Source organism: Rhinatrema bivittatum, chromosome 8, assembly GCF_901001135.1.
Source record: "Rhinatrema bivittatum chromosome 8, aRhiBiv1.1, whole genome shotgun sequence".
NCBI classification, from domain to species: domain Eukaryota; kingdom Metazoa; phylum Chordata; class Amphibia; order Gymnophiona; family Rhinatrematidae; genus Rhinatrema; species Rhinatrema bivittatum.
This window is the reverse complement of record NC_042622.1, coordinates 27428789-27717146: the sequence shown is the minus strand read 5'-3', so window position 1 is coordinate 27717146 and position 288358 is coordinate 27428789. Positions and strand designations below refer to the sequence as shown.

General features: G+C 44.3%; 1 protein-coding gene and 1 long non-coding RNA gene across 5 annotated transcripts; one reads left to right on the top strand and one right to left on the bottom strand.

Annotated features, from left to right (window-relative positions):
- Positions 1–60626: 60626 nt before the first annotated feature.
- Positions 60627–61374, top strand: LOC115096510. The gene is made up of 2 exons (XR_003858092.1): positions 60627–60714; positions 61035–61374. It is a non-coding gene; the product is annotated as an uncharacterized LOC115096510 (long non-coding RNA).
- A 40949-nt stretch (positions 61375–102323) lies between these two features.
- Positions 102324–278650, bottom strand: NFATC2 (nuclear factor of activated T cells 2). Of its 4 annotated transcripts, XM_029611704.1 has the most exons (11): positions 278287–278650; positions 269849–270884; positions 265972–266140; positions 230970–231172; positions 229701–229873; positions 215906–216046; positions 179031–179086; positions 177859–177985; positions 175647–176345; positions 122347–122434; positions 102324–107567 (listed from the first exon to the last, which is right to left on the bottom strand). In XM_029611704.1, exons 1-10 carry the CDS (start codon positions 278417–278419, stop codon positions 122391–122393), a joined length of 2781 nt encoding a protein of 926 aa, XP_029467564.1. In that variant the 5' UTR covers positions 278420–278650; the 3' UTR covers positions 102324–107567; positions 122347–122390. The 4 variants fall into 4 exon arrangements, with proteins under 4 accessions (XP_029467564.1, XP_029467563.1, XP_029467561.1 ...); XM_029611703.1 differs by lacking the exon at positions 122347–122434; XM_029611701.1 differs by lacking the exons at positions 102324–107567; positions 122347–122434 and adding an exon at positions 169206–169339.
- Between the last annotated feature and the right edge of the window lie 9708 nt (positions 278651–288358).

Below are 288358 nucleotides of genomic sequence, written 5' to 3'. Positions count from 1 at the left end.
AGTAAAAAAATCCTAAATTCCACAAACAACCCAAAATCCCTCTTCAACATTGTAAACAACCTAATTGCAGCAAACAACAACACTTTCCCAAACAAAAACCTGAGCCAAGACCTTGCAATCTTCTTCAAAAACAAAATCATCAAAATATCTGAAAAAATAAACAAGACCACAAACAACAACCCGCACCTGAATCGCAAAGACATCATGCCATGGGCCAACTTCGAACCAATATCAACCACTGAAATGGAGAAACTAATCAAATCATTAAACACAGCCCAGCATGAGCTCGACACCATACCAACACACTCACTAAAAGAAATCTCCCAAACCATCACGCCAACCATCACGGCAATAATAAGCAAATAGTTAGAAGAAGGAGAACTACCGGATAAACTAAAAACCACCACCATAAAACCCATCTTAAAAAAAACGAATCTGGACCCGAACGACCTAAGCAATTACCACCCTATATCAAACCTTTCGTTCCTCGCCAAACTAACAGAAAAAGCCACCCTTAAACAATTGAACGATTATCTAGATACAAACAACATCTTATACCCCACCCAGTACGGCTTCAGAAAAAAGCACAGCACCGAAACCCTACTTATCAATCTATCAAACACCATCCTAAGAGGATTTGACAACGGTCAACGATTCATCCTCATCCTACTCGATCTTTCGGCCGCATTCGACACAGTCGAACACCAAAGCCTAATCTCCAGGTTATCTGAAATCGGTCTAACAGAGAAAACGCTAGACTGGTTCACATCTTTCCTCTAAAACAGAACTTACAAAGTAAATTTCAACAATCACACCTCTGAAGCCATCCCACTCCAAACCAACATCCCTCAAGGCTCATCGCTATCGGCAATCCTCTTCAACATCTACTTATTACCACTCTGCCAACTTCTTTCAAGTCTCAGCGTCACTTACTTCCTGTACGCCGACGACATACAGCTAATCTTCCCAGTAACAAACAGCACAGATAACACTCTGAAAGTCGCAGCCACGACCATCAACAAAATCAAACTTCTATTAAATCAACTGAAACTATGCATCAACACAGATAAAACTGAATGCATGCTAATAGAAAGAATCAACTCCGGAGATTACCAGAATCACTCCATCGTCATCGATAACAACCGCATCAAGTTAAAAGAATACGCTAAAGATCTAGGAATCTGGATTGACCCACAGCTCAACCTTAAAAAACATATCAACATAAAAATAAAAGAAGGTTTCCACAAGCTAGCAATCCTCAAACAGTTCAAACCATTACTAAACCAAACAGACTTCCGAACCATTCTCCAATCCTTAATTTTCTCAAGCATCGACTACTGCAACTATCTCATGATAGGTCTCCCCAAATCAACCTTACACCCCCTACAAATTCTACAAAACACCACCGCGCGAATCCTCACTGGTCACAAAAGAACAGATCACATCTCTCCTGTTTTAAAAGATCTACACTGGCTCCCCATAGAAAAAAGAATAGAGTACAAAACTCTATCAATCATCCATAACTCCATTCACCATAACGAACATGACTGCCTCAGCACCCTCATCCAAATTCACCACACTCAATGCAACACCAGATCAACTAACAAAGCACGTCTAGAGATCCCTTCAGTCAAGACAGCCAAACCTACCACAACCAGAAAAAGAGCGTTCTCAATTGCTGGACCGCATCTCTGGAATACACTACCAGTCACTCTACGTCTTCAAAGCGATACCAAAATTTTCAAAAAATTACTCAAAACATGGCTTTCCAAACAAGCATACAAAGAGGGGATAGGATAACCAACCAAAGATCAACACCCACCAGTCCAACTCTACCCATCTCCTCCCCGCTCTCAGCACCCTAGCCCTCCCTCCCCAACCCCCCTCCACCTCTCCATCGACCAACCCTAAACCCTACTTAAACCCATCCAACGATACCCACCGATTATCCTTCATCCAATGTTTTTATCTAGCCACTTCCAGTGTCACTCTTTATTAACCGATTTTCCCACTGTTATCTTGAAGTTACTAATGTTAATCATTGTTATTGTTGTTCTTCTGATTTAACTGTAGATCATTGTTGTAAATGTTATCTTGAAGTTACCAATGTTAACCATTGTTTTTATTGTTCATCTGATTTAAATGTAGTTCATTGTTGTAAATATAAACCGGAGTGAAGGCCAACACCAATACTTCGGTATATAAAAAAACTTACAAATAAAATAAATAAATAAATACTATTTGAGTGCTGGTAATTAATGCTGTTTTGGTATGGGAGGTTTACAATAATTGTAATACAGTTTATTCATGACTTTCTAAGGGTCAAGCCCACACCCCAAAAATATTATAATAGGCCTAATACCAATTCCAAGTGTCCTTTTTACTTTTTTCTCCAGATTGTTCTGGTTGGCACCACAGCAGTGCATGTAAATATAATATACCTCTGAAGACTTACTTTGAATGCCCTTTTTCATTTAAAATTATTATAAATGCATAATTTTATTTGTGTGTAGGGAGGGTGTGACCGGGGGGGGGGGGGGGGGGGGGCGGGAGCATCAGGCTGTAAGTTTTGCCTAGAACGCCTAATAACCTTGCACCGGCCCTGTGCCCAGGACTATCACTGCAATGAAAGCAATCTGCTGCCCAAGGGGAGGAGTGAGATGGGGCTCCACCCTCTCAACAAGGCACAACACAGGTCAAATCATCGAGAGGGCCAAGGGGGGGGGGGGGGGGTTGGGTCCTTGTGGAGTCTGGCCCTTGTGGTCATTTGAAACACTGCAGAAAGGGGAAAGCAGGGGTCAGACTGCCCAGAGGAATGTCAGTGATATTTCCACACTCAAGCCTGCCACCCACGTTTCCCCAGCATTTGCTCCCTGGAGAAGTGGGAGATAGGTAAATGGTAGAGATCTGTGTGTGGCGCACTCTCTCCAGGTCGGTGAAAGGGTATTAGGTGCTCTAGATGATCCTTAGAGCCTTTCATCACCTCCCTCCCAGCCCTCACCACACACAATTAAAAATTATACATGTATAACAACAGATTTTATCACGAAAAAGGACATTCATAGTCTTCTGAGATAAAAATGTCATAAAATGTATTTTATTTTTACACGCACTACTGTGGTGCCAACCAGAAAACCCTGCAAAAAAGACACTTGGAACCTATAAGGTATTCAGCCTATTGTAAAGTATGTTTGATATGGACTTGGTCCTTAGAAAGCCATGAGTAAACTGAATTACAATTACAGCAGTAAACCTTCCACAGCAAAACAGCACTAAATACCAGCATTCAAACAGTAACAACCCTACTTATGAAAAGCCAACTCTGCAAATATTAGACCAGGCCCTAAAATACCAATACACCTCCTATTAGGAAAAAAAAGCCAGGCTGCTATAGATCCCTGTACAAACTACACGCCAGCAGAACACCTCACCTTGTCACCCAAGCAGAACTCAGATGAGCCCTCACCAAATACAGAATAAAGACACCACAAACTATAAACAGAAAAATGCAGATGAAAACTGAACTGGAAATCACAAGAAGCCAAACTCTATATGTAGTGCAACAATGGAAAAATAGAAACATCATCATTCCTCATAAAAAAACTATAAAATCAAGAAATATAAGATAATCATAATAGCAAAATTATACAAATAGAAAGAATAAACATTTCAAACAGCTAATGAACAGACCATCATTCAATAATAAAACTCAATTTTTTTTTTAAAAAGCTCTCAAAAGCCTTTAAAATATTTCTAAACAGACACATCACCTAACAATTAAAACTAATATAAATAAATAAAAAAATTACCCATTCTTCATACCTGGGATCTTTTGATTTTCAGTTACCCTGAGATTCTCGTGGATTGGAGGAGGAGGGCTGCACAAACTTTATCCTCTCTTTCACACATACTTACACACTCCCTGTCTCATACACCCCCTCTTTATCACATATACAGGCTCTTGCTCCCTTGCACACAATCTTCTTTCTCTCACACACACACACAGGTTCTCACCTAAATCCTCTCTCTCAAACCTAAATCCTCCTCTCACCTAAATCCTCTCTCTCAAACAAATATTCACACATGCTTACTGGCTCTCTCATACACACACACTCACATGTATACATAGGCACTCACACTCTTTCACATACACACACACACACACACACTACTCTCTCACACACAGACACTCACTCTCACACAAACACACAAGCTGTGTCTTACTCTCACACACACAAGCTCTCAATTACTCTCTCTCTCTCACACGCACACGCACAGGCACTCACTCACTCCTCCTCTTTCTCACACACATATACAGGCTTTCTCACACACCCTCTCTCTAACACACACACACTCACATGTATACATAGATGCTCACTCACACTCTTTCACATACACACACACTCTCTCACACACACAGGCTCCCTCACACACAGATTCACACAAACACAAAGGCTGTCACTTACTCTCACACATACAGGTTCTCTATTACTCTCTCTCACACAAACACACACAGACTCATTTTCTCTTTCACACACACACACAACATATGTTCTCATTCTTTCTTACACACACACACACACACACACACACACGCACACGCACATGCACACACACTTATATTCAGGGTCTCCCCTCCTCCTTTTTGGGCCATAGTGGGATGGGAACTGCTGCAGCCCCCACCAGGACTCTCTTTGGGCCATGGGCACCTTGGTAAACATGTCTGTGACAAGGTGAGGGGGCAGCCACAAGATTGTTTTTTTTGCTGCCCCTCAAATTTTGCTGCCTGAGGTGGCCGTCTCATCTCGCCTAATGATAAACCTGCCCCTGCAGTAACTAGACTAAAACATAAGTTGGGAGGGGATATCAATAGTGGAAAAACTCCCCAGGTAGTTACAAGTGAAGACTCATGACACCAGATCCCAGCCTGATTCCTTTTCAGCTGGAAGTACAAGGGAGCAGGAGGAGACTTGCGAGTCAAAAAAGAAAATTACCATCTCTATGAATACTTTGGATAGAACACAACAAATTCAATACCCTAGGTGAAATGAATGATTTTCAGAGTGCCTTTGATCTTCGAGTATTAATGATAATTTGGGTATATCAGCAAACCTTTGTGAATATTAACCAAGTCTTGTTATATACTGCCTCAATTGTGCAGAATTCAGAAGTTTGCAAATTCAGCATAGTCGTTTTTTAAACTGCAGATGCTGCGAAGGCTAAAGCATTTGTTTCCGGACGAGGAATTCCATTTGGTGCTTCAGACAAGCACTAATATCGACAGGGATTGATTACTGAAGTGCAACTATTGTTTGGCCTCCCAACAACACTTAAGGCCTTACGAATAGTTCAAATCACAGAGGCAAGGATATTCACCAGTGCTGAAAGATCTGCAGTGGTATGGAGGAGAAATCGATATTCCACCAAGGGCTTTATCATCAGTCTTGGAAGTGCCAGAATATAGAGTGGTATATAAAAAAAATGAAATCCCATTCTACTGAAGAGCTAAATACTCATATACAAGACACAATAGCTCACAATATGTGTGACTTATGTTTTCATAGAGAGGTCTATATCTAAATGGTTTAACCGGCTATGTTCAGCTAAGACATCTCCTACCCCGCTCCCCCCCCCCCCCAAAAAAAAACACCTTTTTAAAACATGAGTTAGCGCCCGGCATGGTATTTAACGGTCGTTAAATATGTGGTTCAGCTGCCTCCCCGCCTTCCCCCCCTCCCCCACCCACTCACAATGAAAAATCACGGCACCTGCCCCTCCCCCACCCATCCGGACCCTCCCCATCCCGGCCAACCGGCCAATACTTATTTTATCTGTGCCGGGAGCGAGGGACCTTCTGCCCTGCGCCCGGTGCTTCCAGCGCTGCTGTGACCGCGGCAATGCTGGAATCGTAAGCTTTATGTTGAGGTTTACGCTTCCGGCGCTGCCTCTGTCAGAACAGCGCTGAACGTTCTGGGAGTGGGGCAACGGAGCAGCAGGGCAGAGGGTCCCTCGTGCCCGGCACAGATAAAATAGGTATTGGCCGGGACGGGGAGGGTCCGGAGGGGCAGGTGCCATGATTCTTCATTGTGGGTGGGTAGGTGGGTGGGAAGCTGGGGGAGGTATTCGAACCATGTATTTAACGATGGAGACTGGGACCCAGCATACAATGCTGGGCACTAACTCACGTTTTTAAACGTTTTTTTTTTGGCGAGGGGCTGGGGATAGTAGATAACCTGGCAAGGCCTGATTATCAAGTTTGGGGGGGGGGGGGGAGGGGGGAATTGGTCACTCTCTAGCCTGAACCTTTACTCTGTAGGGTAATGACAGCGCTGCTTAGCCGGATGTCTTTTAAATATATCTGGTCAAGTAGCATGTTATCCGGCCACACAAGGCTGGATAACCAAAACGTCACCGGAATAACTTTAGGTTGGTTACATTCATATTACTGAATCTGGATCCCATAGTGTCTATCAGCGCAATCATAGGTCATAATAGTCCCCAAATAACTTCTTTTTATGAACTCTTATAAATTTGCAGATAAAAAAATCCCAAAATACACTTAATCTTGATATTAAGTATCCAGCGAAGCGCTCCATGACCCGACACTGGCTCAGTATTTCGAAATCCAGCACTCTGCCTCCGGGGCTTGGGGCCGGCCGTTCCCCTCGGCATGTCTGCACGGAGAAGTAGAAGAGAGGTGCCATTTTTAAAATAACGAAGGGCGCAAAAAAATTGCTCACCAATCACAACACCCCCGCTTGCAAATAAAAACACTGGAATATATCTATATCGCTCGTGGGTCTTCAGAAAGGCCTTTTATAATGAAATTAAGTAGGTGGGGGGAAAAAACCCGTTCTTTTACAAAAACTACTCCTAAAGTAATTTATGCCAATCGGTGGTGTCATTAAGACCCGAAAGGAGAGACACTGTTTAAAGTTTAGCTCCGGTATTGCTCCTGTTGATTCAGGCTTGCTTCAATATCTCCTCCTCTAAGCGAGGGCCGAACTTGCTAAAAAAAAAAAAAAAAATGGTTGGTTTACATTGACCGCAAACGTGATGCCTTGTCACACGATGTTGATCAATCGGGGCCTGAATTCAGAGAGCACCTCCAGAGTGGCCACCATTTACACAGCTCAGGATTTTTGCAGAACTGAGGCCAGAGCTTGTAAGAAAGAAGCTCATAGTTTGGGTGCATTCAGCCCATCAATCTTAATTTTCTTTCTATAAGTCTTTTTTTTTTTTTTTTAATATGTTATCAAATCCCTTTCCTCTCCACCCCAAAAAATGAAATGAGATGGATGGGAAAATCTTCTGGGATTCCATGAAGATGAAGGTTTTCTTCTTACAGCCTAATGCTTTCGAGACAATCCACATGGATGCTGTCATGCCCCATCAGTGTACATTACCAGTCATCATGTCTGTGGTTAGCCAGCACACAAAGTGTGTACTTGTCTCTGTCATTATAAAGTCAAATTTCCTCAGCTATGTGTTTGGTTACCAATAATTGCCCATGAACGGCGTATGAAATGAAAAACAAGCACTCTTTGTACTTTGATACATCGAATAAAAACCTCCAGGACTGTAGTGTGAGCCTGGGAAGCCCAGGGATTGTTGCAAATTACTTTACACAAGTTTGTACCGTGAAAATGTGCTGCCTTTGAACCAAAAGCAATGCCGTTCGGCTCCAGGGTTAAAAAAAAAAAGGCTGGGATGTGGTGTATGCCAGCTTTCACCAGTCCTGGTTTTTGAATTTCTACCCTCAACACATTCTGGTAGTCCTGATCCTGCTTCCTCCTTTTGCAGTTCAAACTACCAGTACCAGAATGCATCAGGAGGAAGACGTATAGACAGAATTAGTGAAAAGGGCTCCTCCATCAGATGTCTGCATATTACATGCTCCTTGAACAGTATCTTTGGGGGGGAATTTTTCTGATCATTTTAGTCTTCCAGGCAACTGAACCAACTTTTGTTTCAGGAGCAAGGGGCAGTATCGGTTGCCCATACTTTGCTGACAGTAGTGTGAGTATAAATGTAATGATTAATCCTACAAATGCAGTACAAGGGATGAGCAGCAATTCAGCTCAAGCAAGGAATCTTTACGGACAGTTCTTGGCAAGAAGGGAGCAATGAAAGCTGAAAGCATGAAAAAAAACAAAACTTTTTAGGAACGTACCAAACCCTAAAAAATTGCAGACACTTCAAAAGTTTTCCGAAGTGAGATGCACTCTCTTTTATTTATGTGCTGTTACTCAATAATATAAATAACTGTACCAGCTTCCCATTTTACCATCTGAAGTTTTATGTAACTCCAGACATGACCTAAAACCAAACGGCAGCCCCTCACCCTCTCTTTTTCCATCCCCAGTCACCCAATGAAATAAAGCAGCAGTGGTGGTAGCAGTTAGCTTAGGGCTTGACAGGAAGCCTGTGCAGGTGGAGGGAACAGGACCTGTGAATTCACACAGATGCTCTGGACCTTTCCCTGTTACTTGGGGAGGTCTGAAGGGAGAGGGCGGGGACCCATTTCTTGTGACACCCCCCCCTCCCCCATCCATTGATTTTTGTGTCCTAAATTGGGTTCATCACCCACAGTTTGGGTATCACCATCCTGTATGTGTCTACTGCATGGTAAAGATGTGTTATATTTTCTGTGGTTTGGGGATTAGCCTGTAGCAAGGGAACTTTTATTCTATCATCAGCAGCACCTGAGGACCCTGGAATCTACGACGCTCTATTTTAATGACTCTTGAGTTGGCCAAGTTGATGTGACTCTTCAACCTCCTCCAGGGGGTCTATTGAATGACTCATACTTGAACCAAGATTTTACTCCCTGACTCACACTCATATGATAACTGAGGAGTTCTACCACTTTTCCATTCCCCTTTTCAGCATCATATAAAGATACAAATGTACTCTAATCTAGGGGTCATTATACTGATCATGTTTTCTCTTTTTGTTGATTCATTTTATGTGGTGTTATAGCTTTCTTGGCTAAAGTATGCTCACCTTTAATCATTGGATGCCTCTGATTCATTTAATATTTAACTTGGCTCTGCATTTTCCCGGTTTCTTTTTTTTTCTGCTAGCTGTGGTTATTTAAGCCCTGTCTTTCAAATAAACATAACAATAACTATTTGTTAATTATTTCAAGAAGGACAAGAAAGAAATCAGGACGCTCTGCTTATCAAAGCTCAACATGACTGAGGATTTGCCAGTCAAAGATCTGACTGTGCTTATAAAAATAACCTTTTTGTCTCAGTTTCTGTTTTTGTTTGGAGAGATTTTCCACAATCTGAACCTGATACTGCCTGTGAGAGCGTTTAGGATGAGGCTTGCATAATCTTTAGGCCTGGGGTTTTTGAAAAGTGTAAGGACACTATGTAATGTTTTTACCTTGAGTGAAAAACCTGGTAGGTGGCAAATTAGTAGCATTTCATTTTTTACCATATATTAAAGTCATATAATAAAGATCAATTGGCCCATCAAGTTGCCCAGGTAAGTCAGTTCTAAGTGATGCACAAACATAAGAACGTAAGTCCATGCCTAGCATCCTGTTTCCAGGTCATTAGGAAGTACCTGGCAGCAGAGGTGTACCCAGAGTATTTGGCACCTGGGGTGGCTAATTATTTGGCAGCCCTGCCCCAATATATAATTTGTAAATTTCCTAAACATTGATAAAATATTCAAAACAGCAGACACATCAAATAACACCAAATAATTAAAACTAATAAGGATTTTAAAAATCTTCTGCTCTCCATATCTGTCATCCTAAGATTGTTTAGACTGGGGGCATCATCATCCTAAGATTGTTTAGACTGGGGGCACGCATGCACACATGCATCCAGCGCTCATCCTTCCACTCCAGCAGACATCCAGCGGGCATCCAGCGCTCAACCTCCCACTCCAGCAGACATCCAGCGGGCATCCAGCGCTCAACCTCCCACTCCAGCAGACATCCAGCGGGCATCCAGCGCTCAACCTCCCACTCCAGCAGACATCCAGCGGGCATCCAGCGCTCAACCTCCCACTCCAGCAGACATCCAGCGGGCATCCAGCGCTCAACCTCCCACTCCAGCAGACATCCAGCGGGCATCCAGCGCTCAACCTCCCACTCCAGCAGACATCCAGCGGGCATCCAGCGCTCAACCTCCCACTCCAGCAGACATCCAGCGCTCAACCTCCCACTCCAGCAGACATCCAGCGGGCATCCAGCGCTCAACCTCCCACTCCAGCAGACATCCAGCGGGCATCCAGCGCTCAACCTCCCACTCCAGCAGACATCCAGCGGGCATCCAGCGCTCAACCTCCCACTCCAGCAGACATCCAGCGGGCATCCAGCGCTCATCCTTCCAAGCCTCAATGCATATTGGTCTCCCTATTCCAATTCTCCAACAAAGGTCATTTCTCTTTAGAAATCCATCAGTGTTCTCACGTCCAACTACCTATAAATCTCTCATTCCTATCATGATTTCCCCCCTTACACAGACACTAGGCCTAGCTCTTTTCTCGCTGATTTTATTCAACGCTCAATCCCTTACCAAAAAAACACTAATACTTAATGACCTTCTACTGGACACTAAACCTGACCTCTGCGCAATTACGGAAACATGGCTTAAACAGACGGACACAGCACTAATAAACCAACTTCCAACGGAAACCCATGATTTCTTCTCTATTCCCAGACAGAAAAGAAAGGGTGGGGGTATTCTCCTCGCAGCTAAAAAAGAGCTGAGACTTACTCAATTCCCAATCCACTCTCCCACAAAAATTGAAGCCGGCTTTTTCAAATCAGACCAGCTACAAATCATTCTAGTCTACGCCTCCCCAGGACTTCTGGAGTTAGACGCCTCCCCCATTCTAGAAATAATAGCTACTAACATAAATCTTGAGGCTCCAGCCATCATATTGGGAGACTTTAACTTACATGTTGACGACCCTTCTCCCTCTACAAACTGTGAAACTTTCCTAAATGCTATGACCGCCATGGGATTCAAGCAGATAATCAACAACCCTACCCACAGAGCAGGACACACTTTGGATCTCATCTTTGTAAACTCAGGCATCTCATACTCAGCACCTCCCATATGCAAATCAGTCCCTTGGTCAGACCATGCTTTAATCTCCACCACATTATCGCTGGCACAATCAAGCATCAAACACGATCCTCAACCTCAATTTACTTACAGAAACCTGTGTTCATCCGATGAACTTCACGAACACCTTGTCCTAGAACTGCCTCACATAGACATCTCCACTCCCAACACTGCTCTCCACGCATGGTCCAACATCACAGGATCGGCAGCTAATAAACTCTGCCCACTGGCAACAAAAAAACCTAAACATAATGCCGCCAGAAGACAACCCTGGTTTAATGAACAACTACAAAAACTCAAACTTTCCCTGCGACAAAAAGAAAATAAATGGCGTAAAGCACCATCACCGACCTCCCTCTCAGCTTACAAACTCGCTCTTCATATTTACAAGAGCTCCACACTAAAAACAAAAAGGGACTACTACGCTCTCAAGATACATCACCTTATCTTCGATTCTAAAGCCCTCTTTAATTACGTCTCGAACTTAACTCAACCCAATTCTCCGGACATTCCACTCAACCAAGCGCACGAAAAAGCTGAGGAGCTGGCCATCTTCTTCAGTAACAAAATTTCCAACCTGCAATCTCTCCTAAAAACGAATACCCTAGCTCCATCCAGCACATACCGCCAACACGGCAACGACATTGCTATACAAGCCTTCGAACCCATTGCTATATCAGAGTCCAATTTAGTATTGAAGAGAATGAAACCATCATCGCACCCATTTGACCATATCCCTTCCAAACTACTGCTGCTAATACCAGATACCATCTCCAAAACCTTGACTGACATTATCAATTGTTCCTTAGCCCAAGGAATTTATCCTGACGACCTGAAAGTTGCTTCTATCAAACCCCTATTAAAAAAACCTAACCTTAATCCTAAAGATCCATCCAACTACCGCCCAATATCCAACCTTCCTTTCATAGCCAAGGTTACAGAAAAATTAGTCAACACCAGATTATCAGAATACCTCGAAGAAAACAACATATTATTCCCCACTCAATACGGCTTCCGAAAATCTTTAAGTACAGAATCACTTCTCATATCTCTGACAGATTACCTCATCATGGGCCTCGATAAAGGTCACGCCTACCTGCTGATACTCCTCGACCTATCGGCGGCCTTTGATACCGTGAATCACTCCCTTCTCCTAAATCAACTAGCGAACATCGGAATAACAGGCTCTGCTCTTGCCTGGTTCAAATCATTCTTGGGAAACAGAGGATATAAAGTCAAAATACATAACAAAGAATCACTGTTTTACCCTTCCACGCTAGGTGTTCCACAGGGCTCCTCTCTCTCCCCCACGCTCTTTAACATCTACCTCCTACCCCTATGTCAACTATTAACCAATCTGAACCTCAAATACTTTCTATACGCAGATGACGTCCAGATTGTCATCCCCATCAAAGAATCCCTTACTAAAACTATCAAAATCTGGGAAAACTGCTTTCAAAATATTGACAACCTCCTCTCCAGTCTAAATCTTATCTTAAATTCCGCAAAAACCGAACTCCTCATAATCTCCCCTGAAAACAGCAACCTCACCTCAAATCCACCAACCGGCTTTCAAACTTCACATGTAAGAGACCTAGGAGCCATTATTGACAATCGGCTAAATCTAAAATCTTTTATTAATCAAACCACAAAGGACTGCTTTTATAAATTACATGTCTTAAAAAGAATCAAACCACTTTTCCATTTCCACGATTACAGAACAGTTTTGCAATCGATAATCTTCTCTAAGTTAGATTATTGCAATTCTATTCTATTAGGTCTCCCGTCTTCTCATACTAAACCTCTTCAGATGGTTCAGAACACGGCGGCCAGAATTTTGACAAACACAAGAAGAAGAGACCACATATCTCCAATTCTCAAAGACTTACATTGGCTGCCAGTGCACTACAGAATCTTATATAAGTCCATTACTACCATCTACAAAGCATTCCATCAACTCTCTCCGCTTAACCTCCAAATCCCTTTCAAAAAGCATTCCTCAGCCAGACCTATCAGAGAGTCCTACAGAGACTCATTACAGGTTCCTCCTGCAAAAACCTTTCACCATATGACACTCAGAGACAGGGCTTTCTCTACAGCAGGACCTACCTTGTGGAACTCCATCCCACCAGAACTGAGACAGGAACCTTGCCTCCCTACATTCAGAAAAAGACTTAAAACCTGGCTTTTCATGAAAGCCTTTCCAGATACCAACTAAACCTACTCCCAACTCAAGCAATTAAGATCTCCCGTCAGGGTAATCAACAACCTTTGACAACTCCGTAATGTTCTTCTCATTTAAATTGGCAGGTTTTTATTTACCTTGGTTATTATCTTTTATCTCATTGTTAATCTTTCTCTCGCCTTCTCTACATTCCAAGTTTACATTTTATCCCTGTTTTATTGTAACTGCTACTTTATTCTTCTATCACATGTTAATGTTCTAAGTTTTTTAAAGTATTTATCCTTTTATCACACCCTGTTATTTGTAAACCGGCATGATGCGACTCCCATCGCGAATGCCGGTATATAAGAAATTCAAATAAATAAATAAATAAATAAATATACACACAATATACTCCCTCTCTCTCATACGCACACATACATGCTTGGCGAGAGACAGAGGGTGCATGCGTGTGAATGTGAGAGACACACACATACACCACACACACACACACTTCCTCTATCTCTCTCACGCACGCATGCAGACAAAAACTGAACTGGAAACCACAAGCCAGGCTCTGTATGCAGTCCAATAATGGAAAAGCAGAAGATCACTATTCCTCAAAACAATACAATCAAGAAATATAAATCAATCAGAATAGTAAAACCATACTAAAAAATATACATTTCAAAACAACTGAAGAATAGAATAATATTCAATAATTAGACGTTCCTGTACACATTTTGTAAAAGTTTCTAAACATTGATAAAATATGTCAAAACAGCAGACATCAATTAACACCCAGTAATTAAAACTAATAAGGATTTTTAAAATCCCCCACTCTCCATACCTGTCACCCTGAGATTGTTGTAAACTGGGGGTACACACACACACACACACACAGTCACAAACAAAATATACTCCCTCTGTCTCTCTCACACACATATATGATTGGTGAGAGACAGAGGGAGCGTGTGTGTGTGTGTGTGTGTGTGAGAAAGAGACAGACATATACATTTCCTCCATCTCTCTCACATATGCATGCTTCCTCTGTATCTCTCACACATGATTCCTTTCTCACAGAGGCACACACACACACACACACACACACATGCTTCCTCTCTCTCACCCCTGCACATAGGCACCCTCTCATACACACCTACAGGCACCCTCTCATACACACAGGCACTCTCTCATATATATACACAGGCACACACACACTCACTCTTCTATACACACACAGGCATTCTCTTATACACACACACACACACACACACACACATATACAGCAATCCTTTCATCTACACACCCACACAGGGTCTCACACAGACACACACACATAGGATCTCACAGAGACACACACACATGCACGCACAAACAGGCTCTCACTCATTCCCACAAGCTCACACACATCATGGTCTCCTGTTGTCTTCAGGCCGTGGCGGGATGTGTTCCACCATGGCTCGAGGGCCTCCTGCTATCTTCGGGCCGTAAGGTCCACCGATCTTCCTGCTTGGGAAGGGGAGGGCATGTGGATGTGCCTGTTCTCTGGGCCTGTTCTCTTCAGCCAGCAGAGCTTGGGCTCCCTGCCAGCCGCTGCTCCTGGCTGGAACGTTTCTTCATCCCCGGTCACGAGAAGAGGTTGATTGGTCGTACAGTTGCTGGCACCTCCCTCCTTGTTGTCACCCGGGGTGGCCCGCCCTCCTTGCCACCCCCCCCACCCCCCCCCCCCCCTTTGCACACCTCTGCCTAGCAAATCAAGAATAGTAGATCCAGTTTTTTGTTGCTCACTCCTAGGGATAAGCAGTGACTTTCCCAAGTCTACTTGGCTAGTAACGGTTTATGGATTTTTCCTCCCTTTTAAACCCAGCTGTGCTAGATGCCGTGACCACGTTCTCCAGCAACAGATTCAATAGCTCAATTGTGCAGTGAATGAAAAAACACTTTCTCCAATTTGTTTTTTAAATCTGCTACCTGCTGTTTCCATGGAGTGCCCCTAATGTTGCTGCTATTTGAAAGAGTAAATAACCATCTTCTAGCCACTCCACTCATGATTTTATAAACCTTTATCATATCCCACGTTGGTTTCCTCTTCTTCAACCTAACTTGTGTAATCTGTTTTCTCTCCCCATTACCATTTTTTGTCATCCTTCTCTGTACCTTTTCTAGTTCTGCTGTATCTTTCTTGATAGGTAGTGACCAGCCCAGGAAAGAGCCAGACGAGAGCTGGCAATCTGTTTTAAGGTAAATCTGAACCGCAAATGGCGACTTTCCTGCATCTCACTGCGGGTCTTCCGGCTAATGTGCCTCCTTCTGACCCCCAAACCCACCGTGCGCCTTCCGTGGAACGTGTTCAGTCCAGATGTGCAGGCGCAGACCTGCGATTCCAGGGGTCGGGGCGCAGTGGAGCAGAGGGGATATTAGTCACTCGTCGTCTCTCTTTCAGACACTCCCCCCCCCCTGCTTCTACGACATGCATAGCACTCAAAATTCAAGCAACCCATATCAAAGTGAAGTTCTCAACAGGAGCCTCACGGACAAACGCGGTTCTCTGAGATTTTTTTTTTTCCCCCCCATTTCTTTCCCCCCCATTTCTTTCAGTGCAACATTTTGTCATCCTTTTTTATTTTTTGCCCTCCTGATTTTAAAGTAAATAAACAACATCACAATTTGATTAACCTTCTGGCCCTCCAAGGATCTAGAAGTTTCACCATTGCTATAAATATAGGCTGTTTCCTCAAGCCAGGTACAATAAACATTAACCACACATTTGAAATCATGATTTTAGTCGCTTGCCAAGTAACATTTTCAAAAACAAAATATTGTGTTACATTTTTGCAGTTCTTAATTGATTAATTTGAAATGTCAAATCTAAGTAATATACAGTATTTCCTGCTATTTCATTTTAGCTACAGAAATACACTTAAATTCCAGCTCCACCTCCCTACCCAAAATATGATCATGTGATAGTATAGACCAGTGATGGCGAGCTCCAGTCCTCGAGCGCCACAAACAGGCCAGGTTTTCAGGATATCCACAATGAATATGGATGAGATAGATCTGCATACACAGGAGGCAGTGCATGCAAATCTTTCTCATGCATATTCATTGTGGATATCCTGAAAACCTGGCCTGATTGTGGCACTCGAGGGCTGGAGTTCGCCATCACTGGTATAGACGCTTAGATTTTGGTAGGACTATCTAATTTCATTACTCTAAACTATAATTATTATTTGGCATGAACTACAGTTTAGTGCTAGAAGAAGGCTGCTTCCTGTATTCTTGGAATAAAGGAGGTTTGTTTTTTTTTCATTTCATGCTTTGAGATTTAAATAGATAAGCTGTGCAAAACCACTACTATGTGGCAACGACTAACATGAAAGCAGACAAAACTACCATCTCCCCTCTTAGTCATTGTCTTATCTTTCCCACCAAGGATCCTCTGTGCATGGGGGATGCCTTCTTGAAGTCCGATCCTGTTTTGGCCTCCAACCTTCTCTCACTGAGAGACTATGATAGTCATCCACCACTTTTTCTTTTTAATTTTCTTGATTAATTATAGCAAGCAAAATACATACATTATTATGTAATCATCTCATAAACAATATAAATCCCAATTTTACCCTTATAATCAAAAATATCTTAAAGGAAATTGTAAACCGTTTGAAAATTCAAACTGAGCGAATATAACAAGGTAAGGGGTTCATTTATCAAAATGCGGTAAGTACCGCTTGTGATAGCAAAAGGGGTGTGTTTTATGCTAATATAGTATTTATTGCAATACCAGTTTTTTGGATGAGAGAGAGAGAGAGAGAGAGCACCCAGCCATAATAGCATGGTCTATAGGCAAGTATTTGTATCCCTAGGGTAGGCCCACCTAGTAACTCGAGGTGGGGATTAGGTAAGTGTGTAGGGGGTTAGGGGCCACTTTGACATGCTACGTGACACCTACGAACAGAACAGTGGTCTCTTGTGAAGATTTGATGGCCTTCGGAGTGAGGAAACTCACTCCAAGATGGGATTTGGGCAAGGTTCTCTCAACCTATCTTGATGGATTCTCTACCTGGGTAACGTCAAGCTAGGTTGAGAGAACCTTGCCCAAATCTCATCTTGGAGTGAGTTTCCTCACTCCGAAGGCCAGCTAATCTTCACAAGAGACCACTGTTCTGTTCGTAGGTGTCACGTAGCATGTCAAAGTGGCCCCTAACCCCCTACACACTTACCTAATCCCCACCTCGAGTTACTAGGTGGGCCTACCCTAGGGATACAAATACCTGCCTATAGGCCATGCTATTATGGCTTCTCTCTCTCTCTCTCTCTCTCACACAGGACACATCACAAATGGCAATGAAACCTCACTGCATGGTCAGAGCAGCTATCACACCATGCGGTAAACACTGTACTGCATTTTTGATAAATGACCCCCTAAGTATGGTATCACCCATTATACAAGGTACATAGAGATAACAACCAATTATATTTTTCGCTCTCAGACATTTTCTGCATTTTGGGGGTGTGAATCAAGGAATGTCTGCAATGCTGCAACTTCAAAAAAGACATACTTTTGATCTTTATACCAGACATTTACATGGATATCTTAAAAGAAACCTGGCTCCCCTAGCCAGGGTATCACAGTATCCAAAGTTGTTTCTAGGAGATCTGATAAATCAATGTTTTGCTCTGGTTGCTCTTCTCTCGTACTAGATTTTCTAATATAATAAATCTTAGCAAAGGCAGGAATAGCCTGTTCTGGTATCTTTAATATATGTAGAAGATATTCTTTACAAAACAAAAAAACAAAGAACCAAATTGAGTCTTGTCACCGTAAACCAAGCAAACAAAAACAAAGACTACAAAATTATTTTCAACCCGTGCACACCCAGTAAAATGTCAAACACTTCAAACAATCTCTCTTTGATGATGTAACTGCATCAGCAAGCCTGACAACGGCCGTGTAAATCACTTGCCGTTCGGACCCCTCGTCATTTGCGGTGTTACTATGTCCATGCAAGATGCTTTTGTATATATTGTTTCAAAATTTGTATGTAAACAGTCCCATAAAAGATATCTGTTCCTCCATGAAAAATTAATATTAAGCCCAACAACGGCCGGTGTTTCGCGAACAATATCGCTTCTTCAGGAGTGAATTACAAAGGTCATGGAACAGATGCTGTTTAAAACAGAGAGAAAAAAAGGTATGAAACAATTGAAATGTCAAAATGTACTTAACTTGAGGTGTCACAGCACACGAACCTTTATCCCGGACGATACCGTCTCCGCAGTTGATAAACTCCAGCGGGACAGAGTCCTCTGAAAAACCTGCCCTTTAAAAAAGCCCGCCATTTGGAGCGCGTTGTGATGTGAAGACGTCATTTGAGAACCATCACTATGACAACCCATCAACAATCAGCTGTAAAAGCAATCAGAAGCAGAAAAAAACGTGATGACGTCGAGCGTGTCATTCAATTAACGGAACCATAACCTATAATGATAAATGTACTTGAGATTAACTTAAGATTTTATAGAAACACTTGATATTCTATTGCTGAATTCAGACCATTAGGTGCTGCAGTATATTAGGTGCTGCAGTATCTAAGGGGCAGCCCAAGGTTTTTTAACATCTCATGAAACAGCATTCTTATTAAACAAACATCCAGTTGTTCCGGTTTTTTATCATTTACCCAAAATCCATAAAAACATCACCAATCCACCAGGGAGACCCATAGTCTCCAGTAAAGGATCACTTCTCGAACCTTTGTCAAGGTTTATTGATTATTTTTTAGCACCATTTGTTAGCATCCAGCCATCCTACATCAAGGATTCTCAACAAATTATACAGTTTTTGGAATCTTTCCATGAAGACACCTCACAATTTTTATTAGTAACCCTTGACGTGGAAGCCTTATATACCTCCATTCCGCAAGAAGAGATGTTACTGATTGCTGAAGACTTTTTTGACAAAAGACCTCGTCCTCACAGAATTCCTTCCAGTTTTTTGTCAACACTGCTAGACATTGCCCTTACAAAAAACTTTTTCGCATTTGAGGGCATATTCTATCAGCAAATCTGTGGCACTGCCATGGGGGCAACCATGGCTCCAGACCTGGCGAATCTTTATATGGCTGTGTTTGAAAAGAAATTGATATATCACAACAATCCTTTTGTTCAATATATTAAAACATGGAAGAGATATATTGATGACGTGCTGTTACTATGGACTGGATCTACCCTTGATTTTCAGGCTTTTTTAAGTTGGCTCAACACGTGCAATTCCCATCTTCACTTTACATCAGAGATCAATTTTCAGGTGATTAATTTTTTGGATATAAAGATTTTGAAGAAACCTACTGGTTTTGAGACTACCATTTTTAGGAAAGAAATTGCATCTAACACCTTTTTGCACTTCACCAGTGCCCATCCACGATTTTTAAAGGAGAATCTACCAGTGAGCCAATTTTTTAGGCTTAGGAGATTATGCACCACTTCAAAAGAATTCCGCTGTCAGGCTGCATCTCTGACAGACCGGTTTTTGAAAAGAGGGTATCCTCCACGTTGTGTCAACTGTGCACATACACGTGCAAAGTACACTAACCGAGATTGGTTATTCTTACCACAACAGACAGAGTCGACAGAGGTTCTTACTTGCATTTTACCCTTTTCATCAATGACCTCGGTTATGAAACGCATTATTTTTCGAAATTGGCATTTACTTCAGATTTACAATGAATTTCAAGATATTCCACGGTTCGCTTTTACTAGAAATTCTAATTTCAAAGATTTATTGGTTCATTCTGACATATGTGTCCCAAAACCCAGGATTCAGATAGGTGCACATACCTCATGTGGATCGTGCACAGTGTGTCATGTGATGATTGACACATCTTCTCTGTACTTTTCAAAAATAGATTTTACCTGGGTTCTAAGAAAGTTCACTGATTGCCGTTCCACAGGACTCATATATCTGATACAATGCCCATGTAATTTGTGGTATGTAGGGAAGACTCAGCGAGCACTTAAAACTCGCCTTATAGAACACTGGTCCTGCATTACCAAGGGAAGGTTGACTGCTCCTCTTACGGCTCATTGTCTTCAATTTCATCATAAGTTTGATGATTTAAAATCTTGTGTACTGGAGCAACTGACCCCTAGCTGGCGCGGGGGAGACTTCAATACTCAGTTATTGCGCGCAGAACAACGTTGGATACACCGCTTAGATACTGCAGCACCTAATGGTCTGAATTCAGCAATAGAATATCAAGTGTTTCTATAAAATCTTAAGTTAATCTCAAGTACATTTATCATTATAGGTTATGGTTCCATTAATTGAATGACACGCTTGACGTCATCACGTTTATTTCTGCTTCTGATTGCTTTTACAGCTGGTTGTTGATGGGTTGTCATAATGATGGTTCTCAAATGACGTCTTCATGTCACAACGCGCTCCAAATGGCGGGCTTTTTTAAAGGGCAGGTTTTTCAGAGGACTCTGTCCCGCTGGAGTTTATCAACTGCGGAGACGGTATCGTCCGGGATAAAGGTTCATGTGCTGTGACACCTCAAGTTAAGTACATTTTGACATTTCAATCGTTTCATACCTTTTTTTCTCTCTGTTTTAAACAGCATCTGTTCCATGACCTTTGTAATTCACTCCTGAAGAAGCGATATTGTTCGCGAAACACTGGCCGTTGTCGGGCTTAATATTAATTTTTCATGGAGGAACAGATATCTTTTATGGGACTGTTTACATACAAATTTTGAAACAATATATACAAAAGCATCTTGCATGGACATAGTAACACCGCAAATGACGAGTGGTCCGAATGGCAAGTGATTTACATGGCCGTTGTCAGGCTTGCTGATGTGGTTACATCATCAAAGAGAGATTGTTTGAAGTGTTTGACATTCTACTGGGTGTGCACGGGTTGAAAATAATTTTGAAGATATTCTTTAAACATATCTTTAGGGGGAATCATTCCCAAAAATGGAAAATTTAATGTTCTTAAATTAGAATATCTAAAATTATTTTCCATAAATTCTAATTTCCTCATATTTGAGATCTCACTTTTAACCAGATTTTTTTTAATGGATTCAACTTTACTCAAACGTTGTTCTTGTGCTTCTAATTTACCATGATGTACTGTAACTTTATTCTCTACCTCTATTGGGTTTTTTTTTAACTGCTACATGTGTTTTAGTTAACTTTAATATTGCAGACTCAAGAGATTTAATTGCTGCCCAGAGAATATCCAATGTTACCACTGATGTCGTCGGAGTTATAATTATTTTATCTTCAGACTGCCCCGTCTCACCTCCCCCAGCTTCAATGTTTCCCATCCCCAGTCCTTCTTCAAATGATTTTTTATCTGATAATGTCAAATCATCAACTTTACCTTGTGGGACTGTTGGTGGGGATGGAATGTTGGGAGCACCGGGGCTTAAAGAGATGGCTTCAGCCAAAGAAACAGATTCTCGCTCCAAATCTGTTTCTAACGCAGCCCTATCCCCCAGATTAATGGTTGTTGTTGCCACAAAGAATGATGAAATATGGGATTGAGTTAATCCAGGTAGGGGAGATGATGCTGTGACCTCCCTCACCCGGGCCTTTCACTTGGTATGGGGCATTCTTTTGAAACTTCTTCTCCTTTGTGTATGAATCTCTATATTAGTCCTTCCATTTCCAACAGTTTACCATATGGGAGTCGAGAGAGAGAGAAAACAATTTACTCACAGTTCAATCTTCATGAAGATCTTACTTTCATAAGGAAAATTGTATCAAACAAAAGAGTAAAATCAAACAAAGCCGCACGCCCCTTTGGCGCGCGCGGCTTCGACAGTGCGCCAGCATCGTCTGCGCGCCGTGGGGGGGGGGGCCGGTTTTAGCCTTACTGGTCCCTCCCCGATGACGGCAGCGGCGCGACTGGCAGGAGAGGGTCACAAGCTGAAGCGTCTCACTGTAATCAAGGTAACAGTTATAGGAATTCAAATTTAAAGATCCAGACTTCCTCCTCCTTGCCCAGCGATCTCAGGTCTCTCTCTCCCTGTCTACGTGCCGCAGGGGGGGGGGGGGGGCCGGTTTTAGCCTTACCGGTCCCTCCCCGATGATGTCAGCGGCACGACTGGTGGGAGAGGGTCACAAGCTGAAGCGTCTCGCTGTAATCAAGGTAACAGTTATAGGAATTCAAATTTAAAGATCCAGGCTTCCTCCTCCTCGCCCGGCGATCTCAGGTCTCTCTCTCTCCCCCCATCCACTACTTTTTCTGTGCAAAAAAACTTCCTTAGGTTACTCTACTGATTTACTGGATCATATTAGTATTGTAGTGTAAGGAGCACTGAGAGGAGAGGATCACCTTGCTGGTGGCTGAAAGGATTCAGTAAGTTTTTGCTTGGGATATTGTCTTTTTTAAAAGTATTGGGGGAAAAGTTAACTATTTGGGAATTTTATTTAGTGTGTTTGTGTGCTTGTGCTTCTAATAGTCAGTAAGGCAGCGAATAAACAGAAGTTAGACTGTTTGTATTTTAAAATAGTCAATCAGTAAGGCAACTAGTAAGCAGTAGTTAGTGTGTTTATTTTTAATTGTCTGTAAGGCAGCTAGTAAGCAGAAGTTAGAGAGTTTGTATATTTTTGTTTTTTAAAAAGTAGCCAGAAGCTAGAAATAAGCTAGGAGCAGTGTATACCTAAGTAAAAAGGTTGAAAAGTTCAGTTCAGTTACTCACCTTGGAAAGGTGTTAAGGTAGTGTGATTTGGTTTGATTAGATACCAACACTTGTTAATCAAGAGGGCAGTGAGTCACTCTGGCTGCTCCTCCCAGGTACTTGCTAGGGTGCGCGAGCGTGTGCACGTGCAACTCACATCTAAGTACGCTCAGTGGCGCGAACCTCAAGAGTGTTCCCTCATCTAACGTCATGCCCATCCGGGTATATCTACTTCTCAAGATTGCTAGCTCATTGAGTTGGCAAAGGCTGAAATGGTCATGAACTGTTCCTGTCTGTGCTACTCTGCCACTTCCCTGCTGCCTGCAGTAAGCTCTCCTTCTGCCCTTCGAGGTTTTACTACTAACTTGTGTACCCGCTCCTTGGGGGCCATCTGTTCTATTTTCAGGTGCCATTCAGGGAACAGGTACTCACTCCTTGAGGGCCTGCTCTCCCTGCCTCACTTCCTGTACCTACGACAACTATCTGGTGGAATTGCATCCATAACAGCTAACATCGAGTGAGTACTCTAACATCTCATTTGTCTCATCCACAGTAACCTTTGCTGCGAAACTTCCTGACACCACCAAGGAGAGAAGGGCTCCCTCTGCCAAGGTCCCACCTGATGGCTATCTTCAAGCTGTATAAATAAAGAGTTCAATTCCGGTGTTTTGTGTATAGAGTCTAGCCCAGTGCTGTGGTTCCTCACGGGGCTCCTCCCCGTGGGCATGTTTATCTCTACAGCACCCAAGGATCCACTAAAACACAAGTAATAACAACAGATACAATACAGGAGGACCTTGTGAGACTGGAAAATTGGGCATCGAAATGGCAGATGAAATTTAATGTGGATAAGTGCAAGGTGATGCATATAGGGAAAAATAACCCATGCTATAGTTACATAATGTTAGATTCCATATTAGGTGCTACCATCCAAGAAAGAGATCTAGGCGTCATAGTAGATAACACATTGAAATCATTGGTTCAGTGTGCTGCGGCAGTCAAAAAAGCAAACAGAATGTTGGGAATTATTACAAAGGGAATGGTGAATAAAACGGAAAATATCATAATGCCTCTGTATCGCTCCATGGTGAGACCGCACCTTGAATACTGTGTACAATTCTGGTCGCTACATCTAAAAAAAGATATAATTGTGATGGAGAAGGTACAGAGAAGAGCGACCAAAATGATAAGGGGAATGGAACAGCTCCCCTATGAGGAAAGACTAAAGAGGTTAGGACTTTTCAGCTTGGAGAAGAGACAGCTGAGGGGGGATATGATAGAGGTGTTTAAAATCATGAGAGGTCTAGAATGGGTAGATGTGAATCAGTTATTTACTCTTTCATATAATAGAAAGACTAGGGGTCACTCCATGAAGTTAGCAACTAGCACATTTAAAACTAATCAGAGAAAGTTCTTTTTTACTCAACGCGCAATTAAACTCTGGAATTTGTTGCCAGAGGATTTGGTTAGTGCAGTTAGTATAGCTGTGTTTAAAAAAGGATTGGATAAGTTCTTGGAGGAGAAGTCCATTACCTGCTATTAATTAAGTTGACTTAGAAAATAGCCACTGCTATTACTAGCAACGGTAACATGGAATAGACTTAGTTTTGGGTACTTGCCAGGTTCTTATGGCCTGGATTGGCCACTGTTGGAGACAGGATGCTGGGCTTGATGGACCCTTGGTCTGACCCAGTATGGCATGTTCTTATGTTCTTAAGGTGTTATTTTCAAAAGCACTCACATGCATAAAACCAGTGTTATGCACATTAAGTGGCTTTTTGAAAATTGCCCAGGTGGGTGTGTGCATAAAAGTGTGCAATTTCACATGTTGCTGCCGTAAGAATGCACTCAGGAGGAGGGTGGGCCAAGAGCCTCCCAAGTGCAGGCTCACGGCAGCAACGCCGGAGCAGGAAGGCCACAACCAGCAAGACCAGAGACCTCTGAAGGCTGTGGAGGGAGCACACCAGGAGTGCCCCTCCCCCCTCCAGACTGGCAAAGGAGAGGAGGGACCCACAGGGAACAGGGACCTACCAGCGCCGCAGCGGCTCTCCACCCACATTTCCAACCACCGCCTGTCCTCCTCCCAAGTGGAGGCTCACGGCAGCAACGCTAGAGGTGCTTGCACCGGGGGGGGGGGGGGGGGGGGGGGGGGGGGTGTGTGCACAAAGGAGCACGACAAAGGAGCTTGCCCCTTTGTGTGCCCCTTCGTGTGAGCCTGGAGTGGAGCCCTAAGTGGTTATAATTCACAGTTCCTTTAACCACACTACAACAACTACAATAATAGAATGGAGCTACAACACTATATAAAAACCACAGTAGGACAAGGTATTAATGGAATCCCAAGGAGAACCACAAGTAATAACCAGAAAAAGAAAGCTAAGATGGTCTTACCAACAATATGTAACAATATTCCCACTTTATCCTCCTGTCTTACGTTTTCACTGCCTTTATTAAATGTTTAAGCCCTGTCAAAAGAATTTCACTGATAAATGATCTACTAGATCTGTTCAAACAAATAGTAATGGAACCCACGAGGGTGGGAGCTATACTCGATTTAGTTCTTACTAATGGAGTTAATGGGTCTTATTTTCTAAGGCTATCACACGCTTGCGCTGGTAGCTAGAAATCGTAGCAGATGTCTGTGAAGGGGACATCGGAGCGGAGTCGGCCCCGGAAGAGGAGGAGTCGGAGCGTCACCGGAGCCAACTCCGTGAAGACGGCGCAGACAGCGAAAAGATAAGGAGCCTTTTCGCTGCTTATTTTGCGCCGAAAGCGATCGCACCGCGGCTGAGCATTCGCTGCTGGCTAGCGCATGACCACACCCCCCCCCGCCCCCTGTTACCACTGGATTTTCTAAGTTCTGCGAACTTAGAAAATCCGCCCCAATGTCTCTAATATCCAGGTAGGTTCCCACCTCAGCATCAGTGTTCATCATATGGTATGGTTTCATATCACAAATAGGATACGGAGAACTAGCACGGACCCATGTTTTGCAGTTCAAAAACACGGACTTTGAGGAAATGGGGAAGTACCTGGAGGAAGAACTAGAAGGCTGGAAGAATGAGAGAGATGTGGAATAACAGTGGATCAAATTAAAAGGAGCAATTACCAAGGCAACTAATCTATATGTTAGAAAAGTAAAGAAAAGCAAGAGAAAAATGAAACCTATCTGGTTCTCAAAGGAGGTGGCAGACAAAATAAAAGCTAAAAGAACAGTGTTCAAGAAATATAAAGAATCCCAAAGAGATGAGCACAAGGAAGAATATCTGGTGGAACTGAGGGAGACCAAGAAAGCAATCAAGAAAGCGAAAAGTCAGGCGGAAGAAAGGATTGCCAAAGAGGTAAAGCGAGGTGACAAAACGTTTTTCAGATACATCAGTGAAAGGAGAGTCAAAAGTGGTATAGTGACATTGAAAGGTGAAAAGGATCAATGGGTGGAGATAGATGAAGAAAAGGCAGTAATATTAAACAAATACTTCAGTTCGGTATTCACTAAAGAAGACCCCGGAGAAGGACCGCCGCTAGTTAACAAGAAACTGGAAGAGAGCGGAATTAATGAAATTCCATTTACGGAAGAGAATGTATGGGAAGAGCTAGGAAAACTGAAGGTGGACAAAGCCATGGGGCCTGATGAAGTTCATCCCAGGATACTGAGGGAGCGCAGAGATGTGCTGGCGGCTCCGCTGTGTGACCTGTTCAATAGTTCCCTGGAAACAGGAGTGGTGCCGAGTGATTGGAGAAGTGCCACGGTGGTCCTGCTTCACAAGAGCGGGAGCAGAGAGGAGGCTGAAAACTACAGGCTAGTTAGCCTCATCTCAGTGGTGGGAAAAGTATTGGAGTCGTTGCTGAAGGAAAGAATAGTGAACTATTTACAAGCAGCAGAATAGATGGAGCAGAGACAGCATGGTTTCACCAAGGGAAGGTCCTGTCAGACAAATCAGATAGATTTTTTTGATTGGGTGACTAAGGAATTGGATCAAGGAAGAGAGCTTGATATCATCTACTTGGATTTTAGCAAAGCTTTTGATATGGTCCCTCACAGGAAGCTTGTGAATAAAATAAGAAGCTTTGGTGTGAGTGCCAAGGTGGTGGCCTGGATAGCAAACTGGTTGAAGGATAGAAGACAATGTGTTATGGTAAATGGAACTTACTCTAAAGAGAGAGCGATGATGAGAGGAGTGCCGCAAGGGTCGGTTTTGGGACCGGTCCTTTTCAATATCTTTGTGAGCAACATTGCTGATGGGATAGAAGGTAAGATTTGTCTATTTGCGGATGATACTAAGATCTGCAACAGAGTGGTCATGCCGGAAGGAGTGGAGAGAATGAAACGGGATTTAAGGAAGCTCGAAGACTGGTCGAAATTATGGCAGCTGAGATTCACCGCCAAGAAGAGCATAGTCATGCATATGGGGTGTGGAACTCTGAAAGAATCATATTCGATGTGGGATGAAGGGCTAATATGCATGGAGCAGGAGAGAGACTAGGGGGTGATAGTGTCTAATGATCTGAAGTCGGCGAAACAGTGTGACAAGGCGATAGCTAAAGCCAGGAGAATGCTGGGCTGCATAGAGACAGGAATTTCGAGTAAGAAAAGGAAAGTGATTATCCTCTTGTACAGGTCCTTGGTGAGGCCTCACCTGGAGTACTGTGCTCAGTTCTGGAGACCGTATCTCCGAAGGGGCAGAGACTGGATGGAGGTGGTCCAAAGAAGGGTGACCAAATAGGTAGATGGTCTTCATCGAATGTCTTATGAGGAGAGACTAAAGAATCTAAATATCTATACCCTGGAGGAAAGGAGGAGCAGGGGTGATATGATACAGACGTTAAGATACTTGAAAGGTTTTAATGATCAAAGTCAACAACAAACCTTTTCCGTTGGAAAAAAATCAGTAGAACCAGGGCCTTGATTTAAAGCTCCAGGGAGGAAGACTCAGAACCAATGTCAGGAAGTATTTCTTCAAGGGGAGGGTGGTGGATGCCTGGAACGCCCTTCCGGAGGAAGTGGTGAAGACCAAAACTGTGAAGGATTTCAAAGGGACGTGGGATAAACACTGTGGATCCATAAAGCCTGGAGGATGAGAATGAAGAGAAGAGGTATGGGGGTAGCTTGTAAAAATAAACACTGTGGATCCATAAAGCCTGGAGGATGGGAATGAAGAGAAGAGGTATGGGGGTGGCTGGCAGGAATGGAGGCTACTACCTGGTGATTAATACCCTTATTCAATAAACATTCACACGGTTAATGAGACTCCAACATTGCTCTATGCTTCAACAGCAAGAGCTTCAACAGCTTCAACAGCAACAGCAAGAGCTTCAACAGCAAAAACAAATATGGAAAAGAGGATTTGCATCAGGCAACAACCAACATTGCTCTTTGCTTCATCGGCAAAAGGAAATGTGGAAAAAAGGATTTGCATTCAGGCAACAACCAACAAGGTAGCACAGTGTGGGTAAACAAATAAGTGTGAGAGTAGCTTGCTTGATGCGACGGTTACTACCCCAAACCAATTAAGCCTGATAATTCGCTTTCAATGTATATCCAGCGGAAATCTGCTTCAACGTTATCTCTGCTTCAACGGCAGGGGGAATGAAGATAAGAGGATTGAATTGCACAGTCTGGGTAAACAAATAAGCATGGGAGTAGCTTGCTTGTTGCGGCGGTTACTACCCCAAACCAATTTAAACCTGTTACTTCACTTGGAAAGCACATCCAGTGCAGCTCACTGCTTCAATGGTAGGGGAATGAAGAAAAGAGGATTTATATTCAGACAACAACAAACAATGACTGAATTGCAACCTAACCTCAAAACCTAACCTCAAACATTCAAGAAAGATCTAAAAACATGGCTGTTCTACAAAGTCTACATTGACAATCAAGTATCACAACAGCCAAACATTCAACAGAACTACCAACTGAAACCTCGCAAAAACAAGACATCAACCAGCACCAAGCATACCCTTTTCGTACAAAAATGATCTTATGTTGGACTATAAAAAAGAATAACTTTACGTTTAACTAATTTCCCCACCTTTGAAACCCTCCTTTCCCCTTTCTTTCTATTCACCCCCCGAAGCCCATCCCCCCCACTTCCTATTCCCCTTTAATCCTTACCCACTCCGATCCCCTTTAACCGTTAATTTTCGAATATAATATGTATCCTGTTATATCCTTAATTCGCATATGTTAAGATACTACCTTTTGAATCTTGTAAACCATTATGATGGCTTCACCGAACGACGGTATATAAAAATGAACAAATAAATAAATAAATAAATAAAATTGCACAGTCTGGGTAAACAAATAAGCATGGGAGTAGCTTGCTTATTGTGGCAGTTACTAGTACTACCCCTAACAAATTAAGCCTGATACTTCACTTTGAATGCATATCCAGTGCAGCTCACTGCTTCAACGGCAGGGGGAATGAAGAAATAGGATTTACATAAAGCCAACATCTAACAAGGCATTGATCTGAGCAGTATGAGTATACAAACATCGGGGTAACTTGCTCGACACGACGGTTGCTACCCTCAAACATTAACCCTTATACTTCACTTTTGATGCAGCTCCAACACTGCTCTCTGCATCAATGGCAGGGGTGAAAGGAAATTACAATCAAAAAGTTACCAATAAGGGCCCTGAACTCAGCAGTCAGAGTAACAGATAAGTATTAGAAAATGGGTGTGAGGGCTTGCTGGGCAGACTGAAAGGGCCTATTGGTCTTCTTCTACCGTCATTTCCATGTTTCTATGTTCTGTGTAGAGGAAGTAAGTCCTTCCACCTTCTGCATTACTGAAACCTGGTTGAATGATAAAGACAATGTACTACTAAATCAAATTGCATATCACAACTGCGACGTCTTTCACTTTCCAAGACTTAAATGTAAAGGAGGAGGTCTATTAATATCGGTAAAAAGAACTCAAACTAAAACTCTACAAAATAGAGATTAACCCACCCTAGAAGGTAGCAATACTAAAATCATCATAATTAAACATAGGGTTGGTCTACTGCCCCCCTAGAATACTCAAATAGAATACTTGAAAATGACAGCTCACCACTAATCAAAACATTTACAAAAGCATTTCCAGCTCCTGACGCTACCATAATAGTAGGAAACTTCAACCTACATGTAGATAGAACACCAAAAACTACAGCTTGTGAAACATTCCTAGAAACATTGGAAACAATGGTATAGTCACAGTTTTTTACTAATCCCACACATAAAGCAGGCCACATTCTTGATCTAATTGCAAATAACAACAATTGTCTCATCAATACCTCCCACACTACACTGCCCTAGTCCGATCGCCAACTAATTAAAGCAAAAGTAACCTTCCTCAACCAAACACAGAAAAATATAAATAGGAATCAACCTTTCAGCTTCAGAAAAAGGATAGAATCAGATGTACCAGCAGAAGCAATTAAAAACAAACTAACCAAATTTAATCAGGCAAATGCCTCTTCAGCATTTGACTTCTGGGATAAAATCATCAATGAAACAGCTGACAATCTAAGCCCAGTCCAGACAAAAATACTGCAAAAAGAACAAAACGCCACTAAACAGATGAAGCCATGGTACAACAAAGAACTAAGATGCACTAAACGATCACTGAGAAAACATGAGAAACAATGGCGGAAATGCCCATCCACAGACTCACTAGGAAAATACAGATCCCTCCTAGCAAAATACCGTACATTAATAAATAAAGCAAAAAAAAGAATACCATGCAAACAGATTCTTTGGAGTCTTATTCAACTTCAAACTACTCTTCGAAGTTGTAAAACACTTAATCAAAGACCCATCTTCCTCCATATCATAAAACCTCAACTTCTCAAAGAACACCTGCAATGATTTTGCAACCACTTTATTAGATAAAAGCAATATATTAAAAATATAAATCACTAACAGCTCACAAACAAAAGAACCGGATAAAAACCGTGAACAATCTAATTGGACCACATTTGACAGAGTAACTAAACTTGAAACCAGTCAAATCATTTCTAAAATTAAGCCTGCAACACATCCACATGACCCAATCCCAGCAAACTCCTTGAAACTGATAAACAAATAATCACCCCAACAATAGTAACAATTATCATTCTTTCACTCTCAGAAGGTCTGATCCCAAATGGGGCAACACAAGCAGTGATAAAACCAATCCTAAAGGATAAAACTGGTAGAATTGACGATTGAACAGCTATTGTCCAATATCCAACCTACCTTTCCTCTAAAAAATACTTGAAAAAACAGTGCTATACCAGCTGGAAAACCACAGCTGGAAGACCACAACATTCTATATCCAAACCAATTCGGATTCAGAAAAAAGTCTCTCAACCGAGAAATTACTAATATTGTTAATGGACCCTATACTAAACGGGATTAACGATAATGTATCCTATATTCTGATGCTAATTGCTCTAACAGCAGCTAACAGCAGCTTTTGACACTTTTAATCATACCCTGCTATGCCACCAGCTGAGAAAAATTGGAATAGACAGCAGAATGCACAAATGATTTTCTTCATTCCTTTCGAACAGGACATTCTAAATACAATTTGGAAACAATATATCTGACACCTTCCCCATCAATACAGGTATCCCCCAGGGCTCATCACGCTCAGCAACACTATTTAACATCTACATGCTTCCTCTAGGTAAATTATTGATGGAATTAGGAATCACCTTCTTCCTATATGCTGACGACATTCAGTTCTACAATCCATTCGACTCATCGTTTGAAAATACAGCATCAACATTCTCAAAATACATGAAAAAGGCAATACAGTAAGAACTCTCTAATCTAAAACTAACACTAAATACAAAAAATACTAAACTCATCTGGTTAAGGAGAAACTCCTCCATAGTTAACCTTCCATTTCTAGACCTAGGTAATTTTGATATCACATCCTCAGATCACGTCCAGGACTTAGGAATCTAGATTGACGAAAATGTTACAATGAAAAGGCACATTAATAAATTAATCACAATAGGATATGCAAAGCTGTGCATCCTACATAGACTGAAACCATTACTTACCACTGAAGACTTCCATACAGTTCTACAATCGCTAATTTTCTCAAATATTGACTACTGCAACTCCCTTCTACTAGGACTCCCATCCAGCCTATTAAAAAAAACTACAACTACTACAAAATGTAGCAGCAAGACTTTTAATTGGAGCCAGGAAATGTGATCATATCACATTCTCACTTATAGCACTGCATTGGCTACCGATACAGTACAAACACTTTACAAAGTTTTAACTTAAATCTCTAAAATTATACATCACGATAACCCAGGACTAATAGGTGTGATGCTTCAACCATACACTTCACAACTTACCCTATGGTCCCAAAACAAAGGACTATTAACTGTACCCATGATTCGGAGCACACACCTGACACAAATAAGAGATTGCATGTTCTCAATAGCAGGCCCTAAACTGTGGAACTCACTACCCGAGACAATGCGACTGATCCCAGAAAGAAAGATATTCAAACATGAACTAAAAACCTGGCTTTTTAAAAACACTTATAATCTAACTTATATTCTTTCAGAATCCTATGTCAACAAGAACTTATATCTTAACATAAATTCTATCTGAATGCAGAGGTAACAAGAACAAGAACAAAAAACAATAACAAGTAACAAGAGAACAAAGTCGCTCATGACAACCCCCTACAACCATGTTATGGGAGTCTCTGTTTAGTGGACCCTTGGGCCGACCTGCTGGAGACAGGGAAAGGTGGTCAATGTCTCTAATGAACAGCAGGCCGGGAGGCAGATGTTCAGGCAGGACGTAGATGCTCTTCACCCTGGACGCTGGTGCTCCCCCGGGAGGAGCCCGTAGGAGCCCAACTTCTGGGACTTAGGTGGCTTCACCCTTGGAAGCCGAAGCCCCCCCCGGAGGAGCCCATAGGGGTCCGGCCGCTGGGACTTAGGCGAGTAGTGGATCAGGACAGGTAACTGGAACCAGACTAGGACAGTAGCAGTACTGTAACTGGGTTCGGGTTCTGGAACCAGGCAGGAACTGTAGCAAGACTCGAGTACTGGAACCAGGCAGGAACTGTAGCAAGAGTCGGGTACTGGAACCAGGCAGGTACTGTAGCAGGCAAGCAGGAACCAAGCAGGTACTGTAGCAGGAACGGAGCGATGAAACAAGGCGAGTCGCTCCGGGGCACAACGCAACAGGGAACCAGGAGGCTAACCCGTTGCAAGGCAAAGACTGGATGGCCGCGGCCGGCTTATCAAGGCCGCGGCGTCTGACGTCAGGATTTGGGCGGAGTCAGCCCTGGCGGGAAACGGCCTAGAAAAGCGCCCAAGTGGCGCGAGCGCGCGCCTAGGAGCCGGGCGTCCATGGGAGAGCTCGCAGCGGCGCAGCCCCAGCGGGGACGCCGCCAAACAGGCCGCCAACCAGCCCTCTGGAAGCGGGAGCAGGACCGGGAGCCCGGAGGTAAGGGCCTGGCCGCGGTGCTCGCGACCAGAACCGCAACACAACCATGTAAATTACTAAACAGAACCCCTATCCTACTGATATATTGTCCCCAGCCTCAGTTGAGACGTATAAGAACATCACCCTAGAGTCCTATGACCCACTTGAGTTCCTCCAATGTATATATCATACCAAAGTATATGTACCCCCAGAATGTATCTTACAAAAATGTGTGTTTTACCAACATGCATTACATCATAATGTAATGACGCTTGTTACTTTTGTAAACCATTGTGATCTTCACTTGGAACGATGGTATGTAAATAAATAAATAAGTGATAGATACTTTCATGCACGCACTAAATAGGTTTTCTAGGGCAGACATTAGCCTATGCAAAATTACTCTCAGAATCTGTAATTGCATATAAATAAGAGCAAATTTCTACTCCTACGCATCTCGAGGAAAATTGAGATACTGCTGCAGATACTTTGGTATGCTGGCCACTTAATTTTCACAGAGGCATAAAAAAAAAAAAAAAGAATGTTAACAAAAATTTTTATTTTACAAATTTTGCACTTGAGTATAGAAGCAGCATAAGAACATTTTCCTGAAAAGTGTTGTTTGAAAAAAGTGACTTTTAAGGAGCTATGATAATTTGTATGGGGCAGAGCGAATGATGGCCTTTATGGGGTCCTTTCAAAGCATGAAAGAGAATTTTGAGAAATTATCATTTTGTCAGGCTGTGCCACTTGGATCTTTTTTTTTTTTATTTAGTTCTTTAGCCAAATACTTGGGTCTGACAGGTAAGTTGGATCTTTTCTTTGCCAGCAACTTGGTCTTTAAAGGGGCAATAATCAGTGCCAGTGGAAGAGTATCCAGTCAACCTAGGCGGTAATGTCATCACATGATCTCTCTCTCTCTCTCTCTCACTCAAATCACACACAACAAAAGACCTCAGCTTCTCAAAGAAATACATGCCCAAAAAACAGACAACGCCCTCCAGCTGCGTGCCTCACCCGCACTACTTCTCACCTCGTCCATCCTTTCAAAACTGCCGCCCTTACCAGCTACTCTGCTGCTCCGCCCACTTCCAGGGCCCTAGGCCACCGCCTACCCCACCTAATGCTTCCTCCGGCTCTGGCAGTAATCTAAACTGCCCATTGCCGATGCTAATTCCACAGGTACTTTTATCCCCACGGAGTATGACACTGATAATCAAAGCAAAAGTCCACCCTGGGCTTTTGCTTTCATGATTGTACCCAGGAATGTCACCCGCAAGAATTGCGTCTGCTTTCCCCCTGGGCATTTGTTTCGATTAGAAACTGTTCCAGTGGATTTGAATAATCAAACCTGTGCACACTGTTCCTCTCACCACCGTCTGAGAATGCCTCCAGTGTCTGTGGGTGTTTTACCTGCAGACAGCTTGGGCAATATTCAAATGCCCCGTTTCGGTGGGCAAAATATTACCCTGTAAATACATGTGAAGAGGTAAAATACCCAAATACACTCTTACTAAAATACACATTGTCACTTATGTAAACTTGATTTCAAAATTCATTAGCAACAAGGTAATAAAATATCATTGATACCATCGTTTCAGCCATCAGATTGCATGCATCGGAAACTGCCTAGTAGTTACAACAGTGAGGGTATAATTTAAAATAAATAAATATTGTTAAAGAGCTTGTGAAATTGAATCAATATGAGAAACAAAACGCAGTAATTCTAAACTGGCTTTTTCTAGTTAAACTTGATCTGTCTTTATAGTGAAAACAGTTTGGCCTGCGACATTAGATTCTACCCATCGGTTTGTGGTTTGACACGGCAGCACATTTTGAACCTCCTTTCAGAATGCTAAAATCAGGATTATGATACAGTTATTTGCTTGTTTGTCGCACTGCGTCATGAATCTACGACCCTGTTCTGCTCAGAGACGAAGGCAGTGTCTCGGCCACCATTTAACATTGTTATCTGGTGGTTGTGAGGTCTCTGTGCTGGGTCTCAGGCTATACTACTGTAAATAATTGACTCTGAATTTCATCGACCTACATTACAAGCCACTCAAACGATGCAATTTTCTGTGCACAATTTACAGGTGGTTCCATGCAGAGTAATTCAAGTTTTTGATAGGTGTCTTTTCCATTTGAATGCTTTTTATTTTTTTAAGCATTTTTCAACATTCATCTGAAAAGCCCTTATGTGGTGATTGCATTTGTCCACCCATCCATTCAGAGGCACGATAACATTTGGTAAACTGAACCGATCAGCAGGAAACTTAATGGGAAGGTCGGCCATGGTTCTGGAATTTAGCTTATTGAAAATTTCAGGCTTCAGGTGAACCAGAAAGCAGCCAGGAAGAGCAGGGGTTTAATTTGTGGAAGAGTTGTTATGGTGGATGGATAAGAGTAGTAGTTATGCTGATTCAGATTAGGTGAGTTGTGACTCTGTTCTCCCTAGTGAGAGTAGGGTGGTTGAGTCCTGATTCTAGATTATGAATATATTTCTTGTATGTATTATGTATTGGGTTTTTTTATTGCTATGTTATTGAGATGTATTTTGATTATGGTATTTGCTTGAGGTAAACTGCCATGGGTTGAACTTGTTCCAAAGTAGGTGGTATAAAAAGTCTAACACAACAAACATATCATTATTTATTTATTTATTTAAAACATTTTTATATACTGTCGTTTGGAGGGTACCATCACAGCGGTTTACATAAGCATATAAATGAAGATACGCCTGATAAGAAAAGTAAACTATAACATTTTAAAGATGGTCAAGTGGAAAAGCTCTACACAATCCATGCAAATGCAGGCTTTGACTGCCTTGTCGCTACATGTATTAATTTGCTGGCGTAGATGCCTGTTTGAAATTTCAACCTGTCAGAAAGAAAAAAAAAAAAAAAGAAGAAAATCACATCGAATAGCCAACATCACTGCCAATTGCTCGAGAACTTCTTCTCTTTTGTAACTACAGCCCGTTCTTCCAAGAACGCTTCTAAAATTCTCTGTTGGAGAAGAAATCAGTAACTTGCAGTGAGGGTTGTGATACGCCAAAGCCTTTGCTGTTGATACATAACATCTGGAAGTGATTAAGAGGCACTCTTTGTGTGAAAACTGTCAGTCTTCCAAAGGCAACAAGAAATGCTGATCTGCTGAGTAAGCTCTGGTTGCACAAGTTGGAACAGTGGGTGGCAAATTTTCCAGAGATGCATATCAAATTCGAGCAGACAGAATCTTTTTTCTTTTTTCTTTTTTTTTTCTTTACCTGCCTTGCTCAGTCAGGATGTGGTGAACTTTTCTGAGAAGGTACTGTACAGGAGATGGAAATTGATCTTTAAATGACTCCCTGTAGCGAGACGGCTTCGCAGCCCGAGTATAGTGTAATGTGACCTGCAGGATGGCTCTTTATGGCTCTCGATTTTTTTTTTTTTTTGTGGAAAACCCCTTTTTAAACTGATACCCGTGTTGTAGTTTATTATGCAGTTTTTATACAACAAACACAATACAATAAAAGTCCTATGGTTGGAAGAACACTCATATATGCTCTTTGGTGTTTGGATCTTTTGGGCTATTTATTAGCGGCAAAGCCTTTTTAACATGTAAAATGGTGTTGGATCCATTACTGGCTCTCTAGAGTACCATTTATTTATTTATTTATTTAGAGCTTTTTTTTATACCGACATTCATGATCCCAATCATATCATATCGGTTTACAAGGATCAATGGTGCAATAACATTAACATCAACCTGAACAATAGGCGAAAAGTGATAGAAGTTACAATAAAACAGGGGCACTCGAACTGGGAGGAGGAAGAGCCAAAGGAATGGGTAACTCAGAGAAAATAATATCTGGTAATATACTCAGGATTAACAATAATCTGACCTCTGGGCTGAATACTAACACAACTCTAAATAAGATCATATACTCAGGACTGTAATAATATCGTATATTCATGACTAAATAGTATCAGGTCATCATACAGGTTATAAGTGTTACTGCTAAGAAAGAGACTACAGCATTTCTCACCTTAAGGCAGAACAAACGTTTATTGCAACTCTTTTCTTAAAAGAAGAATCATTTTTATTCCTAGAGTGGCTACAGACTATGGATCTCCTGCAATGGTTCCCCTACCATAACAGTTTCCCAGGTTTCCACTCCTGGTTCAATGGATAGGGGTAGCTGCCTGGGACCTGCTATCCAAAGATAAACTAGGGTCTATGGCAATTCTGGTCCTGGAGTGCCACTAACAGGTCTGGTTGTTCAGGATACCCATAATGAATATGGATGAGATATATTTGCATGCATTGCTTCCATTATATGCAAATATATCTCATGCACATTCATTGTTGGTGTCCCGAAAATCAAACCTGTTTGTGCAGAGGCAGCTCAAGGCAATCTGCTGCCTGAGGTGAAGGATGAACTGGCGCCCCCCCTCCTCCCCCTCCCCCATGGCCCAGTGCAGGTGAAATCACCGAGAGCCAGGGCAGGGGGAAGGCAATGAAGGGTGAAGTGACTTGCCCAAGGTCACAAGGAATGGCAGTAGGATTTGAACCCTGGCTTCCCTTGTTTGCAGCTCACTGCTCTAACCACTGTTTTTGGGCCTGTTATTTTTTTGTTCTCAGTCTTCAGCACCCACACTAGGGGGCGCCAGAGAAGTGTTTAATGGGACGGGGCAGCCTTTGGCCATCCCCTCCTCCTGGGTCTAGAAAAATAAGTCCTCCATTCCCCTATTGCCTGCCTCCCACCCTTCTCCAGGATGTGGGGGTGTGAGAGGTTGCTGAATGGGGGGAGTCTGTGTGTGAGATACACTCTCTCTAAGGGCTGATACAAGGGTATTAGATACCCTAGACAAACCTTACAGCCTTTCATTCCCCCTTCCCTCCCCACATAATTAAAACTTGTACATTCTTTTCCGTTTTAACATTTATTAACTTCCCCAACCTAAAAAGGCAGAGTGCACATGGAAAACAGACAATCTTCTGAAGTAAAAATATCACTTACAACGTATATATTATATAGGCATACACTGCAAAAAAAAACACATTTTCAATAATAATAGTTTAATAGACTTAATAAACGACCTTTCTCATAGTAATCAAGGCGGTTTACTGGATCCCATATGGTATTAGGCCTATGGTAAAGTGCACTGGGTATGGACTTGGCCCACAGAAAGCCAGGAATAAACTGAACTACAATTCCAATACAGTAAGCCTTCCATATCATAATTGCCAGCACTCAACCTATGAAAAAGCTATAAGGGCAGATATTAAAAGCTACGCACGCAGCCACGTGCATGTTATACAATCCGGGGTCGGCGAGCCCAAGGGGGTGCACACTTGTGCACCTTGCGCGCGCTGAACCACGCAGCCTTCCTCTGTTCCCTCCGCCCCCCCCCCCCCCACTTTCCCTCCCTTCCCCTACCTAACCCACCTCCCAGCCCTACCTAAACCCCCCTTACCTTTAACTTAGAAGTTGCGCCTGCCTCTGGGCAGGCGTAGGTTGCGCACACTGGCCGACGGCTGGCCCGCAATCCCGGGCACAGCAGCAAATGGCCGCTGTGTCTACAGGTTCTGCCCCGCCCACACCCCACCCATTCCCTGCCCCCTTTTTCAAACCCTGGGGCATACGCGCGTCCCGGGGCTTGCGCGCGTCGCCGGGCCTATGCAAAATATATATTACGCGCTTAACCCTTTTAAAATCCGCCCCATACTGTAAATATTACATCAGGCCCTAAACACCAATACACCTCCTATTAGGAAAACAGATTAAAGCCAGGCTGTTGTAAATCCCTACACAGAAACTAACTACATGCTAGTTAGCAGAATAACTAAAGCCTCAGTCACACAAGCAGAACACAGATAGACTCTCACCAAATACAGAATAAAGAGATCACAAAATATAAATTAAAGCGTGCAGACAAAAATTGAACTGGAAATCACAAGAAGCCAAACTCTGTAAGCAATGCAAACACAATCAAGAAATATAAAACATTAAACATACCAATAAAAAGAATGTCAAATCTGCTGATAAATTCAGCCAAATAAAAACATGTATAAAAATGTTTAAAATATTACCAAACAATAAAATATTTAGAAACAGCAATAACTAAAACTAACAAGGATAAAAAAAAAACCTCCCACTCTCCATACCTGGGAACTTTAGATTTCCAGTCCTTCTGAGATTGTCACAGTTTGGAGGAGGGTGAACAAACTATAACCTCTCTCACACACATATATACAGTTACTCTCACACACAGACACACACATGTGCGCAGACACTCTCCCTCATAGACACACACATACACAAAAACCCTCTCATATACCACACATACATACATGCACACAATCTCACATATACACATACCCTGTCATACACACACCGGGGCCGGTGCAAGGGGATTAGGTGCCCTAGGCGAAATTTCTGCCTTGCGCCTTCACCCCCCTGCCCCAGTCTCAGCCCCGACTCCTAAGAACATAAGAAAATGCCATACTGGGTCAGACCAAGGGTCCATCAAGCCCAGCATCCTGTTTCCAACAGTGGCCAATCCAGGCCATAAGAACCTGGCAAGTACCCAAAAACTAAGTCTATTCCATGTAACCATTGCTAATGGCAGTGGCTATTCTCTAAGTGAACTTAATAGCAGGTAATGGACTTCTCCTACCTCATTCTCGATCATGCCTGCCGGATGTGTGGTTTTTTGGGCTGCAAGCAGGTTGGGCGCTGCTTGCGGCCCGCCAAATCTCCACTCCTCTTTGCCACCGCTTGCGGCCCCATATGGCTCGCGCCCAGTGGAGCACCAAGGGTCTCTGGCACCCAGGTGCACCTCTCCAGTGCCCCCCCCCCCACTCCTTCTTGTACTAATGCTTAAGGCCACAGAAAATCAGTGGCGTCTCTAGACAGAAGAATTTGGGAGGGGGGAGCCAAAATGACATTTCCTCATCACACCCTCCTCTACAGCATGGATTCTGCTTTAAAACTGGCTATAAAAAAAGTCTTAATAAGAAAGTCCAAAGGGTCTTCTGTGTCATTTTAAAAGGCTGACCAGTTTCACATTTCTAGTAAAACTACTATTAAAATTATTTGATAGCTTCATTTAACTAATTCTATATGGCTATGCGAGAGAAGTCTGGAATATATAGGAAGGGACAGAATGTCAATATAAATCCTGCACCTCCAGTTCTGTAATTCTGTGCATCCACTGAAATTCCCCCAACAATGGGGCTTGAATGTTTCCCTTACAGCTCATCATACTAAAAGATATTTTCAAATTCTGGTGTCACCTCACAGTAACAGCAGAACAAACATTTCCCACTGCCAGTGCCAGACTCATTGAGGTAGTACACCGGATTTTATAAAATCCGGGGTCAGTGCGCGCAGGGCTGCGCAAAATCGGCAGCCTGCGCGCGCCGAGCTGCGCAGCCTGCCTCCGTTCCCTCCACGTCCCCCCACCTTCCCCTCCCTTCCCCTATCTACCCCACCCCTCAGCCCTACCTAAATCCCCCCCTTACCTTTGTTGGGCAAGTTACGCCTGCTTGAAGCAGGCGTAACTTGCGCGTGCTGCCTCGGCATCCCCCGGCACAGGCCGCAGTGCCAGGGGACTCAGGACCGCCCTCCCAGCCCACCCCCGAACCGTCGCCATGCCCCCGGACCGCCCCTGACCCTGGACCCGCCCCCTCCCGCCCCTTTTACAAAGCCCCGGGACTTACACGCATCCCGGGGCTTTGCACGTTCCAGCGGCCTATGCAAAATAGGCGCGCCGGTGCGCGAGTGCCCTGCGCGCGTAAATCCGGGAGGATTTACGCGTGCAGGGCTTTTAAAATCTAGCCCATTGTAAACTAACACAAAACCCTGCAAAAAAAGACACTCAAAATCTATACAGCAAACCTATCATAATGTAACAGTAATAACACCAAGGACTCAAACAACAATAGCCCTACCTGTGAATAAGCAAGGGTAAATATTACACTGGGTCCTAGGATAACAATACACCACCTACTGAGGAACAAAACAAATCCAATTGCTATAGATCCCTACACAGACACTACATGCTAGCAGAATCTCTCATCGTGGTCACACACACAGAGCAGAGATAGATCCTCACCAAATACAGAATAAAGGATCACAAATTATACAGAAACTGAAATGGAAACCCCAAGAAGTCAGACTCTGTGTATTAACAATGGAAAAACAGAACCACCATTCCTCATAAAACAAATAAAATCAAGAAACATAAAGCATCAGTTATAATGGTAAAACCATACTATTTATTTATTTAGTGGTTTTTATATACCGATATCCGTTTGCACATCGTATCGGTTTACATAGAACTAAGAGAGCAACACCAGGTAACAGGGTGAGGCTTTTACATTGAACATGGAACAGCAAACTTTTACAAGGAAGTTGGAACATGGAATAATAACTAATAATACTAATAAAAGAATATTTTAAAACTAGAAATAGAATAATTTCATATACATTTTTTTAAACATTTCCCAAGCACCAATAAAATATTTCAAAACAGCACATACATCAAATAACACCCAATAATTAAAACTAATAAGGATTTTAAAAAGCCCCTGCTATCCATACCTGGGAACTCGATTTCTAGTTCCCTGATATTGTCAAGGATTAGGAGGTTATCCTCTCTCTCTCACACATACTCACATGTCCATTCTCTCTCACAAATACACTGTCACATACACACACACATACATGGTCTTATACCCACCATAACCTCTCGCTCTCACAGACACTGATACACTCTCAGGCTCTAAGACCCTTTCTCCCACCCCACCCCCCCTCCACAAGTTCTTACTCCCCTGGATTCTCTCATACACACAAACACACACACCCAGGCATGCACACATTCATTCTCACACACACACACACACACACAGGCAGGCACCTATTCTCACACATACAAACCCCAGGAAGACACCCATTCATTCTCATACACAGTCACACCCTCAGGCAGGCACCCATGCATTCACAAACATACACCTCCAGGCAGACCCCCATTCATACACATACACACACTAAAGGCAGACCCCCTCTCTTTCTTTTGCCAGCAACCTCAGAGCCTCTCTCATTCCTCTGCTGCCACTGTCACTGCTGCCGCGTGGCTATTGGGGAGGCGCTGATTGCTGCTACTGGCACTGAAGCCCACTCTGCTGTCTCCTCTGTGCAGGCCTCGTGGGTTTCCACTTCCTCCATGTTGATCTTGTACATTGCAAGATCGGCATAAAGTGCTACTCTTGCACATTCCCAAAGATTACATGTGCCAATCACTAAACAGTTTGGTTTTTGGGTTTTTTTTTACCTTTGCTGTCTGATCTTAGTTTTCTAATCGATTGGTCACAGGCTTTTCTTCCCACCTTCCCTTTCTTGTTTTTTTGCAAGTTCCTTTTACAGGGTCTTTTTTCCTATTTCTTTTCTCTCCATCTCTCACATACGCTGTCAGGTTCTCATTCTCACATGCTTTCTCCCTCACTCTCACACATGCAGGCTCTCACACTCACATGCAGTCTCACGTACCTGCAGCTCTCACTCTCACATTCTCGCTATCCTACATACACACGTACACACTCTCTCTTGCACATGCTGTCTCTTTCTCACTCCCACATGCTATCTTGCTCAAGCACAGGCTCTCACTCTCACATGCTGTCTCTCATACAATCATTCATACACACAGGCTCTCACTGTCACATGCTGTCTCTCTCATACACACAGAGGCTCTCACATGCTGTCTCTCCAAACATTCAGGTCCTCACTCCCACACACAGTCTCTAAACTCACTCTCACAGACACACACACTTTACACACTCTCAGTCTCTCAGCCTCCTCTTCTCGGGCCGCCTGCGATACGAGATCCGCAGTGGCGTTGTACCGGGCCTCCTCATCTTCTCAGGCCACCCACGATGTGAGATCCGCAGTGGCACTGTCGCCAGGCCGCCTCCTCCGCTTCTCGGGCCGCCATGACGTGGGATTTGCAGCGGCCCATAAATGTTGCTCTTCTTCTGCATGTGGCCGATGCTCCTCCTTCTTCCTGCCCATGTGGCTCCGGCAACGTTTTTCTTCCGGGGCCACACAGGCAGGAAGGAGAAGGAGCACCTGCAGGTTTGGACGTGACCTTTTTCTTCGGGCCGTGGTGAGATGAGCTCCACCACAGCTCTGCCGATCTTCCTGCTGCGCACATCCAGCACATGGCATAGCAGTAGTTCCCCGCTGAGCTGCTGGAGGGATGGGATCCACTGGCAGCCATATGGGCCTCCAAGTTGGCTATCAGCGCTCTCCCTATGGCCCTGTGCCTGGGGGCATTGGCTCCCCCCAACCCCTGCCTCCCCCTTGGTACACCACTGCTCACGCCCCCTAATGGTCGGCGCACTAGGCCCAGGCCTTGTTGCCTAGTGCTTCCACCGGCCCTGACACACACACACACACACATAAAAGCAGGCTGCCTCACACACAACACACACACAAATTGTGCCTTTTCCCATTCTTCTGCCGCCACTGACCTGGGCTCTGGTGGCAGCCCGTGGCCTCCTTTACCTTTTTCTTTGACCACCATTGGCTTGGGTTCCAGCGGTGGCTCGCAGCCTCTTTTTTCCTCTCGGCAGTCACTCTCCCGGGTTCCGGCAGCGACACTTGGACTTCTCTTCCATTTCTTCAGCCAGAGCTGTAGCCAGGCAAGTGAAAATCTGCGCCCTCACCCATTACACGAGACAAGACACCATGAGTTGGGAGACTGTTAAATGTTTGTAAAACGATGCCCATGGCCAGTGCAAGGGTATTAGAGACCCTAGGAAAACTTTACAGCCTTGCACCCCCCCCCCACCCCATCACACCCTCCTCAGACACAATTAAAAATTATGCATTTATAATTCAGATTTTACATGAAAAGAACAAAGCACAGTCTTCTGAGGTAAAAATATCACTTACAATATGTATATTATATTTACATGCACTGCTGAGGTGCCAACCAGAAAACCCTGCAAAAAAGCAAGAGACGCATGGAATCTATATGGTATTAGGCCTACTGTAATGCGTCTTGGGCATGGGCTTGACCCTCAGAGAGCCACGAGAAAAAAGAATTTCTATATAAAAATAGCACTCAAACAGCAACAACCCTACCTATGAAAGTTAATAGTGCAAATATTACACCAGGGCCTAAAATAGTAATACACCCCCTATTAGGAAAACAGAACAAGCCAAGCTGCTATAGACCCCTACATAGAAACTACACATTAATGGAATAACTCACCTCAGTCACATGTGCAAAACACAGATAGACCCTCAAATGCAGAATAAAGAGACCATACAGTATAAATAGAAATGTACAGACAAAATCTGAACTGGAAACCACAACAAGCCAAATTCAGTATGCACTGCAACAATGTAAAAAACAGAAACATTACCATTCATCATAAAACAAAATTAGTAAAACCACAATAAAATGAATAATTCAAAACAATTAATTAATAGAATAACATTCAATAATTAAAAACTCATATAAAAATCTTCCAAACATTAATAAAATATTTCAAAACAGACACATCAAATAACACCCAAAAATTAAAATAAGGATTTTAAAAAGTTCCCCGTTATCCATACCTTGGAACGTTTGATTTCCAGATGCCCTGAAATTGTCATGGATTAGCAGCAGAGAGTAACTGGGATAGCTGTGCACACATATGCTCCCTCTCATACATGCTGTCTATCACTCCCCCACATGCTCTCTGTCACTCCCCCACATACATACACACATGCTCTCTCACTCTCCCTCACACAAGCAAACATGCTCTCTCTCACTTTCACACACACAAGCACACATGGTGTCTCTCTCCCACATAAATGCTCTCACTCTTCCATACACATGCATACATGCTCTCTCTCTCCCACACACATGCTTGCTCTCACTTTCCCACACACAAGCATACACGCTCTCACTCTCCCATACACATGCACACACTATCTACACACAAGCACACATGCTGTCTCTCTCCCACATACATGCTCTCACTCTTCCATACACATGCACACACTATCTCTCACTCTCCCACACACATACTCGCTTTCACTTTCCCACACACAAGCACACATGCTCTTTCTCACTTTCCCACACACAAGCACACATGCTGTCTCTCTCCCACATAAATGCTCTCACTCTCCCATACACATGCACACACTATCTCTCTCTCCCACACACATACTCGCTCTCACTTTCCTACACACAAGCACACATGCTGTCTCTCTCCCACATAAATGCTCTCACTCTCCCATACACATGCACACACTATCTCTCACTCTCCCACACACATACTCGCTCTCACTTTCCCACACACAAGCACACATGCTGTCTCTCTTCCACATAAATGCTCTCACTTTCCCACACACATGCACACAATATCTCTCACTCTCCCTCACACATACTCGCTCTCACTTTCCCACACACAAGCACACACTATCTCTCACTCACTTCCTCCTTGACCTAGCAGGCAACATCAATCTCCTTCTTCAGCCCATGTGGCCAAGAAAATGACTTCTGGCCAAGTGGCCATACCAGCATTGGACTCATTCCAGCAGGGGAGCTCCTCCTTCTCTGAAGCAGCGCGGCCCCGCCAAAATTGTCGGCGTTGTAAGTGCAGCCTTAGTAAATGGAAAAGCAGGGCGGCCTTACCAGAATCCCAGCATTGCCAACGGGGCCGCGCTGCTTCTTCACTGACTAAGGCCGCGCTCACATCGCTGTTACTTTCGATGGGGCAGCGCTGCTTTTCACTTCCATTTCTTCAGCTGCTGCCGGCCAGGATGGGCTGCTCTGCCGCGGCCTTTCAAGCCCCCCTTCCGGCCCTTCCGGCTGTCTTCCAGCTGTGGCAGGATGGCTCTGCACGGCCTCACAAGTTTCTCTTTGGCCAGAAGCCCCTCTTCTTGTTTTCTTCCAGGAAATAAAAAAAAAAAAAAAGGCACAATAAAGTCAAGGTGAGGCGACTGTGGCAGGAAGGTTTCAGGGGCAATTTTGCCGCCTCTAAATCTTGCCACGTGAAGCAGCCGCCTCACCCTGCCTCATTATAGGACCACCCCTGTGTTTGTGGCTCTCAAGAACTGAAGTTACCTACCTCTGGTCTATAGCAATGAACCATGTATGAAAGTGGGCAGACTGGATGGACCTTATGGCCTTTATCTGCTATCATATCCCGTTTCTGTGTTTCTTGTGACAACGGAAGTTTCAGATAGGGGTGGGAAGAAGCAAAAATTTTGTTTCATTTTTTGTTTCGGTTCTAAGGGATTTTCCCCCCACGAATTTTATTTCATTTAATATTTATTTAAATTAATTTAGTTCAGTTAACTGCTGTACAACAAAATGGCGTCCTCCACTGAGGAGAATGTGCCGGAGTTAATTTACTCTGGTGTGTCCCAGCGGATGGCGTCATTTCAAGAAAGAAGATGAAGAAAGAAGATGGCAGACCTTTGAGGCTTGGGTTCCAGCAGCCTGGGCCTGACCCTGGGCCTAGGCCCAGGTGTCAGTACCTGGCCTCCAGGTCAGGTTCCGACGTCAGGCCTGGGCATCAGGACCAGGCTTCCAGACCTGGACCCAACATCGGGCATGAGCCTAGGTCTTATCCTAGGCTGCAGCCCAGTCATTATGACCCGGCATCTGGACCAGGCCCTGGCCTAGGCCAAGGCCCAGGCATCTGGATTTAGCCTCCAGACCATTGGGCCTGGGCTTGAGCAAGGCCCAGGCATTAGGATCGGGCCCAGCCCTTACCTAGGCCGAAGCCCAGGCATCGGAATGCAGCCTCCTAAGCAGGCCCCAGCATCAGGCCCAGGCCCGGGCCCTGGCCTAGGCTGATGCTCAGACCCGGCATCAGGCCTGGGCTTGGGCTGAGGCCTGGTATTGGGACTGGGCCTAGACACAGCGTCGGATTCCCAACGGTTAAGATGAGTGGGGATTGGGAAATTTCCCGGGTATGGGCCTTTGTTCTGGTCTTGGCTGAGGCTCTAGCATCAGGTCAGAGTCTAGGCCAAGACCAAGGCATTGCTCTCAGGTGTGGATTGCGGCCCCTGTGTCAGACGGCGGTCTATGCCTAGGCAAGGACCTGGCTTTGGGCCTTGGCCTAGGCAGAACGACCAGCATCATGCTCGGGCATAGACTGCGGTCCCCCCTTTGGGTCTTAGCCTAAGCCAAACGGGTGACCTTTTTTCCACAATTTTCCAAACGGGACGAAATTCTGACAAAATTTTGTTGGAATTTAAATCATTCCATTTTGAAAATGATGCAAAATGGAACAGAAAACTTTGTCTTATTTCCTATTTCATTTCTCCTGAATGCCCATCCCAAGTTTCAAATGTCAGAATTTAGTTGATTTTATTTTAACACAAATTTTCCTTTGCAAGAAGGCGAATAACAGATCTTAATTATAAATATAGGTGTCAATTTTCCTCAGAGTTTTTCCTTTGAAAATTTGTGGTCAGTAGGGAGCATGGCTATGCTTGCATGCATTTTGTTCTCACCCACATTGAAGCGGATCGAAATATGCACATTAAAGTACACATGGAGAATTCAAAATGACATCTCCACTTGTGCTTTAACTTTTTCTAGTCTACCTCTGGCCCTCCTCTTTTGGCTGTAGTATACACTGTCATAGAGCACTCGCACTGTTAACCGCATATACATAGAACAATTTTCAAAATGCTGTGTTTAACATAGGCGCAGAGTCTTTACCCACAAAAAATCCCTTTGAAAGTTGTCCTCATAGGGGTTAATTTTGTAACATGGTGCATATGTTAGCCAGCAAATACATGCCTGAGCTGCACCAATTTTCAAGGCTCACTGAGCATAAGTCCATTTTGAAAATTATCCTGGCAAAGTTACGCACAATTACATCTGCTATTTGGCATGTACAGTTTTGCTGAGAGAATTTGCATGCTGTTTAAAATCACCCCTCCTATTTCACTACGTCTATCACTGTGAATCCTAGCACCTTAGGACATTGCTTTGCTGATCCTTAACAGCTATTCCCAACCCCTGCCCAGATCTATCCCCTAGAATGCATTTCTCCTTTGTGCATAAAAGTACTTGCAACATTATATATGTGCATCATTTTATGCATGCTTCGATCGTGCAATCTTCTAAAGCAGGGGTGGGCAAACTACAGCCCGTGTGCCAAATCTGACCCATCCTTATCTTCCTTCGGGCCTATCAAAGTCTTTTAAAAATAGTATTAGATGTGGCTTGCCAAATCTTTCCAATACTCAAAGAGGCCTGAAAACTGATCACCGTGGATCCCGTTCTGTGACGGCAAAAGAGGGCCTGGTGCAGCAAAGCCACCAAGGATCCCATCTTGCAGTGGCCAAAGAAGAAGGCCTGCAACAGCAAGGCTGCCGTGGATCCCGTCTCGCAGCAGCTTAAGGAGGAAGCCTGTGGCAGTGAGGTCACTGCATATCCTATCCCACTGCAGTGAAGAAGAGCACCTGCATCTCACATAGGCCAAAGGAGAAGGCCTGCTGCAGTGAGGCCACCACAGATCCCATTTTGTGGCAGCCGAAGAAGGGGTCTGGTGGTGGCTGAAGAGGCTGTGTGTGTATATGAGAGAATGAGAAGCTGTGTATGTGAGAGAGAATGAGAGAGAGAGAGACAGTAGGCGCCTCTGTCTGTATGGGATCCTATATGTGTGTTGCGTTCGGGCCTGCTCTTCGCCCTCGCTCAACCCTCTCTATCTCTGTGGCGACTCCCTCTGGGCCTGATGGACAGCTTGCTGCCACGGCGTCTCCATGCCGCTTCTCCCCGGCGTCCCCGGACCGGCTTGACGCTGTGGATCCGCAATGTTCCTGATGATGTAGGGCGTGCACGTGCGTGCCCTCCGAAGTATGTACCAGCAAGGGCGCGAACCTCAGGGGCGTCCCCCTGTATTGACATCATCCGCTTCCAACATAAAAGGTCTTCACTTGCGCTTACTATTTGAGTTAGCAAGGATTGATTGCGGGGATTCATTGGTCCGCTTCTTTCTACACTACTCTGCCTCCTCGGACTTACCAGGGGTACCCACTCCTCGGGGGCCTCGCTCTCTTTTCTCTATTTCAGATTGCAGATAGGAACCGGTACTCACTCCTCAAGGGCCCATGTTCCTGAAGACTCTGAAGATTCTCTACTGCCTGGAAGCTATCACAGATACAGACAATCGTGAGTTTCCACCGCGCTCTCAGAGCTTTCCCTGGGACCAGGTACTCGTTCCTCGAGGGCCTAACTCTTTCCAGCTACTGAGCCTCTTTAAGATTCTATGTGAGATTGTCATCCACTACTGGCTATGTCTACAGCATACCCTGTCTACTCACTATCTATAGTCTCTCTACAGCTCAGCAACCCTGGGATCGCAGCTCCAGTATCTGAGGGACTTCAGCTCTGCCGGGCATACCAGCTCACTACTGCCACCTCTGGTGGTTCTACTAACCTGTCTAATAAAAGAACAATTTGTGTCTGTCTCCATACTCAAGTCTTGCCGGTGCTCCCTCTCAGGATATCCTCTTGGGGGTGCTGTCATCTGCCATTGGCCCAAAGATTCACCTATTTACTACAGTGTGCTAACTCCTCCCTCCTGGGGAGCTCACTCATAGCAGATTTCTAACTCCTCCCCTCTGGGGGAGCAAACCATAACAAGATTGCTAACTCCCTAGCAGATTTATAACAATGTGTGAGTGGTAGATAGAGTCTGTATATGTGTGTGTGGAGGGGAGAGTTTGTGTGAGTGTGGGGGGCACAGCATCTAGAATGAGAGCTTGTGTGTGTATGTGGAAGAGCTTGAGAGAGTGAGAGTTTTTGTGTGTGTGAGTAAGCATGTGAGAGTAAGAGCTTGTGTGTGGGGGCAGAGCAGGTGCAAGTAAGAGATTTATGTGTGTGTATGAAAGCATGTGAAAGAGTGTGTGTGAGAGAGAGCTTGTATGTGTTTGTGGGAGAGCATGTGAGAAAGAGGTGTGTGTGTATGAGAGCATGTAGGAAAGCTTGTTTGTAAGTATGGGAGAGCATGTAAGAGTAAGAGCTTCTGTGAGCTTGTGTGTGTGGGGGAGAGCATGTGAGAGTAAGCTTGTGCAGTCCTGGATTTGTTAATAGGCACCCATTATGCCTGTGCCTAAGGCAGCAAACATTTCGAAGCAGCAGACTGGTTAAGATCTGCTGCCTTTCAGCTCTGCTGAATCTCATTAAGCAGAGAACAGCCATCATCTGATACCCTGTAACAGACCCTTAAAGGAAGTGGGGGGTTGAAAGCACCAAAAGTGCCTGAGAGTGGCAAAATACTAAATCCATCCCTGAATCTGTGTGTCTGTGGGTGAGCATGTGAGATTAAGAGCTTGTGTGTGTGTGGGAGAGCATATGTGAGCATGTGATTAAGAGTATATGTGTGTGTGAGAGAGAACATGTGAATATGAGTGTGTGTATGTGTGAGAGACAGCATGTGAGAGTGAGAGCTTGTATGTGTGTGGGAGAGCATGTGAGAAAGAGAGCTTGTGTGTGTGAGTGAACCTATGAGAAAGCATGAGCCTGTTTTGGGGTGTGAGGGAGGAAGAAACTGAAAGAGAAAAGAGACCCTGAAAAAGGAATTAGGAAAAGACCAACAAAAAACAATTGATTAGGAAAAAAAAGACAACAAAGGTAAATATATATATATGTATTTATTTATTTAGGTTTTTTATATACCATTAATCCACATGAGAATCACTAGATCACAACAGTGTATAAGGTTAAACATAATACACAAAGGAAGAGTTAAAAGGCAGCCATATAAACAGGAAGACATTCAATGAACATATCCTAGAATTAAAGGTGAACTTTTAGTTACAAAGTTAGCGAGAAGGCATTGTTGAAAAGCCAAGATTTCAGATCTTGTTTAAATTTCTTGGTGTCAGTAGTTATTCAAAGGTTTTCTAGTAAGGAATGTGCATTTCTTATATTTTTGTATTTTGCTCTTTCTTCTGTATTCCACTGTTCAGAATCTAGTTTCTCAGGCCTTCTATTTTGGTTTTATCTGCATGTTTCTTTTTCTAATTTGTAGTCTCTTATTTCTTTATTAGGTAAGGGTCGGCCTCTGTTTTGCCTGTGTATGACTGAAGTGCAGTATTTCTGCTAGCATGTAGTTTCTCTATTGGTAGCAGCCCGGCTTGTTCTGTGACTCCAATAGGTGGTGTATTAGTGTTCTGGGGTCTAGTGTAATATTTGCCTTGCTGCCTTTTCATAAATAAGTTTGCTACTGTTCGAGTCCTGGGAGTCAGTGCTATAATTTTATGGTACGGCAAGGTTCTAGGTGTCTTTTTTTTTTTTTTTTGAGGAGTTTGTATTACTTTACAAAATGTTTAGCAGTGAGAGATTCTGTTTTACCTAGGTGACACTAGAATTTGAAAATATATAATGTCCTAATTCTGCTCTGCTCCGTTCTTATAATTGCTATTTTATTGTAGTTATGATGCTCTCTTAATGATGAACTCCAAAGGCCCCCCCATCATGGATGACAACAGATAATGTAGCCCTAGCACAAAAAAGTTTGCACCACCCTCCTCATATGTTTAACAATTGTACTATTATTGGTGCATGGGTGAATTGCATGAGCAGCCTTTGGAACGCAGGAGAGCTCATGTGCAGAATGCTGATGTCCATTTAATACAGATAGTGCACTGCCTCAATCCCAATCCAAATCAATCCCTTTAATATGAAATAACTCACATCCCTGTCATTTTTACAGCAAGAAAAGGCAAAGGCTAGAACTAAAACGCAAATTGATATAGATAAATTTCCCAGTGCTTGTTAAAGTTGCCAGCTGGGACTGTGTAACTCCAGCACAGTGGGAAGTTTAGAAGCTGGGAAAGCTCATTGTTTTTTATGCAAGGGATGAGTGACTTTGGAGGCAGCTTGACCTTGGACCATTCTGGCTGCCCTTGACCATATGGTCAACCTTAGTCATTCTGTAGCAGGTGGTACCTAGTAATGCTCTGAAAACATTTTCAGTTTGCCAAATCAAACTTCAGTCACTTTCATAGCCTGCAGTGACTTTTCTGGACTTGAAATTCCCTCTTGTATTTCTGTCTGGCACTCCAGCCTTGATGCCCTAAAATCCTGGCACCGGTGCTTAAAGGTATAAAAGCCCAATTTTTACAGATCTCTTTTATTCTAGAGTTCAAGCCATCGGCAATTTCCTGGACGCCATGAAACCTCGTAAGCCAAATCCAAAATGTATATTTGAATTAGACCCTAACAGGGCAATTTTCAAAAACATTTGGGCCTGATTTTAAAAAGCATTTATGTGCTTAAAATTGGGTTTTCCACGAATAAATGCACTTTACCCGTGTAAGTGGGCTTTTGAAAATTGCCACAATATAGGCCATTGAATTGTCCATAGGATATTCACATGTAAGGGCGCTTTACGCCCTTAAATGGCTTTTTAAAATTGCTAAGATATTATCTTATATTTACATGTGTAACTGCTTTTAAAGCTACCTCCAGGTGCAGTAACTTTCAAACAGGAACAAGGACACACATGCACACAGTGGGGCAGATTTTCAAAGGGTTACGCGTGTGCTGGAGTTACACAGTCCGGAGGCAGGCGTAACTTTCCCGATAAAAGTAAGGAGGGGGTTTTAGATAGGGCTGGGGAGGTGGGTTAGATAGGGGAAGGGAGGGGAAGGTGCGGGGGGGGGGGGGGTGGGGAAGGAAAGTTCCCTCTGAGGCCGCTCCGATTTCGGAGCGGCCTCGGAGGGAACGGAGGAAGGCTGTGTGGCTCGGCACACGCAAGTTGCACAATTGTGCACTCCCTTGCACACGCCAACCCTGGATTTTATAACATGCGCTCTGCAGCACGTGCATGTTATAAAATCGGGCGTAGATTTGTTCGCGCTGGGTTGCGCGAACAAATCTACGCCCGCACACAGGTTTAAAGATCTGCCCCAGTGTGCATTGGCACGACCAGATACATGGCCATTTTATAACGTGTGCACATACACACATATGTTATAAAATAGCCCCAGCACAAGCATATTTGTGCGACCAAGTCTGCAAATGTGTGCGCACAGCCTTGTAAAGTCGGGTTTCATGTGTCCACTCCATGACCAGTTTAATCAATTTGTCCACCAGTTTGCCAGTGTATTGGTCCTATCCCCCCTGGTTTCGTTAGCCTGAATCCCCCCGGTTGACTCAGATCCTTTAAACTCCTCACAGATGCCTGTATCTTTTTGTTTTTTAAACTGACACCTGCTCAATAACAGAAATAAATGTACGCGGCACTAGTTCTGGGTACGTGCCCAAGCATGTAAGTATTTACGCTCACACCTCTTGGCCCCGCCCCTCCCACACCACACCCCTTTCTGGTTTGCAGTGAGATATTCGCGCCACCGGCATTTGCACGTGTACATGGGCGCCTTTTAAAATCAGGTGCACGCCAGGCTTTCGAAATTCACCTTTAAATGCACATAAAAACGCAGGTTTACATGCGCGAACGGCTTGCTATAAAATTGGACGGGGGCGCATAAGAGTATGTGTGCAACCCGATTTTGCACAGGCTTTTATGCAGGGGAGGTGCAGTTGGGGATGGAGTTAGTTTTTTCCCCGCATGCTTTAGACTTGAGAAAAGTATGACTGTAAATTTTAAACAGGCGCACGGGCACACATGTGAGCACGTTCGTCGGCCCACGCCCAGGGATGCGGCCATTTTATAACATATATGCACACACGTGCGCGCAATTTAAAGTGGACACGCGCCTGTGCACGCAAATGCCGCTTCTATGGTTTAAGTGTGTGTGGGGGGGATTTTAAAAGACATGCACGCCGACACCATTACCAGTTTTACCAGTTCATTCCCGGTTCGCCCAGGTAAGGAATAAGACTTCCCACCCCCCATAGTTTAATAGCCTCCCTTCTCCCCCGTTAGCCCTGACCCTTAAAACCCCGCCAATCTATTTGTTTATCTTTATTTTATAACTCGCACGTCCTCCATAGCAGAAGTAAAGTTACGCGGCAGGGGACCCCGGCGCGCGCCTGTGCACGTTAAGTATTTACGCTCAAACCTCAAGGTGAAATCCAGGATCTCCCAAGCCCCGCCCCTTTTTGGGAGCTTCTCGTTTGCGCGCATAGCGGGAGAAGCCCGCGTGCACGGGCGGCTTTTCAAATCTGCTCGGCGCACATCTAGCCGAACTTGTGCGTGCATCTCCTGGTTTTGTCGCGCGCAGGGCTTTTAAAGCGCCCCTTTATGTTTGTAAAATACCCCACACAAGCTGTGCCCCTGCCAAGAGAAGGTTTCACTTTGTGGAGGCGTTTGTGCGTGTTCTCTGGGATCATTTTTAAAGAGGACGTTTGCTTTGAAAATTGGTTGAACTTGTGCATACAGCTGCTGCATAGGTTACCTGCAATGTTTCAGAATTGCTCTCCCTAAACCCATTTTGGTTTTGCAGAAGAGTTTTCTCAGTGTATGTTTGGCGCAAGTAATTTCAGCTTAGGGCACATCAGTCACAGCAGTTAATATGTGTGTGTGTGTGTGTGTATATATATATATATATATATGTTACAGTTGTGCTCATATGTTTACATACCCCTGGCAGAATTTGTAAGATGTGTAGCATTTTAAGAAAACACGAGTGATCAGACAAAACAAAAACATACATCTGTTATTTTTAATGTGTTTCAAATAAACTATTATGCATCACAGAAGAGCACAATCATTAACCAAACTATAGTAATAAAAGAAACAATAAAATGATCCTGTTCAAAAGTTTACATACCCTTAGTTCTTAATATCGTGTATTGCCCCCTTTGGCATCAATGATGGCTTGCAGTCTTGTGTGATAGTTGTGAATGAGGCCCTTTATTTTCTCATGGGGTAAAGCTGCCCATTCCTCTTGGCAAAAAGCTTCCGGATCCTGTAAATGAGCTGCATGTTTGAGTTCTCCCCAAAGTGGCTGAATGATGTTGAGGTCCAGAAACTGTGATTGGCCACTCCAGAACCTTCGCTTTCTTCTGCTGCAGCCACTGAAGGGTCAACTTGACCTTATGTTTCGGATCATTGTCATTTTGAAAAGTCCAAGGGCGCCCCATGCTCAGCTTCCTGGCTGATGAACGCAAATTCTCTTCCAATATTCTCTGATAAGATGCTGCGTTCATCCTGCCATCAATTTAGACTAAATTCCCTGTGCCGCTGTAGCTCACCCCCCCCAAATCAGCAGAGATCCACCTCCATGCTTCCCGGTAGGGATGGTGCGCTTCTCTTCATAGGCCTTGTTGCCTCCTCTCCAAACAGAGCGTTTATGGTTATGACCATAAAGTTCAGTTCTGGTCACGTCACTCCAAAATATTTTGTTTCAGAAGTTTTAAGGCTTCTCTAGGTGCGGTTTGGCATATTGTAAGTGGTCTGTGTTTGTGACACCCACACCACTTTGTTTCAGAGAAGGCTGTAGTTCAGTAGAAGTTGCTTGTGGGTTTTTCTTTGCATCTCGACAAATTTTCCTGGCAGTTGTGTCTGAAATCTTTCTTGGTCTACCTGACTGTGGCTTGGTATTAACAGAACCCATAATTTTCCACTTCTTGATCAGAGTTTGAACAGTACTGATTGGCATTTTCAAATCTTTGGAGACAGGATGCTGGGCTTGATGGACCCTTGGTCCGACCCAGCATGGCAAGTTCTTATGTTCTTTTTATACCCTTTTTCTGATTTATAAATTTGAACTACTTTTGCTCGCAGATTCTTTGACAGTTCTTTTGCTTTCCCCATGCTTCAGGAACTACCAAAGTCAGTGCAGCCCTGGATGAAATGCACAAGGTCTTCTCAAGAGCTAAGAAACTCATTGATTATTTATACACAGATACCAATTACAATCAAATAGGGCACAGGTATGGATACCTACCCATCACTGCTGTGTCACCTTGAGTGTATGTATGCTATCAGCTCAAACATTCAAGGGTATGGAAACTTTTGAATAGTCCCATTTTATTATTTCCTTTATTCCTATGGTTTGTTTAGGGAATGTTCTATTCAATGATGCCCAATAGTTTAATTTGAAACACATTAGAAACAACAGACGTGTTTTGTCTGATCCCTCATATTTTCTTAAAATGCTACACATTTTACAAAATCTGTCAGGGAAATGTAAACTTATGAGCACAACTCTATGTATGTAGAGAGAAAGAGAGCGAGAGAGTGTGTCAAAGTCACTGTAAAATTGTAGAGAGGAATATCTGAGTGTGGTACTTGCCCTTATTTTTACATGGTGTAGTGACCAAGGTGACAAACACAATTAGAGATAGGCTGGAAAGAGGGAAACGTATCTTGGTAGACCTTAGACAATATTTTTGTGTATCCTTAATTAGGGATCATTTTTATCTTCATCTGCTCAGGAAGGAATGACAGAGCAATTGGATTTTTTTTTTTTTTTTATTTTGTTGTGACAGTTCCCTCCTCTCCTGCTCTTTTAGGTTCCTGGCTCAATCGGGAATCTGGAACCATTCAAAACCCCCAATTGAATATAAGTGTAAAGCTCCAAATACTTCCATCCAATCCTGGGTCAAAATGGAATATGGAGATTTAATCAAAGCCATGGATGGTTTGGATTTATCTGAGGTGAGCTGCAAATAGTTTAGCTTAGGGGTATGCAGCAGAAATGTTTTTTGATTTTTGGGTGCTTCTTAAACATTTCTACTTTTGTTTAATGCTTATTTCAGTGTGTTTCGTTTACTGAGCCAAAATAAGCATTACATAAAAGAATCCTGAAAGACAATAACAAAATGAAACTGCCTTCAACCCCTGTTTTCCTGCAAAATTAAGCCTCCCAGGGGTCTCTTACCTCCTTCCTGGGGCCTGTGAAGTAGAAAGGGGGCAGGAGTGACCCCCAGCTGCTCTAGCCCCACTGGGCCCCCATTTCAGAGATGGCATTGGCCATGCAACAAACTGGCACCGTTCTCATGGTTAGGCAGCAGCGTTTGCAAACCTCCTCTTGTACAACCTCAGAGGAGGCCGGCATCATTTTCAAACTGAGGTCCCGGTGGGGGTAGGAGTGACCGGGGATGGCTCCCGTACCTTTCTGCTTCGTACGTCCAAGGAAGGGAGTAAGAGAACTCTGGGAGAGAAACTTACGGGAAAGAGCTATGGGGTAAGAAGTCAGTTTGCTGTGTTGGTGGCTTTTGGGGGAGGGGGGAGGTTTCGTGACTTTCCTAAAGGAAAGACAACAAACAAACAGAAATTGGATTTTTTTTTTTGTTTTGATTTTAAAAGAAACAAAATGCAGATGTTTTATCACGTTTTTCAGGTTCTTTAAAATCGAGTGCGCACTCCTAGTTTAGCGAGATCCATTCTGATTGCGGTCTGACCCGTACCCCCTCCCTCGGGTGGCTTTTGGATTTGAAGCAAGGCTGCTCCTCCATTCTATTATATTGTGTTAGGTTAAAGCTCCTAACAATGCTTATTAATGCTGCGTATCAATAGTATAGAAGAAGAACCCAGCAGCAGCAGCAGCCATCTTTCAGTGGTTTTACTTAAGAACATAAGAACATAAGAACATGCCATACTGGGTCAGACCAAGGGTCCATCAGGCCCAGCATCCTGTTTCCAACTGTGGCCAATCCAGGCCATAAGAACCTGGCAAGTACCCAAAAACTAAGTCTACTGCATGGACACATACGCAGTACCTGACAAAAGCTTTCTGTTACTTTTTTTTGTTTATGACAGGGAGAGAGAATCAGGGCTGCGTTTTTTTTGTTTTTTTCTTCCATTCAAATTAATTTTGCTGGCATTTGGGAAATCATCTGGAAAGTGAGGCCCTTTGTTAAGTGATTTGCTACCCTCAAATGTCTGTAACCCAAATTTTTCATGCCGCTCCCTCCTTAAGCAGGAAAATATGTTTCAAAACTCTGTCGTGAGCCTTTTTTTTCTCTCCCAATAACTGTTGTCTTTGCAAGTTTACATCTTTAAATTGTTGAGGGTGACACATCGGTGTTGTGACTCATTGCATCCATTTGCATTAGTCATCTTGCAATGAGTAATTTTTTTTTCATAAAAAAAAGCTTTTAAAAGCAATATTTTCTTATGACCTGACTGGAGCTTGTAGGCAGTGAAATTAGACGGGCTCAGAATTCTGCCAGAGAAACATAAGGGATACCATGGTTAATGCAGGCAATTTTTGTAAGGCAATATGGAAATTAGGATGTATAATTTACACTCTATGATGTTAGTATAACTGAATATTGCTGGTGAAATGGTTTTAATTAGCATCCTTCTCTCTCTTTTTTTTTTTTTTCATGGGAATTTTAGTGCATGAATTTTCTTAAAACAAAAATATTTCTTTCTGCTTGCCGTATTTGTCTGAATCCTGCATGTATACATCAAGGATGCCATATCTGGTTTCCATGCCTTATTGCCAAGCGTAACAAGTTTAAATTTGTGCAACAGCAAATAGAATGTGCCTGATGTTTTACAGTCACCCAACTTATATGCACATCTCAAGAGTAAGAGATGGAGAGGTAAAGACTGTGAGAGCTGCTGTACATTTTTGCAGAGGACCAATTAAAACTTTGACGCAGCTGGCATGCAAAATAGTAGAAGAAAAACCTATTTAAATGTTAGATGGAATGAATTTCTGACATATCTGGTGCTATTTAATTAGCAATACATATGGGGTGAATTTTCAAAGAGTTATACATGTAAAAATTAGCATATATGCATGTAAGTAACCTGTACTCATTTACACGTTATTTTACAAACATAAAAATTGTGCACATATTTGCTTTTGTGTGCACATCTACAAATATAAAAAAGGGGTGGTCTGGGGCATTTTAGGGCGGGTCCAAAAGTTATGCGCATAAGTTGCTTTTTTATAAGAGACCTACTTGAGTACACGTGGTAACTTATTCGTGTGAATTTACACTTGCTAATAATCTTGTTCATTTGATATCGTATGGGTCTGTTGTCAATTATTGATTACGTGGGAGGTGTTATAGAATGGTCACATCCCTGGGGGCAGGCCGACACATGTGTGCACATGTGCACCCGCGCGCTGGTTTTAAAATTCACCTTTTCACATTTCTAAAATAGGCAGGAAAAGTACGTTCATTCAGTACATTGAAATGCTCTCTTTCAATGCATTCGTGCATAAAAATATATATGTGTGCATGTGGGGGTGGACATACGTGCATTTTGCAATCTGCGTGTACCCGATACAAGCAGGTTAGAAAAATGCTATAGTTCTCTGTGCGGCCATATTTACACATATATAGGGACCACGCGGAGTTGCCTGAAAGTTATCCTCATATCTTTTATATTCTGCCTTTCTGTACTTTAAAACAGATTACATTCAGGTACTGTAGGTATTTCCCTAACCCCAGGGGGCTCATAATCAAAAGGAGGCATTCACTAAGCCGCGGTATTTTTCCCTGGGGGAATGTCACAGCCATTTCCTGACTTACGTGGTATTTTTCCCAGCAGTAAAATTCCATGGGGAAAAAGATCGTGGTGGTAAATACCACCCCCTCCCCCCCCCCCTCCCCGGTACAATGCGTGATGGTGACCCTAGAACTGTGGGATTACCATCGCTGAAGGGGCTGACTGCCCCGAGGGACTCCATAGACCCCATTTCTCCCTCCCTCCCTGCTGCCTCTGGAGAAATTGTAAAGACATATAAAACGGCGCTGTCCTCGTTTTGCTAGCTCTATTTCTAAGCATACCACTGGCGGGACAAGAGCTACCGGGGATGGCTCCTGCCTCATGAAAAAAGGAAAATATGATAAGACAGTTCAGCTAGAAAGAGGAGAGGATTGGAAGTGGGGGGGTCTTGGAAAGGCGATTTAGTTCTCTGATGAGTTCAAAATTTTTATTTTTTTTTGTTTTGTATTTTTCTTTTATTTTTGTTAATTTTTTATTTTGTTGTTTTTTTTATTTTAAATAAACAAAATAATACAAAACAAATGGAAAAAATATTTACAAAACGAAATGAAAATATGTTTGTGCACACCCCTACCCATTTCCTTTGGGTACAACTTCAGTAGACCTGCCAGTATCTCTTTGACCTCCCTTAACAGCCTTGGATTATCACATGTAAAAAATTGTAATTAGGCCCATGGCTGTTTTGTTACATGCTTTTATATTTGTTTGGATTTTATGTATGTTGAACTGTACACTGCCCTGAGCTTTGGAGGCTGTGGGATAAAAATTGTTTAAATAACTAAATCAGTGATGTGCTGGAGTGTTCTACCAGTTTCACAATCTCTGACTCATTCGTTTCATTATCTGTAAGGAATTTCCAGCAGAGGTGTGCAGTAGTTCTTCAATGAAAGGAAAACCACACGGAAACCCTCAAATCATTTTCGTATCATTTAAAGGTGAGGTGAAAAGAAATACTCCAAGTTATTTTTTTTCGTTGATTTTTGTAACGGTGGCTTCATACCTTTAATAAAGTTTTCCAGGCTACAAGAGACTTTTGCATTTTTGGGGATCCTATCCCAGCTTTTTGGGATGGGCTAAGGAGGTATAAATAGATAGATTGTTTCTGAGCATGCTCAGGAGAGATCTCTTTTAGACCTTCTTAGGTTGGAGATTGGAGAGGAGGGAGTTTTTGAGGTGGTGCTTTTTGCTAGGCCTCACGGTTCACCAGTAGAAGATTAACGAGAAATGTTTGTTGTTGTTGTTGTTGTTGTTGCAGTTTTGACTAGCTCCCAACTGGAGGGATCTCTCTCCTTTCTGGAAGGGCTGGCTTTCACAGTAAGTTCCAACCTGCGTTTTTGGATCCAGCTTTTGAAGAAGAGGATTTTTTTCCAATCTGTATCTCCTGCATGTGTTTTTGGAAGAAGAGAATTTTCCCACCCTTTACGGGGAGGGAGTGCTGGACACTGATTCAGACCAAAGGAAGAGATCTGGGATAAAGAACACCATGGACAAATAAACTGTAGCCTTGGGAATAGTCATCTTTCTTTTTATGTTAATGATCTTTGCAACCTTGGCTTGGATTTTGTTTTTCAAACTGAAGTATATTCTTTCTTTTTACTTGGCTCCCTGCTATGGTTTTGGTTTGTGTGTGTGTGTGTGTGTGTGTGTGTGTGTGTGTGCCTTTCCAGCTTATTGAACCTACAGTGAGTATCTTCTGGTCGATGCCTGAGATGTGGGTGAGACTGAATGACTGTATTGTGCATTCTCCACCATCACACTAAAGGCCTCAGAGGCCTTTAGTGTGATGGTGGGGAATGCACGTAGCTGGTCAACCCCGGCATCCCAGGAACCACTTGTTTGATGCTATGGCAGAGAGAGTCAGAGGTCCGGGGCATTGATAGCATCCTGGGAACTGTGTGGCCCCCTTTAGTCATCAGTCTTACCAAACGAAGAGAGGGTATACTTTCATTTGAGGAGGTAAAGTTTCCTTCACCTTACCCCTCCTAAACTAAACTTAACCCTTCAGGGATTTCTGATGTAGAAAGGGGCAGGAGTCAATTCCCAGTCATTCCTGTCCCATACATTTGACTCTGAAGCTGGCGCCATTTTGTTTTATGGCCATACAACATGCAGCGGTACAACCAAATGGGGCCAGCTGATGTCATTTTTGAACCAGAACTAGCAGGGCATGATAACTGGGGATTACTCTTGCCCTTTTCTACCTTTCAGACTCCCCTACGCCCCCCCCCCCCCAAGAAGGGATAATTATAGTCCAGGGGGAAATGGGGGAGACCATTTCTTTTACTTTTTGGGTAGGGGAAGGGTTTAAATAAAATGTTTATTTTGGTTCAGCAAACAAAACAAAATAAGCATTAATTGAACCAAAACCTAATTAACTCTCCTCCAAAAATTACCAAATATTAACATGGATTTTTAATTTGAACATAGAAACATAGAAATGACGGCAGAAGAAGACCAAACGGCCCATCCAGTCTGCCCAGCAAGCTTTGCACTTTGTTTTTTTAAATTTTCTTATACTTATCTGTTACTCTTGGCTCTTAGTAACCTTTTGGTTCAATTTACCTTCTACCCCCACCATTAATGCAGAGAGCAGTGCTGGAGCTGCATCTAAGTGAAACATCTAGCTTAATTAGTTAGGGGTAGTAACCGCTGCAATAAGCAAGCTACACCCATGCTTATTTGTTTACCCAGACTATGTAATTCAGTCCTTGTTGGTTGTTGTCTGTATATAGACCCACTTTTCTTCATTCCCCCTGCCGTTGAAGCAGAGAACTATGCTGGATATGCGTGAAGTATCAGACTTTCTCCCCTGCCGTTGAAGCAGAGAGCTATACTGGATATGCCTGAAGTATCAGTTTTTGTCCCCTGCCGTTGAAGCAGAGAGATATGCTGGATATGCCTGAAGTATCAGTCTTTCTCCCCTGCCGTTGAAGCAGAACTGGATGCTCTGGAATTAATTCTCCCATCCCCCACCCCTGCAGTTTGGCTTTTTAAAAACAGAAGGTTAACTAAAGATCTAAACTTGTAATTCTGCATCATCTCCCAGCGACATGCCCAGAGTGGCATACGCATATTTATATGTACATTTCCTTGTATGTCTGTATAAATGTGTGTGTGTGTAGATATATTATTCCATCTATATATCGACAGATCCAAAGACAAGTTGATATGTAGAGAATTTTGGCACATGCATGACTAAGCTGTGTAGGAAGTATTCAACTGGTGGCGCAAATATGCATCCAGCCCAGGAAATTATTTGAAAACAAATCAACAATTATTGTCCTTAGCAAAGCATCACTTGCATTCTGGGCATTTTTTCACACCTGCTTCACTGCACGTTAGCTTAGCATGAGCCCAGGTCTTTGTGGTGCCTTTCAGGGGTCTCGGAAGGCTGAGCATGATGGGTGCATTTCTCCCTTCTGATTCTGACCTAGCAAGACGTAGCAGGCCACACGGTTACACCTCCTGTGACGAATCCCCCAAATGTTATGCTGGTTCTTATTTGTTTGTATTTTATGTCATTTATTTCCAGATTTATAAATTGCCTCTTCCCATTGGGCTACACAGCGGTGAACGATAAAACATGAATGCAGATGGTAATAACAAAAAAAACAAAATTTCAGGACGTAGGATCAAATTATGCAAAGGCTTTTCCATTGTTTACAGAATGCAGGATGATCCTCTGTTAATCTGAGGCGTTACATGAAACAGGATGTTCATGGGTGCATGAGCCTCTAAAACTCTTTTCCAGGAGCACCCATAAGAAGTATAAATGTATGTTTTATGGTTCCTCCTGTAATTGTCTGTTTTAAAGCCTTGGTTTGCTGCATGCATATACTTTGAGGACTTTCTCATCTTCCTGGTTTCCTAGGTTTATGGGATGGTAGTTATTATAAGATTATCAGATTGAAACATTAAGCAGATTGCAGAACAGACTGGAAATGAAATACACGCATATGATGCTCAACAGGGACCTTATCTGGGATAATGCTAATGGTGTAACAGAATCGCTGTTTCATCCTTCTGTTTGCTAAATTTGTGCCTTTTCAGTACAGAATAAGTTGCGTGTTCTTTTTTTTCTTTCTCATTCCTTTATTTAAAAAATAGAAACGTGACGGCACAAAAATTTCCATACAGCTCATCCAGTCTGCCCAGCCTCCCAATTAATTTAGCTTTATAATTCTCATCACTCCCTCAGAGATCCCCTGTATTTATCCCATGCTTTCTTGAATTCAGATACTGTTTTTTGGCTCTTCCACCTCCACCGGGAAGCTGTTCTATGGATCCAGCACCCTCTCTGTAAAGAAATATTTCCTAAGATTACTCCCGAGTCTCCCCACTTTCACCCTCACCCCATGACCCTTGTTCTAGAGCTTCCTTTCCATTGAAAAAGGTTCACCTCCTATGCATGAAAACCTTTGAGATATTTAAATGTCTCTATCATATCTCCCCTATCTCGCCTTTCCTCTAGGGTGCACATGTTTAGATCTTTAAGTCTCTCCCCATATGCTTTAGAACAAAGATCACTGACCATTTTAGTAGCCCCCTCTGGAGCGACTCCATCCTGTTTATATCCTTTTGAAGGTGCGCTCTCCAGAATTGTACAAATTATTCCAAGTGAGGTCTCACAGGGACCTATAGAGGGGCAGTATCACCTCCCTTTTTCTGCTGACCATTCCTCTCCCTGTCCAGCCAAGCATCTTTCTGGCTTTTACTGTCACTTTATCCATCTGTTTGGCCACCTTAAGATCATCAGATACAATCACCTCCAGATCCTGCCTTTCTTTGGTGCTTGCGATTTCATCTTTCCTCCATCTCACAAAACTGAGTGGGCATTAAAGTGGAAGTCAAGTTTCAAGAGAGGTAAATGCAGAATAATGCCCAGGAGGATGGGGCAGGAATCCAACCCAAGCTTCTTTCTTCTCTCCGGAAAGAGAGAGTCTGGGAGTCATTGTAAAATGTTTCCATAAAAATGTTGGCTCAGTGTACAGCAGAAGCAGAAAAGATTAATGGAATGGTAAGACTGAAAAGAGGATTTATGAATTCCCGCTGTTATGTCATTACAGTGCAGTCACACCTTCAACTCTAGGGATGTGCATTCATTTCAAACAAATGCAAACATGCAACAAATTGTCAGGCCCATGGGCCCCTGCTGCATACAGACTCAGGAATATGCTGGCTTATACTCAGTCCCTTCAGTTACTTCATCCCAATGCCAATACAACATAAGATAGTTCAGTTCATATCACATAAGTATGCACTTGGTTGGTAACTCACAGGTCTCCTCTAGGATACCACACCCTGTAATGACCACTATGCCACCTAAATAGGGAAATACCTAAAGTACCTGAATGTAATCCACTTTGAAGTGCTGTGAAAAGTGGAATATAAATCTATAAATAAATAAATACATAAATACATACTGGGAATACCTGTGAACTGTCCCAGCAGTCGTTTTGAGTTCCCTGAGGACCAATCCAGGTCCTCGGAGGCAGGGCTATCTTTATAGTGGAAAATGTTTGTGGTTCAGTGAGAAAGACCCCAGTTCAAAACCAGACAATACCCTTTCCCCCCCCCCCCCCCCCGACACAAATCAGACCATTTTCAGTTTGTTCTGAATGCAATAGCCTCGTATGAAATGACCCCCAAATGTTGTGGTATTTACTTATTTGTGGCACTTTGGGGTCAAAAAACCCCCCAGGTCTCTGCGGCCCTGACTGGACCTTGTTGGGTCACTGCGGCCCACACTGCAGGGCTGGGCCCTGCCTGGATTCAGTCTGCTCTATCCCTCCCTTCTGTTTGAAGGTGCTAGGGCCAGAGAGTTCCCACCCCGGCCCCCACTCAGCCCCTTCTCTGATCCTCATTCCACAAGGGCAGGAGCAATGCCCACTCCCTCCCACCTGGGTCCTGATGCTTTAAAAATGGCACCATCTGCCCAGAAGTAGGCACTGGATTGAGATCACGTCAGCACCTTCCTCCGGGTCAGCTGGCACCATTTGGCCATACCTTTGTGTGGCTCAGATGTTTGACCCAGGACTGGGGATCACAAGGGCTTGTGGAGGTCCACTGGAGGCCTGTTTTTTTGTTTTATCAGGTTTTGTTTTTTTCATATTTAATTTTCCTTTTTCAGTTTTCTAAGTGAACTTAACCAAAGAAAACATTAAATGATCCTAAAAAAAAAATGAAACCCCCGACACGAGAAAATGAACCGAAATGAGAAAACTGGTGGACTGTAGATACCTATTGAACACCGTGTACAGATCTGGCTTCTGTCTCAAAAAGGACAAAGAACACCTAACGTGGAACAGAAAGGGGCAAGAAAAATGATGAAGGACTGTAAAACACTTCCATCTCCAGTAATGGGGACTCCAGCTTGGAAAAAAGATGACTAAGGGGAAACGTGATAGGGAGTTATATAAAATATGTGGGGAAACTAAAGAACTCTTGTTTGTTGCCCCATAATCCAAGAACCAGAAGTTGCCTCACGAAACTATCTAGTGGTAGTTTAAGGTAAACGAATGGAAGCACACTCTTTCATATAATGCAGCACCTTTATATGGCTAAGTCGTGCAATTCAGTCACAGCAAGTCATGGAGCCAAGGAGTATAACCAGCTTTACAAAGAGATTATTAGAGTTTACGGAAGGCAGATCAGTCTCGGGCTACTTACCTAAAATCAGGGTCGCTGCCCTGAGCCGTGTTCGGTACATCCCTAAACCTTGATGGCTAGAAAACGGAAAGGGATGTACCGAACACGGCTTCATGTACCCTTCATCTAAGTACCCGTTGCTTGCCACCGTCAGAGACAGGATTCCGACTTTTGGACCAAGTGATTTTGGCAACTCCTCTGTTCACTGACAGCTGTTAATGAAAGCATTGTATGCATGGACATAAAATTTCTGTGGTAGTCTGTGTTCCGTCAGATCTTATAATTGTAGCACTGGTCAGGGTGCACCAGCTCATGCCAGATTTTTTTTTTTCTTTGACTGTCTGACCATACCTCCCACAGTCTGCTGTCAAAGTCTAAACCTGCAGATGTTTTTTCACATCTGTGATCATTTTTGCTAAGTAAAGTGACTGGTAGAAGGCCAAGGTGAGTTCTATAACTTGTTTTGCAGTCCACACACAGTTGGTTTTCCAATGAAATCTTGTTGATTTGTAAAATGGCATTTGGACCTAAACTTCAATGCGATAATTTTTCTGTTTGCTGCTGTCAGCTTACCCAGCATTTGCAGTCAATGAAAACAGAATGCCAACTGCACAATGGTAAATACGGTATAGAAACTAACACTGGGCAATGACGTTCCTGACCCGATTCTGGTTCCGCAGAGATTCTGGTCAGAATCGGGTAAAAATTGGGTTCTCCATGGATATGGCCCAATTCTCACTCAGTTTTGGTGTTATTCTGGGACCTGTTTTACTCAGGTGGAAGGGTTTTTGGACGCGATGGCAACCAGGAATAAGTGATAAACCAGATCTATAGTGAAGCTACCAAAATCTGTCACCTCCCCCCAGCACCCCGGCCTTGATCAGACCAGTAAGCGAGGAACGAGGTTTGGTTTTAATGAATAAAACAGTAATGCAAAGCAGTCAACAAAGGATCAAGGGCTGGTTCCTAGGAGGGCCAAGACATAACCATTTAGGAAAAAACAGATCATGAGAGTAACACAAGGGTTCTGTTTTATGTATTAGGAGTGGCTTAAGAACACCCCCATCGTGCAAATAACTCCTGGAGCAGGGATACCTGGTTAGTCCAAGAAACATCATCTGGTTTGTTTTCATATTATTGAGCAGCATGGACTGGGATTCCCCTCTGCTTCCTTATTACCACATAAAAAGCTGAGCTGGACTACCTTTTGGTACCAAGATTTCTCTTTTCACTGACAAGCTAGCTCTGAATTCAATTTATTTGGGGAAAAAAAAAGAAAAAGAATATAGAGAAAGCTGAATACTTAAAGCTGTCTTACAATCCGTCTTCAGCAGCACGTGCATAGTGAGGGTCTTTCTGCATTTAGGTTATCTACTGTTCTGTGTAGACCTGGATTTATATAAAAAGACACCATTTATATGCTTGATAGAGAGCAGATGAGATGTATTATGATTTTGCATTTTTGTGTTGAATGTTACTTATTTTGTGGCCTGGCCTGGCAGCTTTTAGTTCAGTTGAAAGCTACTTACACTTCATGCAGTGAATCCTTGACCCTCCCAGAGATGCCCCCCTCCCCCTGGTTCACCCTTCTCTTTCTCTAACCCAGCCATTGCAGTCATGGCCAGTTTTCAGTGCCACTGGACAACTAATTCACTCAGTTTGATAAGTATATAAGATTTGCCCCCAATCTCAATGTGTCCACCACAGAGAGGAGCATAGACCTAGTAAAGGGACCATAGGCCCCTTTACAGGAAAGTCTCTGCATCTTCCTTGGTGGTCTTCAGAAGGCAGGTATCGGTTTGGTTCTTTTTCAAGACACTTTCCTCCTGCAGCTTAATTGGAATCAGTCTCTGTTGGGACTGTGGCATTGAGAGCTTTCCTTTGCAACTTTCTGTCCAATTATTCCTATCACTGCTTTCCTAATGTTATGCCTTGGCATCACAGTGGCCATCCTTGACCAAGGGAGACACACAACGGCTTCTTCTAGCATGCACACATCCCAAGTCTGGCCATTAGGTGTCACCGGTGTTCATTGGCTGAGAATCCCCTCTTGTTAGCGGGTAAGGGATGCTGTTTCTACAGTATCCTCTGACCCAGCTAATCCATGGAGTGTAAGCCAGGTTTGGAAATCAAACTCAGGTCTACTCTACTGCCTGGCAGCCCACAGCTCTGTCACTGGATCAGCCAGATCAGATAGGCTGATATGGGACTTAGAACAGAGTTTGTTTTCACCGCTCCTACCATTAATTTTAGGACATGCTTCTCATTCCTTCAACATTTGCTCAAATTAAACTTTTATATCATGGTTGCTGTCCCTTGCCTCTTGATAGCATTCTGTACATGCGTGTAAATACAGGTACAGTAATGGAATGTGCCTTGATAGTATCCTATTCAAAGCATGACTACAGATTTTAATGTATACATTTATTTCCCTCCTATGGTTGATTGGCACTGTATTTTGGAAGAGGATACAGAGTTTCAGCAGTAGGATGTTAGTACATTTTATTTTGCAGACAGAGGTATTTTTGGTAAAAGGACAGACTCACAGAAGATTCAGGGACCATATTCCATCACTGTTGTTCACCATGCAACCTTGAAAAGGTCTCTGAGGTAGGCTTTGCTTGTATTACACCTTCCTTTGTAGCCTTCTCGGGAGAGAACTGCAGGTTGGAAAGCACTTTGTTTGAAAGGCACTATAGTGAGTAAAACTGATGGCCAGATGCACCAAAATGTTTCTTGCATTATTTTTGTCTGGACAGTTCCTGGCAGCTGTAGCATTTGCATTACAACATAAAATAAATCACAGGGCTCTTGAACATTACATTGTAAGACTTATTACCAGCAGATGCTACAAATTTTCAGCTGAAAAAGTCTGATGTGCTTGCAAGACATAAAGCAAGCAGTAGGCGAGGTCTTTTAGTAAAATCCTACTTGAATCAGTAATGTGATAGTTATGGAGACATTCTATTGGTACATGTTACAACCTGTCTGATTGGATAATGCACACTTTACTTCAGCAGTGCTCCCTCTAGTGTTTGTTTAAAGACCATTACAAATTGTTGATGTGCCCTTGTGACAGTATGTGTGCGATCGTAGATGGTAGATTTTCTTTTCAATATCCCCTCACCATCAACAAATACACTAAACCCAGTGATGTACTGGTGAGAGCTGATGGCAGCTCCTTGTTAAACTGTTGGAAAATGGGGGGGGGGGGGGGGGTGGTTTCCAAGTGAAATCGCCTTGAAATTGGTTGCACTGACCAGGCCTGTGGAGTATATGCATAACAGCATATTCATCCCCTGTTCAACTAGGTGCAAGGAAAGAGCAGTATTAATTTGTGCTGGATTCTGACCACACACACACACTAAGAGTTTTACCCAAGGGGCTTCTGCCTGCCCACCTAAAGGTCTAAACCTTAGGAGCTTATCCAGTGTACACACACTGGATAAGTGTGGTTTCGTCCACACAAGGGTTTCGCGTGTAACCTACGCGCGTAACCCTTGAAAACCTACCCCAAAACACCCCCCCCCCCCCCCCCCGTGCGCGCGCCGAGCCTATCTTGCAAAGGCTGCCGGCGCGCGCAAAGCCCCGGGACGCGCGTAAGTCCCGGGGCTTTCCTGGGGGGGCGTGCCAGGGGGGAGGGCGTGCCGGGGGGGGCATGTCATTGGGGGCGTTCCAGGGGCGTGGCCGCGGCCTCCGGACCAGCCCCTGGACCAGACCATGGCGCACCGGCGGCCGACCTGGCGCGCGCAAGTTACGCCTGCCTTGGGCAGGCGTAACTTGTGCAACAAAGGTAAGGGGGGTTAGATAGGGCCGGGGGGGTGGGTTAAGTAGGGGAAGGGAGGGAATGGAGGCAGGCTGCGTGGCTCGGCGCGCGCAGGCTGACGATTTTGGGCAGCTTTGCGCGCACCGACCCCGGATTTTAACAACTACGCGTGTATCTATTGAAATCCGGCGTACTTTTGGTTGCGCCTGGTGTGTGCTTTTTAATAAAATCTACTCCATTGTGTGTCTTTCTGATAGGCTTATTTAAGCAATAAGAGGATAGAACAGAGAATAAATAAAATCAGATAATAGAGAAGAGTTAACTGCAAATAATAACAGATACTAAGGAGAATACCTAAATATGTGCATATATATATATATATATATATATACAAAGAAAACAAACAAATCAGGCAGTATATGAGTTAGCCAGTGCTTAATTATTATAGAAAAAAACACTCTAAACAGAGTGGGATAAAAGCACTTTTTGTATTGCAAAAGAGTTTTTTATAATCATTAAATCAAAGAAATTTATCAAAAGGAATTTTTTATTACAAAAGATGTTAATTTAATCATATAACTGTACTGAATAATATTTTCATATATATCATATACACAACACTAAATTATTTCAAAAGTATACAATTTTCCTAAAGACGCATACCTTATAGTATATCATACCAAAACTCATTCATACTTCTTGTTACCCAATACTCATACATAACATCCATTCATAACCCACACCATACCTTTCATACTATAAATTGACCCAACTTATACATTAGACAAATTAACCCAACTTGTTCTTAAACTCAGCGGTATGTAATGACACTTATTAAACTATATCAGAAAGGTGAGATTGCTCATATCTATTATTATGATATCACAATTTATAAATTATGTCATAATAATAGTGTTCCTCTTGTCTGTTGTAGTAATATCCCGACAAGGCCCTTGTTTCGCCCTACAGTTGTCCGGTTTCCGGCTCATGGAAGCAAACCGTAAGGGATCATCGAGCTTCACCATGTTTTCCGCTGGTGCTTGTGAGCACTCCCTGCACATCGTGCTCTTAGGCGAGCTCCTGCTGCTGCGCGGCAAGGAGGCGGGCGCCGAATGCCGCTCCGCACGCTGTTGGACTCTGCCGCTGCTTCCCACTTGTCCCTGCCTGTCCAATCCATTCCCCCTTGTAGTGAGGCCCGGTTGACTTCCCGGCTAGGAGCGCGCGCACAAAAATCGTCCGATTTCAGCTCTCTTCTTTGTGTTTTTGTTCTCTTTCCGTGTTTGCTTCCTTTAGTTTGAAGTAAAACACAAAACTGAAAGAGAAAGAAAGAAGGAGAATCTGGAAGGGGGCAGCTGAAGGCCCCCATCGTACCTGCCCCCACCGGGTCCAAGTTCCAAAAGGGTTGCCGGCTCTCCCCGAGGCTGGCGCCGCGCTGGTGCGCAGCGAGTCTGTACAACAAGATGGCGCCAGCCTCAGGGGTAGCCTGGGATAGGACTTTCCAAAGAGAAAGTCCATGGAAAAAAAACATTTGGCAGTGGTTTTTTTTTTTTTTTCAAACAAAGCAAAATGCAAAATTTTTCATCACCTTTTTCATTTTGTTTGAAAACGAACGTGCAGCCCGACTGATTACTTGTCTGTGGTGGTCCCCACAAGTAGGGCCTCCTGGGCCGGCCTTAGGGCCTGGGGTCGTTACTACTGCTGGGATGCGGCCAAAACAACCCCCCCAGCACACAGCAATTTATAACGGGAATTACTTCCAGCGCGTGAACACATTTCTCTTTTCGACACAGAGCCCTGGGTCCTGAAGGGCTCACAGACCAGAGTGCAGAGCTTGTGTGTACAGCAATGTCCAGTAAAGTTAACAGGGAGTAGAGCACCACCGTCTGTCCAGAGAAAGCGAAGGCCTCTAGGCCAGTAAGTTTCAGAGAGAATGGTGCCTTATTCTGAAACGCAGTTCCCACTGGAGGGTTATGGGTGGGTAAAGGGAGAGGTGGGTCCGGTGCTCGGCGCTTCGGCCTGTGAGCAAAACGCAGGGCTCAGATCCCAGGTTCCACCGTGAACTGCGCGCGTCACCTCAGGGAAGCCACTCGGTGCTGGTTTTGTACCCCCCCCCCAGCGTCCCTCGGGCGTGTGCCGTCCCTTTCTCTCTGCTCCCGCCAGATGTAAAACAAGTGCCTCGCACAACAGGGCGGCTGCCCGGAGGCCCTGGCCTTAGCTGCCTATTGGTAAATCCATCACTGCTGCCACTTTTATGTTCTCGTGCCTCCGTTTATTTTATTTATTTGACTGATATTCCACCTTTATCCGGCTGTCATTGGGGAAAATCTTAGTAAGAGTCCTGGGTCAGACCAAAACGCCATCCAAGCCTCGGCACCTTTGTCTTTGAAAGTGAAAAGCACTAAATGTTGGGACTAGCGCAGGCTTCGGTGCAGTGTATGGGTCCATCCCTGGGTCCATCCCCTCTCAGCCCCTTCCAGTTTCGAACGGCCATGGCTGCACTGAACACAGGGCGACATCCATGATCGACCATGAACATCTCCTGTCCTGTATGATCTTATCTATTTCCTTTTTCGCATCCAGTTTCCCTCCACAACGTCCCACAGTAATGAGTTTCCCAGCTTGATTATTCGGCCATTTTCCTTTTTCTTTTTTCCGACTATGGAAGCTTTGGTGCAATCCAGGCCTTGCATGACTTGGGGCTCAGTTAGGGTCCCTTTGCATTTGCTGCTTTGCCGGAGGGAGGGAGAGCAGCCCCTCCTGCCGATGAGGTTATTGTTAGTTCTTTAGAGGGCGTGGGGAGGGAGTGTGACCATGGGGTTGGAGGGGAGAAGGAAACCATGCACCAGGGAGGGGTTATGGGGAGGGGAAGAGAAGTGGGGTATAGAGGCCTGTTCTTGATTTTGGACATTGAGGTAAGAGGGCAGGAGCCAGACATGTCAAGGGGGGGGGGGGGTGCACTCAGAGACCCACTCATGATTTGGGGGGAAAGAGGAGGTTGTAAAGGGGACAATGGTGCTTCTAGGGGTAGGGGGCAAAGAGATCTCCTGCAACCCACTGTCGCCAGCCAATTGGAGACAGATACTGCGGGCTGTGGGAAAGGTAAAAAATAATGACCCTGCTACGGCTCCATTCAGTTTAACAGAGCCACAGGAACATTGCTGTGTTGTGCACATGCATTAGGATAGCAGATTATGCAGGATAGCCCTCTGGCTTTAGCATGGGTTAGGGTATAGACTGCCTAATTAGCCCCTTCCATTTTGAATCTGTCATCTACTCTTGTACACACACAGAGTCCGATTCCAGGCTACGCGTGCCTTGTGGCTTGAAGATATAGGAACTGCCATACTGGTTCAGACCAGCGGGCCCAGCATCCTGTTTCCATCAGTGGCCCATTCAGGGGTCCCGTGTCTTTATGCCAGATGGCATCCTTCAGCTCTGACTCCCTCACTCTCCCCCGAGGAGCTGCAGAGTCATGCAAATTTGGATAATTACTAAATTATACCACATGAGTAATCACCAGGATAATAATAGTGCATTTGTTAATTACCAAATCTAGAATGCTTCCTCGAACCACTGGCATGGTAACCAGTAACATTTTGTAGCATCGTAAGTCAGACTCATTTTTCAAATCGTAATAAAAGGAAACCATTGCTAAGGGAGGTTGTGTTAGTAACCAACCCAAAGCCTGTTACAAAACCAGGAGGTGTAGGTGAACATTTCAGAAGGCTTGGTTTCCTTCTGTGAAAATTTTTTTTTTTTTTTTTACAAACTTCCCTTCTTTGCTACAGAAATTTTCATGGTTATAACCAAAGGCGGAGCATTTTTTAAAATCCTCAATGACATTGCAGTGTGCACGGAGCTCCGATGAGATCACAACTAACTGAACTGCACTGGACTGTTCCCTTACAGGAAAGACAAAAAAGCAACAGTGAGTCTAAGGTTTGGGGGCAACAGGGGTACCTAAAACATATGCATTCAGGGTCACTGGGTGCGATATCTGTGGCAGAAACTTGAATTAAATGGAATGAATGCTTCAAAGTTATTACAGTGGGAAGGGGAAGGGGGAAGAAACTTATCGGGAAGCAGGGCCGGAGCTTCTATTAGGTGAACTAAGCAGTCGCCTAGAGTGCCAAGATTTTGGGGGCATCAAAATCCTGCTAGTGTGAGCTCCAGAATGGAGGTGTACCAGAGTCAATACCAAAAAGAAGGGAGCTCTGTTCAGCAGACACTGCTGTAATAGGAGGGAGCGATGTCCTGGAGACACTGATGCAATGGGAGGGAGCCCCATGATGGAGGCACTGATGCAATGGGAGGGAACATCGTGCTGGAGGCACCGCTGCAATGGGAGGGAGCACCATGCAGGAGACACTAATGCAATGGGAGGGAGCCCCATGCTGCAGGCACTGATGCAATGGGAGGGAGCGATGTGCTGGAGACACTGATGCAATGGGAGGGAGTGCCGTGCTGGAGACACTGATGCAATGGGAGGGAGCGACATGCTGGAGACACTGATGCAATGGGAGGGAGCGCCGTGTTGGAGGCACTGATGCAATGGGAGGGAGTGCTGTGATGGAGACACTGATGCAATGGGAGGGAGCACCGTGCTGGAGGCACCGATGCAATGGGAGGGAGCGCCATGATGGAGGCACTGCTGCAATGGGAGGGAGCGCCGTGCTGGAGGCACCGCTGCAATGGGAGGAAGCGCCGTGCTGGAGGCACCGATGCAATGGGAGGGAGCACCGTGTTGGAGACACTGATGCAATGGGAGGGAGCGCAGTGATGGAGACACTGATGCAATGGGAGGGAGCGACATGCTGGAGACACAGATGCAATGGGAGGGAGCGCCGTGTTGGAGGCACTGATGCAATGGGAGGGAGTGCTGTGATGGAGACACTGATGCACTGGGAGGGAGCACCGTGTTGGAGACACTGATGCAATGGGAGGGAGCGCAGTGATGGAGACACTGATGCAATGGGAGGGAGCGACATGCTGGAGACACTGATGCAATGGGAGGGAGCGCAGTGTTGGAGACACCGCTGCAATGGGAGGGAGCGCCATGATGGAGGCACTGATGCAATGGGAGGGAGCGCCGTGATGGAGACACTGATGCAATGGGAGGGAGCATCATGCTGGAGACACTGGAGCACCATGATGGAGACACTGATGCAATGGGAGGGAGCACTGTGATGGAGACACTGCTGCAATGGGAGGGAACGATGTGCTGGAGACAATGATGCAATGGGAGGGAGCACCGTGTTGGAGACACTGATGCAATGGGAGGGAGTGCAGTGATGGAGACACTGATGCAATGGGAGGGAGCGACATGCTGGAGACACTGATGCAATGGGAGGGAGCGCCGTGCTGGAGGCACTGATGCAATGGGAGGGAGCACAGTGCCTGCAATGAGAAGGAACGCCGTGCTAGAGACACTGATGCAATGGGAAGGAGTGCCGTGTTGGAGACACTGATGCAATGGGAGGGAGCACTGTGATGGAGACACTGATGCAATGGGAGGGAGCTTCATGCTGGAGACACTGATGCAATGGGAGGGAGCGCAGTGATGGAGACACTGATGCAATGGGAGGGAGCGACATGCTGGAGACACTGATGCAATAGGAGGGAGCGCCGTGTTGGAGGCACTGATGCAATGGGAGGGAGCGCCGTGATGGAGACACTGATGCAATGGGAGGGAGCTCCGTGATGCAGACACTGATGCAATGGGAGGGAGCGCCGTGATGGAGACACTGATGCAATGGGAAGGAGTGCCGTGTTAGAGACACTGATGCAATGGGAGGGAGCACCGTGATGGAGACACTGATGCAATGGGAGGGAGCGCCGTGCTGGAGACACTGATGCAATGGGAGGGAGCACCGTGATGGAGACACTGATGCAATGGGAGGGAGCACAGTGCCTGGAATGAGAAGGAACGCCGTGCTAGAGACACTGATGCAATGGGAAGGAGTGCCGTGTTGGAGACACTGATGCAATGGGAGGGAGCGCAGTGATGGAGACATTGATGCAATGGGAGGGAGCGCCGTGTTGGAGACACTGATGCAATCAGAGGGCGCGCTGTGCTGGAGGCCCTGATGCAATGGGAGGGAGCACCGTGCTGGAGACACTGATGCAATGAGAGGGAGCGCCGTGTTGGAGGCACTGATGCAATGGGAGGGAGCGCCGTGCTGGAGACACTGATGCAATGGGCGGGAGCGCCATGCTGGGGGCACTGATGCAATGGGAGGGAGCGTCGTGCTGGGGGCACTGATGCAATGAGAGGGAGCACCGTGTTGGAGACACTGATGCAATGGGAGGGAGCGCAGTGATGGAGACACTGATGCAATGGGAGGGAGCGCCGTGATGGAGGCACTGATGCAATGGGAGGGAGCGCCATGCTGGGGGCACTGATGCAATGGGAGGGAGCCCCGTGCTGGAGACACTGATGCAATGAGAGGGAGTGTCTTGCTGGAGACCCTGCTGCAATGGGAGGGAGCACTGTGATGGAGACACTGATGCAATGGGAGGGAGCATCGTGCTGGAGACACTGGAGCGCCGTGATGGAGACACTGATGCAATGGGAGGGAGCACTGTGATGGAGACACTGATGCAATGGGAGGGAACATCATGCTGGAGACACTGGAGCGCCGTGATGGAGACACTGATGCAATGGGAGGGAGCGCAGTGATGGAGACACTGCTGCAATGGGAGGGAACGATGTGCTGGAGACACTGATGCAATGGGAGGGAGCGCTGTGCTGGAGACACTGATGCAATGGGAGGGAGCGCAGTGATGGAGACACTGATGCAATGGGAGGGAGCGCCATGCTGGAGACAATGCTGCAATGGGAGGGAGCGCTGTGATGGAGGCACTGATGCAATGGGAGGGAGCTCCGTGATGGAGACACTAATGCAATGGGAGGGAGCGCCATGCTGGAGGCACTGATGCAATGGGAGGGAGCGCCGTGATGGAGGCACTGATGCAATGGGAGGGAGCGCAGTGATGGAGACACTGATGCAATGGGAGGGAGCGCCGTGTTGGAGACACTGATGCAATGGGAGGGAGCGCCGTGATGGAGGCACTGATGCAATGGGATGGAGCGCCGTGATGGAGGCACTGATGCAATGGGAGGGAGCCCGATGCTGGAGACACTGATGCAATGGGAGGGAGTGCCGTGATGGAGACACTGATACAATGGGAGGGAACATCATGCTGGAGACACTGGAGCGCCGTGATGGAGACACTGATGCAATGGGAGGGAGCGCCATGCTGGAGACACTGATGCAATGGGAGGGAGCACCGTGTTGGAGGCCCTGATGCAATGGGAGGGAGCACAGTGCCTGCAATGAGAAGGAACGCCGTGATGGAGACACTGATGCAATGGGTGGGAGCGACATGCTGGAGACACTGATGCAATGGGAGGGAGCGCCGTGATGGAGACACTGATGCAATGGGAGGGAGCCCCATGCTGGAGACACTGATGCAATGGGAGGGAGCACAGTGCCTGCAATGAGAAGGAACGCCATGCTGGAGGCACTGATGCAATGGGAGGGAGCGCCATGTTGGAGGCACTGATGCAATGGGAGGGAGCACCGTGCTGGAGGCACTGATGCAATGGGAGGGAGCGCCATGTTGGAGGCACTGATGCAATGGGAGGGAGCACCGTGCTGGAGACACTGATGCAATGAGAGGGAGCGCCGTGTTGGAGGCACTGATGCAGTGGGAGGGAGCCCCATGCTGCAGGCACTGATGCAGTGGGAGGGAGCACCGTGCTGGAGACACTGATGAAATGGGAGGGAGCGCTGTGATGGAGACACTGATGCAATGGGAGGGAGCGCTGTGATGGAGGCACTGATGAAATGGGAGGGAGCGCTGTGATGGAGGCACTGATGAAATGGGAGGGAGCGCTGTGATGGAGACACTGATGCAATGGGAGGGAGCGCTGTGATGGAGACACTGATGCAATGGGAGGGAGCGCTGTGATGGAGACACTGATGCAATGGGAGGGAGCGCTGTGATGGAGGCACTGATGAAATGGGAGGGAGCACAGTGTTGGAGGCACTGATGCAATGGGAGGGAGCGCCGTGTTGGAGGCACTGATGCAATGGGAGGGAGCGCCATGTTGGAGGCACTGATGCAATGGGAGGGAGCACCGTGCTGGAGACACTGATGCAATGAGAGGGAGCGCCGTGTTGGAGGCACTGATGCAGTGGGAGGGAGCCCCATGCTGCAGGCACTGATGCAGTGGGAGGGAGCACCGTGCTGGAGACACTGATGAAATGGGAGGGAGCGCTGTGATGGAGACACTGATGCAATGGGAGGGAGCGCTGTGATGGAGGCACTGATGAAATGGGAGGGAGCGCTGTGATGGAGGCACTGATGAAATGGGAGGGAGCGCTGTGATGGAGACACTGATGCAATGGGAGGGAGCGCTGTGATGGAGACACTGATGCAATGGGAGGGAGCGCTGTGATGGAGACACTGATGCAATGGGAGGGAGCGCTGTGATGGAGGCACTGATGAAATGGGAGGGAGCGCTGTGATGGAGCTGCCGCCAATAGCTTGGGAGGGGGCATGAATGACTGAAGGTTTGCTTAGGGCTTCAAATATTCCTGCACTAGCTCTGACATAAGAACAAAAATACAAGACATAGAAACCTGATGATCTTATAAGGCCCATTTCCCTGTAGAAAGCTAGGCTAAAATGCCCTTCCAAAAAGAAATTGTCCTTGAGTATACACTGAATATAGAGTACCGTGTCTTGCGAGGTCAGTTAGTGCCGACCATGAATTTGGATGAGGAAGGCCTGTGGCATTGACTCCCTGCCCCTTTCTGAATGGTTCTTCAGCTCACACAACATGACGAGCGACTTGATGGTGCGCTGGCTGTTGTAGTCACCAATAAAAATGCAGATTGACTTCTGGATCTTGTTGTGAATTTCATGGGGAAATCACGAGCAAAAGAAAGCAAAACAAAACAGAGGGCTTGGTTGCAGACCTTTGTTTTGCATCTAGCACAGATGTCTCTCTTTGGTGGCGATGATAGATGCAACTCTTGATACCACGTGATCGATATCTTTCTTTTGACTCAGTCCTCGAGTTTCTTGGCTCTTTCCAGAAATGTGTCACAGCAGAATTGGCACCCACGTTCTCTAGAGATTTAGGTCAAATCGGTGAATTTTCTGAACATAGACTCTCTTGTCACAAATTCCAAAATGAATTGCAAGTCATGTATTCTGTGCCCACCATGGCAACCATGGCAAAACCTAGTTCCTGTTCCCTGATGCCATATGCCTGCGTGTGGAATGCCCTATAATCAGCTCTTTATTATATTGTATGTGGTGGCAACTGACGGATCCAATCAATGCAGTACTTTCAGTAACTGCATAAGGCTTTCTAGCGCACATGTCACTTTTTTTTTTTTCTGTCTTCTTTCTCTCATTTATACTGTGTACACGGTGTCTCCTCTTCCACCCATGACTCATGCGGAACTGTGGAAAAAGTGCAAAATACATAACCTGGGAGTTTGGGACACTAATCAAAGGCTTCTTACATGGCTTAAATACGCCATGAAAATTCTTTGAGGAAAATAGCCAAACTACTGCGTCCCCTCATTCTCTGTTGAATAGAGAGCTCTGTGTTTCACCCACGTTTGCACAAAGAAACTTTGTAAGCCGAGCCTTAGCTCAACGGCTTCTAGATTTCCCTGATTGAGCACTTGTTATGCTGGAGTACTAAAAAATAGAAAAAGAAAAGGTAATTCATCATGGCACATTTTTTCATGTGTAATGATTTGGATCAAAAAAAATCAAGGACACACAGTTGAATGCTGAATTATCGCACTGTTGTAATGGAAGATGCCAGCACATTGTTGATGATGATGTCACGGGGGGTGCTTGTGTATTCTTTTTTTTGTGCAATAAAATAATCAATGTCACAAATGAGCAAGAGTGTTTCTTACATTTTGGAGAACTGGGTTGGTTTTTGTTATTTTTCAGAATTTATAACATGATTCTGACTCTACAAATAGACAGCACAGAATATAACCAAAGTTTGTTATCTTCTAGAACAGTGGATCTCAACAGGTGTGTCAGGAGACACTAGTGTGCTGCGAGGTCACGGAAGGTGTGTCACAGACCCTGCAGAAGGCTGCTCTTTCCTCATCAGTCTGGACAGGAGTTGGCTGATTTATCCTTTGGGTATGACAGGAAGCTACTCTTGCTTCCTTCTCCTCTTCCTGGCCCAGTGGGAGGTTATTCCCTCCTTCACCCAAATCAGAGGAGAAATCATCAACTCCTGTTCATATGGGCCCTGCAGGTCACCAACTTTATCTTCCTCTGCTTGGCCTAGCAGTGAGGTTGCTGATGCTCTGTTCACCCCATGGGACCTGGATGTGAAAGCAGGAGTATGAGGGAGAGGGGTGTGTGCTCCTTTGATCCACTGCTGCTGCCTTATCTTTTTCCTCTCCTCAATGCTAGTTACTCTCATCTGCTGCTGGTAAAGTGGGAGGGAGACTCTGGCTTGGACTGAAGGCTTATGCTGGCTGGGAGTCAGGAGGAGGGGGAAATGAGCTGGGCAGGAAGGCCTTGAGAGATGGGAGTCTGCTGGGTAGGAAGGGGTGGGGAAAAGGAGTTTGGGGTTGCTGGGTAGGAAGGGGTGGGGAAAAGGAGGGACTGGGGCCTGTTGGGTAGGGAGGAGAGATGGAAGTGGAGGGCGAGATGGAGATGTGGGGCCTGCTGGGTTGGGGGAGAAGTGAAGTCAGGGGATGCTGAGCAGGAAGGGGTGGTGGGAAAGAGGTGGTCGGGTATGCTGGGTAGGGAAGAGCAGGGAGAGTTGTGGAGGGGATAGAGGCGGCACATGGAAGAGGATGCAGAGGTGTGGGGGGCATCAGAAATGTTGGACAGGGATAGGAGCATTTGAAGGGATGATTGAGTAGTTGGGAGAAGTGATGGGGGCATGGAGGGGAGTGACGGGGTACAAGAGTTATGATGTCTGTTTTGAGAATAGGCATTTCTTCTTTCTTTGAACTTTGCTAGTGCAGGAAGAAATATATTTCTGTTTCTAGTTCTCCAGTTTTGCACTGCATGCACAAGTCTTGGGGTTGCCATTCCAGGTTTTGTTTCTGCATTTGTAATTTGTGGTATTTTATTCTATATTAGGTGAAGGTAGGTTGTCTCTAGTCTGTTTGTGTGACTGAGATGAGGGACTTCCCTAGCTAGTAGGGATTTGTATCGGTCTTATTTGTTGTATTTTCTCAATATGATCTTGCACTGGTGGTGAACTGCTGCCTTTTTATTTCTTGGAGTTAGTGCTGCTTTAGTATGGCAGGTTTGGTATGACGTACAGAATGGGCTTTGTTTCTATTCTTTTACAATGCACCTGGTAATAGAGGGAGTTTGTGATGCTGTTATTAAGATGACACCAGAATCCGAATATCTTTTTGTATGGGGAGTTGTTCAGGAAAATCTTAGTTCTGCTCGGCACCCATTGTTAGGAAGTGGTGGACTCCTGTGGATGCAGAGCATGTGCTTATATTAAGTCCCATGATGGTCATGTGTTCAGCGTGTCATGCATGTAAGCGTTATCTTTCAGTTGTGTCCCGATAGACAAAAGGTTGAGAACCACTGATCTAGAGGGCACCGTAAATGTAATCTCATTCTGAACAGGGGTTGTAGAAATATGATTCTTACTATAACGAGAGACCTCACTTGCTTTGTTAACTTATTATGCAAAGAGGGGGTTGAATTAGCACAAGGGTCTGAAACTTGGTGTGCGGCCACATCCATCGTCAAGGCTTCAGCCCGAACTACTGATCATTCCCCTTCTTTCCCTAATGATTCACATTCAGTCCCCTGTTCTTACACCAAGAGAAGATGATCATCAAGGGGAGGGGCTCACGAGAAAGGAAGGAGGAAGGAGGTGAAAAAAAAAAAATAAATCCCCAGGTGTTTCCAGCAGCAGGGAAAAGGACCTGGAGAGAGGAGTGAAATACAGAAGGTATGGGAAGAATCATACAAGGGCCCCCCCCCCGATCGGGCCATGATCCCTGAGCTCCTCCCCTATACATTTCCCAAACTTGGCTAATTCTGTGTAGGTTTCTAAATGATCCAAGTCACTTAATATAAAGCGTTCTGCAATTTCACGTTTGTCAGTGGCTTTGGTTTTCAGCCTTAGTTTTGTACAATCTCTTGTTTCTTTTATGGGCATACCTAAAAAATATGCAGTCCAAGAGGGTAAATGGGAACAGATGCTCTTTCACTTGCTTATTGGCTTCTTGGTGGCTGAATCACAGAGCTCTAAATATGATTTTTTTTTTCCCTTTGAGGACAGTCTAAGCAAAGCCCCCAACATTTTTTTTTTCAGTTTGAAAATGTACTTGCCTTTCATTGTCGATGGGGCTTACCTTATCTTGTGGGAGGCTCAGGGAATACCGAAATACTATTTCTTGGCAAGCACCAGGATGGTCCATCCAGGCAAACCAGGCGCCTCAGCAGGGTTGGGAGAGCACCTGCAATAATTCGACAAATTGTGACCGCAGGATTGAGAGAGAAGAATGAATTTCGACTGTAACTGCCTTGTGTGACCGATTGAAGGCCTTCAAGCAAAGGGACACGCTTCATCGCACCCTGCACCACTAACCTGTGGAACTTTGCCGTTCGGTGCTGTGAAGGGGAAAGCGGGGGGGGGGGGGGGCTCAGGTGGTGAACTCTGTCGTCATGAAAGGGGGAAAGGCAGGGGCTCAGCGGCGAGCACTGCGCGCTTCCATGCAGAAGACCTGCAGCTGATTCCTGGGCCCAGATTCTGCTCTCCAGGCACCATGGGGCAGGGGCTGCTGCAGAGGCAGCGCTCACAGCTTCTGGCAGGAGGAGGGAGTCCCAGTCCTCATGCAACAGTGACCCCTAGTGGCCATGTGGAGTTTCAGAGAAGGTCAAAGTTTGTGGCTTCTGGCTGAGGACTGACATTGGGCTGCATCAAGAGAGAGAGAGAAAGAAACGGGGCAAATTCCACAGACAATGGCAAAAGAATGCTCCTGGTGCCATGGCCCAATAGGTGCTAATTCTGACCGAGCTGCAAGCACAAAGCAGCAGGAGAAAAATACAGGACAAAAGAAGAAATGTGAGCAATAGAAAAAGGAGTCCCGCCAATTGTCTGATCCGAGTCAAATCTGTTGGAATTTCCCCTAACGAATCAAAGGGAAATGTGAATGTTCTCTTTAATTCGAGCCAGGCTGATACTTGGTAATTTGGTAGTTAACAGGAATGGACAAACAAGCTGAAGTCACAACAGGCCACGCTGTCATTCCGTAGTTCTATACATTCAGCAGTTTTACAGACAGCAAGGCCAATTTTTTCTTGACTCTCAAAGTTCATGCAAACCAGCTATGAATAAAGACAACATAGATCGGAATAAATGGGAAACCAGGAGACGCAAGAAAGGCTCAGTTTTCAGTGGTGCATGCAGCAGTCTGATGTCAAAAACATGCTGAAGACAGAATTGCAAAGGAAACAACAGAGATACGTTAAGCATCTAGTCACAGATACCTAAGATTAGATGTGGATCGTATAGAGGCATTCCACTAATTTTCAATGTGTCAAATGTCCAAATTTTCTGTGCATTATAAGGCCCTTATTCAAAAAAAGATGTTTTTTCCCACTTTGTGCCTATTGAAAAATTCTTTATTGAGACAGACTCCAGGTAGTTAACCTTGGATCAAGTTTTTGATGGATACATTTTTGGTCGTAAACCTAACCACGAAGTTAGGCACATCCTACAAAACCCAATTTTCAAACACAAGGCACGCACATAAATTGCATCGGTGATGTTAGGTTGTTATAGGGCTTATTGTATATATGCAACATCATCTGTTTCAAATGGCAGACATTGCATGCATTATGGGCATGCTGGTTACATGCATACTTTTTTGAAAACGTAAGTTGCATGGGAAGATTGTTAAATACACCCCTGAAAATGCCTCCTTTTTAATGTGGCCAAATGTATGCATGTTATGTACTTATGTCTTGCTGTAGGCAGCTGAAAATTCACTTAAGTGCATTCAGTCAACCTGGGCACCTAACTCCCAATTATGCTTTGAAAATGTACCCTAACTTGGTGCTCCACTCAGTCCTCAAACCTGGTACTCCGATGGGATTCTAGACCTGCAAAAATGTGTCTCGTTTTCTGTGGTGCACAATCTTCATCGTTTAACATTGCACTTACATATACCCAGCTCAAGCCTTTGAAAATTCAGCCCTTGAAGGTTCTAAAGTCTTGTATGATATTCCTTCTTATCTGAGAGATTGAATCTTCCAGAGCTGCCTTGGTAGTGTGATGTGTCTTCAGAAGGCCCGTTTCTAAATGTGCGGGATGTGTACACAAGGCGCTGTTACAGGTGATACCAGGTTAAAAGAACACGACCCTGGCAGAACTAATAAGAACTGGAAGAAACATTCTTGCAGCTTGTCATAAACCATCCTGTGTCAGGAATCTTTGTCCCCAGTGGGAAGGGATATTCTCCTCCTTTCTACTGACCCCCCACCATTTTAACCTGGCTTCTTTATCTTTGTTCTCCTGGGCCATATTGCTCAGCTCTTCAGTTGCTATTAAAGATACGTAAAGAATTCAGGGTTGAACCGAAATTGGCCAGATTTGGTATGAGTTCAACACAATTTCATTCCTCATCCTCCCTCCCCCTCTCCGAGATCTGCCAGGAGAATCTATCAAATTTTTTTTCCAGGTAGATATGGGGAAAAATCTGAACAAATTCCACTTTAGATCTTTTAAAAAAAACAAATCTGAGGTGGTTTTCCTCTGTTTCAAAGAGAGTTTGTCAGGCTGATTTGTAGGTCCTATTCAGATTTCAGTAGGTCATCGACTTGCTCACTGAACCTATTTTAGTTACTAGAAAATAATCTTTTATTGATCTTGGATTGCAGGGAGACCACTGAAAACAGCAGGCTCTGGAAATGTCGCACAGGATGACGAAGAGATTATTACTTTTTAAATAGATCTTTATAGAGTTCATTCACAAATTTTTGCTTTTTCACCATGGAACTGGTGGTCAAACAGTCAATTGCTAGGCAACAAGGAAGGATTATCACACTGTCTGAGTCCTGATGGGTTTTTGTTTTTTTTCTTCTTTTTTGTTTCGGGGAAAACTACATTTTTTTGGCTGGAGTTGAACTGAGAGCTCCTTGTGGTTTCTTGGACATTCTTGCCCGATGAGTCGCCACAGCTGTAGTTCACTCCTACAGTTGCAGCTTTGACTCATTCTTTTTTTTTTTGCAGGTCACAATGGATCTGTTTTCATAAACAAAAAAATACACGCAGTATGTTTGCTTGCCTGCGAGCGTTCAACCAGATGTCTCTGAGCAGCCAATAAAAGGAGTTTCAAAGAAAAGGCTTTCTAAGGGAAAGCACCATCAATTAAATCTCTATATGAGGAAATCATTATATTAATGTACGAATTACCGCATAACAGAAGGAAGCGGTTTGCTTGCTGCCAGTGAATATTCATTAGGAACATGCCACTTTGGCCAAGGAAATCTGTGCCACTCTTCTGGGTCAGAAAGTTTGAGGTTGCATTAAATAGTGGAGGCCAGCTAGAAATATGAAGTTGTCTACTGACTGCTAATAGCAAAACTTCATTACAGGGAAGGCGATCATCTGCCTTCATGCCAAAGGGGACAGGCTGGGTCAGTCCTGGTTTTACTAAGAAATATAATTCCATAGATAGACCGGCAGCAAAAGTGGGAGTGGCTGTGGCTTTTCTGTTTTTGACATGAATTCATTTGGGATCACCGTAACCCACTTCAATCCAGGTCCCCATTTTCATTTTGCCCTTAAAGAAATGAGATAGTACAGGAAATCCAGAATTACAAATGCAAATATTCTTTATGCCCAATTCTATGAAATACTTCTGTGAAGAATCAAGTGAGATTGATAAAGTTTAGAATATGTCTGAATATGTTTAGAACTCAAAAGGAGTGCATTTTGAAACTCATTAGAAGAAACATTAAATGGAAACTACTGTACAGATCTTAAGACGGCATTTCTTTGCTTTACATAGGGAAAGGACCTTTTACAGTTGTTTACAGATTGTTGGGTCAGCCTGGCAGTCTTTACTTAATCATTTGTACTTCAAGGATCTCCACTGGCTTCCCATTCACTCATTCATTCAAGGATCTCCACTGGCTTCCCATTCACTCACGAATTATTTACAAGACCCTCACCCTCATCCACAAAAGTATTACTAACGAACACTACAACTGGCTAAACCCACCCTTCCTCCCTCGTACCTCCACAAGACCCACCCGTGCTTCCCTCCGTGGAACCCTTATCCCTCCCTCCATAAAATCCACTAGACTCATCTCCACCACCAATAGAGCCCTTTCCCTTGCAGGCCCCTCCCTCTGGAACTCTATGCCTCTTGACCTACGTACCGAAACCTCCACACCTACTTTCAAAAAGAAACTCAAAACCTGGCTTTTCCTCCAAGCTTACCCCCTTTCCTCATCAGCTCCACCAACTAACATGCTAGCCCAACCCTCATCTCTCTCCAACATCCCCCGTTCAGGTCCTACACCCAATACCCTCCCCTTCTAATGATTCATACAATTTTGTATATAACAATTGTACATATTTCTCCCTCGAATCCCAATTCATATCTTATCCCCCTGTGTCTGTTTGCACCCTCCCCCTGCCCCCCCATTTGTCTCGACTACCCCCCTCCATCCCTCCCTTTAGTTATTTAGTTATTTATCCTGTTACTGCGTTTATGTTATACACCGTTCTCTGTAAAGGCTACGCCTATATATCTTTTGTTGTAAGTTACTTGTAAACCGGCACGATGTGCAAACGGTTGCCGGTATATAAAATTAAATAAATAAATTAAATAAATAAATAAGGACTCTGTCATAGAAAGGTGTGAACATTTATTAAACAGCAAAAGTGAAACGTGAAAACGTCAACGTTTGCCTCATGTGATTTGGGAAGATAATCCCTTTTTGCCTTTATGTCAGGCCATTCTCTTTTAGGGGCCGATGTAATACAGTGCGCTCAGCCTATTTAACCCGCAGTCTGACGCGGGTTAAATAGACGCTAATCCACCCCGTAATGCAATAGGGGGATTAGCGCCTATTTAACCCGCGTCGGATGCGGAGTGAATGTAATAGCGTTCATCACATGCAAATGCATGTGAATGAGGCTATTACGTATTCACTCCGCATGCAATAAAATTAATGTGCATCTCAGATGCACATTTATCGCTCAGGTAAAAGAAGTACAGAAAAGCAGAAAAAACTGCTTTTCTGTACTTCTTCTCTTAAGTAAAAAATAAAAAAAACCCAATAACTCGGCAGACCGCCGAGTTATGAAGAGCGACACCGGTAAACTCGGCATCGGTTTTCATAACCGGCCGTCTGCCAGTAATGAAAACGCGCGACTCCCTAATATGGGTATTGCATGATGCCCCCCCTTGCGGGCGCCATGCACACATTAGGAAAGCGGGCACTGACTTTTCAGTGCCCGCTTTCCTCGCTTTATATTGCATCGGCCCCTTAGTATCTAATTGCAAGCCTCTGTTTGCATGAAGGGCCATCTAGTGAAAATGATTATATTATGTCAACAAAAGCTGGAGGGGAGATGGGTTATTTTGAGCATAAATCGAAGCTCAAACTACAAAAGACAGAATTACTGTGCATGGACTAAAAGAACCTAATATCCTTAAACTTACACCCACAAAAGTGGAGGTAAGGAGGGGGCTGGGAACTACAGACCAGTTGGTCTGACCTCTGTGGTGAGCAAATTAATACAATTGTGGCTAAAACAGAGGACAGGCAGTCTCTGGAAATCCAATGGATTACAAGATTCCTCGGAGCATGGCTTTACCAGTTAGGTCTTGTCAGACAAATCTTATCTGTTTCTTGGCCTGGATGACCAGATAGTTGGATCGGGGAGAATGCTAGATGTAGGGTACTTGGATTTCAGCAAGGCTTTTGGCACAGCTTTGCAGGGGTCTTTGAAGGGCCGAAAAGTGGAATATAAATAAAGAAATAAATAGACAACTTATAAATAAATTGCGTGCCCTTGGTGTGGGTCCTAAAGGGACTGACTGGGTTAAAAACTGGTTGAGTGAGAGGTGACAGAAAGTAGTGGTAAATTGTGTTCATTCGGAAGAGGGGGGGCGAGTGTGTGTGTGTGTGGGGGGGGATTACTAGTGGTGTGCCACAGGGATCGGTCCTTGGAGCAGTTCTTTTCAACATTTTGGTGAGCAACATTGTGGAAGGATTATTGGGAAAGGTTTGCCTTCATGATGGCGATACCAAAATCTGCAACAGGGTAGACAGTAGGGATGTGAATCGTTTTTGAACGATTAAAATTATCGTCCGATAATTTTAAAATCGTTCTAAACCGTAAGGGGCGGATTTTAAAAGGCGCGCGAATAGCCTACTTTTGTTTGCGCTCCAGGCGCAAACAAAAGTACGCTGGATTTTAGTAGATACGCGCGGAGCCGCGCGTATCTACTAAAAAACCTGGATCGGCGCGCGCAAGGCTATCATTTTGTATAGCCGGCGCGCGCCGAGCCGCACAGCCTACCCCCGTTCCCTCCGAGGCTGCTCCGAAATCGGAGCGGCCTCGGAGGGAATCCTCTAACACCCTCCCCTCACCTTCCCCTCCCTTCCTCTACCTAACCCACCCGCCCCGGCCCTGTCTACACCCCCCTTACCTTTGTTGGGGGATTTACGCCTCCCAGAGGGAGGCGTAAATCCCCGCGCGCCAGCGGGCCTCCTGCGCGCCGGGCCGCGACCTGGGGGCGGGTACGGAGGGCGCGGCCACGCCCCCGGACCGCCCCGGGCCGTAGCCACGCCCCCGTACCCGCCCCCAAAACGCCGCGACGACCGGGCCCGCCCCCGACACGCCCCCGACACGCCCCCCTCGGAGAACCCCGGGACTTACGCGAGTCCCGGGGCTCTGCGCGCGCCGGGAGGCCTATGTAAAATAGGCTTCCCGGCGCGCAGGGCCCTGCTCGCGTAAATCCGCCCGGTTTTTGGGCGGATTTACACGAGCAGGGCTCTGAAAATCCGCCCCTTAGAGTACACGATACAGTACAAATGCCCACGATTTATCGTCAGGAGCATTTATATTGTATCGTTAAATAGGGCACGGGAATTATTTGGGGGAGGGTGGGAAAACCGGCACACCAAAACAACCCCTAAACCCACCCCGACCTTTTAAAACAAATTCCTTACACTCCCCCACCCTCCCGAACCCCCCCAAAATGTTAAATTACCTGGTGGTCCAGTGGGGGGGGGGTCCCCGGCGTGATTTCCCGCTCTCGGGCCATTGGCGCCATTTTTGGCTACCACAGATAAAAAGGCGCCGATGGCCCGAAAAAAAAACCCCACCCCGACCCTTTTCAAATTAACCCTTTGCTTCTCCCACCCTTCCGACCCCCCCAAAAACCTTTTAGATGAACCTGGTGGTCTAGCAGGGGGTCCAGGAGCCATCCCTTCAATCGTGCCGGTGCCGGTGCTGGAGGTTTCAAAATGGCGCCGATCGCCTTTGCCCTTACCTTGTCACAGGGAGCGACCGTCGCTCCCTGTGACAAGGTAAGGGCAAAGGCGATCGACTGCCAGTATGGCGCCGATCTTTCCAAATCATTTATATATATATATATATATATATAAATGATTTGGAAAGGAATATGACGAGTGAGGTTATCAAATTTGCAGATGATACAAAATTATTCAGAGTAGTTAAATCACAAGCAGACTGTGATACATTGCAGGAGGACCTTGCAAGACTTGAAGATTGGGCATCCAAATGGCAGATGAAATTTAATGTGGACAAGTGCAAGGTGTTGCATATAGGGAAAAATAACCCTTGCTGTAGTTACACGATGTTAGGTTCCATATTAGGAGCTACTACCCAGGAAAAAGATCTAGGCATCATAGTGGATAATACTTTAAAATCGTCGGCTCAGTGTGCTGCAGCAGTCAAAAAAGCAAACAGAATGTTAGGAATTATTAGGAAGGGAATGGTTAATAAAACGGAAAATGTCATAGGTGAACCAGTAGATGTAGTATACTTGGATTTTCAGAAGGCGTTTGACAAAGTTCCTCATGAGAGGCTTCTAGGAAAAGTAAAAAGTCATGGGATAGGTGGCGATGTCCTTTCGTGGATTGCAAACTGGCTAAAAAGCAGGAAACAGAGTAGGATTAAATGGACAATTTTCTCAGTGGAAGGGTGTGGACAGTGGAGTGCCTCAGGGATCTGTATTGGGACCCTTACTTTTCAATATATTTAAAAAATGATCTGGAAAGAAATACGACGAGTGAGATAATTAATAAGTTGGAGACAGAACACTGGGCTAGATGGACCATTGCTCTGACGCAGCTTGGTCATTCTTATATTCAGGTGAGGGAATGCACTGCTTTTGCTCATTAGAAAAGCACTTACATGGTCAAAGGGGATCTTGCTAGACTAAGCTTCTGACCAGCAACTTTTCTGGTGCTTCTGTCACTCACCAATCCTCTCACTGACTGTGGCCATTGTTCCCATTAACCCAGCTAGATTCATGGTTTTTACAAAATCACATCATCCGGTCAGCACGGACGTCATACTCACTATTATGGTTTTGAGGTGTTGGAATGGATTCTTGGGTACTGTGGTGATGACCACTCCCATGGGGAGGAGCCCCGTGAGGAACCGTAGTACTAGGCTAGACTCTATACACGCAGACACAGAGATTTTTCTTTTATTATACAGCGGAGTAATACCAATAGAGGAGGCAGTAGTGAGGTGATCCAGAGGTAGCAGTCCAGGGGCCCTCGGCAGAAGAGACCCGACTCGCACTGATAGTATAGGGAGTGCAGGATGCAGGCTCCCAGTGCTGATCTGTAGATGAGACAGACTGACAAAGGTTAGATTATATGGGGAGCAGGCAGCCTGGGGTAAAGTATTGAGGAGAAGTGTCCTCCTGGAACCCAGCCTGGGTGGGAACATAAGAACATGCCATACTGGGTCAGACCAAGGGTCCATCAAGCCCAGCATCCTGTTTCCAACAGAGGCCAAACCAGGCCATAAGAACCTGGCAAGTACCCAAAAACTAAGTCTATTCCATGTTACCGTTGCTAGTAATAGCAGTGGCTATTTTGTAAGTCAACTTAATTAATAGCAGGTAATGGACTTCTCCTTCAAGAACTTATCCAATCCTTTTTTAACACAGTTATACTAACTGCACTAACCACATCCTCTGGCAACAAATTCCAGAGTTTAATTGTGCGTGGAGTAAAAAAGAACTTTCTCCGATTACTTTTAAATGTGCCCCATGCTAACTTCATGGAGTGCCCCCTAGTCTTTCTACTATCCGAAAGAGTAAATAACCGATTCACATCTACCCGTCCTAGACCTCTCATGATTTTAAACACCTCTATCATATCCCCCCTCAGTCGTCTCTTCTCCAAGCTGAAAAGTCCTAACCTCTTTAGTCTTTCCTCATAGGGGAGCTGTTCCATTCCCCTTATCATTTTGGTAGCCCTTCTCTGTACCTTCTCCATCGTAATTATATATTTTTTGAGATGCGGCGACCAGAATTGTACACAGTCTTCAAGGTGCGATCTCACCATGGAGCGATACAGAGGCATTATGACATTTTCTGTTTTATTCACCATTCCCTTTCTAATAATTCCCAACATTCTGTTTGCTTTTTTGACTGCCGCAGCACACTGAACTGACGATTTCAATGTGTTATCCACTATGACGCCTAGATCTCTTTCTTGGGTTGTAGCACCTAATATGGAATCTAACATTGTGTAACTATAGCATGGGTTATTTTTCCCTATATGCAACACCTTGCACTTATCCACATTAAATTTCATCTGCCATTTTGATGCCCAATTTTCCAGTCTCACAAGGTCTTCCTGCAATTTATCACAATCTGCTTGTGATTTAACTACTCTGAACAATTTTGTATCATCTGCAAATTTGATTATCTCACTCGTATTTCTTTCCAGATCATTTATAAATATATTGAAAAGTAAGGGTCCCAATACAGATCCCTGAGGCACTCCAATGCCCACTCCCTTCCACTGAGAAAATTGTCCATTTAATCCTCCTCTGTTTCCTGTTTTTTAGCCAGTTTGCAATCCACGAAAGGACATCGCCACCTATCCCATGACTTTTTACTTTTCCTAGAAGCCTCTCATGAGGAACTTTGTCAAACGCCTTCTGAAAATCCAAGTATACTACATCTACCGGTTCACCTTTATCCAAATGTTTATTAACTCCTTCAAAAAAGTGATGCAGATTTGTGAGGCAAGACTTGCCTTGGGTAAATCCATGCTGACTTTGTTCCATTAAACCATGTCTTTCTATATGTTCTGTGATTTTGATGTTTAGAACACTTTCCACTATTTTTCCTGGCACTGAAGTCAGGCTAACCGGTCTGTAGTTTCCCAGAACGCCCCTGGAGCCCTTTTTAAATATTGGGGTTACATTAGCTTTCCTCCAGTATTCAGGTACAATGGATGATTTTAATGATAGGTTACAAATTTGTACTAATAGGTCTGAAATTTCATTTTTTAGGGGTGCGTGTTTTGTTAGAGGCAGATCTAAGAAGGGGAGAAGAGGGTGAGTGTGCTGGGATATTGGGGGGGGGGGGAGGGGCTGAGGAAGAGAAGGGAGAAGGAGAAGGCTGCTAGGTCCAGCCTGAGGAGGGTGGGGTGGGAAGGGGGAGAGGGCTCACTGGAGTTGGACTTGAGAAGGGGGATATTGCTGTTGGGGTCCTGCCTTGGCGGCGGGGGACAGGAAAAGAGGAAGCATGCTGAGGGTTCAGCCTGAAGAAGATAAGGGTAGGAAGGGGGAAAATGCTGGGGTCTATCCTGAGGAGGGTGAGGTGGGAAGGGTAAAGTGCTAAGGTTTGCTCACAGGAGGGAACAGAGGAGGAAGAGTATTGGGGTCCATCCTGTGGGTGAGGAGAATGCTGAAGGTCAGTCCCGTGGAGGAGAGGGGAGTAGGAAGAATGCTGGGGACCATCCCTTATCCCCCCATCCAATTGAGCCACAGGATGACCAGATCTCAAAGGTTCCCTGCTATGTTTCTTGGGGTTTTCGGTTCAGTTTGTGCCTGCTCATTTCTGTTCTGTATTTGGTGAGGATTTGTCCATGATCTGTGAGTGGAAGAGCTGAAGGATTTTGCTAGGGTTTAGTTTCTGTGTAGGGGTCAGCTTCTTCCTATTTTATATTAAGAGGTGTATTGGTGTTCTAGGACCCTTTATTATATTTCCAGACATAAGGGTTACATTTTTTGACACCATGATCACACTTGTCTACTACAGATTATAAATAAAAATACTGTTGTGTATTTAAATTAAGAAAAAAAACCCACATCCAACAGAGGCTTCCAACTCATGGTGTTGTGTATCGGGTGAGGGTGCAGTTTTTCACTTGGCCATGGGTGCCAATTTGCCTGGCTCCGGCTCTGACCATTTTCCTCACTTGATCATAGTCACCTTTTTGAAAGTTAAATGCCATCGCAATAGATTTCTTTAGTGCCCTCCCTCCAGTTATTAAGTCAAATCCGATCATGTTGTGATCACTATTGCCAAGTGGCTCCAGCAGTGTTCCCTCTTGCACCAAATCCTATGTTTCACTAAGGACCAGGTGTACAATAATTTCCCATCATAGAGATTCAGTTCGTGTACCAGCTGCTCCATGTGGCAGTCATTTATTTCATCTGGGAACTTTACCTCTCTATAATGTCCTGATGGGACATTCACCCAATACTGGGGTAATTGAAATCACCCATTATTACCCTGCTACTGATGTTGTTAGCTTCCCTGATTTCTTTTAGCATTTCATTGTTTGTTAGTTCATTCTGGCCAGGTGGACGGTAAAACACCCCCATTACAACTTTATTCCCCTTTTCAGCTGGAATTTCTATCCATAAAGATTCAACATTGTATTTTGTTTCCTTCAGAACTTTTACCCTGTTTGACTCAATGATCTCTTTGACATATAGTGCCACCCTTTCACCAATTTGATCCATCCTATCATTTCGAGATGATTTGTACCCTGGTATCACAATGTCCCATTGGTTCTCCTCCTTCCACCAGGTCTCTGAGATGCCAGTTACACTTACCTCTTCATCCAGTGCTATACACGCTAACTCTCCCATCTCATTTTTTACACTTCTAGCATTTGTATACAGACATTTCAAACTATGTTTTTTGTTTCTATTAACACCCTTGATATTAGTTGACAGGGGTAATAGGGAATCTTTCTGCTCTTTACTTAAAGGCCCCTGGTCCACTTTGGCATTTATTGCAACCTCTCTACTGGGGTGCCCTATGTTCCCTGTTCTCTTAGTATCCTTCAAAGATACGTCATTCCCAACCATGCGCTTCTGAGCGACTGTCGGCTTTCCCCCATCATCCAGTTTAAAAGCTGCGCTGTCTCCTTTTTAAAGGTTAGTGCCAGCAGCCAGGGAGCATGGAAGAAATGCTTTTGATTTGTGCTGCATTAGGAATATTAGGAGAGTCCTGTCCTATCAAGATATCACTCCGGAAGGACAATATTGGCAAAGAAACCCCCACAGTCTGATAGCCTGTGACGAAACCAGGCGTGTTTTCCTGGCATTCGTGCAGGTTGGGTAAAGCTGACAGCTGCTTGTGTTGACCCATGCAATCGACAGAACATGGCTTTTCAGCTCCCGTACGGCATGGCCATGGGCTATTACTACTTGCCATATGGGCTTTTTGAGTACTCAGTACTGCATGCCTGCTGGATAGAATGTGACGTTCACTGCAGCCACAGGCCTCAAGGTGGCAGCACTGCTCTCAGTATTCAGACGTTTTGTGCTGACACCGCCGTATGTGAAGGGAAAATATTTTTATGCCCCAAATGAAATATTTTGTTCAGCCTAAAGTTTAGAAAACATTTTTTTTTTTGGTTTAAACTTTACTTTGGCCTCAAAAGAAAAGGGATTTACCTTTAGATGAAATGTGACCAGGAGACTGACTAATATGTGGGAATACTAACAGTGACTAATGTTTAAGGAATGTGCGCACTGGGCTCCAGGTAACGTATTCCTTAAGAGTAGCATCTGGATTAGTAAGAAATAAATGCAAGGGTGCTAAAATGGAAAGCTGACACGGGGGAGGGGGGAAGGACAAATCCATGTAATCTCGAAACTTGCTTTAAGAGAGAGAGAGAAGGGCCGATTTCCTTTTCTGTGTTTAAATTTTCTACTGCCTAAGAGTTACGTACCTCCAACAGATGTTAACGAGAGGCTGCAATCAATCTCCCTCCTTCATAATCCCCAAACCCCTTTTACTACACCAGGGACTGGCCTGGCTGTACTCTGCATGCAGTCCACTTCTCAAGGCCCAGCTGGGGGCTCCTGAAGACTTGCCGAGGTGGGTGCTGGGTGACCCAAGACTCAGGGGCTGCAAATAATTTAAACAAGGAAAGGAACGAAATCCAGGCTTACTGCAGGGGGGGGAGGGGCGGGGTTCTAGCACTTTCCGACTTTAACCCTATGGAAAACATTTTTTTGATCTCTCCTTTGCAGGATCAAGGTCATTTGCAATAGGGGGAGGTGCCAGGACCCATGCGCCTTCTTCCCTCTCACCACATCAGATATGGATCTGGTTGCTGAATTTTCCTAGAGGTTATCATGCCTCAAGATTGAATCCCTGGCTCTGGCGCATTCAACCCTGCTTGAAAAGCACTAAAAAGGCGAAGAATGGTAGAAGCAGTGTCCCCCTGGGCAGGTGAGCCTAGCCAGCTTTTTAAAGATGCTCCTTGCAGCTCTAGAGCACTACAGTATAGTGCTGCGTGCTCCAATGAGGAGGAAAGTTGTATTAATATATCAGCCCAGCAGCTTTCTTTTGCTCTTTCTGAACTTCCAGCTCGACTGGAACCTGCCACAAAAAGGACGACGGTACCGGTGCTCTTTTAAATTTTTCTCAGGCACCCCAGTCCCAGTTCCAGCCATCACTGCAACGGTCCTTTGTCAGGACCATAGCGTGTGGCTCTGCTGAATGACTGGGAACTCTTTCTAGGTGGTGGGGAGTAGGGCGGCGTGAGGTGCTCCTGGGCCTGTGAGGTAAAACTGGGCCTGACTGCACTCCTAGATACTTTAACAGCCAGTGACAGACCTTCATCCATCCCAGCTACTTTAAGCTCAGTAGCAGAGAGCTTCACCCATAGAAGAAGCTGAAGTAGAAGTGAGCACACTTTGAGTGCCATGGACCAGTGGTTCGGTCCAGCTGGCTGTGATACTTTAATAATAACCACTTTGGGGCAACAATCAGCCCATGCAATAGATTCTCATCGAGATTTCAGTCAGATCCAAGCTCGATGCAGTCAAGATGCATGCAAGACATTATGCACTGGTGTAAGTGTCATTGGGGGTAGAGCTGAATATTCTCTATCAGCCAACCGAAGTTGGTTTTTCAACATTAGAATAAAATGGCTTAGGACAAGTTTCTCTCTATCTGGCCGCTTATCTAGCTTAGGACTGTGGCAGAAGTGAGGCCAATGCAATTTTTTTTCATTTTCATATCACCGTAGGCATCAGAATGGGGTGGGCCATGGCCAGTCCCATTTCCAGAAGCGCTGCAGTGTCGGCATTCACGAGTTCATGCAGATGAGGCCCCCGTGGTTAATGTTTTTCCTCTCTCCGCCAAGTGAAAAAATACTTCCTCCGATTTGTTTTAAATCTGTCAGTTGTTAGTTTCATGGAGGGGCCCTGGTCCTAGAGTTGTTTGAAAGGGTAAATAACCGCTCCCTATTTACCCGTCCCACCCCTCTCCTGATTTTATGTATTTCAGCCACAAGTCCCACTGTCGTCCCTTTTCCAAGCTAAGGAGCCCTCTTTTCTCCGTACAGGAGCTCTCTTCTCCATCCTCTTTAGCAAGCTGGGATACTCCAGAGGATGCACCCGTGGCTATTAAAGAGCCCAAAAGCACAGGCCCATTCAGAGGCTTTCACCCACACTGAACAATGAAAAGGGCTTCATTTAATTTCCGGATCCCGTGGGCTGCGGCCGGCCTGGCTGGCTGCAGGTAAAGGTGGGCCAGCCCTGACAGGTCATCAGACAGCCCGCCCCCCTGAAGGGCTTTAATATTTTCTTAAGTTGCTCTTTGTTTGAACGTTTTACTAGCTATATTTATGACAGCACCTGTCACAGCAGCTCGCTGGAGGATGACTGCTGGTACCTCCAGATTTCCCTATAAAGGCAAACTTTCAAATTTGAGGCAGATGGACTAGGAGGGCCTGATTTAGTTTCTGTAACCGCACATAAAACAGAAATAAAACAAAAACATATCGTTTAGAACATAACCCCTCTGCCAGCAAGCTGACAAGCGGAAAACAAAATGCGCCGTGTGGTGCCTGCCGTCTGACTTCAAAATTCTGTCTACCTTCTTTCCTTTTTTTCTGTTCAGATAATTTTAGTTATGACAGGCTGTCATACACTGCCCCCGTTTCATGAAAGTCCAAAATATCCTTCCTTTCCATGATGATCCACACTGTGCTCGCTGCAGGAGAAGGAGGGGGTTTGCTAATACAGTACAGCAGGGCTGGTTTCCAGGCTAGTCACGATGAATATGCATGAGGTGCATTTGCATGCACTGCCTGCGCAGGTCCCTCTCGTGCATATTTAGTGGGGATGTCCTGAAAAACCGGACCGGTTTGTGGCGCTACAGGACCCGTAGCGCTGAATAGTGGCTTAGTGATGACCCTTCTGTCTCCCAGCCTGTTTTAGCCATTCCCCCCTTTATCACCAGGTCTGATTTCCCAGCATCAAGCATTCTGTTGGTTGGTCTGGGAATGAATAATTTGCACTCTGTAAATTATGCGAGGAACGTAGGTAAGGAAGTGGCCATAACTGTAAACGTAAAGTAGAAGATTGGGAGGAGGGGCCAGAGATGAGGGCGGAGTCTGGAGTGGGGGAGGGGGGCATGGTTGATGCTCCCCCCGTGCTCCCTCCCACACAAAAAAAAAAGGTCTTCCACCGCCCCTGGTGAGCTGGACATTTTTTTTTTTCCCCCAGGGACCAGATAACCAACTCTGCTTAAATGTATCAATGCTGTTGTTTTCTTCTACCTGTTCAAGTTCCGGTTCCAGGCAAACAAGCAAAACTTTAGATGACCAATGGAGCATAGGGGAGGGAGGGGGGGGGGGGGCGGGCGGTGGTGTTAGAGTTCTCTCCGAGGATCTGTGGGACGGGAATTCCCCCCTCCCCAAGATATAGCGGCAAATGAAGAGCAAGCTGCTCAGGTCTCATGGGCCCCAGCGGCAGGCACCGACTCTGGGGTGAGAGGCAGACCTGATACCAGTGGCCAGCAACCGAAATGCTAAAGTTGAGCGCAGGGATTTACTGGGAAGAAGGCAGCAGGAGAAAGCTAGAAAGAAGCCGAGGCCTGTTTTAAAGCGTCTGCCGCCGATCACTTGAGTCAAACCGTTGGCCGTGATGGAAGCGTCAGCGTGGACGAGCCTGTCGTGCTGGAAAGAGGAGGAAGCCACAGCTTCTGTTTTAAGGTTCGCCCTGCAGCCGCTGAGTCCAAGCTTAGGTGGCAACGTCAAAGTCAGCACAGGAAGGGCCTGGGGCCTCTTCCCATGTCCTTGTCCTTCTCCCCACTCTCTCCATCTCATTTGGCTGGTCCCAAGGCTTGGCAGCGGCGGACATCTTCAGGCAGCGGCTGCAAAAGGAGGCAAAACCAGTCTTGGGCATGTGAGCTGGCACGTGCTTGTAGGCCCTGCAGCCGCCTGCTCAGTAACCGGAAGTCTACGTGGGAGGAGGAGGGAGAGGGCTGCTGCTGCAGGGCCTGTGAGTTTCATTTTGCATTGCTTTTTTTTTCTTTTTCCCCCATTCCGTTTGTTGTTTCATTTTATTTATCAAACCAAAGTAAGCAAATAAAACAAAGAGAAAGAAAGCAAAATGAAACCCGAGGGTTTCCTCCTCCCGCCCACCAAAACCGAGAAGATACGAGGCCACCCTCCGGGATCCTTCTCACCCCACCGAGCCCTCGTACACGGGCAGGCGCAATCCCCTCGGTCGCTCCTGCCCTGCAGCTCCAGGAGTTCAAAAATGACCACCGGCCAACACCAAGGCTGGCGCCATCACGTTGTACAGCAGCTTCTGCTGCGAAAGACTGCGTCCCAGGGTAAGAAGGGACTGGAGGAGTGGTGGCAGGTCAGAGGCAGCCAGAAGGGGGTCTTTTATTTTCTCTGGTTTGATGGGTAAATGGACCGCCCCCTTTTTTTTTTTTTTTTTGTAAGGTTGATGGCAGCAGTGGCTTCCAAATGTTCATTTTGCTTTCATTATCTTTTTTTGAAAATTAAACAAGACAGGAAATGCCATTTTGACGTTTCCTGCCTCGTTTCAAATGCTAGCCCCTCCCCTTTCTGATTTTCCGGCCGCTGAAGATTGCTGTCAGTTCTGATCAGCAGCTCCAGGCCTCCCCCCCCCCCCCCACCCTGTCCTGCCTGGCAGCAGCTGCAGGGTGGAATTTGCATCCCTAATTCTACATTAACCAGAAACACTCTCTCAGCAGTTATTGTTGTTTCTTTAATTGCCAGAATAATCGTAATATAAATGATATAAAAAATAACTTACAGATAGCAAAAATCATTTGAAAAGAGGTTAAAAACATTTTTTTTGCATAGGAATGTAAAATTAGATGAACCTTTTTTTTTGGATTTGCTTTCTAACATTAGAATTGTGTAAAACACATAGCTCAGTAAAAAAATATACAAAATTATGTTAGAGTCATTTTATAAAGACATGTTTTCTTTGCAAACAAGAAGTTAATGTTAATATTAGTAGGTCAACATATGAACTGTGACATAAGTAGCGCTGAAATTCTTTGTTATATTTAGATATTAAGTATTTAAAGCATTTTTTGCTTAGGAATTAATTCATGAAATGGACTTTAAAAACTTATCTAACTATAATTCAGATATATTGGTTGCTTTAGAATTTGGAAAATTCCCTCCCCCCCCCCCCCAATATGGTATTTAATAAATCCTTTTCTATAAAATGACACATGAGATGACTTTATGATTACGCAGTAATCAAGCAACATGGTTAATGATAGCTTCCCAATCTAGGCTGATATCAAAGGTGACCTGCTCATCTGACCAGAAAAAGCAGGTATTCAATATGAAAGAGCTTTATTAACTGTAAAATTAATAGCAGGAAAACACAGTGGTGATGCGTGCTAACGATCTGCCAGGAATTTGGAGGCTGGAGTCGCTTTCTGCTAAGTTTTCAATTGCATTTGAGATTGTCAACACTATAGTAAGATGTTACCTTAGTACCCCTGAAAGTAGCATCTATAAATATGCAATATCCATATGCAGGTATCGCCTTTACCTGAATACTCTGTTGGTTTTCTTTCAGCTGATAATAAATAATGAAACCTTTACCCCTCTACTGGAACCACCAACTTTTTTCAATCCTGTCAGGCAAGCGAATATGCCTAATATGTTGAAGATGGCCAAGACAAATAAGAGATCCTACAGCCATGATGCTCAACCCAGTTGTGGTGCCCCTTACCAATCTGTTTGAAACTCTGTCCAGGAATAGGTATGGGTTATATTAGCTTATAACAGGGATTAAGAACCAAGTCACTATATACAAACATGGACATAGAAACAGAAAGTATAATGATAGAAAAGGACCATAAGGGCCCATCTAGCCTGCCCACTTTTTATTCCTGATGCACGGTCGTAGATCCCAGGCGATCTCTGGGGTTCCCCCTCATTTCTTTGCATCCACACCAAAAGGGAAGAGCGGGCACCTCCAAGGCTGAGAGCTAGTCACAGTCTTGTAGGGAGCAAAGTAGGAAAAGAGAAGCACCTGAATACAGTTGATGTCTCTGTTTCCCTTCCTCTTAACAGCCAAACTGCACCTTAATATGGAACTTCTCTAATGATAAGGTGTTCATGTCTAGCCTTCTTCTTAAATCTTCCCCAGACCTCCTATGCCCGAAGCCGGCTTCTTCGCCTTGGGCTAACTGGGACAGGGGCTGGTGCTAAGACAGTTTTCCCATCGCCCAGAAGAGAACGGAGTAGGTGGGGGAACGTCTGCCATTGCACAATGGTGACCCTTAATGGCCAGACCCAAGGTGCCTGCATACCGGGCTCCACGGGAGGCCCCTGGCCAATGACTGTTGCTGCAGTGGCTGCACTAGATTTGGGGTACCCCCACACCCAGGTAACCATGATAAGAGATTAATGGCGCTGAAGCCTGGAAGAAGCTGGCTCCAATCTGAACCAGCAGCTCAAAAGCAAAGGAAGAAACTGCCAGTTCAAAACAAGGCCTTCCAAAGATTACATAAATCCCAGACTTAGAGTGAATGGCCATCATAATTACAGTTTGATTTTAAATATGATTTGCATACTGTAAGAGGCAATACAGTAGCACACAAATGAGGAAAACCAAGCTAAAATATATAATTTCACAATTTTTAGCTCGTAAATCCACTCATTGTTGGCAAAATATCCTGGACTCAGGGCACAAGAAATTGAATTTATACATTTAATTCCACAGCAGGCAAAGGATGTCCTGTCAATGCCCCCCAGCCTGCAGGAGCGAGAAGCTAATTCACTCTGCAAGGCCCTTTAATCCTTGGTGCCTCTTCTGAAACTACTAAGGGGGCGAGCCTCAGCAGCAATCGTGGTAGCGCAGGGCTTCCTAAACTTGTTCTGGGGATTTTCAGGATAACCACCATGAATAGATATGAGATGATTTCCATACATTGGAAGCTCAGTAAATGCAAGTTTATCTCATGCCTAGTCAGGGTGGATATCCTGAAAGCCTGACTGCCTGCGGAGTTCCCCAGGACAGCGTAGGGAAGTCTTATGTATGCAAGTTCTAGTGAAGTGGACATCAACCCACTGAGAACCAGAGTGAAGCCACCAGTTCTGCACGGTTTTCAGATTGTAATGTTCTTCTGGTTACTACTAAAATGCCAGCTCAAAGATTTGCCCCCTTTGCTATCACACTGGACCATCTAGACCTTCCGTTAATTACAAGTGCAAAATGCAGTTTGATGGACTGCCATGTCCTGCTAACGGTTTAGTCCTCATTAAACTTTCCTCTGATGCATATGAAACCGGTTTCACATCGGCTTTACGTGCATTCCAACATGACCAAAACAAGCTGATCTTGCTGATTTTTTTTTTTTTTTTTTTAAAGCTGATTTCAGACGTGGCTGAAAGAGGAATTCACTGAAGACAGGTAGAGAGCTTCTCTGTTACAAAGCGGATTTATTAAAACGAGGGGGTGCTCTCATCAAAATGTCTCACCGGTGATACAGAACGCAAGTCAAGCAACACATGAAACAAATAAAGAGACAGGGTCTTGCTGTTTCCAGTCTTGGTTGAATGGACAGAAGTATCAAAAATAAAAATGTGAAGTCCATGCTCTGAATCAGTCAGTCAGATGAGATTCTATCAAAACCGAATGGAAATTTTCTACAAGATTGCACTTTTAGAAAAGATGTGTAGAACCAATGTCCAACCTGTTTGTAGTCCATTCTTTTGGAACTTGATTTAAAACAATCAGATTATGGAACTCAGGTGGCGTATTCAAAAACCTCGCACCGAGCGTCTACTATATTGACTTAAACCCTGTCCCTAACACAAAATGAAATGAAATGCATAGAAGAACAACAACATTTGAAAAATGTAGACAAACCTTTTATAAATATTATGATTCTTGACTTCTGTTCCCAAAGACATTGCATAAGAAAAATTGTACATTATATAGGCACATTGGCTTTAAGAGCTGCAGGTTATAGAATAAAAATGCATCTTAAAAAAAAACAAAAACCCATGCTGGTTAAAATTTGAGAACTATTTTAGATAATATCATCAAGCAGTGGGACTTTGTGCAATAAGGAATAATAGTGCTAACTTAAAAAATGCATAACATTCAGAGAGCAGTGCATTACTGCTCATAATGGGAACGGATCATATTTACACGGCCATAGAGAAGCAGTGCAAACTACTGCTTTTCAGCAAGATTTCTAGTAACCAAAAAATGGAGACCTCCAGCAAGTGCATGACGTTACTTTCCTGCCCATTATTAAGGATCTAATTCAGAAACCAGCTTTTGCTGTAAGCAAGTTACTGAATAACGCCCTTGTGTGGCTATTTCTGCCTTGGAGAGATGTCAGGAGGAGGATCAAAAAACCAAGCTGCAGGTAGGACCTTTTCATTGGACGCATTGAGTTACTTCAGATAAAGTATCGCCTACAACTTGTTTGTTGACCCTTATTTTGACATATTTAAGTAGACTAACAGGGTAATCACAATACTTTGCTCAATGTTTTGGGAGACAAAGCCCTAATTATTTCTATACTCAACTATTTGCTTGACAAGCTTGCTATCAAAAAGCATTATCTGGCCAAGTCCTTCCCAACTTTAGTCCTCACCTGAATATTATTTATTTGGGGTTCATGCATATATTACATTGTACTAAGCTCATCATTCCCAAATCTGCAGTCAAGTTGTGATGGGAACCAAGCAAAGGAAACAAGGTGAGAACAAGTTTCAGGTTCCATTAGACAAAGCTTAGAAGTCCTGGTATGGCGTTGATGGAGAGCGCATTTGTTGTTTTGGGTTTTTTTTGCTCACCCCCGCAGACAGTGCACTTTGAGGGCCTTTGGTACAATAGCAGGAAGGCACTGTGGTGAAACATTGAGATAACCGAGGAAAGATAAAATTTCCTCCTGTGCAAATATGGCCACGTTCCAGACACAGTGAGAACCGAATACTCCGAGAATGTTATTAACTCTTGCAAAGCAGGAAGCAGGCTTCGCATTTTGTGACAGTAATGGGCGGCTGGCCTCTATTCTGTAAAATCTAGAAAGGTGCAGGAAGTAAATCTCCATGGGACCGTGGCCAAATATCGCCTGAGCTGGACTGAATTGCTTTTGGGCCATGTGAAGGAAAAATAAAGACTACTTGCTCTCCAGAGACTTGGGCATTGACGCGGTTCAGGAATTTTGCAAGACTGAAGCTATTGGTAACGCTGCTGGGAGAAGAAGTCATTTTTCTTATCAGATAGCTGCATTACACATTTGTTTCTTGGAAAACAAAGTTAAACATTTTTATGATAATTTGTAATGGTTTAAATATAATTATGAAACGAGTTAGTGCAAAGTGTCTACCCAATGATTGAATATAGAATGCAGTGGTACAGGCAGCTGAGCCCTGTCACTGTACAATACATGGATGTGCAGTACACAGTAACGTACACATATTTTATGATTATCTGTGTTTTAGATAGTGGAACATTTGCTGCATAAAATATTTATGATGCTTCTCCTTCTTCTCCTATTGTAAAATATTCTATTTGCAGCCCAGTCCTCATGGACAACGTATCTTGATTTGCACTTTAAGAAGAAAGCTGGCAAACTTTAAATTTAAAAACCTCTTAATTCTGTGCATGTATAAATGTCTTGAACTACATGTACATTAATGACATTTCCTCTGTAATATCCAATCCAGAATGTCAGAGAAGAGTAAATGCAAACATGTTGATGTTGGCAGGATCCAAGGATTATAAGGGGGGGGGGGGGGGGTGTTTGTTTTATGCATTTGCTAATTTGAACGAGGTATTGTATCTGATACAATATACTCATGTCATTTACAGTGTAAACAAACTAATGAGCAGAAGGTATCCATGGGTGTTACTATATCTTACCTAAATCTAACAAGATTCTACATGACGCAGTCTCCATAAGGAGTTTTTTTTGACTATATATTATATTGTAAATGCTAAAAGACACACTAGCCTGTTCAGATGCTTGTTACAGCACTGCCTAAGCAGCGGAAACAAGCAGATATTGTTATCTTCTTTGAAAAGAACTGACTTATTTTTATTTGGGCAACAACAACAATATAAACTCTTCCAGGCTCCTCCACTCCTCTAGCGCTGGCTTGGGAACGTCTCCTGCACCTAACAGATGTGCTTCGGGGCAGCTGCAGGTGGAAGCTAATTTAGATGCGTGAAAGCATGGATGGGCCAGATGTACTAAAGCAGTGCTCCCCCTTGGGGATCCCCTGATCAGTCTGGTTTCCAGGATGTCCACAATGAATTTACATAAAGTACATTTGCATGCACTTGCTCGGTTGAGGGCAAATATATCTCATGCACATTCTTTCTGGAGGTCGCGAAAACCAGACCACTTGAGAGATTCCCCAAGGATCAGGTTCAGAACCACTGTACTTAAGTGCTTTTTCCATTCTTTGTCTGAGGGAAAAGGCCTAGTGCCTCTGGCCCTAGTACTGGGCCCTATTTTCAAATGCATTTATTCATTTATTTTTGCCGCCATCGCTACATAAGGAAAAGACTTTAGAAAACCAGGACCCGTGTCTGATTTGGTCATTAGTTGACCAAATTCAGTCAGTTGATATTTTTCTTATTAGATCTGACAGGTCGAACAAATTCTGGATGTAATAACTGCAGTAGCTGATGGGGGCAGTCAAACATAATCCTACGAAACGAATGACAGAAATGCCGAGTAAATTGCACTGCATAATTGTTGCTGAAGTTTTTGCTAACAGCATCTCACTTTCAAAGTTTAATGTGCTATGTGTAACCTTCTTGTCCCTACTATTAGCACCTATACAGACATATATATTCAAAAGACCTACAAAGAGCAAGGTATATAGGCAGGCCTACTATAATTCTGAGGAGTTGATTTTTTTTATTTTGCCACATCTGGACGTGTTTCTGGAATGCATGTGCAAAATGGTTTAATCTCCGGGGCTTATGCATATATTATCTCTGCAATTTTGTGAAAGCTGGGACTACACAGGGAGGTTTTCCAGAGGGTGCCAAGCTGGCAGTGCTCAGGTGTACTTTTCAGCCGGCCCGAACACACAGTACCAATGGGCACTGTGCCTGAAGGTCTGCCCGCTGCACAGCTAACCGCTTGTGTGCAGACTTGCGCAGTTTAAACTGATGGCGTAAAGTGTGCACGTTACTGGCATAACCACACCGGGCGTACACTTTTGAAAATGAGATGGACCCTGCCACCCCCAGATACCTCTCATCTGGGTGACCAAAAGCACATGAGTTAGGAAAACCATCATCCAGTTACTCCGATAGGGTTGACTTAGGCAGGTTCGTTCTATTCAAAGGCTTGAGCCTTTGAAAATTTATCTCATCAAATCTTTGAAGCTGACTCAGCTCTTGCTTTCAGACTACGAGCTCACATGCCTTTGAATGTATATGCCCGGGGATCTTTGCTTTAACTCTTGCTGCAGGTTCATGCTTGAATGCTGGACATTAGCTCTGAAAAACCCTTAAAAATGTTGCAATAGCAATTCTAGTATTTTAACTTAAAATCTACTGCATTTTGTGCTGTGCTACGATAGTTGCCCTGTCTATTTGTGCAGTATGCTTTCTTATTCAGGCCTGGAAGCTCGCCCTACTATCTGAAGAAAGCAATGGCCTCGCCCACGGAACCGAATGGGATCTATGGGATTGCGATCGGATCAACGCCTTGCATTTGAAAGCTTTTATTAAACATAGAAACTGAACTATTATCTATTTTCTACTTCTTAACGTAGTTGATATTATTCACGATAAAAGGACCTCATGTTAGCAACCAGAAGGCATGCATGAATTATTTAGTGTACAGAGTCAGCTTCTGTGCATATAACGCTGCCAGTCTTTGTGAAAGTACAACTGAGGAGAACAGATGGATAGATTGCCAGGGCACTAATGCGAAGGTTAACAAGAAAGGTGGACTGCATGAGGTTAGTCTATCACAACATTAAGAGAAAATGGTAGAGATGCATCCAGTTCTTTTCGCGGGATTTTTTTTTTTTCCCCATGCTTCATGTTTGAAACCTTGTTAGACTACTTTGAGACATCTCCATCCTTCAAAAGGCATGAGCTTTAATCTGAGGAAGGAAGATAATTGCCCTTGTATGCTATGCAGGCCTGAAGATGCTCCTTTAGATACTGAAGACTGAACATGCGGCTGCCACTGCTCGCAGCAAAAGCTTCCTTTTTTTTTTTGTTGTTTGCACAAGGCCCATTTGGTTAGACACATAGATTATGACAGAACAATACAATCTCTGGACAAAAGGAAGAGCGCTCTTTTGATGTTTACAGAAGAGAGGTGGTAAAGTTGCTTGGCCGGGACAGCCAGCTTTATGCCAGCTCATTGTTCCTTGCTGCAAATCTGTGCCTTGGTGGCGAACAGCGAGGAAACAGAAGGTGGCGAGGACAAGCAGAAAGGTCCGGAAGGTCAATTAAGGAAGCATTCACTAGGGGTCGTCCTGCAAATCTGTTCTTCTACGTCTGGCTTCTGGCAGGGAGTCCAGAAAATTCCTTCCTGATAATTTCATTAACTGTAAATAAAAAAAGAGAAAGGAAGTACGTGATAAATGGAAGGTAAAAGAAAGAATATCATTCAGTATTTTCCTTAAAGAGCCCATGCCTATGTATTTAAATTTACATACACTAGGAATCATGAAAACTAACACAGTAACGTAGCAATGATGGCAGAGAACGACCGGCTGGGCCATCCAGTCTCCTCTGTTGTCTTCCATTCTGGCTCTCTATCACTTTGGGTAGCTGAAGCTTATAGATTCCCATACTTAAATCAACACAGGTATTCCTCCCTTATCCCGCATCATCTCCCCCAATTCTCGCAACCCGGTTCCAACCACTACCCTCTCTATATGTGACCCATGCATATTTAAATTCTCTTAGCGCTGGCCTCAACCACCTTCACCGGCCTCAGGGGAAGGAGGGGATGAGGCAGATATCTGTGTTAAAATATTTATTTAGGAGCATCTGAGATCTCTTTTCTTAGGTAAGTCTCGAGGCAGACGTTTATAATTAAAACTACAGTGACAGTTTGCATAGCATTTTACAATCAACACGGGGAAAAACATGAAACGGGCCAATAAACAGATATGGCTATACATACGAGGTGGAATGCAGTGCTCATCTAGGTTGATGATGCAGTCTCATGATCAGCAATAACAACAAAATAACCTTGAATAGTAACTGTCATAAAAATCAGATATTTGGGAGATATTTATCAAGAAAATCAAATAGTTGTAGAAAACTGAAAAAGAGATATTTCAGAGCAGGCAGATACTGCATTGAAGTACTCCTCCTGCAACCAGGCCTGGAGCCACCAAGTCACTTTTATACATGGAGCTCTCTTATTCTGCCCCAGGAGCCCATAAGCTATAATATATTTACTCCTGTCAAGCCTGGTATAAGGATCTATTCTTCTGCACTGTTCATTATGTCCTTTCGGTGTCATCTTCGACACTTACACTTGGTGAATAATATGAAAATTAGCAGCAAGACTTTGTCTTCATCATATAATGCCAAAAACCATTTCTCACATTTTTAAACAGTGAGTAAAGGTTTCCCAGGAAAAAATAAAAGCTTCCTTTAAAGGGCCTAGGTTGCTTTTTTTTTTCCCCCCTCAAACGATGATTGTGGCACGCACCTTATAGAAACTACCTTGGTGAACCAAAATGAATATACTAGCCATCAACTTTTCGTGTCCAGCCACCAAATTCATATTTCACTCCACCAATCAGCACATTTCAATGCTCTTGAGTTGGCCTCAGCAAGATCGGGCACTGTACAAAGTCCGTCCTTGAGTCAAGTGTAGAGCGTAAGCTGTTGCATGGTCTGCATCGCACCACGTGCATACCATATCTCTTTTCCTAGTGTGACACTAGCTTTACCTGCATTCACAATTTCAGTCCCATTTGCTTTCATATTCTCATTCAGTCACACCTCACACTTGTACTCTCTTTACATAAAAGAGAACACACAAACTCGGAGGCGTAACTAGATATTTTTGTGCCCTGGGCTCCGCCTGCTCCCCCTTCAGGATCTCACGTTCTCTTTCCTCGGTCTTCATGCTCCTCCTCCTCCCTCTCTGCCCTCTGCGGCCAATCCTCTCTTTGTAGCTCTTAAAGTGAGACAAGCCGTTGGGGGATCGTCCTGGGCCCAGTAGTGGTAGCAAGGCCAGACGAGCACGGGGACCTGTGACAGCAAACAATTACAGGCAATTACTTTCCCCCCCCCATGCACGGGCTTCTTGACTGGAAAGGAGACCTATGCATGAGGGAGAGGTGAGGCCTGTGAGTTGCACACTGGTTCAGGCCAAATGCGCTCTGACTGCCACCACTGCTGCTGGCAAATCTATGGTCACTCTCAACAGCTTTTCCTGTTTTAGGAATGAGAAGGCAAGGGGAGGGCATGGAGGTAGCTAGAGCTCGGAGACCCCCTTCTGGGCTGTGGACCTGGCAGCTGCCTCACTCATCTACGGGACTAGGGATATTGAGAGACGGGCAGCACGGACATTCTGCACTGCTACAATGGCAAGCAGGATTGATTTCATCCTAGCACTACCGAGTCTGCTTCTGAGTCACCTAAGCTGAGGTATACATATATAAATCACACAACACACACCTCATAATTCTCTTTCACACCATCTACCTACCTACCAGGTGACAAATGTGATGAGCCCATTGCTTAGGTCTTGCCATCACACCCATATTTACACACGGGCAACTCAGACTGAGCCCTCTGCTAGCAAAGTTTGAAGGCGCCATCCAATCTCCTTTCCTGGGAACTTGCTGTACCCTACTCTAGCCCCTCACCGTTGAGCAGCTGCAGGTAACATAGAAACATAGAAATGACGGCAGAAGAAGTCCAAACGGCCCATCTAGTCTGCCCAGCAAGTTTCACACATTTTTTTTCTCATACTTACACCCATGGATACCTTCTGCTCATTAGTTTGTTTACACTGTAAATGACATGAGTATATTGTATCAGATACAATACCTCGTTCAAATTTCGTGCACTTCAGTTTGGTTTGCACACAGGGGAAGGAGGTTGGCGGGTAATGATTACAAGGTACACCCGAAGCTCACTGCTGTTGGGCAAGAGCATTTAAATGAAACCAACAATCACTTCCTTGTTGGCATCAATTTTGAAAGAAATTCACAACAAAATAAAACAGTTGAAGAAGTTTGTTTAAGTTGATTCACATATAGGTAGTTAGGTGATCGGAGCAGTCCGGTATTTGCATTGGATTTATATTAACTCAGAAGTTAGCCATCGGTTTTTCCTAGATGATAATGGCTGTTAACTTTGACCCTACACTGCTTACGCTAAAGAGTAATGCAATAGTGTCCATTGGTCCACTAGGGCAGATTCTATGAGCAGTTATCCTACCGAAAACCAACTTTCATTGTGTAAACTGATGTGACTCTTTCTATGATAAACTGATGTGACTTTTTCTATGATTCCTGCCAAAAACACGCAATGTACTTGAAACTTTTTTAAAATTTGTTTTGTGGTTTCTGACTTCAGCAGTCAGCAGGCAATTTCCCAACTCTTGTATAATTTCCTGATAAATATAAATGCTTTTTGCATATTAAACATTGGAGATTTCTGTTTTTCTTTACCTGTGGAGCTGGGCTGCATTAATCGTTTCTGAGCACAGAACGGAGGCTGGAGTGTGGGTAGGCTGGAGTGTGGGCAGGCATTTTTAGCTTCTTGCTGAGCACACTGGAGCTGGACAGAACGGAGGCTGGAGTGTGGGCAGGCATTTTTAGCTTCTTGCTGAGCACACTGGAACTGGACAGAACGGAGGCTGGAGTGTGGGCAGGCATTTTTAGCTTCTTGCTGAGCACACTGGAGCTGGACAGAACGGAGGCTGGAGCGTGGGCAGGCATTTTTAGCTTCTTGCTGAGCACACTGGAACTGGACAGAACGGAGGCTGGAGTGTGGGCAGGCATTTTTAGCTTCTTGCTGAGCACACTGGAACTGGACAGAACGGAGGCTGGAGTGTGGGCAGGCTGGAGTGTGGGCAGGCATTTTTAGCTTCTTGCTGAGCACACTGGAGCTGGACAGAACGGAGGCTGGAGTGTGGGCAGGCATTTTTAGCTTCTTGCTGAGCACACTGGAACAGGACAGAACGGAGGCTGGAGTGTGGGCAGGCATTTTTAGCTTCTTGCTGTAGCTTCGAGCAGACTTCATGGTCAAAGCATGCTGGCTGCACTTTCTCCTCCCAGTTCCAGATGCTGCTGATTTCAGCAGTGTGACTCGACAAATCCAAAAAGGATAATAAGAGTCATGACTCATTTAATTAAATGGTTTGGATGAAGGGAGACCAGAAGTCTATCAAGTCTAGCCTTCTTCTGTCTGCAGTCTTGTCCAGTGCTTTTTTTTTTTTACTTTTAATCCATTCCTGGCTCGTGCACATCTAATTCCACTTAAATCTGAATCCAGCTGTGAATGAGGTATGGCTTAATAAGCCATGCAAAGAGGGTTTGTTTGGTTTTCAGGACACTGGTAGGTCTTCTGAGCTGCTTTTTTTTTTTTTAATTTGAGTTCAAATATTTTTAGTTGACCAATACTGGGGGGGGGGGGGGGGGGGGGGGGGGGGGGGGGGGGGGACTGGAAGGAAGAAAGAAAGAAACAGAGCGGGTGGCAGGAGCAGCTCCGCACCATCCCTACCAGACCGGAGAGATTAGATGGCCTTTTACTGGACCCGCACGAAAGCCAGCATCAGCTTGCAGGGCTGATCTTCAAAGGGAGGAGCAGAAATTCAGCAATGCACTGGGAAAAAGGCCAAAACCCAGGAATGACTGAACATTTCTATCGCTTGGTAGCTCCCGTCTTTGTTTCTATTTTGGGCCCACTCTTTCTAGTTTTCCAGGTGTGCCATGCACGTAAAAGGCCCGTGGAAGGTAAAACTGGGCAAGTAAGGGTTAAACCCAGCAATGCATAGTTTATTTGGCTTCCTGTTTACTCAGCTCAGGAAACGAGGCACTTATAAATGGAAACTATTCGTAGTCACATCGTAAAAATAGCAGTTAAGAAAAATAAGTGGGTGCTCACTTTAAAGGGTCACAGCATTTATAAATATGAGTGGGTGAAAATAATTATGTGGTTTTATTTATAAGCAGTTTGGTTCGTCACAAGTCTATCAAGAAACGCATTCTGTTCAATAAAACATCTTCTTATGACTAAATAGGTTGTTGGATACATCAAGCTGGACGGAAAAGTAAAGCAAACGTTCTGAAAACGAGCTGAATGGGTTGTAAATTGTTTAGTTAATTAATAACATGTTTAATTAGCATTCACTTGCATTAGGGTGTTTTTTATGCCTTTAAATCATTTGTAAAATTTACAGTCCTGACGAGCCGAGATCATGACAGAACTTACTCCGTGTTTCGCAGAACCAAACGCTGAAGCAAGTTCATTGTTGCACGACCGCCTTAGCTGGTAACTGCCTAGGCAAGCAGGCATAATATCATCATCCTGTTAGGAGCAAGGTTACTGGCCCGCAACATCAAATGTATTTATTGTCTGTGCCCGGCTTGAGAGCCTCTCATATGGATGCAAACCTTCTTCATCTAATCAAATGCAGGAACACAAAAGAATCGAAAAGCTTCCTGAAATGCGGGTAATTGTGATTCCCCAGCACCCAGTGTGGATGCAATAGTTTAAGGTGTATTGATAGGAATGGACAAGCCATTTTTTTTTTCTTAGCTCGGGCAGCTTTCTCCTGTTTCTCGGGGTTTCCCACTCATTCGGAACAAGCTTCGGTTGGGGCACAGCACCACAAGCTTTCAAGTACCTGGGATGCTTCCCGTATTTGATGTCTCTCTCTTCCACCCAGCCATCACCCGCGGCCATTCCCTTGTTGGAACTGATTGCAATGTACTGTCTGGCGCATGGATGCATATTCTTGCCGTTAATAAAAACAATTTTGAAAAAAAAAAAAAAAGTGTATGTTGAAGTGCCGGCACATTTTTTGTATGGGGGAGGGGGGGGTAATATGTAATAATCTTCTCTACATGGAATTTCCATGTGATGAATGGTATTGGCTATGCGTTTGGGCGCACGTTTTAGATGCACCAATCTTATGACTGCATTGGGTGCTAGTCTAGCACGTCCAAAGTGCGCATCCAAGAGCGGGTAAACCTGTGTGCTTAACTGGGCACACTTTATTGCATCGGCCCCCTAGATTTTAAAATGTAATGTAGGTGCATTAATTTTTTTACTCCCTCGACCTAAACATACCCTCTGGGAATGCCTCTTCCTAATGCAACCAAACATAGGTACACTCTAGAAGAAATCACATCATTTTAGTCAGGGAGGCAAATTTCAGACCGCTCTCTTATCTGGGGAAATAGTTTATAAAGCTTGCCCTCCCTGTGTCATTGGGTGTACAGATTTGTTGCAATTTTCATGGTGTAAGCAGGTCTCAGTTTTTGTGGTATTAAAATTAGACATCGGACTAGAGTTCGCTACCTGTATTGGAAAGTGGCCAGAACCCAGAATTAATATATCTGTCCTTGTGGAAAGGGAGTCAGGGAATACTGAGGAGGCAATTTTCAAACACAAACCGTGCACCAAATTTTCAAAGGGAAAACGGGATGTGTAGTTTCCCTTTGAAAATTGGCCATAGGACCAAAGAATGAGCAGATTTTGCAACTGCTTCTTCTGTGGACAGACTTTTGTTGGAAAACAACAGGCACAGGGCTTGAAAATCCCATCTACGTGTGCTATTACCTTAAACACTTCCCTTCAATCTAGCTCACAGCGCACCAGCTATGGAAATCCACATGTACCTTTGTTTGAATTTTCAGAAAGGCCAATTTACCCGGATAAAAGATTTTGAAAACTGCCACTGGAATGCTCACAAAGTAGACATGACCATGATTTGACATTTCAGCTACAGAAAGTAAGGTTAACAAATGAAGGGGATGGTGATGCCATTTTATTGGAATACTTCAATACATTTGCTATTGGCTTTTGATGGTCATCCTTCCTTCATCAGATCAGTGGAAAATGAGGAAGGGAAGGTTTAGGATAGCCATTGTAGTTTGTGATTCAGTTATTAGGAAGACAGATAGCTGGATGGCTACTGGACATGCGGATCGCTTGGTAACTTGCCTGCCTGGTGTGAAGGCGGCAAGTTACCAGTCCTATCACATAGAGAGGATTTTAGATAGTGCTGGGGAGGAGCCGGATGTCTTGGTACATGTGGGTAACAATGACACAAGAAAGTGCAGAAGGGAAGTTCTAGAAGCCAAATCTAAGATTTTAGGTAGAAAGTTGAAATCCAGAACCTCTGGGATAGTATTCTCAGAAATGCTTCTTCTGGTTCCATGTGCAAGGCCTCAGATTACTCCTGGGGGAATTCTGCGCAAAATTTTTTTTAAATACTGTGCACAAAAACTTTAAATTTTGCAAAATTCTGCATTCTTTATATTGGTCAAAATAACACAATTTACATGACAGTCTTTATCTATAAAGATTCAAAATTGCATTTTGTTTCCTGCAGAACTTTTTCCCTGTTTGACTCAATGCTCTCTTTAACATATCGTGCCACCCCTCCACCAATTTGATCCATCCTATCATTTCAATATAATTTGTACTCTAGTATCATAATGTCCCATTGATTATTCTCCTTCCACCTTATTTCAAAGATGCCAGTTATATCTACCTCTTCATCCAGTGCTATACACTCTAACTCTACTATCTTAATATTTTTTACTTCTAGCATTTGTATCTAGACATTTCTATGTGTATGTACATTTTAAATTAATACAGAAAAAAAAAAACTATTACTTAAAGATGCAAAATTTTAAATATTTTGAGCAGAATTTCCCAAGAAATTGCGTGCAAGAGTGTCCCTTGCACTCTCTCTCCCTACTTCCCTGGCCACTTTGCCCTCTCAGGACCCAGCTCCTCCACCTGCCAGTATCTCTCCCCTCCATCTCTAGGCCCAACCCCCTTGCACTCTATCGCCAGTCCCAGAGTTTGACCCTGTTCTCAGTACTACCCCTCACACAGGCTCCCTCTGTCCCTCCCACCCTCTCTCACACACATGCTCTCCCTCTCTAGTGCACATACACACACCCTCATACAGGCTCCCTCTCTCTTACATACAGACCCACACAATCTCCCTTTCTCTCTCACACATATACCCTTACACAGGCTACCTATGTCTCTTCTCACACACCCCTTCACACAGACTCTCTCTCACACACATACACAATCCCTTCACACAGACTAGCACCCTCACATACACACGATCCCTTTTTCATACACACCAGCTCCCAGTCTCTCACACACATACACTCTCTTCACAATCTCCTCATAGAGGCTCCCTCTCTCTGGCACCCAAGCTCAAGCACACCCTCTGCTCTCTCTCTCACCCACTGCTTACCCCCCCCCCCCCCCCCTCCGGTCTCTCTCACACCCCCATGCTCACCCCCTGCTCTCTCATCTCCCTGCTCTCTCTCACACTCCCTGCTCAACCCCTGCTCTCTCACCCCTTCCTTAGCCTCTCACCTCTTCCCCCTGCTCTCTCACCCCTCCCCTCCTGTCTCTCACACACCCTCCCCTCCCACCCCCTCTCCCACTCCCTTGCCCCCCCCCCCGCTCTTGTACACACCTCCCCCTCCCCCTCCCTCTACCCCTCCTCCTCCTCACCCTCTCTCACACCCTCTCGCCTCCTCCTCCCCCTCTCCATCCCCCTCACACCCCTCCCCTCTCTCCCCCTCTCCATCCCCCTCTCTCCTCTCACACACATACCTTTCTTCAAACACTTCATCTTTGCCGCGAGCAGAGTGCATCCTGCAGCATGCCGAGGCCTTCATCTTTACTGTGAATGGCGCACGCGTCATTTGCAGCATGCCAGGGTCTCCTCTGCAATTTTATGCACAGAATTTGGCAATTCTGCGCAAGGGGGAAATTCTACACAAATTTTGCACTCCGCAGTAGCGCAGAATTCCTCCAGGACTACCAGATGCAGGCAGAGCTCAAGAGTCTCAATGCATGGATGAGACGATGGTGCAGGGAAGAGGGATTCAGTTTTGTAAGGAACTGGGCTTCATTTTGGGGAAGGTGGGGGCCTTTTCCAAAAGGATGGGCTCCACCTTAACCAGAGTGGAACCAGGCTGCTGGCACTAACCTTTAAAAAGGAGACAGCGCAGCTTTTAAAATAGATCATGAGGGAATCTGACAGTCTCTCAGAAGTGCATGTTTTGGAATAATGTACCTTGGAGGATACTAAGAGAACAGGGAAGTTAGGGCATTCCAGTAGAGAGGTTGCAATAAATGCTAAAATGGACGTTGTCTTTAAGTAAAGAGCTGACCGAGCAGAAAAATTCCGAATTACCACTGCCAGCTGATAAGCAGGTTGCTAATACAAACAAAAAACATACATAGAAATGTCTAGATACAAATGCTAGAAGTAAAAAATATTAAAATAGTAGAGTTAGAGTGTATAGCACTGGATGAAGAGGTAGATATAACTGGCATCTTTGAAATAAGGTGGAAGGAGAATAATCAATGGGACATTATGATACTAGAGTACAAATTATATTGAAATGATAGGATGGATCAAATTGGTGGAGGGGTGGCACTATATGTTAAAGAGAGCATTGAGTCAAACAGGGAAAAAGTTCTGCAGGAAACAAAATGCAATTTTGAATCTTTATAGATAGAAATTCCAGGTGAAAAAGGGAATAAAATAGCAGTGGGGGTGTTTTACCATCCACCTGGCCAGAATGAACTAACAGAGAATGAAATGCTAAAAGAAATTAGGGAAGCTAACACAATCAGCAGCTCACGGTAATAATGGGTGATTTCAATTACCCCAGTATTAACTGGGTGAATCCGGACATGCTAGAGAGGTAAAGATCTTGGATGAAATAAGTGACTGCTTCATGGAGCAGCTGGTACAAGACCCAACAAGAGGGGAATCTATTTTACACCTGGTCCATAGTGGAACACAGGATTTGGTGCGAGAGGTAACAATGTTGGAGCCACTTGGCAATAGTGATCACAACACGATCAGATTTGACTTAATAACTGGAGGGATTACACTAAAGAAATCTACTGTGAAAACATTTAACTTTCAAAAAGGTGACTATGATAAAATGAGGAAAATGGTTAGGAAAAAACTGAAAGGAGCAACTGGAAAGGTTAAGAGTTTAGCTCAGGCATGGACGTTGTTTAAAAATGCCATCTTGGAAGCCCAGATCAGATCTATTCCATGCATTAGAAAAGGTGGAAAGGCAGCTAAACAACTACCGGCATGGTTAAATGGTGAGGTGAAAGAGGCTATAATAGCTAAAAGAACATCTTTCAAGAAACAGAAAGGGAATCCAAATGAAGAAAACAGGAAATAACATTAGCACTGGCAAGTTAGATGCAAAGCATTGATAAGAAAGTCAAAGACAGAATTTTAAAAGAAGCTCGCCATGGAAGCAAAAACTCATAATAAAAACTTTTTCAGGTATATTTGAAGTAGAAACTCTGTGAGGGAGACAGTTGGACCATAAGATGATCAAGGGGTAACAGGGGCACTTAGGGATGACAAAGCCATAGCACAGAGACTAACAAGTCAATTTTAAAAGGCCCGCATGGGCAAATACTGGGGATTATGCGCGTGGACGGGCCCTGTGTGCACCGAGGGCCATTTAGAAAGGGCTCAGCCATGCGTGTAACTCCTCTTACGCGCAGAAATGCCGGACCTGAAGAAATGGGTGAGGCGGGGGGGGGGGGGGGGAGGGCAGGTCAGACAGTGCCATTAGACACTGTTCAGGGAAAGCATGCGCCGGCAGCTGGCTGGCGCGCGGAGTTTACTTCTGCTCCAGAGGAGCAGTAAGTATAAAAACAAAAAAATTGGGGGATAGCTAGGGTAGGTTTAGGTGTTGAGGAGGAGAGGGGAAGAGGGAGGAAGGGAACTGGGTAAAGGCCCAATTGCGTCGCAGCGCGATTCTTTTAAAATCCACCCCCTGGGCGCAGAGGTCAACCCGCCTGCACGGACATTAAAATTTGGCACACATGTGCGGGCAGGAATTGCATTGTTATAAAATAGCCGCATCCATGTGTGTGCGCCGGGAACCATGCGCACATGGATGTGCGCGGGGGCCTTTTAAAATCAACTGCTAAATGAATTCTTTGCTTAGTCTTTACTAAGGAAGATGTAAGAGATATACCCATACCAGAAATGATATTGAAAGGTAATGACTCAGCAGAACTGAAACAAATCTGTGTACCTGGAAGATGTAATAGGGAAAATTGACAAACTAAAGAGTAGCAAATCACCTGGACCAGATGGTATGCATGACAGACTGCTGAAAAAAAAAACCTGAAAAATGAAATTGCAGACTTGCTATTAGTAATTTGTAAACTATCATTAAAATAGTCTATGGTGCCCGAAGACTGGAAAGTTGCCGATGTAACGCTAGTTTTTAAAAAGGGATTAAGAGGTGTTCCAGAAAACTACAGACTAATGAGTCTGACATCTTTGCCAGGTAAAATGGTAGCAACTATCATAAAGAACAAAACTGCTGAACATATATAGACATAGTTTAATGGGACAAAGCCAAGATGGATTTAGCCAAGGGAAGTTTTGCCTCACCAATCTGCTGCATTTTTTAGGGCATAAATAAGCATGTGAATAAAGGTGAGCCAGATAATATAGTGTATTTGGATTTCTAGAAAGCATTTGACAAAATCTCTCATGAGAGACTTCTTAGGAAATTAAAAAGTCATGGGATAGGGGACAGTGTCCTATTATGGATTGGGAACTGGTTAAAAGATAGAAAACAAAGAGTAGGGCTAAAGTTTTCAATGGAGAAAGGTGAATAGTGGAGTGCTCCAGGGATCTGTTCTGGGGCCACTGCTTTTTAATATATTTATAAACGGCTTGGAAATGGGAACAACAAGTGAGGTGACCAAATTTACCGATGATACAAAAATATACAAAGTTGTTAAATCACAAGAGGACTGTGAGGAATTTGCAAGAGGACATTGCAAAACTGGGAGACTGGGCATGGAAATGGCAAATGAGATTTAATGTAGACAAATACAAAGAGATGCACTTAGGGAAGTGTAACCCAAATTATAGCTACAAAATGCAAAGCTCCACCTTAGGAGTCACTAGGAAAAGGATCTAGGCATCATTGTTGATAATACGATGAAATCTTCTGCTCATTCTTCAGCAGCAGCCAAGAAAACAGAATGCTAGGGATTATTAGGAAAGGAAGGGAGAATAAAACAGAGAATATCATAACGCCTCTGTATCGCTCCACGGTGCGACATCATCCTTAGTACTGTGTGTAGTTCTGGTCACCACATCTCAAGAAAGATATAGCAGAATTAGAAAAAGGTACAGAGAAGGGCAACCAAAATGATAAAAAGGATGGAACGATTCCTCTATGAAGAAAGGCTAAAGATTTTTAGCACTCTTCAGCTTGGAGAAGAAACGGCTGAGGGGAGATATGATAGAGGTCTATAAAATAATAAGCAGATTGGAACAAAGACTAGGGAGACACACAATGAAATTACTAGGCGATACATTTAAAACTAAAAAGAGAAAATATTTTATTTACTCAGCGCATAATTGAGCTTTGGAATCCATTGCCAGAGGATGTGGTGAAAGCTGTTAGTGTAGCTGCGTATAAAAAAAAATAACGGCCAAGTTCCTGGAGGAAAAGTCCATAAACCATTATTAAGGTGAAGATGCAGTAATCCATTTCTTATCCCTGGGATAAGCAGCATGGAATCCATCAACCGCTTGGGATTTTGCCAGGTACTGGATTGGCCACTTTTGGAAACAGGATACTGGGCTTGATGGAGCTTTGATCTGACACAGTATGGCAAGGATTATGATCTTATGATGACGATGAACTGACACAAATACAATAAGTCAGTCTAATATAAAGATATCACTATCATCCTCTTTGACCTTTTCTTTCTACAAATAGAACATGGACTAGCACAGCTACCACAATCTGCGCCTTACTCAGTTAAAGTTTTATCCAGAGACCTAGAAAGGGAAGAAAACATTGTATCTATAGGGTCTGTGATTTTATTTAAAAATGAATTGGCAAAGGAAAAGAAACCATAAAGATCCAAAGTGGAAATTAATCCCTAGGTTCATCTGTTGATTGAATTCGTTTGACAATAAACCAGCCCTGCTAGAAACTATTTACTTGTCATTTTTGATCAGTAAAGCGAAAGAAATTAAATTATACATGACATACAATAGAATCTTCAGGAAAAACACAAGTCTGTCTCAAAGCATTATCATCTAAGGGGTCAATTCTCAATAAGCTACTGAGTAAGAAATTGTAACTGGGTACTTTAGTCACATTTTCAGCCCAAACTGATTGGGCTTTCAGATGAAATTCTGTCAGATTTAGATTTGGACCAGCTATTGGTGTGGCTGGAGTCGTACGGCTAGATTTAGCCAGTTGGCACCGAAAATCCACATTGACAGGCTAAACCAAAAAACCTCCACCTTTTCTGAGTGGCAGGGAGGATACCTTTCAAATAAATGCGCACGATGACATATACGTGCGCATATGACCGCGCGCAGTGCTACCATAACTCGTGTCTATGACATACGTGAGATTGCACGCATTGTAAAATACACGCATCTCTAACCCGCAACGTACGCGCGTGTGTATGCTTACGGGCGAACAGATGCAGTGCACTGCAAGCAAGTACTTCAGTGCACTGAAAGCGCGCACTTTTAAAAATATACACGCGTATACCTTACGCTCAAAGATAAAGCGTGACTTACTGATATAAATCGGGATTTACCCATGTCGACATACTTTAAAAACATAAGCGCACGAGTGAAATTGCCTGCTTTACAATCACTCCACCAGTTCGCCAAGTCCTTCTCCAGGTCATCGACACCTCCTGGTTCTTCATCCTAACTTCCTTCCCCCAACTGCCCCAGACCTCCTACCCGGCCAGTAGTACACAGTAAACACATTTAGTATCACTTATGCAAGATAACTGGCAGGTTGGCAAATCTTCATGTGTCTTTTAAAATAGCAATTTAGGCATGTAAATGTTGGCCCTGCCCTGGAATGCCGCTAGGACGTCACGTTTTCTCTGCGCACGGAAGCATGAATGTGCGCGTATGTCTGAGGTTTACAGACTAACATGTATGTGAGCAGATGCTACTTACATGCACATGTGCTAATTTTTGTAACACGTAAGCCTTTGAGAATTCACCCCTCGGTGTGTGCACTCCTTGAAGCAGGATGGGCAAATTTAGCTGGTTAGTGAGGGGGGGGGTGGTGGAGGAACTTTTTTTTTGTAAGTCAGAGGTTTACCCGGCTAACTTCTGAAATTAGCTAGGTAAGTCTTTTGATAATTGATCCGTAACAGTCGAATCAGGAGAATTAGAAAACGGGATGGTTGAAGAGGAGAGAAGACCGTCAGAAGCCATATTAGAATATTTGTCAGTTCTCACTTTATTGCAGGTATGTTACAAGAGTCGTATCTAAGAGTCGGAAGAATACAATAGTCGTATCTAAGAGTCGTATCTAAGTATCTAAGTCGTATCTAAGTATCTAAGTCGTATCTAAGAGTCGTATCTAAGAGTCGGAAGAATACAATATCTTCACAGACCTTGACCCACCATCCCCCTTGTACATAGGTTTCTAAACTACTCATTAAGGCAATAATTCGTTAACGCAATAATTCAGTAACGCTAGTTAAATAGACATGTTTATTCTCTTTAACCTCTCCCATGTTCCTTTTATGCCCCTTTTAAGTTTTCTGTTATTTGTTCAATTGTATTTGTTCAATGTAAACCGCCCTTCTAGGCATCAGTTTTATTTCCTTGTAAACCGGTGTGAGATGTATATTATACAGGAACATCGGTATATAAAAACTATAAATAAATAAATAAATATATATATATATGAGATTATGTTACATCACAGTAAGAATACCAGTGCATGAGATGTAATAAATAGGATTGCCACCATGATATACCCAAGTATATCATGAAGACTATTGCCTAAGGAAATACTGCTTTTGTAAAGAAAACATGTTTGCATATGTACAGTTCAAGCCACTTTACATAGGTGAAGACCCAAGGCAAGTAGCAAAGACAAGCGGCAATATTTAACAACGGATTTATATTCCCCAAAGTGTTAAAGAACAATCTATAAAATAGGAATGGAAGGGAAAAAAAAACATTAAGATATATTTAGCCAAGCAAAGTTGGGGCATGAGATAAAAAAAAAAAAAGAGATGAAGTTAGAGAAACACACTGCTGGAAAAAAGGCAGAAAATATGATTTACCTTTTACTTTCCTTTCTTGGATCAAAGATCCCAGTCACTCTGTCTCATATAATGTTTTGTATCCAGCTAAGGTGTGTATCTATCAGCTCTGAAAAAGATTTGCAAAACCATTTTTGAGAAAAAAAAAAGCAACCTTTGACCTTCGTTCCACAGGCCAAATGTTACAGTTACTGTCCACTCGTGCTCTGTCAGGGACTCCCAATGTAATTTATTTTTACCTGGGTAAGTGCTGTGTACAGTGCACAGGACAGAACTCAACCTCTGACCTTTACTGCCCACATCCAATGCTTTATTGGACTGGTTCTTTAATTAAACAGAATATCCACGATAACTGCTAAACTGATTGCAAGAGATCTGTTGGAAGGTGACTTTTTTTTTTTTTACTGCAATCATATTTTCATGGCATTGCAAATACATAGTTGTGTTGTACCAAATGTTATTACTATCTCAGTCTCATAAAAACGTATGTGAACAAATTCAGATTTTGATCATTAATGTAAATGAAATATCCAATATGGTATGACAACTTTTTGCCAAGCTAACTTAATGAATAATATATATATTTATATATATATATATATATATATATATATATATTCAGCACCATATATATGCAACTATGTGAGAGCTAGGTTAGGCTCCATTGGATTTATATCAGCCACTTCTGAAGTAACTATTCACTCTTACCATTCATTACTGGAATGATTGTTGAATTAAAGCAGTAATCCATATTAGCTGGACACTTCTTCAAGTGTCACAATAACCTGTTTGCTGTTCATCCACACATGCTCCCCAGTTACAATGTGTTAAGACCATGCATAAAGTTATCCTCGGGTGAAAAGTTACCAGTTTCGAGTCTTGTGGCTGCTTCCAAACAGCTAAAGGAAGGACGAATATTGCTACCAGTGTTATTATTTTCACCCTAATCAGAGCTGGATAAAAATGAGGGTGAGCAGAGGTAGGGTGACATGCCCAAACTCAGGATTTTAACAGAAAAGTGGGCCAGATGCCATAGAAAAAGCTGAAACTTTATTAAGTGTCTTGAACTGCAATGCACTAAAATAACAGCTCTGTAGTATGGGGTGGCATTCTGATGTTTCATGATGAAACATTAAAAATGTCAATAGGAAATATGTTTACTGTGTTTACTGTGTACTACTGAAATAGAAACCAGGAAAGCAGCCATCTTGGTTTCTAAGAGCTGAAAACTCTTTTTTTTTTCTTTTGGACTGGAAAGCAAGATTGTCAAACAACTTTCCCCCGCAACATAGGAGAGGGAGGACTCATTCATTAGCCCAAGGCTGTAGAGAGCCCTTGGCAGAGGGGGAACCCCGAACCTGTATCCTAGGATCTCTCTGTAAAGACCTGATCTTATCCCCTGCAAAGAAGGTGGAGGAAGTGTGGATTACTCTCCGGCAGTGCAGGAAGGCAGCGGAGATGTTAAGGAATTCGTATAAATATATATTTCTGGAAATGGGTGACTTGTGCCTGCCTGTTAAAGAGGAAAATAAAGCTGCAAAGCTACTACCAGTAAACAAACAACAAGGTGGAATCGGTGTAAAATGGACTTTATTGAATCTTGCCCGACTCTGGCCGAGTTTTGTACCTAAATTAACAATTTAGGTACAATTTAGGTACAATATAAATTTAGGTACAATTTAGGTACTATTTAGGTACAGGGGCTATTGCAAACAAATAAAGGACACACAAACATATATGTTTGAAACAACAAGTAAAATGCAATATAAAAATGTTGTATAAATCATATTAAATAATATAAAATAAATATAAAAATAAATGTAAAAATAGACATATTGCACTATAAAATGAAATTGCAAACATGTACCTAAATTAACAATTTAGGTACAAAACTCGGCCAGAGTCGGGCAAGATTCAATAAAGTCCATTTTACACCGATTCCACCTTGTTGTTTGTTTGCTGCTAGCCATCTTGGATCGGTTACCAGTTTGTTTTCTTGGACCAAGCTACTACCAGTGACAGGAATGATTTTTCCCCCCTTCCCCCCCCCCGAAACGCACACAGCAGCAGCGCCCTTAAAAAAACAGCTCCCCGGCGGGTGGCAAAAACCTTTCCTGAAACGGGGCAGACGATTTACTGAGAAGGGAACCGGAGCAGAACAGCGAAAGCGCGGGAAGGGGCCCGGGAAAGCCCGGCACCCAGTTCAGACACTGCCCGAGTCCCTGCCCTGCTGAGTCGCCTGTCTCCAGACTTAATTTGGCTCCGCGTTTACAGCCACAAAAGTTTCAACTGCTCTCTTCGGTTTGTCAGCAGCTTATCTTTCAGAGGAAAGCCGAGGGGTTTTTTTGGGGAGAGGGGTAACAAATAATAGCTCCCCGTGCTGCTCCCCGAGCTAAATCAAACAGATTACTGAAGAGCAACAAAAAGAAGGAAGGAAGGCATTGCCTAGTGGAAAAACAGCAAATCACATTTTGGCCCAGGAGAGCACATTTCAGTCTTTTATTTTTCATGAATCGGCAGCAGATCGTGTGTGTGTGGGGGGGGAGGGGGTCAGCGTTTTATTAAAGCGTGGGACATGAGCCGCGGCCCTGTAAATCAGTAATAAGTCACACCTAGGGGGCCACCACCACCCGCTGGGCTGAAGTACTGAGCTTTTTCTGTCGCATTGCTTTAAGCACTTGCTCGCAGTTGGTCGGTGAGGACGGGAGCTGCTTACCGGGACATAAACTGACATCCCCAAGCCTAACAGCAAAGGTTTCACTGTTCAAAAAGGTCAGGGAGGGAATCAGGGAAGAAAAATCACTCCTAAGGATTGTATTTCAAACGTGTTAATGATTTGGGATGGGGGGGGGAGGGCACTGGATTTATCAAGGAGTTTTCATCACAAGCACAGAATGGGAAATAACCTTAGAAGAGCTTGGACTCTTTTACTCCGGAAAAGTACTTTAGAGCGATCCTCAGGGACCACCCCCCAGACCGGTCTGGCCTTGGGGTTAGCCACAGTGAAAGTGGAGGATGCACAATTGCATGAGTTACTTCCCTGTATGTAACTATGGCTCAAGTATATTCACCGTGGCTGTCCCGAAAACCCAGACTGGCTGGAGGGGGTCCCCTGAAGACAAACTCGGGAAGTGCCACATTAGAAATTAACTGCAGCAGCTGAGATCCCAGGGGAACCAAAGGGTTAAACATTTAACTTGCAATGAGTGCCTGGAATAAACACCGACCCCTGCCCCCCCAGATAACACATCTGAGCCTCTGAATGTATTTACAAGCCTGACCAGCGGTCCCTTCTCTTAGCTGCATTCCACCTGGATGGATTAGGAGGATTGCACTGCCTGCTGTAAACCAACCGAGAACTGCCCAGGTAGCCGCGCTGCCTCATTGAGGAGCTGCAAACTCTTTTTTTGCGGGGTTTGTGCTTCGGTTCTCAGCCACTCTGTGTTCCATTTCCTGTTCTGCTGTGGGGCAGCGGCGGCAGCTTCTCATTCCTTTCTCACCACCGCAAGAAGTTAAGACGGGCAGAAACCCCCCCCCCCCCCCCTCCCTCCCTCCCCACTGAACTCGAGTCTCCCCGTGCATGGGCCAGCAAAGAGAAAAGTAATTCTTCGGGGCACCGGTCGCCTTACCGATTCCCTTCTTTTGTCTGGCAGTTTAGCGCGCACACGGTGAACTCAGGGGAGAGAAAGTGGCCGGATGCTGAAGTCTGATCTAACCCTGACCTGGCAACAAACCACCATCCACCGCCGAACCTACAGGAGGGCAAGAGGACACATCTAGCTCATGGACATAACTTGGGCATCCCACCATCTGCCAACAGTGACGCAAGACCATGTCCATAACACTTTTATTGAATGGATAAAAGGGCCGCAGCCATACAAGCGTGAACTTATACATCAACGTGCGGAAATATTTTGCAAACTTAACATTAACCTTTTATAAGACTGGCCTACACACCCCCATCGGCACGGCTTCGTCCTGTTACCCCCCGCTTGCTTGCTGCTGTCCCAGGGAAGGTGGTACCCACCCCACTGGCATCCCGCTCCATGAATGCCGCCGTGGCCACTGCCGCTCCGTGCAATGCGCTGCCGCCTCACCCCCCCCCCCCCCCCCCCGGCCAACCTTGCAGGCCACGCTTACTTATTTTTTTTTATTTGCGCCAGGCCTCCATCTGACCACCCCCAGAGCAGCCACCATCTCGGTCCGTGCCACGCATTGTGTAGATCCATCACGCTCTGCCAATTAATAGGCTAACAGCCGCCTGCTTCGTGCGCCCCCCCCCCCACAAGCTTCCCCCTATGCGTAGTCTTTGGTGCCCAGAACCTCCCCCCTTGCCCAAACACCAAAGCATCCCCTATGTGCCGGTGAGGGCCCTGCCACTGTTAGCTTAAGGCTGTGACAAAGTCCCACCCATGTCCTGTAGCGCTGTGGGGAGGGCTGCTGCCACCACTCCCTCTCCCACCCCCCATATTGTTTCTGAGCTCTTGTTACCCCTCCCTATCTCATTGGCTCCTGGGCTTGGTGACAGGGAGCCCTACTGACCGCCATGTTCCCCACCCTTCCCCCCTCGGGCTTACTGTAGCCCGCCTGTCCACTTATGAGACCCCCTGCCTCAATCGGCCGGGCCTCCTTTCAAACCGCAAACAAGTAAATACAACGTGCAAACGAATCCCACACTGACAGAATAGTGTAACCAAAAGAGTGGGTGGCTCAAGCAGATCTTGGAGAACAGATGCCCTACAACCGTGCTGAGACTGTGCTATAATGTGCGACACCGATTAAAAGTGCAGAAGCGCCGTTGCACTTTATAGCACCGTCTTAGCAACGGTTGTAGGGCATCTGTTTCCCAAGGTTTGTTTGATTGCCTCCCCCTTTTGCTTTTGCAGTTATAATACCTCATGCACATGGCTAGCAAGACTCGTCCAAAACTGAGCTGCTGCCTTCTAAAAATCCAGTCTACAAATTAGGTGAAGTACAGGATGGTGAAAGGAAAGTGCTTTTTAAGAGAGAAGGGAAGGAGAAGGCTGTTTAACTTCAGCTGTGTTACCGCCGCCATAAAAAAATGTGTGGTGGCTGCTGTCTATATCAGCGGTGAAGAGAAAGGCTGCGGGGGGGCGGGGGGCAGGATTGAGGGCGAGGAGGAATTTCATTTAGAGAAAATGAAGTCCTTATTCTACCTCGGAAGAAACGCCTAAACGGTTCAGAGATGAACTGAGTTCAAATTCCGCTCCAGTCTATTCTGCGCCCTTGCTCTGCCCCTGTGTGGCGCCTACTTCACCTTGGCAGTCACATTTTCAGTGCACCGCTGGGCCCGGGAATACATTTGGTTTTAAATTCTGCCTAAGCGCTTGGTAAGGTCCCCAGCAAGGTTAGCCTACTAAACATGTCTGCTACAAAGAAAGGGTTAATCTGAAAAATCCCCCAAAACATTAATTAAACATGTGGGAATCTTTGGAGAGTGAGAAAACTATGCAGGGGCCCAGGGTGGAATTCATATTTTCCATTATATATCTTCCAGCCTTACTTTTTTGTTTGAAGTAGCCAGGTCAATGACAACAAATACTATTAAACCTGCATGGCTTTAACTGTCAAGTTTCAAGTTCAAACTCTGAGAGTTTTAATTGTAATACATGTAAATATTTGAGCTATTTTACACATTTTCCTAATTTTTACACGGCGTGGATAAATCCAAACAGATCACCACTGCAAGATATTTAAAGCAGTTGCATAAGCATTAAGACGGGACTCGGATATGTTACTTGCCTATTATAACATGCCCAGCATACTCACATCAGACTAAAGGTTGTAACCAGTATTGCAGTCCTGCCTTTCTTAGAGGAAACAGTATGGAAAAAAGCCACCAAACAAGTTTGTAGGGTGATGCCTTGTCATTGGGTTAGTCCAGCAAAAAAGCTACCACCTACAACTTGTGTGACCCTTACTGTCTACATATTCAAGTGCTCTGAACTGGGAACCACAATGTTTTGCTAGAAAAACCAGAACCTCAGGCCTATAGAGGCAAAACCAGGATTGGTTTAGCCCTCCCCTGGTGACCTGCAGCCATCTTGCACCCTTACAAAGTATCAGTTCTGTAACTGGGAAAGAAATCCGCCTATTCTTGCACCAAGGCAATCGGTTACCTCACTCCCCCTGAGGTCCTGTAGTAAGGACATAAGGAAAAACTGAGCTCCTCCCATCTGAAAATTGTATTAATTGTAGCCTAAGCCTTCTGAGGGCATTGCCATCCATCAAGCCTAGGGCAGGAGTCTGAAATGCTCTTTATTACTTTCTATAAAACACAAAGACGAGAAGGCTCAGAAGCGTGTATTTTAAGATCCGTTTTCGACCTGAGGAAGGGAGTTGTCCATTCTGGAAATCCAGACAAGAAATGTATTAAGTTAGTCCAATAAAAAGGTGTCGCCTTATATTAGTTCTTGGTTTGTTAACCTTTAATTCCTTGCGCCCAAGTAGACGAACACAGCAAGCCATTCATCGTTTTCCTATAAATATTGCGAAAATAATATCCGCGACAAAAAAAAATGGGGGGCATGGTTAAGCTAATTTTCCTGATACCACATCGCATAGATATTTACCGCAATGCACGGCGTTACCAAAAAGGTTTCTATTGCAAATTGATTGAGTGCATCAAGCTAGGTAGAGAGAACAGGGGACAAATCTACTTTTCTTTAAGGACATAAGAACATGCCTAGCCTATACTGGGTCAGACTAAGAGTCCATCAAGCCCAGAATCCGGTTTCCAACAGTGGCCAATCCAGGCCATAAGAACCTGGCAAGTACCCAAAAACTAAGTCTATCCCATGCTACTGCTGCTAGTAATAGCAGTGGCTATTTTCTAAGTCAACTTAATAGCAGGTAATGGACTTCTCCTCCAAGAACTTATCCAATCCTTTCATCATTTTCACCTTTCATCCCTCCAAATCAGATTAAATCTTCAGTGATGGTAACTGTGCTGTTCATATGTATGACTGTGCATGTAAAACTGCCCCCCCAAACCTACCCCACCCCCACAAACCTCACCCCGAGTTACTAGTGCTCCCTCTTACAGTGGTATAAAAAGTTCAAATATAAGCTCCACAAAAGCTCTCTTACTCTCTTCTCTCTCCCCTCCCCCTCAAACTGGCATTTGCCATAAACACCGTTTCGGTCTCTGATACAGGCTTGGGGGTAGATTTTATAATTTTGCGCGAGCGCGTACTTTTGTTCGCGCACCAGGCGCAAACAAAAGTACACTGGATTTTATAAGATACGCGCGTATCTTATAAAATCCGGGGTCGGCGCGTGCAAGGGGGTGCACATTTGTGCAACCTGTGTGCGCCGAGCCCAGTGTGCGCTGCCTGTTCCCTCCGAGGCCGCTCCGAAATCAGAGCGGCCTCGGAAGGAACTTTCCTTCCGCTTCCCCTCACCTTCCTCTCCCTAACCCCCCCCCCCCCCCGATCTAAACCCCTCCCCACCTTTGTTGGCAGATTTACGCCTGCGGAAAGCAGGCGTAAATCTGCTGGCGCGCCATCACCCGACCCAGGGGCTGGTCCGGAGGCCTCGACCACGCCCCCGGGCCGGCACCACACCCCCCGGGCCCGCCCCCGAAACGCCGCGTCACTCGCGGCCCGCCCCCGAAACACCGAATCACTCGCGGCACGCCCCTGACACGCCCCTCCATGCAAGCCCCGGGACTTACGCGCATACCGGGGCTTGTGTGCGCCGCCGAGCCTATGCAAAATAGGCTCGGCGAGCGCAGGGGGGGGGGGTTTTGGGGTAGGTTTTCGGGGGGTACGCGCGTATCCCTTTGAAAATCTACCCCATAATGCACAGAAAAAAGGTGCAGTTATTTCCAGCGTTAAATCCTGAGAATGTGTGCATTACTTTATCGCACGCCACATTAACCGACCCTCATTTCCATTTAGTCTGCTCAAACTCCTCCCACTCGAATACTAATTTTAAATTTGCATATGCATTTCTTGATGCTGTATTTATCGCGGGCGTTACAGCGTTATCGCAGGCATTAAGGCCCTAACGCCTGTGATAATGCCTTAACACATTTTGATAAATGACCCTGTTACTACGATATCAAAGATCCAAAAAGGAAACCAAATCTTATCGCTACCAGCGAAAGCATCTGAAAACGTGGACAGTTTCAATTTAGTGGGTAAAAATCTGAGTAACTCTGAACCATGCAAGAAACAACTCTTCTAACATTTACTCTGAATTTAATCTTTGATCCCAGCCTGCTTTCTAGTCTTTATGAGCCCTATTTCTAAAAGAAATAAAGATACAATTCAGTTATCTTGAAGCAACAATAGAGAAAGCATCCTAAAACGTAAACTGAAACACTAAGGGGTGAATTTTAAAAGAAATGCTTGCATTAAAAGGCCCATATATGCGAGTATCTGGGCTGAGCGCAAGCAACTCTTATAAAACCAGCAAATTACGTGCGTGAGCAACCAAACATGGGGGAAAGGGGCAGAGTCGGGGCGGGTGAGAAGCGATCCAGGGTGAGGCCAACATTTATGTGCGTAAATCCGTATTTTAAATCCGGTGGCCAAAGGTCAGTGGGCTGCTGGCTATGCATATTTACTTCTGCTCTTGATGAAGAGTAAGTCTGCATAGATTTCTGTTTAGGCCTAAAACAACTGTGTGAGGAGTCTAGGAAAACTGAGGGGAGTGCAGGCTGAAAAACCAGAAGGGTCTGGATGATCTTGAGATGGACTGAGCAAACCGGTGGCCTAACTGGTAAAACCGTGAATGTCCTTCACACGAACATGTTTTAAAATCTGCTCACCTGCGCGCGTTAAAGTTGACAAAGTCCTAAGAAGCACACATACGCGCAATGGGGCGGATTTTAAATCATACGCGTACGCGTGCAACTGCGCGCACGATTTGAAATCCCAGCATGTGCATGCTCACGCACACGTACGCACGTCTATGGGCGCCCGCACACTTGTTTTAAAGTTACCGCCCGAGAGTACAATATTTTATGCGATGCAAGACCGTTACAAAGGATTAACATGCCTAGATCATCCTGTCTGAAAACTATCCACACCGATTCACAATTCGGGATACTTTCAGCTGCTTGTGCGGGAGAGATTCCTGCGGCGTGTGTTAGGCAGGGCTAGGGAACACGCGTAGATCCAATTTTCTAGTTCACGTGCATTATTTCGCAGCCAAAATCTGCCCACAGATGCGCACCCGTGGATGGTTTCCAACGGCGAAGAACATGCGTAAGTTCCCTTTGAGAATGTGTACGTAGGCTGGTTGTGTCAAACCTGCCCCCCTAAAATCACAGACCTTGCCTGAAGTTCCAGACTCTTGTTACGCTTAGGTTGGTGCAATCCAGCATTGCTAAGCACGACATGGATTCTTTTCAAACTTCTTCAGAATAATGGGGGAAACAGATGTAGGCAACACTTCTTTTTTTTTTCTTTATGCTTCAGTACATATTTATTCCAATGTTAGTTGCATTTCAGTGCAAAGTGAAATAAATCCCTGAGGGGCCCCTTCTTCCTGTGCACGCCGGGAAAACCTCAGCATGTGCAGCGGTGACTGCAAAAGGCTTTCGCTGTTCTTACAGAAAATGAAAACCACGCAGAAGGTGGACTTTCTAACAGACCGTAGAAGTTAAAAAAAAAAAAAGATTTCTTAGAAATCCCCCCCCCGCTTCCCGTGCGAAGTGGGCAATTGATAGTGAAAGTAAAAGTACAGCATTGAGTCACTTCTCGTAATGATGCAATAGAGAGGAGGAGGCTGGCTTCCAGAGGTCCTCTGCACTGTCTACATAGGGGAGTATGGTCTTAGTTCTGTTTCATAATGATATTTATTTATTTAAAACATTTATTGGCTGCTCAATCCAATGTGGCTTCCATTCAGAAAAATATATCACACATGCAAACATAACTGTAAATCTACATTACCTTGATATATTCATGCTATATTACATTCATACTGTAAAAATTCATGAATTCATCAAAAGACAGATAGACCAAAAAAGCCCAAGGTAAAAAAAAAAAAAGGTGTCATGAACAGACATAGTAGACTGAAATCCTGCAATGTGAACTCATGTTTCTTGCAAGGATCATAATAAAAGGCTAGTTTGAGTGAGGCTAGTTAGTTTTTTTAAACATTTTGTTGCATTCCTGTTTCCTGAGGGTGGCAGGAAGCTGGTCACAAAGTAGAGCACCAGCTACCGAGAGCATTTGGTCTCTATACTCAGTCACTAGACTCAGAGATACAAATAATCTAATGGCTGGGCACATCTAGAAAGCAGTGACCTTTGGATCTTATTAAGTTTCTTACTGGTTGATATAGTTTCAGAAGTAAATTAATAATAAACGGCAGATCATTATTTATTTTAGAGCATTGTGTTTTGCTTTTGAGAATCTTATACTGTTCATGAAATTCAACGGGTAGCCAATGGAGAACTTTTAACACAGGGGTAATGTGTTGAAATCTGGTGGTTCCATTTACTATTCTTTCTGCAGAATGCTGGATAGCCAATACAGCTTTAATAGTATAAAATGGAAGGCTGAGGAAAAGAGAATTGCAATTATCAGTACTAGTAAGGACCATTAATTGGACAGCTATCCGAAAATCGGCAAAGTCTTAGTCGCCGTGACATTCTTAGTTTCCAGTATGATTTCTGGACTAAGGATTTAGTGTGTACCTTAAAGTTTAGATTGGAGACAAGTGTCACCCCTAAATTGCAGACTTGTAGCATAATTGGTATAGAGAAATTAAAAGCAGGGAGATGGGGGTTTTCACTTTTCCTTGTAAGATAGACGATTTCAGTTTTATTAAGGTTTAGAGAGAGTCTATTGTAAGAAAGCCAACTTCTAATTGCTGATAAACTGAAAGCAAACCAAGAGATTTTCAATGTGACATTGAAAGAAAAATTGAATGTCGTCAGCATATACATAATAATTTAAAGCCAAGCCAGAGAGTAGTTTACAAAGAGGTCTTAAATAGATGTTAAAAAGGGCCACGGAACGAGAAGAACTCTGCGGTACTCCAGTGTTCAACAGGAACCACCCCGAGATCATAGCGGCAAATTTTACTTGGTGCTTTTTATTCGACAAAAAGAAAACCAGTTTAGAACCATCCCCCAATACCACTTTGTGCATGGTGAGTGCATAATAGTTCATGGTCCAGTGTATCAAATGCAGATGAGAGATTTAAAAGAACAAGCAGAAAACTAGACCCTCCATCAAACCCTCACCGAATGTCATCTAAACTGGATCTAAGCAGCAATCCTGTACTATGTTTTTTGAGAAAGCCAAATTTAAAGTTATCTAGGACACAGGACACAGTAACAGGACACAGTAACATAATAACATAGCAATGATGGCACATCCAGTCTGCCAGCAATTTGCTACGGTGGTAATTGCCGATCCGTGCGAATTACCTACATTCATTCTGCTTAAGATTCTGTTAAAGGTAATAAATGCTGCTCCATGCAGGTTACCGCCATGCAGGAATGTTGCATCACCTCCTTTCTTAATTTCCAACTTCAAGCCTTTAGACATCTGCAGTGTTTGTCCCATACCCTTCTGAAGCCATTTACTGTTCTCATCTTCACCACCTCTTCTGGGAGGCATTCCAGGCATCCACCACCCTCTCCGTGAAGAAATATTTCTTAATATTGGATTTGAGTCGATCCCCTTGGAGTTTCATATCATGATCCCTGGTTCTACCATTTCCTTTCCAACACAAAAGGTTGGAAGCTTGTGCATCATTAATACCTGTCCGGTATCTTAAGGACTGTATCATATCTCTCTTGCACCTCCTCCGCTCCATGGTATACATATTTAGATTCTTCAGCTTCTCCTCTTAGGTCTTCTGAAACAGACCCCAAACCATTTTGGTCACCTTCCTCTGGACTGTTTCTCCTGTCTCTATTCTTTTTGAAATATGATCTCTAGAACTAAACACAGTACTCCAGGTGAGGCCTCACCAAGGACTTGTATAAGAGCATTATCACCTCCCTTTTCTTGCTGGTTTTACCTCTCTCTATGTAGCCCAGCATCTTTCTGGCTTTAGCTAGCCCTTGTCACATTGCGTCATTGCCTTCAGCTCACTAGACACAACCACCCCAAGGTCCTTCTCCTGGTCCGTGTGCAATAGTCTTTTGCCCCTTATCACATAAAGCACTTTTGGATTACTGCACCCGAGATGCATGACTCTACTTCTTGGAACTGAATTACAACTGCCAAATCTTTGCCTCCTCTTCTAGTTTTCTTAAATCCCTTTTCATTCTCTCTACTCCTTCAGGCATGTCCACTCTGTTGCATATCTTGGTATCATCTGCAAAAAAGCAAACTTTTCCTTTTAACCACTCTGCAATGTTGCTAACGAAGATATTGAACAGAACCGGTCCCAAAACCGATCCTTGAGGCCCTACACATCACCATTCTCTCATCAGTGCAGGTTTCATTTACCATTACATGTTGTCTTTTATCAGTCAACCAGTTTGTAATCCACTCCAACAGCTTGGTACCCACACCCAAACTTCTCATTTTATTCACGAGCCTCCTATGCAGGACTGTATCAAATTTTTGTCTGAAATCCAAGTAAATCACATCAAGTGTAGTTCATTGATTCAATTCTCTAATCACCCAATCAAAAAAAATCAATCATATTTGTCTGACAGGACCTTCCCTTGGTGAATCCATGCTGCTTTGGGTTCAGAAATCCACTTGATTGAAGAAAGTTCACTATTCTCTCCTTCAGCAGAAACTCCATCAATCTTCTAATTTCCTTCCACCCCCACCATTGATGTAGAGAGCAGTGTTGGAGCTGCATCAATGTGAAGTATCAAGCCTAAATGGTTAGGGGTAGTAACCACCGCATAAGCAAGCTACTCCCAAGCCTATTTGTTTACCCAGCCTGTGCAATTTAGTCCTTGTTGGTTGTTTGAATATAAATCCTCTTTTCTTCGTTCCCCCTGCCATTGAAGCAGAGAGCTGCTTGGATGTGCAATGAAAGTGAAGCATCAGGCTAATTTGGTTTGGGGTAGTAACCGCCGCAACAAGCAAGCTACTCCCACGCTTATTTGTGAATGCAGATCTTTTTTCCCACATTTCCTCTTGCCGTTGAAGCATAGAGCAATGTTGGAGTCATATTAACCTGGTTATGTTTATTGAATAAGGGTAGTAGTCGTCATTCCCGCAAGCCACCCCCATGCCTCTTCTCTTCATTTCATTCTGTAAATAGGGATATGGCCCTTCTCCTTTGTTTAATATTTCTGCTATTTCATCATCTTTCTCCACACATTGCTCCTCATCTCCTTTCAGTTTTACTGTACCACCTTGGGTCTTACTCCTTTCACTGATATACCTGAAAAACGTTTTGTCACCTCACTTTATCTCTTTAGCAATCGTTCCTTCTGCTTGATCTTTTGCTTTCTTTATTGCTTCCCTTGTTTCCCTCAGTTTCACCACATATTCTTCCCTGTGTGCCTCTTTTTGCGAACCTTTGCACTTCTTGAATGTCATTCTTTTTGCCTTTATTTTATTAGCCAACTCCTTTGAGAACCAGATCAGTTTCTTTTTCCTCTTATTCTTCTTACAAAGAGATTTGTAGCCTTTGAAATAGCTCCTTTTAAATCTGGTCCACTGTTGTTCCACTTCACCCATTGTCTCCCAGGTTTATGGTTCCTCCTCAAGGTACTTGTGCGACTTCTCTCCATCCTGGCTGCGATGTCAAACCATACTGTCCGATCGCTAGTGCTCAAGTGAGCACTTACTCTGATATTAGAGACAGTTTTCCCTGTTTGTGAGTACTAGGTCAAGAACCACTCCTTCCCTCATGGGTTTCACCATCATTTGTGTTAGCAGAGTACCTTGAAGGGCATCTACTATCTCTCTACTTCTTGAAGATTCAGCAGAAGGGATGCTCCAATCCACATCTGGCAAGTTAAAATCTCCAACAAGATTCACCCTTCCTTTTCACTTTTTGGATGATTCTGATCAGATCTCTATGGAGGTCTTCAGTTTGGAAATGATTATCCACCAGAAAGTCCTGTAGTTGCTTTAGAATGACCTTAGCAGGAAAAGGTGAGGAAGAAATAAGCCTATAGTTTGCTGGCCTGTTTACATCATCAGTAGGTTTTTTTTTAAGAAGGGGCTGCATTGATGCTTGCTTAAGTGAGGAGGGTAATGTTTCAGTAAAAAGGGACAAATTAATAATTCTGGAACGCAGCTTGCAGATGTCATCTATTAGGGCTCTCATAATGGTGGTATTCCAGGGATAAAGGGCACAGATAGTGGGATTCATTCGTTTGACTGTCGTAGCAACTTCTTCCCTGCTAACCTTTTCAAAAGAGGACCAAAGTGGGTCATCACCATCATTGTGGAGATCACCTGGCTTTAGTAAATGGAATAACTGGAATCCTAAATCAGCAATTTTCTTTTGAAAAAAGGCTGCAAATTCATTAAGAGAGATTTTAGATTAGGAGGTTTGAGAGACCATTCTTTGGAAATATTAACTGCAGATTGAATGGATTTACCAATATATAATTTCTCAATATTAGTAACAGCATTTCTGTAAGAATCCATCATATCAGAACAGATATGTTTATTCATATCTGAGAGACATTTGCACCAACAGAGCTCTGCTTTTCGAAGTAGTACCTTCAGTTGTTTTAATTCAAGCATGAACCATGTGGCTGTGGCAGAGTTCCTGATAAAATACGATTCAAGAGAAGCAATAGCATCTAGAGATGCCAGCAGAGAATTATTCATTTGGAAAGGTCTTGGGGCGTTTGTCAATGTCGATTGGACTTCTTTTTTACAATAGGTGACCTGGAGAGATAAGAATATTCGGAGCTTGTAGAAACTGTTACTCAAAACGTTAGTAGAAAATAATCCCTCCATGGAGTCTCTACATGAAACCATAGGGAAACCTTGTACTAGCATGGTGTTACTAATCAAGACCAGATCTAAAGCAAGGCCGTGACAGTGGGGGGGTCCTTGGACCCTTTGCTCCCAACCTAATGCATGCAATGTAGAAAGACATTTTTGACAAGCTGAAGACAGGGAACAAACATCTACATGCAACTTAAAGTCTCCCAATACCAAAATATTATTGAGTTCCTGCCTAAAGAGTCAATCACAGGTGCGTAGTTATTATTAAGCTGTCCAGGAGGGCAATACAACATGCAAACTCCTCAGTCTTTATTGTTGATGAAGAGTACTTCATGGGGAGGACTGATGTCGAGAGGATAGACACTGAATTTTTTGAGAGAATAAAAAGACCGCTTCCTTCTCCTCTGAGGTCTGGGTTTAGAGAAGTATTGGTAGTCGGGCAGGCACAGCTGATTTAGAAGCGCGTTGTTGGTGTCTAACAGCTGTAATACCAACTTTCCTCATACATTAGTGAAAATATTGACAGTTGCAATCATAGACCTTCATTGCCTTCTAAATACTCATTTGGCATCATTTTGTGCAATTTTTTTTGCTGAATTTTAAATTTGCATATAAAACTTATCTTCTTAAGAAGTCCCATGCCCTGACATGGTCCGCATGTTGAAACTGTGTTTCTGCATCAGGGGGTTTTCAGTCCAGTAGTGTAAGCATTGTGCTTTAATTACAGTTCATGTCGGTGTTTTCTCGGGCATTTGGCACCAAACTTCCAACTGGTCATGAACTGTAATTAAAGTGCATTGCATACACTACTGGATTGAAAACCCCCTGATGCAGAAACACAGTTTCGAAATACGGACCATGTCGGGGCATGGGACTTCTTATTACTTAAGATGTTTTATATAAGCAAATTTAAAATTCAACAAAAAAACTGAACAAAATTATGCCAAATGGTGATTTAGAAGGCAATGAAGGTCTATGATTGGAATTGTCTATTATGATGGCAATTGTCAGTATATTTTCACTTATGTATGAGGAAAGTTGGTATTACAGTTATTGTTCTTTTTCTTACCTTGATTCTCACGTTTGCCTGTATTGGTGTCTAAAAGCCTTGATTCTGTGATGCACAATAGGTCTGGCTGGATGTCTACTATATAGTCGTGATAATACTTATACTCTTTTCCTAACAGATCTAACATTAATGAGAAAAACTAAAAGGACACAAGAAGAAAGAGTAATCAATAAGAAGTTTGATTTTATGCAAGGAATCAGCTTTGAGGGAGGTCCCTCCCTTCTTACGCCTCATGACTGTAACTCAAACCAGCGCGCGGGTGCACGGGTGCGCATGCATTGGCCCGCGCCCGGGGACGCAGCTGTATAACTTGCGCGCGTATATGCATGCATGTTATAAAACAGCCCGGCCACGTGCACACGTCAGCCAAATTTTAAGCGGGCACATGCATGTGCCTGCAAATCCCACTTCTACCGCATAAAGTGGGGAATTTTAAAAGGGGCGCATGCCGACGCCATTCGCAGTTTTACCAGTTCATCCCCAAATTGCCCAGTTAAGAGAGAGGTGCTCCAAGTCCCCCATGTTAACAGCCTTCACTCCTCCCAGTTAGCCCGGACCCTTAAAACGCTGCAGATCTGCTTAGTTTTCTTTATTTATTTTTTTTTAACTTACACGTCATCCATAGCAGCAGTAATGTCACGCAAGAGAGGGAGCCTCGGCGTGTGCCGTACTGCATAAGTATTTACGCTCACATCTCAGGATCACGCCCTGAAATGCGCATGCCCCGCCCCATTCTGAAAACCTTTGAGATGTACGTGCACATCCGGGCGGCTTTTAAAATCCACTCAGCGTGTGCAAGCTCGACTTATTCATATATCCCCTGACTGATGCGCACGCCAGGCTTTTAAAATTAACCTTTATGCTAGCAAGTTGCCTTTAGTGACCCTGGCCCCCAAGTACCAGGATAGTTTTAATAGGGTCCTCCATCATAGATGTGGCGGATTCCAAAATATACAGCAGCATCAGGTGAAATGAACCAGATTTAATATCCGCCATCCACAAATAGTGAGAAGGTAAAGCCACAAGGCTCAGGGTCACACGAAAGGACACACAATTTTTGAGAGAAATATTATTTATGTTCCAAAAGATAGCTCTCTAAATAACTTTTTAAAAAAAAATTTCCACTCTTCTTAAGGGTTATTTTCAGATTCATGTGAGCCAGAACCTAGGGATACGCCTGTATCATGCTACATTGGGTTGCACCTCGTGTATCAAGTGCAAAGCAATTACCACAATATCTTTTAAATAGCAGCACTGGGCAGGAAGTGCACACAACAACAAACCACAAGTTGTACACTTGGCTTTTTGCAATTTCAACATGATCTTGGTCAAACTGTTTACTAGGAGGTTAAATAATTCATTTAGCCTTAAAAAACAAAAGCAAAAACAAAAAGGCTTCTAAAATGTAAAAAAAAAAATGAGTGGGAATAAAGGCAACCCTGGGATCATTTCTGGCTTTGTAACTTGAGCAACTGGGGATCTTGAATAGGGATAAGAAGGTTTTCAGTACACGTGGGGCCTGATTCATGAAGTCTTCCCTATTCTGTTTCTATGCAAATAGACCTTGATGTAATTGAATGCTGTCAAGACAAAGTGAAAGAAACTAGAGGAAAGCCAGAGATAAAGAAACTGGTGTCTATGGCACCTCAACAGAAATGGATGGACCTTTGACATTATTATCAGCCGTCATATTCTATATTTCTCTTTCATTATTGATGGCCACTAGTTGTGAATACATTTATGACTTCCATTTTGGGGAGGGGAGGGTGTTTCTGAGTTTTTAAATTTATTTTATTCTTATTTCGCTTCATTTTCTGTTTTTCTGCATATAAAATGCAAGTGCCAAGCACAAAATTTGTTTTGCGCTATTTGCATTTTAGATACACAGGGCCAGATTTTCAAAGGATTTACGCGCGTAACCGCTCCTGCGCACGCCGAGCCTATTTTGCATAGGCCCGGCGACGCGCGCAAGCCCCGGGACGTGTGCATGTCCCGGGGCTTTGTGAAAGGGGCGGGGTGGGACCGAGGCCTCCGGCACAGTGGCTGTGCCAGGGGATCACGCGCCGGCACTCTGCCGGCGCGCGCAACCTATGCCTGCCCAGAGACAGACGTAAATAACAAAATAAAGGTAGGGGGGGATTTAGGTAGGGCAAGGTGGGGGGGGGGGGGGGCAGAAGGAAAGTTCCTCCGAGGCCGCTCCGATTTCGGAGCGGCCTCGGAGAGAACAGGGAAAGCCATCAGGGCTCCCCTAGGGCTCGGTGTGTGCAAGGTGCACAAGTGTGCACCCCTTTGCACGCGCCGACCCCAGATTTTATAACATGCGCGCGGCTGTGCATGCATGTTATAAAATCGGGCATAGATCTGTGCACGCCGGGTTGCGCGCACAAATCTACGCCCGCGCTTACCTCTTAAAATCTGGCCCGCAAATTGTGAACATAAATGGAAAACAAAACAAAAAAAAAAATTAATTGGTACTGTCTTTCACGTCTTTTTAAAATGAATACACATCTCCAACAGCCACAACATATTTATTGCAATGTCAATCATTTTTTGTTTATAACCGCTGTTGGTTATTTCTACGTTCCCATAATACTGTTGTTTTCAGGCAAACCAAGTTTCCTATAGAAAGCATGTTCATCTGATAATAACCTATTGGGCCCAGTGGTCAGACTAGATTGCCACATGATAAGGGCATAGACTCCTGTTCTCAGTAAAACGGTTCAGTCTTGTGCGGTTTCAGTTCAAACCCTTGTCAGTGGGCTAGATGGATGTTTTGCTTTCTGCAGCTTTGCAAAACTCAGATGTTTGAGAAAGGCATACAAAGTTCTCAGGCATGCAAATACAATCTGAGTAGAGAAAAAATAGCTTATACTTGTGCATCCTCGGGGAAATATAAAAATTCAATACACATTGGAATGGTCTTGGTTCAAGATTATTTGAAAATGTGAGGCGTAAGAACTATTTTCTTAAATTAGACTCATTCCTAAAACTAAAGGGCCAGATTTTAAGAGGTATGGACGGGCGTACATTTGTGTGCGCAACCCGGTCCAAGTACAGATCCCTGAGGCACTCCACGGTTTATCTTTTTCCACTGTGAAAACTGACCATTTAATCCTACTCTCTGTTTTCTGTCTTTTAACCAACTTGCAATCCACAAAAGGACATCGCCTCCTATCCCATGACTTTTTAGTTTTCTTAGAAGCCTCTCTTGTGGGACCTTGTCAAACTCCTTCTGAAAATCCAAATACACCACATCTACCGGTTCACCTTTGTCCACATGTTTATTCACCCCTTCAAAAAAATGTAGGAGATTTGTGAAGCAAGACTTTCCTTGCGTAAATCAATGTTGGCTGTGTCCCATTAAATGTTTTCTGATTTTATTCTTTATAACAGTTTCCATGATTTTTCCCCAGCACTGAAGTCAGTCTCACTGGTCTATACTTTCCCAGATCACCCCTGGATCCATTTTTAAATAAAGGGGTTACATTGGCTAACTTCCGATCTTCAGGTACATCAGATGATTTTAATGATAGGTTACACATTTTTACTAATAATTCTGAAATTTCATTTTTTAGTTCTTTCAGAACCCTGAAGTGTATACCATCTGGTCCAGGTGATTTACTACTCTTCAGTTTGTCAATCAGGCCTACCACATCTTCCAGGTTCACCGTGATTTGGTTCGGTTGATCTGAATCATCACCCATGAAAACCCTCTCCAACATCCTCTTCAGTACACACTGAAGCAAAGAAATCGTTTTATCTTTCCACAATGGCCTTATCTTTTCTAAGGGCCCCATTAACCCCTTGATCATCCAATGGTCCAACTGACTCCCTTGCAGGATTTCTGCTTCGGATATATTTTTAAAAGTTTTTATTGTGAGTGTTTGCCTCTATGGCCAACTTCTTTTCAAATGTTCTCTAAGCCTGTCTTATCAATGTCTTACATTTAACTTGCCAATGCTTATGCTTTATCTTATTTTCTTCTGTTGGATCCTTCTTCCAATTTTTGAATGAAGATCTTTTGGCTAAAATAGCCTCTTTCACCTCACCTTTTAACCATGCCAGTAATCGTTTTGCCTTCTTTCCACCTTTCTTAATGCATGGAATACATCTGGTCTTTGCTTCTAGGATGGTATTTTTTTAATAACGTCCACTCTTGTTGCACACTTTTTACCTTTTGTAGCTTTTTTCTAAATATTTTTCTCATTTTATCAAAGTTTCCCTTCTGAAAGTTTAGTGCTAGAGCCATAGATTTACATACTGTCCCCCTTCCAGCCATTAATTCAAATTTGATCATATTATGATCACTATTGACAAGCGGCCCCACCACCGAAACCTCTCTCACCAAATACTGGGCTCCACTGAGAATTAGATCTAAAATTACTCCCTCTCGTCAGTTCCTGAACCAATTGCTCCATCCAGGAACTTTATCTCTCTAGCATGCCTTGATATTTCACTTACCCAATCAATATTAGGGTAAGAACATAAGAAGCTGCCATGCTGGATCAGACCAAGGGTCCATCAAGCCCAGCATCCTGTTTCCAACAGAGGTCAAACCAGGCCATAAGAACTTGGCAATTACCCAAACACCAAGAAGATCCCATGCTACTGATGCAATTAATAACAGTGGCTATGCCCTAAGTAAACTTGATTAATAGCAGTTAATGGACTTCTCCTCCAAGAACTTATCCAAACCTTTTTTGAACCCAGCTACACTAACTGCACTAACCATATCTTCTGGCAACAAATTCCAGAGCTTAATTGTGCATTGAGTGAAAAAGAATTTTCTCTGATTTGTTTTAAATGTGCTACTTGCTAACTTCATGGAGTGCCCCCCCCCCCCCCCCTAGTTCTTGTATTATCTGAAAGAGTAAATAACTGTTTCATATTTATCTGTTCAAGACCTTTCATGAGTTTGTAGACCTCTATCATATCCCCCCCTCAGCTGTCTCTTCTTCAAGCTGAACAGCCCTAACCTCTTTAGCTTTTCCTCATAGGGGAGCTGTTCCATCCCCTTTATCATTTTGGTTGCCCTTCTCTGTACCTTCTCCATTACAACTATATCTTTTTTGAGATGTGGTGACCAGAACTGTACACAGTATTTAAGGTGCGGTCTCACCATGGAGCGATACAGCGGCATTATGACATTTTCTGTTTTATTAACCATTCCCTTCCTAATAATTTCTACCATTCTGTTTGCTTTTTTGACTGCTGCAGCACACTGAGCTGACGATTTCAAATTATCATCCACTATGTTGCCTAGATCTTTTTCCTGGGTGGTAGCTCCTAATATGGAACCTAACATCGTGTAACTACAGCAAGGGTTATTTTTCCCTATAAGCAACACCTTGCACTCATCCACATTAAATTTCATCTGCCGTTTAGATGCCTAATCTTCCAGTCTTGCAAGGTCCTCCTGTAATCTATCACAATCCGCTTGTGTTTTAACTACTCTGAATAATTTTGTATGATCCACAAATTTGATAACCTCATTTGTTGTATTCCTTTCCAGATCATTTATATATATATTGAAAAGCACCGGTCCAAGTACAGATCCCTGATGCACTCCACTGTTTACCCTTTTCCATTGAGAAAACTGACCATTTAATCCTACTCTCTGTTTCCTGTCTTTTAACCAGTTTGTAATCCATGAAAGGACATCGCCTCCTATCCCATGACTTTTTAGTTTTCTTAGAAGCCTGTCATGAAGGACTTTGTCAAATGTCTTCTGAAAATCTAAATACACTACATCTACTGGTTCACCTTTATCCACATGTTTATTAACCCCTTCAAAAAAATGAAGCAGATTTGTTAGGCAAGACTTCCCTTGGGTAAATCTATGTTGACTGTGTTCCATTAAATCATGTCTTTCTATATGCTCTACGATTTTGATCTTGAGAATAGTTTCCACTATTTTTCCCAGCACTGAAGTCAGGCTCACTGGTCTATAATTACCCAGATCGCCCCTGGAGCCCTTTTTAAATATTGCGGTTACATTGGCAACCATCCAGTCTTCAGGTACAAAGGATGATTTTAATGATAGGTTACAAATTTTAACTAATAGATCAGAAATTTCATTGTTTAGTTCCTTTAGTGCCCTAGGATGCATACCATCCGGACCAATTGATTTGCTACTCTTTAGTTTGTCAATCTGGTCTACTACATCTTCCTGGTTCACAGTGATTTGGTTCAGTTCATCTGACTCATCACCCTTGAAAACCATCTCCAGAACTGGTATCTCCCCAACATCCTCATTAGTAAAAACGGAATCAAAGAATTCATTTAGTCTTTCTGCAATGGCCTTATCTTCCCTAAGAGCCCCTTTATCCCCTCGGTCATCTAATGGTCCAACCGACTCCCTTACAGGTTTCTTGCTTCGGATATATTTTAAAAAGTTTTTATTATGAGTTTTTGCCTCTATGGCCAACTGCATTTCAAATTCTCTCTTCCCTGTCTTATCAATGTTTTACACTTAACTTGACAATGCTTATGTTCTATCCTATTTTCTTCAGATGGATCCTTCTTCCAATTTTTGAAGGATGTTTTTTTGGCTACAATAGCCTCTTTCACCTCACCTTTTAACCATGACAGTAATCGTTTTGCCTTCCTTCCACCTTTCTTAATGTGAGGAATACATATGGACTGCACCTCTAGGATTGTATTTTTAAACAATGTCCATGCCTGTTGAACAGTTTTAACCTTTGCAGCTGCACCTTTCAGTTTTTCCTAACTATTTTCCTCATTTGATCAAAGTTTCCCTTTTGAAAGTTTAGTGTTAGAGCTGTAGATTTACTTATTGTCCCCCTTCCAAATATTAGTTTAAATTTGATCATGTTACGATCACTATTGCCAAGTGGCCCCACCACCGTTACCTCTCTCACTAAATCCTGTGTTCCACTAAGAATTAAATCTAAAATAGCTCCCTCTCTTGTTGGATCCTGAACCAATTGCTCCATGAAGCAGTCATTTATTACATCCAGGAACTTTTTGTCTCTAGCAAGTCCTGATGTTACATATACACAGTCAATATTGGGGTAATTGAAATCTCCCATTATTATTCTACTGCCAAATTAGTAGCTTCCCTGATTTCTCTTAGCATTTCATCATCTATCTGACCATTTGTCTAGGCAGACGGTAGTATACTCCTATCACTATACTCTTACCCAATACACATGGGATTTCTACTCATATAGATTCTACTGAGCATTTAGTCTCTTGTATGATCTTTATCCTGTTGGACTCTATACCTTCCCGGACATAAAGTGCCACACCCCCACCAAGTTGTTCCTCCCTATCATTGTAATATAATTTGTACCCTGCTATAACACTGTCCTATTGGTCATCCTCCTTCCACCAAGTCTCTGTGATGCCAATTATGTCAATCTCATCATTTGCTGCTATACACTCTAACTCTCCCATCTTACTTCTTAGACTTCTGGCATTGGCATACAGACATTTCAAAGTGTGTTTTTTGTTTGTATTAACAACCTGCTTTTTAGTCGTTAGGGATAATTTGGAAATCATTAGCTTCGGTGATTTTTTACATATAGGCACATGGACTACATTTGCTTTTATTGGAACCTCTCTGTTGGGATGTCCTAACTCTCCTGTTTCATTAGTATCCTTCAAGGATACATTTCTCCAAACCATGCACTGCTGCGTGACTGTCGGCTTTCCCCCTTGTTCTAGTTTAAAAGCTGCTCTATCTCCTTTTTGAAAGTTAGTGCCAGGAGCCTGGTTCTACACTGGTTAAGGTGGAGCCCATCCCTTCAGAAAAGACTCCCCCTTCCCCAAAAGGTTCCCCAGTTCCTTACAAAACTGAATCCCTCTTCCTTGCACCATAGTCTCATCCACACATTAAGACTCCGGAGCTCTGCCTGCCTCTGGGGACCTACACATGGAACAGGAAGCATTTCAGCTTTCTACCTAAGAGTCTAAACTTGGCTTCCAGAACCTTCCTTCCACATTTTCCTATGTTGTTGGTGCCCACATGTACAACGACAGCCGGCTCTTCCCAGCACTGTCTAAAATCCTATCTAGATGATGCATGTTGTCCGCCAACTTCACACGAGGTAGGCATGTTACCAAGTAATCCTCATGCCCACCAGCCACCCAGCTGTCTACATTCCAATAATCGAATCACCAACTATGATGGCTGACCTGACACTTCCCCTCATTGGCAGAGCCCTGGGAGACACATCCTCGGTGCAAGAGGACAATGCACCACCTGGAGAGCAGGTTCTTACTACAGGATTATTTCCTGCTGCACCAGGTTGATGCTCTCCGACCATGAGATCTTCCTCCTCCAAGGCAGCACCAGGGATGCCAGACTGGAGTTGGGACTTGGCTACTATGTCCCTGAAGGTCTCATCTATATACCTCTCTGTCTGCCACTCTAGCCTCCAGAGATCGGACTCGTTCTCTGAGAGTCAGGAGCTCTTTGCATCGGATGCACACGTATAATTTCTCACTGGAGGGTAAAAAATCATACATGTGACACTTGATGCAAAAGACTGGGAGGCCCCCCCCTCTTGCTGCTGGACTGCTGCCTTCATCTTAAATTTGTTCAGTTCCTAGTTAAGTTTTAGGTTGCTGTGGGTGAAGGATTGCATACAAATTAGGGTCCTTTAAATCTATTAATGTATTCACTATGGGGTAGATTTTAAAAACTTGCGCATCCATGTGCGCGCACTACCCAGGAGCGGCCTGGGAGGGAACTTCCCTACCCCCTATACTAACTTTCCTATCCCTTCCTCTAACCTTCCCGCCCCCTAGCCCTATCCTAATCCCCCCAAATCCTTATCTTACCATTTACTCCTACCTCGGGGCAGGAGCAAGTTGCACGCGGTGGCGGCATGCGATCCCCTGGAACAGCGGCAAATGACCACTGTGCCGGGCACCTCTAGCCCCGCCCCTGGACCGCCTCGCCCTCTCCCCACCCCTTTCCTGAGGCCCCAGGACTTTCCATGCGTCCCGGGGATTTACGCGTGTGGCTGGGCCTTTGAAAATTGGCCTGGCGCACATAAGCCCGGCCACGAGCGTACATTTTTGAAAATTCACCCCTATATTTCTGATAGTAACCTGCAAGGGAAAGATCAAACGCTTGATAAGGTATGGGGAATTTCTGAGTTTAAGTTAAAAGGTTGATTTTTTATTTTTTTAAAGTGTGAAAGTGACACCTGCCTATAGATGAAAGGATGAGCTAGGGGTGGCTGGGAGGGTTGGGAAATAACAAATACACAGACCTCTGTTTGTTGCCTGACTTTCTGACTGCCTATTTAACTTTTAAAAATGTCTCCAAGTAGTACTACTTAACTGATTCTTTCCAGCCACCAGCAAGGTGATCTCTCAGAGCTCCCACTGTGGTTTGGAGAGAAATTACACCAATCGTTCAAGTCCCTGACCTCAGAGGGCTCCCAATATAAGTTAGTACCTGAGGCAATGGAGGGTGAAGTGATTTGCCCAAGCAGCAGGATTTGAACCCTGGCCTCCTTGGTTTCTGGGACAGAGTTAGGGCAGAGATAAGAAGTTAGGAGGGCCCATATTCAGACACACTCTGGATAGCAAAGTTAGGCAGATAATTTTATCTGGCTAACTTTGGAGGCATATTCAACAGTGCAACCACACTACTGAATATAACCGGCTATCTTAATTAGTTAGCCAGCTAACTTTAGGACAGCTCTTGGATTCGTCCAGACTTAGCCAGTTAACTCAACTCCTTCCCGTTACGCCCCTAAACCACCCCTAACTTATCTGGCTAAATTCTAGCCTCCTAATTTATTAGCCGGCTAGAATTTAGCCAGTTAAAGGCTACATATAGCCGGCTAGGCCATTTAGACGGATAACTATTATGTTATCCGTCTAAATGGCTTTTGAATATGGACTTCTAGGTGCCTGACACTAATTTTCAGCATTAGGATGTAACTTAGGGACCTAATTGTAGGCAAATGAATTGCAGGCTTAAATTTACAATCCTAAGTTTCAGGTGTCAAAAGATGACCTGACTATCCCCCAACCCCTCTCCAGTACCAGCAGGCCCAACAAGGAAGGAGAGTGGCCCGGGATTACCTTACCCCCCATCACCACCTCCTCAGTCAGGGTTTATTTGTAAATAAAATTTGAGTGTACTTACTCCTATTTTTTTTTGTATTTAAATACATGATTTCTGTATTTTCTGTGTGTTGTCAGTTCTTGCATGACCTTTTTTTGTGTAGTGCTGTTTATAGAAGGGAAGAGGTGAGTGGTGAACTGTTAGCGGCGGTAGGAGAAGGGCAAAGTGATGTCAAGGGGGTTGCCAGAGAAGGAAGAACCTATAATCGGTCTGACCTTAGGCAGCCATATTCTAAAATGTCAACGTTTAGGAGCACAGAGCTGCTGATGCCGGGACGGGGATGCGGGATAGCACCCCTGCAATCTGAGGCATGAACGGGAAAGTTTTGCATGGCCGAATTAGACAAGTTCGCGATTGATTACACTGAGCAACGAGGCCTCTGTCAGGCTCCTTCTCTTACACCTCCTTAAAAGTACTGAAAATTAAATATGCCCCTAGGATGATTACAGGAAACAGGCACTGCAACTGCATTTGTAACTTGGTACCTTTAATCAGCACTAACTAGTCTGTGGTTTGGAGAGAAATTACACCAATCATTCAAAGGCTCCAACTCTTTCAGTATGACTAAGGATCCGGTTTTAGACTTATGATTTATGCATAAAACGCACGGTGGAGATGCTGATTTTACAGAGACTGATTTATCAAAGGCACGATCAGGGTTCCACTCTGGCTGCTACACTTTGCAAAGCTATAGCCTGTGTTTTGTTTTTTTTCTTGTCTGTAGATCGCTTGGCTTTGGCCCTGCACTCCTCCGACTTCGAACCAACAGCTCCCATCACCGAGCCAAAGAAGCAGCGTCCTTGATGGCCAACAGAGCCTTGTGCGCTGTAGCCTTCCTCTCCCCCTTTTTTTTTTTTTTTTTTTAAATCAGTCTACCTTGGAGTGTCACCGTCCAGGATGATGTCCCATCCTGTAGAGTGACCTTGTTCCTTAACTCAGGACCAGGGAACACTCTTAAGCCATGCACACAATTATGATATGTTGTGAAGCCTGGCACAAGCAAACATCCTGGAGCAAAAGACCTCTTTGTCCTTGTGAAACACGATTTCTGCAACCTACTTGCCGTATATTGGGGGATAATTAAAAAAAAAAAATCAATCATGCACCTAGAACCTGGTTTTATGCAGGTGAATGGCTGTTCAAAAAACAACCTTGGTGCAGTGAGCGTAAAAGTGGGTCATCCCGCACAAGTTACGCTCTGCTTGGAGGAGATGCAACTTTGCACAAGGTAATTTGTGCGTGTGCGCTGGGCCAACTGACCTGACGATTCTCAAAGCAAATTTAATTCACGTCAGCTTACTTTTGAAAATCCTCGGTAAAATCTGCTTGCCCTTGCTGACCTTACCGCTACACGGGCCGTTATAAAAATGACCCTCGCTGTGTACGAATAAGAATTCTGAGACACACGTATACGCTGCATATTTAGCAAAAACGCATGCCTGAAATAACCCGGACTTACCGAGAATCACCCCTCAAAGAGCAGGAACGTAGGTCTAGGATCGGACATGGGCCGGCACAAACTCAGATCCCTAACGTTCAGGGGTTTACAATGCTACCACATATCCTGATCCCTGCAGATTTGGGCAGACAGCCTAAAACATTCAGTTTCCCTCCTTTTAAGGTGTGTTTGGTTGTCGCTGCCTAGGGTAAGGGCAGATGTGGGTAACATCAAGGAACAGCAGAGGCCTGGGGAACTCCAGGGAAGAAGAAAATTTAAATTTTCCACGCTGAGATGCTCTCTGCATGCAACTGATATTTTGGAAACCCATGGCCTCCTGTCCCTGCAATAGTTGCCCTGTGCACTTGCTAGTGAGACCCAAACCTGTCTTTTAAACAGCAGTATCGGGGAAATCTGTGCTCTCGCTGCCTACGTTTTACATGGTGCACACTGGCTAGTTATATATCCTGTTTGCAATTCGGAGGTTTCAGGCTGCAGTACTTTTAACCTCTTCTAGTACCCAAGCTCTAAATTTAGAAATGACTAAATGTATATCAAGAATTAGAATTTAATAAGCTTTAATTTTTTTTTTTTTTTATTACAGATCAAAATTTAAATAGGTAAACATCAAGCTCAGCTCATCTGGGAATGACCACCTAGCCTTGCACAAACAGATAGCTGCTGCCATGCTTTCACGAAGTCATTAGCATATTCATCACCAGCAGGTAATAAGAAAAAATTGTAACTTGCACTAAAACTAAATGGATAGATGGCAAAACAAAACAATATAAACATAAAAATCAAACACAATGATATACATTTTTTCCCATGCACACCCCATCAATCAGCATTCTGTCTATAATTTCCTAGTGTTCAAATCTTACTATTATTTAAAACTTTTTTTTTTTTTCAATGAACAAAACAAATCTTTCGTTGGGTTGGCGGAGCTTGCTACACGCCATCTGAACAGGCAAGTGGCCAGTCTTGGTTTTGTTGACCTGCATCAATGGACTTGGCTTCCTCTTCCTTCAGAAACTTGAGATGACAAGCCAGGAGAATTAATGGGGTAAAACCAGGACTAGCTCCTCCTGTCCTCTCACCATGATGCCACTTATTTATTTAAAAAATTCTTATTAACAGCCTTTCCGGCCCCTAAGGGTCACCCAAGGCTGTGCTCCTATTAAATAATATAAACCAAATAAAATACAAATAATGCATCCAACAATTCAAACTATAAACAAAACATTTAAAAAAAATATGAAAATACAATATAAAGTATACCATCTTAAATCAATAACAGTAACATCAGCATAGATGACCACCTAACCCACAGTCGTCGACCACATCCTATCCCATATATTTAATTCAGGACACTACTGTTCCCACCTTCTCTCATCTCCACCATGTTACATAACATCCCATGGAATCATTACAGACAAAAGATGGTCTATTAAAACAGAATTAGAATCCATAATACTTAGAAAACAATTACATTTTCTTTTTTTTTCTTTTTTTTTTTTAATGAAAAGTGAAATAATTCAGCTTTATGCTAATGTCAAGGGAGGTAATCTGTTCCATAATAAAAAAGACCTGCTGTTGGAAAAGCCCTTGCCCTTAGACGAGCTCATCTCATCTTTTTAAAGGAGTTGTGAGCCTACTGAAAACATTCTGGCGTCACGCGAAGGTGCGCTGTGAAAAATGGTAGCAGAATGACAAGCGTCCCGTCAACGATGAGGCATACTGTATAGCAAGAAGTTCAGGAATGATGGATTGCTAACTGTATCAAAAGTATAAGACCCAATAACCCAAATTCTAAAATATATTTCAATGTTTTTCACTAGAAGCAGGCAGAGCTCCGGGGTCTCAATGTAGGGACGAGACGACGGTGCGAGGAAGGATTCAGTTTTGTAGGGAACTAGGGAACTTTTGGGGAAAAGGGGAGTCTTTTCCGAAGGATGGGCTCTACCTTAACCAGGGTGGAACTAGATTGCTGGCACTAACTTTAAAAAAAAAAAAGAGAGAGAAGGGCTTTTAAACTAGAGAAAAGGGGAAAGCCGACAGTCGTTCAGCAGTGCACGGTTTGGAGGAAGATAATTTTGAAGGGTACTAATGAAGTAGGAGAGTTAGGGCATCCCAACAGAGAGGTCCCAATAAAAGCTAAAGTAGTCCATGTGCCTATAAGTAAAGAATCACCTAAGCTAAAAGATTCAAAATGTCTCCCTGTCACCTGAAAAGCAGACTGTTAGTATAAACAAAACACACACTTTGTCTGTATGTCAATGCCAGAAATCTAAGAAGCAAGATGGGAGAGTAAGGGATCGATTTTCAAAGGAGCGATGTGCGTGTGATAGAAAATACGATATCTGTGGACAGCTGACCAAATTGGTAGTGCAGTAATTGGAGATTTCAATTATCTCAATACTGACTGGATAAATGTAACATCAGGATATGCTAGAGAGAAAACGTTCCTGGATGGAATAAATGACAATTTATGGAGCAACTGTTTCAGGAACCAACGACAGAGGGAGCTATTTTAGATCCAATTCTTAGTGGAGCACAGGACTTGGTGAGAGGGGTAATGGTGGTGGGACCGCTTGCGATGGTGATCATAATGGGGTAGATTTTAAAAGGAGTGCGCGTGGTGCGCACAAGGAGACGTACAATTGTGCACCTTGCGTCTTACCTTTTGCGCCTGCCTCCGGGCTGCTGTATCGGAGGCCTCTGGCCCCGCCCCGGGCCACCCCTTTAGTAAAGCCCTGGGACTTAAGACGTGTCCCGAGGCTTCACATGTGTCGCCGGGCCTTTATAAAATAGGCCTGGCGCACGTAACCCCCCTACCCACGTAAATCCTCTGGATTTACGCACGTAGGGCTTTTAAAAACCGGCCCAATATGATCAAATCGGAATTAATGACTGGAAGGAGGGACAATATGTAAATCCATGGCTCTAGCACTAAACTTTCAAAAGAGAAGCTTTGATAAAATGAGAAAAATAGAAAAACAATGAAAGGTACAGATACAAAGGTTAAGAGTGTACAACAGGCATGGACATTGTTAAGAAATACCATCTTAGAAGCACAATCCAGATGTATTCCATACATTAAGAAAGGTGGAAGGCAAGCCAAACATTCCAAGAAGGATCTATCTGAGGAAAATAGGAAAAACCATAAGTATTGGCAAGTCAAATGTAAAATATTGATAAGACAGTCTGAGAGAGAATTTGAAAAGAAATCGGCAATAGAGGCAAAAACTATCCTAAACAGGAAGCCTGCGAGGGAGTCGGTTGGACTATTAGATGACTGAGGGATTAAAGGGGCACTTAGGGAAGATAAGGCCATTGTGGAAAGACTAAATGAATTCTTTGCTTCAGTGTTTACTGCTGAGAATGTTGGGGAGATACCCATTCTGGAGATGGTTTTCAAGGGTGACGATTCAGATGAACTAATTTGAATCATGGTAAACCTGGAAGGTATAGTAGGTCAGATTGACAAACTAAAGAGTAGCAAATTACCTGGACTGGATGGTATACACCCCAGGATTGTGAAAGAATTAAAAAATGAAATTTCAGACCTAATACAAGTAGTTGGTAAATTATCATTAAAATTGTCCATTATACCTGAAGAATGGAAGCTGGCCAATGTAATTCCGATATATAAAAAGGGCTCCAGAGGTGATCCGGGAAGCTATAGACCGGTGAGCCTGACTTCAGTGCTGGGAAAAATCATATAAACTATTATAAAGAACAGAATCACACAAATTATAGATAGACAAGCCGTTAAGCCCGTTAAAACGGGCTACATCCCTCATTCTCTCTCCCCTCACTCTTCACCACCCCCCTCCCCCACCTCTCCACCCTCCCTCTCCTCTCACTCAGTCCCTCCCTCCCACTCAGTCCCCCCTCTCTCTCCCACTCACTCAGTCCCCCCTCTCTCTCCCACTCAGTCAGTCCCCCTCCCTCCCACTCAGTCCCTCCCTTCACCCGCCTCCATTTCCTTCCGACGCCGTACTCGCAACTCCTCGCAGCCCACACCCACCTCCATTTCCTCCCGGCGCCGTAAGCGCGACTTCCCGCAACCCTCACCCGGCTCCATTAACTCCTCCCGCTCCTGCCGGCAGATCTCGGGGGGGGGGGGGGGGTGTCACTCCCGCGCGCGCGGCAGTGACCCCCCCGAGATCTGCCGGCAGATCTGGGGAGGAGAAGTAGCGGCACCGCGCGCGAGCGGTGCCGCTACTTCTCCTCCCGCTCCTGCCGGCAGATCTCGGGGAGGGGGGGGCGCGGGAGTGACACCCCCCCCCCCCCCCGAGATCTGCCGGCAGATCTGGGGAGAAGTAGCGGCGCCGCTGCTTCTCCTCCCGCTCCTGCGGCCCCACCGCCATTTTTTTTTTCTGACCGACGTCCTTGCCCGCACATGCGCAGTAAAGCTGCGCTCTACTGCGCATTTGCGGGCCGTCGGTCACAGGCCATTTATAAGGTAGATAGACAAGATTTAATGGGACACAGCCAGTATGGATTTACCCAAGGGAAGTCTTGCCTCACAAATCTGCTACATTTCTTTGAAGGGATGAATAAGCGTGTGGATAAAGGTGAACCGGTAGATATGGTGTATTTGGACCAGACCCTCATGAGAGGCTTCTAAGGAAACTAAAAAGTCAAAGGGATAGGAGGTGATGTCCTTTTGTGAATTGCAAACTGGTTAAAAGACATGAGACAGAGTAGGATTATATGATCTATTTTCAAAGTGGAGAAAGTACATAGTGGAGTGCCTCAAGAATCTGTATTTGGCTTCGTGTTTTTTAATATATTTATAAATGATCTGGAAAGGGGTACAATGATTGAGATGATCAGATTTGCAGATGAAACAAAATTATTCATAGTAGTTAAATCTCAAGCGGATTGAGATAAACTGAAGAAGGACCTTGCAAGACTGGAAGACTGGGTGTCCATATGGCAAATTAAATATAATGTGGACAAGTGCAAGGTGTTGCGTATAGGGAAAAATGTAGTTGCATGATGATAGGTTCCATATTAGGAGTTACCACCCAGGAAAAAGATCTAGGCATCATAGTGGATAAAACTTTGAAATCGTCGGCTCAGTGTGCTGCAGCAGTCAAAAAATAAAACAATGTTAGGAATTATTAGCAAGGGAATGTTGAGTAAAACGGAAAATGTCATAATGCCTCTGTATTGCACCATGGTGAGACCGCACCTTGAATACTATGTACAATTTTGGTTGCTGTATCTCAAAAAAGATATAGTTGCACTGGAGAAAGTATAGAGAGAGGCAACCAAAATGATAAAGGAGATTGAACAGCTCCCCTATGAGGAAAAGCTAAAGAGCTTAGGGCTGTTCAGCTTGAAGAAGAGACAGCTGAGGGGGGGATATGATAAAGGTCTACAAACTCAAGAAAGGTCTTGAACAGATAAATGTGAAACAGTTATTTTCTCTTTCAGATAATACAAGAACTATTGGGGGGGGGGGGGGGGGCTCTCCATGAAGTTGGCAAGTAGCACATTTAAAACAAATCGGAGAAAATTCTTTTTCACTCAACACACAATTAAGCACTGAAATATGTTGCCAGAGGATGTGGTTAGCATAACTGGATTAAAAGTTTTGTATAAGTTCCTGGAGAAGTCCATAAACTGCTATTAATCAATAGGGAATAGCCACTGTTTGTTGCCGGTATCAGTAGAATCGGATCTATTTAATGTTTGGGTACTTGCCAAGTACTCGTGACTTAGATTATCCACTGTTGGAAAGAGGATGCTGGTCTTCACAGACCCTTGTTCTGACACAGTATTGTCAAGTCTTGTGTTCTTATGTTATGTAAACAATACAGTGATATCTCCACTGGAATGAAACAAGAATCAGGATTTTTTCTTTCTTAAAGAGATCTCAGAACTCTTGTTTGTTGTAACTACCAACCAATTTACGTAAAATATATTTCGGCTAGTCTGGCTCCGCGTGAATGCTGCTGTGCTTTCTCCTACCTTCTAGTGGCAGTGTTTTCACACAGAGCTCTTGAGTCACAGCTGAACTCCAGGCACACTATGAAAAGTTTGTTAGTCGTCCCAGAAGATGAAAACACTGCTGCTGTTTGTTGGGGGAAACCCAGTTACTCAGTCCATCTGAATTCCTACGTTAATCCGTTCGGGATTCATTTTTTCCAGCAGCTCCAGCCACTGTAAGAGACTATCTTTAGGAGAACCGACACGTTAAAGGGGGGGGGAAGGAGCAGCTGGAAATAGGAGGACGTTTTTTTTTGCCAGCTTGGCAGAATTTCTGGTATGAAAAAAAAAAAAATTCTCTCGAGTCCCCCCACACCCCCCCCACACACACAAAATTAGAGCTTTAATCGTCCAAAGAAAACCAGCACCAAGCAGAATGGCTTCCCCCAAGCCTCCTGGAGAGCTTTCCTCGGTGCTTTTTTTTTTTTTTCACAGTGGTTTCCATAGATCTTGTTTTCCTATCATAACAAATTCTATACAGCCAGGGACTGCACTGCGCGCAGGGTTTTTTTTGGTTTTTTTTCCTGAAGACAAGAAAATGAATTTCCTGGTTTGTCAAGCTGCCAAAGCATTTTTGTCTGGGTGCCACAGACCGGGACTCCCTAGATACTGTTGCATCAGCCTTAGTAAACTGTGGGAGTTGTCAGTTTTAACAGGAGAATCTGAAAGGTTACAGAAAATGTAGGTAGTACAAAAAAAAAACAAAACTATAGCTGATGCTTTAAATGGATTTTCTTAAAATTCGTAATGACTTGAGCTTCTGTGCCTAATGATGGAGAAATACGTGTGAGTATGCGTGTGTGGCAAAAACCTTTTTTTTCTTCTAACTAGCCACGTATTTGTCACTGTGTACACAAACGGATTGAAAAAACATCAGTTCTACTCACCACATCATTGCTTTAGTCTGAGTAAATATAGTTGTGTAATTACTGCGAAAGGTTGCACGGAAGACTGTGCTGCTGAATGGCAGACTTCTGAATTTAGAGCTGGATTACAGCCTGAGGAGGCAGAGGGACAGCCCTCAAACATCAGAGAAGTAAAAGTCAGGGACTGGCCTGGTGGCCCCTGCTAAGCTCTGCCGTGTGGAACATCCCCGGGGTTCGATCTGGAGGGCTCACGGTGCCAGGCTGCTGGTTCCAGTGGAGCTTGAAGTACAAAGCCCAACATAATCCGGTTTGATTTTTTGATACCGGCTCCTGCTTGTCGGGGTGGATGAGGTCATACAGCCCCTGGGATAATTAGTCCTGGGGGAATTCTGCTCTACTGCAAAATCCTCCCCCCCATCAAATTCTGCGCAGAAAATGGCAGAGGAGAGCCCGGCATGCCATGAACGGAGCGCAAGCCGTTTGCGGCGAAGATGAAGCCCTAGCGTGCCGCAAATGGAGCGTGCGCTGTTCGCAGCGAAGATGAAGGCCCCGGAGAGAGTGAATGTGTGTAGAGAGGTGTGTGTGTTTGTGTGTGCGTGCGTGAGGAGGGGGAGGGGTGTAAGAGAGAGCAGGGGGGTGTGAGAGAGAGCAGGTGTTGAGTGTTGATGCCAAAAAGAGAGAGAGAGAGAGCCTATATGAGGAGATTGTGAAGAAGTGTGTATGTGTGTGAGAGATTGGGAGCTGGTGTGTATGAAAAAGGGATTGTGTGTATATGAGAGTGCTAGCCTGTGTGAAGGGATTGTGTATGTGTGAGAGCGAGCCTGATGAAGGGGTGTATGAGAAAAGACCAAGGGGGTCATTTACTTGCAAGAACCTTGCAAGTACCCAAAAACTAAGTCTATTCCATGTTACTGTTGCTAGTAATAGCAGTGGCTATTTTCTAAGTCAATTTAATTAATAGCAGGCAATGGATTTCTCCTCCAAGAACTTATCCAATCCTTTTTTAAACACAGCTACACTAACTGCACTAACCACATCCTCTGGCAACAAATTCCAGAGTTTAATTGTGCGTTGAGTGAAAAAGAACTTTCTCTGATTAGTTTTAAATGTGCCCCATGCTAACTTCATGGAATGGCCCCTAGTCCTTCTATTATCTGAAAGAGTAAATAACCGATTCACATCTACCCGTTCTAGACCTCTCATGATTTTAAACACCTCAGTCGTCTCTTCTCCAAGCTGAAAAGTCCTAACCTCTTTAGTCTTTCCTCATAGGGGGAGCTGTTCCATTCCCCTTATCATTTTGGTCGCAGCTATCGCAAAATAGTGACATCTACTGGTCAGACTTGGTACACACACACCAGGTTCTGGGGGGGAATGTAATCTGTGGCCCCGCCTGAGGATTTTTCTGGATTAGATAGGGGAGATCTAGAAAATAAAAAAAAGTGTGTGGGTTTGTGGAGGGGACCCAGATATTTGGAAATGTTATAGTGCCGTACCTTCTACAGAGACCTAATTCTGAATGAACTGGAAACCCAAAGCGAACAAGCAAATTCTACTGGGCCAAAATAAAAGATTACATAGATGTCAGCACAAAATTACTACAACTTGCTAATTAGAGCTTAAATAATTATAATTAACCATTGTGTGATAAACAGAGAATGTTTTGAAAAAAAAAAAACCCAGAGGGAAAAATCTTCATGATTATCTGTAGCATCTAAGTATAAAAGGGATGACATTATCCTTTTTCTTAATGTGCCAGGAGATGCTTAAAATGATGAGTTAATTAAAAAATAGAATATGTCAACACTCATTTCATTTCAAAAGAGGCCAGGGACACCCTCTTCTCCCCCTTGCCCTCCACACATGCAGACTGCGAGAAGACAAATATTATTGGCTCATGTTGACAGCCAGTAGAATTCTTTACTTAATGTGACAAAACCACTTAAAGCATGGACATATGTAAAATGAGTAGCTTTTTGTTGTTTCCAAAAAAAAAAAAAAAAGGCTTTTGATGAATTTCACTGCTCATGAAAATGACACAGAGAAAACAAGTACAACGGAGCTGAATGCCATGCTAGCATCCCCCCTCTCCAACACCGCTGATGGGACTTCGGTTTTGTGACCTGCCACGCTGCCAGCCATGCCTCTCTCATGAGAAGACAACTCTCATGACAAGCTAAGTCAAAGCGACCTGTTGTGGTTTTACGACAAAAAGCCATGTCTGCCACACAGCAGTCTGAGACCACTACACACACATTTCTGCTTCTGCTTTGAAACAAGTTTTTGGTGAACCGACCCATGAAGGTTCCGCGCTGCATTCTAAGTGGGCCCTAGGGGACCTGAAACGAATCGTTGCACTTTTAAAACATTCTCCCTGGGGGGGGGAGGTTTCCCCCAGTGAAGCAGACACAACCTCTCCAGTCCATTTCTCTTTTATAACTAAAAATAAAAATTAACCAGCAAATTTAGCGGATTACGTACAAAACTGTGATGTAGAGAGGTTGAGTTACGGCAGATGGTTGCAACCCGCATATGTTTGTGATATAACCATGAACATATGGAACAAACAGTTACCAGATTTTTAACTAACAGGATTTTCAGCCTGGTATTCCCTACCCTTTCCTGTCTAACTTAAGATGAAAGTAATATTTCTGCTGCCAAAAGCATCTTTCCTTCACTAGGACAGTCATTCCTTTTTTGCTGTTCCAAGAGATGTTTTGAAGTAAGCCATTCATCTGCCTCCGTTTTTGTCTTGTGTGACTAGATTTTTTTTCTTTTTTACTCTTCACTGCATGGAGACATTTTGCCTAGAATACAGCTTTTAGGAATATCTAAATAGCATTACTGGCACAAATGGAAGAAGATGGGATCTGAAGTTTTGTTTCTTCTACAATTTATTGCCCGTAGTCCAAATAATGTTTTGTGTGCTACTGCGGAAATAAAGGTCTTTCCGCTGGCCAAGCCCTGCTCCAGTGCTCCAGTATTTTAAGTGGTTTTCCCTAATGCCCCAGCTGTACCATTCACTGCTCATTTGATTGAAAAATGACAATGGTCTAGCAACAGCTCACCAACAACATCATTAGCAAAGTTGCCTATAACCTCATCTCTTTATAAATGTGAAGAAAAGATACACCGAGCTTGCAAAACAGTAAAAACTGTAATGACAGAGCATCTTATTGAGCAGAAATCCCCAATCTGATCAAGCACAATCTCAGCAGACCTCTGGTTTTCTTTCAACTTAAGCTACTATGAAATTGCAATTCCTTACTGTAGAAATAACTAAAAATCTGTCATGTGTTTTATGAACTGCATTATCATCAGATCTATTTTTGAAAAGGTTGTAAGCAAACACAATCCTTATGGATTGATTAGGTGGGGATCCTCCCACTTGGTTCACACCCAGCACCCCCTCCCTTGCCATGTCTAACAAAAAAGCTTTCTAATACACCAGACTACTCCCAGTACTAGCATAGCTACTGCCTGAACTTCCAGCCTCCTAGGTCCCTTGTGCAGCCTGACTACGGAGTGCCTGCTTTGCCACTAGGCCATTTATTTTATTTATTTATTTATTTAACATTTTTCTATACCGAACTTCTTGACAAGCTTCATATCAGGCCGGTTTACATCAAACATAGGGATTAACTGAACATAACCATATAACAGGAAGGCCGAAGCGCAGGTACAAATAACAGGGAGAATGAACTTGGGGGCTAGAGTAGCCAGAAAATAAAGGACAGAGAAAACTGGAGAATGAGAACATATGAATGTACAGTGGCTAGAATGTACATCTAATGATTAGTTGTAACCTGTACGATCGACGCAGCTGCTAGTTAATTTTTTCATTGCGGCCTACCAGACCTGGCTGGTTGCCTGCATTTCCGCAAAAGACTTGTAAATTTCATATTCCACACTGTGCCCTCTATTTTGGCAGCCCCCGATATTCTCTGTTGAATCACTGGAGTAGGTCACTGTAAACACGTAAACGCATCCCGCTAGGTCATACCTCTGCTATCACTTCATTTTTTGCAACTAAGAATCTTCTGTGCTTATCCCATGCCCTGTTTTTTTTTTAACCTCCATCACCCTTTCTATGACAAAATATTTTCTCATGTTGCTTCCGAGTTTATCTACTTTGAACTTTATATTATGACTCTTTTTGTTCTAGCACTTCCCCTTCCATTGAAAAAGGCTTTACCTCCTGTGCATCATTAATACCTTTCAGGTATTTGAATGTCTACCATATCGCCCCTGTCTACTAGGATTTAGATCCTCAAGTCTCATCTCATAGGGCTTTTCCTGCACTATTTTGTTAACCCTTCTCTGCACTGCCTCTGTTCAGCTTAAGTCCTAGAAGTATGGTTTCCAAAAGTGGAGACAATATTCCAGGGAAGAGGTCTCACCAACCATGTGTGCAACAGCAAAATCACTTCCTTATTATTACTAGTTATGGCTCTTCCTGTGGCTCCCTAGCATCCCTCTGGATCTAGCCACTGCCTTGTCACATATTCCCCTATCTTGAAATCACTGGATATGACACCCTAAGGACTATATCCTGCTTTCTGGAGAGCAGGACTGATCGTTGAGGGCAAGAAGATGCATAGTTTGACTACCTGATAGATATATAGATATATTTTTTTTTTTTGGCATTGCAATATAAGGCATTCTGGTCAAAAGCCATGAGGAGATTACACTAAAGAAGAAGTGAAAAAAAAGTCAGTCAGTGGTGTAACGCCAACATTCATGGCATTCATGGGACCCAGTGCGTGCTACCATTGGGGGAGTGTATGGGAAAAATATTTCATTTTTTTCCCCCTTTTACTATTTTTTTTCATTTCTTTTCTGCATTTTAGCATGCATTAAATCATTTTAGCATGACTTAAAACCATTTAGTGCACGGCAAAACACAGAAACGAAACTAAAACAGAAAGTACATGAAACAATGCAACAAACGACATTGGCATTTTCAGTGTCATTCCAAATCACAGCACATCCCTAGTTATCGTACGGGTTCGGAATGGTCAATCCTCTGCAAAGAGAAAAGGTTGTGTTGACCATTTCTTTATGCAGTCAGTTCTACACTGCGTCTACTACTTCTTCCTCTACAATCCTTTCCTCTTGGGCTCCCCAAGGATCTGCCCTCTTTGGGGCTCTGTTTAATGTCTACCTAGCACCCTTATATCATACTCTTTCTAGCCTTGGAGTTCATAACAAGCTCTATGCCAACGATATCCAATTCTTCTTTCCCCTGAAGGAAACATGGACCCTAACTGAATCGTTCCTCTCCCACTGCTTGAAAACCATTCAAAAATGGCTCCATTGCAACAAATTGGCACTGAATATCTCTAAGACAGAAATCATGGTCTTCTCATGACACTGAGCTCAAGGCACCCCCAACCCCTTCCCATTCAACACTCATAAGAACATAAGAAATTGTCATACTGGGTCAGACCAAGGGTCAATCAAGCCCAGCATCCTGTTTCCAATAGTGGCCAAACCAGGCTACAAGTACCTGGCAAGTACCCACACACTAAGTAGATCCCATGCTACTGATGCTAGTAATAGCAATGGTTATACCCTAAGTCAACTTGATTAATAGCAGTCAATGGACTTCTCCTCCAAGAACTTATCCAAACTTTTTTTAAACCCAGATACATTAACTGCACTAACCACATCCTCTGACAACAAATTCCAGAGCTTAATTGTGCATTGAGTGAAAGAGTAAATAACCAATTCACATCTACCCATTCTAGACCTCTCATGATTTTAAAGTCCTCTATCATATCCCCCCCTCAGCTGTCTCTTCTCCAAGCAAAACAGCCCTAACCTCCTTCGCCTTTCCTCATAGGGGAGCTGTTCCATCCCCTTTATCAGTTTGGTCAACCTTCTCTGAAACTTCTCCAGTGCAACTATATCTTTTTTGAGATGTGGTGACCAGAATTGTACACAGTACTCAAGGTGCGGTCTCACCATGGAGCGATACAGAGGCATTATGACATTTTCCGTTTATGCATCATTCCCCTTCCTAATAATTGATAACATATTTTATTTTTTTTGACTGCCGCAGCACACTAAGCTGACAATTTCAATGTATTATCCACTATGAGGCCTAGATCTTTTTTCCTGGCTGGTAACTCCTAATATGGAACCTAATATCACATAACTACAGCATGGGTTATTTTTCCCTATATGCAACACCTTGCACTTGTCCACATTAAATTTCATCTGCCATTTGGATGGCCAATTTTCCAGTCTCGCAAGATCCTCCTGCAATTTATCACAATCCACTTGTGATTTACCGGTAAATACTCTGAATAATTTTGTATCATCTGCAAATTTGATAACCTCACTCGTCATATTCCTTTCCAGATCATTTATAAATATAATGAAAAACACTGGTCCAAGTACAGATCCCTGAGGCATGCCACTGTTTACCCTTTTCCACTGAGAAAATTGACCATTTAATCCTACTCTCTGTTTCCTGTCTTTTAACCAGTTTGTAATCCATGAAAGGATATCGCCTCGTATCTCATGACTTTTTTGTTTCCTTAGAAGCCTCTCATGAGGGACTTTGTCAAACACCTTCTGAAAATCCAAATACACTGCCTCTACCGGTTTACTTTTATCCACATGTTTATTAACCTCTTCAAAAAAATGAAGCAGATGAATGAGGCAAGACTTCCTTTGGGTAAATCCATGTTGACTGTGTTCCATTAAACCATGTCTTTCTATATGCTCTGTGATTTTGACCTTTAGAATAGTCCACTATTTTCCTGGCACTGAAGTCAGGCTCATTGGTCTATAGTTTCCAGGATTGTCTCTGGAGCCCTTTTTAAATATTGGAATTACTTTGGCCACCCTCCAGTCTTCAGGTACAATGGATGATTTTAATGATGGGTTACAAATTTTAACTAATAGATCTGAAATTTCATTTTTTGTGTTCCTTCTGAACCCTGGGATTCATACCATCTGGTCCAGGTGATTTGCTACTCTTTAGTTTTGTCAATCTGGCCTACTACATCTGGCCTACTACATCTTCCAGTGATTTCGTTCAGTTCGTATGACTCATCACCCCTGAAAACCATCTCCGGAACTGGTATCTCCCCAACATCCTCATTAGTACACACGGAAGCAAAGAATTCATTTAGTCTTTTTGCAATGGCCTTATCTCCCCTAAGAGCCCCTTTAACCCCTCGGTCATCTAATGGTCCAACAGATTCCCTCACAAGTTTCTTGCTTTGGATATATTTTAAAATTTTTATTATGAGTTTTTGCCTCTACTGCCAACTTCATTTCAAATTCTATCTTAGCCTGTCTTATCAGTGTTTTACACTTAACTTGACAATGCTTATGCTTTTTCCTATTTTATTCTGATGGATCCTTCTTCAAATTTTTGAAGGATGTCTTTTTGGCTAAAATAGCCTCTTTCACCTCACCTTTTAACCATGCCAGTAATCATTTTGCCTTCCTTCCACCTTTCTTAATGCATGAAATACATCTGGATTGGGCTTCTAAGATTGTATTTTTAAACAATGTCCATGCCTGTTGTACATTTTAACCTTGGCAGCTGCACCCTTCAGTTTTTTTCTATTTTCCTCATTTTATCAAAGTTTCCCTTTTGAAAATTTAGTGTTAGAGCTGTAGATTTACATATTGTTCCCCTTCCAGTTATTAGTTCAAATTTGATCATGTTAAGATCACTATTGCCAAGTGGCCCCACTTCCGTTACCTCTCTCACCAAATCCTGCATTCCACTAAGAATTAAATCTAAAATAGCTCCCTCTCTCATTGGTTCCTGAACCAATTGCTCCATGAAGCAGTCGTTTATTCCATCCAGGAACTTTATGTCTCTAGCATATCCTGATGTTACATTTACCCAGTCAATACTGGGGTAATTGAAATCTTCCATTGTTACTGCCCTGATTTCTCTTAGCATTTCATCATCTGTCTGACTGTTTTCGCCAGATAGATGGTGATAGGAGTATACTACTATACTCTTACCCAACACACATGGGATTTCTACCCATATAGATTCTACTGAGCTTTTAGTCTCTTGTATGATCTTTATCCTGTTAGGACCCTATACCCTCCTGAGATAAAATCCACATCCCCACCAAGTTGATCCTCCCTATCATTGCGATATAATTTGTACCCTGATATAGCACTGTCCCATTGGTTATCCTCCTTCCACTAGGTCTCTGAGATGCCAACTATGTCAATCTCATCATTTACTGCTATACACTCTAACTCTCTCATCTTACTTCTTAGACTTCTGGCATTGGCATACCGACATTTCAAAGTGTGTTTTGTTTGTATTAACAACCTACTTTTCAGTTGATAGGGATAATTTGGAATCCTTTAGCTCAGGTGATTTTTTACATATAAGCACATGAACTACTTTTGCTTTTATTGGAACCTCTCTGTTGGGATGCCCTAACTCTCGTGTTTCATTAGTATCCTTCAAGGATACATTCCTCCGAACCATGCACTGCTGAGTGATTGTCGGCTTTCCCCCTTGTTCTACTTTAAAAGCTGCTCTATCTCCTTTTTAAAAGGAGATAGAGGATCTTATAATTTAGGAGTCACCACTGACAAGTCTCTTTCCCTACGTGACCACATAAAGATTGTCACTAACTCATCTTTCTATAAACTGCGCCTACTCTGCCACCTGAAATCGCTTCTGGAGTACTCTGAATTCTGATCTGTACTGTTGTCTCTACGCTTCTCCGGTATAGATTATTGCAACTCTCTTTTAATAGGTCTCCCAGGATATGCTACCCATCCCCTACAAATTATACAAAACATGGCAGCAAGACTTCTAACTGGTGCTCCCGTCCATGAACATATTACTCTTTGTCCTGGAAAAACTACAGTGGCTCCCAATCTCACATGCATACAATACAAGCTTGCTATGATCATTCACTCTTCCTTAAACAACATACACTCCCCTCTGGCTCTCTTCTATACTGAAAATCCACACCCCTTCATGGTCCTTCAGGTCAGCAAATGCAATGCTACTCAATGTCCCATCTCCAAAGATGGCCCATCTTGATGAAACAAGAGAGTGAGCCTTCTCCTTGGCAGGTCCCCTCCTATGGAACAGTTTACTAAAAGAAGTAAGGTGCCTTTGAGAGAGAGCTTTCATTAAAAAAGCATTAAAGACCCACCTCTATTAAAATGCTTACCCAACATGAAATGACATTCCATGATCCCCTACGCTACTCCCCTCTGGAGTTCTTTAACCCCCCCCCCCCCCCCCACACACACACAAATTGCCTGTAATTCCTTCCCTACCATCCTTCAACTCAAATTAACCTATATTCAATAGAATAATGTCTTAACCTCTTAATGATGAATTTATTAACTAGCTGTTACTGTATGCCTGTACTTCGTTGTGTATCCATGCCATAGAACACTTGGCTTTACTCATATCATTGACTCTAGCCAGTCACGATATTTGATCCTTTTAAAGTACCCTGCTCTGAATGTAAGACGGGCGGGTTATAAATGCTCTTAAATAAATGAAAACAAATGAATAAAATGAAGATTTAATTAACAGCAATTGGTAACCTTTTTGTCTAGGAACGTATCAGAAGATGCTCTCTCTTTCTCTCTCTCTGTTTTGTATGTAAAATCTTGCGTTTCAATCTAAATGACTTCCCCAAAAAAAGAGCAGTATATCTTGAAACTGGATGTCCTGCCAGACGTGTCATTTCTCAACACCACAAGCTGAAGCAACATGCAGACGTCATCCATGCCTCTTTTATACAAGCATAGCCTCGCCACCAGCCGACCTGAACCGAAAGTAAATTCTCTTAATCCAGCTCGAAAAGCTTTTTCCACTCGGTACTTCTAAATCTTCTGGCAGGTTACAAAAACACATTCTCTCACACATTCTGAACCTCCCCATAATGCCGAGATTAATATAGCACTGAAGAGGTGTGAAAAATGCTGCAAATACAAACTGGTCAAACAGTTACATTGTTACTATAATACAAAGGACCCATTGCAAGGAAGCTGAAAATTCTGACACAAGCAGTATTCCGAGCTACTCTTAGCCTTCCAAAGGAAGTGACATTTTATGATATTACTTTTACTGTGACTTTCTAAAGACATGACCCTGGAAGGTGTGTCAACTCCCAAAAGCTAGTCAAGAAACCTATAAAACGGTATCACCTTATATAACTTTTTTTTGTTTATTAATCTTTATTTCCAGTTTAAAAAAAACATGAGACTAATTCAAAATTTGAATCCATGGCATTTGGTTTTTTTTTTGGCAACTTCAAAATCTAAGATGTAATTGAATCCTGTCAACCTGGTGGCTCAGCGGCCCCAGTGCTGTGCATGGTCTGCAGAAGACCTGGGCTCGACCTCCTGGGCCCGGCTTCTGCTCCCCCAGGTTGGTTGGGGCTGGGGAGGTGGCGTTCACAGCCCCTGGGGGGGAGGGGAGGGGGAAGAGGGGATGGAGCAATGCTGATGTGTACAGACCCTATCTAACAGGGTTCCAGAGGGGGCTGCCGTCTGCTGCCCCTAGCTGAACTAGACAGGGGGCTATTATAAAATGGTGGGGGGGAAAAAACACACCAGGTAGTCACAAATGAAGGCTCGTGGTGGCTTCCAGTCGGATTGGAAATCTAACTGAAGCCTTCTAATAAGCAACACTGCTGTAAAAATCTGAGTGCAGCTGGAAGGAGGGAGGCTGAGGAAACAGGTGGGTAGTTGATGCCTGGAATTGGGGGCAGTAACGGGCTCACTGGCAGAATTCTAGCAAGCGTGGAACAGAAAGAGGAGGCCATGGTAAGGACAAGGGAGTGCGATAAATGGAGATCCAGTGCACTCATTTAAAGGGTAGGGCCTTCTGATAACAGAACTATGCATACTACAAATAAAAGCACCCTATTTTCAAGCTTCGCTATGCAATTAAAAAAAAAAAAAAAAAAGTCAATTTTTTGCCTGTATTCTGTTTGCAATCGTAATGTTTTCACTGTGGGGAATGAGGGGGGGGTGGGCAGTAGTGGTGGTTGGGGAGCTTCCTACTATATGTGCTGGATCAGGCTCCAGATTATAGACAATAATGTGGATTTTTAGTTTGCTTTTCCAAATAATGCTGAAAGCATCTTGCCACGTTATTGGTACTTCAGATACACTGAGTCCCTGTGCCAAAGAGTTTACACTTTATCTCCCATTACTTCAGGTATCAGCCTAAAGTGCTTCGTCTAATTCACATTGAGTGTCAGTGGGGAACGGAGATTTGAACCCTGGCCCTCAGCCACTGCTCTACTAGGCCACTCTTCCATAATCCATCTTCCTGAGCCTGAACTGACAACTGGGGAATAGCCAGGTTGACTTTAGCCCTGAAGAAAAAATTCCAAGAGACATTCTCCAGGAAATTGGTCTGATTAGCTCCCAACAATTTTCCTGCAATTTTTACTTTAAAATTTCCCAGTAAACCATCTATAGATAACCTCACACACTGTACTCCTTATGTGAACAGATTAGCATTAGTTAATTTCCATTGCTGCTGATGAAAAAATATTCAAATATTGTATTGTCAACTGCAAAAACAAAGTCCTTTGGGAAAAGAACTGATGCCTTTTATTGTGCGTCGTTCATAGTTTCCTACCACTTTCTTCATTCGTTTCAGTAGTGCACTATGCTGAATTGTGATGCATTTCAGAAAATAAATATGGCATTATTACCAGATCAATATACATAAGCCTAGAGCAAACATCAAATCTTTCTTTTTGGTATAATCATTCCCTCTAAATGAGGACAACTTTTGCTTTATCTTTAATGCTGCATTTAAGTGCATCTCTTTTCAACATATAGGGAATATCATGGACACTGACTTTGGACTGAGCACATAAAAAAATAAAAGTGTGTCCACTGAGGTAGTATGACTAACTTGCAAGCATTCTAATATCTGGTAATATTCTTTGGTTAGTCTTTTAAAAGATCTGCCTGATGATGATCATGATGACTCACCCTCTGTCTACTAACTAAGATGAGTCCAGTGCAAATGGATGGCAAGTCTGGGAATGTCTTTCTTGTGGTTGACTGAACATGCTCCTCTCGAGCAATTATTTTCCAGAATTTGTAAATTATACAATTTTGTGGAATCCACCAACAAAACATTGCTCATAGATGGAATACGGTTTCAGTTTCAAGCTGGGAACCTTCTATTCAATTCCAGGAGGATTTTCTGGCTCCTCCTACCGGCACCTCAGAGACTCTCAACTGGAGATGCAGGTAAACGTTGACTCGGAATTACATCAGTGCCGGGCCAGCAGCATTTCCTCCTCATCCAAATCCTGTCTGGATGAAATCAGTATTGCATGTGCTTCAAGGGCGGAGGTCAAGTAGCCACCCCGGGCATAATGTAGGGAGGAGGCAGAATATAAAACTATTTAAATAAATAAGTAGTTGTGCTGATGGTGGAGAAGACTGAAGTCTTGATAATGTTGTGCATCAGCTGTTGAGGCCACATGGGTTGCCCCTTTCGTCACAGGAGGGGAGGGCTATTTTCTGTACCTTTCAGCTTACAACCATGTCAACAAGTAGCGACCAAGAAGTGTGGTCTTGAAAATGCAACGTTATTTATGTTGGTCCAATACAAAGGTGTCACAGACTTCAAAAAGATTCCTGCATGTTCTTCTGAAACAGGAAATACCGTGAGAGAAATCTGGCCAGGCACCTAATAGAAGCTATCCAGTAGTGCTAATTACCGATCTCTGAATTAAAGCAGAAAAAGAACTTCGCTTGTCTTCACTTAACTGCCTTGTTTTTTTTTTTTCTACTGCTTGCCTTTTTAAATTACTGACTTATTTTTATCAACAGACTTGTAAGTGACGCAGCAAACGGGAGTGTCAGAATCACTGAAAACCATCAAAAACTGCTGTTGGTTGCAAGCAAAGCAATACTGAAAATAATCCTTTTCCAACTCTGTTAAAACAGGGATGGTTACATTTTCATTAAAATAAATATATTACAAATGAAACCTGTGTATCCATGCGTAGTGCTATAACTAAGCCCCGCAGATGGCTTGACAGCAATAAGATAAGGTTATCAGATGGCTCCAGTTCACCAGGGCCAGGCTAAGCCAGTTTGAGTTTTGCCCCATTGCATGCACGATTTCCCTTAAATAAACAAACAAACAAATAAATAAATAAATAGAATCTGAACTACAAGTCCCTGCATGCAATGGGGTAAAACCAGGACGGGTTCAGCCTGTTCCTGGTGAACTGGAGCCATCTGGTAATTCTATCTAAGGGCTACCAAGAAAGAAGTAAAAGAGGAATGCCTGTGCTTACTGTAAAGAGACCCAGCTGCCTCCTGTTAGGAACCATGAGCAGGAGCCTGGCAGCCAGAGAGGAGATGGGGCTGCGGGGATTTCTCTCCCACACACACTAAAGCTGCTGCAAGATCAATCCTGCTGGGACCCAAACTTACTGTGATTTAAACTGCTTTAATTTTCACCAGCTGTGAGCAAAGCTGCGGAGTGAGCCAAAATTGCTAGCTATTTGCCACGCGGTTTCATGCACGCTATGCTAGCCGCTGCTGCCCACAAGGTGTTATGCCAGGGGGGGGGGGGGGGGTAACATGACGGCAAAAAAGGATCAAATGGTCCATGCAGTCTGCCCAGCAAGGTCTTATGGTAGTATCTGCCGCGCCGTGCAAGTTACCCCCATGTTTCTCTTAAGGGTAGCAACTGCTGCTCTGTGCAGTTACTCGATGAGCCTTCTTGAAAATTCAGACAGTGCTGCTGATGTGTTTTGCTTATGGACTTGGCCTCGGAAGCGGTCCCTGTGCTTTTTCACTTATGTCTGTGTATCAGTACCTCAGACCATAAAAGTCATGGCCTATGTTGGCTGTCGTCTGAATCCAATTCCTCTTCCACCCCCCCCCCCCCCAACCACCGTCAAAGCGGAAAGTGGTGCTGTAGTTGTGTCAAAAGCTTCAAGGCTTACTAGTCAAGGGTAGTAATCCCCTGCCTTCTGTTAAGGGTAGTAATTGCTGCTCCATGCAGGTTACATGCAGGTTACCCCCCCCCCCCCCCCCCCCGGCTTATCAGTTCCCCAGATCATAAAAGTCGGGGGCCCTTGTTGCTTGTTGTCTGAATCCAACTCCCCTTGCCCCCCCCCCCCCCCGCCATTGAAGCAGAAAGTAATGTGCAGTTGCATCAAAAGTATCAAGGCTTACTGGTACCTGCTGCACCAGCAAGTTACCCCCATGCACTCTTTTCTTCATTTCCATCCTCTAGCCTTTAGGGATCCAAAGTGTTTATCCTATGCCACTTTGAGCCCTTTTGCCGCCGTTAAGTTTGTGCTGCTTGTCTTGTGCGAGCACAAGATAGGCCTTGACAGGTGGTGGCTGATGCATCCCTGGAGTAGGTCTTCAGCCTAGCCAACGCCTCCCCCTCGGGCTGAGCCCTCAGGTTCTGGCGGCCAGAAGGACTTTCCTGTCATGATCCAAAGGTGGTGACAGAAGCCAAACTGAGTGAGCATGGAGTCTGGTTCGAGGGTGAGACGATAAGGCAGGAACAAGGACAATGGCGAGTAGAACAGGGAGCCACAGGACTCACAAGGAGGACACCAGAAGCAAGGCAGGAAGCAGGAACAGCAGCAAGAAAGCCGGGAACATGCTAGGCAACTGGTACTGCAAAGAAAGCAAGAGACCTGTTGCGAAGGCACTGGGTAGCAGTTCTGAGCCTCCCTTTATACAAGACAGGATGTGATGTCGTCAGAGCATGTCACAGGAAGTAACAAGCTCTATAAAAGGGCTCAAAAGCTGCAGGAAGTTCAGCCATGTTCCTTGGATGCAACACGATGCCAGATGTGCTTCAGACCAAAGGTGAGGGGCATTACACAAGGTCTGCCCCTGCAGCTGGAGCCAGGCCCAGTGCTACTGGGTGTGCAAACCGTGCAATTGCACGGGATGGCACACCTGGTGGGGTGGCATCGGGAGCAGGGAGAGGAGGCCCGTGGTGCCGCTGGTAGACCCAATCCACTGGCAACAGAAGAATGTCTCTAGTGCTGCTGATGGACCCAATCCCACTGGTGGCGGAAGAAGAGGAGGCCCGTGCTGCCAAGAAAAATCAGCACGGCCCCACCAAAATCGATGGCATGGTAAGCACTGCCTTACTAAGAGTATAAACAGCGTGGCCCCGCCAGAATCAGCAGTGTTGCCAGCAGGGCCTCACTGCTTTCCATTTACTAAGGCAGTGCTGACCACGCCGCAGATTTTGGTGGGGCCGTGCTGCTGAGGAGTGAAGAGGAAAGTGCCCTGCAGGAAGTAATCCAATGCCCTGTGGCTGGAAGTCATTCCCTTGGAAACAGGGGCTGAAGAAGGAGACTCTGCTGCTGCTTCCTGCTAAGTCAAGGCAAGTGAGTGAGAGAGCGCATATGTGCTTATGTGTGAGAGAGTGAGAGAGAGCATGTGTGCTTATGTGTGAGAGAGAGCATGTGTGCTTGTGTGTGAGAGAGTGAGGAGCATGTGTGCTTATGTGTGAGAGAGTGAGCGAGAGAGAGCATGTGTGCTTATGTGTGAGAGAGTGAGAGAGCATGTGTGCTTGTGTGTGAGAGAGTGAGAGAGTATGTGTGAGAGAGAGCATGTGTGCTTATGTGTGAGAGAGTGAGAGTGAGAGAGAACATGTGTGCTTGTAAATGGGAGAGTGAGAGAAAGAATGTGTGTGATGAGAGGGAGCATGTGTGTACACAACTACCCCAGTTATTCTCTGCCTGATAATCCATGACTATTTCAGGGCATCTGGAAATCAAATGTTCCCAGGTATGGAGAGCGTGAATTTTTAAAATCCTTTTTAGTTTGATTTTTCAGGTGTTATTTGCTGTGTCTGCTTTTTTGAAATATTTTATTGCTGTTTAGGACATTTAAAAAAACATGTATATGAGTTTTTAATTATTTGATCTTTTATTCATCAGTTTTTAAATAATATTAGTATCTTTTTAGTATTATGATTATGTATTTATTTTCAGGTAGATTTTTAAAGTCCTAGGCTTGTAAATCCGGGGGTTTATGCGCGTGGCCAGGCCTTGCGTGGACCAGGCAAATTTTCAAAGAGGCCTGGCCACGCGCACAACTGCAGCGCTACTTCAGAGGGCCGGGCCGCGACAGCACCATTGATCGCTGACCTGAAGAATCGCCAGCCGGCACGCGCAACTTACTTCAGCTCAGGAGCTGAAGTGAGGGCTGTGTATGAGCTGTAAAGGCAAATTAGAAATGGCTTCCAGAATAAAAGCCCATTCTGAACTTGACCCATTCAACCAAAATGTGCTGTTTCCTCTATCCAGTCCCCAGCACCCGAGGCTCCAATCCCACCATACTCTCTCACTCTACCACCTAGTCAGAGAGGTTCAATTGCTTCACTTATCTAAACCACAGAAACAAAACAAATTCTTGCCTCCTGATTGGAATATGATTCTCTTTAATCTGCCTTGAGACCATCTTGGGAAAAGGCAGACTATCAGACACTTATAAATAAATAAAACGTACACCTTCACTTTCATGAGCCTTCTGCCTCAGCTTGGAACAGAGCAGGCACATTTATAGCGTCGGCATCAGAAAGACGACCACCACATGACTACTCAAGAACATTCTTGTAACGGCATGGCAAGCTGGACTCAAAGCTTTCTATCGACTGCACGAAGCAGAGCGCCTTTCGTGGTCTCTAATGCAAAACTGAGAGGGAAATCTAAAGAGAACCTAAGTGAGTAAAGTACCCCAGAGTAGATGCTACCTGAGAAGTCTACACGAAGAAGAGAAAGCCATACCTTATATAAACTGCCTTCAGCGCAAGATCCAAAAAGGTACGGTCAATGGGACTCATACAGAGGAAACGAAACGCAGACTCTCGAATTCTAGAGTTCCTCAAAGCCCTTTTTACCCATCAACACTGCTCTTGTGCTGCTACTTGCAACTACGAGAAGGAGAGTTTAGCGCGTTACCCGTCTACAGTTAGGCCATACCGATGGGCTAGGGAGCGATGGAGGAGGGGATTAGAAATGTATTTGTGAGGGTGGGAGGGAGGGAAAGGTTCGGTGATGGCCTCTGCTGCATCTTGAACGACGCTGAAGTAAACTGAGTCTGCCGGGAGAGACTCCATCCCATCTACCCCCAAGCTGACGAGGGAATTTTGTATAACACGTCTCTCCGGAGAGAGGGAGAAGGAAAGGCAAGAGGCATATAAATTATATACACATATATATATATATAGAGAGAGAGAGAGAGAGAGATACAAACAATAAAATAATCATGTAGGCTGGGGTACTGGTTTGAAAAGGCATGGTATATTGATTTTTTTTTGTTTCCATGAAAGGAACTGCAAGGGAAGGAGTAAGACCACTGCTTTAATTAAACAGCCAACCAGAGCACCGATGATTTCATTCATGCAAAGAATAAGCTGCCAGAAGAATTTCAAACCTAGCCCAAGCTTAGCGCTTCTTCAGGCTCAACAGCTACATTGATGGGATCCACAACAAAGGAACATCAATGTGTTCCTGTTCATTTATAGCATCGGGGAGAATTCTGCCTGCAGCACTCCGTCTTCTCGCATGCTGTTATATTAACGGTGCACAAGAGAGCTTTACAGAGCAGGACCTGCTGTGCCTGCTGTTAACAAAAAGATGGTACTGGGCAGGACTGGTGGCTTAGTGGCAGTGCTATGCGGTAGGGCTGGGCTTAATTATCAGGCCCACCTTCTACTCATTAGGCCAGCTGGGGATGAGGTGGAGGAAGCACTCACAACCCCCTAGGGGGAAGGTGGCTGAGCCGTCGCAAGGCAATGACACCTACTGGTCAGTGTCAGGTTGCGCACACGTAGCGGTTTCCAGAAGGAGCTGGGCCTTGTGGATCTGAGGTAAGGATTATTGCTGCACTGGCAGATCCGGGGGGGGGGGGGGGGGGGGGGGAAGGACAGACCATAACATAGGCAATACCCCTTGTTAGAAGGAGGGGTGCAGGGAAACTGTTTTTGTTTTGGCGGCTGTTTTTCTATTTTTTTCTTTGTTCCGTTGTGGATTTCTTTTCATATTTTGGTTTGTTTAATGTTTATTTCGGTTTCTTTTGTTCCTTGAACCAAAATAAATATTACATTTAAAAAAGAAACACAAACCAAAATGACACTGCCTCCCCCCTCCCCAGGAGAGAAATTACCTTCCCTAGACCATCCCCAGAAGCCCCCTCTGGTCTCTCCCCCCCCCCCCCCCCCATGCCTTCCTGGGGTCTGCATGAAGTTGCTGAGTAGAAAGGGGCAGGAGCGATCCACAGTCCCTCCTGCCCGGCTGGGAGCAGATTCCCAGAGGCCGGCGCCATTTTGCTGCAGAGCTGTACGTCTGAATGGCCTCGGAGGGGGTCTGCTGGCTCCATTTTGGTATCGAGACTCGGCAGGGCAGGAGCAACTGGGGATTGGTTCCTGTCCCTTTCTACTTGTCAATTTCACGCAGACCCCCAGGAAGGGGTAAGGTATCTCTGGGGGAGGGCGTTTTTTTATTTTATTGTTTTGGTGGCTTCCCTCTTTTTTTTTTTTTTTTTTTTAAACCGATTTTCCGAAAAAACTCCTAAACTTTGGAGGAGGAAGGGGTCCAAGTTGCTTTTTAAAGGAAAGGAAACGTGAGTGTTTCATCACATTTTTTCATGTCGTTTGCAATCTAATGCAGGTGCCCGCTTGCGGTGATAGCTGTGAACGAAGCTTCAAAGTGCTATAAAAACCCAGCAGAGGCTGATTTGAACTGAGCCACAAAACAAATGACCGGAAAGAAATGACATTTTTAAAAAACTGTCAGCGCCATTCATATAAAAGAGAAAGATAGTCATGCAGAGGGCCTTACTGTGTCCCCACCTGCTGAAGTTATTTACTGAAAATGCCATTTAAAAATGAAACGTGTGTAACTAGACTGAGAGGCATTAATCTGTGTGGTGCTCAGAGGTACGGTCAACACTTTCTTACCATCATCCAGGTATGCCTGATCCAGATTTGGCTCCTGTTTAACAGTGACTCCTCCGGGTAAGATTTCTTTTTGCTCACTAGCAGGCGGTCCGTGTTTCGCAGCTCTCGGGCTTGCCGACTGTTGCTGAATCACCGTAGGGTAAGAGCTGGGGCTAATCCTCTGAGTCTGGCTGGCCTGGGGCTGACCTGCTCGTGACAGGCCGGACGTGAAATTCTCGCAGCACATTATATGCTGGAACTCCTGGTGACTTCCGCACCTCAGCACCTGATTGGCCGGGGAATAGTGGATTACAGGAGGAGGAGGAGACTGCTGATTGGCTGAGGAGTGGTGGAGCATGGCAGGAGCCTGGCCGGGCGAACCAGCATGGGCCAGCACCGATCTGCTGACATCCGGCAGGGTAATCTGAGAGGCCAGCAGGTTGGGCTGCTGGTAACCCGGCTGGCTGGGGCTGAGGCTCCGGCTTCTTTGGTAGGTTGCAGCGGCGGGATCCTGAGGTGGATACCGAGAATCTGGAGGGGGCAGGCCTGAACGCGCCTGCTGGCAAGCTGCCATGTTTCCCACGAGACAGGAAGGGGAATCGCTGATCACCGTATGCTGCGGGTAGTAGGACTGTGGCAGAGTTCCCAGACCACCAGGCACTGTATTTCTGATCAAAGAGGGATTATAGTCGTCAATGGGTTCCGTTTTAATGGATGGCACTGGAAGAAAATATACACATTATTCACAGTGAAGGGAAAATAACAACAGAAAACCCTAAACCAGAATGCGTCACGTGTTAAGTAAAAGGGGATTAAATTAACGGTGATACGATTATTGAGCTTCATCGATGGTCAGTTTGTTTATACACACAGGGCCTGATTTTCAAAAGCATCTACAGCCATAAAACTGGGTTTTCCACGTGTAAATGCACTTTATCCATGTAAGTGGGCTTTGAAAATTGCTACAGTATACGCCACTGAATTGTCCTTAGGATATTTCATGTGTAAATGCACTTTATGCTTGTAAATGGCTTTTGAAAATTGTTATGATAGTAAGTTACATTTATGGGCATAAATTCACCTGTAAGCTGTCTAAACATTATTTTTCAAATGCCAATAATCAAATTTGTACAGATCACTATATACAATGCCAAATATGCTCATCTGTATGTTCGTGTTGATGGACAAACTTTTATATGAGTGAGATCATCAAAGCTGCTTGTGTTCACAGATCAACGTTCACTATAGAATAGGTACAAATTTGGCCAAATACATATGCAATTTGCAATGTCCCAAAGCATGGCCACCGACTTGAACAACCCCTGGAAATTAATGCTCGCCAAAAAAGAGAAGGCACCAAGGAAAACGAGAGAAAATGTTGCTATTCTCAGAGGCTGCCCACTTACTGGAAAATCACAAAAGACAAGGACCACAGAGGGCAATATTCAGTGATGCGGTGAGTGGCAAATTTATCCGGGGAAAGTTTCGTGTAAGAGTTGTCCTGGGTATTCAGTGGGACTTACGCGCACAAGTCTTCCGCTAAATATACTCGGAGAATGTTACAACCTTGATTTTTCCTTACAGACTTGTGCGTGTAACTTTACCCGGACAGCTCTGAATATGCATGCTCACCGGATAAACGTAATCCCTGCCCCCGGGACACCTCTGTTGACACCCTTTTTCTGTGCAGGTGAATTTTGCACGCACAAAAATGTATGCATCAGGTGAGGAAAATATTCAAAATTCGTTTCTCGTGCGTGTAACTCAAAAAGTTACCTGCACAAAAAGCTTTGAATCGTGACCTCATAGAGTAGCGTTGGATCTAGCATAAACATAGCACACTAGTGCTAACATTTCCCTCTAGAAAACAACAATGAATGTTGATGGGAGCAAATGTTCAAATGCTTTGTTTAATCATGAATATATCAGAGCCGTTAGCAAACGGCAAACCCACTTTTAACGATGCCTAGTGACATTGCCTTGCATCCTTACCATTTTCAGAATCTGGTGGTCAACAGATGAGCATAAATGTATTAGGGATTATTACATTTCTGAAGCAACCTTTTACTCACTTTTCAATAAGAGCAGTGTGTAAGAGCCAGGGTATATTTCTAGTTGTACAATACAGGATTTAATAGACTTTAGAGAGATCCCTTAGCACGCGTGCATCTCTGTGCTATCGCTTGTCTGCTACACCAAAATCTAGGATCTGAACTACGGTGAGGACAATTACCTGGGAGATAGGTAAAATGCTGAGGTTGGCTTCTTTTCCTCTTCCCGTTTATGACCTGGAAATTCACCTTGACCGGAATGCGGGTGAGCTTGTTCCGATATTCAGGAATCTCTACAAAGAGCATGCTCTGAAACAAGAATGGAAGACCGAGCTGACACAAAGACAACTCTCCATGGCCAATGCTGTAAACGAAGAGTGAAACGGTCAGGGGAGGAAAGCAAAAGCCAGATCTGACCATCGAGGGGCTAATTTTCAGTCTGCCTGCACCGGGACAAAGGCTACGGCTACTTTTATTTAGCCCCGGACTTTGCACCAGTTTTCAAAGTGAACACATGCAGGCCATCGCTTTATAAACCTCCGCGGGTACAAGAGTACCTGCAGTCATTGGCGCCTGCATCCTGTGCGCACATTATTTTCCTCCTCTGACCTAAACTCTGCTCTCGGTAATGCATCCCCCTGCAAGAGGCTAAAAGTATGTGCGTTATTTGCGTACTTTTGCCCATAAGACAATTTTTAGACAATCAATTTATGCCCATAATTTGCCCAGGCTTTGAAAAAATGTTGTGCCCGGGACTACTTAAGACTTGAGGAATCATGGCGTTAGTCATTTGGCTTCATTCTCCTTTCTATGGTGGCACTTTTTAATGTGCGTCAGCTGGGCAGTGCACAGAGAATTTGCTGGTAAGAATAGCTGAGCCAGTGTTGCCATCTTGTTATGAAAACACAAACTGGTCTTACGCTTCTCTCTCTTGATATTATTGCAAGTAATGAAAGCCTTGCCGAGTAAGCGGATTCTGCAATCGATCACACACATATATACTTTGGCCATTGTTTTTGGATAACAAAGGCATTTCTCTCCTGTCAGGATTCCAATATCACCATAAATTAACAATAAGGAGCAGGAGAATTATAAAAAAGTCCATTCAGCATAAAATAGTGGGTACGTGTTATAGTATATATGGTGGGTACACATTAAAGGCCTGGTTTTCTAAGCTTTCTTCCCCATAGCCACAGAATGGGAAAAAGGCCTTAGGATATCAGGCCCTAAATTAACTACAGTGAATAAAGTCTCGCCGATGAGAAAAATGGAGAGCACAACAGGAAACCGGAATCTAGCACGCACTTTAACATCTAAACATGAAAGCATCTACTATTTAACACACAGTACTTACAGGCTGGCTCTTATCTTTGTCCACTGTTGCTTCCATCTCCCAAATCTGTTGACCATCTAAAAACAACATTTCAATTTTATTAGATTTTATAAATTAGGAAATCATATTGATGCAGTGACACACATGCATAGTTCAGTTTTATACATAAAATCTGCTGAAATGTGATTGTTAGCATCCAGTCAATATCTAAACAAAAATATTGTCCCCTGTTGTCCTTGTGTAGCATCAGTAGAAGGGCTAGTTGTGAATTATTTATTTTATTTAAAGGCTTTTATAGACCGGTATTCGTGGGTACATCATATCGGTTTACAAGTAACTTGAACATGATACACAGAACAGGGTGATCAAAACTTGGAAGGGAGTAATATGTTATTGATAACAAAGGACATGACTGAGGTAGAGGATGCGGGAAAAAAAACTGGGGGAGGGGGGGGGGGAAGAGGGTGGAGGTTTGGGAGGAGCTACATGGTATTTGTTACATACCATGGCTAAATATGTTCTATTCATGGTGGATTGAAAAGCAAAGCTAAAATAAATGAACGCTGTCTATAACAGAATCCCTAATAATAGAGATAGATACCTATTGGGCCCAATAGTCAAAGATATCCTGTTATCTAAGTAATCCGGATATAACCTATCCAATAACCTAGAAGGAATATTCAGCAGCACGGTATGCTACAGAATGTAACCGGATAAGTTCTAGTTAGCCGGATAAGTTATATCCCGATAACTTTAGACCTGCTATGGAGCAGATCTAACTTCCAGCTTCCAGCTAATGATTCACTTCCATTCACTTCCAGCAAATGCAGCAATATTGAACATTTTCTATTAAACTGAAACAGACACTACCAACCAATCATTACAATGTTTTACTTCTTGTTAAACTTTTATCTTTCCTCTAACTCTAATCCCAGTTAGAATAACCCCTGTTTTATTGTAACTTTTTCTTCCTGCACTTGTTATACTTTTGTAATATATACTCTTATGTTTTAGTTATGTACGTTATAATGTATTGCCCACCCCTTGTTTTATGTAAACCGACATGATACGAATTTCCGTGAATGCCGGTATAGAAAAACACAAATAAACAAACAAACAAACAAATAAATAAATAAATAACTTATTTGGTTAACTTACCTGGATAAGGCTGAATGCAGACACTTATCTGGTTAAGATAATGGGATAAGCTGTCCCACCTCGATCCGCCTATTGCCTACCCTCAAGATATCCGGCTATCTACTTAGCTGGATAAATACTTAGCCAGCTAAGTGGTGGCCTCTGAACACAGCCAAGTGGCACAAATCATCGGATAATTGTATCTGCTTATCTTTAGCCAAGTCTTCAGTCCAATGTTATTGGCTAAGGGGCAGATTTTATAACATCCACGCACAAGCGAGTGCATGTTATAAAACTGGGTGGCCGCGCGCAAAAGGGGGGGGGGGTGTACTTTTGCAAACTCCGCACAGCGACGCAATCGGGGGCCTTCCCCAGTTCCCTCCCACTCCGCTCCAATTAAAGAGCGGGACTGGGAGGGAACTTCCCGAACCCCCTTGCCTAACCTTCCTTCCCCTCTCCTCCCCACCCCCCTAAAACTAACCCACCTGCCCTGAATTTTTTTATTTCATTACCTGCTGCTTCTCGGGAGCAGAAGTAATTCACGCTCGCCGGTCAGCTGCTGGCGCACGCTTCCCCGGGACAGCGGCTAGTGTCCGTGGTCTGGATGGAGAAAGGGCGTGTCGGGGGAAGGCCAGGAGATGTGCAGGTAAATAGTTATGCCCTCAGGCGCGCGCGCGCTCTGGGGGTCCCCTGCCGTGGTTACTTTACTTCTGCTGTGGATGGCGCGTAAGCAACAAAACAAAAAAGTCTGGGCTGGTCAGCGGGGTTTTAAGGGTTGGGGAGAAAGGGGGCTAGTGGGGTTTGGAAGTCCTATCCCTAAATTGGGAGAAGTGGAAACGAACTGGGAAAATGGCAAACAGCATCGGCGCGCGCATCCCTTATAAAACTCCCCCGCTTACCTGGTAGAATTGGCATTTCAGCGCACGTGCGCACGTGCATTTAAAACCGCGCGTATATTCACACGCGTCCAGGCTATTTTATGACATGCGCACATGTACGCACTGTGTTATACAATGGACGCGCTTCTGGACACGGGCCAACAAACGCATGCACGTATGCGCCCGTGCGCCCATTTAAAAGTTACCGGCTTATTATGTTCCACAACAAATGTTAAGATCATCTAATAAAGGTTTACTAAATGCTCCAGCTTTACATTATGCACATCTATGCGAGGTTTGTAAGAGAGTTATTTTACACACAGTGCTTGTAGGCTGGCTCCAGGCGTGCCGGCGCACACATATGTTATAATGTCAGGTGGCTGCGCGCACGTGTGCCGGATTCTAAAATCTGCGCGCGCACGCGCAGGCGGCACACTTTTGCAAATTACGCGCGACGACGCAATCGCGCCTTCCCCAGTTCCCACCCAGTCCGCTCCAATTAAGGAGCGGACTGGGTGGGAACTTCCCTACCCCCCACCCCCCTACCTAAACTCCCTCCCTCTTCCCCTCTCCAACCCAACCCCTAAACCCTACCAATCCTTTTTTTTTTTTGTTTGTTTTTCAACTTACTTCAGAGCCGGAGCTGAAGTAAGTTGCGCGCGCCGGCTGGCTGCCGAAGCACAAGTCATCGGGACAGTGTACAATGGCGCTGTCCCGGCCCTTCCCTCAGCCCGCCCCTTTGAAGAGGCCTGGCATTGTGAGCATACCGGGGTTTACATGCGTGGCCAGGCCCCTTTGAAAATTTGCGCGGCACGCACAAGGCCCAACCACGTGCGTAAACACCAGGTTTTAAGCGCGCAGGCCTTTTAAAATCCGGCCTTAAGAGTTTTCATTACTATTTGTCTGTTTCTGAGAAAGGTGTACTACTGCAAGGCATATGATCTTTATTTGTATTTGTTTAGTTTGTGTGTTTTAACTATTATGTGTTTTTATTTTGTAAACCATCCTGATCATCAAGGAAAGACAGTATATAAATATTTAAAAAATATATATTTATTTATTCATTTCTCATTTCTTATATACTGTTCATCAGATACCAGATCTGGCTTATTGTATACTTCGATTGTTTTAGCACTAAGTAGTGTAATTTATATGATTATGTGTATAAAGACGGTTAGTCCCCTAAGAATGGTTGATATGCGATTTATAAATTCTGCAAAATAAAAAAATATATACACACACACACACAATATATACATATCTATAAAAGCAAATCATTTTTGACACATAGTTCAGGGCTTGTTTCTCTTCTCCATCGGAAATAGATGGTACAAGCCACGTCACTTAGATACATGGAGCAGCTGTTGGAAGACTTATGATTAATGAGTGGATTCTGGAAGCCATTTCAGATTATCGTTTACCACTTTGTGTTTATCTACAATGCCCTGCTGTATTTCACTCAGCAGTGACGGGGTATGAACTCTTAATTAATTCCAGTTTAGTTGCTAACCCTTTTTCCAGCGAGTTAATGCACCTAAGCCCTTGTTAATGCAACCTTTCCCCAACCTAGACAAATGTTAAATGCCATTTGCTCGCGCTTGTCTGCAACGCACCAGGGCAAGACGTGAACGACTGAGCTGGCTTCCACCCAAGATATGTGCAGAAATATTTGCTTTTCAGAATCAATATTAAAACATTAGCTGGATACTTTTTTTTTTTAATTGTTGGGACCTGCCATGGACTCTTTAATCATTTTTGTTTTCATTTCTACAACTTTGACTGCTTCAAGGAGTGGTGAGGGGTGATAGGACAGGCAATCTCACTAGATAGCCAGGGGTTTTAACTTGACCAGGATAGGGAGGGGGTTCAGTATGTGGGCTGAGATGCGAAACTGCCATCTTGTGTTATTTCTGGGGGTCAGCTAAGACATGGTATTTTCCCCACTATGGGGTAGATTTTCAAAGGGTTACGCACGTAACCCCCGAAAACTACCCCTGCGCAATCCGAGCCTATTTTGCATAGGCTCGGCAGTGCGCACAAGCCCCGGGACGTGCATATGTCCCGGGGGTAGCACGCGCATGTTATAAAATCGGGCGTAGATTTGTTTGCGCCGGGTTGCGCGAACAAATCTACGCCTGCGCGTATCTTTTAAGATCTGGCCCTATATTTTCCCACTGGGGAAAATACCTGGGATTTACTAACCTGCAGTTTATGGTACCGCAGGTTAGTGAATCCCCTGATATTTTCCCCTCTGGGAAAAATTCCACAACTTAATAAATGTACCAAGTTTATAGCGAAAGCAATGGCGGGTGACGTGACTTACACAAGGAGCATCACTGGGATTGGAACCCCAGCTTGCAGCCCACTGCTCTGACCACTAGGATACTCCTCCACGCTGGGGCTCCCAACGAGCACGATCACTGTAATGACTGGGCTGTAGCAGGAGACAAGGGAATAAAAAAGGAACAACTTTCCAAGAAGCTGCACATGAAGGCTCACGGTGCCATGGCCCTAGCTGGAACATGTTCCAGTTGAGTTCGAAGCCCAAAGAAGCGCCAGGCCCAGGAGACTTAAAAATGGCTTGAGAAACAGACATCCCGTGTCAAAAATGAAGCAAACAACAAAACCAGAGCCGGAGGAGAATCTACCCTGTGAGGTCGTCCTATGACTCATCCACCCGCTGAAGAAGGCAGAAGGCAGAGAGCTAGGCTGAATGAGTATAGCTTACGGGCATGAGAAGTGCCACGCTGGGTCAGATGGAGGGCCCATCAAGCCCGGCATCTTGTCTTTGACAGCCGGCGGTCTGGATTTCTAGGAAGTACCCGGCAGATCCCAAAGAGAACGTCCACTCCTTGTTTCCCAGAGTCTTCCTGGCTATTAATTGTTTATGAACATTTCCTCCAGCAACCTGTCCAAGCCCCCTATTAAACCCTGCTATGCTGGATGCCTTGACCACATCCTATGGCAACAGAGTCCACATTTAATTGCGATTTAAGTGAAAAAAATACTTTTTCCAGTTTGTTTTCCATCTGCTATCAGATCGTTACATGGAGTCCCGTCCTAGTCCTGTTTGAAAGGGTAAATAACCAGTCCCCACTTTATCTGTTCCAGCCTACTCATGACTCCATAAACCTCTATCATATCCCCTTCTCTGTCACCCCTGCTCCGAGGTGAAGAGCCCTATTCTGTTTACTCTTTCTTCTCAAGGGAATCATTCCTTCTCCTTTATTATTTTGGTTGCCCTTCTATTACAACGACTACCGGTATTTATCATTTGTAAAGCACTACTAGACATGCGCGGCACTGTACAGATACACAGAAGAGGCAATTCCTGTTCCGTAGACAAACATGCATGATAAAAGAAGCATGGGAAGCATATTTATCAAAGAGAAGTGGTTTGGTGTTAAAAGCAGCCTCAAAAAGGTGAATTCTTAGACCGGATTTGAATGTGGCCAGAGAGGGAATATGGCACACTGACTTGGGGAGTCTATTCCAGGCATCCAATGCAGCGAGGCAGAAAGCAAGGAGACTGGAATTAGTGGTGGAAGGGCACAAGTAAGAGCGATGTTCCCAATGAACGGCGCTCACGAGGAATGGCGTAGGAAGTGAAGATTGATAAGGAGGAGCTGCAGAGTGAATGCATATGTAGCGAGTAAGAGAAGCTTGAACCGTATGCGAGAGCGGAGCGGGAGCAAAAGCAGCAACTTGAGAAACAGGGATAATAGTCATAGCAACCTTGAAGGAAGATAAGCCATGCAGCCGAATTTTGCGTGGACTGCGGTGGAGAAAGCTGGATCAGCGGGAGGCCCACGAAGAGCAAGCTGCAGTAAATGGGAGGTGATAACAGAACGGATGAGCATTTGGGTAGAAAGAAAGGATCACATTTTAGTGAGATCAAAGAGCAAGAAATGACACACTTTAGCATGCTTCTCCGTGCTGTTCCTAGTTTTGCTTTTTTTTTTTTTTTTTTAAATGAGGGGACCAGACCTATGCACAATATTATTATTAGTGAGGCCAATATTCAGAAGCCATTCAGACGGATAACTGAGATTAGAAGCTATACGCTGCTAAATTCTAGTCACATAACAAATAATGTGGCTAGAATTTGGCCACATAAATCGGGGGTGGTCCAGGGGCAGGTGGGAGGCATGTCGAGGCCGGCCAGAGTTAGCCGCATAAGTTATGTGGCTAACTCCAATATTCGGAATTAGCCACTTAACTTACGTGCTAACTCTAGTCACGCCATAGGGCTGTCCTAAAGTTTGCCGGATATACTTATAAGAGGAATTTTAAAAGTGATACTTGTGCAAAAATGGCCACATACGCTTATACGTGTGCCGCTCGTGAGGCGGGCGAATTTTCAAAAGAGCAAAGTACATGCATATATACACGCTCCTGCGTAACATAACGCACGTACAAAGGGGCGTGGCCATACGTATGCGCATAATGACGTATTTTAAATCAGACTTCCGCACGTGAACTTGCTACTGGGGGTTTACGTGCACGATGCCCGAGAGACTTTCAATTAACCCTGGTGGAAGCAGGAACTGGCAGTGAGGAGGGGGTGTCGGCCTTCAATTGGGGGTGATTAGAGGGGGAGCAGCAGTCACAGATTTTGAGGGGTCTGAGACAGGAAGATAGACTTTCCTAGCCAAATGACTATCATCTCTGTATGGGTATTCATGGCTTTAAGGCGCAGGAGAGAGAGAGAGAGAGAGAGAGAGAGGAGAGGAGGAGAAGGAATCCTGCACATAGAGTTTACAGAACATGGACTCAGTTTTTAGATCTGTCAGAGGAGGAAGTCATGCGTAGGTTCAGGTTTAATAAGGAAACCATATAATACCTACGCCAGCAGTTACAGGAAGACCTAGAACCCACCACCCAGAGGGGCCATGCCTTGCCAGTACATCTCAAGATTACCACTGCCCTAGCCTTTTTTGCTACCGCATCTCTGGGAGTCACGGCTGGCATAAACCAGTCTGCCACCTCCATGTGCATCGATCAGGTGCTTGCCGCCTTACTAAGGAGAACACGCCAGTCTATTTCCTTCCCTCAGAGCAGATGGCACCAACAAATCATGCAGGATTTCTATCAGGCAGTACACTTTCCCTCTGTCCTGGGGGTGATCAATTGCACACACATCCCTATAAGGGCACCAGGGGGAGATGAGGCCGCCTACCGCAACCACAAGGGATTCCATGTCCTCAATATGCAGTTGGTCTGTGATGCAAAGGGACTCATCCTGGACGTTGTCCCCAAGTTTCCTGGATCCACTCACAATGCTTACATCCTCTCGCAGTCAGGAATTCATGACCGCTTCCAGGAAGAAGACATCACTGGAGGCTGGCTACTAGGCAAGAAACAATCCATTGCTTTCACCATAATCACAATTATCCTCTGTGGGTGTCCCACATCTCTATGTGGGCTGCCTGTCCTGGAGGAGAGTTCTGACCCAGCCTAATCCCATAATGTCCAGTCCAACCAGAAATCCCAGATAACAGCTTACCTCTGGTTTCTCTCTTGCAGGAGACAGAGGCTGTCCCCTCAAAACCTGGCTCTTGATCCCTGCGGCCACCCCACAGAGTGCTGCGGAGGTGCGATACTATGTGCCCCTACGGAGGACCACAGCAGTCATCAAGAGAACCTTTGGCTTACACAAAACCCGCTTCCGCTGTCTAGACGGATCAGGTGGATGCCTCCTCTACAACCCAGCTAAAGTCTGTCAGATCTTCCTAGCCTGCTGTACGCTACATAGCTTGGCCAAAACCAGACGCTTGCCTCCTCCAGAGGGACTAGATGAGGAGGAAGAGGAGGAGGAAGAAGAGCTCAGTCAAGAGGAATTGCAAGCCAGTCAAAGACAGGCTATAGACGAAAGGAACACTCTGATAAAAGATATTTTTGATGGTGATTACAGTGCTTTTATTTACAGGGTATAACCTTTAGTACATAAACAAATACATCTAATGCTTCTTTTGGCCCCTTTGAGTAATTCCTGGCTTGGCAGCAGCTTGGGGCTGGGCTTCTCTGGACACCTTCCTTCTCAGTGCTGGTCCTTCAGAGGGCACTGGACCAGACTCCTGAGGAAGCTGCCTGCTGGAGGATCTGTCAGGTCTGGATGGTGCAGCTTGTGGTTTCTGTGGCCGGCAGGGGGCCAATCTCGGCAGCACCCCCCTTCCAGAGGGCTGCCTTCTGATGCAGCTCCTCTCGGATGCCATGCAATTCATGGAGTAGCCCTTCTGCCTCCTCCTGTATTGCCACCTGGAAACTGTGGGTCTGTGGCCACAGGGCCCACACCTCCTCCACAAGATAGACATTCAGGGAGATGGGGAGGCCCTTGGCTGGCCCCCACCTTCCTCCTCTGTATAGGCCTCCATCCCACTTGCTGTTCTGCCTCCTCATGTGGCTCATCTACATGTTCCCCCATGGGACGGGCATCTGGAGCCACCACCTCCTCCTCATATGAAGAGTCATGGAGCTGGCATTTGCGGCGCCAAGGATGTTGCAGCCCGCTTAGCCCTGGCTGTTCCTCCTGGCCACCCACTGCAACATGGAAAATTGTGCCAGTTTTAGTTGCACATCATAGTTGTGTTTGTATTTCTGGGACTTCCATGTGCACACACAGCACAGAGGCCCAAGGGCTCTTTCAGCACCTCAGAAGCTAGAGGGAAAATATATTACATGTTTCTCTTCCAAACCTAGCTCCCCTCCCAACCCACCCATTTCATGATCCAGCCTAGCTGCCGAGGGTAACAACTGTCTGCAGCCACTCTTTCCAAGGGTGGCTTCTTGTCCCTAGATGTGCAGGCCTGCAAGGTAATCTCTCGCATTCAAATAATAGGGTGGAATACAAACAGGATTTAGGAACTGTCCAATTACCCGAGCCAGGAGAGGAGAGGAAAGTTGACATCACTAGGTCATGTGGACATAGAGATCAGTATGAAACAGAGGGCCAAAGATAGTAGCAGGCTAGATACAACATACATATCCACCAATCTTAAAGTGCAGTGGCCGAGACAACAGACCTGGTGCACTGAAGCCAAGGGATGAATCATCCTCTTCTACCTGGGGACATGTGCCATCCCTCCTGATTCAAGAAGGACCTGCTTTAGGCATACAACCTATACACCAGGTAGAAAGCTATCTCTTGACATACAGTAGGACAACATATCTTAGAGACAGGGCTTACCCTGCTGCTGCTGGGAAGTGTTCAGATCCCCCACCTACTATGGTGGACAAAACCAGCTGCTCCGCCACCATGAAGCTTACTTGGCTCTCTGCCCCCTCTGCTTGGGACCTGGCTTGCTTTCTCTCGACAGAACACTGCAGGTCACGCCACTTGTGGCACAGTTCCCCCACACAGCATTGATCTTGACCTGGATTTTTCTCCCATAGTTGCTCTTTATGGTAAGAGCCCACACTCTTTTGGAAGCACAATGGCCTCCCTTGGGAGAAAGTTTGGCTTGCGAATGTGTCCTGGCTGACCTCGAGACACGGTGGCACGAAGAAAGAAGAGCCAGACTCCCTCTTTATATGGGCGTAGGCACGTAGCACGCGTACAGATACGCGCACAGAAGCATAAATCCCATGCAGAGTGGAGCGTGAGTGGGCGGATCTTGCGCGTGTATCTAATTAAGGTAGATAGCATTATTACGCGCTTTCATTAGTACATGCGTAAATAGGTATTTGTTACACGCATTATTAATTTAGGGACTGCTATAGCGGAGAGCTCCCTATTATTCTGTGAAACTGTTAAGCTGCTGCTGCCAATTAGACTGCACATCGACATCCAGGTGTGAGGCTAGCTCTCAGGATTACCTTCAGTCAGGTCACTCTGCTAATCCTTCGCATTTACCACATATGGCAGAGGGAGCGGTGGAGTGTGTGATTACCTTCTGCTGGCAGCTTGGGTGTTTGACGTAGACATAAGAATATGAGCCTGCACGGCCTGCTTGTCAAAAAGCTGTGCGATACATACAGGTAGGTGTTACAGAGAATGGGGCTCTCTCTCTTCATAAGGCACTGGTTAGCCTGACCCTCCATCATCAGTCTCCTTCCTTCACCCCCTGAATTACTATCTTCATCCTTTTACCCTCCTGTGTGTGGCTGAGGCAGCAAGGCCAGAGGTGGGTTCCCGAGTGCATAAAACAGGGGGCCAAAGTGCCAATCAGGAGCTCAACCATTTCCGACGCCTGCTAAATCCCTCTCTCTGAGTGTTGTGTCCTGTGTAAGCCACACTATGACCTCTTTCTGTTCCTCTACCAGTAAGATAGGGTGAGAGCAAGGGGGAAGGGGAATGAAGAACTGAGAGCCTAGAGAAGACCAGCCCTGCAGTTTGGCTTCTCAAGCCTGCTAAGAGGCTATGGATCAGCAGTACGGGCCATTTGCCCACTAAATAGGCCCTAGTTGCTAATGATGAAAGATAGCAACACACGCACACCAGGACTCTTGGCAGGTGCCTCTCCCTCCCTCCTCCATCCCACTTCCCTCACGTCTTTCTCTGCACTGGAGTAGCTGTATTCCCCATCTGAAGTGCTGGCATGCTTTCCAGGTGCCCGGGGCATGCAGAAATGGGTTAATGAAGACTGCAGTGCTAACGCATTGAATGGTTAATACAATCTCTTCCTTACAGCATTAGGATACTTGTGCCTGTAAAGCTTCAATCATTTCATGTAAATCTGGCCTACCATATGCCTGTTACCTAGTATAACTTAGTAAAGCAATGAACATGCATGCTAGTAATGTCAGGTTCAACCATTACAGTCTGCATACGTATCCTTTTAGTATAACACTATATGGAGTCCACTAGTGCCCCCACCCAGGCATTACCAGACCTTGACCCCCCCCCCCCCCCCCCCCCCGTGCCCTCCTTATGCCATAGCTTAGATTATCACAGTAACCACATTCAACTTACCCCCCCCCCCACCGAAAGTAAGAGGCCAGCTGGTTGAATGCAAGCTGCAGCTTCCTTCGGGCTCTTCTCATTCTGAGCGGGTGCCCCCTCTGGCCCGGCACTGGGAAGAGGTGTTCCTCGTCAGCATCACCAGGGATGCTAGGTGGGCGATGTTCCAGGTGGTTAAATTCGGCTGCCTGGCGCATGCTGGAATTTTTTTGAAATCACACCCAGAAACAGGAAGAACCACCCTTGCATTTGTGTGGGCGTGCATGAACAACGCCGTGCATACTTGGCAGCAAAAACATGTGTGTATTTTACGTAGATTACGCGCATGTGCGTGAATGATACAAAATACTTTAGCTTTGCCACGTGCCCACAAAACACGAATTTCTTCGCGCGTGCGCGCTCCTTTTAAAATTGACCTGTAAGTTAGCCGGATAGCTGGATCCGGCTAGAAGTATTATTATTAATAAAATGGACTTGGGGAAATCGACTGCTTATCCCTGGGATAAGCAGCTTGGAATCTATTGACCTTTCGGGATCCTGCCAGGTACCTGTGACCTGGGTTGGCCAGCGTTGGAAACAGAAATACTGGGGCTTGATGGACCTTTGGTCTGACCCAGTATCTTACATTCTTATCTTCTTAAACGGCTGCACCATAGCTCTATACAGAGGCATCCTCATATGCTGCATTTTATTCTCCATTCTGTTCTAAATATTTCCTACCCTTCTATTCGCTGTTTTGACTGCTGCCACACATGGACCATAAATTCCAGTATCTTTATACTTCATGGCCATTATTAACTTTTTATCTGTGATGCCAACCTAAGCTTTTTTTTTTTTTTAAGGCAATTGCACACACTGTACATGTAAACCAATTTATTCCTATTTTCAAATGCAGGCTTTGTTCTATCATATAATGGCTATAGTAAGGGGAGCCGTTTATCTTTACAAGTCACAGCCGACTACTTTCTAAGGTAGCGAGATCCTTCAACTTCATACCACTCAAGCAGTTGTTTTGATATTTACTCTTTCCACTGAAATTATAAACTGGATAGATTCACGGTTTGCTCTCATCTGATGCCAAAGTAAAAAAAAAAAAAAAAAAAAGTCCAAAAATGTAGGCTCCTTCTTATCATAATTGAGGAAGCAGTTAGAGAAAGGCCAAAGGGAGGCTCCAGCTGTCTGCCTGTAGTAGGTATGTAAACCAGTGGCACATGGGATCGAATCTCAGCATGACCATCCCCACCTTTCACTTTTCGGATGCACCTAAAATAAGGTCCAACAGAAAAAAGGGCAACAACACACAAATGTTTGGGAGTTAGCCGCCTAGTCATCTGCTTTGGAATTTCCTCTCCTTCCCCCACTGAATAGCCAAAGTTTGCCACCCAGAACATGGGCAACTGCAGCGGCAGAGTTTGGGCGGGAACTGAAAGTTAGCCAGCTAGGGTGGATTTTCAGGGTTAGCTGGCTAACTTGCAGGCCGATGCAATATCAGGCGCATAAAAAAACATGCATCCAAAGTGGATGCATGTTTTTTTGAATGCGCGCACATCCACCTCTCCTGGGCGCTCGATGCAATACACAAATGAGCTGTCGAGCTAAGAGGGACACGCGATGGGTAATTTGTGCATCCCTGGAGCTCTGCATCGAGCGCCCAGAAGTGGCTGTGCGTCCACAACAGCCTGGCTAGAGCTCCCTCCCCACCCCAGGCAGGGCTGTTCTCGTGAAAGGGGACTGGTCCTGTCACTGACATGGTCAGCGAATGGACCAATCGACAGTAAGTGAAACAGTGAATAAATTAATAGTAGGTGCCCTATGTGTGCAGGTTACCAAAATGGATACTTAATTTATGAGCGTCCGTTTTACCCACAGCAGCTAATTTACTGGCAAAATATGCACGCACAATATACACGACCCTGAATATGTACATTGTGGGTGTATATTGTGCACACCAAAATGTTTTGTTTTTTTTATGTCAAGATTTGTTTTGCATGGTGCTGCTTTCTGCGGTTCTTCCTACTTAGTATCGTGATGATACTAAATAGGAGGAACCACGGAAAAGCAGGGTTTTTTTGTTTCTGAGTTGAACCCGTGACGTGTGAGAAGACTTTATGCCTGCTCCGGGCAGGCGTAAAATTTGACAGGTTAAAAAGCGTGCCTCGGGGGCACAGGGAGTCTTTGCATCACAGGGGTCATAGCTAATAGCCTCATCTACATGAAATTTACATGTGATGAGCGCCATTAGCTACATACATTTTGGGCGCACTGAACCTCTTATTGCATTGGGGATTATGGACACATGTCCAAAACTCTCGTCCAAGCACTCATTAACCTGTGCGCTAGGCTCAGCGCACGATATTGCATTGGTTGGCCAAAACTAGGTGTGCCACTTGCACGCTCAAATCAGCTGGCTAGGTTTTAGCTGAAAATTGTATTAACTTAGCCAGTTGAAATCTCGCTGGCTAAGTGAGGCACCCTTCCCAGCTCCACTTTGAAAATCTACTCCCATGTTCATAGATGGTAAATTATGTTTTAATTTGTAATCCGCCTACAGCTGAGGCAATTAGGAAGAATATAAGTACATCAAGTAAATAAATAAATACATAAACTTACAGGGTCATTCATCAAAATGTGTTATGGCATTAACACCCGCGATAACATCATAACGTATGCGATAGTAATGGTAACGCGTAGCATGAATGCAAATTTTTCAAAGGGGCAGGATTAATGAAAATGAAGGGCATTTTCACTGTGCCACAGCGTAACGCATGCCTTTAACACCGGAAATAACTATACCTTTTTTCTGGCGTTAAGCTGGCAAAATGCCCGAAACAGCCGTAACACAATTTGTGATAAAGACTGCAAATTCCATTTGGGCTTGGGGAGGGGGAGGAAGAGAGAGAAAGAGAGAGAGAGAGAGAAAGAGAGAACCTCTGGGGAGGTCTTCACAGTATTCAGCTTTTATATCATAAGAGGAGGGCCAGCTAATAAATCGAGGTGAGGCTTTGGTGGTGGTTTAGGGTTCTGGGGCCAGTTTTACATGCAGAGTGAGACAAATGAACAGCACAGTGAATATTTGACATCATTTGGAGTGAGGAAAGCCTCAAAAAGATGAGATTTCTACAATGTTCTCTTGCCCTAGCTGGCCCTCCTCTTGTGATATAAATAGGTGAATATTGTGAAGGCCTCCCCAGAGGCTCTCTCTCTCACGCCTGTCTGGGCACTTCGCGAGTAGCGAAATACAAGTATTGCGGGGTGTGAAAAGTTACGCACACCCCACGATAAATTACACTGGTAAACAAATTTCTGGGAACATTTTGTTTCCTCCACGACCTTCGGTGAAACAAGTAGATTTTAACATGCTGAATACAAATATGCATTTATTATGTTTGTGTCACTACCGTTTGCCAGAAAAGTGCGATATACATTAAGCATTGTTACGTGTCTGTAGCGGCATAAGCTACAATGGCATTGCTGGCACCAGAAAACAAAACTAAAAATGTTTTGCTGCAGATTTTCATTTGTAATCACTGTCCGATGCTTCGCGGATGAGAGTCCAACAACAGTCACCCAGCATGGAGGGGTTCCACTTGCCTTGATACCGTCTCTCCATTTTGACAATGTCTTGATGAAACCTTTCACCATGTTAGTCACTCACAGCGCCAAGGTTGTCTGGGAAGAAGTCCAAGTGGGAACGAAGAAAATGCATCTTCAATGACATGTTGCACTTCATCAATCTGTATGCCTGAAGCAGATTTTCAACCTGTTCGACATAGTCTGCTGCCTTATACTTGTCTAGAAAGTTACAAACGACATCCTTGAAGGCTGTCCACGCAACACGTTCTGTACCTTGCAGAAGACCATCAAAGTGGCTGTCCTTCATCACAGCTCGGATTTGTGGGCCAACGAAAACACCTTCTTTTATCTTTTAAAATATATGTATCACAACGCACTACAAGAACCTCGAGAAAAGTACAGCTAAATGTCCCATCACTACCTCTAGCTAAGCTATCCTACATAAGAAACAGAGCCATCTCCATAGCAGGACCAAAACTCTGGAACTCACTACCGGAATACCTTAGTTCTCAAAGCAACACCAAAACTTTCAAGAAAGAACTCAAAACATGGATCCTCAGACAAACCTTCAAAGATGGAATTGGCTAACCACTCATAACATCCATCACCTAACCACAGTCAATTTTATAACCGCAATATCAAGAATATCATCATAGAGGTCGTTTTAAACCATTAATGTACCGTCAGGACAATACTATACACCTTCTCTCAAGCTCATAATAATCATTTTTTTCATAGATTCATCTACCTTCAATACTTGCCGCCTTACGCTATATCATAATCTGGACTATACTCCATGCCCTTCTCCTCATCACTTAAAATAGTTGATAAATTATCCAAGTTGCATTTTTGATGTTGATTTTTAACTTGTTTGATGTCTCTTGGTTTTTTTAATCTCGTTTGAGGTCAGTTGTTTTCCTGTTTGATGTCAGTTGCTCCCAAATGTATTAAGTTGTTGTATCTGTAAACCGGAATGAAGGCAGCCAGCTAAATTCCGGTATATAAAAGCTTTTAAATAAAAATAAATAAATAAATGTACGCGAGATTATGTTTTAAAATTTCACAATTATTGTAACACAAAATTGGCCGTTTCTCAAAAACCTTATGTGATGTACAAATTTCGAAGTAATATCTGTGATCAGCATCAAAAAGTCTATTTGGAACACTAAAAAGCCTGAAGGAAACAAAAAGTTTGTTTACCAGTGTTATCTAGGCGAAGCGCTAACATAGCACGTGCTGCGGTAATTCAAAAATTATCATTGCACGCCCCTTTTTCTTATCGTGGGCATTATCCATGCAAAATTATAGCATTTTCATGAATCTAGGGGATAATTTTCTAAGACATTTACATAAATAAATAAGTGTTTTACCTGCAGAAATGGCCCGTTCTAAAAATTGAAACAAAAATGCCTACCCAATATATGGGTAAACGTAGTGCATATGTCATGTTCCTGCATACGTTCACCTTGACAGAGAGGAGGGTGCTTATCTAGAAAAGCTAAGAGGAGCTGGGAAAGTAGTCAGGAATGCAAAAATTCTTATGGAAGAAAAAATAGCAAATACTGTAAAACGGAGGTGGGGGTGGAATTTATTTTTTAAAGATATTTTAGTGATAGAAGGAAGTGCAAGAGTGGCATTGTGAGACTCAGAGGTGAACGGGAGGAATATGTAGAAGATGAGGAGAAAAAGCAGAATTGCTTAATAAATATTTCTGTTTGGTATTTACTGTAGAAAAGATAAGGAGCAGGACCATATAAAACGAATACAAATAAGATTGGAAGCAAGGTAAACCTCAATCGATTTTCAGAAAAGTGTGTTCATGAGAAGTTAACCAAAATTAAAGTAGATAAAGACATAAGAACATAAGACTTGCCATACTGGGTCAGACCAAGCTCCATCAAGCCCAGCATCCTGTTTCCAACAGTGGCCAATCCAAGTCACAAGTACCTGGCAACCCAAACATTAGATAGATCACAAGCTACTATTGTTTATTAATTAAGGCTGGACATCCGAGGGTATTGAGGGAATTTAGAGAATCCTGGCAGCTCCGCTGGCTGACCTTTTCAATGCTTCTTTAGAGTAAGGAATAGTTCCGGAGGACTAGAGCTGGGTGGATGTGGTTCCTGTTCATAAAAGTGAAAGTAAGGAGGATGCTGGGAAATACAGGTCAGTTAGTCTGACCTCTGTGGTGAGCAAACTAATGGAATTGCTGCCAAAACAGAGCACAGAGCAATTTCTGGAATCCAATGGCTTGCAAGATCCAAGGCAGCTGATCGTGTTAGAAGAATCTGATGAATTTCTTTGTTTGGGTGACCAAAGATTTGGATTAAGGGAGAGCACTAGATAGATTTCAGTAAGACCTTTCACAAGGTTCCACAGAGGAAACTTGTAAATACATTGACTGCCCTTGTATGGGCCCTAGAATGACTGACTGGGTGGGAGGCATAAAAAGGTCATGGTAAATGGAGTTTACTCTGAGGAAGGGGCTGTTACTAGCTATATGCCTCAGGGATTGGTCCTGTTCTTTTCACTATTTTTCTGAGCAACATAGCAGAAGGATTGTTGGGAAAGGTTTGTGTTTTTGCCAGTGATACCAAAATCTGCAACAGGGTAGACAGCCAGGAAGGAATGGAAAACATGAGGAGGGATCTAGCAAAGAGAGGAATGGTGTAGGGTCTGGCAGCTAAGATTTAATGCTAAAAAAATGCAGAGTAATGCATACAGTATTGAGGTGACATTCTTCTAAGCATGAAAAAAGATTGTGTCTGATGATCTTCTGGCGGCCAAACAGACGGATAAAGTGATAACAAAACCCAGATGCTTGGCAGCATAGCGAGAAGAATGGTCAGCAGAAAAAGGAAGGTGATATTGCCCCTGTATAGGTCCCTGGTGAAGCCTCATTTGGAACTCTGTGTACAGTTCTGGAGACTGCACCTTCAAAAGAATATGAACAGGTTGGAGTCGCTCCAGAGGGAGGCTACTAAAATGGTCAGTGGTCTTCGTTCTAAAGCATATGGGGAGAGACTTAAAGATCTAAACATGTGCACCCTTGAGGAAAGGCGAGATAGGGAAGATGTAATACAGACATGTAAATATCTCAAAGGTTTCATGCATAGGTGCACTTTTTTCAATACAAAGGAGGCTCTAGAATGAGAGGTCATGGGATGAGGGTGAAAGTGGGGTAGACTCAGGAAATATTTCTTTACAGAAAGGGTAATGGATGCATTGAACAGCCTCCCAGTGGGGACAAACAGTATCTGAATTCAATAAAACATGGGATAAATAGTATACAGGGTATCTTTGAGAGAGGGGTGGAAATTGTAAAGTTAAATTAGTTGGGTGAATGTGCAGAATAGAATGGTATTTTTCTGCCATCTTGTTTCTCTGTTTCTTATGCATGTATCTGCGTTCTAATTTAAGTGGGCTGTTACAAACTACCCCCATAAAATGCTTTGGGCAAGTACAATATAAGTATTATTATTCACCAGAGGTGGTGAAATGTATTGAAATCCATAGGTTAAAGCCATGGGAGTATTCTAAGTAAATAAGTTGCTTTTCATTGTACTGTACCAAACCCATGAAAGCTAAACACCTCCCTAAGCACACACCTATCACCAGTGATCCGTCCTGCTCTTTAAACAATGTAATTATACTGAATATAAACATTTTGTAGTTTATGCAGTGACATTTATAGTTAAATATCAACATGCACGTGCCACTGGTTTTATGTCGACACTTTAACTTTGTAACTCTGAAAATGTGAGTATAAGATCACGTATATTTACTCTAGCCTTAACCCTTGAAGGTGGCATTCAGAAGTCCCTTACAAATGATGCCATACATTAGGGTACTGAATGAAGTTTCTTTCTAAGTTGATGTATATAGGGAAAATGCCACCTTTAGTTTTAGGCATAAAAGTTGCAGTGAATAAAGAAACTAGCCTTCAGAAATATGATGGGAGCTGAAGAATTGATGGGTTCAGATTTGAACTCGGCCCTTGATTTTCTCTAAGCCCCTAGACAAATCAATGTGTCTTCTTATGCCTTGCTTTGATTGGGAATAGGGCTAATTATTCTTCGAGATCACTTTACAAAATTTTCCATGGGATGATATGAAGATTTGAAGATGACTGAAAGATGCACTAGCGCATTCATCCACCACATCCTTTAGACTCTCCAACTGAATCTCTATAGTTGAATTCAATTAATTACATTTAATAGGAATGTTAATAGCATGGACTCAAAACACAGTGAAGTATAAATGTTCACGGAACATACAAGACATAATAAGAGCAGTTTATATCCTCAAAAGTAAATGACTTATTTATTTATTTGGATTTAGCTCACACCTTCTCATTGGTAGCTCAAAGTAAGTTACCTTCAGGTACTGTAGATATTTCCCAGAAGGCTTACAAACTAAGGGAATCATTTACTACACATTTTTTCCATATGCACAAAAAGGAAGAATACCTTTAGTAAATAGGGTCCTAAGTCTGTGCCTGAGACAACAGTGTGATGTGAATTGGCTTAGGTCATGAAGAGCATCAGCAGGATTTGATCCCTAGCTTCCCTGGTTCTCAGTCTTCTGCTCTAACCATTAGGCTACGCCTTCATCTACAATCCTTGAGGACTGCAAACCAAAGTAGTTTACAGGGAAACCAAGATATGCAAATTCATCTTTCATCTAGCAACTGTATGCAAATACAACTCATGAATACTCATCTTGAAAACCAAACTTGTTTGCGGTCCTCAAAAGGCTGGGCTTGCACGTTTATGATTTAAACATGCAGGAACGTCCTCGCACTTAAGTCACAACTGGATCCCGGAAACCTTATCCTAAGTCGAAACTACTTAAGTCACAACCAGTTTTCCCATAGGAAACAAAGTTATACGCAGTGAATTGGTTCAAATATCAAGGCCATGACCTCCACTTTCATTTGGAATGGAACTGTCTGACAGCCAATCAGGACTCCCACTTGTAACTTACATTGGAGCAAACAGCAAGGAGCACTTACACTGCTAAGGAGCACTAGCAGGTAGGAACAAAGGCAGTCCTGCTATCAGGGAATAAAATAAAGTGTGGTGTGTGCCAGTGCAGGGGAGCGCCGAGGAGATAGCTGCTGCATATGAAGGAGATAAAAGCTGCAACACCTCGGGGGGGAGGTTGGAGAAGGAAATTCTTCTTGCAGGTAAGACTAATCGGAGAAAGTTCTTTTTCACTCAACGCACAATAAAGCTCTGGAATTTGTTGCCAGAGGATGTGGTTAGTGCAGTTAGTGTAGCTGGGTTCAAAAAAGGTTTGGATAAATTCTTGGAGGAGAAGTCCATTAACTGCTATTAATCAAGTGTTGTTTGGGAATAGCCACTGCTATTAATTGCATCAGTAGCATGGAATCTTCTTAGTGTTCGAGTAATTGCCAGGTTCTTGTGGCCTGGTTTGGCCTCTGTTGGAAACAGGATGCTGGGCTTGATGGACCCTTGGTCTGACCCAGCATGGCAATTTCTTATATACTTAGGAAATCTTGCCATCCAGGCAAGAAAGCAACCAGGAGGAGCAAAGCATTGCAGCACCCAACTGGGAAAAGTTTCACCCCCGCTAGGCTGACATCACCCCTTCTCCTGCATGCACCGACATCAGTGCATCAGCCACATAGCGTCAGAAGGTGGAACCGAGCGTTGGAGGTCCGGCGTGAAGTGCTAATTCTGAAAAGTCATACAGCGGGAACGCTGCAAGTCAGAGGATGCAAAGGCAAAGATATGATGTCTCTTCTTTTTTTGGGGAGAATAGAAAGCACTTGGATTGTGGAGCTATACACCGCCATGGTGGGGGCCTGACAAATATCAAAGTGAGGCCTGTTACCCCCCCCCCGGTGTTCTCAGACACACAGGGCACATCTTCCCTCAGCAGCTTCATGGCTGACTCAGTGGGGGCCAGAGAATAGCCAGAAGTCAGTCTCAAAGCTACAGAGAAAATTACGTTTTAGTTTCAAAGTTACTTTCTCCATTGGAGGGCAAATAGTAATACATTTTAGTGTCCTACCCTCTTGATGTGCTTTGTAAGTTCATCAATTGATGCACGAACTCAATGAAACACCAGTTTTTAAAAAGATGAATGTGGTCTTATTTTAAAATTGAGTTTAACACAAGTATTCAGTGCTTCAATGAACCTACCCAACCCAGCCCAAGTGAATAGGACTGCCTAACCTTCTGCTAACAGAGTTCCCAGGACTCAGAGGTAACTTTCTAAGGAGAAAAAAACGTAACAAGTTGGAGCCTGTGGTGGCCTGCACTTGCCACTCCGGCTGCAGGGGGGAAAATTCAAAAGGGGAGGCTAAAATTAGCGCTGACAGTTTTGTGCATTTATCTTTTTTATAGATTTAGGGGCAATTTGCAGGCTAAGTAACACCAATTTTCTACATCCATAAGCTTGATTATGTATGTAGAAGGGAATTTAATTGCATGCTTTTCAAAGTTGAACAGTACGTGCGTAATTGAAAATCCCCATCTAGACTCTGCCTCCCCCCCCCCCCCCCCCCACCCCCTTGAAAAGCCTTTCCCCGATGTGCATATCAGTCACAAAGATTTCTAATGGGCCATTTCTTTAGGCAAAGCATTATTTTATCTGCAGAGGTCTCTTTGAAACCTACCCTCCCAACTTGCTGTCTTCCTCAGTAAATCTTGAGCACTATCAGAAAAAAATGTTATGGAAATGTTTGGCTTAGCACTACAAATATTTGAAATTATGTTTAAAGACTTTAAGCCCAGACCCTCGGCTCTCATTGTGGTAACAAATGAGATTTAAAAAAAAAAATAAATGTAAGCCTGCTCACTGACACTGTGATCATGGTAGAAAAATTCCTCTCTATGCTTTGAAAGGAAAGCTGTTAATCTACTGTACATTTAGAAAACATCTTCTATGACAGTACATAGCAAGTATGCTTTTTTTTTTTTAGAAGAACATAACACAGAGACATGGAGCTACAGACTCCATGAACAAGACTGCAAGGTTAATTATACTGTATTGCAGTGAACAAAAATCCTGTTTTATAGGGATGTGCATTCGTTTCAAACGATTGGGTAATCTGAACCGAAATGGCCCATTTTTGTTTTGTTTTTGATTACCCCGAAACAAATACATTTTTTTTCTAACAAAAGCCCTCAAATTTGTGAGTGTGTTTGTTTTGGGAAATAGCGTGTGCTATTCGCAAATAACACAACTATTTCCAGAAAACAAAAGAAAAACAAAAAAAAAAGGGCATACCCGGCTAGGCTAAATTAAGCCCAGTTGGAGCTTTCCTAGGCTCCTCCAACCCTTCACCCCCGAGCAAGACACAAGGCCTGGGCCTACCTGGTTGGGATGAAGAAGCCTAGTTGGGGGCCTCCCTGGGTCTCTCCAAACCTCCTAGAAATCAGAGGGGTCATGTTCCTCCCTAGTCCCCACTTACTCCTTCCGAGGGGGTTCCCAGGCAGAAGAAAGGAGCAGGAACAATGCCTGCTCACTCCTGTCCTGCTGGAGTTCTTTCAAAAATGGGGCTGGCCCTGAGACTGGTGCAAGTGTGACATCGAAATCGTGCCGGTCTCATGGCTGGCTGGCACCATTTTCTTGTATGGCCTAGAAAGACGGAGAGGGGGGACTAGATAAGCTCCAACTGGGCTTGGGTCAGGTCAACCCAGCTGGGTAGGTTCAGAATCCTGTGACTTGATAGGGATGGGAGCTCAGGGAGACCCCCTTTTGGTTTATTTTTTGGGTTTTTTTTCATGTTTATGTTGGTTCAACAAATGAATCAAACATGGGAAAAAAAAAAAAAACCCCTCCCAAAACAAAAAAAAAGAAACCAAAACAAAAAATTTTTGGCTGCAGATCCCTAATGTTTTATCATTTGTTCATAAAATGCTTTCTTGAAACAGTTGCAGCTGTATTTTTTACATTACTTTTGATCACTTAATCATTACAATTGATAGTGGAAGGAAAATGCATATTCTTTCAGGACATCCATGTCGAACTGGTGACGTGGACAGCGCCCAAGGAAGGGAGCAGGTTTGACAATTTGATTTCAAGTAAAACCTGTGACAGTACAGTAGGCAGGTAAATACAGGTGGACCCTCCGAAAAACTGCCCACGGGTACAAGTGGCCTGTGGGCGTTGCACCTGCCTTTTGTGTGGGCTAAATTTGGCTGAGAAATGGCCGCACACTGGAAAATGCAACATACACGCCGATTCCTAATCCTGCCCGAAACTCGCCCCCAGGGTAAAAGCGAGCACACGCCGTCGAGCCCTGCACACGCTCTTAGCCCAGCTTAGAGACCTTGTACCCCGATAAATGGGTTTTCACCTGTCTAAACAGCTTTTGGAAATTTTAATCTCCCGATTCTAGTGAAGTTCTTGTAACTAAGTTAATGGATAAGCCACGTCTCTCTCAATTGGGTCTATAAAAATAAAAAAATAAGGATTATAGATAGATATATATATATATATATATGTATAATATATACAGAATATATATACAGTCTATTAGGACAGAAGGGGCTAAACCCCAATAGATCTAAGAGGTTTATGGGAGTGCAATAATTAAATCCCACGGGCACTTTCCTATGTCCGTCTCCTTTCCTCATGGCTAAAAGTAGACAAACTGTCGCCCACGTTTCGCCATGTTCACGAAGAAGCTGGGAGGGGAAGCAAACTTTCAAATCCCCCCTTTCTTTTTTTTTTTTTTTTTTTTTTTTAAACATGGGTAAACATGCCTTTACACGCATAATCCAAAGTTTGTATTACCCTCCCCCTTTGTAAGTAAAAGAAAGGGCTCCCCGAGCAGCGTATTCCACCACAGCACTACAGCAGCGAGGTTAACAGAAGTAAGATAAAAAGTTTCCACGCTGCGCCTGGCTTCCAGAAAAGGAGAATTCCCCTACCACCCATTGTGCTCGCTGCGTTGAACACGGTCTGCGGCACCCGGTAACTCTGCCTCCCCGTGCGCAGCTGGAATTCATTGCCTGACTCACTAAACAATTATCCCAATGTGTCAGGAGGGTAGGGTTTGGGGGTTTTGGGTTTTTTTTTCACGCTGAAAATGATGAATCTGATTCTTCCAGGGTTCTGAGGGGATGGGGATTTCATTCTTCACGATGACTGAATTCTGGGCTCCTTTTCTGAGCAGTGGCTGCCAGCTATAATAGGTTACGCTACATTTAGTGGCTAGCTGAGGCCAGCAACTGAGCGATGGGCATGGGGGCGTGTATCGGTGACAGAGGCCAAGGAGACGTGTCAGGGTGTCAAATAAATACCAAAGGCTTAGTCATTCGCCATTCAGCTCAACCCCAGATCTGACATTTTACAGGAGCGAGCCCAGATCCACGGCAGACCTTCATTCTTCTGTGGGGGGGGGGGGGGGGGGCGGGAGGGTGTGGAATTTAACATTAGGTGAGAAAGGGTCAGAAGCACAGTAGCTGAAGAGTGAAATCTGCTAAACTTGTCCTTGTCCAAATTACCACTGGAGCCAACTCACAGGAAAACATCGAGAACTGAAGCACAGGCGTGGAGAGAGGGAGAGATGTGTTTTATAAAACAAAGGCTCCACTCAAAGCAACACCACTGGGAGAACTTCAGATAATGAAATGAGACACACCAGGATGCTATGACTAAGTGAGAAAACAAGGAATTCCATCCGCCAAGCCAAGTTTTCATACAATCAATTTGCTTTCAACAGGTAATAAGCAGCATCTCTCGCCCTTTTGATTTTCCAAGAAAATTCCTAACAATAATAATAATAAGCTCTTTAAACAAATAATCCTCAAAGCAGGAGAACAAGACCCAGGCTGGCTTCCATGTGTTCCCCCCAACCCCCACATGATGCTGTGCCAGTGAATCAAATCCCACGATGGCTGCCTGTGCTAATGAGCGCTCACCAGCTGTAAGATTCCAGAGCCGTGTGTCATGCAGGGAACCCTTCCAAAACTGGAGATTCCACTCCCATCCTACCCAGGGCCTGGCAGCTATGGCAACTCGCTTCCAGGAGCCCCATTCTTAGGCCTTCAGAATGGTTTGGGGGGGTTTTTTTAAATCCTGATCTGTAATGTATTTTCTGGGCTATTTGAAGTTTGCTCATTCACAGCAATAAGCAAAAAAACAACAGTTTTTTGGGTGCACGAGAAAAGGGACTTCCTGATAAGTTAGGTCCACAGGATTAAGATTGTAATATTTCTTAACCTGAGGTCCTTCAAAAGACCACAATCAATGCCCATTGTTTTAAAGAATGTGATTACTCTGAGTATTTTTCGTGCTGATTTAATGTAAACCAGCGAATATTGTTTGCTTGCCTTCCTATAGCACTCTGATACGAACACACAGTTTTGCATTCACAAAACTTGGAGGGGGGGGGGGGGGTCATTCATCAAATCGCGATGAGGCCTTATCGCGTGCATTAGGGCGTTATCGTCGCACGCGATAACGCTCTAACGCACGCGATAACCACCGCATCGCGACGGTAATACTTAAATTAGGGAAAGGGGTGGGGTTAGGGCAGGCTAAAATGTGTTAGACATTATTATTTATAGCGGAATGATGAATCTAGGCCTTTGTGCGGAAAGATCTTTCAGGTTCTAGCCAGTGCGACTCTCGACAAATATTCCAGCATGCAAATGAAGCTTGATGGCGAAATTGTAGGAGATTTCTGTGAAAGTCAAAAACCCTTGTTAGGAGGAGAAATTGTCCACACTCATCAAACCTCTGTAATTCTCTTTTTGTACAAAACCATGCCCATAGAACTCACTGCGTTTACTTTGTAGGGTGTTTCTCCCATTTTTTAAAGAACCAAAAAGCACTACATGCTCTGTTAGTAAAACAAGTTACTGTTTGGTCAAGTTGCTTGCTAATCCACAAAACAAATATTATAATGTCAGGTATATAGGGGTTTCCTTTTACAACAAACCCCTTTAAAATAAACATTGGTCATAACAACGGAGAATTTGCACCCAGGAGTAATTCTCATGTATTATTTGCCATAGCCATAAAACCAATCACTAAGGCCTCGAACTTCTGCTGATTTTATCATTTTTCTGTATGTGCTATCATGGGACTGATTTTCAAAGGCATCTGGCCAGCTACCTAGGACGGTAACTTCCAAACCAGTGTGCGAGTGCACTTTCGCACGTGGGCATCGGGATGCGCGCCCAGCTACACGTCCATTTTATAGCTTGCACGCGCATTATAAAATAGCCTGGCCACACGCTCACGTGCACCCAATTTTAAGTGGGCGCGGGCCTAGGTGCACCAATCCCGATGTTACCGCGTTAAGTCAGGGGTATTTTATAACGAGCGCACATTCATACTATTGTCAGTTTCACCAGTTCCTCCACCAGTTTTGCCCCTGGTTTGATAGCCTGCACGCCCCCCTCAGTTACCTCAGATCCTTTAAACACAACAGCAATGGCTAATTTGTGTTACACCACCTCCTTAGCAGAAGTAAAGTTACGTGGAAGTGGACCGGGACGCACACCGGAGCGCGTGAGTATTTACAAGCACAACCTCTTGGCCATGCCCCGCCCACACCATGCCGAGACACACCCCTTTTTAGAGCGAATGAGATGTGTGCGCAGCAGGAGATACCTGCGCAGTATCTAGGCGGCTTTTAAAATTCGCCTGTAAATGTTCGCTGGCTTGCTCCTGCAGAACAGATTGAAAAATTCAGCCCCACCCTGAGCTAAATCTAGCCACCTAAATTTAACTTCTTAAAACGTAGGTGCTCCTGGGACGGGGGTGGGGGTGTGTGTGAGACTGGTGTGGGGGTGGGGGTGTGTGTGAGACTGGGTCAGCACTAAGTGGTTAAACTTAGCCTGCTAAACTTAAGAACAGGTATAGAAGGCTTAGATCTAGCCGGATGGATTTACATACATTTTCAGCCATTACCTAGCTGGCAAGGATGTGGCTGCAAATCAGCTCAAGATAGCCGGCGATCTTACTCTCTCTGCTCCAAGCTGAATACCCTACCTCTGAGTGTCCAATATGTGTGTGTGGGTATATTTTGTTACAGCAGTATTTGTCGCATCTCAACATATTTGCTATATGCAGGGATCATTTTAACGCAGGTCCATCCTAGACTTTAGGAAAATAATGTTTGATGCTACAAACATCTATCTATATGAAGAAAAGAACCAGCCATTCTCCATTCCTGCACTATTTGCACCTATTTTATTTTGATGCAATTACAGATCATAAGGAAGCAAAGCTGACCTGTTCTGTGTAAGTTTGAAACTTCCATTCCTATAAAACATCAGCTTGGTTCTTCCTTACAGAAAAATAACATTTGTTTCTCTATGCCTGCCATGGAAAAAGGGGGCGGGGGTGGCAGGGAGGAGATAGATGTACTTCCTCTGTGAAGAATTTCGCATCAGCAGTAAATGACTTCCCAATCATCGCCATGCAAAAAAAAAAAAAGAATCTCACCACTAAGATCCTCCCAGTCAGACTCCATTCAACAGCAGCAGCTCGATAAGACCTTGCGCCACCTTCACCAGGAGGTTTTCCCTGTTTTGTGTCTATGGATGAAAAGCTTTGCAAACTGGTGCCTTCACAGGCTATTAAACCCTTGTAAAAGCATTCTGGCTCTTCTGGATTATATCTGGTTAGTAAGGAAACCACTCATTAACGTTTCTAACAGAACGTGCTCCCTGAAGGTTTGCATCTCCTTTTCATCTCATTCATATTACTTTCTAAACAATAATACTTCTTTTTTTTTTTCCCCAGAGTTATGAAATGCAACTTGAGAGACACACAGATCTGCCACCAATGATTCACGCTCATGACAGAACTATCTGGATCACTGCTAATGTACACTCAAGAGATGAAAAGTTGCTGAAATAGGAGGTGAAGATTACCATAACATGATATGACGGGAGAGGGGCAGTGTGCTGCAAAAATCTCTCCCATATAAATAAGCAAACGACAGAAATGTGAATTCGTTTCAAATGAATGGGTAATCGGAACCAAAATGGCCCATTTTCATGTTAAGAACATAAGAACATGCCATGCTGGGTCAGACCAAGGGTCCATCAAGCCCAGCATCCTGTTTCCAACTGAGGCCAAACCAGGCCACAAGAACCTGTCAAGCACCCAAACACTAAGAAGATCCCATGCTGATGCCAGTAATAGCAGAGACCATTCCCTAAGTCAACTTAATTAATAGCCGTTAATGGACTTCTCCTCCAAGAACTTATCCAAACCTTTTTTAAACTCAGCTACACCAACTGCACTAACCACATCCTCTGGCAACAAATTCCAGAGCTTAATTGCACACTGAGTGAAAAAGAATTTTCTACGTTTAGTCTTTTTTCTCAGATTAGTCTTAAATGTGCTACTTGCTAACTTCATGGAATGCCCCCTAGTCCTTCTGTTATCCAAAAGTGTAAATAACCGATTCACATCTACTTGTTCAAGACCTCTCATGATTTTAAAGACCTCTATCATATCCCCCCTCAGCAGTCTCTTCTCCAAGCTGAACAGCCCTAACCTCTTTAGCCTTTTTCATAGAGGAGCTGTTCCATCCCCTTTATCATTTTGGTTGCCCTTTTCTGTACCTTCTCCATCACAACCATATCTTTTTTGAGATGCGGCGACCAGAATTGTACATAGTATTCTAGGTGCAGTCTCACCATAGAGCGATACAGAGGCATTATGATATTTTCCATTTTATTATCCATTCCCGTCCTAATAATTCCTAACATTGTTTGTTTTTTTGACTGTGCAGCAAACTGAGTCAACGATTTCAAAGTATTATCCACTATGATGCCTAGATCTTTTTCCTGGGTGGTAGCTCCTAATATGGAACCTAACATCGTGTAGCTACAGCAAGGATTATTTTTCCCTATATGCAACACCTTGCACTTGTCCACATTAAATTTCATCTGCCATTTGGATGCCCAATCTTCAAGTCTTGCAAGGTCCTCCTGTAATGTATCACAGTCTGCTTGTGATTTAACTACTCTGAATAATTTTGTATCATCCACAAATTTGATAACCTCACTCGTCGTATTCTTTTCCAGATCATTTATAAATATATTGAAAAGCACCGGTCCAAGTACAGATCCCTGAGGCACTCCACTGTTTTACCCTTTTCCACTGAGAAAATTGACCATTTAATCCTACTCTCTGTTTCCTGTCTTTTAACCAATTTGCAATCCACGAAAGGACATTGACTCCTATCCCATGACTTTTTAGTTTTCTTAGAAGCCTCTCATGAGGGACTTTGTCAAACACCTTCTGAAAATCCAAATACACTAAATACACTAGGGCAGATCCTAAAACCTGCGCGCAGGCGTAGTTTTGTTCACACAACCTGGCGCAAACAAATCTACACCCGATTTTATAACATGCGCGCGCAGCCGCGCGCATGTTATAAAATCCAGGGTCAGCGCGCACAAGGAGGTGCACAATTGTGCAACTTGCGCGCGCCGAGTCGCGCAGCCTTCCTCCTTTCCCTCCAAGGCCGCGCCGAAATCAGAGCAGCCTCAGAGTTAACTGTCCTTCCGCCTCCCCCCACCTTCCCCTACCTAAAACCCTCCCTTACCTTTGTCGGAGAAGTTGCGCCTGCCTCCTGGCAGGTGTAGCTTATGCATTCCGGCCAATGGCCGGCCAGCGATCCCGGGCACAGCGGCAAATGGCTGCTGTGCCTGGAGGCTCCGGCCATGCCACACCCCGCAGACCGGCCACGCCCCCCCCCTTTTTGCAAGCCCTGGGACATACGTGCGTCCCGGGGCTTGGCGCGCGCAGGGGCAGGTTTTCAGGGTTACGCACGTAACCCTTTGAAAATCTGCCCCACTATATCTGCCGGTTCAGCTTTATCCACGTTTATTAACCCCTTCAAAATAATGAAGCAGATTTGATAGGCAAGAATTCCCTTGGGTAAATCCATGCTGCTTCAGAGTTCCCAAAACAAAAGAAAACCTAAAAAAATTTGTGGGTGTTTTCATTTCAGGAAATAATGTGCACTATTTCCTGAGAATAAAAAACGTGACCCCCACCACTGACAGGGGCCAAAGCCTACCTAACTGTACTGAGTAGAGCTTAGCTGAGTCCTCACTAGGCCAGAAATCAGCCAGGGACATCCTGGGCCTCCAACTTTCCCCTTCATGGAGGTCCAGACAGAAGAAAATAGCAGAAGCGAGTCCCACTCCTGCCCCTTCGGAATCCTTTTAAAAATGGCACCCGCTGGCCCTGAGGCAGGCAGCAAGTGTGACGTCAAATTGGCGCCGTCTCAGGGCCGACTGATGCCATTTTCTTGTATATGGCCAAGTCAAAAGGTTCTAGGGATACCCTGTCTTGGCTCAGTTCAATCCACCTAGGTAGACCTGAGCCCTGAGGTCTTGGAGGTAGATGCAGGTAGGCCACAGAAAAATGGGTGGGGGGGAGTGGGCCCAGGGAGATCCCATTTCTCTTCAGTTTTTTATTTGTTAATGTTTACTTCAGTTTGGCAAATGAACCAAACTGAAATAAACCTAAAAAGAAAATGTAAAACATGAGCCCCCCCAAAATAAAAAAAACAAACCAAAATAAAAAAAAAGTTAGCTGGATATCCCTAGTAATCAAGTTGAATAGAAAATAGTTAACATTTATATAAAGTAATTTGTTTACTTACTATAGATCAATGGTTCTCAACCCAGTCCTCAGGACACAGCCAGCCCAGTTGGGTTTTCAGGGCATTCATAATGAGTATGCTTGAAATACAACTGCATGCAAATCTATCTTTGCAGATATTCATTTTGGCCATCCTGAAAACCACGGATATATATAAATCATCTTTATTTGGTGCCGTTACAGAGCACTCGTAGCAACTCCAGAAATGACCTGATTTGGGACGTGGATAGTCCACACCTTTCTACTACCACCAGCCCATCACAAATACCACCAAGCATTTTGGGATCTTTAGTTTTGTAAGTTATATTGTCAAAGTAATGTGGAAGATTCCAGAATACTGAGGGAGAAAACATGGTGGATTGAAGTTAGGTAAGATGTCTGCTGTCCTGGCAGTAACAAATATCCAAGGTAATTCTGTTTGGACCTAAGGAAGGGAGATCAGCTCCTGAACACTAGTCATAAATGTATTAATTCAATTCCAAAAAAAAGGTATCATCTGATATTTTTCTTGTATGTTAACTCTGATTTTGTTGCAAATTACTAAAGAATTCACTGCACAAGGCATAGCGCAGGCAACTCAACCCCGCCCCCAGGTTAAACAGAAAAGCAAGGTCCAATAATCAATTCCTGAGCTGAATGGTTGAGACATCTAAACTGGCACTAAAAAGTGCACCATCAATAGCAGATCCTTTACATCGGCCCCTCAAAAACAGCAAAGATTGAACAATTCATTTTTTGGTTTTCTGGAAAAGTTATTTCAGCGTTTGGTACGCCTTGTTCGCCTGGGTTAGTGCTAAGTGCAAATGGACCTGCTGATCAACAAAATGTACGAACCAGCAGATCGCCATCCGTCAACAGATCAGCAACACCATTTAACTAAGGTTAATGATCTCGGACGAAGAGAGCCAAGCTCATTCAGATCACTGCCTCCGACATGACGTTTAATGCGTGCAAATCATGACGAGGAGGGGGAATACAACTGCTCAACCAGGCCCCGTCGCTCTTTCCTTCTCCACTCCCCAACTCCACCCCCAGCAACGTAGCTACCTATTCACTGATCCTCTAGGAAAACGGAGCTATTCTGAAACGTGAACGTCGTAACAAAGAGCTTATACAGAGGTACATAGCCCACCGCATACCAACAACCAACTCGCACACCCAGATAAAAAAAACCTCGCAAAGAAATGAGTCATGTCAGAGATAACCTAAAGTAGGGTTAGGTGGCCATATAATCCATACACATTATGTTAAAAAAAAAAAAAAAGATAATTATTTTTGTGATGCCTGCCATGAGAATTCTTGTTCCTCCCCTTACAGTGTTGCTCATCCTTATTGGGGAGGGTACTTCCTACTAGGCTTGGTGGGAAGTTTAGGGGGAACCTGAACATCCAGAAGAAAGCCTCAAATTATGTATAAATCAGTTTTTAATTTACTAAAAAGCCTTGCATTTCCTTTGGGAGGGTTATATACTGATTCAGCTCCACACACCCGGGACAAGCAGTTTAACAAGACTATTTTAGGGCCACGAGTACCACATGCTCCATTACACCGACGGAAGCAAAACTCTTATTTTAAAACATCAGTTAAAATGTAAGGCTTGTAAGCAAAGGGAAAAGGTAAAAATGACTTCCAATAGAGGGAAACTGGCTTATGTGAAAAACATGCTCCTCTGCCTGGCTCAAATTATGCAGGGGCTTTTACAGCAGGAATTCTTTTAGTAGTGTTAAAAAGTATCCTTCTTTGGAGGGGGCCATGTTTAGGATAGGAAAGGAAACAACATGCATGCACTTGACATTTCCAAAAGTATATCTACTATTTTACCTTTGACTACCCCCACAAAGAGAAACTCCAAAGTGTGCGGGTGATTATAGCACATATACATTTTGCTAGCTAATTTTCAAAGAGAAACGACCTGGATAGAACGAATGTGCATTCATTTGAAACGAACGACGAATCCAAAATGAAAAAGTTCATTTTTAGTTTGGTTCATTTCAAATTAAACAAATCCCTGTTACATCCCAACCCCCCTCCCCTCCCCAAGAATTTCCAGGTTTTTCATTTCAAGAAACTACACACTATTTCTGAATAAAAACATAAGAAATGTCATGCTGGGTCAGACCAAGGTCCATTGAGCCCAGCAGATCCCATGAAGCAGATCTAATTCCTGTTACTCACTCCCAGGCTCTCTTTAGTCTCCCCGGCTAATAATGAGTAATGGACCTTTCCTCCAGAAACTTGTCCAAAACTATTTTAAACGCTGCTATGCTCATCGCCTTGACCACGTCCTCTGGATTCCAGAACTTAGTTGTGCGCTGAGTTGGCACGTTCCCTTGTTTTAGTATTTTTTTGAAAGGGTAGATAACCGTCCTTTATTTACTCGTTCCACCCCACTCATGATTTTCTATCCTGCCTCTCTCAGCCGTCTCTTTTGCAAGCTGAAGAGCCCTAACCCGCGTAGCCTCTTCATCCTAGGAGAGATGTTCCACCTCCTTTATCATTTTTGTCAACCCTCCTCTGTACCTTTTCTAGTTCTTGTTTGAGAACTAATAATGCTCAAGGTGTGGTTGCACCATGACTCGATACAGAGGCAATTTGATATTTTCTGTTTTATTCTCCATTCCTTTTTGGATCATTTCTAACAAATTATTTACTTTTTTTAACCTCCGCTGTGCACTGAGCTGAGGATTTCCGCGTGCAAATAGTGCGCACTATTTCCCAGAACAAAAAAGAACCTGTAAAAATGAAAGAAAAAAACCAAACCTATCCCAACAAATCAAAATTCTGTCAGAAACTCCCCCACCTCCAATAAAATGAAAATTTGCCACTGCACACTGCTACAAGATACTCTCTCATGGAAAACTAGCTAGAAGTATGCACAGATAAAGTATCCACGGATTTTGCAACTATTCAGACTATTTGACAATTGTCCATATAACTAACAAGCTTCCATACGCCCTAAACACAGATATACAATTCTCTTTTAGGCTTCGCTTGCAAAAAGTGTATCTATTCTTGTCTTTTATAAGTTTGCTGCATTAATTTTGTCATTATAATAGTGCATTGGTCTTAGGCATTCTTTTTAGGCTGCGATTAATTTTTTTTTTTTTTTTTTTGCACCCAGATAAGTAGATAAGTTTTGAAAAACAAATAGATCTCTTTTGAAGAAAGGACCTGTGTGATCTGAATAACTCATGCACTCTGACATCTTTGGATTATTCTTGCGATGGCTCACTAAAAGCCATCATGACCTGCAAGGAATCCTTTTGTCTCACTATAACATACAAGTTCACCAATTTTCAAGCACATTTTCTAAGGATTGAGAATTTCCAGAAAGATGGTCTTGTTAGTCTGTAACATCAACAACAACAAAGAGGCTGGAGGCATCTTAAAGATTTACCCCTTGACGCATCAAAAAAAGTTAATGCATTGATAACGCCCGTGATATTAAAAAGGGGAGTGTTTATGGAAATTTTTAAGTTACCACACCATGCTGTAGCTTACCGCTTCGCATAGGTATTATCGCATGGTGCGGTAAACTTAGCGCGCCCTGTGATAATCCCTATTTTTCACATCCTGTACTGAGAGAGAGAGAGAGATTATCGACAAGGCCCTCCTAGTAGTGAAGTATTTATAGCTTGATGGACTCTATAACAGGGTACCATCAAGCTAAGGTGAAATAACATAGTATAACATTTCATCTTTGTGAGACTTTCCTCACTCCAAATGACATCAAATCTTCACCAAGATGTACTATACTGTTCGTAAGTCTCACTCTACGTACGAATCTGGCCCCTAAACCCTAAACCACTACCAATACGTCACCTCGACCTATTAGATGGCCCTCCTATAGGGATACAAATAAGTGCACACTGTGAGGCCCCTGCCAGAGGCTCGCTCTCTCGCCCAGAAATGGCCAAAATGCAATTCCAAAAATTTATCGCAAATTGTGTTATGGCCATTTTGGGCACAACACACAGCCTAACGCCAATAAAAAAAGGTGTAGTTATTTCCAGCGTTAAAACCGTGCCCCTAATTTTTTTTTTTTAATTCTTTATTTATGGATTTTAATTTACCAAATAATAATTTACCTAATTTAACTAAATCCCGTCCAAACTCCTCCCCAATCCAGCCCCCCAAAAATGTGCATTCTCGTTACCATACTTTTCACATGAGTTATGGCGTTAATGCACGCGTTAACGCCATAACGCATTTTGATGAATGATGGGGTTAGTAACTCATTGAGGCTGAAAGCTCAAGCTCAACAAAACAGTCTATAAGGTGCCACTTTGTCATCTTTCCAAGGAACTGCTCATTGTATCCTAAAAAAAAAAAAAAAAAACTGTGCCAGCAGTGTTATCCAATCTCCTTCTTTTCAGCTGGTGCAAAACGACTTGAAAGTGCAAGAAAAAACAACCTGAAGCCATGTGTAATTTATTACGCTCTAATACATATGTTCATCATCTTTGTTAATCTAATATATTTACACAATGATTAATTGGGTTACTCTTTACAGAATAAACAATGCATGATTAGAAACCTTTGCTGGAAATGTATCATGGGTATCATGCTGCACCCTGCTTTGGTTTTTGCTTTTTAATTTTCTCCAGGCTGTGCTGAAATCTGCATAGCACAGATGCATAAAGAAATTTGCCATTGCTACACTTTGCATATTAAAGACCAATAGTCTGCTTACTGCAATTTGAACAACAATTTGATGTTATCAGTTACCTTTATGCCATTGCATTGTGCCTTCATGTCTTCTATTGAAAACTGCCAAATAGACCAATGTCTTCTAGAGAAAAATGCCAATAGTCTTATGTTCTTATGGAACAAATGACCACAACCATTATTAAGGTAGAGCTGTAGAAATCCTGTGCTTATCCCTGGGATAAGCAGCTTGGAATCTATCTAACCCTTGGGATCCTGCCAGGTGCCTGTGACTTGGATTGGCCACTGTTGGAAACAGGATACCATGCTTGATGGACCTTTGGTCTGACCCAGGATGGCAAGTCTTATGTTCTTACATTCTTAGACCGTTTCAGAAGAACATGCTCCATGTCAATGGCAAGTTTGATCTATTTTGTTCCTTTGTGAAATGAAAATCGTTAAAGGTGTAGAGAAGGAGGTTCTTGAGTTGCCGCCTTGCCCAGGTCAACACCGAGAGGGAGATCCAATCTGGATTTTGCCCTGTGGCATTCATGGAGGAGAGCAGAGCCATCTCTCCCTGGGGCAAAACCCGGAATGGATACGACTCTCCTGGTTAACTCCATTCCACTGTTGTAAGAGGGCGATTGTTTTCCAGGGGAGACGGTTTGTTCCGAGATGGAGAATTAGAAATTTGGGGAGGTGTTGCTGCATTCAGGATGTGTGATGGGGGAAAGAGGAGGGAGTGAGGAAGGCAGATGTTACACTCAAGCTGGGAGACTTAAGTCTCAGGGTTCGAGCATTGGACTAAGAACTGGGAAAGCCAGGGTTGAAATCCAGCTAACCCATTCTTGTCAATTTGGGCAAGTTACATCACTCTCCATTACCCTCTGGGAACAGAAAAAAACATCTACAGAACCTGAATGTCATTCTCCTTGAGCTGCCAATGAAAAGGTGCAAGCTCAGCGTAAATGAATGGCACTTAGCTTAATTTTCTGCATTCTAAGTGGGCTCCTATGGGTCAGTTTTCACAAAGTTTAAATCAGCTAGCTTCGGGAGTGAGCCTTAATCTTTGCTTTTAAAAATGTTTCCTCCACTGACCGGCTAAATATATCTTCCCAACTGCACAGGGTGCAGGTCAGAAAAGGGGGCAGCTCTAGAGGATTTAGCTGGTCAACGTGGATTTTCAGCCCTAGCCAGCTAAATTCACACAGACAACTCTGGTTGCGCAATTGCCTGGACTAAATCTAAGCAGACACATTTTAGGCCTTTTCAAAAGGGTACGACAACCTATTAAAACTTCCATTTTCTCCAGAAGCAATATGGCTGCTAGAAGTGCACCACGATCGAATAAAGAGCTTCATCGTTTGTTTTTTTTTTTTTAAAACAAAGTCTCTACTTAATAGTTTCTCACTGCCTGTTTTGGTGAAGTGCATCTGGGAATGAACACTTCTGTGAGGGGAATAAAACCTTAATGGCAGGGTTAATGCTCATACGTTTCCAATTTGTGCTAATTCAAGCATTCTTCTGTGCCTCTCTGATCAGCACATGTCCAGAAGGCAGGACCTCTCCCCTTGAATTGTGTAGGAAGAACCGAAATTTACAGCAAATTCAAAGACAAAGCACCATGAAATCTGAACTGCATTTATAACGCTCTGCCCCAAGTTTTCGTTTTATCCCTTCATTTTTCATCTGGATATTTTTTGTGATAAAGTTAGCTCTGCATGTTTAACTTTTGATGGAAACTTGTTTTTTTGGGGTTTTGGTTTTTTTTGCACAACTCATCTTTGAAATGATGTTACATAGGGGAACCAGTTAACTTTTGCACATGAACAGATATGTGATGCCACCTGCATCTTACAAACCAGTTATTAAGTAGACTGCTGTAGGAGGTGCTGTCTGCTTTAAGCCTCTGGCAATCCCACAGATGAGCCAAACATCTCTGGGGTAACTCTGCAGAGTGACTGCAACTTGCAGTGCCAGCCATGGACCTTAGCGGGCTACAGCAGGTTTAGGAAGTGTTGGCAGAGAGCAATCTCAGCATCGAGCCAAAATGTACAAACACTGAAAACGTGCTCAAGTGGAACTGACTGCATCTGATCCCCAAAACCATGAGAAGACATATAAAATGCATCGCTTACCTGAGGTCTTCTCTGTAAACACAACCTTGGACTCGGCTGTAAAATTCTGGCCAGTTAAAATCATCTGTTGTCCACCATAAACAAGACAGCTGTCAATGTCTAACCTCTCCACCATGGGCAGTTCATGGGCAGATCTCTGGGCTAAGGATAGAAGAAATGTATAACAAGTGAACTCCCCAGCTAGTGCAATGCAACAAGTTGTCACCGCCAAGCTGAAAGATATCATCATTTAATGACATAAAACATTAAACATAGAAACATAGAAACATAGAAATGACGGCAGAAGAAGACCAAACGGCCCATCCAGTCTGCCCAGCAAGCTTCACATTTTTTTCTCACACTTATATGTTTCTCTTAGCTCTTTGGTTCTATTTCCCTTCCACCCCCACCATTAATGTAGAGAGCAGTGATGGAGCTGCAACCAAGTGAAATATCAAGCTTGATTAGTTACGGGTAGTAACTACGGGTAGTAAGTTACGGGTACTACTACTAAAATTTTGCATTCTTTACTACAGTTCAAAGGATTCAGGCATCATACTTTTACGTATAGGCTTGACCTTGAATTTCTCCACACCTCACTTACCTGAACTCTCCCTAGCAGCGGCGCCAATCAGGATGCGAGCGAGCGTGGGCGCCTGCGAGCCTGGTGTGTACGCACAAGCCCTGCAGTGGCTCCACCCACTCTCTCATGGCAGTAGGGGGTGGAGCCACTGCAGAGCCTGTAAAGTGCTCACCCGCATCCTGATTACCACCACTGCAAAAGAGAACTGACCGAGGGGGGAGAGAGAAAATAAGGTCAGAGGAAGGTACGTCTTCAGCTTGTGAAGGGAGTGCATGGAGTCAGGAGAGTCTCCTAGTGGATGAAAAGCACACTACCAGCTTACAGGTTCTTTGGATGCTGGCCTTATTTTAGCAAAACTGGCTGAGCCTCCTGAATGACTATCCTGTACATACTTCTGCTAGGCTGAATGAATACCAGTGGCTTATCAAGTCCAGCTTTCCTCTCCCTAACAGTTCTTTCTACCTGTTAATGCAGGGGGAAACCTGGGCATCTAGCCAGTTTACATATGCTTTACACCAATAATGCTACAACCCTTTCGAAAATTGAGAGGTAACTCCGTAGATCTGCCCATGAGCAAGTGGTCTGATAACTAATAACTATACTACTTTTCTTTCTGCAGAACAAACCTAGGACCCTCCTTACTAAGCATTTTCCCCCTTAGACACAAAATGGGTGAAAATCTTTAGCCTATAGGTCCCTTAAAGCAGAATTTTACCAGGACTGGAATACACCTATCAGCGGTAAACATGCATTTTCCATGAATGCATTCTTGTGTCCATGCTTGCAAAGTGCATTCCCTTCTCGGCTGCACAATGGAAAGGCTGAGAAATATTCATCAGGTCTGGCAGCGGGTTAGAAAGCCAAAGCAAACATTCTTAGAAAAGGCTCATTGTGCTGGTCAGTGCAGCCACACTCCTCGGCCCGTGCACTTCCCGATGGTCCACCCTGTGGAAGACTGGAAGGTTCGATTTTTTTACATCGGAGGCAGCACCGAAAGGCCCAGTCGGTCACCGTGCAACCAGCGGCAGGACTTGGGAGCCGTCTGCAGGGTTTCCTGAAGCTTGAGGGCTGTCACGGAAATCTCTGGATTGGGAGGAGATATAGAAAGGGGGGGGGGGGGGAGACGACCCCTTCGGTAGTTGCAAATAAAGCTTTAAGGCACCCTAGCCCTACAGGGGCTGGTACTGATTGAGCAGGAAACCCAAAGGAACAGGAGAAAAGTGCCAGGCCAAAGAAAAAAAAAGGAAAGAAGAAATAGCAAAAAAAAAAGAAGCAACACTAAAGCTCTCCCCCTTGCCTGCCAGAGCAGCAGCTCGCAGGCTCGGCACAAGCAGCTCATTGTCGGTGTTTCTGCTCCGGGCGCTCTGTTTTCATTGGCGCCCTGCTGGGGTGACGTGCAGGAGCGCGCGCGGCCTACACCCTGGGGTCAGGGAGCACTTTACCTCCTCTCCATTGTTTCTAAATCAGAGCTGCTCCTTCTGCTTTGCTGGGTGCAGCTCTCCCCCCCCCCTCTTCTAGAGTTGGTTTTTGAATACTTTATATTTGTCATTCCTAGGTCCTCCTGTTTATCTGCAGCTCTTCCCCCGCAGCCGGAGTCGTTCTCGATGAAAAGTTAAGGAGGGAGGAGCTAGCGCAGTGGCTCCCAACGAGCCTGGCTTCTGTGCCTCGGGCTGCTAGGGAAGCAAATGTTCAGAAGAAACTCGGCGCACAGTTGGAATACAGAGTGGCCAGACTTGGTGGTCCCCGTTTCATTATTTAAAAAAAAAGAAAAGAAAAGTTTAACCCGCACCGGTCCCCCAGTTCAAGGCGGGGTGCATGATCTTAAAACACTAGAAAGCTGCCAACATACCAGATGTTAAAAATAACTCCCAATTGCTAGGGCTATATCATCACAAATATCATACTGGCAATCCATAAAGCATGCCCAACCCAATTCACTTGTGCGTGGACTGGATTCTGGCGTGAAGATCTCCCCTGTGGGGTCTAGGGAAGGAGGCTCTGTAAAATTCCAGATGGGCACCAATGAAGGGCCATGGTGTCAAAGCCTTCAGGAGAGGCTGACTGTGAGCGAGCCGGAGGTGCAAAAAAGGGAAGAACTAGCTAGATAAAAGTGGAATGGTACTACAACCTCTGTAAGAAGGCTGCTGTGTGAACTGCTTATCACTGCTAAGAGATGTGCCATCATTCTAAAACAGGGAAGCACCAATCTCGTTTGTTATGTGTCGTTTCCAATCCAAAACAACACCCCCACCCCAATTGTGTTTCATTTTTGTTATTTTAGTACATGCTAAAATGATTCTGCATGCACTAAATCCAAAACTGAGTGAAAAAAAAAAAAAGAAAAACAAATTTTTTTTCCATGCACATTGCAACTAACCACTGAGAAGCTGGAGGAGGTGCTGGAAAACCCCACATTCAATGACTTTATGAAAGCAAAAAAGCGTGGCGACATGTGGATCTCGGCAAGAGAGCAGCTTGAAAAGAAATTGGCAGCACATCAGCCCAGGGAGTAAGGTTCTTACAAAAGGGAACTGAAGCAAACCAAGCAGCAGGAGACATGATCCGATGGGGCTCCGGGCTTTTTTCAGTGACTTTTTTTTATTATTATTATTTTAACCTGGCAGTTTCCTCATTCTCCTTTGGGCCTTCCGGCTCAGTCTGACTCGGAGCTGTGACCTTCATTCACAACTAAGGACTCTTCCCTTATTTTATAGTCTCCAAGCTCACTTTATTCAGGTCATTGCAGTGACAATCCTCCACCGGAGGCTGCGTGCTGGGATTCCTCCCAGAACCCTGTAATCACGGTGCTAAATCCGGGCACTAGGTGTCACCGTGGTGCAATGGGCTGGGACTCCCTCCCCAGGGGGCTGTGAACACTGCCTCCACCACTGGTCATTGTATCCCCAGACCTCTCCACATGGCAGTACACACGGCGCTGCCACGGAGCCACAGGGCCAGCCCTCGAGTGACATCTCAATGCTTTTACTTGTCACACTGGTTTACACCTGCAAGCCAACGGATTTATAGCAGCGTTACTAAGCCGAATGCCAACTTCTTTTCTCTACTGCCTCCTTTTGGACTTACTTTTCAGCCTCCTCGCCACTCAGACAAGCGAGCCCCCTCATTCTCTGCTTACATCAGAACGTGGTCGGTTTACCGAAGATCTCCGTTAAAGTTCTCCCTTGCAGCTTAATTACCTTGCAGTGAAATGGAAGGGGGCTGAAGCAACTGGAGAATGTGACTTTTCAAGCCCAAGGCTATAAAATCAGGGATCATGTGGACAGCTGGAGTGTAATGCTCCCCGTGCTGACCCCGCCAGTGGAGAACCCCTTTCTCTAGGGAGAAGAAACCTTTCCAAGAGATCGCTCCGTCCAAGGCCTCCCCCGCTCGGAAGAGTGCATACGCTGCCAATTCATAAAAACGGTGGCTTTTCTGATGTGAGCAAACTCCCCACATCTGCTGCGGCCTGAGGTGTGACAAACTCACTTTCCAATGCGGCCAGACACTGGAAGCTGTGCAGAAATTCTCTCTCCTTTTTTTTAAATTGGCTGTGCATAAAGAGAGGGGATTGTTTGGTACCATGCAGAAGTCAGCCTTCCTAGGAATGGACAGTAAATATGCTATGCTAATATATATATATATTAAGGTGCTTCATTTCGCAAAATGCTATGAAAGTTGGCAAGGTTGAACAATTTTTTGAAAAAACAACAGCGTGGCATGTCACTTTTCTTTAAAAAAAAAAAAAAAAATCACTCAATTGAAAAAGGTCTCTATCTGTACAATCTGCAGGATTTCCATGCAGAGAAAATTAACGATGCCTTCCTCAAGCACGCTCTCTAACCCATTTCAGGAAAAGCTTACTCAGAAGTCCAGCAAGGCCCCCACTCTACTGGTGTGTGTGTGTGTGTGTGTGGGAAGGGGAAGCTGAGAGAACCACATCTGGGAGCTGTAACTGCGACGGAGTTTCTGCAGAGCTACGCCGTACAAAGTTCTGCAGGTCGCAGCTACAAGCTACAGGGAGCGGGAACTGGGCAGGACAGCAGAGCAGCTAAACTGAAGTCCTCACTTACTTACAGTCCACTTTCTTCCAGGAGTTGGGCAGAAGGGACATTAAAAGGGGATCTGTTTTGTACGGTGGAACTTTAAAAAAAAAAAAAAAGTTTGCATAGACGAGGATTTTCATAAGAGAAAATATAAAAGCACACTGTAGGAGTCCCCTATTATTCTGTACAAGACATGAGATCCAGTGAACGAGTGTCGACCCTGTAATGCAGCCAGAATGATGCCCAAGTAGTCCGTGCTAGTTGGACTCATGCTGCCAAGGGATTAAGTTTCTGAGAGCTCTCAGCACAAACATGCTGGCCACCTGGGAAGCAATCTGGATTCACTTTTGCCACTACCACTCTGGAACCAGATATGCGATTGGTGCTAGAAGAGAAGCTTTGGGTAGCAGGGCTCCTATAATTATTTGAGAACTGTACAATGGTCATTTTATAATACCATGATCTCATAGCTGAGATGCAAGTATTTTCCCCATCTGTATATTATCAGTTCCAGTTGGCAGAACCATACATTGGGTCAAACCAAAGGGCCAGGGATCTAGAGACTCCTCTTCATCACCACCTGTGCTCATGAGCCAGCTAGCTAACTCTCACATTTGTAGGTTATTTGGGATGGTGGTGGTGGCGGCACACCTAATCAATTTATAAAAATTGAGACTTTTGGCTGCTTTAAGATATATATATATTTTTTTTTTCTAAACACAGCTTTTTTCATTCAATAGCACTAAACTCCTGAAGTATCCTCATAGCAGGGATAAATGACATTTTTACATCATTTCCATGCTTTAATCATCATGTGGCCAGGGCCAGTGCTAGCCTATCTGGCACCCTAGGCGAACCTTTGGTTATTCACCCACCCCAATCTATCGATTAGCGCAGCTCCAGCCCAGCATTCTCTCCTACCCAGGACTGTACTCCCGCCTTTGGCAACGTTGGCTCTGGTCCAGCACACCCCTCTGGATCTCATACTGGCGGGATTTTGCCGCCCCCAAAATCTTGGCACTCTAGGTAACCGCCTAGTTTGCCCAATGGAAGCACCGGCCCTGCATGTGGCGTCAGCTTTGCTGTACTGTGTTTTGCGTGGGGCATGGTTTCAGGCCCGGTTCCACATACAGGCTAAGAAGGCAGCCACTCAGGCTAGCTGCTGAAGTGACTCTGTGGTGCAGAAGAGTGCCGACACCAGCAAAACAGCAGTTATCAACAATGTCTATGTGAGGCTACAGCCTCTGCAAGTGCATGCAGGCACTGCAAGGCCACTCTCCCATTATTCTCCTGTTTTACCTTTTTTTTTTTTAATTTGCGAAGCCACATCAACTTCTAAGTGGAAAGTTACGGTGACTTTGTCCAGAGTGCATACAACGTGACCTATGATTGACAGGGAAGTCATCACCCGTGACTGTCCAGAGACACGCTGCCACCATGGTACCAGAAATCAGACAAGACAAAGCAATGGTAGAGTCGTCACCATCACCTTCTCATGAAGCAAGTTCTGGGCTCAGACATTATCCAGTCCCCCTCGCCCATCTCATTTACAAGATGCAGTGTTGACCAAACCGTCAGTAAGTCTTATTCAGTATTTGCTTGCAAAGATAATCTAGCAGAGCATTGCTTTCTGTTTACAAACTCTTTCTCAGGTCCCAAGTACATGCAAATATCTGAAAGTTGCAATACTCTGTTTTATTAGTTTAGTTGGGAGAAGTGTAGATTACTTTGTTTGGGTCACTTTCTGGTCTCCAATAATTATTTGGCTTTATTTGCGAGTCTTATTCTTTTAGTTTGGCATTGCCACCACTGTTATCACTAATTACCCTCACAAACTGGGTCCCATTAATATCCATGTTTTTTTTAATATGTTTTCAATTTGCAAGTAAAAATTCAAAGACTATGTTTCTCAAGTCCAAATGTTATGTCACCTTTTCAGACATTTTGGCAGTCGCATTTATGCCTCACCATCTGAGGGATTGTGTCTGGATCCCTGAAGATAGCAACCGACTGCCCCAGCCTTAAAGAAGCCGGTTCTTGAGCTGCCTTATCCTGCAAACCATATCCAGCTCGCATTCCATGGCTAAAATAGCTGAGAAATGTGTTAGGATTCAACTGCAGGATTTTACAGATGAGCAGAGGGTCTTAGATGATTCCCAGAGCAGTTTCAGAAAGGGCCAGAGTGCTAAGACTTCATTCTTCTCAGCTGCCGACTCTTAGTTGCAACTGGACAAGGGTCGTTGGGTGGCTTTAGTCCTACAAGATGCATCTGCCACATTTGACCCGTTGTGTGTATGTGAAGTGGGAAGGAACAGTGCTCGACCGCTTTTCATTGTTTTTAACCAATCGATACCAGCAAAGAAATCAGGTGATGGCATTTCCTGTCCCAAGTCCATTACCATGGGCATCCCCCAAGGTTCTGTATTGTCTGCGGTATTAATTAACATTTATTTATATCCCCTAGGGAAGTTTATATCCTCCCATGAGGATATAGACAGGCAACATCCAGCTTTTTGTTTCACTCGGGCCTTTCCCACAAGATGCTACTGCATCATTATCATTATGCGATGAGGTGCATGGATAACTTCTTGGAGGCTGATATTCAGTGCAACTTAGCCGGAGAAGTAGCGACTTATTGGGCTGCGTGGCGGCAGCTCCATTTAGCGGTTGGCACATAGCCAGGTAAGTACTTATCTCTGGTCCATGCATTTGGAACACTATGCCTGTAGCATTGCGTTTAGAGTCAGAGTTTAAAGCTTTTAAAAAAGCTCTAAAAACATGGCTTTTTGAACAGGCTTATATTGATTATCTTGAAAAAAAGGACTAATTGGTTTAGGAAACAGTATTTTTACTTTTGTTTTATGTTCTTTTATTAATAATTGATTAACAATTTTATTTTCTATCATATTTTATTGTACCTTTTAGATATTTTAGTATGATTTTGTAACATGTAAACCGTTGTGATGTATATTATGAACGACGGTATACAAGAATCGTTAAATAAATACATAAATTAATTAATTTATTAATTTATTATATGGCTAAGTGGTGGGTGAGAAATGGGCATTTCAGCAGGGATGGATTTAGGATTTTGCTGCCGCCAGGCACTTTTGGTGCTTTCACCCTTCCACCTCCTGTAGGGGCCAGTTATAAGGAAGCAAAAGGTTGTCCTCTGCTCAGTAAGATTCAGCAGAGCTGGAAGGCAGCAAATCTTGGCCAACTTGCTGCTCCTAAATGTTTGCTGCCCTAGGCATAGGCATGATGGGCCTGATAGGCATGATGCAGCCTGATAGGCATGATGCAGCCCTGGATTTGCCTATTGACAAATCCAGGGCTGCATTTCGGGGAGGATCCCACTTCTCTAGTTAACATAGCTAGGTAAGCAGCGGTATTCAGACTTATCCAGCTTTGTTAACCAGATAAGTTAGACCTGCTCAACAACAAGTCTAAAGTTAGTCAGATAAGTGATTTATTCGGGGATATTCTGCAGCATAGCTTCAAAATGGTGCAACCAGCAAGAACGGAGTAGATGTGTCATTAATAAAGCTTATAGAAACGCTATGCCTGTGTACTGGAATTAAACAAATGTATACGTCTTGAAGCAGCATTAGCGAAATATGAACATTATCACATTGTTAAATATCAACTCCATGACAGCGAATAGGCGTCGTTTAATCTGAACTTCACGGTGCTGCAAAACACCAATAGTTAGCAAGTCAACCTTGGAAAGTTAGATATTTAAGATAAGTGTTCTTTCGTTTTTAAGGAGAGTGATCTGTTCTATTAAATGATAAATGGCAAGAGGCTGAAATGCTTCTCAGCATTATGAGATTATAAGAGATTTTTATTGTTTCACATTATCATTGAGAGATGTTTCTCTATTTTTTCACTGTAATAAAAACAGGTTTCTGAAACCATGATCGGAGGTTTTGTGAGTGACAAGTTGTAACTGTCTACCTACTTCTCTGAGTTTTTTTCCTCATTACTAAACTGAATTTGAAAACAAAATAAAAGATAAAAATGTTCATAGATACTTCATAAACCTAAATTTATTTATTTATTTTATTTATTTGGGATTTTTATTTTATATACCGACAACCGTTTGCACATCGTTATCGGTTTACAATTAACTTAGAGCTAATAGGCAAGGCCTTTACATGGAACGGTAACTATAAATATATAATAAGCAAGGCAGTTTTGCCTTGTGTTTTCCTTAGGGTCCTCCTCTCTTGCCCTTCCTCTATGGTTTATGGACTTTTCCTCCAGCAGCTTGGTCAAACCCCTTTTACATCCCGCTATGCTAGTTCCTTCACCACATCCTCTGGCAACAGATTCCACAGCTGGATTGTGCATGGAGTGAAAAAAAATACTTACTTCGATTTGTTTTGAATCCGCTGGCTGTTAGTTTCATGGAGCGTCCCCCCTTTGTTTTAGTATGATTTGGAAGGGTAAATAAGCATCCTTTATTTACCCGTTCCACGTCACTCATGATTTTATAAACATCTCGGCCATCTCTTTCACAAGCTGAAGAGCCCCCTGCCTCCGTAGCCTCTCATCATAGGGGAGCCGTTCCGTCCCTTTTATCATTCTGGTTGCCCTTCTCTGCACCTTTTCTAGGATTTCAAGGGTTTGTCCACAAGGACTCCAAGATCCTTTTCCAACACTGAACCCAGCATCGTGCACCTAGAGTTGGGATTATTTTTCCCTCTGTGCATCACTTTGCATTTTCCACATTAAATGTCATCTGCCGTTCAGTTGCCCTGTCTTCTGCAGTTCCTCGCAATCCACTGCTGTTTTAAACCATTTTGAATAATTTTGTGTCACCTGCAAATCCACTCGTTCTTCCCTTTCCCAGGTCATTTATGAATGTGTTAAATATCACAGGTCCCAGTGCTGATCCATCAATGACCTTTCTCCATTTGCAAAACTGACCATTTAGTCCTAGCCTCTGTTTCCAGTTACCAGTCCACAAGAGGCCACGGCCTCCTGTCCTGTGACTTTGCAATTTCCTGAGGAGTCTCTCATGAGGGACTTTGTCAAATGCCTTCTGAAAATCCAAATACACTATATCAACTGGCTCACCTTTATCTAACCTGTTTATTTTGACTTTCAAGAAAACCTAATAGATTTGTAAGGCAAGACTTCCCTTTCCTAAAACCATATTGACTCTTCCCCATTAAGCTATTAAGCTATGGCCAGTAATTTTGTTTTTGAAAAGCCTGGAAGTGATTTGAATATCAAGAGGTAATACATTCAAGCAATAAGATGGCAGAAAGCCCTGGACTGAGAGGAGACCTCCTTAGAACAAGGGATGCTTGGAAACAAGACTTGGATCAGAGAGTACCTGGAACTGCGTAAGACTGAATAAAGGTTGAGCGATTGGGGGGGGGGGGGGGGAGAGAAACCACTAATAAACCGCCTAGACGGACATGTAATTGCCCAAGTGTGTGGTATATAAAAAACTTATTTATAAATAAATAAATAAATAAATAAATAATGCTTTGTAAAGCAAAACCATAAGTCTGAATAGTGCATGGCTCCTGGGTGGGAGCTGGTGAAGTGAAGAGATGTGAATACCCTGGCAGCTGGAAGAGAAACCTAATAGTGGAGCTCTGGTGAAGCCGACATGGACAAAGAGACCTGCAAGAAAGATGCAGCAGTCGTCTAAGAGTGAAAGAAAAGCAGCTTGAAGGAGGAGCGGATAGGAGCCAAACGTCAAGGTAGAGCAGTTGTTGAGATACACCAAGTGGTGGCACGGACAAGAGTTGTGTGAATGAAGAGAAAGGGTTCAAGAGAGTGACCCTTAGTTTCCAGGTTAAGCGAGAGATGAGAGAGTGACAGAATCAATGAACAGAAACCCAGCAGATGCTGAGACAAATAAGACTTCAGTCCTGGATGAAGTCGACATTTAAAAATAAAGAATGAGCTTCCCGGGTCAGCCAGGGTTGGGGGGGGTGCTGTGGAGGCAGGGTCCACGGTCCTGCAGGGAAGGGTGATGGAGGGGGGCGGGGGGGGGTCATAGTCATCATGCAATGAGGACACCGAACGGCTGGATTTAGGGCTTATTATTGCAGGGTTCCCGAAGGAGCCTCCAGGTACGTGACCTCCAGAAGAGGATCTTTGATGTAATGATGAGTGGACGGGACTCAAGTAAGATGGGAGGGAGTTATAAAATAGTGTAAATGAAAGCTTATAAATGAGTTATAAAATAGTGTAAATGAAAGCTTATAAATGAGTTATAAAATAGTGTAAATGAAAGCTTTTACAGGTCCCAGTCCTGGTTCCGACTGAGCTGAGAGTCCAAAGGAACAGGGAGGAAACTGCTGGGTCAAAAAGGAAAATCAATGACGCCTCCAGGAAGAGATTTCCATTGAAAGTGGCTTGAAGAGAATGAGCTGTTGAATTATCGGACATGGGGATATGTTTTTGTTACGAGTCCTCTTTCATAAACTTCACATGTCTACAGAATAAGTGGTCTATACCCTGACAAATATCCCTTGCAGCAGAAAATAATATTACAAGCTGATGCCGTTCAGTGGTCAGCATCAATCCAGACCCCAGTGGACAGGTGTTTATAAAGACACCATCCCAAGCGGTTCCATCTGTTTGGCTTGCCAGGAGAATATACAGTAGTTCAGAAGCAAGATTTATTTTCAGGTTGGAGTACCAACAAAATTCTTTTAATTTAACGTCCTGTTATAAACTACATTTCGCAACACTGTAATCTAGCAGTCCATAGTGGTTGTAATCTCAAGAATGATCACATATTCTGATTAGATGCCATAATATTGCTCTAATTTGGGACTCCTTGGTCAGGAGACTGAGAATAGTTTTAGGATAAGACACTTAAAAGGTGAATTTTTAAAATCCCGGTACAAACCAAAGATCAGGAGATGCGCATGCCTGGAGGGCTTTCGCGCCCCCTGCCATATTTTAAAAGCTGCACGTGCATCTCCCGTGAATTCAAAAGGGGGCGTGGTCTGGGTGGGGCCAAGAGATTTGCATGTAAATACTTACACGCCCAGGTGTGCGCCAAGTCCAGCGCCACATAAATTTACATCTGCTACTGATGAAGTGCAAGTTTAAATTAAACCAATTCCAGGCATACCCTGGAATTTGAGTTAACTGGGGGGGGGGGGTGACCAGGCTATTAAACCAGGGAGTGTCATGAGGACTTAGCTCTACATTGGGTGAACTGGTACTGAACTGGTGAAACTGGTCATGGTGTGGTGGATGCATGCCATTTTTTTTAATTCCCTGACTTACGCGTCCGAAACCCGATTTATGTGGCTGAGCACACACAAGCCTAAAATTCGGCACACTTGTATATGCACCCAAGCTGTTTTACAACATGTGCAAGTATGTGCACGCAATTTATAAAATAATCCCTGTGACCCAGGGCACACGCGTACCCCGTCTGAATGTTACCATCGTAGGCGTTAGAATTTCTGGCAGCTTATTTACTTGGATATCTATGTATTAGTGACGTACTTTTTAAAAATGACAGAGCAATATCAACAAAAGTTTTCTTTCATTTCCAATCAAAAATGACATGAAAACCCGCACATTTCCATTTCGGCCTTTTAGCATTCACCATAGCATTTAATGCACGGTAAAAACATTTTGTGCGTGCTGAACCATAGGAACGAAGTAAAAATAAATGAAACGAAACATGAAACCAACGTTTTTCCATGCACACTTCTTTTATGTATTGTGTTGCCAATTTTATGAAATAGTTTGAATCGGTTTTGAAAATTTCCTTACTCCCCCCCCAATAGGGACAGGACATCTCAGCCACCTTCGACACTATCGATCAAAAAATCCTTTCAAAGCAGTTCGAGGAATTTGGTCTTTCAGAGGTCGTTCTCAAATGGTTCAACTCATTTATCGAAGAACAAACACTTCAAAGGGATCAGCACTTTCCGCAGTGCTTTTTAACAGGTATCTAGTAAGCTGTTAGGCAGTTTGGGGTTTAATTTTCGGATATACATGGACGACATTCAATTTTTTTGTCCCAGTAACAGATTCTGTATCTATCACCTACAAGCAGTTGGAAATATACTTATCAGCGATAAAAAAAAAAATAAATAGTTGCTCTATAACTGTTTATCTCTGAATATTTCAAAAATGGAAATAATCTTCCTGTTAAGACAAAGTCAAGCAGAAAAGCTTCCTCCTTTTGATTTCATGGAACAAAAAATTAATGGTGCCAGAAAAGTACATGACCTTGGGGGCAATAGTGGACAGTTGTTTAACCATGAGAGAACACATTAAAGCAGGCTATCGCAAACTGCACATGTTAAAAAGATTAAAACGTCTCCTAGAGCTCAAAGATTCTTGCACAGTTCTCCAAACACTTGTCTTACTGTAATTCACTTTTGCTAGGCATACCTGGAAATACACTGAGAACAACTACTTCAGAACCCAGCCACATGCACACTCGCCGGGCATTCAAGATACAACACATAACCCTGGCTCTGGCTCCCGATTCCATTTAGAATGCAGTATAACATTTCTCTGTACAAGATCATCACGGGTACCGGTGCAGCACTTCATTTCCATGCGCCGCAGCAGAATCTAAGATCTGCCAATAAGGCTCCACTAACAATACGAGCAATTCACCAAAACCAGCCACGGGGAAATCAGGGCGTGCACCTTTTTGGTCACCGGACCCATAATCTGGAACTCTGTGCCAGAACGACTGAGACATACGATGGACATCAAAATGCTTAAAAATAAGATTTTAAAATGTGGCTGCTTAAAAAGGCTTTCGAAGATGAGAATTAACACCAAAAGGACTTTTTTCACTGCAGAGAACAGAAATGTGTAAAACTGAAGCAAATGTATGCATCTATATGTATGCATTGCATTTTGTATTTGACCTATTTTATGTATGCGTTCAAGGTGTGAACGGCCTTGATCTTTGGAACATGAGGTAAACAAATAATTTTAAATAAATGAGTTGAGCAGTCATACCACTTCGAATATTTACTTATGGAGTAGTGACACTGCGCCCAGAATCTGAAGAGAAAGGAGACCTAACAGCCAACCAGATCACTCTGTTATCGCTTCTCCGTTTCCCAGGCTTCATTGGTCAGCAACAAAGGCCTACAAAGGAGGCTTTGAAGTGAAGATGTACATGTTTCCATCAATTTGAAAGATTCTGAAGGCAATAGGGGGTCAGACTTACAGCATTCGATGGCAGTGGAAGCCACTTGCAAAGAAACGATCCTGCCACTGGGTTCGGGGATATGGACTCGAAACACCAGCCGCACTCGAGTGTTCTTCCTTCCGATATCTGTTTCACCTTTCCGCAGCTCGATGTCAGCATTCCTCAGCTTCAGAATTCCAGCACAGTCAATGCTAACAAAACAGCAATAATAGTAATGATCATAAGCATTTCTATAATGTCTGTCATTCAAAGAGGAGCACAGCGTGGATGTGGCATGTTTAGTACTGCAGAGTCATACATGCATGCAACCACATTTGAGTGGATGGTCTGGCTATTTATTTATTTATTTATTTATATTCTTTTTTTATACCGAAGTATAATTTATTTCCAAAGAAGGGGGGGGGGGGAAGGTAGAAGGAACCTTATTTTCCATTTACAGTTAGGTAAATGGACGCACGCAATAAAATAATTTTCTTAAAGTCATGTTGGAAGTCAACAGAGTCTTGAATTCAGATCCCGAGATATCTACTAACTCATAAATTCTATTCTCTAGCTACTACGCCAAACTGCTTTTCAAAACTAACGTATCTAACTCCTCAGAGAAACATCCATCACAGGGAGAGTGGTTTTCAAAGCCACTTCTGCACATGAAACAGTGCTTTCCCCATGGAAATGGGCTTTTACAAAACTGCCCGCCCGTTAAAGGACAGACATAGGGCCTGTATACATGCACATCCTTATAGGCGGGGCTGGGAAAGGCTTTGGAATTACGCGTACACTTTTGCATTTTCAAAAGTGTATGCATAACCTTTCCCCCCAAAAAACTACGTTCACACATTAGCAGGTAAAAATGCATGTGGGCAGCTTTGGTGGGATAATTTTCAAAGGGCAAGTACCATTCGTTGCAAAATAAATCCCCCCCCCCCCCCCAAAGCAGATTTTCTAAATTCAAATAGAAAGCAGAAAAACAACAGTCTCGCAGCATGACAAGAAGTATCAGTGATTTATACAAACATCTGGGCAATAAAATGACGATTACGTTGTTTTATCTGTAACTGATATTTCTGAATATCTGGATACTAATTCAATATGTGTGCTAATTAGCAGTTTAATACGCCATAGAATATACTGTAATAAGTCATTTTTATATATATTAGTGTAAATATTCAAAATTTGCAGGTAACATTTGTTAACACATATAGATGTTTCTGTAGACTAAATACAAATTGAGAGTAAGTCACTGGAAAATATTTATTCCCTTGAATACTGTTGTGAGTTAGTACTTACGTTGCTTTCATGTTACTCTTAGGCTCCAGGGGGATTTCTAGGACCTTGGTGTTGCCAATGATTTTCTCATAACTGGTGGTGGTGACGGTTTTCCCAGTGATGCGATGGACTTGGTAGAACGCATGAGGTTTAAGAATGCGCTCATCTGCTGTCCCAATGAAGATTTGAAGGCCCAGAGGCTTGTTATCCATGTAGCCATGAAGCTAAGGAGAGAGAGTAAGAGTTTTGATGTTATTTTCTCATTCACAGCACTGAAATTTCCTTGAACTTCAAACAGCAGGTGAAATGGGAGTCAGGGGCCTTCCCTTGGTGGATGCAACTTTGATTTCTTCTATGTTTTGGAGAGGAAAGAAGATTTGGGGGGTTAATTTTCAAAGGACTTATGTGCCTAACTTGGGAGAATTAGGTCCCTGTATCAGCCCCTTTGAAAAAGTAGAGTTGCTTACCTGTAACAGGTGTTCTCACAGGACAGCAGGATGTTAGTTCTCACATATGGGTGACATCATCAGGATGGAGCCCAATCACGGAAAACTTTTGTCAAAGTTTCTAGATCTTTGACTGGCACCTACTGGACATGCCCAGCATAGCACCAACCCTGCATCCAGCAGGGGTCCCCCTTCAGTCTCATCTTATAGTAAAAGTACATGCGAAAAATAAGAAACCGTAACGAACCCAACACCGCGGGGTGGCAGGCGGGTTTTGTGAGGACTAATATCCTGCTGTCCTGTGAGAACACCTGTTACAGGTAAGCAACTCTGCTTTCTCACAGGACAAGCAAGATGGTAGTCCTCACATATGGGTGAGTACCGAGCTGAGGATGCCCGAGCAATGCACCAAATGTACCCAAAGACGTGGAACAGGCACAACAACTGGGGTGAAAATTTGGTTTAAAGGGCATCCTGAATCCTGATGGGTCGGTGGAAGGCTGTTGGTACATTAATTGGCAAATAAGTTGTGTAGGACAGACTGGCCGAAGATGGAATCTTGTTTGCCAGCCTTGTCTAAGCAATAATGGGCTGCAAAGGTATGGAGAGAGCTCCAGTTAGCAGCTTTACAAATGTCAGTAAGTGGCACAGAGCGGAGATGCGCTACTGTGGTCGCCATAGCCCAGTGTGCTTTGACACAATCTTGGAGCGGAATGCCTGCCTGCTGATAGGAAAAGGAAATACAGTCCGCTAACCAGGAGGAGAGGGTCTGCTTTCCCACAGGTTTACCCAATTTGATGGTAACAAAAGAGACAAACAATTGAGTGGACTTTCTGTGGGTGGCTGTACGGTCTAGGTAGAAAGCTAGAGCACGTTTACAGTCGAGAGTATGCAGAGCCTGTTCTCCTGGACTTGAATGGGGCCTGGGAAAGAAAGTGGGTAGTATAATGGATTGATTCATATGAAACTCCGATACTACCTTAGGTAAAAACTTAGGGTGAGTGCGTGAGTGCTGTCATGCAGAAGTTTAGTGTAAGGCGGGTAGGTGACTAAGGCCTGCAACTCACTAACTCTGCAAGCGGATGTGATCGCCAGAAGAAAAATCACCTTCCAGGTGAGATAGCAGAGATCACAGGATTGGAGAGGCTCAAACGGCGGTTTCATGAGCCACCCCAAAACCACGTTAAGGTCTCAAGAAGGGGCCGGAGGGCGCAATGGAGGTTTTAGGTGCAGTAAGCCCCTCAAAAAGCGTGTTACCAGGGGTTCTACCGATATGGAGACATCCCCCGACACCTTTATAGAAGGCAGCCACCGCACTGACGTGCACCCTGATAGAGGAAGTTTTCAGGCCTGACTGACAGGTGCCAGAGATAGTCAAGAAACTTCGCTGTGGAACAAGTGAAGGGGGTCGATGGACATGGAAGTACACCATACCATAAACCTGTTCCATTTATAGAGATAAGACTTTCTTGTGGAAGGCTTTCGTGAAGCTACCAGGACACGGGAAACCGGCTCTGAAAGGTTAAGAGGCTGAAGTATTAACCTTTCAACATCCAGGCAGTCAGAGATAAGGCCTGGAGGTTGGGGTGACGTAGGCATCCGTCGTTCTGAGTGATCAGAAGCAGGTCCTTCCCCAGAAGAATGTGCCGGCGAATTGATGGGTCCTGAAGTATTGGAAACCACACCTGGTGTGGCCAGTGAGGGGCTATCAGAATCATCAATCCCCTGTCCTTTCGCAACTTCGAAACGAGTGGAAGTCTTCAAAACGAGTGGAAGTGGAGGGTATGCATAAAGGAGACTGCTGGTCCACGAGTGGGAGAAAGCGTCTCTTGGCTGCAATTGTTGGCTGCGAGTGAGAGAACAGAAGTTTCCTACTTTGCGGTTGTGGATTATCACAAAGAGGTCTATGTGAGAGTAACCCCAGCGTTGGAATATTGAGTCCGCTACTGTGGGGTTGAGGGACCACTCGTGTGGTTGAAAAGTGTGACTCAGCTTGTCTGCCAACACAATGTCCACTCCCGGCAAGTAGATAATCTCCTCCCGAAGATTATCTATATGTTACTGAGTTCACCATCTTTATGTGTTATATGTAAGGGCAATGCCCAAAGTTTTATGTTCATTGTGAACCGATACGATGTGCGAACGGATATCGGTATATAAGAAATGTTAAATAAATAAATAAATAAATAAATAGATGGCCCTGAGGCACATCGAGTGAGAAAAAGCCTCTGCCCTTATCTGTGCAGCTTCCTGACACAGAAGGTAGGAGCCTGTTCCACCTTGCTTGTTGATGTACCATATGGCCACCTGGTTGTCTGTTTGAATCAAGATGACCTTGTTGGAGAGGTAATACTGCGAAAGACCCTGAGAGCATATCTGATTGCATGAAGCTCTAGGAAATGTATCTAGTGTTTAGCTTCCTCTGGAGACCAGATGCCCTGAGTTTGCAGGTTTGCAACATGTGCACCCCAGCTGAGGTTGGAGGCATCTGTTGTCAAAGTTATTTGAGGTTCTGCAACCTGAAATGGAAGGCCTTGAAGAAGATTGGATTGGTTTATCCACCAAGTCAGTGATAAGTGGAACTGGTTGGTGATGTGGACAATGGTGGACATTGGCTGAGAAGACTGAATCCACTGCGATTTTAGAGTTCACTGCATTACTCTCATGGCAAGACGGGCCATCGAAGTGCATTCACCGAGGAGGCCATATGACCCAGTAAGATCAGAAAGTGACGTGCAGTTGAGTGTTGTCGAGAATGCAGTTGATGGGCCAGAGAAGCGAGAGTGAGAGCCCAATCCCCGGGTAGGAAGGCTTTCGCTTTTAAAGTATCCAAGTTGGCCCCTATGAACAATAGGGTTTGGGATGGAACTAGCCTAGATTTTGGATAGTTTATGAGGAATCCTAGGGAGATCAGGGTATGCAAAGTGAGACGTAGGGACGTCAGTGCAGTTTGATGAGTGGGAGCCCTGATCAACCAATCGTCAAGATGGGGTAGACGTGGACACTTTGAGTCCTGAGATAGGCTGCTACCATGACGAGACACTTGGTGAAGACTCATGGGGCAGATGCTAGGCCGAATGGCAACACTCGATACCGGAAGTGGTTTGGGCCTACTAGGAACCGCAGGAATCTGCAATGTGACTGAGTGATTGAGATGTGCGAGTAAGCGTCCAGGAGGTCTAGAGAGTAGAGCCAGTCTTCCCTTTGCAGAAGTGGAAGTAGAGAACCCAAGGTCACCATCTTGAACTTCTCTCTTTGTAGGTATTTGTTTAAGGCGCGAGGGTCCAGAATTGGGCGAATGCCACCTGACTTTTTTGGGATTAGAAAATACCGGGAATAGAATCCCTGGCCCTGCAGGGAGAAGGGTACTGGTTCTATTGCCCAGGACTTGAGGAGGATGGAAACTTCCTGATCGAGAAGGTGAGAGTGGTCGGATGTTCCCCATGTCAGCAGAAGTGGGGAATCCGGTGGAACGGTGAGGAAAGTTGAGGTGGTAACCTTGAGTCACTACAGCTAGTACCCACTGATCTGTCGTGATTGTGTGCCAAATGCTGGTGAAGTGACACAATCAACCTCCTATGGGTACAGAAGGAAGAGGAGGCTGGGCACTGCTCTCCAGGAAGGAGTCAAAAGCCAGATGCTGGGCCCAGCTGAGGGGCTGACTGTGTCTTTTGGGTCCAAGGTTGTCTGGATTGGCCTTTTTGGTAAGGCCTAGAGGGACGACCTCTGGAAGCCAGAGGGTAATCTCTCCTTGGTTTATAAGCAGGCCTCTTGGAGTCTCTTCTGAAAGATCTCTTGGAAGAGGAAGAGTTATCAGAAGGTACTAAGGAGAGTTGGCAGAGAGTCTCATGGTGGTCCTTAAGCTGCCACTGTTTCTTGAATCTTTTCCCCGAAAAGATTATCACCAGCACAGGGTAAGTCAGCTAACCTATCCTGTACTTCTGGTCTGAGGTCTGAAGACTTAAGCCAGGCCCATCTTGCACTTATTCCTGCTGCAGAGACTCTAGAGGCAGTGTCAAAGATGTCATATGCAGCACGGACCTCATTCTTGCCAGCATCTAGACCTTTTTGAGCAAGGGTATGAAGCTGGTCTTGAAACTGTTCTGGTAGAGATTCAGAAAAATCTTGGATCTTTTTGAACGGTCCCTATTATACTGTGTCATGTATAATTGATAGGAAGCAATGCGAGAAATTAGCATTGAACCATGAAATACACTTCTGTCCAATGCATCCAGGAACTTTTGTTCTTTTCCTGGAAGTATAGAATGAGGCTTGGACCGTCTTTCTCTTTTCTGGGCTGACTCCACAACCACTGAGTGATGCTCTAGCTGTAATCATTGAAAACTAGGAGCTGACTGTACTAAGTAAGTAGCATCTGTCTTGCGATTGACAGGAGGTACAGAACCTGGATGCTCCCAATTTCTTTTCAATAGATCAATAAGGATCTCATGTACTGGAATAGACATGATTTCCTTAGGAGCATCAATGAACTAGAGTACTTCCAGCAACTTGTGCCTGGAGTCCTCTTCCATCTGAAGTTGAAATGGAATTGTTTCAGACATCTCCTTTATAAAATTAATGAAAGATAAGTCCTCTGGAGGAGAACGTCTTCTTTCATAAGGTGGAGAGGGCTGTGAAGGTAGATCGTCAAGTGTCCTGGGACGTGTCATCGGTCCAGAGATCATAAGGCTAGTCACCAGCTCCCATGGGATCATCAGCTGGGAGAAACTGTGCTAATCCTGAAGGTCCAGGCCTAGGCACCGATGGAATCGGAGGCACTGAAGGCATCGATGGAGGCACAGTAGGCATCGACGGGGGCATCGATGGACACGTCGGTGGCAGCACTCCGGAGGGTGGAATGGAGATCGGTGTTCCTTCTTCATCTAACGATAAGGGTATCGGTGTAGAAGGAATTGGGGGCACTGGTTCCCTCGGATCCACTGGTGGAAGGGCACCGATTAATGCATCCATTCTAGCCAGTAGCGGTGCAAGAGCCATGGGTATCGGGTTGGGACCGGTTCGGGAACTGGCACCGGTATCGATGGAGTTTTGAACCCCTGGAGTGCTTTTCCGATGGCCTCTTGGATCATCCAATCCAATTCCTCGCGGAAAACTGGAGCGTGGAGCCCCGGTTCCGGAGTAGGAGGCAGCACTGGCATAGCCAGAGGGTCCACCGGTGAAAGTGGAGTCGCAGCTCCCGGCACCTGTCCAGGTGGGGAACACCTTGGTGACCCAGACACAGAAGAGGATGGGGCCTTTTCTGGATGGGATTTCTTTGTCGGTGACTCAGACAACATCAATGCCAAGGGCTTGCCTGTATTGATGGCCTGAGCTTTTCGATGGTGGTGTCGACGTTTTTCACTGTGTTCTCCCAGGTCCTTTTCCCGTGGAGACAGAAGAAGTCAACAACCATGGAGTCGTCGAAGCCGGTCAGGCAGCAGCGATTTCATGGTGCTGACACGAAGCAGACGGCACTGGTTCAGACGACGTCGAAGCTATCGATGGAGTCGGGGTTTTATACCGAAAGAGAAGTTCCATCTTCTCCAGTCTAGCCTTGCGACCTTTTGGTGTCATTTGGGCACATTTGGTGCAAGTTAGGACATCATGGTCGGACCCCAAACACATCATGCTGACTGTATGAGGGTCAGTGATGGACATTGAGTGCAGTTGGGGCACCGACGGAAACCAGACGCCATGGCCTCGACAAAATTTAGCCGCGATGCGATCGATGGCCAGTAGGCCACGATGGAAAAACTCGACGGGAATCAACCGCAAGCAGGTAAAAAAGCTTACCGGTCGACCGTGGAGTAAAGTTATCGATAGGGGGACCCCTGTGGGATAAAAATTTTGAAATTTTCTTGAAGAAGTTCCATGAGGAGAATTCCTGTCAGAAATATCTGAAGAGCTCCTTAACCCGCGTGGCTACTGCTGAGCGGAAAAAAGAAAGGGGACCCCTGCTGGATGCAGGGTTGGTGCTATGCTGGGCATGCCCAGTAGGTGCCAGTCAAAGTTCCAGAAACTTTGACAAAAGTTTTCTGTGTTTGGGCTCCATCCTGATGTTGTCACCCATATGTGAGGACTAACATCCTGCTTGTCCTGTGAGAACAGGGTAGAACTAATAACCTAAATTTAGGATAGCAACAGGGAGGAGGGAAATTAGGCACTTAGCATTGATTTTCAGCGCTGGACCCCAAACTTTGCCATTTAAATCTAGGGAAATTAATTGTAGGTCTAAATTTAGGGTGGTCTATATTCAGATACAGCCTGGATAGCAAAGTTAGCTGGATAAGGGCTGAATATAGCCGGGTAAGCCATTTAGACGGATAACTATTACGTTATACATCTTAATGGCTTTTGAGTATAGCCCTCAGGATTCTTATTTCTTCTGGCAATCTTCCTAAATTTAGGCAATCTGAATAACGTGAAACTGCGGTCTGGCTGTCGATTTCACAGGTTTCCACAGAAAACGGTGTTTTTTGTTTTGCTTGTTCACTAGTCAGTCCTGCTTGTAGTGCATCTTAATAAATGTGAGAACAGCACATGATACAATCTAACACACGTGTTCACCGGACATGCACGGGCATATGTACACACACACACACACTTTTGGAAAGCAGGTGGCTACCCAGCTAAAGGGGAGTTTCATACGCGTGAAAGTAGGAAGCAGTTTGCTGCTCCTGTCTCTCTCTTTCGGATATCCTCTTGTCACTGTGAACCATTTCCTTATGACTGACATCTTCAATAAAGGACTTCTCCAAACAGCGCACATTAAATTATAAAGCACCACCACCAGGGGGCGTTCAGCCAATCAAAGTTTTATTCACCTTCAACTACTGCCTCCATGCTGCCAAATTTGATGGGTTGGTTTTTTTTTCAATTTTTTTTTCACCGTGAATAGGAAGCACTGCTGCTTGACAATGAGTCCTGTGCAGGCCACTATAACAGGAAACTTGGATGTTCCAACATAGTTCGCTCCTTTGAAATACACTGGAAGGAAGTCGGACTTCAGGAAACGTTCAGAGTGTCTCAGGAAACTCACGATAGCAGAGTTCGCTGTAACAGGGTTCCGCTGGGTAGCCGCTGCCAGGGAAGTCACTTCATAGAGGAACAAAACCCAGCAGGCAGCGATCTTTCAGCCAGGGAAATCTGCTCTCCCTCTCTCTCTCTGGAAGAGCCTTCTAAATAAACTCACATTTCTCACAGCACCACAAACTGAAAACAGACACGTCTACCGCAGGGCCGGCGATCCAGCCGAGGGAAGACTTCAGAGTCTGAAACATTTATACATTTTGTATTCAATTTCCTGTTACACATTTGAAACTCTTGAGACGCTACATCAACACTAAAGGTCCCAAAAGGGGATGGAAATATCGGGCTGACATGATTCATGCACAAAACCATTTTTTATTTATTTATATTTTTTTTTACTATTTTGCTTCGTCGGCTGGAACTCCATCTCTTTCTCTCTCTCCTGTCCTTCCTAAATTTAGCCATCTCACCTCATTTGTTCTTCTAGCGCAACCTAACGCTTGTATCTTCTCTTTTTTATTTTTTTGGAAGGGAGGGGGGCAATGGTTTACTCCTGCTTCATCAGAGTGGGGGGGGGGGGGGCTGGGAACTGGTACCACCAACCTTCGGTCCCAGCTTTTTTTTTTCTCTTTATCGTGTTCCCTGACTGGGGCCAGGCGTCACAGCACCGGCCCCCCCGCTGCGTGAAACTGTGCTCGCTGAATCCGAACACCGGCCGAGGGGTGGCGAGTGCTACCTCTGCCGCATCCCTGCTCAGCCCGGGGCAGCAGAATCTTGATCTGGGAATTAAACTCTCGTTCCCTCTACAGGGTAACGGGTGGCAGGGCTGCTGAGTTACCGCGCTCCCCCACCTTTTTTTTTTTTTTTTTAGCTCGCCAGTTTCTTCCTGCCCCTTTGGGTTCATTTGCCATTGAGCTTCCATTGGCGACTATTTGGGAGGGTAATCACTTCCCACCCCTTCCCCTCCCCAAAACCATTTCTACATCTCCCTCCCAACTCGGCTCAGTTACGGTGAGAGTCCTGGATGACATTTCCTTTCCGGAACCCAGTTTAAAGCGGACCCTGCAGTCTGGCCACCAAGTATCTCACCACTGAGCGACGGCCAAGACCCTCGACGACCGAGGATTGTGAACGTTGCCTCCACAGCTCCAGTCCGAAGCTTGGCGAGGTAACCCAGCCTGGGTACCGCTGGTAAGGCGATGCGCAGCAACTGCCACTGAGCCGCTGGGCTGGCCTCATAACTCCAAGCTTCTCGGCTTCGGTACCGACCCGTGAGCTACCTGTAGGGCAGATGTGCCATCACTACCATGTTTGGAGGCCTGCTCCGTCTAAATCTTTTCCCTCTGCCAGCCTCGACAGCTGCTGTGCTCGGCAGTGCCGAATGTAGAAACTGGGACTAGGATTATAAAATGTCTGATTTACCAGCCTGCTGATTCTTTAAAAAAAAAAAAGAAGAAGAAGAATGTGTTTGATCAATATCAGTGCTGATGGGAATACTAATATTACTGAAGCAACGAAGAGTAATGGTGCGATGAAAAAAAAAGGACGCTTGCCTGCTAACTGGGGTTACTCGAGTATGGGGTGGAAAGATGAGTGCGTGATTCTATTCACCCACTGGTACAAGCCGTGTAGAGGGCTTGCGCAGATGTGATGTGGCTACTGTGCGTCAATCAAGGTTTGTAACTCGGCTTACCCCGCATCAGAGTCTGAACAAAACCAATAGTGAGTTAAGTCTGGGGCAGCTATCGGTGTGGCCTGCTTCCCAGCGGAGATGTCAGAAGCTAAAAGGAGATGGGCCCAGGCTACGTCTCTGCACAGCAGGACCTCCCTGGCACACTGTTTGCGGGCAGCAGTGCTGCTGTACAGCTGCCAGTGGACTCTGGGTTTGTTAATTTTTTTTCCCCCCTGGACAGTTGATCCAGTCCTAGTTTTAACCCCATACTTCCCATTTCCTTTACACATCCGCCTGGGTGATTGGGGTAAAAAAAAAAATATATATATATATATATACCAGGAGTCGATCAACCTGTCCTGAGTGTATGGAGCCAGCGGACCACCCTAGTTTGGGAGCACCACTTTTGAAATCAAAGCAGCATGCACGGCGTGCCACAAAAATACAAACGGAGTTTAAAATGGGCCAAGGAAGCAGAATCTGTTAACTGTACCACAGAGAGAAAGCAACCTTAGGACACAGAGCTTGTCCTTTCAGAGCCTGCTTAAGCATGCCAGTATACATAATATCAATGCCTTAACGTCTGTTAAGCAGAAAACGCACTTACAAGTATTTGTAGAGATGGAGCGGAAACAGGAAACGGTTTTAGATTGGAACAGTTGCTATAGTAACAGCGATGTAGCCTTCATATTGCCTTTTTATCTGGGCAATCATAAAATGCTAGGACTCGCTGGGCTGGGGCCAGATGGAGCAGAAAATGAATCATAAAACTGTTACATAAAATCTGCACTCGGTGAACCAGAATTCTTTATTAAAGGAAATTATGACAACAGCAAGAGACTTTGCGAAGATAGCAGTTTCACGTAGAATGCAGTGGGCAAAGTGCATCATAAGAACGGCCAGTGCAGCAGAACGCCATTGATCCGGAGATCCATTATCCATCCGGACACTCTCGTCCCAGGAAATGGATCTCCGGCCCCGGTTAACATACCGGATCATCCTGCAGTCCAAACAGCCAGGGCCCTAGGCGAACCTTTGGTCATGCACACCCTCTCCACTCAACTTAGCTTCCACAACAGGCCCAGCACCGCACTCCCTTCTCTGGCGCTGTTGGCTCTGGCACAGCTCTCCTTTGGGCCCTTGTGCTGTTGGGATTTTGCCCTCCCCCCCCCCCCCCAAATGTTGGCGCTCTAGGCAACCACGTAGTTTATCTAACGGAAACATAGAAATGACGGCAGAAGAAGACCGAATGGCCCATCCAGTCTGCCCAGCAAGCCTCACACATTTTTTCTCTCATACTTATCTGTTTCTCTTAGCTCCTTGTTCTATTCCCCTTCCACCCCCACCATTAATGTAGAGAGCAGTGATGGAGCTGCATCCAAGTGAAATATCTAGCTTGATTAGTTAGGGGTAGTAGGGGCAGTAACCGCCGCGATAAGCAAGCTACACCCATGCTTATTTGTTTTATCTAGACTATGTTGTACAGCCCTTGTTGGTTTTTTTTTTCTTCTCCCCTGCCGTTGAAGCAGAGAGCTATGCTGGATATGCATTGAAAGTGAAGTATCAGGCACATTTGGTTTGGGGTAGTAACCGCCGTAACAAGCCAGCTACTCCTCGCTTTGTGATTGCGAATCCTTTATTTCTTCACCCCTGTCGTTGAAGCTATGCAGGATATGCATGAAGCATCAGTTTTTTGTTTTTTCCCCTGCCGTTGAAGCAGAGAGCTATGCTGGAAATGCGTGATGTATCAGTCTTTCTCCCATGCCGATGAAGCAGAGAACCATGCTGGATATGCATGGAAAGTGAAGTATCAGGCACATTTGGTTTGGGGTAGTAACCGCCGTAACAAGCCAGCTACTCCCCGCTTTTTGAGTGCAAACCCTTTTTCTTCTCCCTTGCCGTTGTAGCAGAGAGCTCTGCTGGATGTGTGAAGTATCAGTTATTCTTCTCCCCTGTCATTGAAGCAGAGAGCTATGCTGTATATGCATTGAAAGTGAAGTATCAGGCATATTTGGTTTGGGGTAGTAACCGCCGTAACAAGCCAGCTACTCCCCTCTTTGTGAGTGCAAATCCTTTTTTCCATTACCTCTTGCTGTTGAAGCTTAGAGCGATGTAGGAGTCACAGTAAGCATGTGTATGTTTATTTAATAAGGGTATTGTGTCAATAGCCATCATTCTGGCGAGTCACCCACTCTTCATTGGCGGCCTCTTGACTTTATGGATCCGCAGTGTTTATCCCACGCCCCTTTGAAGTCTTCCACAGTTCTGGTCTTCACCACTTCCTCCGGAAGGGCATTCCAGGCATCCACCACCCTCTCTGTGAAGAAATACTTCCTGACATTGGTTCTGAATCTTCCTCCCTGGAGCCTCAAATCGTGACCCCTGGTTCTGCTGATTATTTTCCTACGGAAGAGGTTTGTCGTTGTTTTTGGATCATTAAAACCTTTCAAGTATCTGAAAGTCTGTATCATATCACCTCTGCTCCTCCTTTCCTCCAGGGTGTACATATTTAGATTCTTCAATCTCTCCTCGTACGTCATCCGATGAAGATCCTCCACCTTCCTGGTCGCCCTTCTCTGTACCGCTTCCATCTTGTCTTTGTCTTTTTGTAGATACGGTCTCCAGAACTGAACACAGTACTCCAGGTGAGGCCTCACCAAGGACCTGTACAAGGGAATAATCACTTCCCTTTTCTTACTCGATATTCCTCTCTCTATGCAGCCCAGCATTCTTCTGGCTTTTGCTATCGCCTTGTCGCATTGTTTCGCTGTCTTCACATCATTAGACACTATCACCCCAAGGTCCCTCTCCTGCTCCGTGCACATCAGCCTTTCCCCCCCCAACGAGTACAATTCATTCGGATTTCCACTCCCCATATGCATGACTTTGCACTTCTTGGCATTGAATCTCAGCTGCCATATCTTCGACCACTCTTCCAGTTTCCTTAGATCCCGTCTCATTCTCTCCACTCCTTCCGGCGTGTCCACTCTGTTGCAGATCTTAGTGTCATCCGCAAAAAGACAAACCTTACCTTCTATCCCGTCCGCAATGTCGCAAGGAAGTACTGTCCCTGCCAAGAGCTGATCTGAACCGTGAGCCACATGGCAGAAAGGAGCAGCCAAGAGAAAAGCTAGACCAGGTTAGACAACAAGGACGACAGGCAAGAGGGTTGAGTCAGGCCACTGGAAGCCCTTGGTTTTTACACTGGTTCCCCCCCCCCCCCCCCCCCGTAAAATGGAGCATTCAGTTCAAAGTTGTTACCATAATACATTGCACCTTAAGTAATGAACCTTCCACCTGTGTTAGCTCTTTGCTGAAACTTTATAAACCGCAGGGCACTTTAAGATCTTCTACTTGCAATGTGCTTGAAATTCCTACAGCTCAGCAAGTACGTCTAGATGAAACCAGAGAACGTACTTCTTTAGGCTGCAGATAATATTCGTAATATTCAATGTTATCTCACACTCAGGAAACATGATCTTCTTTCAGCAGGCATTTAATGCCTATTTGCAGCTGTTTCTAAATTACTGCTTGTTTATGTAATATTAAACCATACAGGTTTATGTTTTTTAATTTTTGGTATTTGATTTGGTTTTATTGGTATTTATTATTTTTTTTTATTTTATGTCTCTACACAGTTTTCATTATGTCTGTATTTTGTCAGCTGCTGAGTATCCAAGATCGAACGGATTAAAAATCTTTAAATAAATAAATAAACAGTTAAACTAAATAAGGTTGAGCCACAGTGGAGTGGGGGGCTGGAAGAACTTCCATTATTCTGGCTAAACGGTACTCTACTTTTATGTCATAACATAATTGTGACCACTAGAGAGAGAGATTTAGATACACAGTATATCCCTTCATATAAAACTCAAAAGCTTTTCAAAAGAAAGTCTGATGATAGGTGTAATAAAGTATGTAATATCTTACAAATGTTGCAGAATTTTACAGCAAGAGGGTAATAATCAAAAGGGATTTTGTAGGCAAAACAGTGTTTTACCCATGGAAATGCAGGCTTTGGTTATTATCCACTCTCAATGTGGACAAAATTACCTGCAAGGTAAACCAATGAAGGTAATAGGGCAGGCATTCTCAAAGGCAGGGGATGGAAGAGGTCTAGTTTTCAGAATATCCAAAAATATGAAAATCAGCCTGCTTTCTAGTGCAGATAAATGCACCCATATCATATGCATATTTATTGGGGATATCCTGAAAAAGAGAGACCCTTTTTTCAGCTGTCAAGGATGGACACGAGCCCTTATGAAGAGCATTGGATACTATGGTATGGTATGTTATAATTAAAACACTGGATTTCATATACAAGGCAAGAAGAGGGAGAATAATTTATGGATCAACACCTGGAAGGAAAACATGTTGCATGAAGAGTTGAGCTGTTCACAGTCAGACTCCCATAAACTCTATGTAGGTAAAGCTGGAGAACGACCAACTATTTTTTGGCACAAGGTAAAAGAGAAACCAGGCACGTTGTGTATCTTTCCATGCCCTATTTCTGGATTTTAGGATCCTGCTTCTTTCAATAAAAGTATTTTTTCTTCCTCTCTTGCATAACTCTTTTTTAATTTGAACATGGCACAGGCTTAGTCTATGATCCAGGGGAATGCAAGGCACTCTGGCAGGTAACTATATGGCAAGTTAGGAAAATGTGGCGTGGAGTGATTTGGGTTTCATATACAAACTGAAAAAAATGTGCAATGAACAACAGCATGGCCGTACTTCTTTCTAAACCCGGCTCATTTCGGACAATTGTTTCAGAGTGTCCAGGCCATTTAAGGAGTGCATGAACGTGCAGTTAGTTAATAAACCATCACCAACCTTGTAGACCTTTACCAGGGCTGGCGCAGTCACTCAATGTTAGTCCTGTGACTATCACGCGAAAGACCCAGGTTTGATTTCAGGGCCCAGGCTTTTGCTCCCCAGCCTGTCTAGGGATACTGCAGAGGCAGCGTTCACAAGTCCTGGGTGGGGGGAATCTCAAGTCATCACGCAATGCTGACACCTACTGGCCAGACACAGGCTGCACATATAACCACTCGCCAAGGAATGTTTCTACAGTGGCTGGGCTATATGGAGGCTTCTTTCATCTTGCACCTGTTTCTTGAAAAGATTTTTCTGCATCCCTGCTCTTTAGGGCAATGCCACTCCCTACCCATCGATCCTTGCTTTCATATCCTCATCGGATCCCTCTTCTCTGTGACCAATTTTCAGTTCTTGCTTTCCTTGGGCAGGTTTGGTTGATTATATACATTTTTTTCCAGAGTGCATTTGACAAAGTCTTTCATGAGAGACTCCTCAGGAAATTAAAAAGTTAAGGGATAGTAGGAGAGGTCTAATTGCAGATAGGTAACTGGTTGACAGATAGGAAAGAAAATGACTTAAATGGTCAGCCTTCCCAATGGAAAGCTGTACTGGAGCCAGAGCTGTTTAACTCACTCCCTTTTCCAGATCATTCATGAAGAACAAGTAAAGTGATCAAATCGGCAGATGACATAAAAATATTCAGTGCAGTTATAACACAAGCAGATTGTACAACTGCAGAACCCGAGGCACTGCAGAAGGACCTTTCGAGACTAGGGAACTGGGCATCTCAATGGCAGATGAAATGTAATATGGACAAGTTTATTTTTTATTTATTTCTTATTTACATTTACAACATCGCCCCCTCCAGGCACAATGCTGGGCTCCGTATGAGGAGTCCCCACCCAGGAAAATGATCATGAAGTGACTGTGGATAAATACATTGAAGCCCTCAGCTCAGTGTGCATCAGAGTCTTCGAAAAGCAAATAGAATGTTAGGAATGATGCCAAACGGAATGGAGTGCGATCAATGGGTGAAGCTTTGATTACCCCATCAAAAAAAAAAAAAAAAGGTACAGCGGAACTAGAAAAAGGTACAGAGAAGAGAAGGGCAATTGGAATAATAAAGGGGATGGCTACAAGATTAGGGCTCTTCAGCGTGGAAGATAGAGGTTTATAAATCGTGAGTGGGGTGGATCAGGTAAACAGGGAATAGTTAATTTACCCTGTCAGATAGGAAAAGGACTGTCGTGGACTTAAAACTGACAGCAGATTTAAAACAAATTGGGGGAAAATTTTTTTTCACTCATCACACAATCAAGTTGTGGAACTCGTTGCCAAAGGACATATAGTCAAGACATCTAAGCAGAGCTGAGTTTAAAAGGGGTCTGAACAAGTTCCTGGAGGAACATCCGTAAACAATCATTAGCCAGATAGACTTAGGGGAGAACACCACTGCTTATATGCCTGGGAGTGGGCAACAAGAAATGGATCTACTCTTTGGGATCTGCCAGGAGCTTGTGGCTCGGATTGGCCACTGTAACAGATTAAATGCTGGCTCGATGGACTCTTTGTCTTACCCAGCATGGCATACCTTATGCTCTTATCTGTATGATCATCTAAGTTTAGCATTAAATTTTGAGCCATTTCATCAAAATGTTTAAATACTTTAATTGAAAAAAAAAAAACTTTATAAATCAGTGAATGATGATAAGGAGATAATTATTTCAGTATTCCCCTTGCTTGTCTTCAAATAACATGCCTCTCATTGTACTTTACTGAGAAGTCTCTGCAGGCCATATTATTCAAGTTTTCCAGTGGTGGTGGAAGGATGCCTTACTGATAGAGAAGCTATTGGATAAGCCTCTGGAGAAGGTTTTCCTTATGCAGCTTCACTGGACAGTCTGCCCTCTAAACTAGAGGTGCAGGGGACGAGGAGTACATTTATGGTAATTAACTACATATGATATAAATAGACTTCTTTATTCTCTATGAAAAAGGATATTCTTTGGGAAAATCAAGCTCGCATGTGGAGTTTTAGTTGAGAGAAATCAGTACTGGAAGTATAGTGCCATCCTATTGGAGGATAGTGCCGTCCCATTGGAGGGTCTTGTAGATTATTCTTTCCTCCTGTTCACCCGATGGTCGAGAACCCCCATGCCTGTCTCATGCGTAAGAGGGGATCAGGGCTACATATGAAAGACCACATTATTTTGAAACGGCTTTATTTATTTACTTATTTTTAATTTAAGGGCAAAGACCCCGCAACCTCGTCACATCACATAAAAAAGGACAAATTCACAACTCTGTCCCGGAACTTTCTACAGGCCATGAAAAAGTCAGTCCATTACACCATAATCAATGCAGCGTCCATGGTGGAGAGCAGTTGCTACTCAAGGTGCAGTATATCATCATACTCATGGGTATGTTGGGTCCTAAAGGACTTAAATTATCTGAAGATTGTTACAATTGCTGGCATGACAGTTTTTAGATTCTAATTTTAATGTGTTTATTATTGTTTTATTGCACACTGATATTTTTCATTATTTTTTTTTAAGTTGTAAACCCCTTTGAGCAATCTTTTGAAGGCCGGGGAGGAGACATACAAATAAATAACAGAGGAATAGCAGAACACTTTTCTCCCTCTACACTTTTGCACCTGGGATTTATAAAGTCTCTTCTCTCCACAGTGAAGATAAAACAGCAATTTTAAAATCGGACTGCATTACAAACATCTGTCTAGACAAATCAAAAGACAGCTAGAATGCGAGTGAAGTGGGTGGACAAATTTAATAATTCTGCTGCCTTCCAGCTAATTGGCTGTTTATAAATGAATAAAGGACATGCTGATACCACCCATCTGCGTGTGTGTCACTGCAGGCAGGTTTGACAAGGCAATTATGCGACACAAGTAGCGAGGTGCTTTTAATGTCACACATAAACTGGCTGCACTGTTAAAGAATATACACTAGACACCATTGCTGGATCTTTCATCTTATATTAATACAGAGAGAACAGCAATTAACACTATTGTCTGCAGCTCCCAGTTCTCCTGGGATGTTTCCCAGCAAATAACTAATCATGCCCAACCTCTCTTAGCATCTAATGACTTCTGGGATCATAACCTTAGGTAGGGTAGCTATAGGAACATTAATGTTCTGTGAAGCACTTATGTATTTTCATATTGGTGAGTATTTTATATTAAGAGGTTTTTTTTTATGATAGCCGTCAATGTAATATTTTAAATTACTATGAGCTAGATCTTATAACAAGCGCGCGCCGGCCCACGAATGTTATAAAATCGGGTGGCCACGCGCACACGCGTACCGGATTTTATAATCCGTGCATGAGGCGTGCGCGAGGGGGTGGTGAATTTATGCAAAGTCCACGCGGTGACGCAATTGGGCCTTCCCCAGTTCCCTCCCGTGCCACCCCAATTTTCACACGCCAGCCAGCTGCCGGCAAGTGCTTCCCCCGTGACAGCAGCTGTTGGCCGCCCCTCCCCACCCAGAACACGCCCCCCCCCCCCGGCCCGCCCTTTTGAAGAGGCCCGGCACTTGTGCGCGTGCCGGGGTTTACACCCGTGGCCGGCCCCTTTGAAAATTCGTACGACGTGCGCAAGGCCCGGCCATGCTCGTAACTCCCGGATTTTACGCACGCAGGCCTTTTAAAATCCGGCCTTATATGTATTGTACCTTTTACCTGAATTTGCCTTGAGCTTTTTATGATAGTAATTTTATTGGGTGAGCATGCATTGATTCTTTATAAAATAAAACAACACATAGCAGTTTAACACTATAGACAGAATATTTACTAGAACTGCCCTCTTATTTTCTCATGCTACTTTCTCTCTTCGTCCAGGAGTTATTTCATCTGTGTCTTTTTAACAGTGTGTGTGTGGTTGTTCGTGCCTGGTCAGCTTTAAAAAAAAAAAAATAGATAAATCACCATCTGGTGACTCAACCATTCCTCAGCCTTTGGTAAGATGTGTGAAATCAGAGTCTGGTGATGCCGTTTGGTAAGAACTAAACGCCAAACGGCAAACCTGCTCCTCAAACCGCTTCCCTTTTCCTGTTCCGAAGCACTAAGACCATCCTATGGAAACCTAAAAATATGGACAAACGCCCTCAGAAATCCAGTGGGCGCCAACAAATATCTTTCAGTGTCTGCCGGCCTGGACTGACTCTTATACTTTAAGCCCTGCAAGGCTATAACGTAGCAGAAAGGGGTGAGAAGCAGTTGTTAAGAACATAAGAACATGCCACACTGGGTCAGACCAAGGGTCCATCAAGCCCAGCATCCTGTTTCCAACAGAGGCCAAACCAGGCTGCAAGTACCCAAACATTAAGTCTATCCCATGCTACTGATGTCAGTAATAGCAGTGGCTAATTTCTAAGTCAACTTAATTAATAGCAGGTAATGGACTTCTCCAATAACTTATCCAATCCTTTTTTAAACCCAGCTACACTAACTGCACTAACCACATCCTCTGGCAACAAATTCCAGAGTTTAATTGTGCATTGAGTGAAAAAGAATTTTCTCTGATTAGTTTTAAATGTGCCCCATGCTAACTTCATGGAGTGCCCCCTAATCCTTCTATTATCTGAAAGAGTAAATAACCGATTCACATCTACCCGTTCTAGACCTCTCATGATGTTAAACACCTCTATGATATCCCCCCTCAGCCGTCTCTTCTCCAACCTGAACAGCCCTAACCTCTTCAGCCTTTCCTCATAGGGGAGCTGTTCCATCCCCCTTATCATTTTGGTTGCCCTTCTCTGTACCTTCTCCATCACAAGTGATGGAGGCCAAAGATCAGCCAGAAGCAGGAACATCAAATATCAGAAAGTGAATTATTAGTGATGTGCAGGGAAAATGTTTTTGTATCATTATTTGTTTCATTAGGGGCAAAGGACTTATTTTGGGAACTTTTTGCTCTTTTTTTTACTTATTAGCACATGCTAAAAACATATAGCAAACACTATAACCATTCAGGAAGTAATTCTGTAACGGTCTGAAACAATTTAAAGACAATTACAGTACATGCATGCATTACACCTGTTTGAAAATTACTTTCTTAATGCACACTAAGTAGCTTTAGCTCTCGCTAAAACAAAAAAAAAAAATCTTGAGTTTATTTCTTCTATCATTTTGCTTTGAAAATGACAAGAAACAAGAAATGTTGCTGATGCTTCTCTGCTGTTTCAAATCAAAAGCACATCCCTACAAAATGTTACACTTGCTTCACTCAAAATTCCGATGTAATTATGAACCATGTAAAAAAAAATTTATTTTTTTTTAAATGTTTTGATTCCTTCATAAATCCACTGTGTAAGGCCGGGGACCTTAGCACGCGCTGCTGCCCATCGTGGTGAGACTATCCTGCCTGTCCCCGCTCCTACAGGGTCACTGAACGCCCTGTTCGTCCGCTGTTGAAAGGACGGGGAAGCTCTGTAATCTGCGCATGTTTTCAGCTGTAGGCACAATGCAGTTGTACAAAATCTCCTACATTTTCTAACTGCAAAGACAGATAAAGGGCCATTCTTTAAAAATAAAATGCATGGTAAGGGTTTCTAAGGAAAGAAATACGAGTTTTCCGGTTACAAATGTGGCTATTTTGTTGGTTTGCTCCATGCTTTGTCGCTTTATGAAACATCCTGTGCAAGCCATAAATTGTAATGGAACTAGGAGGGGGATTCAATCTGGAAGGAGAAAACCTTTATTTGATGAAGGACAAAGGCTCTACAGATGTCCTCTGACCCTAGTTGTGGGTACTCTATGTGCAGCCTGGAGGGCTTGGAGCAATAAATGTCTACGAAGTATTTACTGGTTCATACATTCACAATATTTGCCCTTTGATAATAAAACAGGACTCTAAAATGTTTGGACGGCTACATTATATTTTGCTTTACATTACATTCCCTGCTCTAGAGAAGGACCCAAAGCGGCTTACAACATCAAATCAAAATACATTACAAATATCAGATAGAATAAAAAAAATCAAACACCATAAACATATAATTAAAATAGTGTTAAGAACAGAAGCAGGTGAGAGGTTTAGCTCAGTGAATCAGATGGTGACTGCTGTGCAGTACCATGAGGATGGTCCCTAGGTGTTGTGAGCATGGAGGGTGTTCAAGAGCGTGAACCCAAGCCACAATGCAACCTGTGCAACCCCGGGGCTAGCTGTTGTCCATGCCACTGGCAGGCGAATACATTCGAGCGCAGGCAGGCTGAAACATGAATACTCTTGGTTCGGAAATAGGAACACGCTTGGCTTGGCATAGAAATACTTGAACATCCAACACACACCAGGAACTGAGACCCAGCAATGCATTGCTGGTCTCTGAGGTGGGCCCTCTAGCCACTCGAAAGTCCTTTGGGATGGCCACTTGGAAGCGGTTTCAGCGTGAGGACAGACGAAGGCTGAGGACTCAAGACAAGACATGACGAAAGCTAGGACATGACTTGGAACATGACAAAGGCTCTGAGAGAGAGCGGTGCCGCTGTGCACCTTACACAACTCGGAGTCATGGCTGCATTCCACGCCAATAGTGGCAGAGGCACTGGTCTCAAAGACAGGGAACAAGACAAAAGCAGAAACAATAACTCGGATGACTGGGGACAGGAACTCAGACTCATAACATAAGAAATTGCCATACTGAATCAGACCAAGGGTCCATCAAGCCCAGCATCCTGTTTCCAACAGTGGCCAATCCAGGCTACAAGTACCTGGCAAGTACCCAAACACTAAGTAGATCCCATACCTCTGATGCCAGTAATAGCAGTGGCTATTACCTAAGTCAACTTAATTAATAGCAAGTAATGGACTTCTCCTCCAAGAACTTATCCAAACCTTTTTTAAACCCAGCTACACTAACTGCAGTAACCACATCCTGTGGCAACAAATTCCAGAGCTTAACTGTGCGTTGAGTGAAAAAGAATTTTCTCCGATTAGTCTTAAATGTGCTACTTGCTAATTTCATGGAATGGCCCCTAGTCCTATTAGCCAAAAGAGTAAATAACCGATTCACATTTACCTGGTTCTAGACCTCTCATGATTTTAAAGACCTCTGTCATATCCCCCTCAGTCGTCTCTTCTCTATGCTGAACAGCCCTAACCTCTTTAGCCTTTCCCTAAGGGAGAGCTATTCCAACCCCTTTATCATTTTGGTCATCCTTCTCTGTACCTTCTCCATCGCAACTATATCTTTTTTGAGATGCAGCTACCAGAATTTATACAGAACTCAAGGTATGGTCTCACCATGGAGTAATACAGAGGCATTATGATATTTTCCATTTTATTCACCATTCCCTTCCTAATAATTCCTAACATTCTGTTTGCTTTTTCGACTGCCACAGCACACTGAGCCGATGATTTCAATGTGCTATCCACTATGATGCCTAGATCTCTTTCCTGGGTGGTAGCTCCTAATATGGAACCTAACATCGTGTAACTACAGCAAGGGTTATTTTTCCCTATATGCAACACCTTGCACTTTTCCACATTAAATTTGATCTGCAATCTGGATGCCCAATCTTCCAGTCTCGCAAGGTCCTCCTGTAATGTGTCATAATCCGCTTGTGATTTAACTACTCTGGCACAGGAATACTTGGACTCAGACTCAGGGATTTGGATTCAGACTCAGATTCAGACTCAAACTCAGGCCTGGAACGCTAGCGAATGCCACTGCTGCTCCTCTTCTCTCTAGGATTCAGACTCAGATTCAGACTCAAACTCAGGAACTCAGACTCAGGCTTTAAAACCAAGGAAGGACTTCCAAAGACTTGAACCAGCAACGAAGACTCTGAAGATTCTGGACAGAACAATGGCTGGAACCAGGAACAAGATGAAGATTGATTCAGGAACAAAACAAAGACTTGACCAAAACTCAGAAGACACAGGAACCAGGAACACAATGAGAGACCAGGAATAACACAGGAACGAAGACATGGAGGACCTCCAATGATGAAACAGGAAACAGAAGACCACCAGACATGAAGACTCTTGCAAAGGCCAGGATCAAAGACTGAAGAGCCCTCTTATAGGGCTGCAGGAAGGACATCATCAGGAGGGGCCATGGGGGTTGTCCCGCCACGGTCTCTTTAAATCTTAAGTAGGGGTGCGTGCACATGTGCCTAGAGAGGAGAAGAGCAGCAACAACATTCAGTGGCGTTCCAGGCCACGAAGACCAAAGGTGGCAGCATCTCTCTACTGCATGGTGACCAGCGGCATCTTTCCTGCCGTGGAAATGGCTGCAGGGGCTTGGTGGTGACTGTGGTATTAACAATGGCTCAAGGCTGCACAAGAAGATAGAAGCAGCACCCGCCAGCATTGGGAGTCAGCAGGGTCCAGGAAGTCGGGAAGTGAGTGAGCTATTTGCGGGCCTGTCCTGCAAGCGGTATCACAACAGTACCCACTCCTCAAAGCCCTTCCCTCAAGCCACTTCTCTTCAGCTTCAGAGGGCCCATAGGATCTGAAGATACTTAGTTTCAGAAACTGAGGCAAGGAATCATACAGGACAAACTAGACGAAGACATGCCTGCAGGGCTTGGACAAAGACATGACTGCAGTACCTGGATGAAGACTAGAACCAAGACTGAAGAACTTGAACAAAATCTACATGCAGGTGCCTCCTGCATGTCGTAGTCAAAAAAAAAAAAAACTCACTAAGGAACGAAAGTCAAGTATGGAAGGTCCGTCATGGGAACATGTTCATCGAGCTCATAGCCTTTGCAATCTGCTACAAGCGCGGATGGTGCTCAAGAGCATGAGCCCCTGTGCCGCGATGCAACCTGTGCAACTACGGGGCTGGCTTTGATCCATGCCTCTGGTGGGCAAATGCATCCAAGCACAGGCAGGCTGAAATAGGAATACTCTTGGCTCGGAAACAGGAACACACTTGGCTTGGCATAGGAACACTCGGACATCCAACATGCACCAGGAACTGAGACCCAGCAACACAATGCTGATCTCTGGGATGACCCTCAGGCCACTTGAAAGCCCTTTTGGACTGCTGCTTGGAAGTGGTTTGAGTGTGAGGACAGATGAAGGCTGAGGACTCAAGACAAGACATGACGAAGATTTGGAATGACTTGGAGCATGACGAAGGCTCAGGACTTGGAACAAGATGAAGACTCTGAGAGAGTCTGGCACCACTGTCTCATCTACACAACCCAGGGGGCTAGCTACGGACCAGGCCAATAGCGGCGCATGCACTGGACTCATAGACTGGGAATAAGACAGAAGCTGGAACAAGAACTCTGAAGGCCAGGGAACAGGACTCAGGAACTCGGATTCGGATTCAGACTTTAAAACCAAGGAAGGACTTCTGAAGACTTGAACCAGTAATGAAGCCTCTGGACAGGAAGAAGGCTGGAGCCAGGAACAAGACAAAGTATTGGATTCAAGAACAAGATGAAGACTTGGCCAAGATTCAGAAGACACAGGAGCCAGGAACACAATGAGAGACCAGGAACAACAGAGAAACAAAGATATGGAGGATCTCCAACAATGAAAACAGAAAACAGAAGACCAAAGGATATGAAGAGCCCTGAGAAGGCCAGAAGCAAAGACTGAAGAGCCCTTTTATAGGGCTGCAGGAAGGATGTCATCAGGAGGGGCCACGGGGCTTTTCTCGCTGTGGTACCATTAATCTTAAAGCAGGGTCGTGTGTGCACACCTAGAGAGGAGAGGAACAGCAGTGGCGTTCGGTGGCATTCCAGGCCGTGAAGACCAACGGCAGCAGCATCTCCCTACCGCATGGTGACCAGCGGCATTTCTCCTGCTGCAGAAGTGGCTGCAGGGGCTTGGCGTAAGCGGCCTTGAGCTGCCGGAGTTAGCGGTGGCTCAAGGCCACACAGGAAGACAAAAGCGGCACCCGCTGATATCAGGAGTTGTCGTCATCCAGGAAGTTGGGAGGTGAGTGAGCCGCTCACGAGCCTATCCCGTGAGTGGAATCAAAGCACTGGGTCAGATCTTCCACTTCCCAGAGTGACCAGAATTGGGGTCGCATCTATAGCCCCCCAGGGGAGGGGGCAGAGGGAGGGAGATGCGGAAGGGAGTCATGGTCATTGCTTAAGAGCAATACCTAGTGGCCAAATTGTCAGGCCTGTGATTGCAGAGTTCCAAAAGGAACCCCGGTACATGGTCCCTGGACCAGAATCAGCGCTACAGTGACCCTAGGCAGTCACAAATGAAGGCTCCTGGAACAAGATCCCGGAGCTGGTTCTGACTGAACTGAAGGTACAAAGGAGCAGGAGGAAACTGCTGCATTAAAAAAAAAAAAAAAAAAAAAAAGCATGTGACAGCGGTTTATATTAGTCCTTTTGAAATCAAATTGCCAATTTTATCTTCTTAAGTAAGTGGATTTTATTCGGATCCTTCAGCTACTGTTTGAAAATGGTTCTGCTGATGACTCCAGTGGGGCAAGGCATTATGGAAATGCAAATACTTTCCAAGCTCACATACCCCGTGGTTCTAGGGTGCGACTGTCCCCAGTTTAAAATCCTGTGGGGCCATCCCACAGACAGTCGGGCCAGCCCAGATGACTTCAAGATATACTCTCTGGAAGTCAGTCCACGGGGAGAAGTACATAAGCCACAGAGGCAGGGCCGGAGTAGAATATTTGAGAGGTCCCAGTGGCTCGAGGCCGCTCTGGACAGAGGTTCCCAGGAAACAAGAGAAGAGGGAGCATGCTTGATAGGAAAGAGACATGTCAGGGACTTTATGGTGTCAACCTTCCAGGGTACTGGACTTCTCTGGGAGTTAGCTTGGCCAAAAGGTAGACGCTTGACCTAACAAGGTCAAGCTGAGGAGGAAGGTATGTAAAGGAGTGTATGGTAGACCCTCCTTAAAAACCCAGGATCATGCATTTAGCCTGGTCCATCTTAAGCTACAGACAGGAAGGGAGTTCTGCTATGAGGGAGTTTGCCTTAGAAGGGAATAAGGAGCCAGGCCCAGGGAGAACACAGGACTCCAGGGAAGAGAAGGAAGGCCAAACCAGACTAGCTGTGAATTGCTTTAGTTGTCGTTTTGCTTTTGAAAGCTGCCGCGGTAAGCAAAGCAGTTTCTGTTTTATTTTTCTGTCATTAATAAAAAGGTTTATGAGAAAACAGGCAGAGTCCGGCCTGAGTCTGTTCTATGTGTCACCAAAGACCACTCGCGGTGCCACAGTTCCCAATGTGGGAATCCGGTGGCAGTTTGTTTCTGTGTTGGCCACAGGGCTATCCCAGTTCTTTTCTGTGACACATTAAGTTGCATGATCCCAGTGCCCCCTAAGGAACTGGGACATGAAACCACCATGGCCAAAATGCAGACTTAAAAGAGTAATCCCTCTGGGGACAGGGAAATCCCCCAGTACCTGAACGCAATCTGCTTTGAAGGGTCTGAAAAGCGCAAAGTAAATCAAAGAAATCAATCCATTTACTGTGGAGCTGTAACAGTGCTTTTGGATGAAGGTACATACAAACAGATTAAGATTAAACTTGGTGGTCTGATACAAGCAAGGTTAATAATAATCAAGCAGTAAACTGCCAATAGGGAGAGCTTTTTCCCCATCAGGTACAAAGGGATAAGGACAAAAAAAAAAGGTCTTGACTTAGTAAGCCAGTAAATGATCACAGCAGCACACAACCAGAGCCCCGGAAGTTGCTCATGGCTGAAAAAAAGGCTGTTGGAGAAAGTGCTTGAGAAACTGTTATATCTGGGTTTGTTTACTGCACTTGCTTGTTGAAATGATCCATTAAGTTTACAGTGAGAAATAATCACACACCGCCGGATCACACACAAACCTCTGTCGTATCCAAGATGATATTTTAGGGCGAGTGCTCCAAAACGTGAGAGCAGTGCCTAATCACCTGAAACCAAGAGAAGCAAATGTTTCCTACAGGGGAACTGTCAGCTTTTTATTTCAGCTCTTTAAATACCTTTTGCTAAATCAGACTTAACGTCATTGCCCATGAACACTAAAACGGTAAGAAAATAAATTTCTGAGATGAGAATGCCGTTTGTACAAGTGCAGTTATTTGTTGAATCCACCCAGTTTAAGAAAGCAGTATTGCTGATGTATATCAGCACCATTATGCTGTATACTCATTATAATAATACATACACAGTGGGAGTCATTTTCAAAAGGGATTTCTGTATGTAAAACAGTGTTTTACTCATCGAAATTTCCTTTTACAAAATTGTCCGCCTGAGATTTTATTTATATATATATATATATATATATATATACACATACACACCTTTTTTTTTCATTTTTATTATGCCTGTGTTGTAACAAAAAAAAATCAGTGGAAAAATAACTGAGGAAACACACAGGAGAAAATCTGTAAAAAAAATCAAATTTTCCACAGATTTCTTTTTTATTCAAAGACTGAAATGCATAGGCAAAATAAAATAAAAACTGAAAACAATGAACCCCTATGTATAACTTATGTGTCTAAGTCATGTTAGGTTTACCCAGCATTCCTAGGGGTAAAGTCAGTTAGGGGGTTTGGATTTACTTGCACGCTTTATATAAAAGTCGACCATATGTTCATACATTTCAGAGGCATTTTCAGCAGGGTAGTGTTTGTGGATTTGTGTGTGTAAGCCCATTGAGAAAATTTGTGTAATGTGCACGGTATTTGCAGCATAACTTATGCAGGATTTTGAAAATTGCTCCCATTGTGGTTGACAGGGAGACATTCAGCTTGCTCAATGAATGTGCAAAAATTGATTAATATTAATCTTCTCTTTCAACCATGTACTATTACTACTAGTTAACATTTCTATAGCACTACATTTCTATAGCACTACATTAACAGTGCTGTACAAACATAGAAAATGACTGTCCCTGCTCAATAGAGCTTACAATCTAATAACACAAACAGACAGGCCAAGAGACTTGGGGTATTTCATAAAGCAAGACAAGTCAACAAGTCTAAAAGCAGACGATCAGGCATAAGATTGTACTGTAATAAACCTGGTATAGCAGGTCTCCATGCTCCTCTCCCTCGTGCTCTCTCTCTCATAGCATGGTATGCAACTGTTGTGGACAGACCTATCATTCAAGAACTGGACTCCTGGGCCAACTTGGTGGCCAGTGCTATGCCCGGCCACTGAGAGGAACTGGGGTCTGATTCCTGGCTCAGAGATGCTGTGGAGGCAGTGTTCACGGTCCCGGGAGGAAACAGAGTCATGGTCATCTTGCAATGGCGAGAGCTAGTGGTTAGATTTAGGTCCCATGTCCGCAGTATTACTAACTGGGGAGAAAGCAGGATGACCCAAACTCTTAAACCTGCTTTCCTAAAACCTGTATACTAGCAGGTTGACATGATAAATGAGGGTAGATAATCTGGTTAGCGACCTCCTAAAATTGACTCTAGTGGTAGCCAAGGAAAGATCCCTGCATATATTAGCAGTGTGGAGCAGGGAAAGTCTAATCTGCTGAGCTCAATGGCCCTAGACATAAAAATACAATACACAGAATCAACAGAAAGCAAAGAAGTCTATTATAAAATGTAATCTCTGCATATTCTACGAAGGAGTTGAAATGCTTCCCATTTAAGCCAGCCTTGGAAAAGAAAGAAGCATCTGGCTTACTATTTAATTCAGTCAGCCTGTTTTCATGCAGGGTACGTGCGACATGAAGGCATGACCAAGAGTTCCTTCTTAGTGCACATGGAGGAAACCAAGATGTCTTCTGCTGATCTGCAATCTCATCTTTGAACAACTGCTCAACACCCATCCTGACACCAAGATCAAACTAAATGACCTCCACCTGTCCTTGAAGTATAACTTTTCGGGGAGGGTTTTTTTTTTTTTTGGTTTTTTTTCAATCAACAGTCATGAGTGCAAAAAAAAAACACATTTTCAAATCAAATCTGGTTTGCTTTTCTCTCTCTCTCAAGTCAAGGGCTGGAAAATTAACAAGTAAGTTTTTGCTCATCCGGCTGGAGGGTTCTTGTGCAGGTTGCACTGCAGAATACACCAAAAACTCCCTCAGTCAGTCAAGCAGATGTGTCGAAGAGGAAGCAGCATCGCAACCATAAACCGCAAGATAAGACGCAGAGGATATGCACACTGTCAGCATGAAAATATTAAAAAGAACAAGCATGCAAGGGGCAGATGAAAAAGGAGAAACCAAGGCAATTTATTAGCGCCTCGGTTGCTCAGGGTCGCAGACCGCGATTGTAAATAGTGCCAGCACTTTTAATCTCTTTACAGAAGGCTGGCAGCTGCACCCAAAATATTTTCAGAATTTGTGCGTTCACTACCTCCCCCACTGGTCTTTGTTTTTTATTTTGCTAAATCCTGTGAACGTAATAACCCTTAAGAAACGAAGAGAGAATCACAATTTATTCCAAACTCTGGTGCTTCCAGTCTCCTCATCTTCAGGCGCAATGCCGCAGCTAATATTTTAAGAACCTGATTTTTAGTGTCTTTCTGGCGTAGAACTGACTGCTACTCTCACTTATATTCCAAAGGACATGATATGTGATCGGAGCAAGAGTGCAGATAACATTTCAGGCTTGCCTTTGATGTTCGTGACATCTGAAAAAAAGCTTCCTTCAAGAAGAAGGCAACATCGAGGTGAAGCGAGCTACTAACCCATAATAACGGACCAGGTCCCAAAAGTCCTACCCTACGCTCTTAATGACCCCAGCAGATTGAGAGGTATAGGTGTATGGCACGTAGCCAAACAAACTTGCTCTACGAGACGCTGATTTCTATCCTCTTTTGAACTTGCTTACTCCGCCACACCACTTAAGTTTCCTTAAGATCCCAAAAGAAATGCACCATATCTGGCAATACCGGACGCCCAGTTTTTGGAAGTGATCTTGGGTTTCTTGGTGACGCTCAAGAGTATATCAAAGAGGAATCAATGCCACAAGCTGCACAACACTTTTGTTTCAAGATGATGAATCTTGATTTGGATAGTTTACCATTAAAAAAAAGCTTCCACGGAGCATGGAGATCGCCATTTTGTCCCTTGGATCACTAGAATATCATACAATGCGACAGAGGGTTCACAGTAAAGGCTGTTGTACACAACAAGCTTGTCCAGGGGAACCCCTGAATGCTCTGGTTTTCTGTACAGCTATAATGGAAGTGGCATGAGACAGATTTGCATAGACTGGAGTCACGGGATATGCAAATATTCACTGGGGGAATCCACAAAACCAGAGGGGTGAGGTGTGCATCTGGCGCTGGACTGGGAAACAGCGGAGCGGCCCGTCTGCCCACAGTAACCGAGAATTTCAAGAATAAAACGGTGGGCTGGGTACAGTGCTGCGTCACGCAGAAGGCCTGTGGAGGCAACATTCAGGGCCACGAGGGAAGGGGAGGCTCACAAGTTATCCAGCCATTTGAACATGGAGTCACTTATCCAGCTGGACAAAGAAGAGGCATAGAGAAGCCGTCCGGGACAAGGGAAAGTTATCTGGCTAACTTAGCAGATTTTCATGTGGAGCCAGATAACTTTAGACCTACTGTAGAGCAAGTCCAAAGTTATCCAGCCTTGTCTGACTGGATAACTTGCTACTTAAGCGGATATCTTCAAAGATACCCAGTTATGTAGTATTGTACATTAAAAAAAAAAAAAGAAAAGATGTATAAGCGAGCTTGCGGTCCAATTCCCTCCCTCTCCCAACTGCAAGTCTCATAAAATGGCCATGCACCCCCCCCCCCCCACCTTACACACACACACCCCTTCTAAAGCTGTCCTAAATGTGAAAAAAATGTTGTGGGGTCATCAGGTCAGCCCCCCCCCCCCCCCACACACACACACACACCCTTTCCCTGGTTCTGTTTTTACATCGAAATCAGGCTGAACCCACCTTTAGCCATGCACTATCCCTATGTCCTGGGCCATGCTCCCCCCCCCCCCCCCCCGACCCTTAAAACCCCAGCCGGGAGTGAGGGACGCTCTTACCCGCTCCCGGGGATGCCAGCGATGCCCTGTCAGAAGCCGCTCCGGAAATGCGCGTGACCTGCAGTTCACGCTTCTAGCGCCGAGCGTCGCTGAGGACAACGTGCGTGCCTCGCTCCTGGCTGCGGTGCGTGCAGGGAAGGAATCAGGCTGCAGGCCGACTTCTTTTTACATTTTACAGTGCTGCTTAAAGTATTTTTTTGAAGCTATCCTATGAAGTAGCAGGTTATCTGGCCACACAAGGCTGCATAACTGTAAAACCTAACTGGTTATAGTCAAGCACAGCTGATTAGGTGTTAAAAGGGCTGGATATTCAAAGATATATCCAACTATCCAAAGATATATCCAACTAACTGACCCAAGATATTATTCAGCGGCATGGCTGAATATCCCCAAATAAACTGCTAGCTAGCCAGGTAAGTCTTATCTGGCTAACTTTACACCTGCTATTGAGCAGGTCTTACTTATCAAGTTAATGTAGCCGGATTAAGTCTGAATATCTCCACTTATACGGCCAAGTGGCACTGAATATTGACCTCATAAGTTAACCAGCTATATGTAACCAGATAACTTTGTGCGAGTATATTTAGAGAGATGTGCATCCCGCTGAATACCCGGGACAAGTCACCCAGCGAAGTTTAGCCGGATGACTTGTCTGCTCACCGGCTTACTGAATATATGGGCCTCGATATTTTTAGACAGAACCTATAGGAAAATCTATACTTAGCCTACTACAGAAAAGAACTGAAAGCGCTGCCAGAGATGCGGCGTCTGAAATCAGCTCCCTGCCGCACGCACAGCTTCCCCTGCACGTATCTTTATCAGGCAGCATCTGCTTCCTTACTGCGTGTCCTAGCAAAGGACGACACGCTGAACCCTGGGAGTCCTGTATCTAACAGTGTAAAATACACCAGGCCGCATGTGCTATCTCAAACCCCAGGGCTGGCTCCTTCCATCCACTTTTAGAAGTGAGCACAAAGGGGACAGGGAAGACAAGGCTTCAAATCTGTTTGGTAAGACACCAGTCACAAAGAAAGTGCAGGATCCGCAAGCTCTGGGATGCGCTGGTGTGAAACAGCACGTAGTTATTTCACACTACAAATCCTCCTTCATGTATACATTAGATTAATACCGGCCGCTTGCAAACTGGCACCAAAAAGACACCAGATGCCGGTGTTGAGAGATAAGAGAATACAAACGCAAGTTAATGGTGTCACCGCTGGGTTAGCTATTTTGTTCTGATGGTCTCCCGATGCAGAAACTGATTTCGAAATGCAGACCGTGTCGGGGTGATTGCATCGGCTGACCACTAAGATAAGTTTCTTTTAATTGCAAAAAAAATTCTTCCAAAAAAAAATATATATATATATTGCAATGAAGCCACATGATCAATCCTAAGGCAATGAAGGTTGTAATACCGGTAGTGCCTATTAAGATGGCGGATGTATTAATTTAATGTATACATGAAAGAGGCTTTCTAATATGATAATTCATTGTTTCCTTCACTTGTGCTGCACACCGCTGAGTAATATTTTGTGACATAAAAATGTCAGCCTTTCACAGAGCTTCCAGATCTGTAGAAGCCCTTTATTTTAGATTTTTTTTCCTTTTTAACCTAACAGGGCTTTTGCATTTTTGTTAAGGAGTCTAATACAAGAATTATAATATTCCCCAGCGTCCGGGCACATCTGTTTGAAACTAAGCAACAATGATCTCCAAAACATGGACTTTTAAGTCCTGCTTATGTTATTAAATGAATTGGGCATCACTGCCAAGACCTCTGGGCACCCACAATTTCAGTTTTACTCAAGCAGCTATAACTTCATGCAAATCCAAAGCAGATCAGAGGGAGACAATGACTACAAAACAAACCATTAACTGGCTGGAATGACAATATAAACACAACAGAGCAAAAATTAAATGGAAAAAATGCACATCTTTACGATAGACCTTGACTAACCCTGTGCAGAACACTGTGTTCCGGAGGCAGGGACTCTCTGGAGAGAAAACGTTGGTGCCTGCCATCCCCAGTCTACAGCATTAGATATCAACCACTTCCCCATGGATCTCATCTGTCATGTGGGGCCATAAGGAGAGATATTTACTCAGATATATCTGATCAGGGCAATGTATATTAAAAGTGTGGAAGGTAGGTGCTGCCAGTCAGTCAATCAGCTATGAGTTCTCTCTCTCAAAATGTGATATGGTGCAGGAGTTTTCAAATTTGTTCAAAAGCTCATCTACTACAGCATCTTTTGATTATTATTGTTCTGCTGGTCCAATACACAGTTTACTAAGATGCCAGTATTATTATACAGGACCAAATATTGCTACCAGATCTCTCTTATGTGGTATGGGTCTTATAGATTTAAACTATACATACAGAGCCACTATCATAGGCCTCCAAGCATAAACAGCGTCAACAAGTGCTGAAGTATGACAAACAATCTCCATCCTTAAACTTCCAAAGGAGCATGCATGGGGGGGGGGGGAAGAGGGGGGGGGAGAGGGGGGGGAAGAGAAAGAAACTCTTTCAAGAGCTGGAGCAACAAATAAGGCAAAGCTAATGGCAAATGCACAAAGATAGCGGGGAAAATAACAAGAGTTATTTCACAAATCACATGAAGATCCAAACTTGACCCACGAATGGCTGAACTGAAATCTAAAGATGAGGGACTGGTAACTGAGCTACAGATAAGATGGTTTACAGTAAGCACAGCAAACAATGACAAAGCAGAGACCTGCAGCAGGGTGTAAGGCACAGAACCGGCCACGATTATACTGTACGCACAATGCGTTGCTGGCTGCCGCAAGGTGGCACGGCTCATCCACTAAAAAGCGCGTACGCACTACAGCATCACCACACCAGAAAAACATTGGGATCAGGACCCTGAGAGAACTTGCAGAGACTGGAGAAGACGTGATCCCCTGGGGCATTCCCATTCCAACCACTAAAAGCTCCCTGCAAGAAAACCAGACAGATCGGGGAAAAGAGAAAAACACAACCTCACACCGAATAGGGTCAGTACCAAGCGAGTACGCCGGGTTACATATGGACAGCCGGAAGATGCAATCAGAGACCAAGGCAACGAGGTAGAGCATACAGAAATAGTCCCAGTCGCATTGGATGCCACTGGTCTGATTACAAGAACTACCAAGTGCAAATGGTGGGGGAGGGGAGGGGAGTCTGGGGGTGGGGGTGTGTTCAGGCAGCCACCACACAAACTGCAAGTAGCACGCGCCAGCGCCAAGCAGCGCGCACTATTTGCAAACGCAGAAAAAGGCTACAAACATCATGCGCGCCAATGCGACCCACGCTAACCCTTTTATATAGGGAGAGATGACAGCTAAACACGGAAGCCAATACTCCTTGACTACAGTAATTATTTTTTCCTGTCCATATGGAATTAGAAATTCCTTCACCAAAGAAGAACATTTTATTGGCCAGACCGTTTGAAGAAAACTGCTTAGTGGCTAAATATTTCACCAGCATACTACAAACAATTAATTCCTAATTTCCATTTCATGCTGGAAATGGATCCTCTGCCACCAATAAGATGGACAGCAGGATACCTGCCTGCCGATATAATGTAAACTTCTTATTAGATGTAGCCATGGTAACAGTATGTATTGTATAGTGGGCTGTGTTGCGTTGTAGCTTTGGTGGCAATGGAGAAGCAATGGCCTGGGTTCTGATTCCCTGCCAGTCGCACTGCTACCTCAGATCACCCTGAAACTTGCTCTGTCGGGCATCAGGCACATCTTGCACCAACCCTGCACCATCTCGGTAAACAAAGATGTGGTAATCAAATACAAGATGGAGAACATCCCCACACCAGATAAACTCATTTAAGAAGCCGAGTAATCACCGGCAACAGAGCAGTTCAGGAATCGGCCGTTCATTTCCTCAAGGATGGGCGAGAAAAGGGCCAATGTCTAAGTTAAGCTCACTTCTATTATTAACTGGCAAGAGACAAAGGAAACATTAATAGCTTTTCAAGCTGTAAGATATACAGCATTGTTCAATTACTTACCAATCCTGTACTACTCTGTTGTAGCAAACGTCTACCATGGATCTTGTGGAGTCAGGTCACTGAGAATTAACAGCTTCTCAATGATACTTTATACCCCCCACCATCAAAGTTAATGGCTGCAATCCAATCAACTACATTTTATATCTTGATACCTAATCTCTTTGGGTCCATTTAGTCCTTATCAGAGATGAGCCCAGAAAACAGCAAGGTAAGCAAGTAAGCAACGCCGTGAGGATAACAACAAAGAATAGATGCCCAAGGGTCTTTTTCAAAACTTTAATTGGTGGAGACGTCTATGATAAATTAAAAATGCCCAACTCGTGCCGAGTTTCGCCACATTCCAGTGACTGCCTCAGGGACTTAAATGAGAGCACACTGAGTGACTATTAAATAATTCCAACAACATCCGCATAAAAACGTATCGTAAATGAATAACGTAGCGCTTAAGCCTCTCCCGGTTCCATTCTCTGATGGCGCTGCGTACGTGTTTCTGCGCGTCAGCGTGTGCTGTCTCCACTCGATACTGAACAATGTGGTATTAGGTAGAGAGCTGCAATGAATCTGGGGTGTCTATAAGTAGGGATAGGCATTTTTCTCTTTAAATTGTTTTTGTTTCCACCTTATGCATTTAACATAAGAACGACGCTGTAGAGCGCCTTCAGCAGCCAATCGAGATGCGGCTTTCACCCTTCAACCTCACGGCATACTGAGGCTTGACCTTGACTTTGCCGTGGAAGAAGTTGCACCACTTGACTAGAAATAAAAACCCTCCTACTTTAGAATATCATCACATAAAAACTGTCCATGTATCAAAGCAACCTAGCAACTGTCGGTAGATGAAGACCTCTTAGCCTGCCAGTAATATGCATCTTTCAGAAAGCAAAATTATGTTTTTTTGGCAGGCTATACAATGGATTTAGCACAATTTTTGGACCTGGGAGACATCAATTGTTGACAATGAAGGGCTTCCAAGTGTTTGACAGTTCTTGCAAAAACCTATCATTTCTTACCATTGGTTTTGATCTATTCACTGGAGGCCACATGAACAGTGGAAGTCACATCCCACTCCCCTGTTCCCTGCATTTTCACAGCTTTCTGAAGTCTTACCTGGACAACAGGATGACCCCCGGTGCATGCTTTGACCGCTCCACGACTGCCCTCCGTTTCATAGTGTGCGCGATGGTGCGGTTTAGGCTGGACTTCAATCTGTAGTTCATAAGGTCCCGACTGACTTGACAATGGCCATTCAAGAGGAGGGAGGGAAGCCACAGGAAGGCTGGAAAGGCACAAACCACAGTGGTTTGAAGGTGCTGCATACAGCCGATAAGCTCCTTTTAAAAATGCACGCTCACTTCTGAAATCTGTGCCAAGCTGTTGGCTAGACAGGGGAATGAGTTACAAAAAAGAGGGGAAGCTGTGTCCAAGATGGATGTGGTTCGGAGTCAAAATGCAGCAGATTGACCAGCTTTGTGAACAGGCAAAAAGGAAGCAGGCTACTTTAAAAAATGAAACCAGTGTTACTAGTGAGCAATAAGGCAGGAGTAGGTGTGTGGCAACAGAGATTATACCATATGTCTCAGATGAATATAAAGACACAAGCTAAAAACGAGCACCTTATACCCTCCAGGGAAATGTAGTAAAATGTGGTTCTCTCACATACCCAAATAAGACTCGCCGTGTTTATTAAACAACATTTTATTGGGCGTGAAGGAGGAATCATTAATCTGTTTAATCTGCTGACAGTTTTTAACAGATCAGGTAGGTGGAAGGCCTACAAGTGTTTTTATACTGGCAGACCTTCAAGCAAATTTTCACAATTTTGGCAACGTCCAGACCGTACAAAAGTGCCCATGGATGATTTTGCACCTGCTTTAACTGCGGGTGGACTCTTAAGTGGGAAAGTGAGCAAGGGGATTTCAAAAACAAAGTCCCAGGAATGCCCCTTTTTTTCCCCGTGGCTAAATCTAAGCCACCCTGTGAAACTCAGCGGCTACATTTACTGATTGGGAAAGTGGGGGGAGGGAAGGCCATTTTCAGCTCCCCGGTTATCTGAGTACATCCCTTAAAAAATTCCCTCTTAATAAGAGATTAGCTAGAGAATGGAATTTTAACATCTGATCATATGATCTCCTCTGCCCAATCACAGCTTTCCAAATGCAGCTTTATAAAGCAACAGCAGGCCTCTAAAGTTTTGGTTCAACTTGTTTTTTTCGTTTCTTTTGTGGCTTTGTTTTCATTTGGTTAGTGCAATGTTTTTTCAGTTCAGTTCATTTGCTAAACCGAAAAAAAATATTAAACAAGAAAAAAAAACCAACCAAAAACATAACACAAAAAACAAAAAAAAGCCCTCGGGGGGGGGGGGGGGGGGGGGCCCTGGATGGGTCGACTTAGACAAAAACTGCCATGGCAAGGTGCCATGACCTAGGTCCAGACCTGGCCTTCCAGTTGCTCCTACCCAGGTCCCAGGACCTGGACATCACTTTGGGGCCTTCCACTGGTGCAGACAGCACCATTCTGGCGTACAGCTGTACAATTCAAAGGCCTAGGCGCTGGGCCCGGGTAGGTTTTTTGGTTTTTGTTTTGTTTTTGGTTTTTTTTAGCAGGGAAGGCCCAGCCAGGGGCCCTTTTTTAAATGCCACAAATATGAAAATACTGAAAATGTTGGGGGTTATTTCATAGGCGGCTATTTTTTAGTTCATTCCATGGCCTCACCTGTTGCATTTTTTACCATTTGTTACCAAATGAATACTTAATCCCTATAAATGTGACAAGTCATATGCGACATGGTGCATTCAAGACAGAACAGAGAATGGAACAGTACAAAATTAACACTTCTAAACTTTTAGAAAACATAGGATTAAACCCAAATGAGTGCAAGGATTTTATACTGTTTTATACTGTTTCCCTAACACACCAACACGACACTGACATTACTCTAGGGCAAGGTCTAATGAGACCTCTGTCATACTCAGACAAGCTGATACCTCAGATGCCATGTTTGTAAAGGGAAAAAAACACTTTTAAGGGCCAAAAAGGATACCACCTTACATATACATATTTGGAATTGGGTAAAAATATTTATTAGCAGACAGTTTTGACAGCAGGAAGTTCACGGAACACCTATAACGGACATTTTAATTATCTGTGCCCCTGAATCTCAATATATTTAACGATGAAGCGAATCCATGGGATCAAATCATGATGAGGCCTCTATTCACTTCCAACGCAAACGCATTCGGTGTGAACAGAATTTTGGAACAGGGAGCTAATTATAATGGCATTTGAATGAAAATGCAAGGAAACGCCACATCAATCACTTTTAGGAATATCAGCAATCTTTGCATGGGCAGAAGGAAAGAGATTGTTCCTTTGTGTGTAGGGACATTGTATTGGAACATTATCTGTTTTGAGATGAGTATTGTTTCATTTGGAAAATATATAGAGGAGGTGACTCTTTGCACCCATACTATTGACTTTTTTGGATGTTCCCATGTGATATATATTAACAACATTGAAGGTCGTTAAGGCTTAGCAATATTCATTGCAAGTGGCTTTTATAGAAAATGAAGTAAATACCAAAAAATATTGGAGTTAAAAATAAAGTAATGTGACCTATGACCAACTGTGAGTTTGACTGACAGACAAACTCCTTGCGTATGGTTCCTACAAATCAAATTATAAAAGGCTAGCGATTTTGACTATGTGGCTAATTTAAATGATATGAAAGCAAACCAGTGAAACCAATTGCATCTTTATATTTACCAAAATTCTGTCATCGACCTGGGTAAAGACACAGAGGAACAATCTCTCTCCTATCCAGACAAGGGCTGATGATAGTCACAAAATGTATGGAATTTTACTGAAACCATGATCTGTAATCTCACCAATGTATTTCATAATTTAATATCTCATCTTAAATTTTTAAAACCTAATAACTGTATATGATGTGATCCACTGCATAAAGATCAGAGTCGGAGCACCATAAATGCATAAATATTTAGATTACAAAAATATTTAATGGATCAATATTTCCATTTTAATTTTTTCATGAAGTAAAATTACTCTGCACTGTGCCCTAAATCTATAGGATGTTCAAAAAATATAATTTTTTGCAAATACGTTTTAATATGTAGAGATAGTACCGAGTTAAGCGTCCCTACACAGTGATGACACCTTCCATATACTCACTGAACACAAGGTGTGCACGGGCGGCACCAGAGCAAAGTTCACCGGCAGTGTTCCTGCCAACCAGCTTAAGCTTTGCTCCAGAGGGCCCATGTTTATGGGGGACTAGTTCGGCCCCCAGGCATGATTAATCAAGTCTGCTGAGACAATTCATACCTGTAGCATGAAACTTAGTACCAGCTCTGATGCTACCATGGTGGTCGAGAGAAGCCAGGTAAAAATGAAATTTCTCAGGCTTTAAATCAAGCTGGTTGTTCCTCATTAATTGAACTGTACTCAATTTTTAAACTTTGTTTTTTAGTGGAATTGTGTAGTCAGAATATCTCTCTAATTTATATAGTAACTTTAATAAGTTTTAATTCTCTACTCTTTTGTGGTATTCAAATTGACTCTTGCTTTAAATAGTTGTAAAATAAATTAGGGCTTAAATCTAGGCATAAAACTATTACCTTAAGCTACACACATTAAAAATCATACAACTTGGGTAGCCCGGTGGCAAATGCTGTGGCAACATTCATGGCCCCTGGGGTGGGATGAAGAGTTCCAGCTACCACAGAATGACGACACCTAGTGGCCAGACTCAGGGTTTGCACTTTTCTGGCTCCAGAGGGAAGTACAAGGACCATATGGTGCAATGATTGGGTTAAACTGGAAGGTGATAAAAATAGGGGGAAAGGCCTTGGATTCTACAAATTAAGTTTCTTGGTCCATAGCCCAACAGAGTCCATTTCTGACTGTCCTGGAAACCCAAAGGAGTAGGTGGCAATTACAGAACCAAAATAACCCCCACAGAACTTACCTGCAGATAGGTATTGCAGGCACCAACTGTTTTGGCCAAGTTGGCGATACCAATAGAATTGACTCTGGTCCTGGATTTCTGTTATCTTCCTGCTCACAAGTTCCAAGGTATTCAGCGGTCTGAAAAACATGACATGGGATACTGCCCTTGTGGGTCGTCAGTGGCGAAGGTTCAGGACTGGTTTTCCACATTTTAATCGGGACACCACATGAGACGTCTGTTGTAAGGTTGTTCATGGCATCCATGAGACTAGGAGAACTGGACAACTGGCTGTAAGTGACGGAGGAGCTGTCCTCCCTCAAACCGATGTGAGGCGAAGGTTGAGGAGAGGGGGACCTTGAATGCCGTGGAGACGTGGTGGGCTGTTGAGGATTGTAGAGCTCAGCACAGGAGTACTTTCTTTTTGCGCCTGGTGATGAAGACCTTGAGTAAGGACGGGGCGATGGGGAATGAGGTCCCAAGCAGGTGTCCTCTGTGATGCTTGCTCGTGGTGACATTATTGGAGAGGTTCTAGGAGAATAAGGAGTATGGATGTTTTGAAACTGTGGACATGGGTCATCACTAGGACCATTATTTGGTGAAACACAGGGTGATGTGTAGGGAGAGAAACTGGTCTCTGAAATGAAACTTGCAGAGGAGCCACTGCTAGCAGGGCTCAAACAAGCTGGTTCTCTGTAGCCCTCAAAGCCAGGGACAGGCAAAGTAAACCTTGGGCTAGTGGTAGCTGTGTTAGACTGATGCTCTACCAAAAGATCTGAATCTCTGCTGCGGAAGTGAACACCTGAATGAATCAGTTCATGAGATGGAGTGATCTCAATCCTAGGGCTCAAAGCTGGGGCACCGGCAGCCTTGATAGGGTCCAAGCAGTATCTTGACCCTATACTATCTGGCTGTCCATATCTGCCCATGGGATTTGCAGAAAGCCTAGGAAAAGCCAAAGGGCTGTATGGCTTGAGGCCATAGTCCGAGATTTCATCAGGAGGGTGTGCAACTCCAGAGGGTGGGCTGATGATTTTATGTGAAGGAGTCGGTTCTTCTGGAAAAAGAAGGGTCTCTTTAAGACTATTAATATTACTAAAATAAGGTACAATCAAGGATATAAAAATGCCAATTGATAATCTGAATGTATCTTTCATATTAAGTACTGGTAAGTAAATAGCATCAAACCAGCTTCAAACGGTATTTGTTCCACATCGAGAGTAGCTGTTTTGCATGGCTGAGTTAATGTCTCAACTCAGGTCTGCCTCATAAACCAACAGCAAGTTGAATATGAAGGACCAAAGTGAAAATGATTAACCAGTTGCTTACATTTGGCTTCCACCAAAGTATATTATAAAAACTAAGGTATGGAATCTATAGTTTGAAAATGATCTGTGCTATTAAACATTCAAAATACAAAACAGGAAAGTAGCAAAGGACCCAAATGTATCAAAAAGATTGGACTGGATATCAGCCGGACAGTCGTGGGTTAGATTCTTGGCTTCGGTTTCTGCTTCTAGGACAGCCAGGGCTAGGAGAGCTACTGAATCAGAGCTCACAAACCACTGATGATGGAGGGTGCCAAATAACACTCCTATAGCAGTACCTACTGGATAGCTAAAGGGACACAAATTTAGAAGGCACGATGTGTAACTCTTAACCCCCCCAGGAGCTCAGAAACGTATGGAGAGAGAGAGAGAGAGAGTGTGTGTGAGAGAGAGCGAGAGAGAGTGTGTGTGAGAGAGTGTGAAAGAGAGAGAGTGTGTGTGTGTGAGAGAGAGAGAGCGAGAGTGTGTGAGAGCGAGAGAGAGTGTGTGTGTGTGTGTGTGTGTGTGTGTGTGTGAGAGAGAGAGAGTGTGAAAGAGAGAGAGAGGTAAGAAGAAAGAAAGTAAGGAATAGTCCTGGATGTTGTGCATGTTAAGTTCCCCCACACCTCTCTCCCTCCCTCCCACAATGTCTGTATTTTTACTTAGGCAACCTGATCCATAGCCCTGACAGCCTCCTTTTGAAGCAGTCAGGCCCTGCTGTGGGGAATGAGTGAGCTACCTGCCATGGACCAAATAAGAGCAGAATGAAAAAAAGAGAACCAAAGTCTTCCAAGAAGACATCACAGCACTCAACTTTATATTTAAGTAATGTATAAACAAAAAAGTACAAGATACTCGTCTTTGCCCTGTATGACTACGGAGCAAAATTTGCATTTTCTTGACAAACTGATGTCATTATAGTGCAACTTTTATTCCATACTGGCAGAACGATGTATCTTGTAGTTTGCAGAGAAGGCTGAATTAATATGAAATAATGTCTCCAGATCTCTCCATGTGAATCCAGCGGTAAACACTGGAGGCTAACATCTCAACGTTAAAATGCTGTTTCAAATATAGCAAGTGTTCCACTTTCCCCAGAAATGTATCTTAAAAGAACCCTGTGATTTAAAGTGCAAAACAAAAACAAAAAATGCTTATTGGATTGCGCACTAGGTCGCCTCTGCCTCCTTTTACAGATTTTTCTAAGAGCTCCTTAGAATGTGGTAAACTTTATTCAAAAGGCACGTGTGAATAGGATGTGCGAATAATGAAGGGGAAGCAGCTATTCCTTTTCAAATTTAGACGCTGCTGATCATATTATGAAGCCACTACCTTCCTGCCTGCGAGTGTCACGAGTAGACAAACCCTTAGACAGCAGCCTGACCCTGTACCGCGGGTGGAACCGTGATCAGTAACAGTTTGAACGCCCTCCCAAGAGTGGTGGTGGTGGCGGCCATGTGAGCCCAGAGCAGGAAAATAAACACAGAAGCTGACGGCACCTGCTAGACCTAACAGATTTATGCAGGCGTGAGCTTTTCAGGACGAGAGTCCAGCAGGTGCATCTGGCTGAAGTGGATTCGTCCTCGTGAGATCAGGCCCTCCTTAAATTTATTAGTCAGGTGCCACCGGACTCTGTGTCAATTTATTGCTAGGATGGGAAAACAACAAAGCCCATGCTTTTCCTATCTTGCGACTGATTATAAATAAGGCGAATCCCTTAACCTGGGTGTGCATTTATTTTTCTAAGTTGTTTTAACTGTGTTTTCTAGCTAAGCACAGAAGTATAAAATATGGTGGTAGATTAAGAGCCCAAGGACCATCTAATCTCTTTTACCTTCCTGTTGCTGAGGGTTGACCCTGGGGGAAGGCCATCCCCTCTCCTACCAGCACAAGCTTCTCCCGCCCCCACTGTAATGCTGCACCTCATCCCCACACTGCCTGATACACTCTCCTCCACCATAAATGCCTCTCTCTTCACCCCTCCCCCCGGCACACTTATGCCTTTCTTCTTCCCTCCCCCCTGCAGCCTTTCTCTTCTCCTCTCCCCCTGCACACTTATGCTTCTCCCCTCCCCCTGCACACTTATGCCTTTCTTCTCCCCTCCCCCTGCACACTTATGGGCCCCCCCCCTTTTTTCTTCTCCTTCTTCCCTCCCCACGCAACACTTATGCCTTTCTTCTCTTCTCCCCCCTGCACACTTATGCCTTTTTTCTGCTGTCTCCCAAACTCCCCCCCCCGCACACTTATGCCTTTCTTCTCTTCTCCCCTCCCCCCCGCACACTTATGCCTTTCTTCTCTTCTCCCCCCTGCACACTTATGCCTTTCTTCTCCCCTCCCCCTGCACACTTATGCCTTTCTTCTCTTCTCCCCTCCCCCCCGCACACTTATGCCTTTCTTCTCTTCTCCCCCCTGCACACTTATGCCTTTCTTCTCCCCTCCCCCCCGCACACTTATGCCTTTCTTCTCTTCTCCCCCCTGCACCCTGAAGCCTTTTCTTCTTCACTCCCCCTGCCACCACACCTGCACCAACTTATGGCCTTTCGTCTCTTCCCTCCCCCCCCCACGCACCACTTACTGCCTTTTCTTCTCTTCTCCACCTCACACAGCAACCACTTATGGCCGTTTTTCTTCTTCTTCCCCCCCGCCACCACTTCTGCCTTTTCTTCTCTTCTCCCCTCCCCCCGCACACTTATGCCTTTCTTCTCTTCTCCCCCCCGCACACTTATGCCTTTCTTCTCTTCTCCCCCTACCCCCCCCGCACACTTATGCCTTTCTTCTCTTCTCCCCTACCCCCCGCACACTTATGCCTTTCTTCTCTTCTCCCCTCCCCCCGCACACTTATGCCTTTCTTCTCTTCTCCCCCCCCCTCCCCCCCTCCCCCCCGCACACTTATGCCTTTCTTCTCTTCTCCCCCCCCCCCCGCACACTTATGCCTTTCTTCTCTTCTTCCCCCCCCCCGCACACTTATGCCTTTCTTCTCTTCTCCCCTCTCCCCCGCACACTTATGCCTTTCTTCTCCCTCCCCCCCGCACACTTATGCCTTTCTTCTCTTCTCTCCCCTCCCCCCCCCCCCGCACACTTATGCCTTTCTTCTCTTCTCCCCTCCCCCCCGCACACTTATGCCTTTCTTCTCTTCTCCCCTACCCCTCTTCTCCCTACCCCCCCCCCCCCCCCCTTCCCCCCCCCCCCTCCCCCCCCCCCCCTCCCCCCCCCCCCGCACACTTATGCCTTTCTTCTCTTCTCCCCTACCCCCCCCTGCACACTTATGCCTTTCTTCTCTTCTCCCCCCCCCCCCCCCCGCACACTTATGCCTTTCTTCTCTTCTCCCCTACCCCCCCCCGCACACTTATGCCTTTCTTCTCTTCTCCCCTACCCCCCCCCCCGCACACTTATGCCTTTCTTCTCTTCTCCCCTCCCCCCCCCCCGCACACTTATGCCTTTCTTCTCTTCTCCCCTCCCCCCCCCCCCCGCACACTTATGCCTTTCTTCTCCCCCCCCCCCCCCGCACACTTATGCCTTTCTTCTCCCCCCCCCCCCCCCGCACACTTATGCCTTTCTTCTCCCCCCCCCCCCCCCGCACACTTATGCCTTTCTCTTTCACCCCCCCCCTAGCTACGATTCTCTTCCCCACTGACAGAAGAGGAGCACCACTTTCAACCTTCCTCTTCCTTCTCCTTTGTCTGCTTCAATCTGAAGTGTGGATTGCGGAAGGACCTCCAGCCCCAGGCTGCAGACTTCAGGGTGAAGCTGACAGAGGAGGCAGATACAGCTAAAAAGAGCTGCTCTCCTTCTGCTGCTGGGAAGGAAGGGGTTAGGAGGAGGTGGAGGAGGAACGCACTGCTGTAAGCGTGTGAAAGGAGGCTCCCCCTACCTGAGCACAGCACAACACTGATTTTGCAACAGGCAGGGCTGAAGGCGTACGGAAAGGCTCACTTGCTTCCAGACGTGCAGTGTCCTACCCTAGGGAGAGCCCTGCTGTTTCTCTATCAAAGTCCTGGGTTAGATTCCTGGCTCAGGCCCTGCTTGTTCATTCCGGGTTTACCTTCACTTCTCCACTGGTAAGTATCCTCTCGTGGAGACTGCACTACGTAGGGGACCTGGCACAGCTTTACAGAGCCTCTCACACCCCAATCCAGCTCCCCTCACTGCTTGAAATGAGTTAGGTGCTCTCAGTCCAGTTCTGGATTGCATGTGTAGCCTCTATCAGGCTTTCTACAGGTCTGCGAATGCATTCTGCTGCCACTGATTTGGGATAAGGGGACCAACCAGTATCCTCTTGGCTTATGCCATACTCGCTGGCTGGAGTGTTATTTGACTGACATCAGCAAAACCAGGCACATTTTGCATGACAGCAGATCCCTCTTCTGCATTTAAAAAAAAAAAAATCACGTTTGGGGGTCATTGATGTCAGCTCTACCAAAAAAAAAAAAAGTCTCATCACCAAATAAAAAAAACATTTTCAATTTAATTTCTTATCCAGTATACTGAATAGTAAATGCACTACTCAGAGTTATAACTGGCGATGAGTTTCCAGAGGATGTGTTTTTCTTCCTTTGTTTTCTGGTTGTAAAAGGGTTTCTTTAATCGTGGACCCATGTCTTGCAACGGTTCGGTTGCAAGCCATTCATAATGAGCTACACAAAGTGCAAAGGATGTTTTCCATATTGGAAATTTTCTGTTCTTGTGAGCACAATCTAATTAGTTTCATCTTCGACACAAACCTGTTTATTATGGTTTTAATTGCTTCAAATAGTGAAAATAAAATCTAAAAATGTTTTTAATAATAATAATTAGAAAGCTGTCCTGAGAGAGGATAGTGTGCACTAGCCTGGTAAAAAAAAAAAAAAAAGGATTGACTTAGCAGTTCATTATGACATGGACCCTGCTGAAAACTCTTCCAGCCATACATACAAGGACAACCTAAAGAATTTACATTTCAACCATAATTATCTTTACAAGAGGTGTACGTTAACTTGGGCTCACGCAAATCTTGGGAAGAGGAAACGTACAATACAAATATCCTAATAGCCTTCAGGCTTTTTTTCTGTACTTTTAACTTTTCTTCTTTTTTTTTTAAATGTGCCTTCACACAGCCCATCATGGGTGTGTTTTGTTATGGAGGGTGTTTCTGTTTTGTTTTGGGTTTTTTTTTTTAAGGTAACTTTTTGATTTGGGGTTAATGAATTTAAAAGTTGCGAAAGGTGCCAGACCAGACCTGACCTGACCACACTGGAAACCGAAGCCCTCCATTTAAGCCACAGAACCCAGGGGTAGCACGAGCTTTCCCCTCCCACAACGCTGTCTTGCCAACGCGCCTCTGCACTGTTCTGGAGGGAGCACCTCTGGGTAATTCAATCTCCATGCCTGGGCTGTATTTAGCCCCTGCGTTGAGATTGCCCACCCTGGTGCCAGTTAGTGCCCAATAGCCAAAGATTGTATGGGTTTTTTTTTTTTTGTTTTTTTTAAAGTAATTTAGACACCTGCTGAGTGGAAACTGGATGGAGACCCACCACACTTGGGTCGCCACTAAAATGTCAGTTATAGATAGCAGCTGACTGCAGGCATGCGACATGATAATCTAATCAGAGTAATGTAAAAGTACAAATATGGTTTTCCTTCAGCCCCCATGAGCGGGACCTTATCTCTTGTTGTAGTAATAAGACAAACAGAAGCCAACAAGAATCTTTCCTACCAGCCCCCAAAATATGCAAAAGACAAAATTACTTTACTCTTCCGCCATTTCTAACTCTTAATAAATCTGCCACACATACATTCATGTCTTTTTTTTTTTGTTTGTTTGCGCAGCTACAGAAAACACGAGGATTTTCCTTTGTTATAGTTAGGTCCCTTTCTTTTTTTTTTTTCTTCAACAAAATATTCCAAAATAAAACATCTTCATTCACTTGTAAGAGGAGCCCATGTACAGAAAAAGGTTTGTATCAGGTAGCAGAGGGAATCATAGTGGGGGGACAACGACAGGTATTTGGAAATTGCATTTGATGTATAATATTTCTGATCTGTTGCAAACTACTCTGAGCAATCCTTTGGAATTGAAAAGGCAGGGTGGAAATGTACATATGGAAGCAGAAAACATTATCTATCTCAAGCCATTAAGAGTAGGCCCTTATAAAAGCCCAGCATGCCCTGGCAGGAAGGCTAGACTAGAATAAAAGGTCTCCATCACAATGTTATAAAGTGTGAGGTTCAGGGTTGTTTTTTTGGGTTGTTTTTTTTTAATAATTGTGGCGTGATAAGGAGATCATGCTTTCCCACAGTGTAATAAATTCTCGCCTGCCAACTTGCTCATTAAATTTAGCAGAGCTGGAGAGCTGGCAGCAGGGGTACTATTGACAGACTTCTGCCCGCACATGACTGGCGCTCTCAGGCAGACCTGCTCACTATTCCTCGGCGGGGGGGGGGATCCCTTCTCGGTTGACTGCCAACAGCTGGTCAACTCCGCTCCGACCGATGACCAGCAGCACAAGTCTACTGAGGAGAAGCAAAGTGCTAAAGCCCTGATTTTATTACACTTGCCTCCTCACCACCCTCTTAGACAGAGACTAGGAAAAAGTCTTAGTAAGCAACCATGAATGTATGTATATATATATATATATATATATATATATATATATATATATATATATATATATATATATAATAAAAATAAAACACACCCTCCCTTCGCAGAACAAACAAACAAACCGTAAACCGGAATTGTGGAAGTACAATAACTGATCAATTTCTGGTTGACCTTCAGAGGTTCACGGAATATTATGCAACAAGGAACTATTGCGGCACCCTCTGCCAATGATATTTAAAAATGAACAAACGAACATCCAGCCATGCTCTCAATCTCACAAGAGCGGCAGGGGACGAGAGCCGAGCCAAAAGCAAGTTGCAGCAAGTGCCCTTTAAATATCTGCCTGCCGGGTGCCCAGGATTAAACAGCAGGCATCGATATTGCACGGTTCTCTAGGTGGTGGTACTCTCTGACTGTTTAGGGGGGGCAGGCTGCTGAAATAATTCTAGCACAGCAATAAAAGGGCTGCTGCCTTCTAAGGGTTAACACGAAAACCAAACACAGGTACCCAAGCGACCTCCTCCCGGGCTCGCCAGCCGAACAATGAGCCAGTGTCTGCAGCGATCACAAACCTTCTATGGGCTTTAAATAATCGTAATCAAAGAGCATGGAGAAGTCCAGCTCGTCCTCCGAGCTGGCATGTCGCTGCGTGCCGTCGGGGTCCCCCTGCGCGTCGGGGTCCGCTTCTTTGTGAATGTAGCTCATTTCTACTCGGACAAATCCGTTTGGCAGGAGGAGGAGGATAAAATGAAAATAAAGTAAGTCACACTGTCTCTTTCCAAAGGGGAGAGAAAAAAAATATATGGTTTTCAAAAAAGCAATTCAAAGTGCACGAGGGAAGGGGGTGGGTGGGTGGAAACCCCCTAACCCCTTTGGGATCACCTGATCGGACTGGTAAAAAAAAAAAAAAAAACAAACGAAACACCTGATCCGGGCGGCCTGGCAAAGCGCTAAAAAACTAAAAATCATCCGACGGGGCAAGCGAAAGGTGAAAGTAGAAGGCGAGTGGCTGGAGCGGCGCGCGGGCGAGGCTCAGCGACAGCGCGCGAGCCGCTGAGTCGGCCCCGACTTCCTGTTTGCAGAAGCCACCTGCGGCCGCGGGGCGGGGCTCCGGGAGCAGCGGGGCCCGCCCCCGGCCGACCCTCCCTCGCCGGCACACGGAGACCTCGGCCATGGGAGGACAGCGGTGTAATCGGGGCCTGTAAGCGTTCATCCACCCTGGAGCAAGGGCAGTGCACTGCTGCTGAAAATGTGCTAACCTTGAGTGCCTTTCTAAATGGCTGAGGTAGGCATACGGTAGTTGTTAAAAAAAAAAAACACCCCAGCAACACCAACCCACTGTCCTTATGCTTATTAGGAAAAAAATATTTTAGGTGAATTACAAGGAACTGGAAGTTCTTTGGAAGCAGAGGTCTTTGCTCCTGGTGCCAGCTTGGCATCCACGCAAAACTGACCCAAACCAGAGACACTTTTCAGATAAAGAAAAAAAAAAAGTATAATAAATCTAGGAGGGCCCAGGAGCACTAGAAGGGGGCTTCATGTACTTTCTTTAACCCCATTGCAGGACAAGGATTTGGTTCCAGCACAGGCATCGCGGGTTCGGAGAAGCCAGGGCCTGTTGCGCTTTCCTTTCCAGGATGACAGTCAGTGCCACTTTTCTGAAGCCAGCATGAAAGAGCAGCAGATTACGCCCCACATTCATGCCAAGGAAATTCTCAGGAGCCCCACTCGTTACTGCCTCCAGTGCTGGAGTCTTCCTGGCCAGAGGAGACAAAACAGTTTGCAGCCTGACTGGGGGCCTAGGAATGTGCAGGCACGAAACTTTGGGCTTTTTTTGTTTGTTTTTTTTCTGGGGCAGAGGAATATTTGTTTTTTTAATTATTTGTATGTGTATTTTGGTTTAGTTTATATGGGTGAACCAAAATAAACATTACCCCCCCCCCCCAAAAAAAAACAAACCAGAGCCTCCCTGGGTTTTTGCCAGCTCTCCCACGTCCTTCCGACCCTTCCCATCCCCACCCCCACCAAAAGCTGGGGCCCTACTAAGCTGCACTAAAGCCAAACCCAATCAGGGCCTCCTGGGGCCCCTCTGTATCCCACCCCCGGCAACCTATGGCCATAAAAATAAAATGGCACCAGCCTGCCCTCAAACCAGGGCCAGTCGGTACCATTTTTAAAGGGATTCAGGTGGGACAGAAGTCACTGGGGAATGCTCCTGCCCCTTTCTTCCTGCAAGACCCCCCCCCCCCACCGAAGAGGTAAAGTGGTGGTGGTCAGGGAGCTCCCTGGCTTCAGCTCTTTTGCAAGGGGTGGGGGTGGAGAGTTGGAGGAATCCAGGCAGCTGGCCCCGTTTTTAAAAGGACACTGATAGGGCAGGAGCGACTGGGGATGGGATCCTACCTCTTTCTTCCTGCCTCACAGAAGAAGTAAGGGGGTGACAGAAGGCCAAGGGGGCTTTCTTTTTTGATTTCTCTGCAAATAGTATTAACTGTTTGCTAACAGCATGCACTATTTTTTTAAATGAAAATACCTGAAAAGTTTTGGGGTCTTTGGACCCAGCAGCGTTGCAGTTGTTTTGAAATGAACAGAACCGAAAATGGCCATTTTCGGTTTGGATGCCTTATTCATTTTGAACGCATGCACACCCCTAATTGGGAACTCACCTCCACTGGGACTGGTTCCTGTTTTCCCTCGGTGGTGTTTCCCCCTTGGATCATCCGTTCTAGAGCAGTTTAGGCTTCTTCTGAAAAAAGCGCTTGTGAGTGATTAATTAATACAGAATTGCTCATCTGCGCGGAAGCTACAGAGGGAAGGATCACAGTATCCCATTCAGCACGCGAAAGAGACACTGGTCTCAGGCCAGTTCTGGAGGGCCATGCAGCAAAAGCAGCCACCCCCCTGGCACCCGTCAGATCCTTATGAACCCGTGAATTCTGCTGCCTGCCTCACTAGTGACTTGTGACAAGGACACAAAGAGAGAGAATGACTTGAGGGCTCTGTATGTGTTTCGGTGGAATATGTACACAGTAGAGGCTTCAAGTCTTCAAACGGCTGCTAATTCAGCCCCTTTTAGTGCACGTATTTTTTTCTCTGTGATTACAGTCAGGAAGATTTTGCATATGTATGGAAGATACTTTCTACATATCCCAGGAAATGGATCCCCTGAGTGACTATGAGAGTGCCCAGGATTGCTTTTCCGGAAACCTAAACAGAATTAAACGAGCATTCCAGTAATTAAGGCTAACACTCGGCGCCACTGCTTACAAGTCCAAAACATGGTAATTTAGCCCCTCTTTGTGTCCATTACTATGTGTCTCACACATGCATGCATATTTTTCTTAAGCAAATATAAAATTTTGATCTTCAGCCATGGTAATTTTGTAGAAGCAGGCTCCCAGCTTAGCTCATTTCCAGTGGCCAAGACAATTTAGAAGATGAAGCATGGGCCTCCTCTCCATGCAGTCTTAATTTTGAATTCTGCCCGAGGTTTACAATGAAATTACTTCAGGGGCCTGAGCTCAAATGCTCAAATTACAAAACTACAGCCTCCCACTTTAGGGGACTGCTTCGTAATTGGCAGTATCTGAGAAAAGGCCAGAAGCCTGAGCCAGGATAAGGACAGGAACAGCAAAACAAAGCAGGCCTCTCTAACAGGCCGTTGCAATAAAATCTGCGGGACAACCGGCGTTCCGAGGCAAGCACCTGCGCTCCCGACGAGCGCCCAGGCACCCTTCCTGGGTGTACAATTTTGTATTTAAATTAGGTCCGACAACCGATGCTTAATTTTACCGGCGTCAGTTTTCGCACCCGCTGTCAGCTACGGGTTTGGAAAATGGACGCTGGCAAAATTGAGCATCCGTTTTCAAACCCGCCAACTGGCGGGCAGATTTTTTTTTTTTTTGGGTGGGGGGCCTCCGACTTAATTTAGAAGATGATATTAAGTCGGAGGGTGTACAGAAAAGCATTTTTTTTCTGCTTTTCTGTACACTTTCCTGGTGCTTTCTGTGGTTAACGCCTGCCTTTGGGCAGGCGTTAATTTCTGAGAGTAAAATATGCAACTTGGCTGCACATTTTACTTTTAGTATCCTGGGCGACTAACTAATAGGCTCATCAATGCGCATTTGCATGTGATGAGCGCTATTAGTTTTCGCGAGGTTGGCCACGCATTTTCAAGGTGGTATTACCCCTTACAGTATAAGGGGTCACCCCTATGCCTTCTGTTAAGGGTAGTAACTGCCACTCCGTGCGGGTCACCCCCATGCCTTCTGTTAAGGGTAGTAACTGCCGCTCCATGTGGGCTACCCTCATGCCTTCTGTTAAGGGTAGTAACTGCCGCTCCGTGCGGGTCACCCCCATGCCTTCTGTTAAGGGTAGTAACTGCCACTCCGTGCGGGTCACCCCCATGCCTTACAGTATAAGGGGTAATAGACCCGTGTCGAAAATGCGCAGTCAAACGGGTGCTGAACGGTGCGCGAATGGGCCTGTCAATAAGATCTGTGGTCATTAAGAGAGCGCCATGTGAAAGTGAGAGTGCATTAACAATTTGATTTTTAGATTGCTTATCTTTAAATTTTTGGCTCTTAGTGCGTCTCATTAAAAATCCAGTGGCGGGAATCCCAACAAACACTGCTCAAGTTTTCATAAACCTTTTTTGCCAGTGCCGTTAAATGTCCCAAGTAATCACTTCCTGTGAACACCCCTAAATTTTGTGCTTACCCAGCGTAAGGCTACAGACGCCTTACTCTGCAAACCCACTCTTGCAGAGGGTGTTGGTACGGCCATCAAACCTCCGAAAAGGCTGGCATAACAGTCATGGAGAGGCCGGGCTTACCGCCCTCAAATCGGCAGCCCGGCTGCAGAAGGCTTCCACGAAGCTGCCATGGTCATAGCACGAACAACAGTGAACATCATTTGAACAAATATGAGAGGGCAGTCCTGGGAGCAGGGTTGGGGGGGGGGGGGTCGGGTGGAGGATCTGAGGGGGGAGTTGATGTTGGTTTGGGTATTGAGCATCTGAGAAGCTCATCTACACGGTGATGGAGAGCAAGCGAGGAAGGCAGCTGAGCGCACTTGATAGCCCAGCTGCCATCATTTGGCTGGTAGCAGAGGTCCGGGCTGCATGGTTTTATGGCAGGCGCAGATGTATTAATACCGATAAACATTACATTCATTTTCCGAAGGCGCTCTCAGATACAGCACCGTGTGTGCAAGCCTAGTAGCATGGGCAACACTCGGTGAAAAATTCACATCCTCCTCATGTTTCATAACAACTTTGGTCAAATATTTGTCCTGCGAATGGCAAAATGTCGGCCTCTGGAAGCTGTCCTCGGGCGCAGAATACGCTAGCGTAAAACATTTTTTTGTAGCATGCGATGCGGCTCAGTGCAGCCTGGGTAATTTCCTTGGATGAAAGCAACATTTCATTTTAGTCCTCACGCATGAAGGGGAAGACAATGTTAAGAACGAGATGAGTTATTTCGTCATCGGGGCAGCTCAACTTGCAATTACAAATTCCTAAAAAGCTGCCTAAAGCCACTGATAATTGCCCATGCCGGAGATAACATTTGAGACCGCCATAAAGAACGCTTGTGGAGCTGGGCATTGACTAGATGAGTACAGGAAGGCAATTAACATCTTTTTTTTTTTCTATTATTTCGTTTTTTTTCACTGCCTTTCCTTGAAGCTCGAGGCGGGGTGTACAGTTCCTAAAACAAAGATATCAATTCAATAGCTAGCTGTACAAAATGGGTCATCTCCCCCTCCATCTGCAAAGTATTCAGTCCTCCATCAGCAGAAGCTGACACCCCTAGAGAGTGCTACTTAAAAAAAAAAAATAAGAGCTGCTGAAGGCCTCTGTATTACATTTCAAAGTCCAAAAAAATTATGCCTAAGACTACATTTATCTGGGAGGCAGCCCAGAATCCCACAGGCCACGCCTTGCATCTCTCATGCAGTTTGAGAAACGACTGTATAGTGGCCTGTACATCTCCGGATGAGGAGCCTCCTGCATGGCTCAGGAGTTCGGCAGCCTGTAGGCCACAGAGAGTATGAGGTCAACGGTGACGATCGTCCCAGCCTGCACAATGAGATTCAATGTTTCTGTTATTTTTTTGGGTGGGGGAAAAAAATTCACTAGTCTGGTGTGAACCAGAGAAACAGAGTTAACTTAGTAAGTGGTGCACCCAGTTTGCCCAGCGAATTGCTTAGGGCAGTAACTGCCGCTCTGTGCGGGTCACCCCCATGCCTTCTGTTAAGGGCAGTAACTGCCGCTCTGTGCGGGTCACCCCCAGGCCTTCTGTTAAGGGTAGTAACTGCCGCTCCGTGCAGGTCACCCCCATGCCTTCTGTTAAGGGTAGTAACTGCCGCTCCATGTGGGCTACCCTCATGCCTTCTGTTAAGGGTAGTAACTGCCGCTCCGTGCAGGTCACCCCCATGCCTTCTGTTAAGGGTAGTAACTGCCGCTCCGTGCGGGTCACCCCCATGCCTTCTGTTAAGGGTAGTAACTGCCGCTCCATGTGGGCTACCCTCATGCCTTCTGTTAAGGGTAGTAACTGCCGCTCCGTGCAGGTCACCCCCATGCCTTCTGTTAAGGGTAGTAACTGCCGCTCCATGTGGGCTACCCTCATGCCTTCTGTTAAGGGCAGTAACTGCCGCTCCGTGCAGGTCACCCCCATGCCTTCTGTTAAGGGTAGTAACTGCCGCTCCATGTGGGCTACCCTCATGCCTTCTGTTAAGGGTAGTAACTGCCGCTCCGTGCAGGTCACCCCCATGCCTTCTGTTAAGGGTAGTAACTGCCGCTCCATGTGGGCTACCCTCATGCCTTCTGTTAAGGGTAGTAACTGTCGCTCCGTGCAGGTCACCCCCATGCCTTCTGTTAAGGGTAGTAACTGCCGCTCCATGTGGGCTACCCTCATGCCTTCTGTTAAGGGTAGTAACTGCCGCTCCGTGCAGGTCACCCCCATGCCTTCTGTTAAGGGTAGTAACTGCCGCTCCATGTAGGTTACCACCATTCATTAATGGCAGTAACTGCTGCTCCATGCAGGTCACCCCCAAGCCTTCTGTTAAGGGTAGTAACTGCCGCTCCATGTAGGTTACCACCATTCATTAATGGCAGTAACTGCTGCTCCATGCTGGTTACCCCCAGGCCTTCTGTTAAGGGCAGTAACTGCCGCTCTGTGCCGGTTACCCCCATGCCTTCTGTTAAGGGTAGTAACTGCCACTCCATGTGGGCTACCCTCATGCCTTCTGTTAAGGGTAGTAAGTGCCGCTCCATGTAGATTACCCCCATGCCTTCTGTTAAGGGTAGTAACTGCCACTCCGTGCGGGTCACCCCCATGCCTTCTGTTAAGGGTAGTAACTGCCACTCCATGTGGGCTACCCTCATGCCTTCTGTTAAGGGTAGTAAGTGCCGCTCCATGTAGATTACCCCCATGCCTTCTGTTAAGGGTAGTAACTGCCACTCTGTGCGGGTCACCCCCATGCCTTCTGTTAAGGGTAGTAACTGCCACTCTGTGCGGGTCACCCCCAGGCCTTCTGTTAAGGGTAGTAACTGCCACTCTGTGCGGGTCACCCCCATGCCTTCTGTTAAGGACAGTAACTGCTGCTCCGTGCGGGTCACCCCCAAGCCTTCTGTTAAGGGTAGTAACTGCCGCTCCATGTAGGTTACCACCATTCATTAATGGCAGTAACTGCTGCTCCATGCTGGTTACCCCCATGCCTTCTGTTAAGGGCAGTAACTGCCGCTCCGTGCGGGTCACCCCCATGCCTTCTGTTAAGGGTAGTAACTGCCGCTCTGTAAAAGTTGCCCCCATGTAGAAATGTTGCACTTAAAATGAACTCCCATTTCTTAATTTCTGTCCTTTAGCCACGAGGGAAAGAAATGAAGAAACGGGGAAACCTGTTTCAGTTTCACGTTTAGTTATGTATAATTTATTGTTTCTGGGTAGTTAATACCCCACAGAAAGAATGTAACATAGCTTTTAGGCATTTAGGGCGAGTGAGAAAATCGATTTAAACTGTATCCCCTAACCACCGCTTACCCCAGACCTTTGACTGTCTGCAATGTTTCAAGATCTAAGTTAGGGGTGGCCAAGAGCAGAGCCGTAGCCAGGCCAAGTGAAAAACTGCGCCCTCGCCCATTACACAAGACACGACGCCACGAGTTGGGAGACTTTGTTAAAGGTTTGTACAGCGATGCCCACGGGCAGTGCAAGGGTATCAGATGCCCTCCACCCATTCACACACAATTAAAATGCATGCATTTATAATAACATTTTACATGAAAAAGGACATTCAATGCACCGTCTTCTGAGGTAAAAATATGTATATTATATTTACATACACTGCTGAGGTGCAAACCAGAAAACCCTGCGAAAAACCAAGAGGCACTTTGAACTCATATGGTATTAGGCCTACTGTAGTGCGTCTTGGGCCTAGGCATGACCCTCAGAGAGCCGCAAAAATACAGAATTACAATGCAATAAACTTTCTGTATCAAAACAGCACTAACTGCCAGCACTCAAACAGCAACAACCCTGCCTATGAAAGTTAACACAGCAAACATTACACCAGGCCTAAAACACCAATACACCTCCTATCAGGAAAACAGAACAAGCCAAGCTGCTATAGATCCCTACATACAAACCAACTACACACTATGGAGTAGATTTTCTAAGGTGCGCGCGCGTCCATGTGCGCACACTTCCCAGCGCGCACACATGGATATGCCGATTTTATAACGTGCGCGCCGGCGCGTGCATGTTATAAAATCCAGGGGCCGCGCGCACATGCGCAATTCCCGCTCTGCGACACATCCCAGTCTTCCCCAGTTCCCTCCCAGTCTGCTCCAATTAAGGAGCGGACTGGGAGGGAACTTCCTTACCCCCTACCCTAGTCTCCCTTCCCTTCTCCTCTCCTCTCCACTCCCTAAACCCTATCTCCTACCTTTTTGTAATTTTATTTCATTGCTTACTGCTCTGTTGGAGCAGTAGCAACTTGCGTGCGCCATCAGTCCCTTCCCCGGTACAGCGGCAAATGGTCATTGTACCGGCCACCTCCAGCCCCGCCCCCTGACCGCCCCTTTCCTTTGGCCTGGCACTTCTGCGCGTAACTCCCGTTACGCACACCGCGCGCATTTTAGAAGGGGCCCAGCCACGTGCGTAATCCCCGTTTTCCCCGCAAGCACCTTTTTTAAAATCTACCTGTATTGGAACATCTCACTTCAGTCATACATGCAAAACACAGATAGACCCTCAAATACAGAATAAAGAGACCATAAAGTATAAACAGAAATGTACAGACAAAAACTGAACAGGAAACCACAAGAAGCCAAATTCTATATGAACTTCAACAATGGAAAAACAGAAGCATTACCATTCCTCATTAAACAGTAAAATTAGTAAAACCATACCAATAAAAAGAATAATTTGAAGGTAATGAATAAAAAGCATTCAAAAATTAAAAACTCACATACAAATTTTCCAACATCAATAAAATATTTCAAATAGCACATCCATTAAAACTAATAAGGATTTTAAAAAAATCCCCTGTTCTCCATATCTAGAACTTTTGATTTCTAGAAGCCCTAAAATTGTCATGGATTAGCAGGCAGAGAGGAAGTGGGGTCAGTCTGCCACACACATTCTCTCTCTCTCTCTCCTACACACATGCATGCTCTCTCTCTCTCTCTCTCCTACACACATGCATGCTCTCTCTCTCTCTCCTACACACATGCATGCTCTCTCACTCTCATACACAAGCTCTCTCTCTCTCTCTCCTACACACATGCATGCTCTCTCTCTCTCTCTCCTACACACATGCATGCTCTCTCACTCTCATACACAAGCTCTCTCTCTCTCTCCTACCCACATGCATGCTCTCTCTCTCTCCTACACACATGCATGCTTTCTCACTCTCATACACAAGCTCTCTCTCTCTCTCCCACACAGTCTTGCTCCCCTTCCCCCTACTCCCTAGCACTTTTGGCCCCAAAGCCCTCTCCCCTTTCAGACCCACAACACCCATCAGCCACCCCCTCTCCTCTTTCAGACACCAGGAATCTTATTCCCCAGACCCCTCTCCCCTTCCAGATCCCCCACTCCCCAGCAGTCTTGCTTCCCAGCCTTTTTTCCCCTCCCAGCCTCCCTACTGCCCAGAAGTCTCGTCACCCCTCCCACACCTTCGCACCCACAATCCCCTCACTCACCACCGGTGGCCAGTGCATGATTTCCTTAATGCTGCTCACCCCCACGTGCTACCACGGATCCTCTCATTCACCCTCCCTGCTCCTGAAGAATCAAAGGACCGGGCCTTGCAGTGCAGGCTGCTTCCTCCCTCCTAGCTGCTGGTGCTTGAATGAGGTCATCAGGTGCCGACAACCGAGAAGGAAGAAGCAGCCCGTGTTGCAAGGCCCCCATCCTCCCATTCTTCAGGAGCAGGGAAGGGTGAGTGAGGGGAACGCGGTAGCTTTCATGAAATCATGCGCCGTCCCACTGCCCCCCAACGAGGCTTCTCCCATTGTTGGCAGCCTCCCCGTTCCAACCCCTGTGAGTGGAAAAGCAGCACAGCTCCTCCAGAATCATCAGCCGTGGCCAGCGGGGCCGCGCTGCTTTCCCGCTTACTGCAGCCCCCTATGACGGCGGTGCT

What these genes read in the sequence shown, in the direction of transcription:
- NFATC2 (XM_029611701.1), bottom strand. Translation starts at nt 278,419, where the DNA reads ATGAGCTACATTCACAAAGAAGCGGACCCCGACGCGCAGGGGGACCCC. An exon ending in CCTGCAATACCTATCTGCAG is followed by an intron (nt 266,141 to 269,848) that starts GTAAGTTCTGTG and finishes GTGCCTTTCCAG; the next exon opens with CCTTCCTGTGGCTTCCCTCC. An exon ending in ACAAAGATAAGAGCCAGCCT is followed by an intron (nt 177,986 to 179,030) that starts GTAAGTACTGTG and finishes TTCTTGTTTCAG; the next exon opens with AGCATGCTCTTTGTAGAGAT.